Source organism: Paramormyrops kingsleyae, chromosome 8, assembly GCF_048594095.1.
Source record: "Paramormyrops kingsleyae isolate MSU_618 chromosome 8, PKINGS_0.4, whole genome shotgun sequence".
In the NCBI taxonomy this organism is placed as follows: domain Eukaryota; kingdom Metazoa; phylum Chordata; class Actinopteri; order Osteoglossiformes; family Mormyridae; genus Paramormyrops; species Paramormyrops kingsleyae.
This window is the reverse complement of record NC_132804.1, coordinates 1,165,070-1,408,862: the sequence shown is the minus strand read 5'-3', so window position 1 is coordinate 1,408,862 and position 243,793 is coordinate 1,165,070. Positions and strand designations below refer to the sequence as shown.

Below are 243,793 nucleotides of genomic sequence, written 5' to 3'. Positions count from 1 at the left end.
GTTTAATCCTACCAGTTAAAAACAAAGATTCTGTTCCGCCAAACGAAACTCCATTGTTTATGATAGTCCCAGTATCCAGGGACAACCAGAGGTTTAATTTAAGTATGGTACCCCCATTAAAAAGTCATGGATATCTTTAAAACCTAAGTTGATATGTTAAGCGCTACCGAAATGGTTCAGTTTGGTCCCTTAAAGGCTGATCATCTTCTTGCATCACCACTAACGGTTAATTTTGTAAGACTGCAGGTTATATTATTACATTGAACCAAATTAAAATTTGAACTAATCGGCAGGATTTAAAAACTAATATGAGGTTTCTCAAAACTAACCAGATTATTTAATTGTTATTGCTTACAACTAACTGTTACATGCTGACAAACAAAAGCTACAGACTATAACACTGTAGCTTTCTACGTGCCCCATCGCAGCAGGTCAATTATCTGAGGAAAAAAAATCTGCTTCCGGTAAACGTCGAGACAGGGAAGAAAAAGTGTTTGTATGTACGCATTGTGGTTCATGTAGTTTTTTAAGCATGAAAAGCCCTAGCGTTAGAATTTTTTGGACTTCATGTCCCAGGCGGCAGCGCGGCGCCTCCAGATGTAACTGCGGAAGGTGAGTGTCTGTCATTGTCACACTGGCACGACTAGAATTTTAGCCTTTTGGTCCACGTAGTCAAGCTGGAGGTCCACGCCTCGTATATTGCATGAAACCTAATATTTTACTTTTTTACGATTATAAATGCGGAGGGCAAATATGTGTTATGCTTTTAATATCGTACAATGACGAAACTGAAATTGCTCGATAGTGATCTTAAGATAAATCTCTAGCAGCCTTTCTCATGTCTCACTGGTGATGTAAAACAGACTGTGCTACGAACCATTAGAACTGTTTCGGTCTTCCTTGCAACGTTCAGTGGATTTTGCAAAGAGTTCTATATTCTTTTTCCAGTTGAATCAGTAATCGCTTTATTGATGAAGGACGGTATGCTATGTAAATAACCGGTTGTGTCCATTTGAAAAAAATATAATGTTTATATAGCCATTATTTATTATTTCGTAGTTGCCGTTTAAAGCTAGGCTTACGTATACTGTACGTATTAGGTAATAAAATGAGGTATTCCGGGCAGTTAGCTCGCTATTTAGTTAACTGGATATGAGAGTAACTTCGGAAATGTGGGGGCCCTTCGCGCCTTCTGTTACGTGTCATCATGAAGCTGGGTGCTCTGTTTCAGTCTGTAGCAGATTAACCCGCACAACGCGGCATTTTTTTATGTGCATTTGGAAGAAATGCGTAAAGTATCGGCAGACTGCGCACTTGTATTCTTTTGCATAGGCATATGTTGTGTGATAGTAGTGGTTAAAATATGTTTTACATTTTATATATACACTAGATTGCTAATTTGGTCTCAAACGATACCGAATGATATGCGTTGCACACCATCCGCTTTCTGTATCACCTTATCCAGTACAGCCTACAGCTTCTCCCAGGAAATGGGACACATACTGTGGGTAATTTGGAGACTCCAGTTCACTTTACTGCATGTGTTTTAGACGGCAGAAAACGTGTGAACAAACGGGTTGGTTGTGGGAATTCAACATCCAACTTTGTAAAACCACTGTGTTGCCTGCCTCTGTTCTGTGATGGAGCAAAATAAAATCAACCTGTTGTGAACATCTGTGATTAGCACCCCATATATATATATATATATATATATATATATATATACACACACACACACACACACACACACACACGCACTACTCAACATACCTGTTATAATACATATACATACATACACATATTTTTTTTCTTCATGCTGTTAAAAGCATCTCTTCTTTCCTTAACATAGCAATAGTTGTTCGTTTTTAATAGTAAAATGCAGGTTTGTGGTTGCTTATGCTCTGGATTTATTTCTCATTATTGAAACCTGCTGGATTCATGTGCAATTATTTTATTCCTTAGATACCAAAAAGATGAAAAACTGCTTTTATTCAGATGTCAAAAAAAGAACAAAACATCTGACAACTGTGAATGATCTGGGGATCTTTGACCGCATTAAAAATGGATTCATGGTGTCATTTGCAAAATATACCATTATGGATGCAGTTTGTACTGTGTACTGTTTGGGCTTTGGAAAGCTGACTGTCAGAAAGAAATGATAAAAATCCTTCATAATTTAGGGAACCACTAAGATATCTGTGTGTGTATGTAAGGCATTCTCTCATTAAATAATCCCATTTAGCATTTATTAAGTCACACTGCCGCTGTGTTTTCCCTTGTGATTTTCTTTCTTTTTATAAATTGTGCCATTTGTATGTATTTATAGGTGCAGTAGTTAATATAGAAAATGCTGTTAATGGTGTTTAGGCAGTCAGCTTATGTGACCAGGATGCATAAACGTAAGGAAGCTACGTTGATTTATATAGTATATAATGTAAATTTGTTAGCAAGGTAAACCAATCTTTTTTTTTCTTAATTTTATAGTTGTTAATATTGGCTTAGATAAAAATGACCTTGGAAATTAAAAATTGCTCAGCTGCTAAGCACTGGACTGTTAAGACATTTTTTTTTAACTTATCTGAGTAAATTCTTTCTATAGGGTGATAAAAAATGCAAAGAAAATTTTAAGTTAACCAAATTCAGAGATATGTGTAATGCCGCTGTAGACTGGGGCTTTCTGCTGATCTCCCACGCTGCCTGTTCCTTAGATGACACTCCGTAGAGTGGCAGTGTCGGAAAAATAAGCAGATGGGCAGATTTGCAGATAGAAGCTTCCGTGGGTTTCCTGTCAAGTCTATTACAAAACATTCAGTTTTTTGTTCCAAAAATTTCAGCACAGAATACATTTGCAGGCCATATGAGGGTGTCCCCTGGGTCAGGTCTGTCCTGCATTGGAACCTCTCAGCATAGACTGTCTAATTAATTTTTGGGACACTATGAAGAAAAAAAAATACAAAATTCTTCTCAGCAAAGGCTTGGAATCACAGTTTTACTGAGATATCCACACTTCCCCTTGAATTATGTGCTGAAATACGTCCAGCGATTTCATTTGTTTTCCTCATTGCTTCGTGGCCACGTGGATGGCGAGATGTACGCCCCCTGGGGGTCACTCTGATTGGGACGTTCGCGCTTCCTGTCAGGCATGAGAGGGGAGCCTGCAGCCTGTGATTTGCTGGCGTAGCAGAGCAGCCTGAACAGTGAAGGATACAGTCTCCAGCCAGGAAGTGGATTGAAGTGACATCGGCCCTCAGAGAGCTTTGTCACTGCTGGACTCTCCCCTTGTTTTTATTTCCGAGAATTAAGTGTCTAAAAAATAGGTCGCTGGCTCAGCTGGTGTCAGACATTTAGCACAAAGTCCTGGTGATGTGATTAACGCGAGATGCAGGCGCCTGCCTTTCTACGGTATGTTAGCTGCGTTTCGGGAATTAGGCCTAACGAGTGGAAAGTTATTGATTTTTTTCCCCCATGAATCACAATTGGTGAAACAACAGCGTGTTTTGTGCTGGGTGACCCGCCGGGCTTAGATGGGTGTTTCTCTTCCTCGTTCGAAATCTGAATGTGTGTGTAACTTTGACCTGTTGCCCTTGGAAGTAGGACGGACATGAAAAGCAACCAGACATGGAAGTTTGGGGGAAGGTGGGGGGGCTGGGAGTGTCCAGCTGGATTTTTTAATTTAAGGAATTTGATTAAATACCTTTTAATTATCCTGCTCTCAGTACTGCTGCTGGGGGATGTCACATGACTCCCTGTTTTAATGTGGGCCATCTGTCTTCTCTGTATAGAAGCCCTTGCCTGCCACCATTGCCTCCCTCCTACACTGACCTCCCCAGCGCTGTCCTGCCCTGACCTGAGCTTGGTCTGGGTATCCATTCCTCTGCCGGCCTGTGGATCATCGAAACTGAGCTCCCCTGTCTGCTCACCTCAGCGTGGGGGCCTGCGCAGACCCCAGCATTGTTAGCTCACCTCAGCGTGGGGGCCTGCGCAGACCCCAGCATTGTTAGCTCACCTCAGCGTGGGGGCCTGCGCAGACCCCAGCATTGTTAGCTCACCTCAGCGTGGGGGCCTGCGCAGACCCCTGCATTGTTAGCTCACCTCAGCGTGGGGGCCTGCGCAGACCCCAGCATTGTTAGCTCACCTCAGCGTGGGGGCCTGCGCAGACCCCAACATTTTTTGTGTATATTTTCTGAAGATTCTGTAAGAAGGATGTCAGCCATTCTGCCGGTTGTTTATTCTGCTAAATCTTCACTCTTTATCTTCTGTGCCGAGTCTGAGTTGGTATACAATACAATTTAATGCCATACAATTGGAAGCAGGGTCAGCCAATCCCAGGAGCAGATGGGGGATAAGGGCCTTGCTCAAGGGCCCCATAGCCAATCATAATTAAAGGAGCAGGTGGGGGATAAGGGCCCCATGGCCAATCAGAATCAAAGTGAGAGTCAGACTTTATTTGCCAGGGACTCTGTGTGTCTGAGGAATTGTGGTGAATTGGTGAGGATGAGAACTTGTAATAAACACCACACAGCACTTATCTTAAAAACATTATACAAGATATATTGGATTCCACCTGTATAATATACCCATTGTGCGCAATACACAGTGTACAGCATGAAATTAGTCTTCCTACTCTGGGATTTGATCAGGCAACCTGTGGACAACCACAGCAATTCACCCTGCTGAGTCACACACTGCCCCTGTAAATGCCATAGTCAGAACAGCGATTGGGCCTGCACTATAACCCCCCCCCCACGCACACACCCCACACACACTCCCTCACAAGTTATGTCACATGGAGATATGCTGACAAGCATGCATTATGCACAAGAACCTGCATCAATTATGAACATTTTATTCATGCCAAAATGATATCTAATTGATTCCCATCTCTTCTGCTGGTGTATTATTAATGGCATGTAGCTCTGTTTTACTGCTGTCTTCTCCAGGCTGCTTGCTGAACCTCGTGTGTACAAGTGTAACAGCCTGTGGTGAAGGATTTGCTTGTGAGGCTGTTCAAAGTGAAGTAGTTAATTGTAAAAATAGCTCCTTTATTTTTGTTTTCCAAAGAAACGGGCTGCTGGGCTGGATTAGCGCGTGCTAAAGGTCTCTCTGGCGCTCTGGCTTTAAAAGCGGCGTGACCCCGCTCGAGCCGTCTTGCCCTGAGCTCTAGCCTCTTTGGAAGGCATGAGGAAAAAGTCCAGAATTTCTGCTGGCGTAGTGCTGAGTAGGCAAAGTGGAAGAAAAAAGTCCTAATTCCGTCATTGTATCTCCACGTTCTGAGGTCAAGCTCAGTTTTATCGGGTGAAGTGTGCTCCTCGAAATTCACTCACTGTTCTTTGTGGGGGTGGCTGAGTGTGGTTCAGGTGCTGGGAACAGCCTCATCACACAGTGGATGGCAAGATGTACACCCCCCCCCCCCTGGAGGTCACTGGGGTCGCTGGGCGTGGTTCAGCTGCTGGGAGCAGCCTGGTCAAACGGTGGAGTCTTCTTCAGTTTTCTTGTGGACGTTGTTGTTCTCGTTCCTGACTGTGCTCTGGATCTCCTTCCTGTAGGTGAGCAAACTGAGGAGGACCGAGAAGGCAGGATTCAAAGTGACCAAGAGAAAGAGCCGTGCTTAGGACGTCTGCTGATGATCTGACTTTGCTCTATAGGAACAGGTAATGATATCATTTTAAGAAGGTGTATGACTTATTATGTTTACTTCAAACAATATACATTCAAACAATCGTACCTTCAAAGGAATCCTCCAATAGGAGCACATCATGCTGCTGCTAGGTTAGTTTAAAGCCCAGTTTAGGTTTTTCTGTGTCTTGGTAGTAATGCCAAAGTCCACAAAACAAGCAAGACCTAAAGACCTAAAGCAGAATCTGCTGTCACTGTCATTTTCTCTACCTTCGTTCTGCGATAGGTACTGTAGCTTGGTGGTTCAGTGGCTCGCATTGTTGCCTTGCATCTCTATGGCTGGTGGTTCGAATCCCAGCTCTCCATCTCTGCAGTTCCTTTCCCTAGCTGGCTAGAGTTCTGCAGATGTCTTCCAGCAGCCCAGTAATAGTTGGGCTGACTGGCATATCTAAATTGCACACTGTGTCTGTCACCTGTGATGGACTGGCATCCCGTCCGGAACACTTACCTGTGGATCACATTAACCAGTTGGTATCTCTAGCTCATGATTAATCCTGGAAATAATTCTATTTATTTGATTGGTTGCAAAGGCAGTCTGCAATGAGACTAAGGGGACTGCTGTAAAAGCACATGCGCAGAAATGTCTGTCTTGGTCTGTTGTTCCTCTTGCCAATCGGGGGATGAAGCAGAACCTCGTTCGGTGCTTTCCTGTTTGCTGACTCACCACTGTGTATTACCATCTGAGAGACCTCTATGTGTGCTCACCAGTGTCTCACCACTGTGTATTACCATCTGAGAGACCTCTATGTGTGCTCACCAGTGTCTCACCACTGTGTATTACCATCTGAGAGACCTCTATGTGTGCTCACCAGTGTCTCACCACTGTGTATTACCATCTGAGAGACCTCTATATGTGCTCACCAGTGTCTCACCACTGTGTATTACCATCTGAGAGACCTCTATGTGTGCTCACCAGTGTCTCACCACTGTGTATTACCATCTGAGAGACCTCTATGTGTGCTCACCAGTGACTCACCACTGTGTATTACCATCTGAGAGACCTCTATGTATGCTCACCAGTGTCTCACCACTGTGTATTACCATCTGAGAGACCTCTATGTGTGCTCACCAGTGTCTCACCACTGTGTATTACCATCTGAGAGACCTCTATGTGTGCTCACCAGTGTCTCACCACTGTGTATTACCATCTGAGAGAGCTCTATGTGTGCTCACCAGTGACTCACCACTGTGTAGTACCATCTGAGAGACCTCTATGTGTGCTCACCAGTGTCTCACCACTGTGTATTACCATCTGAGAGACCTCTATGTGTGCTCACCAGTGACTCACCACTGTGTAGTACCATCTGAGAGAGCTCTATGTGTGCTCACCAGTGTCTCACCACTGTGTATTACCATCTGAGAGACCTCTATGTGTGCTCACCAGTGTCTCACCACTGTGTATTACCATCTGAGAGACCTCTATGTGTGCTCACCAGTGTCTCACCGCTGTGTATTACCATCTGAGAGACCTCTATGTGTGCTCACCAGTGTCTCACCACTGTGTATTACCATCTGAGAGACCTCTATGTGTGCTCACCAGTGTCACAGGATGGCACTTTGAGAACTGAAGTGTCTTCAGTCACACCGTATTTTTTTTTCCAGTGGTACCTTTTTCTCTCCTGCCTCTGAATTGCCTCTGGATATTTGTTGTTCCTAATCCTGCGCTGTGTGACTGTTCTTCTGCAATCTTTGATAGATGCATCCGCTATCTATCTAGGCCTCTCCTTTTCTCCTCTGGATCAGGGCCGCAGTAACACGCACACGCCACTAGGCTTCCCAATCTGTATCAGTGGTATTTGAAGCAGCATCCTGACAAACCTACAGTATGAAAGTTGCCAGGCTTGAGTAAAAATTGTCAGAAATTTGAATGTATTTCTTTATCGTACTGCTGATTGTTTTGCCCACAGCCTCCTAAAACCTTTAAACCAGCCAGTGATCAAATTATTACTGTACATTGGTTCAAATAGAGAAAGACCTGGACTTCATTTAAACCGTTAATATAGATAAAAAATTATGGGGCTGGCTCCTGTTGAGTATATTTCAGGGCTTTGTCATGTTTTGAGTAAATGGAAGCAGTGAAAAAGTTACAAAAGTGATAAATGGATACAACCTGCAACAATACAACTGTTAGTTTGCTAGTGTGTTTGCTGAGACTGTGTGGCTTTGTAAATAAATCGTAGATGTGCCTGAATAAGAGTCGCACAGCTGAAAGCTATGTTAGCAGCCTGTGTCTTCCTGACGTTCATGTCTGCATGCAAATATGTCTGAGGGGAAAAAAATAATTCGACAGCCAGTCATGGTCGATTTCTTTGCATGAAACTTCAGTGATAATTCTTGCTTCATTTAATTTGTGTTGTATCTCAGTTTCCATCGCATCTAACGCTCCTGCTCAACCTTTTCATTAAGGATTTACGTCAAAGAATTGATACGTTATCGCAAGTTAGCATTATCTTAAGCAGTTGGTGGATATGCACAGTAGCGTGAACAGCGATATACCCCAAAATAAATGCCACCTTTCTTTGTATCACATCAACAGTGTGTAACCACAGGCAATAAAACCAATGAAGCTTGTCTAATTGCATTTCTTAACATGTTACCCTTACTTATATTTGGTTTTATAAAAAAATACAAAAAAAAACGGGGAAAAATACTTGTTATGTAATACAAGAGTGGAGTGACACAGATTAGCTTTAGGTGGTTCATTGAACTCAGAAGTTTTTCATTTCTGCACTCAGCAGAGCAGAGTCAGAGTGTGGAAAGGGAAGGGTAGGGAGAAGTGGCCTTTACTCTCAGCGACTGGCTCAGCCATGGAGCACGTCTTCTAAGGCTTCCGGCCAATAGTCAGGCCCAACCCGTTCATTCCATGGCCATTAAAGAGCTAGGGAAGTCCAAGTCTCGTGCTCACAGAGAGAAAACAAATATTGTATGTTTGCCATTTACTTGGTCTTTGGGGATTATGATGACTAATCAGTTTGTCTGGGGGCCTACGAGCCTGCTTATAGAATTAAATGTTCTATTCATGTTTGAAATTATCTCGGTGCACAAATACCTGTCTTGCGCTCTTGAATTTCAATCATTTACCTAACGGTCCCCAGCTGAATCGTACAAGAGTAATTGTTACTAACATCCATTATCCATTTTATAATTTAGACTGGGAACATCGCAACACCTTTGAAATGTTCTTCTTTATTAGCTAAAGTCATACACTACATCTACTGCCTACTTTTTTTTTATCAACTTTGTTCTTGCTTTTAATTTTTAAAGTAAAATCTCAAAGCAAGCCTTCAGCAAAAGTGGACATTATCTTTTCGCTGTCCTCCAAATGTTTGATCTTGTATTTCCAAACATTCTGAAGTTTATATCTTATTTATGGGATTTTAAAAACCAAGCAGTGCCATGTCTGTAGGAGTCATGCTCGTAAAAAATTGCACTCTGATTAACTTTCTGCAGAACATTTGATAGATATGCAGACACACCTGACCAAGAAGGCAGAGTTTCAATAGTTTATTGAAATCTATTGTATCCTTGATTGCTTTGGGATTTTAACTGCAGTGATGAAATTACTGTTAACAAATACATAGCAAGGATCTCTTGAAATCAGACGCTCAGAAAAGCCTGGTTTTGACTGCACTGTTGCCTAGGTAACCCTGGTACTGTTATTAGTTTTCAGTTAAACAAGGTTCTTTTAGAGCAGAGCTCTGTTTGCTAAGCATTTTAGAAATTACATTTATACTTTTCCTAGGTAATTTTTGGAAATATTTTGAATATTTTCAAACTGAATAGAAAAAGCAGAAACCATAATGGCTTCTATGCTGCAACTGCACATTCGTTTTATGAAAAAAACTGCCTTTGCTTGCTCTGAACTTATTTAAGCAATTCACAGCTAATTCAGAAAATATCCTCAGTTATGTTTAGTTGTTTATTCAGTCCTAATTACTACTATTCAATAAATATCCACTATTTATTGAAAATTTTTGCTCAATATTGGATATGCTGGTAACTAATTTAGGTATCAAATGAAAGCCATATTGAACTCCTTAACCCCAGCACCAATAAAAAAGAACTAACAAGATATTATGTATGACGGGCATAACTGCAACAAAAGACAAAACACTGTCTCAAGGGTTCAATGCAGGGATGTCTTTGATTTTCACTCTTCTTGAAACAGCAGGAACTGTGTAGCTGAAATTCATCATCAGATATAACATTAATAGACTATTTAAGAGAGAAATAGATTTTCTCTGGTCATCTCAGACTAGAGTAAGCCACTAGATTAAGTACAGGGTGGTATGGCCGTAAGCTATGAAACCTTTAGGGTTTGGGTCTCCATTAGTGATGTTGTCTTGAGGAGAATCAACCATCCCTGCATGTAGTACCTCCATGTGGCAAGATAAATGACTTGGTCTGCAGCCACCGGGAAATCAACTCTTACCAGGGGTGTATGTGTGTATATATGTACATATACATGTATGTATGTTTATATGTACATATACATGTATGTGTGTATATATGTACATAAACAAGTATGTGTGTTTATATGTACAAATACAAGTATGTGTGTTTATATGTATATATACATGTATGCGGATATATATATGCGTATATATAATGTAAAATGGTTTGATGTGTTGAGGGACAGCCTTGAAACCTATAAATAGGTTCGAGGTAAGTAACAGGGCGTTTCCCCTGATTTGCTCCGCCCCCCAGAAGGCCACACCCACTTCTCTTCGCTCCAGGGTTCTGGAGTGTGAGCTTACTCTGGTTCTCCCCCGAGTTGATGCAATATCATGCACATTTTTCAAACTCAGGTTTTGTCCTGAATATCTGTCCTCTTTCTGTCACTTTAATCAGAACTATTAATTACGCCGAGTTTCAGTCACCCTCTTTTCTGGCGCCCCCCCAGCGCCTGCCTTTCTTGGTTCTTGACTTGTGCGTGGGGGTGGCAGCGCGCCTCGCAATCTGGAGCCTTTGCCAGTTTATCTGCTACCATGTGAAGCCAGTCATGTGTTTTGCAGGTATTGTCCTGAAACATTCTTCATAGTAATATTTACTGTATCATCTTCGGACTGGATGGGATGTCAGTTGTGTTCATTCAGGAGAGATTTTGTTCTGTCCTTTTCTGTTTTTTGCTTTGTTATCTTTCTTTTATTGAAGGAATTTGCATTTTTTGTCATGGTTCATGTTTCATATGCTTACCTTGTTTAAAAGACTGCGTGTCATTTTGACTACGGGAAGAGGATTGTGAATATTATACTTTTTAATTTGGTGTTTTTACAGCTGCCATTTTCCTAAGGGCTAACAGAATCACAAAGTCAGTATGAGGACAATGTCAAGGCTGTAGCCGCTTCCACACTTGTTTTTTTGTTTTTTAAACCTAGATATGCCAACCTGTGGGAGATGGCATTGGGATATGGCATTGGGAGATGGCATTGGCATGATGAATGACAGTCGGGAGCTGAGCTTTCAGCAACAAAGTCACATGTCCTGCAGTTCAACTAAATCAATTTTTAAATGTTAATGAAATGGCATTGTTGTAGAAAAAAGTACTGGGCACACACGTTTCATACCTGTGGTCTAGCAACATTGTATTTTAACTTACAAGGTTTTTTTAGTGTAGACAATCTTATTGAATATCTGTAGATGATATCATATCCTCAAACGCTGTGGAAGCCACATTAAAATGTGGTTTCTTTACTAGGTGTGCATTGCCTTTGATTTAGCCTGTATTTGATTTGCTGTAGGTGGCAGTGACAGTTACAGCGTTACAGGATATCTGCCCCTGGCGCCAACATTTTCAGCATGTATGGGGTCCCCCGGTCCCCCTCCTGTAATTACCTCTGTGTTCTCAAGGTTAAGGGTCACAGTATTTATCACATCACTTTGACGGTATGATTGTACCGGTTCATCGGCTTCTTGTGGACTACAGATGGGATAGACATGGCACTCTGTGTTACTGCTTATTTGTTGAATCAAACTGGACCCTCTGCAGCAGCCGCAAGCAAATGTCTCTGGCCAGGGCACATGAAGCTCCATGCCAACACTGACCCTGGGTTAACACACCTTCTGTAGTTGCACACCACAGATACCATGTCTGTGAGCCAAGGATATTTTTTTAGGCCCTGCCGATTCCCAGCAGACAACAAAACAGGGAATCAGGTGTGAAAATCTGTTCTAATACCTCTTGGAATGAACCTGGAGTTATGTGTCTGGCTGGTGGTTCTGGTCTTGTCTCCAGTTCTCTGACCTCTCTCCATGGCCGATGCCTTCAGTAAAGCTGCAGAACATCAGCATGGATGTCCCTTATCTGCAGAACATCAGCGTGGATAGCCCTCAGCTGCAGAACATCAGCATGGATAGCCCTCATCTGCAGAACATCAGCGTGGATAGCCCTCAGCTGCAAAACATCAGCATGGATGTCCCTTATCTGCATAACATCAGCGTGGATAGCACTCATCTGCAGAACATCAGCGTGGATAGCCCTCAGCTGCAGAACATCAGCGTGGATAGCCCTCATCTGCAGAACATCAGCGTGGATAGCCCTCAGCTGCAGAACATCAGCGTGGATAGCCCTCAGCTGCAGAACATCAGCGTGAATAGCTCTCCATTTGGTATCATGTACAAAGGCTCCCTCAGTGAACCCGCAAGACCCTGTACTGTCTGTATATGAGCATGCCTTCAGAATCCTCTGTCAATAATACCTGTCAGGAGGCCCGTCTTTTTTATGGGGGGGGGAGTAACCCCAACTGGATATTTCAAACAGACTTTTCCAGTATTAAAGGCGATCCTCCCCTTTAAGGTTATGGTTAGCCTTTCTCGCGGGTATGATGATAGGATAACAGCACAGAGAGGTATCCCTGGCAACTGCAGATGTGTATAGCTTTCATTAGCTCTTTTACAATGAAGGAGCTCTTCCGCGAAGCTCTCCACATGCATCTCGGCAAGTAATATTTATGGAAAACCAAGTGCCCCAAAGAGAAAATGAAGGAATAATGTATACCTGATCTCCAACAGTAATGAAGAGCCCGGTGTATGAGTCGCAGTTAATCACAGATGCACACCAGCATGTTTTTAATCTTTAAAAGTGTTGGCCTCAATGGGCTCTTCGCTTAACACGATAGGTCTTTGGGGTGAATGCAATGTATCTGTGTCTATGAGAATAATGCAGACAGTTAAAGCTATAATCTGATGCATGTTTCCTTTGGATGCAACAGACCACTCAATATACGAAGAGAAAAAGAGTCTCTGTCTGTTAGCCGTGGATGATACCTTTAGGCTTTATAACCTTTTGTCTTTCTACAAAAAACCTTTATCGTAAAATCTTCAGATCAGGCTATTAAAGGCACAGTCACTGTTAAAACCACCGATTGCTGCCGAATTTCTTTAAAAAATAAGCAGCGTATCAAACCATTCACTCTGTTCGGCACATTGGTTGTTGCTGTTTATAACTTACAGCTGTAATTGCTAAAAGTATAAGCTATTAAACTCCCGCTTTTAAATATAGCTTTATCAACACAGATGTCTCATAACTTTTTTTAACGGCACTCCTCCCTTTAGCTAATGATCTTAACCCCGGTGACACCCGCTCGCAGGTACTTATTTCATTTTGGCAGTACAGTTAAGGTCACCTGCATCAGGCTCACCGGTTTGCACCCTAGCCAATCTGTCTGCCCCAGACAGTAGTGACCTTACTGCTGCTCTACATAGCTGCGTGGGTGCTGCATGGGTGCTGCTGGACGGGTGCTGAGTGGGTGCTGCTGGATGGGTGCTGAGTGAGTGCTGCTGGGTTCCGTGGCATGCAAGCTGCGTGGGTGCTGATGGACGGGTGCTGAGTGGGTGCTGCGTGGGTGCTGCTGGACGGGTCCTGAGTGGGTGCTGCTGGACGGGTGCTGCGTGGGTTCCGTGGCATGTAAGCTGTGTGGGTGCTGATGAACGGGTGCTGCTGGACGGGTGCTGCGTGGGTGCTGCTGGACGGGTGCTGTGTGGGTTCCGTGGCATGCAAGCTGTGTGGGTGCTGATGGACGGGTGCTGCTGGACGGGTTCTGCGTGGGTGCTGCTGGACAGGTGCTGTGTGGGTTCCGTGGCATGTAAGCTGCGTGGGTGCTGCTGGATGGGTGCTGCGTGGGTTCTGTGGCATGCAAGCTGTGTGGGTGCTGATGGACGGGTGCTGCTGGACGGGTGCTGAGTGGGTGCTGCTGGACGGGTGCTGTGTGGGTTCCGTGGCATGCAAGCTGTGTGGGTGCTGATGGACGGGTGCTGCTGGACGGGTTCTGCGTGGGTGCTGCTGGACAGGTGCTGTGTGGGTTCCGTGGCATGTAAGCTGCGTGGGTGCTGCTGGATGGGTGCTGCGTGGGTTCTGTGGCATGCAAGCTGTGTGGGTGCTGATGGACGGGTGCTGCTGGACGGGTGCTGAGTGGGTGCTGCTGGACGGGTGCTGTGTGGGTTCCGTGGCATGCAAGCTGTGTGGGTGCTGATGGACGGGTGCTGCTGCACAGGTGCTGAGTGGGTGCTGCTGGACGGGTGCTGCGTGGGTGCTGCTGGACGGGTGCTGTGTGGGTTCCGTGGCATGCGAGCTGTGTGGGTGCTGCTGCACGGGTGCCGTGAGGATGCTGCGAGGGTGCTGCATTTGCCTTTGGGCTGCATCATCCTTGCAGTAGAAATAAGCATCGTGAAGCTGTTTAATGCCATGGGTTAGCATTCAGGAATGCACGTTCACTTCAGCATGTGAGAGTCCACGTGCTGCACAAAACCAGCAGACCTGTACAGTGATCATTTGCTAGCAGATTGTTGTTGTTTGGGCAGACCGTGAGGGTTGGTGGGGGGGGTGAACGCTATTAATGGAACTGTTGCACCACTGGTTGTCAGTTAGGGGATAAATGGGAAGAATAAGGCCTGTTACACTGGGGAGGGCGCCGTACGCTCTGAGCTGTGTGGTAAAGGCGTGTGGAGGGGGGCCGCTAAGTGCTTCTGACATGATTAATACAAGAGTGCGCAAAAACCATTACAAGGTGTCTCCCCAGACAAGGATCAGACGGATAGCTTGTTTAAATGGTCTTTGTGGTCTTCCCTGTTCACGCACCGATACCCAGTGCCGCAGCGATACTCGCCACACTGTGTCCTATTTAATAGTCAGAATGTAATGGGCTGAAGAGGGGTTTTCTATTTCTCAGAATTTCTGGAATATTTCCAAAGCCTTATGTTTTGACCGCCAATGGATTTGCACATTTCCCACATTATAATCTCTGAAGTCTTCTGTGGATGCTGCGAATGAGGCAGTCAGGTTTAGTTACATAATGACTTTTAAAACCTGTACCTTGGCATTAACTCCATATGCACACTATTAAAGAATGCAGGATAATTGGTATCGCATATTTCAAGGCGTATTCCAGAGAAACATTCCTGAGAAACTAGTCCACATAAAAACACACGCAAAATAATAACAAATAAACTAAATTATCTATTATAAGAGCAATTATTTGATAAAGTTCTTAGGAAAAAATAAAGTGACTAAATAACGCACATTTTCAAGTTCAATACATCTTATAGAACATTTTTATAAACTAATTTATAAATTCCCATAGTGAGTTAAGAGGCATGGAATTCTAATTCACTTTTTCCAATAATATATATTTTTTATTTGTCTACGTGGATTTCAATGGACTCTTTCCAAGAAAGTAAAATCATCATTTCAACCAACTGAGATATATTTTAAAAAGTATCACCACAAGGCAAGTGATTCAGTTCTTAATTGTATCATGAAATTTTTGGTTTTAGACAAGAACAGCTGCATTCCTTAAGAACCAGGGGTGCATCATTAAATTACATTTCTTATAATCCTGCGCCAGAAATGTTAGTTATTTTTGGAATATATAAAAATAATACAGACACATTTTGGTTAAAAATATTAAATAGGAATGTGCGGCCTTCGGCAGAGGTACTGCTTGCCGTTTTCCTGCTCTCTCTGCACCGGGCACCTTGTGAGCCCTGCAGTCTACATTCATACTTATTCACACACCAATAATACGTTTGTTTAGGATTCACCCCCTGGCCTCCCCCCTTACGAAATTGTGACCCTTTTCTTCTTTCTGAGCTGTTTCTCTTGGCAGAAATAATCTGGCTCTCCCCCTAGATCTCCTCCCGAAACCAGTTGCTCCATGTCTCCAGTCCAATTGCCCAGGGGAACATTAATCATTACCCATTGTCTGGACCCGTGTGATTACTCATCCCCGACGGACAGGCCTGATGCAATGTGTCCCCCGCATCCGGAAAATGGGATTCAAGTCAACGTCTCCCTCCAGAGAATCTACAGGAGTGGCTTCATTTAGGCCGTCTCCTGATGTCACAGGAACCTCGTCTGTCCATGGGGTTTCTCCTCGGAGGGCGATTTGCCAGCACCCTTCCATGGCTGTCCATGTCCTCCTCTTAAGACGAGCTGCTGTGCTGATGCTTGTTGATGTAAAATGTGCAGGTAAAACAGTACTGATCCAGACACACATCATCTTCTTGCTGTGTCGTGCCCAGCGAAGCCTGGTGAGGCTCCTGTGCCTTTTATCGTCACTTCATCATATCTTATGTCTGCCTGTGTCGAGATGCAACAATAGACGTTTCCCATTATGGTGACGACTGGGGGCCAAAGCACTTGGGCTGCTTAAGCAGGTCATGAACACCCACTCAGGGATAGGGATGAAATTGTTCAACTTTGGTTTGAAGGACCAAGTTTGAAGATGATTTCTAGGGTAATAACTCCATGGACTAGGGAAATCCATAGTGTACGACCTTCAGAGCAGCTGTACCTCATGGATGATGAGCTGGAGATCATGCTGTTTATACAGCAGCAAGCTGGACTCTCAATGTCAGCGGTTCTTTATTTCTATAAAAGAACCGGCGTGTTTTTTTCCCCTTCCTTTGGTGGTGTGGGCTTTACAGACACTTTTGTGTTTAACATTTCTAGTAGCTGATTAGGACCTGATTCCAGAATCTGCATTTGACACATTCAGATGTGCTAAAAGTCTCTTCCAGGTTCTGCCTTTTAATGCTGAGTACTGGCCGAGCTCCGCTCTCCGCCGCCCATTAGCAGTGCTTATTTTTTATGTATTGTTTTCCAGCCAGTGACATGGGACAGCGTGTTGGCACAGTGGGTAGAGCTCATGCCTCTAGGACCTGGGTTCGAGTCCCACCCCCAGCTCTGTATGTGTTCACCCAGCCTTTATGTCCTCTGGTTTCTCTCTCCAGTCCAAAATGTCGGCAATTGGGTTAATCACGGTTTCTGATTCTCCCTGCGTGTGTATGATGTGCACCCTCGATGTCCGCTCCTTTTGTTGAGTGTCGGCTAAATAAGTAGAATCTCTTCTACTATGGTCTCCAGGCTTGCTGTGACCTGTGCCTGATAAGCAGCTATGGAAGATGGATTGATGGATGTTTTCCCCAATATTAAATGTTGTCCTTCTTCAAAAGAATATTGCTTGTTTCCTATCTCTGACGCATGAGATCTGTTTTTCTGTGGCCAGACCACATCTTGATTAACACATCTGTGAATAGTGTTGGCAGACTATCACAGTTACTTCCCACATGGTGCTTTGATAGTGGTTATAGGTATATTATATTGACTCTGAAAGAAAAGTAGGATTTTTGAAATGAAAATTTATCGTGCAGTAAAAGGGCCTATCGCCCATTGCTTTGTGTTGAACTAAGCAAATGTTGAAATGGAGCTGCATTTTCTGTTAAATAAAAGCAACAACAGCTTTGTAACGAAGATCATCAAAGGAAGCGAGTTGCAGGAAAGTGAGGAACGCTCCCTGCAGCCTCCAGTGGCCCATTTTACACAGAACTCTTAAACTCACCCTTGCGATTCCCATTTGGTACCATCCTCACTCCTCTGTTTTCCTACTAATGGAAAAGTTTGAGCCATAATATATGGATGTTTCTGTCTTACACTCCAGATACAAGGTTTTCGAAACCATCCTGAAACTTTTACGGCGGGTAATTTCTATACTTACCGTGTCATTATTTCAAATGGATTTGAAAAGATATGCCTTTTATCTGTTGGTTCTCATTATAAATACATAAATTTCTTTAGACTGCGGGTAAAATCCAAAGAAGCTGAAGTAATTATGTAAAATAGGTATACGTCTTAGGTGCCAAAGAAGAGGTATTAAAATAGTCATATAAAAAGGATTCATTTACACAAGTACTCCAGTGGGGTTTGACTGGCTGCTTTATGAGATGCTGATTCAGTGCTAAGATCTTGAATTAAAGTTGCGGCTCCTGGGCACTCAGAGCACGGTCTGAAGGAGGAGCATGGCTTATGTCCAGAGAGCGTCCACGGCAGGACGACCAGGGAGCGCCCACGGCAGGACGTCCAGGGAGCGCCCACGGCAGGACGTCCAGGGAGCGCCCACGGCAGGACGACCAGGGAGCGCCCACGGCAGGACGTCCAGGGAGCGCCCACGGCAGGACGTCCAGGGAGCGCCCACGGCAGGACGGCCAGGGAGCGCCCACGGCAGGACGGCCAGGGAGCGTCCACGGCAGGACGTCCAGGGAGCGCCCACGGCAGGACGGCCAGGGAGCGCCCACGGCAGGACGACCAGAGAGCGTCCACGGCAGGACGACCAGAGAGCGTCCACGGCAGGACGACTAGAGAGAGTCCACGGCAGGATGTCCGAGTGCCACGTTCTCTCGCCTCCTCTGCATGACCGTATGGCAGCTTGTGCTGTCGAACATTGCACATGGTTTAGAGGTTCAGCTCCACACTCTAGCTGTGATCAACAGGCTGCTGCCTTTCAGTCACCTTCTGTTATGAGACTAATTAAATCGTACAAGCCTTGGCTGTGGGTTCTTTTTGAACAAAGATGGTCAATCCATGCATACTTCCAGCTAATCGCTACCGTGCTATTCAGCCAAGATGGCGCATTCAAAATCAGAATCATAGTAATTGTGCTTCAGGTGAAATATGTGGGATTCCCTCTGTCAATAGTCCAGCGGTGGTGGTGTTGACTCCCGTCCTGAAGGCAAATAGGAACCTGGCCAAAGAGGTGATCATGTGACATGAGATTTCAGTGGGGCCTCTTAAATATGTCTGCACTCTGCTGTGCGGAGCTCTAGCGGCGTGCGCATGCTCCCTTAGATACACCATTTACTTTTCATTCCTCAACAAAAAAAACCAATCTACATTTTTCACTTGTCCTTTGCATCTCTTGAGTGTTTCAAAATGTATATGTATAATATATATTATAGGGGGATAAGGGAAATGTGCAGTTCTTGCAAAATGCAAAGCACTTCACGAATAATCTATCAAATAAAATGCAAAGTAACTATAAAAAGGAAATTTAAATGTATCTTTTAATCTTAAAAAAATGGAAAGTCATTCAGTAAAAATCTGGGATTTTAGGATTTACATAAGAATGTGATCATAAGGGTAATGCTGCTTTTCTGATTCATAGCAAGTCAATAGGAGGCTTTTTTAAATTGGGATGAACATTTAGGCTTTGTAATAATATGACCTGGCACCTTCTAAAACAAAATATACAACAAAAATTTTATGTTAGAAATTTTATTGGCATTTTACCTGAATATTTTGTTAATAAAAACTTTGTGCCAAAAGTTATGTAGCAACCCTTTCATCAGACAGTTCTTTTGAAATGTACATTTTTCATCTGCGCATAAAAAGAATAACTCTCAAGGGAGTCCAGTGCAGCACCACTTTGACTCATTTCCACGGTTCTGTTACCAAAAACGTATGTGTACCAAATAGATATTAAAAATTACAACAGAACCAGCAAATCCTCTATTCATATTCTCAGTTTCTCTGGTAGGAGATATGTCTTTCACGGTCATTGGTCCTGATCTTACAGCAAAGTGACTCATCCGATAGAGTCACAGTCGATGATCCTCGTCTTCCAGGAAAGTGACTCCTCTGATGGAGTTGCAATCGATGATTCTTGTCTTCCAGGAAAGTGACTCCTCTGATGGAGTCACAGTTGATGGCCCTTATCTTACAGGAAAGTGACTCCTGTAGAGTTACAGTCGATGGTCCTTGTCTTCCAGGAAAGTGAATCTTCCGATGGAGTCAGTCATTGGTCTTAATCTTACAGGAAAGTGACTCTTCCAAAGGAGTCACAGTTGATGGCCCTCATCTTACAGGAAAGTGACTCCTCCTATGGAGTCAGAATTGATGGTCCTCATCTTCCAGGATAGTTACTTGTTTGAAAGAGTTATAGTCGTTGGTCCTCGTCTTCCAGGAAGTTGACTCTTCTGATGGAGTCCCAGTCAATGGCCCTTTTCTTACAGGAAAGTGACTCCTCCATTAGAGCAGGTCGTCTGCAGTCACCACATGGTCCTTAACTGATTAAATGGCCACCATGTTCAGATGCACGCCTCGGTCCATGGCGGAAACCACGCTTGGCAGATAAGACTATGGACTATGGAACTTTAATATTTCCTGCTATTATTATTATGTATTATTATACTATTACTATTATTACTATTATTTTGATGACAAATGGAAATCAGCTTCGTGGAGTGTATGTTCCTAAGAAATGTAAAGGATAATGTAAAATAACAGTCTTCAATCACAAACTCACAATTTTATCATAAAACAACTAATGCACAGGAAGAGCACAGATTCTGCTGCTTCCCCCCCCCCCCCCCATGTCCTACTGCGGCAGCCTTAACACTGGCTGGTTGTTTATCTATGCTCCCCTCCAGCCAATCAGGAAATGAGAGGAGAGCGGCCTGGTTTTGTTCATGCCGCTATCTGTAAGTGCTTGCTCAGGATCTGATGCCAGGTGCACAGAGTCTGCCTCTGCGGTCTCTGGGTGCCTCTCGCTTTCCCTTACTCTTCCAGTCTGTGGCTCTCTCGCTCTCTCTCGCCTTCTGGTGCCGAGAATCGCAGACCGTCACTTTGGCTTCTAAACAGAGAGAAGTATCCTCTCTTGACCGCAGTTTAAGGAAAATCGCCGCCTCCCTTTCAAGAGCGGCCATATTGCGTTGCTTTGAAGTCAGCCGGTGCGTCCTGGCCTCCGCGGCCGAGCGTCGCTCCTACCTGCAGCACTGTCCAGATGGCTGGCGCCGGCACGCGTGGCCACCAGCCCGCCATCTGCCGCTTATTGTGTGGGGCATCCGGCTAGACTGAGCGCTGAGCGCTGAGCGCTACCTGCCTGCTGTAGGCCTTTCAGCTACATTACCCACTAGGTGTGCCTGCGTTTGACCCTCCACCCCCATATAATGGTAAAAAATGGAGGTCCTCGGGTTGCGTTCCTGTGCTTCCCAGATATTAGCCTTTTTTGGCACCGTTATCAGTGCTAATAATATATGCAGGATGCTCCTCAAGCCATTTTTATTAGATGCCAACAACACATACCAGGGTTTCTAGTGTCAAATTCAATAGCCGAATGAAGCTTGATGTACAGAAATAAATGACTCTCGTGACAAGAGGAAGTGCTCGCTGTGCAGGCAGCCCAGTGCACGGCTGTTCAGCAGCAATACACTCAGGCTGTTTAGCATGCATTTCTAAAACTGGTTGCTACTAATTTTGGAGCGAAAGCTTTTTCCTAACTATGCAGTCTGCAGACTGGGTTGGGGGATCTGTCCTCAAGTCTACATTTGATCTCGTTGGTAAAATGTCCATATAGGTTAATGGGGTTTAGTATATTTTGCCAATTAAGCTGCCACCCCAGCTTAGACCATGCTATGTCCGACTGAATGATCCACCTTGCGAAGCTCAAGTCTTCTTAATGCATGTTTTTCTCCAAACATCCTATACTAGAGCATTCAAAGGCACAGTACTGGCCCTGATCTTGAACCGATATTTTCCCTTAAATAGGTGCTTGACACCAGGACGCCCTTTGAAATTTCAGAGTTCACTAAGATCTTCATGTGTTTGTGTACCGCCCTTTGTTTGAGGCCAGCGCAGAGCATTTGGGAAAACAGATGCTTGACATTTTCTGTTAGGGTGTATAAAGCCTTCAACGGAAAATGATCAGAAGCATGATTCCAAGCTCTCAGTTTTCTACTGTGACCCCCACGGAGAAAGAAAAATCACAGCTGCCATTTGATTATGAGGCATAGTGCTGATTTGGGAGGTGCCTCTGTTTTTGCAAGCCTGATATGACAAATTTCTAAATGATGATCAAAGACTTTTGTCAGAACTGGAATGTGTGGCTGTGGGCATCGGAGCTGCGTTGGCAGGAGCTGCTGTTTGAGGGTGCTATTGTTTGATAGCTAAGCTGAAAATGCTTTTAAAGAGGCGTAATAATTATACAAAACAGCTTCTCACTAGAGCCATGCTTTTCTGGTTTCCTTAAGGCCTCTTCTTATCTGGTGCGAGAGCTTAACCCCAAAATGTGTCCAATAATCAGGAAGATGTTAAACTTATAATCCAAGCACGTGTTTTATTCAGAATTTATCTACAGCCAAGCCCACAATGATTTAGTTTGATTTAGTTTGAATGAGTCTTTCTGACTTTTGAGGATGACGTCTCTGTTATCTGCGTTAGGGCTCTTCTCTTCTCGGCTTCAGTACGGAGTCTGTTCTCAGTCGACTCGCATAAGTCCTGAAATGGCACTTGTGACCCTCATTCACATTCACTCCTTTACTTTTGCTCACTTGGCCAACATTTCTGCTCGATCTTGCATCTTGTGATAATACCACCTCACTGAAATGCATTTTAGATCTCACAATCTAAAGTCCAGAGCCGGAGCCGGAGCCGGAACTGGTTTGACGTCTGAAGCGAGCGTGATGAAATCACTGAATGATGGGGGCCCTCTACTGAGAGCGTCAGAATCACACTACAGAATCACACTACAGAATCACACTACAGAATCACACTACAGAATACTGTAGCTAAGGAAATTCCATGGATACTTTGATGTTAACTGTAGTTTGATGTTAAAAGTGTAGTAATAATAAACAATTTTTTGTTAATTTTACGGCAAAAAGGTGAATACATCTATTATTTAGGTCTTATTGTTTCTGTTCCCACGCTGCCATTTGATTTAAGGTAAAACAGAACATTGAGAGATCGATTCAGATAGATGATACACAATCGACTGCTGGAATTTGCTTTTCAAAAATCCCAAGAACAATTAGCATTATTACAGTATATTAGAGAACATTTATATACATCCTGTTTCTTTAAACACATTTCCAGTTTATTAAAAAACTATAAAATCCAGTTTATTAAAGCAGCTCTTTAATGTCAATGGGCCACAAAAAATGTCTAGAGACAGAATTCATTTTTATCGGTCCTAAGTTACTTTTTACTGAAACAGAATCAGAAATTGTCAAAGAAACCAGGTTACACCAGGGAGAAGTTTAGTGTTATCCTTCTGGCAATTTTTGATTTTATAAAGTACATCTTTTATTACAGTTACCAACCCAGTAGCTATAATTACATAAAAAATGTGCAAGTGTGCATTAATTAAAGTATGTATGATGCTTTAGGTAAGCAACTCAAAGAAATGTCTTTTGGAACATTTAAATGTGAAACATGGTCTTATTATAGAAACAATTCATCAGAAAACTCCCGCTTTGGATCAACGGCTGAGTGTGAGATAACAGCCATTAATAATATATTTGTCATTATTGTTATGAGTAAAGTCATTTGTGATAAATAGATAGATAGATAGATACATACATACATACATAGATATGCAGGGGTGTCTTATTCTTAATTTTGTTAGTTTTGGTACCGCAGGGTAGACTTAATCTTGCAAAAATTGTGTTAATATTGGAGTCATAGCAAAGTCAACAGGAGGATGCGGGGAAGATGCAGGGAGGAACATTTTTAGGGAACTTTGCACATGATGCCACTTGAAATGTAGAGCAACCAACCCTGGGCATGAGTCACCTGCTTAGGCAGTGTATTTCACTGGGGCAGTGTATTTCACTGGGGCAGTGTATTTCACTGGGCTGTCTGCGGTGCACTGCACACTGGCAGGCTAAAATTAAACCTCTGAGCGAAATTACTCCATTGGTGGTAATACTTACATTGCCGACCCTAAAAGCCCTCCCCACACCTTGCACAGGGGGGTTTATGTCCGCCAGAGAGAAAGCAAAGGGAAAGAGCCAACCAGACTGCAGCTGTGGTCTGTATAGACACTGGCACTGCACTGACACGAGTGCATGAGAGACCTGCAGAATCACAGAGCACCTTCGTGAGGAGAGTGCTGTCGTTCAGCTGCTTCTCAACCAGGGGAACAGGGGCCTGCTGTGAAATGCCAGGGCCCGTGGGAAATGGGATGTTTACTGGGTGCTGGTTTCCCGCAGCCCTTTGAAGTGTGAGAGCCAGTGCCGTACTAAAGAGAAGGACGTGAAAATACGGCTCACGTTTCAGTGAGTGATGGGCGTGAAGCCAAGGTAAACGCCGGCCACTCCGGCACAAAATCACGACAGTTGGGGCTTTCTGTAAAAAACAGTGACATTATTTCTAAGGTGACACACTGCATTTTGAAGTGCAGTGCTTGATTAACCTATATTTCCTTGCTGTTCTGCTGTGATTTGTAGAAAGAGCCTTGTATATGTATAGCTTGTATATGTATAACCTGTGAGTGACGTCATGGTTATAAGTAGAAGGTAGAAGGTGTATTACAGCTACAGGTAAGGACAGGATGGAGGATATAGGAAAAAAGGTCAGAGTCACTGGTTAGAAGTAGAATTACACATATTATAGCTGACCAGCTCTGTGTCTTTGTTTTCTCAGAAATTGTCTTGGCTTTAGCATAAGAGTGATTTATTATTTTTTATGTCAGTGTAAAGCTGGTTCTTATCCACCCTATGAAATGCGGTAAATTCTTTAATCACCGTCAATAAAAATAAAAAAAGAAATAGCCTTATTATGTATGATAATGTTTGCAGCGATTGCAGTGAATGGTACAGTAGCAGATGCAGACATAAGAGCAGGTATGTAGTTTTAGGTGCTGCCACTTAGAAGAATATTGTGTGATGACCTTCTTATTCCATACCATAGTGCTAATGGTAATTAACATGTGTTCCTTTTGGCCAATTAGGAGAGTTCTTGTGATAACATGCGGCCTAGTTCTGTCGATGAGTTCAGCACGCATCTTGTACAGCAGAATGGCTGATCACCAACTCTGACATGAGCCCAGACATTGTCTCATTTAAAACCCGAATCCTGGCAGGGAGCTTTTATTGGCCACGACATGCAGAAGCTAACTTTTAATTATTCCCAAAGGAACAATGCGGAATCATGTGCTGGTCCTGTGGCAAGAAATTCCTTTGTGTTATGCATAAAAATGTTCTTTGAAGGGACGGTGCAGTGGCGCAGTGGTCAGCACTCTCGCCTTGCAGCTCTGGGACCAGGGTTTGAGTCTCCATCATGGCTCCATCTGTGCAGAGTTTGCATGTTCTCCCTGTGTTGTCCTCAGGGTATCCCCCCCCCACAGTCCAAAAACATGGTGAGGCTAATTGGAGTTACCATATTCCCTGTAGGTGTGTGTGTGTGTGTCCTGTGATGTGTTGGTGCCCCATCCTGGGTTGTTCCCTGCCTTGTGCCCTGTGATGTGTTGGTGCCTCATCCTGGGTTGTTCCCTGCCTTGTGCCCGATGCACCTGGGATAGGCTCCAGACCCCCCATGATGCTGAATAGGGTAAAGATGGATGGATAGATGGATGTTTTTTGAATATTCTTGCAAGTAAAATACACAACAACATAATATCGCGAGCAGTGGTTTTGGCACATTCTCCCTACATGTGTGAGGGTCTCTTTTAGCTGCCCCCTTCCATCCAATGTCATGCAGTTTGGTGAACTGGCTTCCTAAATTCCCTGTAGTATGTAACTGCACGAGAGTGTTTTCCATGAAAGGGGTCTTCAGTGAGCTTGCTGCCCCTTTATCCTGACTGGATAAATAACAAAGGTAGCAGTGCTGTACTGGTTTAGCAGGTGTCAGCTTCCAGTGCTCTTACATATGTATGACGTTGCAAAATAATTCTAATTCAAAAAACTATAATATACACACAGATTTTTACCTTTTTTGTTTTTCACGTGGCAGATACAGCGTCAAATAAAACCAGGGAGCGGTACCTTGCTCAGGGTACCTCAGTGGTCTCTTGCTGGTCAGGGATTTGAACCAGCAATCTTTCAATTACGAGTGCACTTCCCTAACCATTGAGCCTCCACTGCCCACTATAATGTGTTATGCCTTTTTACAAATATTTATAGCCATATTTATAATGCATTATGAATGCATTATAATGTATTATGAATGTGTTTATAAATGACTAAAAACATGGCCTTAAGTACAGTATTACCAAACACTCATCTGGTCATGTGTCCTAGCTAGCGTGATGTTTGGAGAGTGACCTCCCGTCTCACAACAACAGCCCAGACAGCCCTCAAGCGAAAAGAAAAAAATCTAAATGTTATATGTCCTGTGTTTGTAAAAGTCAATTTGTAATTACATTCCTGTTTAAATGTGAAATATCGATCTTGTTTTTTTTACTAATATTTAAATTACTCCTTTGAAGAAAGAATACTTAATCACATGAAGTGTAGTTCAATAAATACAGCTTTGGCCAAATCGACAGTCTTTGACTATTCATAATGTATCTTGGTGTGTAACTCAGAAAATGGCTTTACATCTTTAAAGTTAATACACCAGTTTCCATAGGCAACTAGTGGCACATCGTATGAACACTGCTAACAAACAGTGGATGTCAGAGTCTGGGCTTGGAGGGTAGCAATCAGCGTCCGTAGGCAAGGCTCCCGACCCCCGAAAGTGCCGGGGGGGGGGGGCGGATAAGCGGCCGACCTTGAGCTCGGACCCAAGGTTTGGCTCTCTGCTCTGCGTGTGTGTGTTAGAGGACTGTATGCAGCAATATGTGACAGCCAAAGAATTCCTATGTACAAATGCAATATAATGGTGTCTTATCTTATAGTAACTAGTAGCTGAATAGTGGTGCCATAAAATGTGGGCAGATTTTGATAAAATGTATATAACGGTTCACTTGAATTAGCTTTTTGTTTAATGTGGCATGTATATAACGCTGGTTCACACTTGTTTTATTGAAATGTTGCCACTATTTACACTCACACAAAACCTGAATCCATCCTTTGAAACAGAAAGCAAGTTTGCATCTTGGGGGAATTTTAGAGTTAGGGGAATTGTTATCCGTTTAAAATTTCTTTTATCAACAGCAATGAACGATTTTTTTTTCCAAATATTAGGTTGCAAAAATGGTGTGGTATTTATTAAATTGAATATGATATATTTTTCATTTTTCTTCATCTCATATTGTGCTTTGAGGATGAATGAATCTAAACTAATTTCCCAAGCATCGCCTTCAGTGCACATTTATTAAAACTGGTATGGTAACACCCCCCCCCCCCCCTTTGTGTATGAAGCTGGCCTGTGATACATATAAATATATATATATATATATACTATAAGTGAAAGTGACTAGTCGTCATTGTTAGCGCACAACAAATGCACAACAATGAAATGTGTCCTCCGCATTTAACCCATACTGTATGTGGCAATATTCCATAGCAGGGGGCAGCTAATTCAGCGCCCGGAGAGCAGTGCTTGGGGGTGCTACCCTGCTCAGGGTGCCTCAGGGGTACTCTGCTAATCGGGGGTTTGAACCAGCAATTTTTCGATTACAAGTGACCTTCCCTTACTGTTAGGCCACCAATGTATAATGTATTATGTGATGTACTATACTGTGACATCATAACATATGTGTGTGTCACAGGACTGTGTATATATATATATATTATTGTATCATATGTTAACAAATATTAAAACAAGATATTCCACAGCATATATAGTATTTCAGGCTCTATATCAATACTTAGACCTCAGAAATGGAGTGACACTGTTGTGTAAAAGTTGTTGAGTCAACAAGGGTGTGTAATTGGTGTTTCTCCCAGGAGGAATTACCTACTGCTGCTTTGAGGGCCGGCTTTCTGCTCTCCCTTAGACTAACAGCTTCAAATTCCCACGCATTGAACCTGGCATCACTGAAGTGACTGGAAATACAACCTAGCAGTTACGACGCATCAAGTTGCATTTGCAGCCATGTAGCCTTTTATTGTCAAACTGAGGACACAGTCTTCATCCCACAGGAAGTGTGATAACGTATTTGCTCTCCTCCTGACATTCTGCAATTTGCACGTTTTATTCAAGTTTAATTTGATTGGATAAATTTGTTGAATCCTGCATTAGGAACTATGTATATTCATTGTAATCAAATTTCAAAATTCAGGTATTAAATAACTGTATAGCATATTCAGGGTCACTCCTTAAACAAACAGCAAAAATATTAATTGTCTCAATATGTACTCTACGGGGAAAAAAAATATTTTTTGATGTTTTTTTAATTAAGAAATTAAGGCTCCAACCAACCAAAGCCATGCTGTTGAAAAAAAAGTTTGGGAGATTATGTACTTACTGCATCGTCCTGTGGGGGTATTCGCACCTTGAAACAGGTCAGCAGTGATGACCAGTAGTCACTCGAAAGACACAACTCATTAAGGAGAACATAAATTTCCATGACAAGCTAACAGAAATCACCATTGTAGCCCCTATGGGTTGACATGGGCCTCGTTATATGAGGTGAACAGAATCCTGCATTTTATGGTAAGGATCTGATGGCGACAGTCAAGCGAGATGGGGTGTCATCGTTTGGGGATGTTTTACAGCATCAGGATCTGGGCATCTTGCCATCAGAGAAGGACCCATGAATTCTGCTCTACAGTGGAGGATTATCAAGGTGAATGTTGGAACATCTGTCCTCACGTCAGAGCTGAGACACAGTGGGTCATTCTGCAAGACAGCCGCCTTAAATATACAGGTGGTGCCACCATCAGAATGGTTGAAGAACAACATAATGAAATGAAGTCAAAACCTAAAGCCCACTGAGATTATGTGGGAATGCATTAAATGAGCAGCTAATGCTTGCAGATGCATAAATGTTACCGGAAGAAAGGGGCCAAAATGCTTCCATGGCGCTGCGACTGATAACTGGACGAAACATTTAGTTGCACTCGTTGCTGCTGAAATTGGTTTAGCCAGCTATGAAGTGTGAAGGGGCAATTCAGTTTGCCCAGGGGGCATCGTGTGTTAAACTTCAACTTTATCACCAACATAAATAAGGTTTTTTCTGTAACACATTCAATGTCAAACATATGAAAACACACGGAACAGCACATATACTCTTCTCCACAGTATCATGTGTAGAGCAGGAAGGCAGCTTCATTATGGCAGCTGGAAGGTGTTGACGCTGCTTCTTGTATGCTTAACGTACAGCCCCTGCTCTCTGCTATTTCCTTTTTTGGATCATTGCCTTTAGAGTGCAGTGATCTTCCCATTCTTGTAGGAGACCTTGGCTTGTTGCTGATGCAGTTAACATTGCTTGCTTCGGCATGGGAGATCAAGGTTACGTTCTCACCTCGGCTGTCACCGCGGAACTTCCTCAGGTGTCAGGGTGTAGGAAGACCAGTAATGCTTTAAAGCTCTACGAAGTATGAAATCCCATTCTGAGCGAAGGCGTGCAGCCTTAACAACCTCAAAAACTGCAGTTTTATTCCTGTCATATTCGCCTGCTTTAAATTTGATCATCGTCATATACAAGAACTGAATGATTTTCATGTATATAGTGATAATTTAGTGCTATACCAGGTAAATTGTTGCGTAAACCTTTTTTTAAAAATTGGCTGCGTTTGGCCGTGCACCGCTGGTATGAGGTTATGCTTTTACAGGATAGATAATGGCTCATTTCATGCATGTGTGTCCACAAAGGACACTGTCAGTTTCAAAAAGTGGATTTTACCGTTTTCCCAAAATTCTCCCCTGCAAATTTGTTCTTTGTGAAAGCCAGTCGCATGACATTTCAGTGAACCGTTTGATTTCCGGCATTTCCGTCGTTCCCCGGGCCAGTCCTGTGTCTGTTCAGTGCTTCCATGCCATTTATTACTGTCTTGATTTTGGCTAATGCCTGCAGTAGAGTGTGTCTTAAAAAAAATAAGCTCTCTTGAGCTTCAGATTTGTTCTTTTTTTGAGTCTGGACAGTGGTTGGTAGCTCTGTCAGTCATGTGATTTTCCTGAATATCCTTCTGGTGTTTGGTGATATTTAGGGGTGTTGCCTGAGCAGGGAAGGCCACCAAGAGGCACCGTGTGAGTGCGGAGCGGCTCCGTGCCGCGTGCGTGTCTTTGTGAGGCCTGCCGTGGCCGGGATGGGCTGCTGCGGTGACAGTGCACGGCTTCACTTGTCTCCACGGTTACGGCGTCTGACGGGCCTGACAGCTCGCTGTTGGACAGGACGCAGACGTGCAGTCCCAGCGGATATAAACTGGTTTATGATGGATGCTGCGGTGCCAAAGGATCTCACGGAGGGAAGGGGGTGACGTAAAATCCTTCAAAGCCCCGGCGGTGGTGCCGTCGCTCTCACGGCTCCGGCTTTGCGGCCCGATGCCAGGCTTCGCTCGCCGCCCTGCCATTTACTCCGCTTTCGTTTGACCCCATGGCTTGCTCCTCCTGTGATGTCACTCAGCCATCACAGCTGTCCCATTTACGTCACCGGATTAGCTTGATTGAGTTTGTTGCTGGGGACCCTGCGCTTCCCATCCCATGCTGCTGTGTCGTGTTTGAAAGAGCGCTGTGACATTTTTCACTGGAGGAGCTGTTGATCTGAAGGGGAATGATGACATCAATGGCAAGGTGGCGGGTATCAAAAAATAAAATAAATTTAAATGCTATAAATTACATCTGCAAGGCACACACAGATTCTGACTGTTCAGTGACCTGTTTAATGGTGAATGACCAGGCTTCATAAAACTTGTTCGTAAACCCTTAGCCTTCGTTTACTTTATCGTAATGTCAATGAAATTTAATTGGGTTTACTGGCTCACACTCGATACTCCCGACCAGCACCGATTCTACTCTGCCCTCATCGTCACTGACTGGCTCCTGCGGACACGGCATGCTGCTTTCTACCATGTCGGACATAAAAAAGTCGTTTTCACGGCCTGGTGCGTGCGGGATGGAGGTGGCTCACTCTTCCATGTTAATTTGGTGCCGCCAAACTGTACTTTTGTGAAGTGTTGTCAGGGAAAAGCCCAGTAAGGTCATCCTCACACGGTCATCTCATTAGCAGCGTTTGCATTTCATCATCCGCCTCTATTTTGCGCTTTTGAGTCGTAATCATTTTAATTTGGACCTGGAGTATGGCTCTGACCGCCTAGATAATGATCGCTAATGTACATCCCTCTTCTCTCTCTCTCCCTCCGCTGTGTCTCTCAGCAAAACAGAATCCTTTAAATAGCGCTAAACTAAGAGGATCGTTGGAATGAGTCTATTAGGGAACTGATTTGCACCTGTTAACGAAAATAATGCATTTAAATAAATAAGCAAATTGAATTATAAACAATTATCGTGGTGTTCGTGTGTTGTGGCATCTTGGTGGGGCCTCTGTAGGGTTTTATGGTTCCTTTTACCTTTGCTTCCGTGCTTTTATGTGTGGAACAGGCCACTCCATCCCTTCCTGGGTGTTGTGGAAGCAACCTGGAAGCAACCTGTGCGCCCCATGCACTGTGCTCTGACGCACGGCCGCACTGCCCCATGCGCTGTGCTGTGACTCCCGGCTGCGCTGCCCCATGCACTGTGCTCTGACGCACGGCCGCACTGCCCCATGCGCTGTGCTGTGACTCCCGGCAGCACTGCTCCATGCGCTGTGCTCTGACGCACGACCGCACTGCCCCATGTGCTGTGCTGTGACGCACGGCAGCGCTGCCCCATGCGCTGTGCTGTGACTCCCGGCAGCACTGCTCCATGCGCTGTGCTCTGCCGCACGGCCGCACTGCCCCATGTGCTGTGCTGTGACGCATGCCAGCGCTGCCCCATGCACTGTGCTGTGAATCCCGGCAGCGCTGCTCCATGCGCTGTGCTCTGACTCCCGGCAGCGCTGCCCCATGCGCTGTGCTGTGACTCCCGGCAGCGCTGCTCCATGCGCTGTGCTCTGACTCCCGGCAGCGCTGCCCCATGCGCTGTGCTGTGACTCCCGGCAGCACTGCTCCATGCGCTGTGCTCTGACGCACACCAGCGCTGCCCCATGCGCTGTGCTGTGACTCCCGGCAGCGCTGCTCCATGCGCTGTGCTCTGACTCCCGGCAGCGCTGCTCCATGCGCTGTGCTGTGACACTCGGCCCTCATTGCTCATGCTGTTACATCATGCTGCAGTGTGGCTTCTCTTTAAAGAGATGCCTGCTGCCACTGACCCTGGCTTTTGTGCTGGATGCCGTTCTTTCCTTCAGCTTCCTGAAGAGACCCTGGGTGTCTCTGCCGTGCCGCTCTTTCCACGTCGATTGGCGGACAGCGTCCATGGAGCACTCATCCCGCGATCGCTTTACTCTTCCTGTTGTTTGTCTGTAATGCCCGTGCAGGTGTGAGTGTCTGCAGCTCTGGCAGACACGTGCTTTATACTGCCAGCATTTCACCCGGTTTGTGCCCACATGTAAGCCTTTATTGGCATATTTATTTTTTATTACCAATTTAATGCTGCTCAGTATGCAGACTAGTCCGTCTTGTGATGTTACAGACTAAAACCACAAGTAAAATTTGACCAGATATTTTCCGAAGCAGTGCTGATGTGCTTTGAAAAATATAATATAACTGTATTATAACTGGATCAATCCAAGTAATGTACTATTTTCTCCCAATAAGAAAAAAAGCAAATGTGAGGTAATGGTTGTGTTCTGAGAGTGTGTCTTTTAGCAGGGAGGCTGGTTCTGCTGGTGTTGTTGAGGATCTGTGTCTGTTTGCCTCAGTGTCTCTCTCGTCTCTTTCATCTGATCCCTCTTGGAAGCCGGTCCCGCCCATTTCATTATGGCCTCTGCGTATAAATAATATTTCTGTGCCTTTTAAGCTGAATGAATAATCTCCCTCCGGTCCAGTCTGTTTTGAAGTGGCAGGTGCTTTAATTAGTAGCATGCAGCTTTTGTCTTTGGTGTTCTTACCTGTGAACATTCCAGAAACAAGGGGACTTGTTTCAGAAATTATATCAGTTTTCCTATACTATGTAATAAGCACAGTATATGTACAGAAGTAAAAACGGGGTATTTTCAGGTGAAGTATGATAGATTTAACTATACTTCCTGTACTAACCTCAGCTTTTCACTTTATGCATAATCTTAGTTGCCCATTTTTTAGTTAGAAATGAAGGCCGACAACGTGGCATTATGATTTCATGAACTGTCGGAAAAGATCCAATAAAGGTTCAGGCAGCTTTCAGTGGCTAACGGCAGAGCAACATTGTTGAGTGTCAAGGCCGTTAGTCAGAACCCAATCAAACAAAAAATTCTGTTTATTGCTATATAACTTTATGAAGATATAATTGCTTCCTCCATTTCAGTTGAAGCTATGTGCGCTTTAGTGACAGAGAGGCAAATATTTCCCTCTGTACTTTGCTGTATTTGGTGCCGTTTAATGCACAATGGGGAACCTCATGAGAGAGAGGAGGTGTCACACTGGAAGCAATTAGGGATAACAGGAGTAACTGGACAAAAAAACGTTGCATCAATAGGACTGTCCAGTCTCACCTTGCTCCCTCAATGAAGACCACAAAGGCGCTTTTTCTCATTAGAGCCGTCAGCCTTGGGGAGTGATGAAGAGGTGCTGTCGTTCTTCCTTTGTTGATCTGAGATGCATTGATGGCGTGGGCTCTGCGACGTAGACCACTTCTCTGGCGAGCGGTCTGAAGCATGCTGCTGTCAGCACGTTTGACAAGGACGTTCCTTTCAGAAAGTCAGCTTTTGCTCCCTTCCCCGCAGATGTACCGATCTATCACATGTGGTAGGAGCATCGACGTTCCATCCTTCTCTGTTCCGTACTCCCAGGGATGGCATTAATGGACTACATATGCCTCGTCTTGGAATGGCCCGGTCCGCACAGCCATTTCAGTTTGCCATTGCCCATTAACGGGCCGCCGTTTTTGTGGTGTGGATGGTGTCGAAGTGACCTTGAAGGTGCGTTTCACATGCTAATCAGCGAACATGCTAATCGTGGACGGAAGGTGGGTAAGGATAACAAGATTACGCAACAGGATTTTATAAAAATGAACAATACAATAAAATGAAAAATACAAAAAAATACCAAAAGCAACCCACAATATAAACATATTAGCTCCTTAACATTATTTCCATGTAGGACCACGGTTATTGACTGCTAACAGTTTCATGGGGGGTGACCTTTGCTGATCGCATTTAAAAAACAAAAACAATTTAAATGGTCATTAATTTCAAAGTAATTAAACAGTACTCAAAATCCAGTGAGTGGGCCTCCATTATTTTTGCAACGTTGCCATGGAAATGCTACCCATTCGCGTTCAGAACACGCAGTGCGTTAAATAGCCCCGCAGTGGGCCAGTGGGATTTCGTGTGGAGGCCAATGCCTCATATGGCTTTCTGCCCTAGCATCACGAAGTGCCGCACCATGTCGAAGTGGAGTTCTCCAGTCCAAGTCAGGATGGCTGTGGATTTAATATTTTGTCATATGAAAGTTTTTTTTTTCTTTTCTATTTAAATGTAACCTTTAGCACAGGGAATCCATCAATATCTCAGCTGCCTCCCCAAGCTCCCAGAGAGGGTCAATATCCAAACCTGCAGACTGTAGTTATTTCCATCCTCTCCCTGTCCTTCAGCGTTGTTCAGGCTTCTCTCCAACCTCTGTTTACCTTATTTACTTTGTATTAATGTGAGCTCCACTCTGACATTTAATTTACTTGGCCTTGCTTCTCTTTTCCGACATATTTAACAGGCATTCTCGGCAAACCTTTCAGTGGTTCTGATTCTGCGATCTGGTGTCTTCGATGTTTTCAGTGTCACCTTGTGCTTGAAATAAAAGGGAATGGATTAAAGAAAAACAAAAAAAGAAGAAAGATAACCAGTTTCGAAGCTATGGGCAGATTTTTTTATTCTTAGGCTGTATTCTGTATGCTTAAATGAGAATGACTATTTTTGGAGTGAATCTATGATATGTGGTTCTTTCTGGAATAACTCATGCTCTGCAAATTAAGAGAGAAGACTGTCTAAGTTTTAAGTTTAAATAAAATACTAGGCTTGTTAATATTGCATCATTGAATTTTCAAAGTTTGACCATTTTTTTTAAAACTATACATACATGCAACATATACTATCACTTTTAATTACTGGTACATGCAGACTAGGGTACAATTTGAAAATACTAATCTGTAATTGTAGATTATACTGAAACTGTATGTAATTAAGATGACTGCTAAAATTGCAGGCTTTACACTACCAGCTAATTGCCAGTTGTCAGTCTTACAAATGGTGCAAAGTCAGAATAATTCTTGTAAGTTGTACTGTGATATGTGCATACAAGGCCTGCGTTTATGATTAACTCACGTGTTGTAAATATGTAGTATGTCGTCACAAATCCAAGGCACTGATAGTAGCTGGGATAGTCAAGTCCACCACATTAACATGCAAGAACACTAGTGTTTCTTCCATGATGAAACCCATCCGTATTTTAGGACTGGACTGTGGCGGTTTAGGGTCTCTGCAGGGTGTGGAAGCCATCAGACAATTAAGGAAGGGACTCAGGAACATGCTCATACTGATTGCCAACTTGCTGATACATTAAATATATCATAACTTGGATTTGATGAAATCCAGTTTCTTACACACATTGATCTGAAATGAAAACCTGCTACTTAAAATGCTGATTTCTTGCTGTCTTAGATGAGGTACTGTGGAATTGTTCACTGAGAATTTATTGGAGTTTGCTAAGCATACTATCTCCTAGTATGTCTACAATATGCATTAATTGATGTTTTATGATTGTAAACAGACAATAGATAATTTGTGACATCCGTTTCATTATTAAAACATAAAGAATCAGAAGATTGAACAGGTGATGCCACTTTGTTCATTCTTTGCTTGTAGTCCATTTGGTCTACAGCTAATAATATTTTTCTGTTCAGTTGCAAAAGTTTAATCATTTAAACATCATTTTAGTGGAGATAATTCAGAACATCGATTTCACCCAAATTACTATTTTAACAACAGGGCCAATTGTAATTCAGAAATGTTGTATAGAAAACAACTGTAATATAGTGCAGAACAAAATAAACAAGTATGCAAGGTTGAACAGATTAAACAAAATACAGAATTGCTAGCACAATTAAAAGAAAGCTGAACTGAAGTGCAAACAGGCACAAACACAAGGTCGCGGAACACGTTCCAGCAGGATCCGGCACAAATTAAGCACGGGTTTGATCTTACATTGCAGAGCTAATGATAGCTAAGCCAAAAGAGCCCCAAATAAGTACTGGTGGTGTTACGTTCGGTTTGCAGCGAAGCAGGCGAAGAGAGCCGTGAATACAAGATAAAGGTTTATTCAGGGGAAACATATAACGTTAATGACAGACCTTTGGAAACTAACTCAGACGTGGACTAAATACACAAGACAAGCAGGAAAGAACTGGTAACAGGTGATAACAATCGGGAATTAACATGAGGTAACGAGGTGGGCGTGGCACACAGGAGGAGCGAACGAGCAGGTCATGACAGGTGGCACCATCTGATCCTATGGTTTATGAAAACCAATAATAACAAAAATTCAGGGGGTGCATTATTTGGCAAGTGTGATTTTTCAGTTGCTGAGATTTGCATCCCCCTTTTTTTCAGCAAGGATGACTGTATCATATCTGAAATTTCCACCATTAAGTCAAAACTGCCTAAGACATATGCTGGTAATACCATTTGATTCTATAGTGTGTAAAAAGACAGTTAAAGAGGGGATGCATTTTTTAACAAGCACGATTTTATAGCTGCCAGGATTTGCACCCCCCCCTTTTCTTGGTGAGGAGCATGTCTTGTGGCCGGCATGCAAAACTTGGCATAACATGTCCAGCACAATTTAAGCACTGGTTAGTAATATAATGCAACAGACACATTGTAAACATTATTGACCATAAGATGTAGTTTTGGTTACTCTGCAGCGTGGTATTTAAATACAAGTGCGGTATTCATATGAGATTGCATTGCTTGTTCATATCATGATTGTTAAGTTTCCATCAAATGTTTCATTGCTTATTCACACTGTTAGACAGCATATTGGATTCTCAAAGCTTCGACTTTATTAAGTTTTGGTTCGCTTCGTATTTATGAATTCAAGTTTAATTAAAAAGCAAAAGAGGACCTTCAGCTGTGAAGTGTAAATTGAATGACTATTTGCTCCATTCTATATGCCTGTGAGGTGTTTTGTATTCACTTAGGCACAGAACAAGCAAGGTGGCAACATTGACATACCATTTATTCAGTGAATATATGTAAAATCTATATATATGTGTGTGTGTACACAATTATACATAATTATGTTATTTAACTTATAAGTTCCTGTGAATGTTTAGCAGTGAAGATTTCCAATTTAATCCACCTTAACTACTAATAGGTATAATTTCACAGTTGTGATGAACTGAACGATATTAAAAAAGAAACTACGATACGTAGTAGACTGCCACAGTTCTCTGTGTGAGAAGTATCCTTGGATCACTCTGCAGTATCTGAGTCATCGAGACAAAAACATCCTTGTAATTGAAAAATTGCAAAAGAAGTTTACATTACTTATGCTTTACTCTTTTCTTGGTTGAATGTGTTCACACGGTTGCTGGAAGGTTGGGCTGTGTGGAGGGTTGTGTGTGTGTGGAGGGTTCTGATGTTTTAGTGAAGGTATCTCCAACAGCCCTTACACTCTTATAGAGCACTCAGGAGTTCTGCATAATTATTTCTGTTCTGATCCATGTTAGACTTGCATGCCAGTTCCCAAAATGTAACAGGCCACTGTCTAAATTGGGCATTTTAGAAATTGCACTGTATTTCCACTGTTTGGTTTCTCATATTGTTTTGTGTCTGTCAGGAGGCTTTCTGGGATTTTGCCTTCCCTTCTGTTATGAGTCCGCTTGGAAGAGGGGCACCCGGAGCAAACTCCTCTCGTTTATATTGCTTCTGGTTGCCCTTTCCTTGTTGTTGCCCATGTTGATAATAGGGTTATGTGTTGAAATGGCCTTTATAATGTTATTTCACCTGCATGCTGATGTATGACGGGCAGTTTGCTAGAAAAAAAGGGAATAAAAATCAGCGCTTCACAGCCCCCACAAACCAGGCACACATTCTTATATCTGTTAAAATGTCATTTTAAAGGCTTTTATTTCAACAGATAAAATCTGTAATGCAAACTATTTTGTATAACAGAGTAATAAATAATAATCAGCTAGTCATGTATAGAATCTAGTTTTTATTTAAATGTGAATTACGATGTGGCCGGGCACTGATCCTTGTTCTTGTTAGACGTGCCGATGTTCTTTGAGCATTTCCGTGGATTGCTACTGATATTTGGTAACTAAAATGGCTGCCAGAGGGTATGACTCCAAATTCCTCATGAGGGGGAGGCTTGCTATCATCAAAAATGCATCAAGAATGCCGTTGCCGGCACTTTCCGCACAATGACCCGAAATAAGAATATTTGCCCAGGGGGCTGCACAGAATGGCTCACAAAACAAAACATAAAGTCTAGTAATAAAGATGAAAAAGACGACTTTGACTTATCGTCGAACTGCCGCTTTAATGTTGTGCCACTGCACGGGGTCATCATGTACATCGAGCGTTAACACTGAGCGTAGGTTTGGGGGGGTCGAACAGAATGAGGGGACCACCTCTGGAGACCCCGTGTGGGGGGGCTGTCCCCAAGGGGGATGAATGAGATGCTGTTACAGGGAGTGACTGGCTTCCCATGTCGGCTCAGTGTGGGATGTGACTGGCTTCCCATGTCGGCTCAGTGTGGGATGTGACTGGCTTCCCATGTTGGCTCAGTGTGGGATGTGACTGGCTTCCCATGTCGGCTCAGTGTGGGATGTGACTGGCTTCCCATGTCGGCTCAGTGTGGGATGTGACTGGAGACTTACTGCAGGCTTTTAGGATACTGGCTAACTAAGCTGGTAGCCAGCCAGTGGCCATCTGACCACTGGCAGCAATGATAATTGTCTTGCAGCGGGTCAGTATACTTCAAGGTCATTATTTTCAAATAAAGAAGAAATCTGTATGTCAACAAACTTTACAAGGAACTTCCAGAGGAGCCGGAAAGCTGAAGTCAATTTTGTCTGTTTTAAACTTTCTAACAAAGCCAGAAGTCTGATGCACGACACACACATGGTGGACAGTATTGACTATATTGCTGCAGTTTTTAAAACTGACTGACTTCTTAAAGCCTTTCTATCTTTTTCCTCCCTTTGGCCAACAAAGTGGCATCGCAGAGTATCATTTTGAAACACGACATGCATTGGTGGCTGGCTTTTTATCATTCTGAAACCGTCAGCGGACATGAATATATGATCACGAAAGGACACATGATCTGAGTGATTTCCTTTCATATCGCGCTCAGTATTAAGATGACTTGCCTTATGGTTGTCATGCTCCAGTTATCAGAAGACACCATGTTTGTAATGTGAGGGAATAAGATCAAGGTTGTACTGGGAGGAGCACAGATGATCTCTTTTCCCTGCCTAGATCTACATCAATAAAGTATTGAATGCACATTCAGATTGACAGTTAGTGTAAGGCGTGACAGCTGAGGGCTCAGTGGCACTCAGCTCAGTTTAATCGAGATTAATCTGCAAGGACCTTCGTGAGTAATGAGTTTCAGAAGAAACGTATGCATCACATTGGTGGAATATTGGATTTACTAGGAAATCCCTGCCTCTCTAAATCTCCACAACTGAGACTCTTTGCTTTCAAGAACCAAAAATTAACCTCCTGACATCTGCTTTGTCTGTGGAATATTTCCGAAGGAAATTCCAATAATGCAAAACCACGATACTGTGAGCAGTGGTACGGATGTACAAGCAGACAATGAAGGACAAAGGCAAATGTCTGGAGCACATACTGTATAGGCAGCTGTGTTCTGTCTGGGACCTCATGTCAAAAGATGGTTAGCAGAACCTACTGCTTCAGCATCTTCGAAATAAGAGGCGGATTTATGTAGTTAATATTTAGGGTAGTGTCTGTTTGACCTTGGGTGATGAACCTGACACTGAGTGCAGACACTTGTGTGATGAACCTTTGAGCGCCGGAGGTTATGAAAAGCTCCCTCACCTCTCAGCCACCTGCTGCTTTTTGTTGAGCTCAACTCTGGAGCCCGGACTTGCCTGTCGTTACATGGGAGTCCCCGAAGCAGACAAAGATGTATGACTTTACTGTTTCATTAATTGAAACGTAACTATGATTTACGGATGCATCATAAGAACAATTGTGTTGTTTTATTGTAACTATATTTATTGAAATGGTAGGAATAAGGTCACATGTGAGTCTTCCAGTTGTATCTTAAACTGGCTGTTGAGCATAGCACCATGAAAGGATCTGCATGGAATAACGGCGCAGGTCTCTGCTGCATTCTGCTGCACACGCTCCTGTAGGCCACCCTATACTCATGGCGATATTGCCATGCATTTGTGTTTATTACCAGCATCCTGCTCCCAGTTTACTGCCTACTAGTTTTATATTGCGCTACCTCAACTTTGTGTTACGGCACCGTGACCCATGACCGTGGCTGTAACATATTTTTATTGAGCCAATTTAAAAAAACGTGTTTATCTAAAGTCAGCCATCACTACTGGTTACACATGAATATTCTTAACTATTTACAACTCAATCCATGTTCTTTAGGGAAATGCCGTACATGCTTCTTAGAAAGCAATAGCTTTGTTTTTGTGTGAGCAGATATACTGTCAGCATTTTCACCCTCGAAGCCCTTCGGATCAGTAATCACAGTGGCATGTCATTCAGCTCAGTCTCTATCAACTTTGTGCCCCTTCTCAGCTTTGGCAGGTCTTCCAGGAAGCCTTGCTCAGGTTATTTCAGAATCGCTTATGCAGGCCAGTCTTTCCACAGACTCCCAGTGAGATTTCAGCTCAGGCCAGCTTCTTAAGCCTTTTGCTGTATAGATTTATCCTTATTGCTTATGCTTTTGCTTTGCTGGAAAAATCCTTATTAGCTTACAGACATTTATGTTGCTCAGGCCTTCTGTGCTGATCTTTTTAAATAGAGAGGTGTAGCTCCCTTTTAACTGGCAGAGTATGGTATAAGCACTTTGCCGGTTTGTTACCGTGTACCTTAATGTGATAGCTGTACCTGCCACATGTAGCCCGAGGTTCTCTGAAGTTTGCCCGATTAGTAAGAGGGAAGATTATGATGTGTTGCTTGTTTTTACAGCATGCAGTAGCAGCAGTCCATGACAAAGCTTGTGGGTGATTCTGTAAGGAGCACGTTGTGTTTCATATAGGGTGGGTGGGTGGTTAGTACTGAGGGACCCCATCACCAAGACTGTACCCGGGTGGTTCTCTAATGAAGCATAAAGGCTGCAATCTGTGATACCGACGTGACATACCATATCCATCCTTAACTTTGGCTTCGAGTCTAACAGGTTTATAAAAAGGCTTTTCTTTTTGTTATAATAGCATTTTCTGACAGTTTTCCCCAGTAACATAGAGTGCTGAGTTATACTGCCTTAAGATATGAATGTATGTCCTTCACTTTGGTCCAAATTTTAAAAAGTGAACCGCACCATCTCCAGCAGATACTGACTGTAATCCAAGGGCAGGTATGCATATCATTATTAGAGCTAATGTGGGGCTGCTACTAACATCCTGCAGATTGTTTATAATCCTGTAGCCATCAGCATAATGAGGTGGACATGTTTGGCCCTGAGTTTACATGCCCTTGAAAGCCTAGATGTGTGTTGATATTGACCTTGGGTAATGTCAGCATTCACATCTGCAAACAAATTTTTAAAAGTGAGTTCCACTTTCATACCAAACGCTCAGACTTTTATTTGCAGCATAAATCCTCACGGCAAATTTGCTGGATTATTAAAATCCATAAGTCGCGTCAGATCTGGCAAGCTGTAAATATTAAAAACGAAATATGATATACCGTAATGGCGTGTAGTTTATGCTGATGTTCTGCTATAAAATGTGTATGGAGACCCTTAGTGACTCTTGTGTTTATGTAATGAATACCGCTTAGATAAATATGAGAAGCAGTCATTGTCATATAGTAAAAAGCTCAGGATTAATTCACTTGCGTGCTATAGTATGGAGGTATTTCTAAATCGCACGTATTTCTGTTTCTATGCATGCTTCCTTTGTTACAGTACCTGAATATCCAATGGTTACATTATAAGAGTTTTCTTATTTGGCTTAATAGGAATATTTTGTACTCTTCCCACCTCTTACTTCGGTACCTGACTGTGTGCCTAAAAAGAATCACTTTGAAGTTTTATCTTACAGAAGACCAACCAACCCACCCCACATGCTCATCTTCCAAAAATCATGATGCCCCCCCCCTTCACATGGACTCAGCCTGCTAATTACAGTGTTGGACTTTGGGACAGTGATAGTATTTTGACCTTGTGCGGTAACACCACATACTTCAGGTCAGTCTGTGAAGCTTTATGTCGTTCCGGGTTAATTGGACTTTCTCTGTACTCTGTACTCACTCTGTACTCTCTCTGTACTCTCTCTGTAGTCTGTACTCTCTCTGTACTCTCTCTGTAGTCTGTACTCTCTCTGTACTCTGTACTCTCGCTGTACTCTGTACTCTCTCTGTACTCTCTCTTGAGCTGCTCTTTGAATAAATCATCCTAGCATCCACTCGTGTGGCTTCTTTGGGCCCCTGGTCATGGTAATGCGCTACATAGGTAGCTCTTTGTTCCTGGTCTTTGGGGGGGGGGGGGGGGTAATGTATACGCAGCGCCACCAATCATAGTATTTTAAGTGTGCCGTGGAATATGTTAGTTAAGCATCGCAAATATCTGATTGCAGGATCACTGGTCCCCAGAGATCTGGAATTGAATTTCACAGTAAATCATGCTGAAAACATCTCATGATGAAATGAAAGTAGGGGTGTATCTGAGAAGACGACTCCACTCTCGTGCCCTAGTTATCTGACAAGCTACCCAAGCTAAACTATTCTGGCCAGCTAGCTAGGTGGAGAGATGATTTTCCCTTTACCGTGCAATCAAAACAACATTTTTCAGTCAATCTAGGAATAACTGCATGTGACGCTTCTCTGGAAGGGAGCAGGGGCACACCTAGCTCATTCGTGATGCTCATTCGTGATGCTCATTTGTGATGCTCATACGTTATCCTCATATGTGATGCTCATTCGTGATGCTCATTCGTGATACTCATACGTGATGCTCATTCGTGATACTCATACGTGATGCTCATTCATGATGCTCATACGTGATGCTCATTCGTGATGCTCATACGTGTTCCAAGCCTGTTCCAAATCAAAGCTCTTATTATGAAATTGTGGTGACGTATGGTGTCTACTGCCCCCTTTGGACAGATCTGGTGTGGCAGTTTGCAGCTGACCTGTGATGTGCAGTGAAAAGCCCACTGCCTTGTATTTGATGACAAAGGCTATGAGAAAACAAGCTTCAGTATCCCTGAGGGCCATTCCTCCATGAAACTGCCTATTGCATTTCCATAGAGAAATAGTGGGCGCTATAAGATGTGTGTTACTTCTACTTTTACAAAGCTGGAAACAGATTACACTAACAACCACACCTACCATGGCCTGGCTACAATACCATAAAAACAAATTGAAAACATCTTCCCAAAAATTGACTCTGAGTTTTTGTGACCTGGGTCGCTCTTACGCTGATGCGGAGAAGCTTAAAGATATGATGAGATCTCCATATATGAAGAATGGATCCCCTTAAGCCCAAAGCGCTATGAGACTGCGGCACATGCTGGCAGATGCATAAATAAATGGTTTGATGAAAACTCTGAAGAGATGCACTTTTGGAAAAAAAAATGCATTGTGCTCAGTGCTGCATTCGGTAACCCCTCATGCAAAGCCCTCATAAATCGGAGCTAGGCGCTGTGAAGAGAGGCACAGTCCATCTCGAGAGTCGCTGAAATGAATGATGCACTCAAGAAGCAAAAAAAAAAAGAGATAGATATTCTGACAGTAATAAGATGCACAGCTCCTGTAATGCCATAAAGACCATGTATGGGCCCAAAGCTGCACTCTAACTTAGTGATGGAGCTGACAGAGGTACCGTCTTGACGGGTCAAAAAACACATTGTGCAGAGATGTGTGGGAATACTAATCTGATGACACCTGACTGACCTCAGAGCTCTAGAGTTATTGCATAATCAGTTTACCGCACAGGATTTTTAGCTCTGGCTGAGGTCGTTTTTAACATTTGCTGAGATCATTCTGATGCTTGACATAGTCACTATTTATAAGAGAAGTGTGGCATCTCTATTTGCGGAAATACCATGGACATACCAGCTCTTGGATATTGCTGGTAAGGTTATCTAATATCATACTCATCAGAATGCAGAATACCTGCTTCCAGAATTTCAGTGTGTACAAAAAATAGAGGCACTATGGGCGTGGTTTTCACAGCTTTATGGCTGCACAAAATGTTCAGCACCTGGTCTGTTCTCAGCTTTAATGGACCCTCCTTGAATATTTCATACAGGCAGATCTCACGAGGAATTCTGAATCCAGCCAGAGTTGCTGCACATCCTCAAGTACTTCCATGAAGGAGTGATGTCTTGTGTAACTGTGAGACAAGGATTAAGGGGAGCACAGCTGTAAGCTTGCACTCATTCTCTAACATCTACATTTTGTACGTTACATGTATACTACAAAGTGAAATATAGCAATGGGCTAACTGTTCATTTAGGGCTAGGCAGAAGCCGTCTTAAAATCAGTAGGATTCAGGCTGCTAGTAAGATTATACCAAAACACGTCCTGGAGCTCCAGAATGCTGATGATGGCACGTACATCACAGGCCCTGCAGCGTCTCCTGTAGCAACTGCTAATGTAAAAAGGAGTGTGGAACTGTGTCAACATCCAAAGAGGCTCCACCCCTCTGGCTGAAATTCTCTTTTTTACCAACGAATGTAATGTAACTGCAAACATCAGGCAGCCGTCTGTCCCAAAGCGGCAGCGGCACCCGGACGACAAAAAGGACGCATTTTGCCAATGGATTCTGTGAGTGTCTGACAAAGTGCTCGTAACGGAGGGAAGGAAGACATGCCTGCCTCCTGCCTCATGGCTCCTGTCTCCTGCCTCCCATGAGCTGCTGCTGCTGCTTAACGTTGAGCATGTGCATATGTGGAAAAAACACATTCAGTTCGTTATAGATTCGTTAAATCTATACCATAGAAATTCAGCTTGATTTTTATGGAAAAATCGGAGCTACAATGAACTTAATTCCATTTCTTTAATATAATTTGTCCTGTAGCTAATGTTCAATGCCTCAATTGCAGTTGACTAGATATTCTCATCTCACTACAGAATTGATGTTAGCACTGGTTTAGTTGCCCCTGATTTCACTTTGGAGAAGGGAATGTGCCAAAATATCTGCTTTTCAGAAAAGTGCAGAGCACTTATGTTTTACATTTTATTGATTCACTGCCAAAAAAAGTGTCATATTCCTTTTAGCTGACTGACACTGCTCTATGGCTATCATGTGCATGTCAGTGATTAATAGGCTTGTGGAGTATAAAGTGAATGTAAGATGTTTATTCATTAATGCTGGAGACATCCATGCTTTTAAGTATTCTCCTAGAGCCAAAAACACTGCCATTCTTGGTAGTACAGCTGTTATACTTTTGTGTCTAGTAACTGTATTACTTTACACTGGCTAGGAGGAGTCCGGATTATTTTTTCCATCTTGTTGCTTAGGTGAGAGCAGGGGGGGATTGTACAAACCAAATTTGTGGGTAGGTGCCATTTCAAAACCACGCGCAAGACATAAAAAATACACATATGCAGATGCTAATGTACAGGCAAAACTACAGACTGAGCTGGTCTACGTCTACCTTGCTGGCTAACGTTAGCTAACTAGCATTAACTTACATTCATAACACAGCTTCACACTGATTACATGGCTGCCCAAGCAGACATGTCTGTGATATATTTTGACAGTTTTAGGTGAATGCAAAATACTTCTGTGGGACGACAACACAGAAACAATTCAGTTGCCTTCCTATACTTGCAGTAGCACTTTTACTTGGCTAGCAATTGTAAACAGCTAAACACCGCTAACCTTGTGTACCGCCGCTGAGATGCGAGCCATGAATGTCATGACATGACGACTCATTGATGGTGTGTAGAGTTAGAATGGGGGAGGGGATTAAGAGATGTAATCTGACAGGAGTTTGCTCATTGGCCAGATTATCCTGACTGAAAGTTTAATGATGTGGTATTCACAGTCCGTGTGTTACAGAATGTTACATTTTTACAGAATATTGAGTAGCCTCCTGTCTACCTAAATTGATGGGTCCAACTCCACTGGGGTGAGAGAAGTTGGGTATTATTTATTTAGCATTATCCTTAAACGGTTATTCAGTGCAGGTTTGCTGTATGTCCGGAGCTAAACCCAATGCAAGGAAACACGGGGTGCACTGGACAGGATGCCGATAGGTCACAGGGCACGCACACGCACACGCACACGCACACGCTACCAACAACGTAGAGTGAGCAGTGCCTCTCGGACTAGACAGCCTAGACAGCCTAGGTCAGTACCCGAGGAAAACGGGGGATCAGACCCGCAAAGATTAAGGTGTGAGGCTAAGGCAGGAATGGCTGAGTCACTGTGGCACGCTATAGCAACTCAAACATCAAAGTCATATGACATGGTGTTCATAGCTGCTTATGATCTCTGGTGATGCTATGCCTATCAAAGAATCATCATAAGAAGCATAAAGAAAATCAAAACATAACTCAAAATATATCTGGTGAGAGACAAAGGACATCTTTCTTACTAAAGCATTTGTGTTTTTTTTAACACTGCTAGAGGTTTGTGAGGGTTTGAAATTATTGCCTGATTAATTTCTATTGGTCAGAAAATGCAGAATTATCATGTTTTCTTAGTCTTAATTGCAAAGGCCAGTTTTAATTTTCCCGTCCTTTCTCTCTCAGTTGTTTTATTAACGAGACTGGATTCATTAAGCCCTCGGCCTACAGTGATCCTGTAGAAGATTTCCCTCAGATGAAAGCTTCCTCTTATTTTCTCATCATAACAGATTGGGTTTGTGTGAATATAAATGCTAATACTTGATTTAATACTGCCTAAGGTCTCAATTATTGAAATCAGAGTGTCTCCTGTCTTTAATTCTATAAAGGTTTGTCAAGTGCAGTGAATGTAAGCATCTCTAAGCAAACAAATGGATTTTATCATTTCATATAACTCATAATTCTAGAGAGAAGTACACATGACTGTATTGTAATATCACACGACTGTATTATAAAATGATCACTTCAGCATCATTGCTGAATCACACCTCCAGAGTTCGGGGTTCGAATGCCATCTCTGGTCTGTGTGTATGTTTTGTAATGAATACATTGTGGGGACTATTCTATTTCAATGATGCATTTGTCTATTTTCTCCCTTGATCCTTGTCTTTTTTTAGTTGTTCAGTGGTGTTCTGGGTACCAAAATAGTGGAACTCATTTACATTGAAAGTCAAAGTTTAGGAGAATGCAGGGCTGCTTTGAATTAGATGCTGTGTTATAACATAATCACTGCAGTTTGTCTATGTTTCCTCTCTGTATTGAGAATATTTGCTTTATGAATGAAGCATTGAGTGTATAATGCTTTTTGGTTTTAATCATTCTTTCTGACTTTATCGAATCCCGTCTTTTTTGAACACAAAGGCATTATATGTGACATTATATATTTTATTCATATAATTATTTGTGTGCTGAATGTGGGCACTTTGTACCAAGTTCAAAGGATGGTACAGATGAACTGAATTGGAAATACATTTTATATTGACTATATAGATAAATGAAACATTGCTTTAATTCTTTACAAAAATATGCCAGCAACAGACAATCAACAGATGTAGTAAAAATCACGTCAAGTGAAGTGAGTATGTTGGAGAATAGAGTGCAATCATTTTCCATACAGTACAATGCGTAATGTCCCCCTTTAAGGTCTGAATGAAGTTATAATGCAGATTGTTACATGTTCTGAGATGAGTGTCCTGCAGTATACAACACAGAGTTCTCCCACACTTTATGTTCCATTACATTATGTAATGATATGCTTTCCCATGTTTGCCATGGCAACAAACATCTTTGATATACAGTTCGAAGTCGACAGAACCAGGTCTGCTGCGGTTTTAAATCAAATTTCTGAAGCTTAAAATGTTCATAATAAAGAGTTCACTAATTGTCAAAGAATTTATTCATCTCCAGCATATCAATCATTTACAGATGTTTGCTTGGATTTATAAGCCATTCAGCATCATCTTTCATGAGGTATTATACATATTTTATGTTCATTTGGCATTTCTCATAATGTAAGATACCAAGATGTATTCATTGTGTCTATGTTATCAGTGTAATTATGTTGTGTGAAATGGTAAATGTGTACAATGCTATTGTTTTTTCCCCACATTTTGAGAAAATTAGTCAGTTTAATCCCCCTTTATCTGCCTTTGTCCTTCTGTTGTGGAGGAACAAAGGAGGGAAATGAGTGATAAACGGCCTCTTATATCTGCGAGCATGAAGTTGTCACGAGAGATGGAGTGTCCTGTCATCAGTTATGCATTTCTCTGTTTCTCCAGTCAAATTAAGGTATAGCAATCGAGAGTGTCAGCGCTGTACCTCTGTGTTAATGACTGGTAGCTGGGCCCATCTGGAGATACTTACAAACTGTCAGTAGAATCACTTTGATAATGACTTGTGCCACTGTTGTGTGCTTTTTCATTTTAATCCTAATTGTGACAGTTACTGCGAGAGAGCTTCCCGGCAATGGAGATATTTTACTGATCCAGCTGCTCGGCATCGGGTTAGATGTCCACGTATCGTCCCGCCGGCCGGTGCCGTGCTGTAGGTGAGGCGTCTGGCAGCGGTTCTGTTTAATGAGCCACTTATTTTGAGGGGTTTTGATTAGTGAGATTGGAAACAATTAATGAATTAGCTGGAGGGACGCAGTGCATGATTTGCCGGTGTAATCTTCCTGCGGAGCGGCTCTCTTCTGGCCTGACTTATTGTCTAATTCCCACATTAGGAAGAACCTCTCCTGAGCGATTATGGTTTCTGTCTAGCAGCCGATGATTAAAACACACTTCAGAGTCAATGAACAAAGACTTGCAGTTCTCAATTAGTTGATGTAATCATTAAGAGAAGAGAGCTGTCAATTTCAATTATTTTTTATCGGACGAGTCTCCATGAATGCGTTCCCATTGCCCGTATCAGCTACGTGCTTTGACAGCCTCTTTAATCTGTCAACAGCTGACAGGTAAACTGGTGTGTTCCTGCAGCGTGGCGGCTTCTCTGCAAGGGGTTAAAATTGGGTTTGGACACTGATTAGGGGTCGTTTAGCAGAGTGGGGTGCGCTGGCTGGCCTGTCGGCTGCTCGGCGCTCTGAGGCAGCTGGAGCCGCTGGGGTCACCCTCGACTCCCTCCCCATGCGGCGGACCCTCCCCAGACGGGCAGCGCAGACACTCATTACTGTGCCGGCTTCAGACCTAAGTCTCTGTTAGCTGTCCCTGTAGCTTTACTCAACTCCTCTTTCCATCATAATTGGTTAGTCGATTTCACCTTTACTCCTTTGTTTACACGTCTGCTGCAGTGTATTTTTGTGTCTCTCTTTTTGTTGTTTGCTTTGTAATTGGTTGTGTCTTTCTCTGGAACTCCTTTGTCTAACCTGGGCTGCCACACTGTCTTTAAGCATGTTTTCTGACACATGCCTACTCATTAACTCCATCTCATCTGTGTCCTTTGCAAATAAGCCCTTTATTACAGACAATTTACTGAAGTCTCTCCAGGTACCTGTATGATTTTGTAGAATACACCATCCTAATTAATATGACCTGGAATTAGGCATAACACTCATTATGGTGTTAAACATTGCTCTCATGATGTTACAGTCCAAAGTAACATCTTCTATATTTTGTTCTACAATGCATTTGATTTGTGCTAATCTCGTTATAAATATTTATTGATAAATATTAAAATAAACTTAATTTTATTTTTAAATTATAAGTATTGAGAAGATATATCAACTAAATAAAGTTTAAATACTGTAATTACCAAGCCTTTGTGGCAGTTTCATTTTTTAAAATGTGGATGTTTTAACACATAGTTAATTTACTTAATGTTAAGTTTTCAAAGTACCTAAAACATGTAGTTTTGTCATATAATTTAATTTCTTTTGGTCAGCGATTTTTTTTTCCTGCTTTAGCCGTGAATGATTTTGCGGTCTTGATCGGCAGTTGAGAATGCGAGAGAATTCCATATTGGCTTTGCTGCCTACCTGTGAGAGAGCAGCTAAATGAGCATTTCCCTCCTGAAGCTGTGAGCGGTGATGCATCCTCAGGAGACAGTTAAACACACCCCCTAGCATTCTACACTGTTGCCATGGCTACAGTTCAGCTGCCCTCACTCATGCCCAAAGACACATGAACCTTGACAGATTGACACATTCTATATGCATTCACAAAAACATATGTATTGTTGTTTTTGATACGTGGAATTTTACCTGTAAAAGTTTCAGTTCCTCTTCAGGAAAACTTTCCAGAAGTAAATACGATAAAGGATAATACTTTATTGATCCCTGGGGAAAATTATCCAGTAAATATCCTATGAAGTTTAGCATTAGAATGATTCATATATGTGAAATATATTGATATATTTTTTTTGCATCTGCTTTTTGATTTGCTATGTATACCGTATAATGCTTGTATACCGTATAATGCTTGTATACCGTATAATGCTTGTATACCGTATTACCGTCACTGTGAGTCCATTTTCTCAGTTACAAGTTCATTTTCACAGATTTTCATTTATGTTTTTAATTAGTGTTGGCAATCTTGTGTATCAGAGAATTAAAGTTTTCAATGTGTCAGTGATATTTAATCTGAATTTTAAAATGTCATTCAACTGTCACTGTTATTATGAGTGAAAACCAAGGAAAGATAATGTCCTGTTCATATTTGTGTAAAGTGTGTAAATCTAAAGTTACTGGTGTCACAAATGCTGTACCATGTCAATCGATAATGTATATAGTAGTTGGAGCTTTTTATAATGAACATGGTTGCTTTGTAATTACACATGCAGCATCATACTGGGCATGACATCACAGGTAATGGATTTCTATATTATTACATAATAATTTTCTAATGAGTTTATGACTATATTAGGAAGGCATTACTACAACAGCTCTCCAGCAAAGTGCTATCCGACATGTCCGCTGATCATTTCCAGACTGATTAATATTGCGAGGCACTAGCTGCTGATGTCTTGCGTGACCTTTCCTGCATGTGAATGTTTTCATCTCTGATTCGCTCCTCCGGTGCTCGAAGAAGTCATAAACTGGCAAAGCGATCGGCCTGTTTTCAGGATCTGATCAATGATTCACCATGCTGATATAGTTTGGGCATTAATTATAATGGCTGTGGCATTCAATCTGACTGATCACGGGCCTGCAAGAGCATGCAGACAGTCCAGGGATTTCTGTTACTGGAGTATTAGAGGAATATACAGTAGCTCTTCCCAAGTGGGTCCATCTGACACGTGCTGTGAGGTCAGCATCTTCCCATTTCCATCAGAAACTATTAGGCTGGAGCTTTAATAACACGCAGAATTTGACCTCCACACAGGTCTGCAGGAAGCTTAATGATATTAACCATACCAATGCAAGACACACTGCGTTTCATACATCAGCTTTCATCCTATTCATGTTTTTAAAAGCATTTACGACTGGAAGGTCATTGTGTAATAAAGTCCATACAGACTGCTTTCTGAGTATAATGAATGTGGCGTTTTCAAAATCATATCATTAAAGCTTCGCTTGACATTTTAAAGGAATATGAGTTTTGTTGCGTGCTCACTGATTAGCGTGGGGGCTTATAGCCTAGTGCAGCGGTTATGAGGATAGAAGCTCCGGTGTGAACCTCTGTATGCTCGACCCTGACTTTCACATTTACATCCAATTTTCAATATATATAGGAGCAAATTCTATTTAGCAGGTGAGTGATAGCCACTTGTTTTCTAATTACCCAGTCTTATTTGTGGGAACCTTTTACTATTTTGCCTTGATGAGGGTACATTGACTTATACATCAAGGTTATTGAAGGTTTTCATAAAGAAAACTAAAGTTCTGCTCTTTAGTCTATTAATGCCACAACTTCGGAGTCAGTGGCCCATGGTTTCACAGAATTATTGTTTCTTCATTATATTTTTGGATTTTTTGTTTGATTTTTTAGAAGGAATTGTAGTGGTGATGCTATGAAAATGTTATGTGAAGTCTTGAAAGTTGACCCAAGACTGCTGACTGCAGCCAGACGCAGCAGAGATCCAGGTCATACTTGCAGAATTATGCTTTATTTTGTCTGATATTTCCGGCAAAGAAACAGCTTCCTCCCAGTAAGCTTCACTGATGGTGCAGCAATAGCAGTGGTGCTGCAACAAAGAAGATCAAATAAACTTCTCAGGAAAGGAGCCTTTTTTGGGGAAACAGCACACACTTCACAAACAGGGCAAATAAATTGTCCTTTGAATAGGGCAAACCTGGCCCTACAGGCCTCAGTCCGCAGGGAAACCAATTAAAACAAAGACAGCGATGTGGAAAGCTCATTACTGTCACCATGGGGGACACAAGATTAACCCCTTGGTTGCACAGCGCCGCCTGTTTCTCGCATGGGTTCTCCTGGACGCCGTTCGCAGAGATCAGACAGCAGCTCCGCTTCTGCTTGCTTCTACTCCCCAACCTGACTGACTCCTGGTTCTGTTGTCCCCCTTGATTGACTGTTGGATTGGTTCCTTACCTTGGCAGGACTTTTGCTTCTGTGTCTCACCTTGCCTGTCTCCATTTGTCACCTTGACTGGCTCTCCTTTCAGACCTTCACTGAATCTTGTTTCAGCTGCGGGCATTTTCTCTTTTTCTTTCCAGCTCCCCCTCAGTGTCGTACGGCCCTGCAGCTACATCCCTTTAGGACATCTCCAGGTGCTGCGGAGACCAAGTCTTTGTTCCCCCGAAGCAGGTGGTCCTTAAGCCCATCAGAACAGGCCAAGCTCTCCCCGACATGTAGGACACTTATGAATTTAAGTGCTGTGCCTGTAACTGAAGAATAGCTCACTTAAACCTAATTTAATCGCTTCGTGTGAGGTGAGGTGAGGTGAGGGGAGGGGAGGGGAGGGGAGATGAGATCAGATGAGATAAGATAAGATAGAAATTTATGGATCTTTGTGAGGGGAAATGTCTTTCACAGTAGCAATAAATACAACAAAAGATAATGTAAGTAGAAAAAAGTACAACAAAGGATGATGCATAAAGCATGCATCGTACATTTAAATAAGAAATTTAAATAAGCAAGAATTAAGCAAACAATGTCCCACTATAGCGGGCTGGGCCACCCTATAGGCAAAACAGGCGATTGTCTGGGGTGTCCTTTAATTAGCTACTGTGTGTGTGTGTGTGTGTGGGGGGGGGGGGCAGGGTCTCGCTTGGGGTACGGGATAATGTGTAAAATGGCAGCTGTGAAAATGGCATTTATACACTCAGAGTCTGTTCTCAGTACAGATCAGCATTTTATGGTGATGGCTGAAAATGAGCATCTCTAGTGTCCTGTGTTGCATTTGGGAGAGATGGGATGACAGAAGGACATTCAGAGATCAGTTTAAAACTAAATCACAACATTGGAGATGCTGCCGCTCCATTCTGATATCGACTTGCCTCTCCACCAGCGATACTTTGTTATTGACATGAGCACTGGAGAAAAACCTTGCGGTCTTCATGATTTTAAGCAGAATTTTTATCACCAAGTATCATCAAGGAGAAGGAAGAATCACTAAACTGAATTTGTCAGCTACATTTCTGAGATTTCCTGCTACGGTGCCAATTGCCATCATGCAGGTATTAACATGGTTTCATATTAATTCAATTCAAATGTTTCAGTCATAATAGATAATCTTTGACACATATCAGTTATCTAATATTATTGCACCTTTTGTGCATCATTTAATTCCTGTTTAGTATGCTTACTTAATTCCCATTTAGTATGCTTATTTAGTTTGTTGTGGTACTATTAGTGCTGTGCGTTTTCTAATAACAGTTTTTCTTTACACACACTTCAGGAATATTTTTTAGTGAAATTAAAAAAACAGCTGAATTTATTTTGTCAGGTATAGTCCACTGGATCTGGAGCAGGTGCTAATGTCACTGCTAAAGAAAAGGCTTCCTTGGGGCGGCTTTCCTAATGAATCGCAGTTCGGAGAGGCACAGTAGCTCCTTACCTATTACAGCAGCTCTCCATTGCTGGTGTTGCATCCCCTCCTGCCCACTCGAGTCCCTGCTCTGTGTAATTTTCTTGTATTCCATTATGATGTTTTGCAAGTCTGATTCCCACTTTGGCACTGAAACAGAAGCGATGGCTATAGCAGCCGATTTGCATGAGGGTGTTTTTAATTCCAGTGTCAGGGATCGTTAATCATTTTGCTTCTGAGACGTCTGAGAATGTAATGAATACCACTAGGGCAGAATACGTCTTTAATTAAGAAAAAAAAAATATATATTTCTTAGACCTTCAATAACTGGCACCGACTTTAAAGAAAACAAGAAGAATAGCGAAGCTGTTTCTGTGCCTCTCAGTGTCTCCCACCTGGGAGATGTACAGTGAAGCCTCTCCGCTCTAGATACAATGAAGGACGTTAAAATGTCTTTTTTTCCGTAACTCGAGCCAGTTTAATTTAACGCTGCAGTTTTAATGATAATGGTGAAAGCTGGCAGAAATTCCACACAGCTGTTTCTGACAGGTGAGACACCATCCCACATGGACACCTTTATTATTTTGATGGATGTGGACGATAGATGCAAAGCCCATACACATCACTCAAAAGAAAAACACTCCATTGTCAAATTGTTCATATTTTAATCATTCCATCCTTTAACTCAACAACTTTTTTCTATAGTTGTAATTTTTTTTATACTTACGGCTATTGAAATAATGTCTCTTCCTCTTTTGCCGGTTCTGTGGTTCCCTTACTGTGCCCCACTAAACACTACTAAAGTTGGTCATACTAGTGTACAGAATATGTTTTGGTTGGGAGAATCAATTTGTTCTCCAAGGGGGGAAAAATCATTATATTAAATAATATGTGGAGTGATGTTTTTGAACATATGCTAAACCTCACTAATAAACTTTATGAAATAATTTAATTTAAATTAATGAACTGCATCTGGTAAATGAGTGAAAACATCGCAATTGTTTTGGATGCGAATCCCGTGATTGGCGAATGTAAGCAATGCATATTTCAAGAAATATGACTGCGGGCTTGTGGGTTTTCTTGATTCTCTGTGTAAATATAAATGCATATAATATCCCAGAGCCCTCAATCATAGCAAAGGTTACAGTGACAAAATAATCAATGCAGTGCTGGAGACACCTAGCAGGTCTGGCTTGTGGGCATGGAGGGGCGGCCAGAGGCTTCGTCTTCTCTGAATATATTCAGTTGCACTTCTTCCTCAAATCGTTGTCTGCTGATCCCGTCATACTCTGCGATGGAACACCCACGCCGCACGTTTATGTTAATTATTTATCGATGTGCTCAAACTGACTGTTTCCTGCTCCTTGTTTTCAAAGCACTGTTGTATTTACCAACAAGTCCCAGCCTGGTGTGTTAAATTTGCTTTCGTTGCAATGCTATACTAATTAAACTGCATGTAATCCTTTTGAAAGGCAGAAATGAAGTTGTGTCATGGGTTTTGAAAGACTTTTCTTGAGGCAGATTTATAAATAAGTCCAAAACGGTATGATGCATTATTTTTTGACATAATAACCTTTTCCAGTTTGACAAGAAGGGCATGTAATATCTGTCAGTCTGCCAAGCCAGCAGCATATGCACGTTACACATAACTTACAGAGGAAAACATTATGAAACTGAGGGCTGTCACATTCAAAACATCACCATTGGTGTTTTCAGAGGCAACCACACGCATCTAATTACATGAATTGTGATCAACGTCAGGAAGGTACTGGGGAACTTTCTAATCCACCTTAAGATACACATAGGAAGGTACTGGGGAACTTTTTAATCCACCTTAAGATACACGTAGGAAGGTACTGGGGAGCTTTCTAATCCACCTTAAGATACACGTAGGAAGGTACTGGGGAGCTTTCTAATCCACCTTAAGATACACATAGGAAGGTACTGGGGAGCTTTCTAATCCACCTTAAGATACACATAGGAAGGTACTGGGGAGCTTTCTAATCCACTTTAAGATACACATAGGAAGGTACTGGGGAACTTTTTAATCCACCTTAAGATACACGTAGGAAGGTACTGGGGAGCTTTCTAATCCACCTTAAGATACACATAGGAAGGTACTGGGGAACTTTTTAATCCACCTTAAGATACACGTAGGAAGGTACTGGGGAGCTTTCTAATCCACCTTAAGATACACGTAGGAAGGTACTGGGGAGCTTTCTAATCCACCTTAAGATATACAAAATACACTTAACTTTGAACTGTATGAGAATTTCACCTCCTTGATAAGCTGCTAGACCTTTCATCTTTCAGAATATCGTTGAATATACTTTTTTTGGTGAAATATATTTGTCTCCATTTGTATTTAGCGTGTATGTGCTATTATCCATCCATCCATCCATCCATCCATCTTACACTCACCTAAAGGATTATTAGGAACACCATACTAATACGGTGTTTGACCCCCTTTCGCCTTCAGAACTGCCTTAATTCTACGTGGCATTGATTCAACAAGGTGCTGAAAGCATTCTTTAGAAATGTTGGCCCATATTGATAGGATAGCATCTTGCATTTGATGGAGATTTGTGGGATGCACATCCAGGGCACGAAGCTCCCGTTCCACCACATCCCGAAGATGCTCTATTGGGTTGAGATCTGGTGACTGTGGGAGCCATTGTAGTACAGTGAACTCATTGTCATGTTCAAGAAACCAATTTGAAATGATTCGAGCTTTGTGACATGGTGCATTATCCTGCTGGAAGTAGCCATCAGAGGATGGGTACATGGTGGTCATAAAGGGATGGACATGGTCAGAAACAATGCTCAGGTAGGCCGTGGCATTTAAACGATGCCCAATTGGCACTAAGGGGCCTAAAGTGTGCCAAGAAAACATCCACCACACCATTACACCACCACCACCAGCCTGCACAGTGGTAACAAGGCATGATGGATCCATGTTCTCATTCTGTTTACGCCAAATTCTGACTCTACCATTTGAATGTCTCAACAGAAATCGAGACTCATCAGACCAGGCAACATTTTTCCAGTCTTCAACTGTCCAATTTTGGTGAGCTCGTGCAAATTGTAGCCTCTTTTTCCTATTTGTAGTGGAGATGAGTGGTACCCGGTGGCGTCTTCTGCTGTTGTAGCCCATCCGCCTCAAGGTTGTGCGTGTTGTGGCTTCACAAATGCTTTGCTGCATACCTCGGTTGTAACGAGTGGTTATTTCAGTCAAAGTTGCTCTTCTATCAGCTTGAATCAGTCGGCCCATTCTCCTCTGACCTCTAGCATCAACAAGGCATTTTCGCCCACAGGGCTGCCGCATACTGGATGTTTTTCCCTTTGCACACCATTCTTTGTAAACCCTAGAAATGGTTGTGCGTGAAAATCCCAGTAACTGAGCAGATTGTGAAATACTCAGACCGGCCCGTCTGGCACCAACAACCATGCCACGCTCAAAATTGCTTAAATCACCTTTCTTTCCCATTCTGACATTCAGTTTGGAGTTCAGGAGATTGTCTTGACCAGGACCACACCCCTAAATGCATTGAAGCAACTGCCATGTGATTGGTTGATTAGATAATTGCATTAATGAGAAATTGAACAGGTGTTCCTAATAATCCTTTAGGTGAGTGTATATTGTTTTATCTGTATTTGTTTTTTTTCCTAATTTTACATTTAAGCCGACATTTATCTGGCTGCTTTAATATGGACCGTGCTGGCTTTGATTGGGCCTATGCTTTCTGATATGACAGCCTTTAGACCTGGGGAGTACAAGGGCGATGGGCCTGACAGATTTACTGTTTAGTAACTGTTGATCAGAAAATTGAATCTAAATAAGATTTTTTTTTCTGTACGGTGTTATAGATAATCTACCTGAACCTTGTGATTGTAAGTGTATTTAATTAAGTCTGTGTTATTTCAATGCTGGTTCATGAAACTTGCTGTGGTTGATCCTCGTTTGTTTTCTTTTCTTCTTATTTCTGTTAGAATGGAGATTTAATGGTGATTGTTTTCACAAATACAACAGTGAGCATTTTTTGGAAAATGTGTTGTTTACAGATGCATGAGTTAATCTGTAATTGATATTCATTGATTTACACTTTGATTAAATCTACACTTTGATTAAATTTATGCTTTGAATGTGTAATACCTGTAATTTGCTAAAGAACACCAATTTTGTGCTTCATGTTAACATGAAACCAGCATGTGCTAGTTTAATGAATGGAGTTGAATAGTACAGTATTGAACCAGTAGTGAGAACATGCAATATGAAATAAAGTATGTAAATTTCTAGCTGAATATCTTGCTAATATGATGTAATTAGTTGTTCTGTCTTGTCTGCAGTGACTCTTCAGTTCTGTGGATGTTACTCTTTGTTTGGACTTGTTACTTTGAAAAGCTTGGACAGTTTTCTCCAGAAACCGATTATATTGTCAAACAGTGGCAAAAGGGGACACAAATTGCTCTCTGCCCCCAAAGAAACATTATTCATGACTCTTTGTGGTTGTGTCCTCACCAGGTAACATGCCTGATATTTAGCTAAATTAATTTGACAGTGAAGAGAATGATATTGGTGCAGGGTTACAAAATGTCATTGCAAACCCTGGTGTGATTTAACAGACGTGGGCAGACATCTCTGAAAGTGAGTAGGACAAGCAAGCACAGATTTATAAACATTCTTTTGATATTAAAGAAAAAACTTAGAATGATTGACAGGATTGTCAGATTGTCATTAATAATAAACTGATTTGTGTCTGTGTGTGTAAAAATAATTACCCAGATCATAGTTAACATGCCAGAAGTATATACAGTATATCCAATTCATAATTTTTTTATTAAATCATTGTTTTATGCTTTTCATATTGTCCTTTTCTGCAGTAATAATACATTCCTTTTTTACTCTTAAAAACAAAGCAAATGAATTGAATAAAATATTAAATGGTGCCAGCTTGTTACTTTTATACTGGATGCCATGAATGAGCAACCTGACTAATATGTTTGATGGGTGATTTAGTTAATTCTTGTTCATTTTTATGTCATTCAGTATACCGAGTTCTTTAAAAGCCTCTGATGTCATCTAATGCTGATAGCATTTCAAAGATCAGCAATGCAGCAGTTCAGTAACGTAAGATAAAGAAAGCCGATTTGATATTGCTGACGCACAGACATGCTGAGGAGTAAAAGGCTGAAGGTTTTCGTGTTAAAATAGCTGGGCCTATCACTTCCTGTAAATCAAAACGCCACATGTTGTCCTGCAGAGAGGAGATACGGCAGAAGCTTCCCGCTTCCAGCTCCCCTACATGTGGTGCACGTTGTGTGGTGAAAAGCAATTTAGATGCAGCACTACAGCTATCATTTAAAGGGCTGCGGTTTATTAGCCAGGCAGTCTAAGCGCCCCCCCCACCCCCACCCCCAGCGGCTGCGCGCCTTCATTTAAAAATGACTCTGATTTAGAGATGGGCCCAGAACCTCCCACCGCTGACGTCCTTAATGTACTTCTGATGTGATTCCTCCACGAGGAGCAGGAATCCGTTATGATGCTGCCCATTTTAACAGATGTCTGATTCTGGAGGAAACGGCTCATTTATGCATTTGTAAAGTTCGTATCGGCATATTAACATTTGATCAGATAGAGGAGCCAGGGAAACTGATTCAGGGTCAGCTTTGGCACTGGAGGCCATGAACTCTGTGTTTGTTTAGGGGAATGTGAGGGAGAAAGTGCATGAATCAAGCTGACGATCAGCAAAGATACTGTCTCAGTGTGTTCAATCTGGGGGATGCGAAAAAGGTAAAATTACAATGTAAATGATATGAATAAGTCGTCTTACATTGAGCATCTCTCTGTGCAGAGCCGGCGCGTGATTCTTATGCGCTGGTCAGAGAAAGTGACAGGTAGCAGATGGCGCCAATTACCAATAGCCTGAGGCGTCTGAATACGGACAGAAGTGAACAGCATTTGGAGTTTCCATGGTGGAACTTTTTTTAAAATAGGGTATCTACAGTCTTAAAAGCTATTGTGGCACTGCGGCGCTGAAGGTGTCCAAGGAAATAAACGACACGACCGTAATGCACAATGGAAGGAACCTTGTTTTTTTGTGAAAATATTATGTATTTTGTTCTCATTTTGCAGACACACATTGTAGTGCTTTATCAGAACATGAATAGAGCCCTGTACACCCTGGACGGGATGCCAGTCCATCACAGGGCACAGGGCTGGGGTACACCCTGGACGGGATGCCAGTCCCTCACAGGGCACAGGGCTGGGGTACACCCTGGACGGGATGCCAGTCCCTCACAGGGCACAGGGCTGGGGTTCACCCTGGACGGGATGCCAGTCCATCACAGGGCACAGGGCTGGGGTACACCCTGAACGTGATGCCAGTCCATCACCGGGCACAGGGCTGGGGTACACCCTGGACGGGATGCCAGTCCATCACCGGGCACAGGGCTGGGGTACACCCTGGACGGGATGCCAGTCCATCACAGGGCACAGGGCTGGGGTACACCCTGGACGTGATGCCAGTCCATCACCGGGCACAGGGCTGGGGTACACCCTGGACGGGATGCCAGTCCATCACCGGGCACAGGGCTGGGGTACACCCTGGACGGGATGCCAGTCCATCACAGGGCACAGGGCTGGGGTACACCCTGGACGGGATGCCAGTCCATCACAGGGCACAGGGCTGGGGTACACCCTGGACGGGATGCCAGTCCATCACAGGGCATTATGCGCAATTGCGACATCAGTTTAATGGCATGTCTTTGGACGTTTCAATTAGATATCATGTAATCTTGCTATATAAATATCACAATTCAGCAAAGACTAAATGAGTATGTTCTGCAGATGTTCTCAGAATGCTGTTGAAATACAGAATCATAGTATAACAGGGACAAAAGCAGCGTACTAAAAATATTGATGTTAAATGGTTGTCAAAAACTGGTCAATTCCTAATGAAATGGCATATTGTGGAATTTGCTGAAGACATATGTACAGTTTAAGTTGGAATTTCAGTATCCCTACTGGCATGTTAAAGTAGTGACAACATTTTTACATAACTATTAGCACCCTAGATTTTACATACTTTGAAGCATTTTTCATAAAATATAATTAAATGTGATTTTTCTGAGATTCTTCAAAATATCTACTTTCCAAAGTTTTCTAATGTATTATGATTATATACACAGAAGCATCTATTTCTAATGTGAGGAGGTAAACAGAAAAATGGCCACCTCTTCGCAAGGCCACAGATAGCTAATTACCCTGTGATCAGTTAAATAATAAGATAAAACCAGGAATCATAATTGAATTTCATCGTTGGAACTGATGGCTAAGGGTCTATCTGCGAGCACAAGAACGAGAGAGATACAGTGCAGCAAATGATGACACAAACTCCAATCACACGTTCTCATTACATCAACGAAACAATTTCATCGCAATCAAATTAGCACTTTTCTGACACGCTCACACCTTGTCCGCCCATCAGTGTTGCTGTGAAATGCTAATCCTTATCCTTTCAGCGTGCAGCCTAAATCACGAGGCCCAGTGCCATTTGGGGCTATTCATATGAGCACCTGAAAGCAATTTGGCCAATACGCCCATTTTAATCAATACCTATTTAGAAACCCAATGTGTACAGGAATAGCTTACAGTGATTGAGTTTGCAGCCCCCTCCACTGGGCTAACCTGGATGGATTAAACAATAGCCAAGTGGGAATGTTAGAGATGTGTGTGTGTGTGTTTGCATTAAGTGATTACAAGCAAAAGTGTCCGACTTTTCCTTGCAGGATGTATGTAACATGTCATCAGTGAATTAAATGACCCATATCGTGGGTCAGGCCTATTAGATTTGGGAGGATTGTTACTAGCCAGGATGACCGTAGTGTATGAGCAATATGTGCCTAATGAATTGGGGTCACAGCCATGAGAGAGGAACAGCAAATGGAATTTAGTCGAATGCAACATAAACATCAGTGTGAAATATAGGATCATCTCCTGCCTTCTTTTATTGTGTTTTTTTCTTCTCTTAATGAAAATCTGCTTTTATCATTTCTCTAAATAAGTGATTTTCACTAGCACTGGAGGAAGGGGTGGAAATATTGCTCTGGTTGCTATTTTATATGCAAGCCATTTCTCTGGCTTTATATCTGCATTGCCGTGTGAAGTGATTGAATTTTCTTTGCATCAGATTTCAAAGTTTTGAATGTATGAGTTTCATATTATAATATAAATGTCAATCAGTGTAGAATGCGAATGCAGGTTCTTTATGTCATTGAATAGTCAGCTCTGCCTTGCCCGGTTTTGTTGCCCCTCGCGACTGCGTCTCCAGCTGCCTGAGACGCCCCTCCCCTTCCCGGCGTTCAGGTGTACGTGTCGACCCTATCCTGTGAAGGGAGAGGCCTCATCAGGCCCAGACAGCACACTGTCGCATCTCAACAGCTACATATTCACGCTTCAGTCAGTGAACCCAAGGTTAAAGATAAGGATTCAACATGCGACCTCCGTGAAAATAGCACGTAGAGTGTGGAAAGCAGAACAGACCTTAGCTGCAGTAAACAGGCATCAAAAACTGTTTTCCAGTACTTGGGGAATGACTGATTCACTGCATACATGCGTGTACATACATCCGTGTTAATGGAGATGGCGTTTTGGTTGAAGGAGTGGTTACTTCAGTTTGAGGGGCTTAAATTACTAACATTTATTAAATTTGATCTGATAACAAGGGCACAGTGAACATTTATTGGGTCATCACAATGCACAGTAAACTAATTGCAGTATTCTAATTGTTAATTGTAGAATTGCTGGATTCCGATTGGAATGTTAATGCCGGTGACAGCTGGCTCTGGCGCGTTCGATTTTATTTATTTATTTTAAAGGGCTCTCCCGGGACTGCATCCAAATCCAGTCAGGTTTCCACACTGCATGCGCACCAAAGTAACCGTGTCGGCACATTGTTAGGGTGGAGGCGCTTTGAATGTGGCGGAGGAACGAAGAGGAAATGTAACCTCATTATCGGCAGGCTTCAGCTCGACTCCGCTTTCACCTGGGCTGACGAGCCGCAGGAACAGGGCCCATGTAATCGTTTAGGCCTGATTTAACTCCATTATGATAATTCATTCACAAAACCTTCTCAGAGTCATTATGTGCAATTAAATCAACGGGAATTGGTCATGATAATATGCCAATTTACAGTTTTAAGAGGATATGCCTTTTTTCCCTGCGAGTTCTGGCAATTACTTTGTTTGTTCCATGTCCTTTATTTGTGGTTGTAAGAAAGATGAATTTACTTCTACTGTTATGTCACCTTTAAAAGTATATTTGCTAATATAAAAGCTTATAATTGTTATAAATGATGACAAAACTTTTTAGCTGCCTCTTCGAAGTTAAACTGCCAATGTAATGTAAACACTGCTCTTATTTATTTATTTTTTGCGTCTTTTTTTCGTCTATGTAACATTCATTTGTATGAGGGTCATGCTGACTTTTGGAGAGTAGAGCCTGATGTCCATCTCTGTGGATGAGAAATGGGATGGCTCCGTGGAGATCGTACATGAGATCTTATTGATTCGATGTATCTGAAATGTGTATGTGAAAGACTGTCTTTGTGAAGAACCTGTTGATGTGGTAAACACTGCACTAAGCCTCATATATTCCTCATCTTAGGCTGAAAAGGAAATGCATTACAGAAAAATTCAGTAGAAAGACAGAACAAATTTAATCTTTATTACAGAAAAAGAGCACCATTAGGTCTAGGTTATTTTATGATTTTAAATCAGTCAAAGTTAATTTAATTCAAATTTACACACTGGTGTTCACAAACCATGTTTTTTTCCAACGGAGTGAAAAACCAGGGTGAGAAAAATATGAGGACCTGAAACACAGCATTAGTTAAGGCTCCTAAGAGGCTTGGTGAAGCCGTGTAAACATGTTTGCATGTGTGTGTAAAATGGGTATTCATATGGAGGACAGATGGAGGCGACTGAAGGTGACCCAGTCCTGCTTGCAGGGACGGCTTACGAGCACGCGATACACGTCCTGCAGTGCGGGTGAAGCTCTTGGCACAGAAGGGAGGATGGCAAACCAAGAAGCCAAACCTTTTCTGCTAAACGCTGTGAAAAAGACACATATGCACAGTAGAGGGAAAGAGCGAAGCGAATGTAAAATTCGGCAGACGGTACAGCATGTTGATGAATGCTGTGATGTACACACATGCAAAGGCATGGCATGACAGAACAGGGTGGCCTCGTGGAATGTGAGGTGATTGCTGATTACAGAGGCTGCTGTATTAAAAACTGAACAAATGGAACAATGGCAGGTATTGGAAAAGCTTACTGGTACGGCTCACTGAATGGTATTTCTGAGTTTCTGGATAGAGCACATTTTAAACGTAAAAAGATGTTTTTTGTTTCCCACATAGAATACATTTAGCATTGTACAGTATGTCCTGAGAGTTGATTATTATATTAAAATGATTTTAAAATATCGTAAATCAATTGTTCATCACCATGACTACCCAACAACAGCGACAACAACAACAACAACAATAATAATAATAATAATAATAATAATAATAATAATAATACATCACTCCATGGTTCAAAGTAATTGTTTATGCGCTCCTCACAGCTGGAACTGGGAAATAATATTATCATATACAACATGGGGTACAAAAATGCCATTTATATTTCTCATTGTTTTTAGTCTGTCAAGAAAATAAACATGGATTTTTTTAATTTTATAACAGCAAGTTAAAAGTGCCCATTACTTATTATTATTACTCATTATTCATTTTATAAAGAATCATGAAATTGTGTTGAAATTCCCATATAACTTCTACAACACTCCTCTGAGCAAAGCCCATCCTGATAATATGACCTACAGTATTAAAACATATTAAAACACCAACTTTCATTTTATCCTCAAAAAGGGTCAATAAAACCTTCTCCCAGAAAACACTATTAAAACGGCCGATGGCAGCAGGAGCTAATCAGCTCTGCTTTGATGGAGCCCCTCAGTGTAACAGCGCATGCAATGTGATCTGATCTTGGATATTTCTTAGCTATCTGTTACATGGTCCAATGAAAGAGCGTGTTCTCTCCAAACGAATGAGGTCAGTCTGGCCTTAGTGTGAATGTATGAGAGACACTGGTTTGATTCATTATGTATGGATTTGCTTGAAATGCATCAATGATGGCAGCATGTTGTAATATCTTGCAAGAAGACTGGGGATAGTCTTGCAGACTTGCGGCCGCGTTATATTAGGGCTCAGATTGCAGGTGACCTTATCATAGCTGTTGTATCCTATGTACTTACTTGTACATGTAATAGACATTTAGATGAGAGTCTGGTAAATAACAATGAGATAAAGCATTGCGCTACTTTTGGTTTAATGAGCAAGGTTTTGCAGTGTCATGTCTTTAAATGAGAATGAATAATGTTTACAATGATCTTCTCATCTGTTTCAGGTCTGCTGCTACAGACATGTCTGCATTACGTTTCGGCCAACACCTTATCAAGGCATCGGCAGTGTTTCTAAGGACGGAATTATCTTTTGCGCTGGTAAACCGAAAACCAGTGCTTCCAGGTCGTATCCTTCCATTCTGTCTTTTTTTTTGTTTTGCCCTAACTGGAGAGAGCCGCGGCCTACGTGCCAGTCATGCGGAGCTGGCAAACTCTCCTCCACAAAGCAGGACCAGGTGAGAGGCCGCTTTCTCGTTCCTTTCCGTCAGCAGAATATTGTGTGCTCACTGGTGCCGTGCAGCTGCTTCTCGTTGCTCGGCAACAGTTTGCTCGGAGATAAGTTCGTTGTGGCCTCGCTAAAAGGCCGCATAAACAGATGTTTACAAGTTGGGGAAGTTCGTACTGGAAGTCTTTAAAATCCCGAGTATGAAACACAGCTTGTCTTCTCAGTCTGATCTCCTGATTTACAGTTTGAATAATGCACGCATTCTTATGCTGTGTTGTCGCAAATAATAAGTAATACTGTAATAATAAAACGTTCTTTGCCTTGCGTTTATATTGTGCTCAAATCCCTTTTCAAATGAAGCAAAACAATGATGTGTTTTGTTTGTTCAGTGTTGCTGCAAGTGGATGTGAAATACTGTTTACGCCGCTACTTTGTTTTGCTTTAAAGAAGAGAAAAAACAGGCACTTTAAGGGCACTCTTTCTATTTTTTTGTACAGTAGGTAGAATGCTATTAAAATGTTATATTATTAAATAATATATTATTAAAATGTAGACAGATGGTTGAAATATAAATACTTGCTCAGTAATGCATATTGTCTTTATTTATGTTATATTGACTACTGCAACTAATAATAATAATAATAATTAATAATAATAATGCTTAGCTTTAAGGACATGAGAATAATCTGTTCAGGTTTTAGTGTGTTTTGGGTGCGTGTTCGAAAACCAACGCCGTGAAGTTTCTGTGTTTTGGGTGTGTGTTCGAAAACCAACGCCGTGAAGTTTCTGTGTTTTGGGTGCGTGTTCGAAACTGAAAACCAACGCCGTGTAGTTCCTGTGTTTTGGGTGCGTGTTCGAAACTGATGCCATGTAGTTCCTGTGTTTTGGGTGCGTGTTTGAAACCGACGCCGTGTAGTTCCTGTGTTTTGGGTGCGTGCTCGGAACCGACGCCATATAGTTTTTTGTGTTTTGGGTGCGTGTTCGAAACTGAAAACCAACGCCGTGTAGTTCCTGTGTTTTGGGTGCGTGTTCGAAACTGATGCCGTGTAGTTTCTGTGTTTTGGGTGCGTGTTTGAAACCGACGCCGTGTAGTTCCTGTGTTTTGGGTGTGTGCTCGAAACCGACGCCATATAGTTTTTTGTGTTTTGGGTGCGTGTTCGAAACTGAAAACCAACGCCGTGTAGTTCCTGTGTTTTGGGTGTGTGTTCGAAACTGATGCCGTGTAGTTTCTGTGTTTTGGGTGCGTGTTTGAAACCGACGGCGTGTAGTTCCTGTGTTTTGGGTGCGTGCTCGAAACCGACGCCATATAGTTTTTTGTGTTTTGGGTGCGTGCTTGAAACCGACGGCGTGTAGTTTCTGTTCCCAGTAGTGTGTAGCGTGTCTGATGCAGCTTGCTGGGTCAAGCTGGATGAATATGTATGTGATACGCTCGGACATATTACCTGCAGTGGGCTTTGCTGGTAACACCTACTCAGATCAAAGCTGCCATTTTTGCTCATTTAGCTGTGCTCGGTGGGGTCCAAAGAGCCAGAAACTCATCTGAGAAATTTTAAAGCCTCTGGGCTGGACTCTGATGTCTTTCCAGGAATATTTAGATATACATAATTTTTGGGGCAATGGAACAGCCAGTTCTAACCAACTTGGCTGTACGTTCCTCCCGTTTCCGCTTAGGTGTCTCCTGCAAGGCCTGCTGGGTGCCACCATGATCACAGTAGGCAAAAATAAAATAGTGCATCACTTTTGCAGCTGACAGGTTTCTTCTGTAGAAAATTGTGTGTAAGAAGAGCAGCCTGACTGCAGCAGAATCGATCGGAGGAGACGTTCCAATGGGTTTTCTATCAGACGATAAACAAAGTAAAATTAGCAGTAATTATGACACATTGCTGTAGATGCTTGCATTTATAGCAACTGCCCAACAAAGGATCTGTAAATATAAATGAATTTAAAGACAGATTTAACATGTAGGATGCCTGGCGGTGTCCACCAATGTCGGAATGCAGCCAAACAAATGTATTATGGAACTTAATCCGAGAAATGATATTATATAGGTGTTTTATCAGGAAAACAATACACTGTTATTACACCTGATAATATCTCACTTCATAATAGCTGACTCCAGAGATATACTGAGATGTGCAAATGAATAAATTGTAAGTGTCTTAAATCTTTGCGTAGGACAAAATAATGTTATCACAACCTTACTGTGCCTTCAGTCTTATAGATGTTCACCTTGCTGCTGTCAGGTAATCACTCAATAGTTGTTGTAGTCTATCAATATGGTAACAGAAAGGTGTCTGATGTGGGTTAGAAGGTACAAAGCTGGAGGTAAAAGCCCACTGCTGTGGCTGCATTCGCTCATTGTCATAGGCCACAGTGAATTTGATGTAGCCTTGTCCAGTGGTATAGCAGATGTTGTCAAAGATGTAAGCGCAATCTCATAATATGCTTTCATACTAGTGTTATAAGAATAAGAATTACAGTTGTGAGCTGCATTTACACTTACTATTAAATAGTAATAGTGCTTGACATCAATATGATTGGTTACAGAAAGCCAATGAAAGCGCAAACAGGGAGTCCTGGAATGGGCCCTTATATACGCAACGTGTAAGATGCACACTCAGTGGTTCTGTGAGGCCTAGTCCTTATGTAACCTCAGCGTGTTGGCAGCCTTTGCGTCATATACAGTGCAGATCACAGCAGGCTCATATAGACAGGCTCACAGACTGTGGCTACACATGACCAGTCTAATAGTGTCACTATGGTGACAAGCGGGTGATGACCGTGGTAGGGACACCTCATGACCTGAACCTCATTTCATTGCCAGGGACTGATTCTCTTCTGCAGTATTTAACCATGTCTGCCCTCAGAATAGTCCACAAGCACACACTCAGAAGCAAAAAAACGTTGAATGTGATACTATATCTCCATTTTGTTTTACCTACTGCATGTCTGAATGAACTGAGTGGCCACTAATCCAGCCGGATCACCTGACACCTCCTTCCTGCACACATTCTGTCCCTCTGCATTCAATACAGCACTTTGTTGATGATTTATTTTTTCCTTTGCATCCCTTTCCAGCTTCTGCTGAATATTAAATCCATGGATCAAGGGCCCCTTGGCCTCTTTGCACTCAGGCTATGCTTTTATATGCCTTTTTAGTGCCTGGGAAATGACATTGAATCCTTGTGGGCAGTCGCTGCACATGCTTAATGTTACAGCTAGCTTGGAACTGATACCATAACTGGACCAGAAAGGTTATTATATTGGATTGCTTTAAAACATATCGGGGATGAACTGTGGAAAGATATGAGTCCCCTGAGATGACATAGTCACGGAATTCAGTACATTATAAATAATCATAGTCATAATACAATTCTTCATGGTTCAGAACTCTTAGAAGTGAGGCTAACGGTCCAGCAGAGTAATTGCTTTGCCTCTCAGACCTGTGAGATGGGTGAGCGACGCCCAGGTGGATACCAGCTGCTAATCTGTCACTGGTCCGCACTGGGAGGAAGGCCAGTAGGAGGTCTCAGTAAAGGGAGGTGCCGCCAGCATGGGCTGGACACAGTGCCGTGTCTCTGCTGCCGTCCTCCTCTCACTTCCTTCTTCATCAGGCCACTGATCTGTGGTATTTCACCCCCAACCAGGGAAATCAGGGTAAAATTACCTGCTTGTCCTTGCATGTCCAATTTCATTAGCAGATGCTCTTAGGTGGTCTATGATTCATTAGACTAAAAGCTAATTTTTATAAACAATAATGATTGTTCAAATCAAATACTTTCAAATACTTTCAAATAAGTTATGTGTTTAAAGTAAATGAATGCATACATTTTATTTTTAAGTTGAGCTTAACCTGACTAATTAGAGGGTGAATCTGCTGGGGATTGTCCAGGGCAGAATTTACTTTTGATATCTGGACTAACTTCAGTTTCAGAACAGCCTGCTCTCTATGCTTCCTGAGGGAAGGACTGTGTCAGACAGTAGCACAAAACAAACACAATGTTTGTGAAGGATTTCACCATATACACATTAATTTAACATTTTAACATAAAGTTAAAAAGTAAAGCAGCTCCTATGCATTAAGCCTCATGAAGCACTGAAGATCTCCCTCGATTGTCACCTTCTTCCCTGTCACCTCTCCAGCTGACATCAGAACTGCTATAAATGGGAGAATTTCCACTGGCAGCAGTTCATTCTCGCCCTCGGAGGAGCCAGTGCCCCTGACTTGTTGGGCCTCTGCTCCCAGGGGCCTTTCAAACGGCTAGTCTGCTATCAAGAAGGATGACTCTATATCTGCATGTGCAGCAGTTCATGGCTTGCAGTAGCCCGCTCTCACAGAAAACCCGATAATCCAGATGACTCTGCTAACACCCTGTCTTTTACATTCCCTCTGCCCTGCTCTTTGCAGCCATTTGAGCATGATGGTGAGATGGTGCCTCTCACTCCACTGTTATTCCTGCCCTCCATATTCCCCCGAATGTCCTTCTGGTGCTTATTGTCCCAAATCTCCCCAACCATTTCTGTTTTGCCCATGCTAGCTACAGTAGGTAAGATAACCACTCTTTGTTGACGTTGGTTCAATATTAAAGGTTCCTTAATGATTTGCCATCTTCCCGTGATTCTTTTCATCATACGTTCAGCCTTCAGTGAGGTAGCTTTATCTTGCTTCTTACCTCGTTGGCCTGTCCTTGGTTCATTCACAACCAGTACACACAAGCCAGGAAAACAATCAGATATCTTGTCTTCCCAAGCAATTGTGTCACGTCAGAGCCGGTGGCCACCCCATGGAGTTCAACCGGTTTCCTCCAAAAGGCCGTGTTCTCCTGTGCACCCACTGTACCTCACACAACTTTGTCCGAACTCCTTGCTTAATCCTGCTGTTTCTCACTGTCTGACTCATCTTCCTTTTGCCTCTTGGCACCGCTGTCACCCCAGTCCTGTGCAAATGTGCCAGTTTACCTTTGACTTCTGTCCACCTGGGTAAATGAATGATCTCCTGAGTAAACATAGCAGGATGCTCTTCTCAAACTGAAGCCTACCTGTGCCTCTTCAGCCATTTCTTAAGCGAAACAATGTTATTGTTATTAGACAAAAAATGCTTTAACAATAATTTTCACATTCACATCTCACTTTGTTCTGTCTCCCCTAACTTTGCTAATTACTTTAATAAGAACTTCAGAGGATGCCAGTGCTTTCTTCAGACCTGGAGCTCCTGTAACAGCTGATGACCTTTCCCCTACGTTGATTGTGCTAAGCTTTTCTTCTGCATTTGATATAATCAGACTTGAAAATCTTCTGTACACCTTGGAAGGTGTTGGCATAAGAACATAAGAAATTCACAAACGAGAGGGGGCCATTCGGCCCATCAAGCCCATTGATGACATATCCTATTATGGATTAAATCATAGAATCATAGAGAATCCCTGTTAAGTGGTATATAGAGACCTCATTAAAAGGCGTTTCCAGGGAATACTGTTTGGTTCTCTCTCTTTTTGCCTGTCTGTCAGATTCTTCCATCACTGTCCATATACTTTCCTGCTACTGCTCTATTGATGATAGTCAGCCTTTCCTTAATTTTGTCCCTTGGGGATGTCTATGCAGTGCCATCTCTTATATTCCAGAGTCTCCAAGATGAAAGCTTATGTACATTCTGGCCAGAGGCCACCATAACCTTAAAATCGACACCATATGTCCATGTCATGAATAAGGACCAGGTCACCCTTACTCTCAGTAACCCCTTACCTACTAGAACCTTTTCCCTGATTTGGATGATTCTACTATCTTTTGTGACTTACTCATAGGAGCGTCTGCTCTAGGTTCTTGTCTTCTTTACTCTTTTTTTGTCCTGCTGTGTATGTTATGCCACTTATTTAGCTTATTTGAAATGCGGCTGTCGTCCCTATAAACCTTTGTAAAAACAGTCGTAGTGGCAGCCAGAGTCGAGCACAGAACTCTGATTACTCTTTTGAGGATATTATATGCTGCGAGGCCTCTGAGTTAGACGTGTAACTGTCCCTGCTGCATGGAGCTAATGTATCATCTACAATTTTCTTTTACAATAATCCTCAGTGATGTCACAGCTAAAGCATTTGTTTATTCTGACTCAAACAAGACCAAACTTTTGAGACTTTACCTCAACACCCCTTGCTGAGATACGTCACTATGAAGCCATTGTAAAAACGTAACACATAGTACTGCTATAATCTGTTGTGAAATTGCTACCTCTCAGTGAATTTTGTCAAGTGAATGTGATAAAGTGAAAAAGACCCTGATCCATGTTATTTTGATCATTTCTTCATAAATGTTTATCACTTTTTAACATCAGTCTTTTAGGTACCTTTCTACTTTTTATTAGGCTGTGTTTACAACTCGCTATAGGCCATGATTTATACTCTAGCAGTTACTCTTTTTGTTGTTTTTCTCTAGTTACACAGTTGAAATTTTGCTAGTTGTACTTATATGCAACGTTGCCTTGAAGGTAGATAAATCATAACCTCTTGACTTGAGGGACTGACTGCTGGAAACAATGATTCAGTTCTAAGGCTGTGGAACTATTTATGGAGGTCCATTTATCTTTGTGTAGGAACCAGTGCGGAAAGTTCAGTGCTGGCCGTCGTTGCTTCTCGGAAATATGGCTGAGTCAAATGTGATTGATTCCATCTTCCACGCAGCCTGATAAAACAATCCTGCACTCAGGCAAACGCGATGTTTTCAGCTGGTTTATATTACGGGGTTTTGCGTCATAGGAATCTCTATATCCAATTTTCAGGATAGAGATGCAGGAAGGCAACTGGGAGAAAATCTGTGCAACAATATTTGTTTTCTGTACTGTGTCATTGTGGAAACCAGAATCGCTTACTGGTCAAGGCAAAAACTTCCCTTTGTTATTACATTTAGAATCTCGAAAAATTTATTCAAGAAATGAAGAAAATAAAACCTAATTACCATGCCACTCACAATCTAAGCTGAGCCAAATTGATATTCTGCTCATAATGACCCAGTTTAAACTGTAAGAATTGGCTGAATTTGCGATGCACTAATAGGGATTCTGATTGAGGATGACACCAAGTTGTTTTGCTTATAAGAATCTTCATCAAATTATTTTCACACTATAAACTGCATTTTAGGATGTTCAGCTGATTTTTTTAATTGGAGGACAAGATGATGAAGGTTACAAAGGCATTGAACAGATTACAGTGTACGGATGTTTTTTTACTCTCAATCCCGGCAGTAAAATTGTTTCTAAAGTATTCCAGCCGTGATTATTTGGCCCATTAATTTTCAAACTATGAACCTGTAAACAGGTTTGGTGAAAGTTGCCATGGGAGTGTGTGTGAGCTACTCAGACAGAAGAGTATTTATGGAGCGGGCTTTATGGACAAACACACACACACACAGATACACACACCATCACACACACAGACAGACAGACAGACACACACAGACAGATACACACACCATCACACACACAGACAGACAGACACACACACAGACAGATACACACACCATCACACACACAGACAAACACACACACACACACACACCTACAGATACAGTACACACACCATCACACACACAGACAAACAGACACACACACACACCTACAGATACACACACCATCACACACACAGACAAACAGACACACACAGACAGATACACACACCATCACACAAACAGACAGACACATACACACACAGAGACACACAGACAGACAGAGACACACACAGACACACACAAACACAAACAGACACACGCTCACACACCATCACACACACAGACAAACAGACAGACAGACACACACAGAGACAGAGACACATACACACACACACCATCACACACAGACATAGACACACACACACACACACCGACAGAGACACACACACAAACATGCACACACTTTTTAACCCATATTTTATAAACAGTGGCAAAGGCAGAAAAATACACAAGGTGTTTATTTGTCAGCCTAAAACTCGAAAAGAGTGTAGCGATTGGTAAGAGTGAGAGAGAGCATGTGAAATGTTTCTGTGGAATTTATTTGGAACTTTGAATATATTTATTTACTTGCCTTGCAGTTTGAGGGAGTTGGTGTAGACCCAGTAATAGCATTTTAGTCAGATAATTCCTTAAATCATTAAAATTCTGCACCACATTTGTACCTGAAAAGCCCTCTGTTGTTTGTTTGTTAGTTTGTTTATTTTATGCAAATATCATCCTGCATTGTATCTGTAGCTGATTATGCAGCTGAAAAAACAATACTTTGCCAGTTATTGGCAGACTTGAATCTTACTGTATGATAAATATTGCTTTATGTAAATATTTATGTTTGTGTGTGTATACCAGATCGCAAGGTGTCACGTTTGTTAGAGTGATTTTATTTTTATTACATCATTTAAGTTATACAGTTTAACCCTTTTTTCCTACTGCACATCTTTACCCTGTTTATCATGAGTGAGTTATGTTTTTCAGTCATTCTTTTAACATAAAAAATATTTTATACTCAACATAAAATAGCCTGTACTACACCTCAGTAAAGCCATGTGAAATAGAGTAAAAACGGGTGGCTGCCCTTCGCGGAAAACTTGCTCTACAAAGAGCAAGTTGAGGGAGGCGTAAAAAGAATTTCCCCACGGGGATTAATAAAGTGTACATTATTATCATTATTAATGTTTTATCTATACAACATTCCGCCTATGATATGTGGATGACGTGAGGTTCCGTTCTCCGGATTTGCTGATCCTTCTTTCTGCTGTAACACGCAGTGCCAGTTCAGGTCTCTGCATCCCCGAGACTGTAACACGCAGTGCCAGTTCAGGTCTCTGCATCCCCGAGACTGTAACACGCAGTGCCAGTTCAGGTCTCTGCATCCCGAGACTGTAACACGCAGTGCCAGTTCAGGTCTCTGCAGCCCCGAGACTGTAACACGCAGTACCAGTTCAGGTCTCTGCATCCCGAGACTGTAACACGCAGTGCCAGTTCAGGTCTCTGCATCCCGAGACTGTAACACGCAGTGCCAGTTCAGGTCTCTGCATCCCGAGACTGTAACACGCAGTGCCAGTTCAGGTCTCTGCATCCCCGAGACTGTAACATGCAGTGCCAGTTCAGGTCTCTGCATCCCCGAGACCGCAGCAGCTTTTGGAAACAGGTGGCTCTGTGCTGCTGCTTCCCCAGAAGCACATTCTTCAGCCCCGGTTTTGTGCTAGAAAATGGTGCCCAGGATGTGTGTAAAAATGCCGACCCCTTCGGCGTCTGAGCCGGGCCTGCAGGCTGAAGGGGCTCGTCTGACGAAACAGTCCGGAGAACCCGCTGCTCCGCACTGCGCGGATCTCGTAGCTGTGGTGTCACACCGAGTCGTCGTGAGACCAAACGCATTCGATATGTGTTTGATTTCCTTTTTGGAAAAGTCTTTCTGTGAATGTGTAAGTCTTTTAAAAAACATGAGTAGCACATTTTGATTAACATTTCCCTTCAGGATTAATTAATTACAACAAAGCTGTGAATAGTTGATTACAAGATCTGGTAATCCTATTAAAATTCATAATTAGCTGCTTTTTTCCAGTCACGACAAGGTAATGAATGAATTACTTGAAAATGACCTGAAATAAATACTGGGAAATGGCCCTGCTGCCAAACACTCGTTCTGTGTAAGGAAGTCAATTTTGCAGATATAGCTTTATTTAAAATAGCAGTTAATTCCAATATACATATCCAGTAGATACCTACAAGTCCAAAGTATTTAGTATTTTAGTATTTAGTATTTTTTGTGAGTAGTTGGGTTAAAAAACACACATTACAATTGACAAACCAAATCTAGCCCTAAAGCAGTGTTCAAAAAAATTGAAAGTTGTGTATATGCCTTGGATTTCTCAAAATAGCCACATTTTCCTCAATAACAGGCAGACAAAGCGTTTGGTGCAGAAGCCTGAGCAGGAAAAGAGGGGCCTGTCTTTGCAGCAGCCCCCTGGGGTGTCTGACCCTAGCAACATCAGATGCAGAACTCGTGCGCTCATCTTCTCTGCATCCTGCACATACGCAGTGTTTGGACCCAAATGTTTGAAATCCTGACTCACAAATCCAACACTCTATTCAATAGACACGTATTTACAGGGTAAGACTCAGGTTAAGACAGTGTAAGAGCTGGGGACCTGCAGTATTGCAGGATCTGGGTTCAAGTCTGGGGCTGACCGAGGCGGGTCCTTAAGGGGGATGTAGCTCAGTCGGTTACCTGGGGCTGTGACCCCCCCAGCTTCAGGGGTGCTGCACGCTGGCTGACCCTGTGCTCTGACCCCCCCAGCTTCAGGGGTGCTGCATGCTGGCTGACCCTGTGCTGTGACCCCCCCAGCTTCAGGGGTGCTGCACGCTGGCTGACCCTGTGCTGTGACCCCCCCAGCTTCAGGGGTGCTGCACGCTGGCTGACCCTGTGCTGTGACCCCCCCAGGTCTTATAGAAAGCCTAATTCAGCATTGAGTTGTTTTGGACAACCATCCCGGCTTGAGTGCTAATTGTTTGCGCATAATATGAAAACTACAATTTGGAATGAATATCAATTTTGACTCAACAGCTGCTATGTAAAGAGGGCATCTTTAAATTCCAAAAGCTCATCATGTCTAGCTGAATGAGAGTGGCGGAATGCTGCTTTTCAGAGTGAGCTGCCTTTAGTGTGCTTTTCTGTGACTTCCGGACACCCAGCACTTTCCCCCAATGTTTGTCAATATAACAAATAATGTGTGATGTGTGATGCGTGATGCGTGATGCCTTGTTGTGGACAGCTGTGGATTTACTATGGCTGTCATAAGCAGGGGATGAAATGTTGGCAGGTTAGCCGCTACTCTTTCTCTGTATGTGCTGAGAGATTTTCGGGCTGTACTTTACTCTTTTGTTACTTTTGCTTGGTGTTTGTGTTCTTCTGCAGAGTTTAACTGAACAAATTCAGCATCATAAGTCAGATACCATAGATAGATCGGTAGCACCAAGTGGTATAGACATGCGAGGCTTGAAGGATGTTGACCGACGTCTTTGACATCGAACTTTTTCAAGTTGTGTTCTACAAAGGTCATATGACTAAATGTTCACATGAAAATTCTTAGGAAGACTGCTTGTTTGGAATAAATAATTTGCTGCCAGCATTTTTTTATGCCTGTTAGTTGCGTCTAGCAGAAGGCTTGTATAGCTTCCTCAAGCTGATGAATTTTGACAGGTTTTTCTCCCTAATCCTTGACAGATTGTCAGAATCTCCTTCTGAGGATCTCTCTGTCTTGGCTCCTTTCTGATGTTGGATGTGGTGATTCTCCCACTCCCCCAGGCCGCCCAGGCGAGACGCAGCGCTCCCGGGGCGCGCTATGGCTGCATGGATCACTGTGTTTTTGAGCGGGGATTCGTGCGAGAAACCAGGGCGTTGGGTATTCCGAGCTGCGGGACACACAAAGCGCTGACCTTTTATTTCCCCCGTTTATTTGTGAGATGCTGCACTAGGAATGCCATCCCCGGGATCTGCACTTGCGGGCACGTTCAGCCGTATTGCAATTATCAAGGGGTGACTGTTCCAGGCGTGGCTCCTGGTCTGTTTACGATGTAGAGCCTACATCTTGCACGCTTCTCTTAGCCCCTGATGCCATTTCTCAGACAGCGTCAAGCGGACTTTGAATGTCCTGAAGATTTAATGCAACAGTAACAAAAAAGCAAGTAGTTTCTCTACATAAAGTCCCTATCAATTAAAAAATATAAAGTATTGCATTTTCTGCATGCGGTGGCATTTGGGATGTTTGAATCGGTTATGGTTCATCTCCAATTAAAAGTTCTTATGCATAGCTTTTATGTCTTTGAAGATTTTTTTTCATGCCTTGCTAAATAATTCCTTGTACTTTTCTCATGCACTTTTGCTTTTATGTTTTTTTTCTCTACACGGTTTACTTTATTTATTTATTTATTGTCCCTCCATTCCTCTTGATGTATAGATGGCCTGATTGTTTTACGTCAGTCAAAAGAAGATAATGCTTTTGCCTCAAGGTGCCAGACTGTAGAATCAACACCATTTGGTGTGCTTGGACTAACTGGTCGTTCAGAGCCCTTCGAGAACATGCCTGGCCTCACAACACTTTAATATTCTATTATCAGAACATTATCTGTGCTAATTAGATCTTACCCAAGTGCATGGAAATATCTTCCATGCATTCATGGATGTGTCGGCCAGAAATGTTGTGTTAATTAGTCACGCTGAAATGGATCCAGTTACAGTATCTTCTGTAATACTTACTAACCACCCAGTTTCATTATATTGGCAGACAATGGCAGGAATTCAGTCATGTAAATGAAAATGCACAAGTTTTGGTATATTGTGAATAATAAACCGTATTAAAACAGGGGAATTATCTTCAGCATCCATCAGTCTATCCTTTCATCTTCCAGCTACTTTTCATAGATTGCATCCTAGGCATTAACACACAATCCCAGTAATTTCAGGCTTTTTCCCCCACTGTAGCTATAATTATTATTTTTTCCTACTGTTAAAATTTAGTGGTGAGTATTTTATAAAGCTGCAAAGATGTGCTTCTTGTTTGTATTACAGTTTGCACAAGGAACAAGTTATTTGGATGTGTATTGAAAAAAGTAACCAATAATTGCTCTGCTCTTTGCTTGAAAATTACATTGTTATTTGAGATGGCTCATTGTTTGTATTTGTATTGTAATATTAATTGTTGAATGTCAGTTAGTTAAGATAAATAATGTCTGCCCTTAAGCGTTCTGATTATTTCTGACGTCATTGACAGTTATCAGGCGATTAACGGCTCTCGTGTTTGCATAGGCCATGTGCCTGTAATTAGATTACAAGGGAAAATATCATGCACTGGTTCTACTTGGATATTCAAATATTTGAATATTCAGATTATGCAGGTGTCACAATGAAGCCACCTCTTTAGCAGCACTGGATTCGACGCTGGCGAAAGGGGAAACTTTCTTGCTTGTCTGCCACCTATTTCTCAAGGTTGCATTGAGAGTGACCCGATGTAGCAGTTGATGGAGTTGCAGTTGGGCCGGTGCAGTAAATTACAGCTCAGCCTTCCGTTTAACTGTTTAATGAACTCCGCACTGCGCTGCCTAATACAAATATTTGACCTCTCTGACAGTGACGGATGAATCTTAGAATTGTGCAAGCTTACCATTAGCATGTCAAATAACATCATTATTCATAATTACTTGAATTATTGGACCGAAATGAGAAAACTTAATGGAAAACAAATCCCGATTTGTCCGTATTGCTTTTTGTAAGGGAGTGAATACTGACTTTTACAGTAGTTTCAGTTCTACACAAAACCTTTGGATAAATGCTGAGTGTAAAGGACATTGTGAACATGTACCGTTTTTACGTATTAAACATGCACCTGATGCTTGCAGATTTTAAGCACCTTGATAATGATTGACACAATTCAAGTGATTACAGATTGTTCAAGAAAGATTGTGCCTCTGTGAATGGGCAGTTAACAGAACATGCAGCAAGGCACAGCAAAAGAGTAATTAAAACATCCATCATAACTAAACAAACCAATGAATAAACGAACAAAGAATATTCTGTGTATTCTCATATGTAATATACTTTATTAGGGACACTAACGCAGAAGCAGGTATCACAGCATGTGTGTCTCCAGAAGCACTTTAAGCGTCTTTGGACGTCGCTGTTGTACTGAGCTGCTATTTCTGCCCTTGTGGCCGTCCTGATAGCTTTAATGAATCTGGCTGTTCTCCTCTGACCTCTCGCATGAACAGGGTGTTTTGGCCACTGAACTGCCCTTGACTGGATGTTTTTTGTTTATCACAATCTCTGTGAAGTCTAGACAGTAGAATGTGTGAGAAACGCAGGAGGGTGGGCTGTTTTCAGGATGTTCCTCCCCATTTAAAAACGCGGTTATCGTGGCTCTTGTCCTTCCTAATGCTTGGCAGAGCAGTAGTGACCTCTGGCCCCGTCTGCATGCTCTATGTGTTTATTTGCAGCAACACGATTCTCTGTTTGTTCTGAAAAGTATGTCAGCATTAACGATCAGATTTACCTAATAAAGTAGCTACTTTCTGTTTGTGTGTGTTTATACATACAGTATATGTTTGTGTAAAAATGTATGTATAAATTGTTGATTTCCCTACAATGCAGCGTAACCAGGATCATGTTTGTCCATCCTTTTCTCATTTTTCTAATTTTTCTCTGCCCCATCCCGTCTCTGCCCCTTCCCGTCTCTGCCCCATCCCGTCTCTGCCCCATCCCGTCTCTGCCCCTTCCCATCTCTGCCCCATCCCGTCTCTGTCCCATCCCATCTCTGCCCCATCCCGTCTCTGTCCCATCCCATCTCTGTCCCATCCCATCTCTGCCCCTTCCCGTCTCTGTCCCATCCCATCTCTGCCCCATCCCGTCTCTGCCCCTTCCCGTCTCTGTCCCATCCCGTCTCTGCCCCATCCCGTCTCTGCCCCTTCCCGTCTCTATCCCATCCTGTCTCTGTCCCTTCCCTTCTTTGCCCCATCCTGTCTCTGCCCCATCCCATCTCTGCCCCGTCCCGTCTCTGTCTCTTCCCTTCTTTGCCCCATCCTGTCTCTGTCCCTTCCTGTCTCTGTCCCTTCCGGTTTCTGTCCCTTTCCGTCTCTGTCCCTTCCCGTCTCTGTCCCTTTCCGTCTCTGTCCCTTCCCGTCTCTGCCCTATCCCATCTCTGTCCCTTCCCGTCTCTATCCCATCCCGTCTCTGTCCCATCCCATCTCTGCCCCGTCCCGTCTCTATCCCATCCCATCTCTGTCCCTTCCCGTCTCTATCCCATTCCATCTCTGTCCCTTCCCATCTCTATCCCATCCCATCTCTATCCCATCCCGTCTCTGTCCCATCCCATCTCTGCCCCGTCCCGTCTCTGTCCCTTCCCGTCTCTGCCCTATCCCGTCTCTATCCCATCCCGTCTCTATCCCATCCCATCTCTGTCCCTTCCTGTCTCTGTCCCTTCCCGTCTCTGTCCCTTTCCGTCTCTGTCCCTTCCTGTCTCTGTCCCATCCCGTCTCTGCCCCGTCCCGTCTCTGTCCCTTCCCATCTCTGTCCCATCCCGTCTCTGTCCCTTCCCGTCTCTATCCCATCCCGTCTCTGTCCCTTCCTGTCTCTGCCCCTTCCCGTCTCTGTCCCATCCCGCCTCTGCCCCATCCCGTCTCTGTCCCTTCCCATCTCTGTCCCATCCCGTCTCTGTCCCTTCCCGTCTCTATCCCATCCCGTCTCTGTCCCTTCCCGTCTCTGCCCCTTCCCGTCTCTGCCCTATCCCATCTCTGCCCCGTCCCGTCTCTGCCCCGTCCCGTCTCTATCCCGTCCTGTCTCTGTCCCTTTCCATCTCTGTCCCTTTCCGTCTCTGTCCCTTCCTGTATCTGTCCCATCCCGTCTCTGTCCCTTCCCATCTCTGTCCCGTCCCGTCTCTGTCCCTTCCCGCCTCTGTCCCTTCTCTCTGTCCCTTCCCGTCTCTGCCCTATCCCATCTCTGCCCCGTCCCGTCTCTGTCCCTTCCCGTCTCTGTCCCTTCCCGTCTCTGCCCTATCCCGTCTCTGTCCCGTCCCGTCTCTGTCCCTTCCCGTCTCTGTCCCTTCCTGTCTCTGTCCCTTTCCGTCTCTGTCCCTTCCCGTCTCTGTCCCTTCCCATCTCTGCCCCGTCCCGTCTCTGTCCCTTCCCGTCTCTGTCCCTTCCCTTCTTTGCCCCATCCTGTCTCTGTCCCTTTCCGTCTCTATCCCATCCCGTCTCTGTCCCTTCCCGTCTCTATCCCATCCCGTCTCTGTCCCTTTCCGTCTCTGTCCCATCCTGTCTCTGTCCCTTCCCGTCTCTGCCCTATCCCGTCTCTGTCCCTTCCCGTCTCTGCCCCGTCCCGTCTCTGCCCCTTCCTGTCTCTGTCCCTTCCCGTCTCTGTCCCTTCCCTTCTTTGCCCCTTCCCGTCTCTGTCCCTTCCCATCTCTGCCCCGTCCCGTCTCTGTCCCTTCCCGTCTCTGTCCCTTCCCTTCTTTGCCCCATCCTGTCTCTGTCCCTTTCCATCTCTATCCCATCCCGTCTCTGTCCCTTCCCATCTCTGTCCCTTTCCATCTCTATCCCGTCCCGTCTCTGTCCCTTCCCATCTCTGTCCCTTTCCGTCTCTGTCCCTTTCCGTCTCTGTCCCATCCCGTCTCTGTCCCTTCCCATCTCTGTCCCATCCCGTCTCTGTCCCTTCCCGCCTCTGTCCCTTCCTGTCTCTGTCCCTTCCCGTCTCTGCCCTGACTCATCTCTGCCCCTTCCTGTCTCTGTCCCTTCCCGTCTCTGTCCCTTCCCTTCTTTGCCCCATCCTGTCTCTGTCCCTTCCCGTCTCTGTCCCTTCCCTTCTTTGCCCCTTCCTGTCTCTGCCCTGACTCATCTCTGCCCCCTGCCTGTCTATGCCCTGTCTTTTCTTCCTGCTGCTTTCCTGCTTTCTTGCAAATGGGCACCTTTTTATTTTACTTGGTGCCAGACAGAGGATAATAACCACAGGGTTACTAGTGATTTGGTAATAGGATAATTAGGGATTACCGCATAAGCCTAAATTGACAAGTTAGACCCTTTAAGTAATTGAACTCCTTTCAATGTGAATTTTTCATAAAAAAAATGTAAAAGTGTATATGTGTTTGTTCTCACTGTATTATGATTCCTGTTTCCAGTGCCTTAGTGTAAAATGTCTTGGGTATATGTTTACACTGACCTACTTTTTAACGTCAATGGCTATAAGTTTTTTTGGATGCCTGCCATCTGTCCTAATGAGCAGACTGCTGTTTGCTGCTAATGCTGCCCCACATCCTATTAATGAGTGTTGTTTTTTGGCTCACACAAAGGAAACATCTTCTGTTTAGTTACATTACCCATTTGTAAAATTTTTATGTTGTCAGTTAATTTGCTAATTATTTCATGACTGTGGTGCTTGTAAAAAAAAAAAAAAAAAAAAACTAAACTAAAAACTAAATATTTATGGAGAATAGCCATGATTAAAATACATAGAGGCCGCAGCAGAAAATGAAAGACTGCTTTGAGCCAATAAAAGAATACTTTTTTAAAAAATAGAAATATGTTGTGCATTGAAGGTAAAAGTGGGCAATTACAATCTTGTAATGATAACATTTATTGAAAACATAAGTGAACTGAAGATAAAGGAAAATGTCAGTAAAACATGGACATTGATTGATAGGACATTCGATTTATTTAAGGTCATTCTCTGTAGGCCAGTTAGAGCAAAAATGAACGTTTTGATTTTCAACTTATATTTAAAACATATATAAACATATATTAAACATTCTATATCTGTTACCCAGTTGTAGTTATTTATTTATTTACTTTTTTTTTAATTTTTAATAATTGATTTTTAAGCACTCTGTATGACAGCAGTAGGTGTCATTCTGTCTAATGGGAAGCTGTCATCTTCGTCACAAACTTTCATTTACTACGATATACCTGGAAATTTTCAAATAAATCATTTTTGAAAAGCAGAACCAAAAGCATTGTGGGTATGGATATTCATTAAATTGACAATTATTAAAATACGATAAAAAAAGAGAATTACTGAATTCATAAGTTTCATAATGCATATTGCATTAAGTTGGCACATTAAATGGCCGCATTTCCCTCTCTGCACTGCCTGATAATGGGTTGCCAAATTATGTGTTTTATTCTTGCTATCCAAATTAACTGATTGACTTGTATTCACACTGTTGTGTTCCTGGGCAGATCTACGTCAATGAATACAATCTTGAAATACAATACTGGGCTGTAATTAGGATTTTTAATGAGTGGAAGAAAACTAAGCAGGTCTGATAAAGCCATTGGTGAAGTCTATTAAAGGCTGGAATCAGCTCATGTGCAGCTTTTTTACTAACTTCAGTTTCTGTAAACTTCTAATGCTCCAAGAGAGAGGAGAAAAATCTGTTTTGTTTCTTATGCTGATTGGTTTCATGTACTGTTAGATTTTGTATCTGCCGAAAAATTTAAATTGTCTCTAAAAGAATGACTCATCAAATGGTTTGTTCTCTGTCCCAAAAAATATTCAGGATTGAATATTAGCTAAGGAATCACTCAGAGCCAATGGAGTCAAATTTTGTTGTTCCCATGAAACAGAATAGGTTGATTAAAATGTCTGTGAGTGTGACTTAGGTATGTGGTTTTGTATTAAGGAGGAGTTTGATTGGCCAAAGTATTCAGTCATTAAGTGTTTCCAGTATTTCTGGATTGGCTCATTATGGCATTAATAGGCTCATTAGAGCACTTCCCAAATGAGAGATTCCTCTTCATGGGCTTAGGGCCCCAGGTTCAGTAGCATTCTGCATGATATGGAGGAGAGTGCCTTTATGGAGGTGTTCTAAAGAAGGTGGGTGCAGTTTAAGGTATCCATTTGCAAGCTTGGATTTGACAGAGACTTACTGTAAACTTCAATCCTGGATTGAGTTTATTATTGGGACTCAGTGAGCAGCTGAAAGGTAAATGATCACTGATTCAAGGGCTTATCCTTTACATTTTGAGCTTTTGATTTTTGAAAATATTTTTTTAATCAACAATGGCATAGTATCATAGCATATAGCTACGGGTGTTTGCCGTAGATGGCAGAGCATGGAGGCCAGTGCAGACGGGTCCCCCAGCAGATGTGACAGGCACGGCAGACGCGGGCAGACTGACTCAGAGCCCTGTGGTGGCCTTGTGCTCTGCCCCTGGTGGAGCTGTCAGGGGCGATGCCAGGCAAGCCGGGCCACTCTGTCCTCTGTGCCCCTCTTAAACACAGGTTATTACCGCAGTTAATCAGCAGCTGGCGGACCGGCAACGCATCCTGCTGTGCGCGGAGTCTGTGGGGGAGCGCAGGCGATTGCTCCTCTTCCATCAGATTGGCAGGACCCAGAAGGACCACAAATGCCCTGCTGACCTCCACCTCTTCAGCCCCCCCCCCCCAATGAAAAGTTAACAATATGAATTGGAAAGATTGCCACAAATAGTAGATGCTTGTTGCATCGTAGTAAAGCGTGTCCCTTGGGGTGCTGTTTACTTTTACAGGCCGCTGCTGTGTGAGTTTTATTTGGAGGATTAGGAATGGGGTTAGCAGGAAAGCTTTAAAGGGTATTTTCCAAGTAGAGAGAAATAGAAGAGCACAGAAGGGTGCGTATGCGCAGACACAGAAGGGTGCGTATGCGCAGCAACGGACATCTAGACAGGCATTCGAAAACATATTACCAATGAAATGTTGCTTTAATATGTAGGTATATTGATTAAAAAACTGTTGTAATAGGGAAAAGTACAGTATTGTTAATGTGTATTTATAAATATACGCATTCTTGTTGGGTGTTAAAAATAGGGTTTTACCGATGTCATTGTCAAGGCAGGCAAAACACTGGGCTCATTGGTGAATTATTGATGCATCTGAGTCCTTGCTAAGCAGGAATGCCTGAAGTCATTGACGCTGCGCTTGTGTCAGGCCTTGGAGAGTCTGTCATCTGTCTTTTTAAATTTTCAGTCTAATGTGCTTTTCATTGCCGCCTGTGATAATGTTGCATTAGCTGGGGCTGTCCTGCAGGGGGTGCTGCGCTGCCTGCGTGGCTCGCTTTGTTCTTTTCATAGAGAAGAAAGTGACTTGTGCCAAAATAAGACGATCGATCCCACTGCTGCCCATGGCACCACGTCTCACTGCGAAAACACTCTTCCTTCAACATGTTAAGCAGTGTCCGTTAGCTGCTTGACGTTAACCAGATGCCTACTATTTTGAATAAGTCATCCAGGGGACTAACCAGCAGAAAGTTATGGGTTGTTCGAGAAAAGACAACTAGGCTGAGCCTCTGTTTCATGTTTCAGCACAATAATTAAACATTACAAGTACTGTGTCTTGTTAAAATATTTAGATCCTCCTGATCATGTTACATTTTGAGAAACGGCATAATGATGTACAGACATTATCTTTTATTCAATATGTGAATGTTCTGTCTGAAGATTTTTAAGGATAGGAGTAATTTCATTAAGACAATGAAAATGCCTGCAAGATAATAAAATACTTAAATGCATAGGTGTTTGCATGTCTGAATGGTTGGCCGAAGCATTTTGCCAGAAATTACTTTTTGAGTAAGTCTCTGTTAAGCTTGCACACTGTCATGATTACTGTTTATTTCTCGTGACAGATTTGCTCAGGTTGCCTCTGGTTGCTTAGTGATCCTTTCTTGACAGCATTTTCAAGTGTTTTCAAAGATTCTCGATAAGTTTAGGTCAAGACTGATGCCCACACATCACTCAGAAGTGTCCGGAACACTAAAGAAAAGTAGCCGCGATGGCTGGCAAGAGGAAAGCTATCAGCAAAATGAATCATATAGTACAGAAGTTTGCAAAGCACTTGAATAATCCTGGGAAAGTGCGGTGGAAGGTTATCTTCTTTGTAACACAGCGCAGCTCGCAGATAACACAATTCTTCAAGTGTTGCAGCATTGTGGCAGCCTTATGCTATAAGCTAAACCCCCTCTCAGTAGGGACACGAAAACTTGTTGTGACAGAATAAAAATGGATGTAACAAAGTACAGGTTACCAAAGCAAAACAGCTTTTATTCAACTGAAGACTTAAGACCAGGGTGAAAATGTACCTTTTAGCGACACGATGATCTAAAGCACAGGGCTCTGAGTACCGCAGATCTGAAGCACAGGGTTTGAAGTACTGCGGATGTAAAAGGCGGGGCTCTAAGTATGGCAGACTTGAAGTGTGGGGCTCTAAGTACTGCGGATGTAAAGCGCGGGGCTATGTGTACTGCCCAACTGAAGCGCATGGCTCTAAGTACTGCAGATCAAAAGCACGGGGCTCTAAGTACTGTGGATCTGAAGCACGGGGCTCTAAGTGCTGCAGATCAAAAGCACAGGGCTCTAAGTATGGCGGATCTAAAGCGTGGGGCTCCAAGTACCGTGGATCTGAAGCGCGGGGCTCTAAGTACTGTGGATCTAAAGCGCAAGGCTCCAAGTATGGCAGATCTGGAGTGCGGGGATCTAAGTACTGTGGATCTAAAGCGCAAGGCTCCAAGTATGGCAGATCTGGAGTGCGGGGATCTAAGTACTGCGGATCTAAAGCGCAAGGCTCTAAGTATGGCAGATCTGAAGCACGGGGCTCTAAGTACTGAGGATCTAAAATGTGGGGTTCTAAGTACTGCAGATCTGAAGCGCGGGGCTCTAAGTACTGCGGATCTGAGGCACGGGGCTCTAAGTGCTGCAGATCAAAAGCACGGGGCTCTAAGTACTGTGGATCTGAAGCACGGGGCTCTAAGTGCTGCAGATCAAAAGCACACGGCTCTAAGTATGGTGGATCTAAAGCGCGGGGCTCTAAGTACTGTGGATCTAAAGCGCAAGGCTCTAAGTATGGAAGATCTGAAGCGCAAGGCTCTAAGTATGGCAGATCTGAAGCACGGGGCTCTAAGTACTGCGGATCTAAAATGCAGGGTTCTAAGTACTGCAGATCTGAAGCGCAGGGCTCTAAGTACTGCGTATCTAAAGTGCGGGGTTCTAAGTACTGCAGATCTGAAGTGCAAGGCTCTAAGTATGGCAGATCTGAAGCGCGGGGCTCTAAGTACTGCGGATCTAAAATGCGGGGTTCTAAGTACTGCAGATCTGAAGCGCAAGGCTCTAAGTATGGCAGATCTGAAGCGCGGGGCTCTAAGTACTGCGGATATAAAATGCGGGGTTCTAAGTACTGCAGATCTAAAGCGCAAGGCTCTAAGTATCGTGGATCTGAAGCGCGGGGCTCTAAGTACTGTGGATCTAAAGTGCAATGCTCTAAGTATGGCAGATCTGAAGCGCGGGGCTCTAAATACTGCGGATCTAAAATGCAGGGTTCTAAGTACTGCAGATCTGAAGCGCAGGGCTCTAAGTACTGCGGATCTAAAGTGCAGGGTTCTAAGTACTGCAGATCTGAAGCGCAAGGCTCTAAGTATGGCAGATCTGAAGCGCGGGGCTCTAAGTACTGTGGATCTAAAATGTGGGGTTCTAAGTACTGCAGATCTGAAGCGCAAGGCTCTAAGTATGGCAGATCTGAAGCGCGGGGCTCTAAGTACTGCGGATATAAAATGCGGGGTTCTAAGTACTGCAGATCTAAAGCGCAAGGCTCTAAGTATCGTGGATCTGAAGCGCGGGGCTCTAAGTACTGTGGATCTAAAGTGCAACGCTCTAAGTATGGCAGATCTGAAGCGCGGGGCTCTAAATACTGCGGATCTAAAATGCAGGGTTCTAAGTACTGCAGATCTGAAGCGCAGGGCTCTAAGTACTGCGGATCTAAAGTGCGGGGTTCTAAGTACTGCAGATCTGAAGCGCAAGGCTCTAAGTATGGCAGATCTGAAGTGCGGGGCTCTAAGTACTGTGGATCTAAAATGTGGGGTTCTAAGTACTGAAGATCTGAAGCGCAAGGCTCTAAGTACCGTGGATCTGAAGCGCGGGCCTCTAAGTACTGTGGATCTAAAGCGCAAGGCTCTAAGTATGGCAGATCTGAAGCGCGGGGCTCTAAGTACTGCGGATCTAAAATGCGGGGTTCTAAGTACTGCAGATCTAAAGCGCAAGGCTCTAAGTACCGTGGATCTGAAGCACAAGGCTCTAAGTACGGTGGATCTGAGGCGCGGGGCTCTAAGTACTGCAGACCTAAAGCACAGGGTTCTAAGTACCTTACTTAATAAAAAGCCGAATGTCTGCATATGGCTCAAAGCACATGCTTGAATCCTATTGACAGTCTGTGCAGAAACTGTTATCCATTAGTAGCCCCTAAGCAACTTGAGTGCTCAAACAATTATGTCAAGAAGGATGGACAAAACATGTATCAACAAAAACTAATGGCACTTCCAACAAAAACTTTGAATCAATCGTATTTTTATGATAAATATAATTAGTTTGGACATGGCAGTTTTGTATAAATTATTAAGCTTTCAAAATATGCATATTTCTAGTACTAGTTTTAGAATATTTTGAATTGTGTTTGGATGTTTTGGTTTTGGTGATATTCTAAGAATTGTTATGTGTGGCTGAAAACCATTAAAGAATTAACGCATGTTAATGGATGCAATGTGGAGGTCGCAGATTCTGTGCTCATTGGTATTCATTCAAGAGATTGGGTCTTAATACCAGCTGTGGTTTTCCAATCAGTCACAAATGCGTTTTCGCAGATAGCTTACTGAATAATTACTGCCCTGATTGTCATTATTCTTCTCTTAGCGCTGTATGCTTTACAGTTAATGTGACCTCCACTCGTTTGTCCGCAATAAATAACTCTTGCGTACCAGTCCAGGGCTGACTGAAGAAGGTTCTGGAAGAGGTGTAGCGTGGCTCCTCTGCAGCATTTTGATGGATGATTGTTGATAGCGACTGTACTGCGGAAAACAGGGTCATGATTGTAATTTATTTTAATGTAATCATTATATATTTTTCACTATTCCTTTTTAGCGTTAATATTTGAGCATAGCAAAGACAAAATGTTTTGCGCTTGAAGCTGATTCCTGCTGGTTTATTAGTTACCATGTGAACAATTTGACTGCAGCAACCTTAAGATAAAGGCAGCAAAGATTTATTTAACCTCAATATGATCAAACTGAACGTCACAGATTTTTTATATTATGATATATACTTAATGTAATTATTAAAGCATTAAAGTCACAAAATTTAATGAAGCATTTAACCAGAAGTATGTATGGGGAGAGTCTTCGATGGTATTTCATATATATATATTATTTGTTCAAATTTATTCCAATTTATTTAAGAGCCCACTCTCTAACACGCTGTGTGTCCTTTGTGTCGTGGGCCTCTGCTCCCACATCACTGACCTGGAGACATTCCTGTTATCTTCTCTGTATGCAGGCTAGATATCATTTAGCTTTACATTTAGCTGTTATGATCTGCTAATGATTTTGACCTAAAGCAACAGTGGAAATTAGTTTATAATAATCAGGGTCTTTTTATGAGATGAACCTCGGTTCCATGGAGTGGTTTGGGGTTCTAATACACACATACCATTTATGGTCATAGTAGTATGAGCTTAACTGGGATTTGTGGCAGCATCACAGCCCTGGAGCTGGAGATTCGAACCCTGATCCCAAACCAGGTGCCTGGAGTTCCCATCATTCCCCTTGTAGTGGACATGCCTCCTCCCAGCCCTATGTCGCCCCCCCCCACCCCCCCCCAAGCTAGATAGATAAGTATGAGTGAAATAAGATTCACTAGAGCATTCAGGTAGTTTAGTAGTTTGTTCTTAAAAGGTTTTTTGGAAAACATGTTATGATGTAAGTGTTAGAAACATCAGCCTGATTGATTGTGCGTCAAAAAGTACAGAATAGCCTTTTTTTAAAATGGCCCTTATTATATGTAGTGTTTGGATTGGACTGGGGTATTGGAGTACAGTGATACTTCAGTTCTCAAACTCACTAGAACTCGAATTTCCTGAAAGTCGAACAAATCAGTTTTACCTAGAACTCGATCTGAATATCAGAAGTCGAACCGTGAACGCTGATCCAATATAAATCGTTACTTGAATGCCTTCTTCACGAACTGAATGATTAACCAAATAAAGCAGCGCAACATTACAGTAACAATAAATAAACCACTAACGTACGTGTACTATTAGAGCATTTATGTCATTTATTAAAACTTTATTTTACCACGTAAATTAACTGAAAACCAGTTCTCACTGCTTTACGTGATATTCTGGAGAAATAGCAGATTATGCATTGGAACTGCCTGGAATACAAACGTCATGCGTGTAACTAAACTCTTCAGCAAAGGCGTGTCGTCACGGAGGCGGTTCCAGTTTGTGCAGCCGAGTAAGAGGTCGCAATACATCTAACCGTAATGCATTGCGTCAGGATCAGAATGCGTTGCTTTAAGCCAGCGCTGTAAGCAAGTCGAACACACCAAATGACCGGACTGGGGAAACAAACTGAAACTTGGACTTAATACAGAGGATTAATGACAACAACCAGAAACAGCTGATCACATGGGGATCCCACACGAGGTTAACGAGGGGGCGTGGCACACGGAAGGAGCGGACGATCGGGGCCGGACAGGGGTAATGTTGGGATAAGATCTGTATCGTTTTGGAAGCCATTAAGAAAAAAATGCTCTTCTTGTTTTATCCTGTTCATTTTGTGTTTAAATGCTAAAAAAAAAAAAAAAAAAAAAAAAAAAAAACCTATTTCGGTGTAATTTTGGGGGGCCGGGACCCAATTAATTGGTTTTCCATTATTTCTTATGGGGAAAATTCGATCAGAACTCGAACTTTTTAGGATTCGATCCGGAACGGATTAAGTTCGAGAACCGAGGTACCACTGTATATGTACTAGAGTACTGGAGTATATGTACTGGGGTATTGGAGTATATGTACTGGAGTATTGGAGTATATGTACTGGGGTATTGGAGTATATGTACTGGAGTATTGGAGTATATGTACTGGGGTATTGGAGTATATGTACTGGGGTATTGGATTATATGTACTGCAGTATTGGAGTATATGTACTGGAGTATTGCATACCTGTCAAGTTAAGGATTTGAAAATAAGGGAAATTTTCCGGCACCCACCGCGAGCCATCCCACCACCCCAACCAAGCTCCAGTATCCCTTACATTTTAAGACAGGTGTACAAGAAATCTAAAATAACCACTTGTCATTTACATTTTTTTTTCATTACACATTTTCTTTTAATTTCTCATGTTCACTCATGTGGCTCTCTGGCATTCACTAATGACTTATTATACAGATTTGTTGCAGACTTTGTATCCTTGTTGAAGTCGTCACAGAAGGTGAAAGTGACGTTGTTTTTCTGCACACAGCATTGCCATTTTAACCTCCGCATTTATGACCTGGTTAATGTTGTAAATGACCTGCAGATTATTGCAGGTGGCAGTTCTCGCGAGGCTACTGGCAGTTCAGTTTGGAGAGGCAGAGGAATTTTTTTTTTAAATGATATAATATGGGAGATTTACGGGAAAATACTAATACGGGAGGACGGCGGGAAAGAGGGGTAAAATACTGTAGTTTCCCGGCCAAAACGGGAGACTTGACAGCTATTGTATTGTAGTATATGTACTGGGGTATTGGAGTATATGTACAGTACTGGGGTATTGGAGTATATTTACTAGAGTATTGGAGTATATGTACTGGGGTATTGGAGTATATGTACTGGAATATTGGAATGTGTTCAAGATCAAGCCACTATGACTCCTAATCTTGCAAATTATGATCAGATTTCTGTCAGCCAAAAATACGAATTAATATAAACACTGAAGTTGGTTTGGTATTAAAGTAGCCATAGAATATTTATATGAATCAGTGAGCTTTAAACTTTCCTGCATGCTGGTTGCAAACATTTATTTTCTGCGATTAAGGTTAGGTTTGAAAGGTATGATGACACTTTTGCATGTGGATTTTTTATGTTCTAATTTGGGCTTAATTGGCATCTCTATCTGTCACTGTGTTTCTGAGTGTGTTATGTGGCATCTCTATCTGTCACTGTGTTTCTGAGTGTGTTATGTGGCTTCTGCTGCCTGGGTTAGGCTCAAGATCCCCGTGATCCTGTTCAGGATAAGCAGATGGAAGATGGAATGAGAAGATGGATGGTTACCCTCTTAAGATGATAACCTGAACCTTGAAAGAATTGTCCAATCCTAGCCTTCATTGCGTGTGCTTGTACAAGATGGATGAGCGCTTGCATTTAAATGATCAGAGCCAAGCTGGTTTGCTCTGTTTCAGTAAAGGTTATGGCTACATCAGCAGCTTAAGAGTCACCTCAGTGACTCAGGCCAATGACACCTTCTCCCCACTGACCTAAGATTCATCTCATCCTTGACTCTGCTGGCTGGGAGTATGAGATTGATCAGGGTGTCTCAGCCGCTCACTTCAGTGGCTTGTAGAGACCCACCAGCTAGCCTCAGGTGAGGGCTCTGTTGCTCTTACTATCCGTGCACCCCCCCCCCCCCCCCCTGTGTCATGTGCATTGCTATATGTAAAATCATTGGTAGTGTGCCTCTGGACAGCATTGGACAGTAATGGATGGGAGAAACACCACAAGAGTTTGAGAAACACGGTACTGCTCACTGATTGGGTGATGGACGAAGCTGGACACCAGATATTTGGTGTGATTATTTTACACGTTGGGGGGGGGGGGGGAGAGGCAGATCGATGTGGATGTTTTCGAGGAGAAGTGATGTCAAGCTGAAGGTGAGGTCCCCCCTCCCTGTCCCACAATCAGATGATAATTATTAGAGCAGTTTGTGTGCGAGCCGGAGTGAGGTTATATGCACTCCCAGCACCTTCTGCTTCGGCTCTCATATCTGCTGAAATGACGATGTTGCTGTTTTCCCTATCATGCAGTAAAATTCAAAGAGCTTTAATAACGTCTCCTATTCCAGCTTCCAAACACCCAAGTCCCAGAGGAAGTGAATTTTCTCCACCGTCCTTAAAAGAAATGCAGAATAGTTTATGCAGAGTAATTTGTGTTTTTATTTGATACGTAGTACTTATGTTGTTCTATTGTACCATGCTGTCGTTCTCCAAACTGTAACAGTCCTGTCTGAATTGAATCTGTCATAAATTTTTAATGCATCACTAGCTCCATTTTCTGATATTTGCATCAATTATTTTCATACACATCGACTGATTCCAGTTAAGCAGTGTGCTTTTGAAATCATACGGTGCAGTTCACCAGAATGAAAGTTCCTAATCAAGCAGTTTATTATTGATTTTTAAAAAAAAAATCTCTCTCCCTTTTTTCTCTGTCTTCTCAGTAACATGGCAAAGAGAAAATAAGGTCTTTTGATATTGATCCAAAAAAAAATAATGATTAAAATAAAAGTGAGCATCTGGGAGATGTGTGGAAGAAAACACAGAATGAATTCCTTGCCTTGGATGTTAGTCACTTTGTACACTGGTAAACAAAATAAGTGCCTGAGTGAGAATGAGGTTTTACGTGCTGAGTGACCGACTGCGGTTTGAAACACGTCAGTGCTGAGCAGGCAGGGGGCCGGCCGGTTCGGAGGTGGACGTTATCTTGTGGTTTGGATGCCTAACATGAAGGGTCCAGGCAGCTACAGCCAGGGTAGATGGCTTTGGCAATGTCTGGCTGTAATGCCTACATTGGGCAGAATCATTTCCACGATGCTAAGCCGTTGCAGCATGTAGTCTTGCGATAAGCTGATCATAAATGGTGGGGATTTATGATACGTATTAAGGAGATGCATTTACAGTCATCTATTATTCCCAAAAAAAACGTCATTCTAAAAGTCTAGCAGCAGGAGGGTAAGTTTGACATGATGCTGAGGGGAGAATGACGATCAGACGGTGTGTTCAATCTAACCCACCCCCCCCCCCCATTATGTGTGTGACATCGCATTTCATTTCCACCCCAGTAGCCCCCACCAAAAGGCTGAATCCTGCCCTTTGTTTTCGTACTAAGTTTTTCCTATCTTTTTTCCCTTTTTTCATGCCAAATTTGCATAAACATGATAATACTACGGTGGCCCCTAGAGACAAAACACACACAAAAGAAAAAGCAGAAACAAAATGAAAATGCGCAGCAAATTAAAAAAACACACAAAAGAAAAAGCAGAAACAAAATGAAAATGCGCAGCAAGTTAAAAAAACACACGCAAAAGAAAAAGCAGAAACAAAATGAAAATGCGCTGCAAATTAAAAAACACACACAAAAGAAAAAGCAGAAACAAAATGAAAATGCGCAGCAAATTAAAAAAACACACGCAAAAGAAAAAGCAGAAACAAAATGAAAATGCGCAGCAAGTTAAAAAAACACACGCAAAAGAAAAAGCAGAAACAAAATGAAAATGCGCAGCAAGTTAAAAAAACACACGCAAAAGAAAAAGCAGAAACAAAATGAAAATGCGCAGCAAGTTAAAAAAACACACGCAAAAGAAAAAGCAGAAACAAAATGAAAATGCGCAGCAAGTAGACAATCCCAAACCGGAAGTGCTCCACCACGCTAGGGGGCGCGGTGAGCTCATGTGGCACAGTCGCTACACAGTAGTGATGGGAAGTTCGACTGAATTAACTGATTTGATTCTTTCGAGCTGTCCGTTGTAATGAATCGATTCTAAAATCAATTCTGTGATTCACTTTTTTTCCGTCTTTTTTGCGCCTGACCGTATGAGTCAACGAATCATGGGATCGGATAATAAATCAAACGGTGTCTCAAGGTTACGTTATTTGACTGAAAGATGGGGCTGGTGTTCAACAAAAATGTTTAGCTTGACTATTCACAATAAAAAAAACAATATATAAAAAGCAGAAAGGGTGTCGATGCTGAATAAACACGCGTGTATATATAGTTCTTATTTTCTTGACTATAGCCAAATTCATGTGCATGAGTATCAAGGACTACATCACAGTTAACAACTGCAATATTACCAATACAATCACACACACATACAATGAGCATGAGTAAACTTGCATACGTTGTTGTGTAAACGTCAAAGTTAATAAATATCTTTGGTTTTTGATGAAAGACATATGGTTTTATTATGCAGAAATGCAATAATTTACTGTTGTGATAAATGAACACAGGGCTGCCAACTCTCACGCATCTGGCGTGACACTCACGCTTTCGGATTCTCACGCTCGTGCAAGAAATCTTACTGCAAATTTATATTATTACATTATAAACCTAAAATTAGCTGCAGCAAAAGCGTTGGGGTAGTTTGCAAACCCTACAGACCATTTACAAGGGAATAAAACTGTCACAAAGGTGTAAATGCGTGTGCGGACTTGTCTGAAATGGAAAATCTCTGGCCAACCGGCTGACCAAAGTTGACAGCCCTGTGAACAGCTGCGTTAATTTTATTCCTTTCAACAGCGTAACTGCATTTCCGCAGCAAATGCCGCGAGGCGGCGAGGGCTCTTGGGATCGGTTCGCAAACCATTCGTTTTAGTCACCGACCGAGTGTCCGAAAACCGTAAGTTCGATTTGTTCATCGAACGGACTCTCGGACACTCCGTCGGCGACTCAAACGGATGGTTTGCGAACCGATCCCAAGAGCCATTGCGGCGTTCACAACAGTAAATTATTGCATCACTACTGTGTAGCGACTGTGCCACATGAGCTCACCGCGCCCCCTAGCGTGGTGGAGCACTTCCGGTTTGGGATTGTCTACTTGCTGCGCATTTTCATTTTGTTTCTGCTTTTTCTTTTGCGTGTGTTTTTTTAACTTGCTGCGCATTTTCATTTTGTTTCTGCTTTTTCTTTTGCGTGTGTTTTTTTAACTTGCTGCGCATTTTCATTTTGTTTCTGCTTTTTCTTTTGCGTGTGTTTTTTTAATTTGCTGCGCATTTTCATTTTGTTTCTGCTTTTTCTTTTGCGTGTGTTTTTTAATTTGCAGCGCATTTTCATTTTGTTTCTGCTTTTTCTTTTGCGTGTGTTTTTTTAACTTGCTGCGCATTTTCATTTTGTTTCTGCTTTTTCTTTTGCGTGTGTTTTTTTAATTTGCTGCGCATTTTCATTTTGTTTCTGCTTTTTCTTTTGCGTGTGTTTTTTTAATTTGCTGCGCATTTTCATTTTGTTTCTGCTTTTTCTTTTGCGTGTGTTTTTTTAATTTGCTGCGCATTTTCATTTTGTTTCTGCTTTTTCTTTTGTGTGTGTTTTTTTAATTTGCTGCGCATTTTCATTTTGTTTCTGCTTTTTCTTTTGCGTGTGTTTTTTTAATTTGCTGCGCATTTTCATTTTGTTTCTGCTTTTTCTTTTGTGTGTTTTTTTAATTTGCTGCGCATTTTCATTTTGTTTCTGCTTTTTCTTTTGTGTGTGTTTTGTCTCTAGGGGCCACCGTATAATACTCTTTATCTCAGCATAAAATCAAAATGCTTGAAATTGTGCCTTTTTCTCTTTAGTATTTGAATACTTCTTAACATTGTGCTTTTGTGAAGTGTAGAAGTATGATGTTAAATGGAACATGATGATCAATAATTGGAATTTTGTTCTGTCAATTTTGTTTAATCTTGGACTGAGCTTTTATCTCTTTCGAAGAAATTGAATTGGAATGTATATAGTTTGGTTGATCATTTTAAAGGTCCTACAGAAAGCAGTAACTGTTTTGGTTAAAAGGCTGCCCTGCTTCAGAGAGCCTTCCCTATCTCAGTCAGTGGACACGTGCGTCTGAAAGCCCTCACAGGGCCCATACCGCTCGTTAGTAAAGCTGATCATCATTTGCTTTGTCGACTGAACGCTGAAGTGCGGTGAGTTATGGTTCGGCCTCAGAGTTTGTCCCCAGCGGCGGGATTAAGAGGAGCTGTTGGTGAGGTACAATGTGGATTCGGATGGATGCTGCGTGGTATGACGTAATGCGGTATGACGTAATGCGGTGTGACGTAATGCGGTGTGACGTAATGCGGTGTGACGTAATGCGGTGTGACGTAATGCAGTGTAACGTAATGGGGTTTGACGGCATTTAGGGGAATGACTTGGAGCACCTGCGGCTCCGTGTGCATGCCCTTTTCCTTGTCATGTTCTCCCGGCCCCACATACCCACCCCCCCCCGGCTACTCCGCTTTCCTCCTGAAGTCCACAGGCATGCATTTCGGTGGATTAGCGTGTATGAATGCTCTGTGGTGAGTGAGCGAGTGTTTGTTGAGCCCTGGTATCCAGCTGAGGTTATATCCTTGCTTGTGGCCCGTTTAGCTGGGGTGGGATCCAGCTCTCCCACAGCAATGTCCTGGATAAGTGAAAGATGGACGGATGAATGATTTCTTTCTCCTGATCCTTCTTTGTTTTTTCTTTCAGAACCCTGAGCAATCTGTCCTTCAGTTCCGCAAGCGACTGAAGCTCACATTGTCACCCTTGTGATACAGGTTCGAGTTGAATTCGAGTTATCTGGCAATTTAGATGTTTATCGGGATGTCACCAAAGCGTTAATAATTAAAAATGATTCCCCCATTTAACGTCTTTTGACGTAAATCTCTATCAATATAAAACCATCGCAAATACGACTACTATATTTATAGTTTGCTTTCTAGATAAGAATCGCAGTTGCATATTAAAAGCAAATTGATTCCTTTTAAAAGTCTTAAGAGCAACCGGAATGGTGTTCCGGCTCCTTCGAGGCACAGTAATTATGTGCAGACCATGGAATCATAGCACATTTTATGAGAAAAATTTATTTCACCTAATGTGATGGTCCATTAAGTAATTAGCCCTGCACTGTATGCAAGTTCCATCTTCTCTAGTCAGCATTTGATTAGTTAATAATGGGGCTGGCCAGTCGGTTTTGATGAAAAGAGGTCAGAGAGTTCTTAGCATTTTCTCGTTACCCTGGAAAATGCATCATCCAGGAAATAAAAATGGCTAAATTATAGAACAATAATTATGGGATGTTAGGAGGCATGGGAACTCTAAGCATTTTTCAATTTGTCTTTTGTGACATTTGAACCGGACAGACGCTGTGACTAATTGCTGCCTTTCCTGCGGCAGACGCCTATCAGCGTGGCTTCCTGTGTTGCTGAGGCGTCTTTAACCTCTGACGGTCTTTTTGGGCCATGTTTGGTGCCGGGTCCTCAGTCTGGCTCCAGCCGATTTCCCTGAGAGTCCAGACCCATGCCGCAGCTTTAAGTCCCGCCGTGGTCCCACCCGTGTCAAAGACGGGTCGCCTCTGGCTGCATTTGCCGTATCGCTATGGAGGATCCCTCCAGCGCTTGATGGGCGTGCGTGTTCCGTCGACATTTAACAGGTTGTGCCTAATGGCTCGAGACGGGGCATCTGCCTCTCCTAGCTGAGACGACCCCGCCCTGGAAGGCCACCCCCCCCCGGCGGATGGCACTGCCTCGGGGGCCGCTCGGCCCGTTACCAGGCTAATGAGTGCATTCGTCTCTCCACTGTTAACCCAGAGCCCAGAGCGGGCAGCCCCCACTACGCTGGCTGCCGTACTCGCTTCGCCGCTGTAATTAAATTGCTCCCTTCAACGTTTCTCTATATTGTATGTTGCATTTAATTCTGTACGGAAAATATTACTGCATTTCAGCAAATTAATTAGTTTTCCATCATCCCGTACATTTTGTAGCTAGCCTGCTCTCCTACAATTGGGCTTTAGGTTAGATTAGTAGGTCAAATTTGTATATAGTAAGACAATATTTAAATTTAATCAGTGCAGTGAGAATAATTGCATCAGAACTGTCATTCATGCACGTGTTGAATAAAGTGGGAATTAAATTATGCCTCGCCGTCGCAGAATGTGGACCATGGGATGCCTCAGCAATATTGAATTTTTAATGAGATATCCGATATTAAATCCAACCGATTATGCACAGCACTTTATGATGCGTCTTGCTGGTTCTTGTACTGAAATCGTATGATCAGGAGTCAGTCAATCACGTCTGTGTGTGTGTGTGTGTGTGTGTGTGTGTGTGTGTGTGTGTGTTGCCAGGCACTCCATTCTCAAAACGTGTGTCAAAACAGGCTGCAGCTACATTTCTGTACAGCCATGTTATATATTCATATATATCACATAGAATATATTACTATTATTCGCACATTAATTACAAAGATGGGCGATTTATACCAGGAAGGGTGATTTGGCTGTTTTCTGTCACTGCATGTTTGGAAAACGCAGGAGTGTAAATTCCTGAAAGGCTGAGATCATGGTAACGTGGATGACGTCATCATGCAGACGTATCCAGGCAACTATTCTAGGGAAGAAAGATTTCAGGGAAGAAAGAGAGGTTCTCATTTCGTAGGGCAGCCAGCGGCAGGTTTGGGAGGTTGGGGCGGATCCAGAGCAGAACAGGGCAGGGGTGGGACAGGGACGGGAATGTTCCTCTGAGAGACGCCCTGGCAAGCAGGTCCCTTGTGGGCCCCCAGTGGGCCGAAGGGTCTGCCCGTGGCCTGTCCCATGCCGTCAGGGGGACAGGGGCGTGGTCATTAGTGGGCAGGCAGTCGCCCTTTAATTGCTCACATCTTAAAATGGCTGCTTCCCTCAGCCTCCAGCCTTTTGTCTGCATGCCATGAAAGATGGTAATTAGCGTGTGGCTAACCCATTCCCGCGCAGCGTAACCAACACGCGCGCAAATGCGCAGACATAGGTGCCGCGTACACAAATGCCATGCACACCTGTGAGAGAGTGCGCATCGCTGCCTGGCCAGCACTGCCTGCGAGGATGGAAAATGCGTTTTTAAATTCATGCTGTTGGCGTGGGCCGCCAGAGTAGTTTATTTACATCTGTTAATTAGTCTTGCTCTCTGCTTCGTCCCGATTTGGGTTGGCAGGGTTACATATAAAGTTCTAAAAGGCCATTGCAGCATCATTAAATCCTGGAAGGTTCATTGTGAAAAGCATTGACGCATTTGTGTGGTCATGTACCTGCGTGTGTGTGTTTGTGTGTGTGTGCGTATGTCTGTGTGTGTCTGGGTGGGTGGGTGAGTGTGTGTCTGTGAATGTGTGTGGATGAGTGTGAGTGTGTGTGTGTGTGTGGATGTGTGTGTGTGGGTGTGTGTGTGTGTGTGTGGGTGTGTGCGTTATGTATATATTTACATTGTGGGAACCAAGTCAGTTTTATAAGAGCCTTTTGTTTGTTTGGTTTCTTATGGTTATGCTTTGGGTCGGTGTTAAGGTTGTCATTGCTGGGATTAGGGTTTTCCCCATAGAAGTGAATGGAGAGCGTATACACGTACGCAGATGTAACTGCTAATTCGAAACCCTGTCCCCCCCCCTCCCACCCCCGGCATAGTAAATGTGCCCCTCGCACCACCTGCCCGATAATGAGAGCGATTTGAAAGCAGATTTTTTTTCTCAGCCCACCGAGGTGAGAGGGTCCTGGTACCATGTGGTGGGACAGCTCACCCCCTTGAGATGCCCGTTTATTATCCGTGACCCATTCCTGTCTGGGGGGTTTGGGGGGGGGGGGGGGGGGGGGGCGCTGTTCTGCATTCCGCATCACAGAAGGAGCACCGTCTTGCCCGCATCTTGCCAGGACCCAGGGCGCAGACGCCAGGCAGCGGGGCAGTACCACCCCAGAAACGAGGCCCTACTTTGTGGGAGACGACAGACGGCAGGAGACGACAGGAGACGACAGACGGCAGGAGACAACAGGAGATGACAGGAGACGACAGACGGCAGGAGACGGCAGGACACAACAGGAGATGGCAGGAGACGACAGACGGCAGGAGATGACAGACGGCAGGAGATGACAGGAGACGGCAGGAGACGACAGACGGCAAGAGATGACAGACGGCAGGAGACGACAGGAGACGACAGGAGACAGCAGGAGACGACAGAGGGCTGGAGACGACAGACGGCAGGAGACGACAGGAGACAGCAGGAGACGACAGACGGCAGGAGACGACAGACGGCAGGAGGTGACAGGAGACGACAGATGGCAGGAGACGACAGATGGCAGGAGACGACAGACGGCAGGAGACGACAGACGGTAGGAGACGACAGGAGACAGCGGGAGACGACAGACGGCAGGAGATGACAGGAGACGGCAGGAGATGACAGGAGACGGCAGGAGACGACAGACGGTAGGAGACGGCAGGAGACGACAGGAGACAGCAGGAGACGACAGACGGTAGGAGACGACAGGAGACAGCAGCCCAAGCTGCCCTGTCACACGATTCCAAATGAGCCCAGTCCATTATCTGTGCCTCCCCCTTAAACATTGACAGGACAAATAACATCGCCGTTCCCTTTTGTCCTTCCTTTCCCATTTCGCTGGCCCTAGCGCGCCCGGTTCTCCACCATGACCAGAGCCTCCTCATCGCCTCCTTGTCAGCCACGCCTTTTGGGAGCTGTTTGTCGATAGCGGCCTTAAGGATGGAGCAAATCTAATTACTGATTTACACGCTAGCGTTAAAAAAGCAGGCGATGTGAGAAATGCAGCAGGTGTGAGAAATAAACAGGTGACTCATACATCCACAGGTCAGGGATTGCTGAGCAGACGGCACAGAGATGCCTTAAGCCGTGCGTGAGGGCTTCCTGCCCGGCATGGACGTTCATCCACAGGTCATTGCTGAGCAGACAGCACAGAGATGCCTTAAGCCGTGCGTGAGGGCTTCCTGCCCGGCATGGACGTTCATCCACAGGTCATTGCTGAGCAGACAGCACAGAGATGCCTTAAGCCGTGCGTGAGGGCTTCCTGCCCGGCATGGACGTTCATCCACAGGTCATTGCTGAGCAGACGGCACAGAGATGCCTTAAGCCGTGCGTGAGGGCTTCCTGCCAGCATGGACGTTCATCCACAGGTCATTGCTGAGCAGACGGCACAGAGATGCCTTAAGCGGTGCGTGAGGGCTTCCTGCCAGCATGGACGTTCATCCACAGGTCATTGCTGAGCAGACGGCACAGAGATGCCTTAAGCGGTGCGTGAGGGCTTCCTGCCAGCATGGACGTTCATCCACAGGTCATTGCTGAGCAGACGGCACAGAGATGCCTTAAGCGGTGCGTGAGGGCTTCCTGCCAGCATGGACGTTCATCCACAGGTCATTGCTGAGCAGACGGCACAGAGATGCCTTAAGCCGTGCGTGAGGGCTTCCTGCCAGCATGGACGTTCATCCACAGGTCATTGCTGAGCAGACGGCACAGAGATGCCTTAAGCCGTGCGTGAGGGCTTCCTGCCGGCATGGACGTACCTCCACAGGTCAGGGATTGCTGAGCAGACGGCACAGAGATGCCTTATGCCGTGCGTGAGGGCTTCCTGCCGGCATGGACGTACATCCACAGGTCATTGCTGAGCAGACGGCACAGAGATGCCTTAAGCCGTGCGTGAGGGCTTCCTGCCGGCATGGACAAGGGTGGCTCTGCGGGCACACTCTTTTTTTTTTTTGGGGGGGGGGGGGGGGGGGTGTCTCTCTGTCATCAGACCACATGCAAGCTAGCCAGGGGGGCAGTAATCTAAAGAGGGCTGTCTGTGTGGTAAAAATAATATTTCAGCAGCCATCCAGGGTTTCATCGTCTGCTCCACAGGTGCACAGTGCCCCCACTATTTGTGTGGAGTTTGTCACTGATGGGGGGGGGGGCTGTATATCATTCCTGCTGTCCAGATAATTATGCGGCTGCTTGTCCTGCCTGTAGATGAGCCGATAAATAGGGAGGGGCGGCGTCTGTGGCCGCATCTCATTCCAGGCTTATTCCAAAAGCCTTATCATGCCAATCGTGTGCCAGTGATGGGGGTGACGACTGATGAGGCTGTCTGCTGGGTGCCTCTTGGGCGGTGGGGGGGTGGCTCGGGGCATCCTGGCCTGCATCTGTGTCTGTGTGTACCTCATTGGGGGGGGTGCACGTTTGTGTGTATTCCTATCTGGGGTCACCACAGCGGCTGCAGCTCAGGCTCCAGATCTGCAGACCTCCAGCAGACCTCCAGCAGACCTCCAGCAGACCAGCAGCATGGAGGCATTACCTGTGACGAGTGACCAGGGATAAGTGGGGAATACGGGCACGGGTCTGCATCTGCGTGTCTGTGTGGACCTATTCGTTAAGGCCCGCAGCGGGTTAGGGACTTCTGCAAAAAGGGTATCACCTGTCATCCCTAAAAAGTTTGCCCACGTCAACAAGGATCTTGACTAGGTGGTGGACGGGTGAAGCGTGCGGAGGGGCAGGGTGGCGGGGTTGGGCAGGGCGGGGAGGGGATCTGGAAATGAGGACTCACTCCCTGCACTAATGCCCCCGTGGGAGGAGTGACACGTAGTGTGGATGACGATGTCACCCCGCAGCACAAAGGCCGTCCCTCCACACAGATCAGCCGGCACCCGCTGTCTCTCTTGATTTTCCTCCCTCCCTCTCTCTGTCTAAATGTGGAAAACAAGATTTTGACACAGACTGTTTGGATACTAGACAACGGCTTGCCAATAACCTGCAAAAAAAGCAATAATACGATGCCTCAGAATACAGCTCTGTCTTTAGCTGTTCTCGCGGTCACCTCAGGGTCTGGCCTTCACCATCTAAATCATTTCCTCGGTGCCGCTTGAGTCCGGCAGCTTTTTCTGAGGTGCAATAAATCGGAATGTGGCCTTGCTTGTGTAGTGGTACTTAGTTTGCCCTCAAAATCTGAAATGGATCCTGAAGATGCCCTTACAAGGTCTTAAAGGGTGGTGTCACCTTCGCATTTGGAGCTCCCTGGACACTGCACCTATCAAAGCTCTTTATTCTATTGCAGGACGTTTCAGACAATCTACTGGAAGACAGGAAATCTTGTTACTGTGACATTATTTCTTTACTTCTCTTTGAACTTCACAGACAAGGCAATTACTGCAACATTTATACAGTGAGCATCCCTACTGCAGAGCATCTTCTATATGGCACACCTCACTGGATTAGAAATGGGAATCACGCTTTGCGTCTTGCCCTGCCCACCTTTGCATGTCCCTGTATGTTTTCTTCTTTCATGCCCGCCTTTGCGTGTCCCTGTATGTTTTCTTGTTTCATGCCCGCCTTTGCGTGTCCCTGTATGTTTTCTTGTTTCATGCCCGCCTTTGCGTGTCCCCGTATGTTTTCTTGTTTCATGCCCGCCTTTGCGTGCCTCTGTATGTTTTCTTGTTTCATGCCCGCCTTTGCGTGTCCCTGTATGTTTTCTTGTTTCATGCCCGCCTTTGCGTGCCTCTGTATGTTTTCTTGTTTCATGCCCGCCTTTGCGTGTCTCTGTATGTTTTCTTATTTCATGCTCGCCTTTGCGTGTCCCTGTATGTTTCCTTATTTCATGCCCGCCTTTGCGTGTCCCTGTATGTTTCCTTGTTTCGTGCCCGCCTTTGCATGTCCCTGTATGTTTCCTTGTTTCGTGCCCGCCTTTGCGTGTCCCTGTATGTTTTCTTATTTCGTGCCCGCCTTTGCGTGTCCCTGTATGTTTCCTTCTTTCGTGCCCACCTTTGCGTGTCCCTGTATGTTTCCTTGTTTCGTGCCCGCCTTTGCATGTCCCTGTATGTTTCCTTGTTTCGTGCCCGCCTTTGCATGTCCCTGTATGTTTCCTTGTTTCGTGCCCGCTTTTCTGTGTGTGTCCCTGTATGTTTTCTTTTTTCATGCCCGCCTTTGCATGTCCCTGTATGTTTTCTTTCATGCAGACATGCCTTTCTGTGCCACTGAGTGTGGCCCTGGTTGTGGCCGGGCATTTTGGCCTGGCCCTTCGAGGCTGCGAGCATGAGAGCAGCTCCTCATCTCATACGCCAGCCGTCCCTTTGCAGTGGTTTTAACGAGATCAGTGTGATCTTTTTGCTTCTCCGCGACCCTCGTGGGGAGCACTCCTACCAGTCCTGCGACTTTCCTGTGGTCTCCCATACATCGTGTCGTCTAAATGCGCTTTTAGCAGGGTGCTGTAATGTTTCCCTTGCATGTTTGTAATGTTTTTGAACTTTTTTCGCAGGATGTCTGCCGTGTTGTGAGTTGAACTGCCTTTTGTTTTTCTTCTCTGATGCATCGTAAATCCACCAAGCATGTCTGAAAGAGTGCAGTGGCGTTACGCGCTGCAGCATGCATGGCTGCCTTACTCCGCCTATCGATTAGGGGTAATGGGGACAGGCAGGGGGACCGTCACATGCGCGGTGACGGCATTCGGAGACAAATGGGTGAGCAATTGACTGAAACAATGCAAATAATTTGTGGCTATTTGACAACGGCAAGATGGATGGCAGCCCCGGCCTGCTCCTGAAACCTGCGCTTGTGCGTGAGACTGGAGCGCCAGCTCTGGGATCTGCAGGCGCTCTGGGGGGAGCTGGTCTGGAGCCATTGTCGTGGAGAGCAGGAGAGAACCACGTGGATACCAGTCACCCATAGAGGGTGTGCTGCTCTCCATTCATGCTGTGTTACTTTTCTCCGGACAGCTAAGCTCAAACATGTGCACGTCGTACGTGTGGGATGCCGTAAGAGCGAGGGCTCTCAGACGTTTGTCCTATACTGTACATTTTACATTGATTTGCCTTGAGATTAAGAAATATCTATCATGTAGGAAAGGATAGTGATGACGGACTTGAAGGAATGTATGCTATCATACTTCTGAGCAGGTAGCTAGCTGTATTGCCTCAGTGTGTATGTGTGTGTGTGTGTGTGTGTGTATATATATATATATGGTGAAGTCGTAGACCTGTATTGCTGCATATTGGTTTGGCAGTTTTTAGCTGTGGTGAGTACCATTTTAAACTAAATGCAAATTCAAATGAGATTATCGGCTGGATAAAATCTTAAATGCAAGATACTGTATCCCTGTACTCATCTGACATTTTCCTCATGGACCCTGTGAAGTATAAATAATTGTCTGCCAATAATCTGATCATTTCGTGATTAATGTTGAAACAGATTTAGGTCTTATCTGGAACATGGTGATTAATGTGCAGAATGAGTGTGGTGTGGGATTGCAGGTGGGGGTGGGATTGGAGGTGGGGGTGGGATTGCAGGTGGGGGTGGGATTGGAGGTGAGGGTGGGATTGCAGGTGGGGGTGGGATTGGAGGTGGGGGTGGGATTGGAGGTGGGGGTGCCCATGTCACCTGTCAATGCATGTTCTTCCTGTGTACCACACCCCGCAAAAGTGTGATGTGGGTTATTATGAAATAATTTTGATTATTTTAGTTTTAAATAAAATGCTGGGATTATTCGTATTTAAAAATTCCAGTCTATGGTATTGGAACATAACATAATTGTTATGTTGACCATTCATCCATTGTTGATAATGTCTTGCTTTGAAACAGGAATAAGAAGCACTGAACAATACAGCTGATTCACTGCTGAAAGACTCATTTTGCAGTAAAATCCTTAGCTTATATACAGATTAGGTAGTTTTTCTTAGTCTTTAAATAGATAGTTATCTTTCAGTTAATCTATCTATCAAACAATCAATCTATCTATCTATCTATGTATCTGTTTGTCTGTTTTTGTCTATCTCTGTCTGTCTGTCATATATAAAAATGTTTTATTATTAAAATGTAGAATATTACGCACATGCAGTATATTAGCCAGTGGGATTTTGGTAACTAAAATAGCACATTTCCCCCTGTTATCTTAGTTTAATGCTGTATAGCAGCTCTGTCACGGTTAGCCAAGCTACCAGTCCAATAATGAGATCCGTCAGAGATTACTAAGTGGGGGTGTGTTTACATTGTGCAGATGTGACACAATGGGGATAAAGAAATAAAGTTGCTACGAGGAAGGAGTTATATTTAATGAATTTACTGGAACAGCCACATTTGGAACGAAGACAAACTGAAACCAAATTTATACGTATTATAATAAATAAAACAGAAATCTCAATAATATATAGATGAAAGTGAAAATATCTCTGACTCCTGTTGGTTATTTTGTGTGATATTTTGGGTTACATGTGTTACATATGGTCAGTAATAGGTGCGTAAAAATGAATCATAAAGTGGCGGCATTAAATAATCCCAAAATAATAAATGTGTTTATTTGTTTCTTTGAAGCACTGTTACATAGATCATCTGGTTATCCGCGCTCTCTGTGAATATTTAGATTTTCTTTAAATGATTATTCATGTGGTTCCTTTTTACATTGCAGCTCAGTTGCAGTGGCCCCTACCTCAGACTCAGTAATAAGCCATAGGTTTGTTACAAAGAACATGATGAAAACAGAGCTCCTGGCTCATTAATGCGCTATGAATTATGGATACGGGTGCAGCGAATACCGTGGGCACACGCCGCCGATGCCGCCTCACGCCGCCGATGCCGCCACACGTCCAGCTGCTCTCACCTCTTTCTGTCTGTATCTCCTAAAATCATCTAATGCTGCTTGGATTTAGGGAAACTAACTATCATTTTAAAAGTGTGGAAGGACAGGAACAAAGATCTTTATAAAGTCATTGTAATTCTTCAGCAAAAAACAAATATTCAAATTTGAGGCAAATTTGTAATTTGAGACTTAATATTTTGTCCACGTGGTCAGCTGTTAGAATTTTTACTTACATTTTTCTAAGCCAGGATGGACAACAAAAAAAATGGCATTCATTTTGAAGAATGTGCAGTTTTATTATTCTGACACTGGAGAGACGCATACTGTCTGAGAACTAAGCCGTACTGAGGTCCATCTCCAGCTGTGGAAATGCATCTTTGCCTTTTCTGTGTCTCTGTAATAATCGATGGTAATATTACTGTGGAAGAGCCTCCAGCACATGATATTTCCTCTGTGTTTTATGACTCGCCTATGTAGCGTTTCAGATGAGGGTAGTAGCGTTTCAGATGAGGGTAGGCTCAATGTTAAAATCATGTGCTTCTGTGGTTAATAAAAGGCTTATTGATCCTCAAATTAAGATGGGCACGACTATAAATGCCTCCTGGACTGTAACATTTGACAATTCATTAAACATGGTTAATGCACAGTGTTTTTCTCCACCTAGAAATGCATGGCATAGAGTGACAGAAGGAGCATGAGGTGGTGCCGTGTGTGTTGTATAAGCCTGGCGTATCTATCTTGCTATTGTTATGTCAGCTGCAGGAATCCCACTGGCTTTATCAATATTTGCTCTCATCAGCTCCTGGGTTGCCAATCGAGCAGAGTAGCACCTGCAAACTGATATAATTGTCTCGTTAAAAAAGTTTTTAGGTGCTTGTAGAGTCAGTCTTGCCTTGCAGGTCATGCCCAGAGTGAAATTAAAGATCACCTCACACATGTCACCTTGACCTTGGCAATGACCTTATTTGTTTAGAGTTTGCAAAGACAGTCGATTGTGTCCCATCTCCCAATCGTTTGTCGCTGAAGTACTGTGTGATGAATGATTTTTGTTTCTCTTCACTTTGATACCAGCAGATCTGATGATTGGCTGCGAAGCAGGTGAGTGATGATGAAGCGCAATACGACAACGGCTGATAATGTAAAGCAACTTTGGTGTCTTTGATGTGTCTGTGTGGATAGGATAGGGCGGGAACATCGTCTGTTAGCAGTTTATCATTAGCATGTGTGGGATCATTGTTTTATATGAATTGGTTAAGCTGCATTACAGTAAGCAGGGCAGTCAGTGTGTGAGAGCAGGCTGCTGTGTTTGGTGTTATCTCCAGAGCGAAGCTCAGGGTAGGACAGGAAAGCACTGCAGACGGGATTCTGGGCCGAGGGACATGGTGGACAGCTTGCGACCCTCACTTCCTGAAGTGCTGCATTAATAGCTGACAGATGGGGCTGACTGGGGATGTTTAATGACGGCTTAGTGGCGTGGATGTTAACCTCCGCTTGCAGAAGAAGTAACACATAGGTATTTATTCATTTATTCAGAACTCTGTTGTGCAGAAACCTGAATTAATGAATTACATTGCATTTTTTTGTTTTTTAAATGAGGATTAAGGGAGTAATAATATTTAGCAGGCAAAGTGAGGTAGGAAGATGCAAACGCTGAATAATAATGAATACAGTTCAGGTTTTGGGGGTGGGGGGGGGGACTGGGAAGTATGTACTTTTGACTTCTGCTCCTAGTTTTCATTTGCTTTTTGTGTTTGGAAAACTGCCAAAAGCGATCTCTACCAAACAGTTGTCAGAGAGCGGACTTGCGTTTGGTGATGCCTTTGCCCATTTAGTCAAAACTCCACTTGATGAGTCACATGACTGACAGAAAAAAACTCTTCACCTGGGGTGTCGGCTCTGTTAGCCTCTCTGATGCAGTGCAGCTATTGACTCTGCTTAGCATATTGCTTTGTCTGGGTTGTTTTGTGGTCGTCGCTGGCACCTTCATTCCGCTGCAGTGCCAATACAGCAGCAGACATTGATAATTAACTCCTTGAAATGAAGATGAAGTTTCCTGTAGTGTGACAGAGGTGTCAGTTCCTGAGTGACACTGTGGATTCCATTGTGCGGCTGTCTTGTTATATTATGCAGGATGAATGTGTGTATGAGTCGATGGCATTGTAACATCTGCTTCTTTTGAAGTTCCATGTAAGTAATAATAATCATAAACAGATATTCAGCTTGTGAAGTGACAGCCCAAAGCTTCCTATTGGACTGTCTTTGAGTGATACTTTCGATATATTGCATCATGTTTGATGTCTTGAATGATGTATTTTGATGGCGCTTAGTTGCTTTATTATGTTTTGTGTTCTGGAGGTCAGGTGTACTGAGTAGATATGAATAGATTCTGCTGGGGTGTGGATTAATGATAAGCACTGATTGGGTGCTACCTTAACAAGCTCATCAGCTAGTGTTACCTCATTAGATGAATTATGTCGGCAGTCTGAATAAAGAGTGGTTTGCACTGTTGAAGAAGAAGCACACGGTGATGAAGGCCTATTGCCGAAATGCCTGTGCCAGACTCACAGTAGGTTATTAATGAAATAATGCAAAAACCTTCTGGATCTGGACCTGTGTATTGACAACCAGGACCCTTCCAGGCTACCTGTCCTTTAATACTGAAATAGCCACTCCCTCTAACACGAAGGGGAAGACATGCGATAATCTTAGTAACTCATTAAATTCCAAATTAATTGATAAGCGGAAAAGCTGTTAGGCATGTAGGTGTCTTATTAAATGTCTTCAAAGCTCAGAGCAAAATAATTCTGCATCACCACCAACTTTGATCCCCAATTGCAAAGTACTTTCCAACAATTAATTGAAGACTCTTGGGAGATGTTTTTTTTCTCCTTCGCTTTATAGACTTATTAAGAAACCCTCCCAAAGGTAAAACAATAGAATGAGGTAGCAGTGCTTCACTTTGTGACTTAATGTTTATGTGGAATTAGGATTCTTTTATTCGCAATTATTGCCCTGCTCCATTACAATTACTCTAGCAAGACCAGTTAAAAAAGAAGCATTATATAATATAAACACTGTTTATTTAACATGTTTTAACTGTCATTAAATTATTAGTACTTTCTAAAGAATTGTCTATAATTAATTTGGCTAATGTGATTTGGGCCTTAAGTTAAGTGGTAGGGATTAATGTCAAGTAAATTAACATTGAATGTTTCCTGAAAAATATGGTATCATTGGGTGTGTCTTCCAACACTGCATCTTACTCCTTATGTGTCACATTACTGAGCAGGTATTTACTCTACACAAGTAATAAAGTAGCTTTCTGTGTAAGTAGGAAAGTAAATTCCAATTTTAGTGAGCCTTTCATGATCATCTTGGAAATTGTTTCCTTTTCAAAATATCATGGGAAACTCATGGTTAGAATTGTGGACACACACCTCCAGTTTCTTGGGTTTGTGTCAGCTTCCTCTAGGTACTCTTGTTCTACTGGCAGTCCTGAAAGTCCTGAAACCACAATGGACTCGTGTGCTTAACATAAGCTTACCTGTGAGTTGCCTGCAGTGAACTGGTATACTTAGTGTGTACTTACCTGTGAGTGCCCTGGGATGGACTAATGTGCTTAGCGTGTACTTGCCTGTGAGTGCCCTGCATTGGACTAGTGTGCTTAGCGTGTACTTGCCTGTGAGTGCCCTGCATTGGACTAGTATGCTTAGCGTGTACTTGCCTGTGAGTGCCCTGCATTGGACTAGTATGCTTAGCGTGTACTTGCCTGTGAGTGCCCTGCATTGGACTAGTGTGCTTAGCGTGTCCTTGCCTGTGAGTGCCCTGCATTGGAATGGCATGCTTAGTGTGTGCTTGCCTGTGAGTGCCCTGCATTGGACTAGTATGCTTAGCGTGTACTTGCCTGTGAGTGCCCTGCATTGGACTAGTGTGCTTAGTGTGTCCTTGCCTGTGAGTGCCCTGCATTGGACTAGTGTGCTTAGCGTGTGCTTACTTGTGAGCGCCATGCATTGGAATGGCATGCTTAGTGTGTGCTTGCCTGTGAGTGATCTGCATTAGACTAGTATGCTTAGCGTGTGCTTGCTTGTGAGAGCCCCGTGATGGACTGGCGCCATGTCCGGGTCGTTCCCCCTGCTTTCTGGGATCGGCTCCAAGCTGTCCATGACCCTGCATTGGATAAACAGCTCAGGAAAATGGATGTATGTATGTTACATAAACATAACGTTATCAGCTACAAGCGAAAGAAAAACCAACTTATTTGCAAGCGTATTGTTTTTGTGTGTAAAATGTGCACATGAAGAATATATTGTATCTTATACATTTTGGTGAATTATATAGACCATTTTATCCTCTGATTTAAACAAATGAAGATAACATTTTAAGCTGATGCATTATGTGCTCATAGACAGTTTGCTACTTTGCACTGAAGGCTTTTAGACACACTGGAAGTCCTGTATAATGTAATAAGCCATGCATTAACTTGGACCTATGTTCATGTCGACGGCATTCATTTGTTGCTAATGTAACTCTTGCATTTTGATTATGACCCTCTACAGTATCACTCTTTAATGTGGGGATATTATATGAAGAGCTGAAACCCGCTGCAAAAGTGTAATATCAATCATGCATCAGTCTGCTGGCATTTGCTCCCTGTGAAGCTCTGGGACTGGGAATCTCTGCTTTGCATCGCTGTGAAGCCTCATTTATTCAACGCCAAGTTGCTGTCTTTCGGATCTTTAACTTCTCATCCCAAATGATTCCTCTAAAATATTATTTTAATGAACCCACAGCCCACATCGTTTCGCTCTTTATTTTACGGTCGGGAAACTAATGATACTCATCCATTAAGTAAATGGTTTTTGTAAGTAACAAATGCAATGAATAAAGTTTTGCGAGTAGGACTTGAATATGATCTTGTTTTGAAGGTTGTGCCACACACAGTGAAAGTGATGTTTCATGGGCCAGTAACTTCAGTAACAATAAACTTTATGATATGATCAGTGTACCGTCTGGGCCCAGAAGCCTTCATCAGCAGTGAGTGACTGTGTGCTGTACATTTTAGCTATAACAAGCGTGTTTGTCAGGACTGGGAGACTTCAGACTTGTGAAAGACTTGACGTCCTCCGCAATTTTTTTCCTCCGCCCCTTTTCTGTGTTTTATTAGGAGAGTGTAAGGAGAGAAGTAATGACTATAACTGTATGAACTGAAATTAAAATAGACCTGTTAAGAATAAAAATGTGGTGATATTGTACTTTATCTGTGAACGTTAATTAAATTTTTGGTATAGGACTTTCAAAGGACCTTGTGCATGCGGGTATGAATTATTACATACAGCATATCCACCCACAGCCCTGTGCTGGAACAGGATGTTGTAGATGGATGGATGGGTGGATGTGTGTGAGTGTGTGTGTGTGCATTAGCTTTATATTACATTGTGGGGACCAAATGTCCCCCTCAATGTGATAAAAACCTATTTTGACATTGTGCAGAACATTTTTCAGGACCCCACAAAGATCTGTGAATGCAGTCAAAAACCAAAAAGTCTTGTATTTTGTTCGGTTACTTATGGTTAAGTTTAGGGCTGGGTAGGGGTTAAGGTCGCCATGTTGGGATTAGAGTTTTCTCCATAGAAATGAAAGGAGAGTCCCCACAAAGATATAGTTAGAAACTTGTGTGTGTCTGTGTGTTCATAGATAGATAGATGTCTTATTGCTACATCATTTCAAAAGGTGTTTTTTTGAGCAGATCCACATAAAAACAGCGGTAAAGGCCGGATGGGCGGGACACTCGGCTCCTGTGCTTGAGAGCAGCTCTGCTTTTCCTCCTTGTTTCTCTCCATCTCCCATGTCTGCTCCTGGATTGTGGCCCAGAGCCCAGATAACCTGGATGAGATGCCCTATTGATTTTTATCTTCTTTATTTTTAATTAAATAAATCAGTTTGTGTGACTATTAATTAGTTTATCACAAATATCTGGCTTGACAGCTAATAGGGCCTTGACTTTTGCGTTATGATTGTGATTTTTTTATGCTTACGATTTTTATGTAATCTAATACGCTCCAGGGGCAGAATATTATAGGTTAAAGTGTTTCGTCTCGTGCTTAACAAACTTCAGCCCCCGTGTCCTTTCGGCACGATGTTGTCATCCCCAGCTACAGCCATAGCAAAATGGCCAATTAAAATGAATCAATTAGTATAATTACTGAATGGCCATAAGAGATACTTGATACTTGGTGGAAGAGTGTCCTCTATACAGCATCCTTACAGGCAGTAGGATGGGAACGTGGGGGGGGGGAGGGGTGACTGCCTGTGACCCGGCAGTAAGATGGGAACGGGTGGGGGGGGGGGGGGGGTGACTGCCTGTGACCCGGCAGCTTTCTCTGGGCCCCCACCTGCTCCTCACAGTGCGCCTCATTATGTTCACTGGATTAATGCACCATCAGCTAGTAGGAGATGTTAACCAGCTTCCAGGCATCTGTTCAGTCCAGCTGTATTTTTACACATTCTCTACATTTTGAAAGGATTTTATGGGGAACATAATGATAAATATGACCTATATTGTGTGGCTGACAGGGTAGTTAGACAAAAACTCAGCTTGTGTGACTGGGCAGTGGTTGTGGCCGCAGTGCAGGCAGTAGGCACAGCATTTCAAGCTCGTAACAGTGTTAAAGTGTTAAAAGATTTGGTGCAAAACTAGTGCATTAAACCTAAGGAAGCTTTAGGCTGTGAATGATCTCCTTTGGGGTGCCGTGGAAGGCCTGAGTTCCTGGATAAACTGAGCAATACAGATTATCCATCCATCCGTCTTCCATAAGCTCTTATCCAGCAGCGAGTCACTGTGAGCCTGGAATCTATCCCAGGAAGCACAGGGCACAAGGAAGGTGAAGCTTTGGATGGGATGCCAGTCCATTGCAGGGTAGACAATCACTCACCCATTAAGGACAATTTAGAGACACCAGTTGACCTAAATGGCAGGTTTTTGGCTTGCAGGAGGATACCTATAGAAACGTAGGGTAAGACATTCAAGCTACAATATAGGCGATATAGTTTTGCATTTTAAGCATATTGCTTCAAATAAGATTATTTATTATGTATTATATACAGCATAATGTTATTACTGCTGAAACATTGTTGCTGGGAAACATTTTTTCGTAGTGATTAGACAAGCTGTAGGAAAATGAATTCATTTATGTATTATTATGAAGAATGTTATGATTAATTATGTATGAAAATATTCCAAATCTCATTAATATTTTATAATAATGAAATGTCATTTATGTTGTGATCAGCAAAATTATGTAAATATTTGTTGCAATGTTTTCTAATCATGGAAATGTCTAGAAATATTATCGCACAAATTGTGATTTGAATATGTGCAAAAAGGCAATCCTGTTGTCAGTGCAAAGAGAACCGATTTAGCGACACAAAGTTTTTGAAGTGTCGTAACATCTTATAGCTAAATCAAATCAACGCAATATCTGTTAAACATCTGGAAATGGAGACATTATTTACATTACTGGGGAACGCAGGTCATGGGAGACACTCTTGTGAACTACGTATAAACTCAAAGAATGCCTGTGCGCACAGGCTTCTTTAGATAATATACATTTCTATGGGAAAACACTGGTGATTAGGTGATTGTGTGGAATCTGGAGCAATGCAAAGTTTGTGTTGTATGAATCAGGTGCTATTTTATTCATCAAGGATGTTCTAAGCCTTCTGTTGAATTAAGGAACAATCTATTGAATTTCACATAAGGCAGCCTGATTGTTATTCATTTTATGCACTATATTTTAAAGCAATCTGTTTTATACATGGGATCATTGTGGAGAAATTCAGTTTATATCTCTGTAGAGTTTATGCTAATTTGGAAATTATACTTGAGTTGTGACTGCACTATTTTTATGTTCATTCCGAGTGTGCTGAGTCTCTGTGCTGATTTAATTTAAAATGTTCTGTATTGTTTGCTTACCTCACTGAGGGAGACTTTTGTCATCTGTTTTGTACTTTTCCCTGATTTTATCTACATTTTACCTGTTCTCCATTCTGTAAACTTGTGATTTCTTGTGATGGCTGTTGTTGAATTGACTGATGCTCTCATCAGCTGCAGTAACAGCTGAAACTATCGATGATGAAATGGATGGTACATTGCATTGTCATGTCATGTCAATGATGAAATGGATGGTACATTGCATTGTCATGTCATGTCAATGATGAAATGGATGGTACATTGCATTGTCATGTCATGTCAATGATGAAATGGATGTTACATTGTATTGTCATGTTTTATCGATGATGAAATGGATGTTACATTGCACTTTTAGCACCGTCCTGTTAACCTATATTAACAGAACACAAGTTCAAAGTTTTTTTTATCATGTTTTTTGTCTGTTCTGCTGTGACTGGCTCCTGCTTTTTCCTGAAGCCATGGCTGACTTATGAAGGAGAGTGATGTGATTCGGGTTGTTTGTATTGATTATACACATTCCCATCCTGACACCCATGATTTGACTAAGAAAAATCACCAAGACGAGCAAAAATATATAAAAAGTAGCTCCTCACTTTGTTTCTATAATTAACCCAGCAAGACCACATTTAAATCAAAACTTTAACAGCAGATATATATGGGTGATAAAATGACCTGCTGTATATCGCTATATCGGAACTGCGTATTGCTATTGCATTTTTGTGTTTTGCAGTGCCTTCTGGAATTGCTGTCATTGGTTAAAAAAAATAACAACTAGTGGCCTCAGATGAAACTTAAAAATGAAGTTGTTTTCACCCTAACGGTGTGGCAAGACACCCAAGCACCCAAAGCTAAACTTTCAAAAATGAGAACTGCTTGGAAACTTCACAGAGAAGGAGGCTGAAACAGATTCAGACCTGCAAGCGAGGTGTTCTCAGGTGACAGCGCTACCAGCTGAACCACTGTATTTCATCCAGATGCTGTACTCTGACATTCATGCGAATGTATCCAATTCTGGAAGGTGCAAATTTCGCAGCATTTTTGATAGATGCCTCAGGAGCAGAATAAAAGAATGTTACATTAATAGCCAAATGCATTTTGACACTGACACAGGAAGTATCATTAATACTAGCTACTTTATATTCCAATAATAAAACATACCGTGTTTGACCCATGAATAGAGTAAACATGCAACATATGCCAGGATCCCAACATCTGTTTCCTTAAATGCTATCCAGCAGCCAACAGAATGTGGAATGCCAAATGATACCCCCCCCCCCCCTCCCAGGAAATCACCATTTAAAATGCTTGTTTGACAGCTTGTATTTTAGGGCTGGTGGTCAAGATTTTTTCCTTCTTCTTCTTCTTTAATCCCTCAAATCTGCATTTGATTCTGTAAATGAAATTCAGCTGCTGAAAAACCTTCTAAGACGTATAATACAGGCCCTTGTCATATATTAATAGCAAAGTATAAGGATGTTAATTTGAACATTTATCTAATTGTTATTTTTTTGTTTTATCTTTTGTTTTACATATTTTATTTTGATGTCCTAAATGGTTATCTCTATATATCAGTTTAGACATTCTCACCATTTATCGTGGGTTTATACACTGCCCGGCCAAAAAAAAAGTCACCATTTGAATTTAAATCAGCAAGTACTTAAAAGCCAATGATTGGATCAGTATTACAGCTCAGCAACGTTATGCAGCAATAAAGTGAAGTCAGCTGAGTACCTGAATCTACTGAATGGCCAGGTTATCCCATCAATGGATTTTTCTTTCCTAATGGCATGAACATACACCAGGATGATTATGCCAAGATTTATCAAGCTAGAATTGTCAAAGAATGGTTCAGGAACATGAGAAAAGATTTTCACTCATGATTTGGCTGCCAGGGAGTCTTGACCTTAACCCCACTGATAGTCTTTGGGATGTGCTGGAGAAGACTTTACAGAGTGGTTCAACTTGCTTGTCCATACAAGATCTAGGTGAGAAATGAATGCAAATCTGGATGAAAATAAATGTTGAGATGTTGCATAAGCTTGTGGAAACAATGCCATGACAATTGTGTGCCATAATCAAAGCTAAAGGCTAAATTCAAATGGTGACTTTTTTTTTGGCCGGGCAGAGTATATGGATGCATAAGTATCTGTTCAGGTGTCCCAGGTCCCCACGCTGAAGGAGGCACCTTGCTGGGAGTCGCCAAACATGCCATTTACACTGAGCTGAGAGACTGTTGAGTCACCATGTCTGAATGGGAACTGAATTAGTGAGGAACGAGCACAAAGCTGAACACTTCATAAAACAAGCTGAACACTTCATAAAACAGCTTGTATTCCTCCAGGTTCCATGTGAGCCTGTGTGCCTGTAATCAGAAGGTCGCTGGTTCAAACCCAGCCTCAGCACATCTGCGGGTCCTAGAGCAAGGCCCTTAACCCCCAGCTCCCTGGGCGCCGCTATGGGTGGCTGCCCTTCGCGGACAGCTTACTCTACAAAGAGCAAGTTGAGGGAGGCGTTTCCCCACGGGGATCAATAAAGTATCAATTATCATTATTATTATTATGTCATTCTAAGCAAAGACGGCTCAGACTTGTGATACACAGCACTGCGGCGTATGAAATGCCTTGTAATGAAATGATCGGACTGCGTTACTGCAGGGAAATTAACCATCTGCTCTTATGGTGATCCCTGAACCTTTAACATTTGGAATCAAGTGCTCAGGTGGGATTGGATTGGGTGGGGCTTGTTGATCATTTTAACAGCCCCCACACCCTGCACCCCTCACGGACATCTCTTTTAAGTGAGAAACTAATTGAGAAGTGCTTATTACGTCGCTTGGCTACAAACTGGGAGCTAAATACTAGTAGCTTCTATACAGCATCTTGGCTATGAAGTTGTTCTGCTTCTCTCTTCATGACTGTCTGCTGATTGGCCCAGTGTCACGCTAGTTATCAGTGCCGCCCCGCACCTCCAGCCCTGGGCTTGTGATTCCCACCCCCGGCTTTGTGTGTGTGAAGTTTGCCCTCTTTCCCTGTCATCCCTAATAATGTTGCCCCTAATATGTGAAACTCTGTCCTGTGATTACTGGGATTCCAGGTATAGACTTCAGACTCACCACATCAGATTAGTGCAGTGGATGGATGGATGGATGGATGGATGGATGCCTGCCTGCCAAAGACTCAGGCTTTTTACATTTGCACTTTTTCTTTGTCTGACCAAAATGGTGACAGCGCAGCACAGATTTGGAGCATAGGCTGCCAGACACTGTTTTTGTTCCTAATTTAGTTCCTAATCTTTTCCTCTTCTTCAAAGACTCACTTCACTTTTGAGACAGTTACTTGTAACACATTAAGATTTTCTGCTGGCTCTGCGACTGAAATGCCAAGGGTCTGCTGGCAATTACACCTTATTTAAAGTCTCTAAGGTCTCCTTAATGCTGCCCCATAAAACTGTGCTCACTTTATAGATACAGCTATATAGTCTGCTACTGATGTGTGCCCTAATGTGCTGTGTGAAAGTCCTTATTGCTGAATGTTTACCCAGTGCTTTCCTTTCTGAAAAAAATAAGAGTGCTGACTGGTCCCTCTAGGTACTTGCTGAGTGATACCTGCTATGCGATTACTAGTTGTGTGATAATAGCTATGTCATTACTAGCTGTGCGATACTAGCTGTGTGATTACTAGCTGTGCGATATTAGCTGTGTGACTACTAGCTGTGCGATACTAGCTGTGTATTTACTAGCTGTGTGATACTAGCTGTGTGATTACTAGCTGTGCGATATTAGCTGTGTGACTACTAGCTGTATATTTACTAGCTGTGCGATACTAGCTGTGTGATTACTAACGGTGTGATTGCTAGCTGTGTGATGACTAGCTGTGTGATTACTAGCTGTGTGATTACTAGCTGTGTGATACTAGCTATGTGATTACTAGCTGTGTGATTACTAGATGTGTGATACTAGATGTGTGATTACTAGTTGTGCGATACTAGCTATGTGATTACTAGCTGTGCGATACTAGCTGTGTGATTACTAGCTGTGTGATACTAGCTGCGTGATTACTAGCTGTGTGATTACTAGCTGCGTGATTACTAGCTGTGTGATACTAGCTGCGTGATTACTAGCTATGTGATACTAGCTATGTGATTACTAGCTATGTGATACTAGCTATGTGATTACTAGCTGTGCGATACTACTGTAGATGTGTGATTACTAGCTGTGCGATACTAGCTATGTGATTACTAGCTGTGCGATACTAGCTGTGTGATTACTAGCTGTGTGATTACTAGCTGCGTGATTACTAGCTGTGTGATACTGTGTGATAATAACTGTGTGATTACTAGCTATGTGATTACTAGCTATGTGATACTAGCTATGTGATTACTAGCTGTGTGATTACTAGCTGTGTGAAACCTGTTGTGTGGTACTCGCTGTGTGACTGGCAGTGTATGAGTATCTGTTGACTGCTGGGGGCGAGCGTGTGCAGAAGCTCTCTTGGAGCTTTGAGTGCCAGCGGTGCTCAGGTACATTACTGTGACCTTCGACGAGAACAGAAGGAGGCCGTGCATGCTGGCTGGCGTTCAACTGCATGCGTATTATTGCATTATTAAGTATGAAATGATCTGAGGTATGTAGTGCTCTTTATGGACTGCATGTCGGCAAATTAAATGGACATATTTTAATATGATATGGCTCCATGAGCTTACTGCCGTCATCACCTGATTAATGGTGTACCGTTCTCACTTTAATAATACATGAAGGCCTCTTGTTCTACCGTAATGCACAAAAAACTGAAATATACATGAAACATTCTTTTAGTGGGAATAACGATAACGATGCTGCTGCTACTACCACTAACAGCCATAATAATAACAAACAACCATAACAGTAAAGTGGTAATTATTATTATTATTCTTTGAAGAGTATTGCCATTAATAGTACTGTCATAATTAAAATACACATTTCTTAAATACAGCAATGGACACAGCTGTGCACTTCACATTGTCTTTGATAAATGCTGTGTAGCTAAATACAAATGTGAAGACAATTGTCGATTGGACATTTATTGTGTTTGATCTTTTAACTACAAATATTAGTGCAGTTTGATTCCTGGGTCCAGCTCTACCTGTGTGGAGTTTACATGTTTTCTCCGTGTTCCTTGTGGGTTTCCTCCTGTAGGTCGCGTGACCTGGTGTCTGTAATTGCCCTTTGTGTGTGTCTGTGTGTGTGTGTGTGTCTCTCTCTCTCTGAAATCGGCTGGCTTCCCCACTGTATCTTCCTGGTGTTTCCTGGAATAGGCTCCCAGTTTCTGGACACTATACTACCAGTGAGTCGTTATGGAAATGATTGGTGGGATATTAATTACATAAGACAAAATATTCCCTAAAACATGCTGTTAGAGATGGAATGGTGCTTTCGTCTTTAGATTTCTTTTTCATGCACCAACATCTGGGATAGTTTTTAAAATAATTGTAACTTTTTTAAGCAAAATAAATAGGTATATACTTAAAAATACAAAACCCGTGTCCTTCCTTGTAGGAACCCTGAACCTTGGCATATTTTTTTAAACAGATCAGCTCTTTTAAGGGTAAATAAATCATGCAAGTAAAAGTGTTCCAGTGGCCTTTGGCTGCTTTTAGACCCTAAATCGCCTTGATGCCCTTGGAATATCCTGCACTGCACTGTTTTAAAGACTCTGTCAGACAGTTTACATGTGATATTTTTCAGAAAACATGCCATGGGGTGAGCTGTAGTGCCAGTGAGCAGAGCACAGAGCGTAATATATGTGCATGTGTCTTCCCCTCTCAGTCCGGTATCCTTGACAGGCCTTTGATTGGCATTCTGTTTATTTCAGGGGAGCGGATTCTGGGTGCTGACGTAGAGCTCCTCTCTCATGATAACTGTTTAAGTTGAGCTGGCCGTAGCTGGAAAGACGTACTTAAATCGGGTCTTCTGGAACTTTCTGAGCTGCTGGGATCTGGATCAGAACCATTAGGTACAATCATCCATCATCCATGTTAAAGTCATGTCTGGTATTGTTTATGTTTGCTAAAGAACGGGGTTGGCATAGTCATTTTGGGGGTTCGCATGATCCTACATTGGATTGTTGACTACTGCTCAAGACTTCAGATTGAATTCAAGTGAATTACGGATGAATGGGCCCATTGTAGCTACCTTTATGTTATGGCGATTTAGAGAAAATGACAAGAATTTGCTTAAATAGCATTTGAGTAACTTAGTACTTTGCATTTCATTTCATTTCACTTTACAAGACAAAAGGTGCTGTGATCTTGTCAAGACTGTTGGGTGATCATTTGTGTGCAGAGTGTCTTACAAAATTTTCACTAACCCATGACACAGAAGCATATTTACGTCATTAAAGGCTGCTGAAGAGGCCCATAAACTGCACAATGGACCATTTCCCTGTGTTTTTATGGCGGATTGGCATCAACCATCTTTAAAATTTGACATTTATTAGAGGATGTATATGTGCTACTTTGCTCCAAACTACCAGATAAAGCTCAATCAGTTTTAACGCGCCTTTTTATTTATATTACCCTGCAAAAGTGTTACTGTGACATCAGGATAAAGAGGCATCGTTTAGACAAACCCCAAAGTGTCTGCAATTCATCTTACACTGTATCTGCATTTCTCTGTGCTGTCCTGTAATTACGACTGTAAAGATGAATATAACTGCTGCGTGTTTATTGTAGTGGTGGGCCCTATTCCCTTTTGGTGAGGTTGTTCATTTGTTTTGACAGAAATTTACAAAATCCTCTTTACAACCTTTCCCCTAGACGTGAGAGCTTGACAATTTTCTTTTGTGTTTACTGTTCAGCAGCTTTGGCAGCATCAAATCAAGTTTGGTGATAAAACATGTCTTGCTATTTAAATGCTAATATGACTTCCCCAGCATAAGAAACCTTTACAGAGCAATAATAATAAAAAAAGGATACAGTTCCATTGTCTTCGGTTTTATGTATACTTACCAGTTCATTTGGTATGTAGGTGATGTAGTTAGGGCTAGCACAGTAGAACAGTTTTGAAGATATGGTGTCTATTAACATTTCATGAAATTTATTTAAACATATTAGTACATACTGTATTAAAGCACATTTAAATCCTTTACGTTCTATTATTATTTACATTTATGCATATTATCTTTATGTTATACTCTGTTTTTCCCCAAAAAGGCATCACAAATTCTGTTTTCCCTAAGATATATTACAAACTGCTGTTTTTACCTGTTGCATTATTTTGTATAGTATCTGACCTGAGTGATTGCAGTTCTTGTTTCTTGTCTGTTTCAAAGCACAATTTTGCACTCTGTTTCAATGTGAAAAACTGAGGGTCATTTCATTAGCCATCAGTATATGAAAGTGGGTTAGGGTTCAGGGATTAGGATTAGGGTTAGGGTTAGGGTTCACGGCAGTGGGAGAGTGTGGGGAGTGTGATTTGTTGAGGGATTCTTTGGAAAATATGCATTTTATGCGTCAGAAACCTGGTTTTACGTAATAAAACACCCATCCCTGTCTTGAAAAACAGTCCGTTAGTGTCATATATGTGTGAAGTTGTACACCTGACATGCTCTCCCTAGTAAAATGTCTATCCAGGAGAATAAATATTGATTGTATCCTAGACAGGCTGAATATATTACGATGGTCCACCAGGAAATTGCATTTCTTGGTTAGTAGATGCATGCCGTCTGCTAATTGAAAGTGATGTACTTGGATCTGTCGTTCTCATATAGCACATTCAGTCTGTTTTTTTCCAGACACACTGGAAGTCATCTTCAAATATATATATATATATATATATATATATATATATATACAGACGCTCCTCTACTTACGAACGAGATATGTGCTGAACGGCCGTTCGTAATTTGAAATGTTCATAAGTGATTATTCAACATCATTTTAAGGATATACGCAAGTACAAAGAACTAGGATGCTGGGAGTTCGCACGCTACGCTGCTGCGCGCCGGGAGTAGCGGCCAGAAGTCATACTAGGCGGAATTGGCGAACAGAAAAAAAAATTGATGTTGCGGACAGGAAACGGGAGCCCAAGGAACACAATTTGGACTTACTGTCCTCTTCGTTCATATGTCTGAAAGTTCGTAAGTTGAAAGTTCGTAAGTAGAGGAGCGTCTGTATGTGTACACACACACACACACTCACACACACATATATATATATATATATATTTATATATATATATATTTATATATATATATTTATATATTTATATATTTATATATATATATATATATATATATTTATATATATATATATATTATATATATATATATATATATATATATATATATATATATATATGTAAGCCACACAGAGTGATGTGTTTTGTGGGTCTTCGTATTTTTCAGTTAGAAACAAATAATTTAGGCCAAAGAGTTTAATATTTGTTGTGATACAGCAGGTCTTTTCCAGGCTGAGCTTTTTATTCCCCTCATCATACACCCACAGCCTTCACATTAGAAATTAACCATGCAGAAGTTGTACACCGCACTGTTTAGTTTGTGTGATACTTCTAAGAGCAGCCAATAGACTTCACTAACTCCTAGTGTAGGCTCAGTTTAAAGATGCATTCCCCCTTGGTTTTAAACTGGATAAACAAGCGACATCTTGAGAATCATCATGAAGTTTGAACATTTTTCATGGCAGTCCATTACTGCTGCTTGTTTTGCTGTGGAAGGCTCCCTGAGGAGTTTGGGCGAGGCATTTCAAAACACAGCCAATCAGTTCTGGGTCTACACGTGAGTCTATTAGCATCGCTGCCTGTCTTTGAAATTCCATTGGTTTTGTTCACTGTTTCATTTACTCCAGATATAAAGGACTTCCTGAAAGACAACTGCTGCCTTTTATATGGATGCATTGGTAACCAGAACAGAAACAACACAGTCACAGAGGGTTTGCCTGGAGTGTTTCTGAGCTATGCAAATACGGATGTACAAATGAGGTCTTCCTCAGCTCGCTGAGATACATTCACGGTGTGCTAAGGAATGAAAGAGGCGTCTCTGACCATGTCCTCACCGAGTTTACATTGCTTAGCGTGGTAGTTGCACAGATCTAAACAGTGTCCAAATAAGAATGTGTGTTCTGTTGTTTTCTGTGTAGCCTAAAGCTTAGAAGGCTCGCCAAGACACATGGCTTTCTGGGAGACTAAAACTTATAATGGTCCTATGTTCTCCTGGGCAGCCTAGTCTTAGTTTATAGCATACAGTGCCGTTTCCAGCACAAGAAGACAGTGTGGTGCCATTTGATTCAGTTTTGACATTTAGATTTTTCAGTTTCTCATTGGCAGCAGAATGAAGCCTGCTGTTGAAAGCTGGTCAGTTTGCATGCAGGAGTAACACTCGGGGTCGCTGCCGTCATCCTGGTGCAAGAATCATGCCCCCTGAAGCAGAGGCGGGGGCCATTTTCTCTGTTACCTTTACTCAACTGAAAAAAGGACATACCTACGATATGAGATAAATTTCAAGGGAAAATAACGTAACAGCCGATGGATTGTCATCTTATTTCTGCTGCCCTCTTTAATTAAAATGATTAAATAATTATTGATAGATGATCTTATAAGAAAGATTCGTGAATGACATTCGTCTTTTACATCAAGATAGTTTGATTTGAAGCTTAGTGTGTTTCAGTGACAAGATACCAAAGATATTTCTTCATGAATTTGTATAGAGTAAATTAATTTTGTTTCATATTGAAAATGTAATTTTATTAGTGATAATAGATAAATTAATTGCATTGTTGTTTCAAATGTTATATTACCTTATCAGTTAATGGAAAAAATAAGGCTAATGATGCAGTACAGAGTGTAGGAATAGAGGCAGCCTAGCTACTATTTGGTATGATTAAGAAGCTTTTTTTAACTGATACTGAGAGAATACTTATATAAATATGATCTAAGACAAGATGTAAAATGCTATTTTAAAACCATTTCCCCTGCAATGTTTTGCTATTAAGAGAAAAAATGTCATGTGGATTTAATTTTCATGTTCGTGCTGGTGGTATGCTAAACAGTCAGGTAAAACATAAAATGCAGAATGTAATCTTTTCACTGCCTGATTGCTGAGCTTTGAAATGATGAAAATGGAAATCTTTGGTAAAATGAGAAGACAAGACGTTTACTGTCAGCTCAGCTCTGGCTAGATGTTCACATTTTGAACAAAGATGTGTTTTGGAGAGTGAGGACTGTTTTGCAAGTATGTGGCTGATGGGAACCTATTGCTGCTTGATGGTACGCAAGGTAAGCAGAGTATTACCAGAGTATCTATAGCAGAATAAGCCGTACCCATGTTAGCTGGTGAGTAATGAGATTCACATAGTATGTAAAGTAAGCATATTTTCATAAAACATACCTTCTTTTGTATGTTTTTAAATGAATTTTCTTTAGCCTTGATACTAATCATATATTCAAGAAAAAAAAATCATAGAATGGGAGTAACATTAAGAACAAGGTTTGAATAAACCCAAATGTAAACATGTGAACATCATTTTCTTTCATGGTAACTTTAAGGGAGACATAAAAAAGCCTTTCCTGAACTGAAGTTCTTGGCTGTATAACTTTACCTCAGTCAGCTGTCAGCTTTTGTAAGCGTTCGTCAGTTTGCAGCCACCGAGGACAGCCGGAGAGGGACTGGTCTTAGTCTGGATATTAGTTAGTTTGTCACCATCTTCCTCTTCTTACACTGGGTGAGTGAGACTGCAGATATGCAGCCTGTGTTGCTAGACATCATTTCTCAGTGGTAGGTCATCGATTTGCATTTTAATCAGCCTCTGTTAAACGGTATGCATGTGGCAGTGTGAAGACGTGATAGCATGCCTGGGAAATAAGACGGGTAAATGAATACATATGAGTGAAAACTGATATCAGCAAATTTTCACATTAACCTTTAACACCAAGTGGCAATGCTAATTATGGGGCTGATGTTATATTTGAGAGAAGGTAAAGCCTTTCGAGCAAAACTCTCCTTTTAGTAAATTATGGAGTAGTGCAATTATGGATATTTAGATAATGAACATGTACCACGTCTTGTGTTTTTAGAAAAGAAAAATGTACTGGTCTTCAGTACGTTTTAAAGAATATTGAGAAGAATCAAATAAAGGAGTTTGATTTGTTATGGAAATGTGTGTATTGTGGCCACAGGGCTTGTCTCCAGTAGCTTTGGAGTTTGGAAAATCCCTGTGCAGTGCAACACTATTCTGGAGGTGTTTAGGGAAAGTCTGTCTAGCTAGGAGCAGCCATGATGGGAAGGGATGCTTACTTATGCTGAACGGGCTCTGTATTACAGTCAGTGAGGTAAAAAACAATGTCTTGAAAAACCACACCTCTAAAATCAATTTAATGAAATGGTGTTTGCTGCATTTCCTCTGAAGATGTCCTTGGGGGATGACTTTTATCTCAGGCCAAGATGAAAGCCTGGTAACATGAAAAGATGGAAAATATTACTTGACAAACCCATGTCATATCATGGAGTTACTTGTATTTCTACAAAACATGATCAGGAGGTCGAAACTTCTGAAGTACAGGAAGACCACAGGCCAATGCAGGTCATTTTTGTAATAAAACAATGATTCTAATTTATAACTAAGTATGGTAACTGTTGAATTCAGTACAATTATTTATTTTTATGAATGGCTGTGTTAAGTGTTGGTAAGGCTATCGTCCTGGCGTCGCAAGCAATCGTTGCTTCCATTTGGGAGACAAGCATCATTCTAGCTGACTGGAAAAAGGGGCTTATTGTCCCTATCTGGAAAAGGAAGGGTGATTGCCTGGACTGTGGCAAGTACAGCGGGATAACCCTGCTCTCCGGGCCGGGTAAGGTCCATGCCAGGGTCATCCTTAGCAGGATCCGTGATCACTTGCTTGACTGTCAGCGACTGGTTTTACTCCTAAGGAGTCTACAGTATCATCGACCGCATCCTGTCGTTGAGGGTTCTCATTGAGTGAAAATGCAAATATCGGCAGGGTTTCTTTGTAGCCTTTGTTAATCTTTATAAAGCATTTCACTGAGTTGATTGTGGGGGATCCTGAGACTTTGCGGGATGTCATGACTAACCTGTACACCAGGACTGTGAGTGCTGTGCAAAGTGAAGACAAAAAACTCTGTCTTCTTCCCAGTGGATTCTGGGGTTCATGAGGGGTCTGTTCTTGCTTCTGCTCTGTTCAGTGTTTGCATGAACTGGGTGTTGGGCAGGGTCATGAGGTCCAGTGGCTTTGGGGCATCTGTTGGTGAGGAAAGATTTACCAATGTTGAGTGATCAGGGCTCTTGAGAGACTGAGCGAGGAGTGTGAGTGTTTGTGTTTGAAAGTTCCCTGGATCAAAACTAAGATCCAGGCATTTAATGACCTTTTGGGCACAGCCATCAGCAGTGTGTCTGTCTGTGGAGAGAGTGTCGACCTCGTTGAGAGGTTTGCTTACCTTGGCAGAGACATTCATGTCTCTGGTGACTCTTCCTATGAAGTCAGTAGATGGATTGAGAGAGCACAGGGGTCATGATGTCACTGGAAAGGGGTGTGTGGTGTTCCTAACATCTTTGTAAAAGCACGAAGGACCAAGTCTTTAGAGTTCTGGTGCTCTCTGTCTTGCTGTAGGACCACAAGACATGGACACTATCCAGTGAGCTGAGACGAAGACTGGACTTCTTCGGTACTGTGTCTCTTTGGAGAATCATTGGGTACCGCTGGTTTGACTTTGTGCCGAATGAGAGGTTGCTAGAGGAGCCCCGAATGAGGCACATTACCTGCACTGTGAGGGAGCGTCAGTTATGACACTACGGCCATGTGGCGCATTTCCCTGAGGGTCATCCGGCTCACAGGATCCTCATTGCTGAGGACCCAAGCGACTGGACCAGGCTAAGGGGACACCCACGTAACACCTGGCTGCAGCAGATAGATGGCTAATTCCGGAGCGTTGGACTGGACCGCATGTCAGCATGGGGGTCACCAACTGGGATCCCAGTGGGTTTCACGTTTCACTGTGTGGTGGGTACGGCAATGCGTTGTACCAGTGCATGATCCCCAACCTGAGCTGTCATGATAGCTACAATAACAAAGAGAACTACTGTCATGTGGCTTTTCCTCATTGTCAGCTGTAAATCGCATTGATCGTCATCCATCAGATGCCTTTTTCTTTCAGCCGTCATCATGTGGCAATGCAAGGCCTACATTGGAAAGGGCCTCCATTGTCAACAGCGCCAATGCAAGGCCTACATTGGAAAGGCCCTCCAATGTCAACAGAGCCAATGCAAGGCCTACATTGGAAAGGCCCTCCAATGTCAACAGAGCCACCAAGGAGCATCACGAGTTCACTCACTTTCAGTCGCACGCCATTTTTTTTCTCTTTGTCTTTTATTTACATCTTATATGTTATCATCATTCTGGGGAAGATGATGGTTATTGGTTTAATATAACCAGGTCGAGATTTATGCCGATTTATCACTTCTCTTATAACTTAACTCACCATATCTGGTGCATCACATGACATACATGTGCTTCAATTAATGTAAAAAACAAACAGTGTACATGTCACAAGTGTCTGTATGATGACCGCCATTTTGATGATATTTTTTACTGCATTACTTAGAGAGGAGTTATAAGGGATAAGGAGTCATTATGGTTGTTATCCATGTTCCTTGTCCATGTTCCATCATCTGCTTGTCATTAATTGTAGAGGGGACCTGGTCATTGTTTAGAGTCAAAGCAAGGTTTAGTGCAGAATGAGTCAGAATGTGACAGATAATTGGTTAACTTCCAGCAGACAGGATTGAGGTTTTTAATGTTTTTGGCTGTTGTGTTTAACCCGTTTGAGTAAGTTTTTTATGCATAAGTATATTTATATTTGACAAATCTTATCTGTAATTTTTAATGTTTGATGGCCTGATCGGCATTACAGAGCTAATTCAGCATAAATCATGGCTGTAAGTTGGTATGCTGGTTATTGGGAGGGGCGGTGGGGGGGGGGGTCGTAAACGGAGATAAATGGATGACAGGTATCGTAGCCTTGTTAGAGTACCAGCTGTGAGCTGTAACTGAATGCTTCACAACAACGAATCGTTCCATATGCTGCAGAATCACAAAGTTCGATTTTGTCATTTACCTGTAGCCCCCGCCCTGATTTATGTCTTAGAAGGTAACAGCAAAACTCCCATTTCATGCACTGCTGCTGTTACTGGCACTCAGACTTAGACTACCCTTTAAGAATACTTTTCTTCAACTTAAATACTTAGGCCGGATCGGTGCCAATCAACAATGTAACATTCAAAAGGCAAAAGTTACTCTCTATTAATGCTGTTTTCAGCTTTTTCTTTAAACGGCAAGCTGCTTGGTAATGGTTTTTGGGAAAGTATGCTTCAAAGGGAATGGCAGTGTAGCTTTGCTAAAGGTCACTTTGATAATCTGTGGAATCGCTTGACTTGAAAAACAATGAGGGCAATGGCTAATTTTGTGCATGCTAATTTGAGGGAATGGAGCAGCGCTCGGGTCGGCTGCAGGCGCTCCCAGGCGCGATCGATTACGTGTTGCATCTCGCCTGAGCGTGCTCTGCAGGCATCACCGTATTGATTTCCAAACACTGAAACGGCTAAGAATCTACATGTCAGGAGTGAGATCCGCTAATCCCAGCCCTCTCCTCACAAGCTGGCGTGCAGAATGAAAGCCTATGACTCACGAGCTCCTGTTTCTCTCAGCAATGCGATGCTATCAGAGCCTTTCTGCAGGCCGCTCTCCTGGCACATAGTGCAGGAAAATCAAATATGTAACTTCTGGGTGCACAGGCAGCAGCAGGGGACAGAGACCGGCAGCAGCCTGCTCTCTCTGGAGTACCGTCTGGGTTCGTGCTGCGCTGTCCTGTTATTATAAACTTAGCGACACTTGAAATGTTCATACTTCATGGAATTAAGAGGGACACTTTTTATGATTGCATAGTGCTAGTCGGCATGTTCCCTAAAATATCAAACCTCTCCAATCAGTAAGTGGCTGTACATGCATTGTTTTGTGGATGTTTGGAGCTCTTTGAGTGTCACTCAGGTGACGGAACACATTTGCATCAATTTCTGCATTTCTTGATTTCCTTTTCCATGTGGCTGTTTTCTCGTACTTGAGAGACATTTCTTCAGAATCACTTCTTGCTGTCTTGAATAGTCACCTTGTTTACCTTAGTATTCCATTTTGTAGGTACAGATTGTGGCTTTATAATTTGAATGTGTACTCAGCGACAAAATGCAAAAAGTATCTTTATTTAGAAGTTGGAATTTACATCACAGCTAATTGTGGTATTTAGTTTCTCAGTCCCCAAACAGCAGATGCATTACTGAGTACTTAATTGAATTAATGAAGTGCAAATGTCAATCATTACGTTTGTTTTTTGCTAAAGGAAAGCAAAAATGGCTATAGACCTTTGACAATAAATGATGATTACAAATGAAGTTGATATATTTTGATGGATGATGAGATTAATGGGACTGTGGCTGTTTTTGCTGAGGTTGTACAGGGTGAGATTGTGCACTTAACTCTTACACGCTCCTACAATAATTATGTTACTATGAGAGTCACCTGACATGTGTCTTTGGGGTCAGTTTGACCCTAGGGTCGGCGTGAGAGTCAGTGAATGCTTCCTTATGCATTTATTGCATAACAAACAGTTTAAATTCTTTGAGTAATATAGCTGCATTTTTTGCCCCACGTTGGCAGAATCACTGTGTTGTATTTTAAGTCTTGTTTGAGCCATGTGGAGATTTTTGAGTCTTCACATTCATTCTGATAGAGAAAGAAAGCAGTTTTATGTGTTTTTTTTTTGTTAAACAAGGGGCCAGTTATCCATTTAAGGGTCCAAGTAACAACTTCCTAAAGATACATTGAAAATTATCAGATGATGGGAAAATTACCAATCTGCCTTTCACTTGAGGGCATGGTGTCAAGTACTTGTTACATAAAACTAAGGAAAGACTTTTAAGTGACATTTTAACATATGTTTGGTTTAGTCGGGTTGTCTGTTTGCTGTACAAATCACTTTTGGTATGTGCTGAAATGGCAGATTGAGTCGGTGTTGTTTGGCTACAGTGAACATGCTCTCTCGCAGTGGGGACTCCGATAACGTGTTATCCAAGTGACACGCCTGATTTGTCAACAACTTCATATTTGTGTTTATTGTTTTTCTGTGTGATCAGGCAGACTCATTAAAATAACTCATAATGATATGATAACGCCTCAAGGATACAGAATGTTTTCTCCTAATGGTAATCAATTAATTACTTTTACATTTACATAATATATACATTTGAATAGATATGGGAAATAAATCTAAAAAACTTACTTTCTTATTCAGCAACTAGAAAGGAGATTTGCTTAAAGACTAATTATAAATCATATGCTTCTACAATGTTAATGTATTAATATTAATGTGAAAAATTAAATTATAAAAATTCTAAACATCCATTTTCCAACTGCCAATCCAGTATATGGTCTCAGGGTGTATTCATGGTGTGTTCTTGCCAGTTACATAAATATTTCTTTGATTCAAATAGTGCAGTGTTTTCCTACCCAGTCCTCATGGCCCCAGAGATGATCCATGTTTTTGCTCCCTCCCATCTCCCTGCCAGACAGTCCACATTTTTGCATGGTCTGTCTGCGGGTCCCCGAGGACCAGATTGGGGAACAGTAAATAGTGCAATCTTGCAGGATACTGAGTATTCCTTTAGTCTCTACATATGCTACAAGCTACAGATTGGAGGATTCTGTAATTGGTACTTCCAATTGGTGTACCTACAGGACACGAATGTTATCATACCTAAAATGCATACCCTAAAAGCTTAATGGTGCCCATATGCTCAGATCTCAGGGCTTATTTAGGCTTTATGTGTGTCCATTTAGCAAACCTCTTACTCTTCTATAAATATACAAATAAGGTATTCTGGTACTTAACTTTGATGGAATACATTTCATTGTTACTTTTAAATAATACATGATTATTGCTTTGATCCTCAGATTTATTTTGGTATACATACATACAGTATACATGCATACATTATACATACATACAGTTTACACTATGCATACATACAGAATACAGTATACATACATACAGTATACATACATGGAGTATACAGTATACATACATGCAGTTTACACTATGCATACATACAGAATACAGTATACATACATGGAGTATTCAGTATACATATCTACACTTTACAGTATGCATACATGCAGTGTACAGTATACATATATGCAGTATACATGCATACAGTTTACAGTATGCATACATGCAGAATACAGTATGCATACATGCATACTTATTTTGAGACAGAAAAGTCCTACAGAAAATGTTATTTTATTGTTTATACTGGTCTAGAAATTATAAATATAATGACAGTCATTGTGTTGTACTTTTTAAATTAAATAATGCTAATATTTGTAGTTGTACATTGCAACAAAATAGCAGCCCTCTCTAAACCTTAACTTATTCAAGCAAAACAAGAAAGGTTTTTCATGCTTTGTTCTGTGGTTACTTTGTTCCTCGTTGACTAACCTGCCAATACTGGCATTCAGGCGTGTGGTAAGACGTGTCAGAATGGAGCGTGGCATTACCGCAGCACTGCACAGACCTTACCGACGGCTCGCCTTTTTTCATCACTCCTCACTCTCCTATGAATGTAAAGTATCTGTGTGGCCTAAGATCCTGCAGGTGGATGTTTTTGTTGTATCAGTGCTTTAATTTTCCCTGTTTTAGCCTCATTCTTCTTTTTTGAGGTGTCCTGCACCTTTTTGCATTGTAATGCAAGATTGCTTTAATTATTTTAACTATTATTCAGTCATAAAATGCTAAAAGTGTTTGTTTATAATATTAATGCATTTTGCATTGGGTAAACACTACTTAATGAATTTGATTTTTTCCCTTGCTTCTGATTTCTCCTGCACTTTTGTTTAGATACAGTATTAATGAAATTTGGTGTTTGCCTAAGGTCCTTTGTGCCATTTTGCTAAATATTCCTTTTAAGAGATTAATTATCGCGGAATAGATGTTTTCTTAAAATAACTCATGCATACTTTAACCCTATAGGATAGCTGTCCATTTCGTGGTGCATTTATGGTGTTAGGTGCTTTGCTCGCACACCCAGCCCTTACAGTTTTCCAATGCAGTAGCGCCTGGTCGTGGTGCTTTGATACAGCAGAATTCTATATTTACTGCATTACTCCACAGGCTGCAGTACTGGATGTGTAGCTATGAGCTGCGCTGTTTCTACTTTTGTACTAAGGACATAATCCAGAATTTGTTGCTAACTTGGAATTAATTCTATATAATGTAAGAAATCTAAATAAAATTAGAAGGTGATGATTTACATTAAGTGCACCTTCATAATGTGTTTATAATGCATCCATACAACAACAATAAGTGGCATACATACCTTAATGTCTTAAAGCATTGCATTCATAATCTTTTAATTGAGACATGGCAGCTTTAATATACAGGTATCCCCCACTTTACCAGCCTTTGCTTTATGCTGCTTCTTTTTCACAAAAGACCTACATTAATACCTGTTTTCACTAACCAAAAGAAATTCAGACAATTTCTCATTTAGGAAAAAAGGAGAAAAAAAGGAAACCATGAGAAAAGCAAAAATAGCGTTTAGCATTTGTTCATCGGGAAGCCAATTATTGATATAAAGTCGTGCACTCTTAGTGCAGTGCATTACATGTTTGTGGTGATGCTGGAGTAAACAAACTGCGCTGCCAATCGTGTAAAAAAACTATAGCTGTATAGCACGTGCAAAACCTGAGAGGCCTGGCTCCATTACCCTGCCCCTCAATGAAGATTATGGCCTAATTTATATTTTTGATTTTTTTCATTTTAAAATACTAATACATAATTCAGCCCAACATAAAACCAAAGTCCACCTTCTAGTCTGCATTTTTTAAATCCTCAGAAATCCACTTGATTGGCTGTCTCGGTGAGCGTGAGCCAACTGCCGTAAGATTGTTGGCTTGCGTTGTGTGTGGCGGACTCCGCGTTGGCAACTTTGCCGTGGTATTTCAAGAAGGTACTTTAGCTAGCTGCTTTATGTTGATAGACATTGTTGGCTCTGTTGTCACTGAAATCAAGGTCAGAGAGTGACTCTCCTGCGATGGTGTGTGGAGGGCATGTGTCTCCTGGGGTCTGTTAGTCTGTCAGCGTATGTAATCATGCACTTCTTGCGTAATCCTTAATCAGCGCAGCATGTTTAATATTTTTGGATTAAATCTCTGCACTTCAGTTGTTGCTCCTCATTCATTTTGCACTGGCGCTAGCTTTGATATTTATTAATGACAATGAATATCTTTGTTACCATTACCATTATTTAGGCTGCACCATCTAGCCAAGATTTGTAGTAGGTTATACCATCTAGGTTTGTGTAATTACACTCTGTGATCTTACAGCGGCGAAATCGATTCACTTCACAGAATGTGCCGTCAAAGCAATGCATGACTATACTGATTCTGCAGAGCAAAACTAAGCAGTACATACATTATTCCTACTTTAGGCTGTGCATTTATCATATCACTCCTGAGTTTTCTATATGTTACTTTTATTTGGTATGATTTATTACATTTTTTTGTTCTGGGAGTGCTCAAAAACTTTCCCATATTAATTAATTATAATTTCTTCTTCGCTTTACATTATTACAGCTTATAATGGTTTCACAGGAACACTCTACTTTGCATACTAACTTAGTAAAGATTTACATTGAGTTCACCTTCATAACGCATTTATAATGCATTCACAGAACAGTAAGTGCATCATCATATTAGGGTATACTTTCATGCTGTTTATTAATGTTCTATGAATGTATTACAAATACATTATCAAGGTACACTTAATGTGTTACCAAACAGATGTCACAGTTGCCACTTTGGTCAGCTGGTTGGCAGATTTTCAATTCGAGACAAGTCTGCACACACATGTACAGGCATTTATAAGTATATAACAGTTTTATTACCTTATTGAATAGTCTGTATGGTTTGCAAACTACCTCAACGATTTTGATGTAGCTAACTTATGGAATAATATAGATTTGTCTTGTCTTGCGTGAGCATGAGTTTGAAAGTGTGAGCGTCACGCCAGGTGCATGAGAGCTGGCAACCCTGAGATATAAACAGTTCTGGTAAAACTTTGTCTGTATCGGCTCCAGGTCCAAGTATGTAAATGAAATGTACCTGTAGTGTGACTTAGCTACAACTCCACTAGCTTTTAGGTGTTTTTTGGTATATTTTCTGTGATTTTAATCAGCCTTGCCTGTAGATGTAGTATCACATTGGGTAGCAGCTCCTTAAAGCTAGGGTTGCAAAGGGGCGGAAAATTTCCGGTAAATTTCCGGAAAGTTTCCGGTAAATTTCCATGGTAAGTTAAGCTTGGGAATTTTGGAAATATTCCATATTGGAAACTTTCCATGGAAATAATGGGAATTATGGAAATTAATGGGAATTTAGGAGAACTAACTGGGAATATATTATTTCCAAGCATAAATATAAACAGAAATCATAAGAAAACCTCCATGCAAAATGTTTTCAACAGATTTATTTGTAAGTACAGTAGAATAGAACACGTTTCAATAACTTGTTTCATGGATGAATAAAAACAGAAATGTTGAGTTCAATATTACCATCCCCTAACCCCGCTCATTCAAAAATGCCCCCTGTCCAAAAATCTCCACAAAGTCCCATTCAAAAGGTTAACTGAGTTAGCGACGTACGAAGAACGAGCCCCTGGAATGATCTTCAAAACAAAACAGCCAAATGAGGAAGCTAGCATCTTCTTTATGTTATACTAGCTATGGCTTATTTAGCATCTAACAGATGCTAGCATTTTATTTAGCATCTTATCAGATTGCTATCTACCAGATTAATACATTTTATGTGATATTCACAATTTAAACATTTAATGAATATATTTTCCCATAATATCATCAAAACTTACCTCACTTGTTAAGTCCACAGGCTCAAATGTGTGCCTTCAATACTCTTTGTCCTTCAGGCTCAAAAGTGTGGTCCAAGTGTACATGTGATGGAGGCATGCACAGTGCCAGTAGGTGGTCTCAATAGCCATGCAGCAAGCATGTGCTCTGTACATGTGATTAAGGAATGGCATGTATATTCAAGTGTATTTGAATTGCATTTGTTTGTTTTTGTCAATATTATGCTAAAATATACTTTGCTCAACTATATTTAAGTTCCCTAAGAAGAGCCAACCTTCAATTTTGAAAATTCCCAGTTTATTCCCATAAATTCCCGTTAATTCCCGTTTATTCCCATTAATTCCCGTTAATTCCCATGGAAAGTTTCCATCTTTGAAAATTCCGGGAATTTTGCAACCCTACTTAAAGCACATATTTGCCGCATGTCTGTAGTCCTCCAGGGGCCCACAGGCATGCGCAGGATGGCAGCATGCGCAGGACGGCAGCATGCTCACGTCCGCAGCTGCATCGCAGGCCGGGCTGTGCAGACGCTCACTCTTTGTGCGCCATGCGTTTGCACTCGGGGTCTGCTAAGCACCTGGACGTCGTCTTCCATGCACCTCTGAAGTGTGAGATAGACCTTCCTTTTCATTTACTTTAATATGCCTTTTTCATTAGTGAAGTAAATGTTTTCCTGCACCGGACTCTCACTTCTCTTCATTCTTCTCTACTCTTCAGGAAGCAGCATGCAGGTTCCTTGCCTCTTTGTGGTTAGTTGTTTCATTTATCTCCACATAAACCTTCATGCCATGTTAGGACCCTGATGTATGTCTTCATTTTTACCTGAACTAAATGATAAATCCTTTATTTGCCAATTGCACAAGTAGAAGTACATTGGAATTCTTCTCTTTGCTTACTCCATCTCATTCTCCATAGCTTGGGGGTCACAGAAGAGGGTCAGTCATTGTGTGGTGACCCTGGAGCTGGGGGTTAGGGGCCTGGCTGACATGTGACTGTTTGGCTGAGGCCGGGGGTTGTATTTATCCACTTTTCCAATAGCTACTCATCCAGTTAGGATTATAAGAAGAGGGCACATCCTGAAAGGGGAGCCCAGTGACAAAAAAAAAGTTAAGCACCCAGAAATAATGGTCCGATTTGGATGTAATTTGGTATATGTGCAGACCAGCCATGGTTATGTAAATGATTCGATTTGCAAGGAGCTTCCACGTCACCAGACACAGAGGATGCCTCTTGGATGCATTAGACAGCATTACCAGTACGTGACGGAGTTTGATAGGGGTCACATTGTGGGTTTGCATGAGGCCGGGTGGTCGTATCGTGCAATTGCTCAGCATGTGGGGTATGCAGATGTCATGGTTGGCTAATGTCAGAACCAATGGGCACATGAGGGTACCCACACATGTGGTGAAGGTTCTGGTCGCCCAAGACAAACCACACCAAGGGAGGATCGTCATATTGTGCGCCAAGCACTACAGAACCCCATGACAACTGTGCCTGCCATCCGGATACAGGTATTGGACACTCTACATCACCCCATGTCATCCCGCACCGTGTCTCGATGACTGGCATCAGCCGGACTACGGGTTCACCGTACCATGTGTAGGCTGCCGTTAACACCAGCGCAGAGACGGCTGCGTTTGGAGTGGTGCCGTAACCAGGAGGCATGGACTGATGACAAGTGGCGACTTGTTGTGGCGACCATGTTCAGCGATTAAACTTGGTTCTGCATTACCACGGATGACCTTTGTGTGTGCATATGGTGGCGCCAAGGGGGGGGGACCAATCCTGCCAAAGCTTTGGAGAGACACACCGGCGTTACTCCTGGTCACGGTGTGGTGAGCCATTGGGTATGATTTCAGGTCATTAATTTCAGTAATTCAGAGGACCTTGACGCCACAGCGCTACGTCAGTGACAGCCAGCATCCACGTGTCTTACCCCTCTAAGACAGCAGCTTGGACAAGACAATGCCCGTCCACACACGGCATGTGAATCTATGGACTGCCTGCGTCATGTTGAGGTCCTCCCGTGTCCAGCCAGGTCCCCCGATTTTTCCCCAGTCGAACATGTGTGGGATCAGCTTGGATGTCAACTCAGACCCAGTGTCAATGTGGAGGATCTTGAGGGCCAGTTACAACAGCTGTGGGCCGACTTACCGCAGGAGAGGATACAATGGCTGTACGGCTCCCTTCCCCATCATATCACCGCATGTATGCAGGCCCGCGGGGGGGAGGGGGTTGCCACACCCTACTGACAGGGGACCAGCAGTGTGCCCATACTGCCAAATCTGTTGTCCGTTTGATCTGATGATATAATCATTGAAATACAGTCATATGACCTTTCACCACGCGCAGATTGGTTTCCTTTCCACCAATCATCTGGGTGCTTTCTTTTTCATTGAGTGTAATTAATTTAGTATACAAATAATTAGAAATTGTGTTAGGTAGTTTGACTTTAAATCTTCATTAGTTGAAGTATTCTTGTTGGAAGAGCAATGTGTGCTAGCTCAGTCTTGGGGAAGAGCAGTGTGTGCTAGCTCAGTCTTGGGGAAGAGCAATGTGTGCTAGCTCAGTCTTGGGGAAGAGCAGTGTGTGCTAGCTCAGTCTTGGGGAAGAGCAATGTGTGCTAGCTCAGTCTTGGGGAAGAGCAGTGTGTGCTAGCTCAGTCTTGGGGAAGAGCAATGTGTGCTAGCTCAGTCTTGGGGAAGAGCAGTGTGTGCTAGCTCAGTCTTGGGGAAGAGCAGTGTGTGCTAGCTCAGTCTTGGGGAAGAGCAATGTGTGCTAGCTCAGTCTTGGGGAAGAGCAGTGTGTGCTAGCTCAGTCTTGGGGAAGAGCAATGTGTGCTAGCTCAGTCTTGGGGAAGAGCAGTGTGTGCTAGCTCAGTCTTGGGGAAGAGCAGTGTGTGCTAGCTCAGTCTTGGGGAAGAGCAATGTGTGCTAGCTCAGTCTTGGGGAAGAGAAATGTGTGCTAGCTCAGTCTTGGGGAAGAGCAGTGTGTGCTAGCTCAGTCTTGGAGAAGAGCAGTGTGTGCTAGCTCAGTCTTGGGGAAGAGCAATGTGTGCTAGCTCAGTCTTGGGGAAGAGCAGTGTGTGCTAGCTCAGTCTTGGGGAAGAGCAATGTGTGCTAGCTCAGTCTTGGGGAAGAGCAGTGTGTGCTAGCTCAGTCTTGGGGAAGAGCAATGTGTGCTAGCTCAGTCTTGGGGAAGAGCAGTGTGTGCTAGCTCAGTCTTGGGGAAGAGCAATGTGTGCTAGCTCAGTCTTGGGGAAGAGCAGTGTGTGCTAGCTCAGTCTTGGGGAAGAGCAGTGTGTGCTAGCTCAGTCTTGGGGAAGAGCAATGTGTGCTAGCTCAGTCTTGGGGAAGAGTAGTGTGTGCTAGCTCAGTCTTGGGGAAGAGCAATGTGTGCTAGCTCAGTCTTGGGGAAGAGCAGTGTGTGCTAGCTCAGTCTTGGGGAAGAGCAGTGTGTGCTAGCTCAGTCTTGGGGAAGAGCAATGTGTGCTAGCTCAGTCTTGGGGAAGAGAAATGTGTGCTAGCTCAGTCTTGGGGAAGAGCAGTGTGTGCTAGCTCAGTCTTGGAGAAGAGCAGTGTGTGCTAGCTCAGTCTTGGGGAAGAGCAATGTGTGCTAGCTCAGTCTTGGGGAAGAGCAGTGTGTGCTAGCTCAGTCTTGGGGAAGAGCAATGTGTGCTAGCTCAGTCTTGGGGAAGAGCAGTGTGTGCTAGCTCAGTCTTGGGGAAGAGCAGTGTGTGCTAGCTCAGTCTTGGGGAAGAGCAGTGTGTGCTAGCTCAGTCTTGGAGAAGAGCAGTGTGTGCTAGCTCAGTCTTGGGGAAGAGCAGTGTGTGCTAGCTCAGTCTTGAGGAAGAGCAGTGTGTGCTAGCTCAGTCTTGGGGAAGAGCAATGTGTGCTAGCTCAGTCTTGGGGAAGAGCAGTGTGTGCTAGCTCAGTCTTGGGGAAGTGCAGTGTGTGCTAGCTCAGTCTTGGGGAAGAGCAGTGTGTGCTAGCTCAGTCTTGGGGAAGAGCAGTGTGTGCTAGCTCAGTCTTGGGGCCCCCCAGCTTTCTTACATCCTCAGTGTGGACGCTGTCGCCCCTCACCTGTGCCTGCCTCGCTGTGCCATGTAAAACTCTTTACTGTTTAATTATCTGTAACTGAACTCACACCAAAAACTGGGAAGATTGACTCCCAGTCTCACAACTGGTGGTTGCTGATCACACATAACATTGCCCCTTTATGATAACCTTTCCTTGGTAGGTTTTGGATTCATTGGTGGGCTGTGCTATAAGCACTGAAATGGGGGTAATCAAGCAGGGAATTGGACGTTATTACGTCCACTGCAAATGAAAGCTGCTGCAGATGGTCAGTGACCGGTTGATTTGGATGGTGTTTGTGCGCAGTGATCCATTTAGACTCTATCCCCCTGCTGCCTGACTTTCCAGAGATGGATGGATGGATGGATGGATGGATATTTTCATATGACACATAATCAGCGCTGACTTTAGTTCTTGCTGGAGGTGTGGGAAGCCATCATTGATATTTCTAAATAATTTACATTCCGTGTACCAGCTGACTCCTTCATCTGAAGAAACGTTTAACATATTTAGCAGCATTTGTAATTCTTTACATTGCTCTTGGGGCTTGAACTGGTAAACATTCTGGTTAGAACTTCATGTCCTTAACCGCTATCCTGAACCTAATTTACTTGTATTGGGCCTATGACTTTCTTTCACGGTTCCACAGAACCATGTCAGGTTTAATGCACTGAGAAATGTTTCCTTAGAAATTACATTTTTACTTGTTTTCCTGGCAGCACTTTATTTATTGTCCATAAAAATGTATAGTTGTATTCCACTGCTTATAATTGATCGAGCTGTTACTGTTACTGTTACTGTCTTTCATGAGCTGATCGCCCAGATCAAGGCTGAGCTTCTTGGAAATGGGCTGAACTTGGACTTACTTGAACTTGGTGTTATTCAGCCTCACACCGTTACTTTGTAATTTACTGCTCATTCGCATTCTTCCGTCTTATAATGGTACCCAAAATAATGAAAATAAAGCATCGTACCCTAGAAATATCTTTTCTGCTCTTTGCCAAATGGCCAGTCTTCCAAACCCAATTAATACTGTCTAGCCATAATCAAATTATTTCAATTTCAAAATTTCAAATTGTAAAAATAGCGATATTCCCTTTCTGGGTTTTTCTTCAATTAAACTGGAAAAATAGGAGACATATACATAGGAATTGCTATAATTATAAGGCCCACCTGATTCTTATTGGGAGAATTTGGATAGAAAATACTTTTCAATACTCTCCTATAGGGCTGCACGATTTGGGGAAAATATCTAATCGCGATTTTTATGACAAACATTGTGATTACGATTTGATTTGTGATTTTTTTTTTTAATGTCAAGCTTCAGTTCAATATTCAGTGTTTAGCATGAGATACCATCAATATTAACTGGTCTATATTTTAATGCAAGGATGAGAATTTAAAGATGTGATATGTCAAGTTAAATAAAGTAATAATGAAAACAATTGCAGCAAAAAGAAAAATAGCGATCTTGCAGGTAACGCTGATTATCCCCCTAATAACACTAGAACCGCCTTTCCCACGCCAGTGAACAAGCAAGAACTACTTCGGTGTATGCAGCCCTTTTGTTTGCGCTAATGTGTTATTGTTATCTTGATGCGTTAGCCGCACTGTTTCCCAAACTGGGGGGCGCAGGGGTATTGCGGAGGGGCGCACCAATGTTATAGCCTCAGGGGCATGTGCCACCCTAAAATAATCTCTTCACAGACTGGACGATTAAACAAATAAAGCAGCGCAACATTACAGTAACTAACAATAAATAAACCACTAACTTACGTGTACTATTACAGCATTTATGTAATTTAGTTAAACTTTATTTTACCAGGTAAATTAACTGAAAACCAGTTCTCACTGCGTTATGTGATATTCGGGAGAAATAGCAGATAACACATCGGAACTTCCTGGGATACAAACGTCATACAAACGACATGTTCTTCAGCCCATAAGGGCAAAGTTGTGTCGTCACGGAGGCTGTTCCAGTTTGTGCAGCCAGCTGAGAGGTGCTGTTCGATCCGTCTTAAGTCGTCTTGCTCTTGCAAGGTTTTTGTACCATGTGACATGGTGACGCGTGACGACGTTTTGCAGCGCCGGACAAAAAAATCTAACCATATCATGAAAAACGAGGTTTAAAATTTTCTACATGAAGTGCAGGGAGACTATCAATTAATGGGTATGATTTAGTGTTGTCTTGTCCTGTAGTATAGGCTGAAACCTGGGGTTATCATTCGAAATCGCAATTTCGATTTGAAATTGATAAATCGTCCAGCCCTACTCTCCTGCATACTGGGTCATGCTCTGAAGGTTCTTCCAAGGCGTGCCCAGTCTCTGCAGATGGTGGGCAGCTTGGTGTCACGTAGGCTGGCTGTGGATGGCAGGCTGCTCGGGGTCATGCAGGCCGGCTGCAGACGATGGGGCACTCGGACCATGCAGGCCGGCTGCAGACGATGGGCCGTTCAGGGTCATGCAAGCCGGCTGCAAATGATGGGCTGCTTGGTGTCACACAGGCCGGCTGGGGATAACAGGGCACTCAGTGTCACACAGGCCGGATATGGATGGCAGGCCACTTGGTGTCATGCAGGCTGGCTGCAGACAGTGGGATGCTCTGTGTCACGCAGGCCAGCTGTGGATGGCAGGCCGCTTGGGGTCATGCAGGCCGGCTGCAGACGATGGGGCGCTCGGGGTCATGCAGGCCGGCTGCAGATGATGGCCCGCTCGGGGTCATGCAGGCCGGCTGCAAATGATGGGCTGCTTGTTGTCACACAGGCCGACTGGGGATAGCGGGGCACTCAGTGTCACACAGGCCGGATGTGGATGGCAGGCCGCTCAGTGTCACGCAGGCCAATATGGATGGCAGGCCGCTCAGTGTCATGCAGGCCGGCTGTGGATGGCAGGCCGCTCAATGTCATGCAGGCCGGCTGTGGATGGCAGGCTGCTCAGCATCACGTAGGCCAGCTGCTCGCACCCATTCCTCCACATAATCTAATGATTATTGACTCAGCATGACTTACAAGCTGGGCCTCACCTGATCAGCCCTCTACATTTGCATGATGAAGGTCCCTATGTCATGTCCTTATTATAAACTCTTAATACACTACCTAAAACAGACTTATTACAAGGAAGTTATTTAATCCCTTTTGTAGCAGGCTGTATTTGTTGCTTCCACTATTGTGAATTACACTAAATTCCCTGACATTATTATCTGATCCCAGTCCTTAATATTTTCAGTATTTCCTTCAGTAATGCAAACTGCTTGCTATTTTGGAGTCTTAATCTTTTCACTGAGAGTCAGCTATTTGCTGTAGATGTCTCAAAGACGTGTCTTTTCTGCCCCAGTCATACAAATTAACAATAAGATGGACAGTTGTATTTAAATGTAAATTAATTTAAATGTATTAAAATGAGCAGAGTTGTGAGTCAAATCAGCCTGATTGCAGTGCATTCATAAGAGATGCATTGTATGTTAGAGAAGTTTCATTAAGAATATTTCAAGTGAAACACCTTCACCAACTTATTCTACTTGACCATCATCATTCTAGTTTGCAATATGAACACTGTCTCTCTTTATGTAGTGAAAGCTCTGTCATTCAAGTATTAATTTAGTCTTCTTTGTCTGATATATGAATCACATGACAAATGACTACTCATAACATTTTTAAATACGTTTTCTGCATGAAGACTCAGTGGAAATGTTTGATTTAATGTGGAACTTTAAAAACTGAAAGTGCTACCTCTGTTTCAATAGCAATTATAAAACAATTTATGCAGTTCTTTTTTCTGTCTTTTTGCAAGCGTTACTCAGAGACTCTTCGCGTGATAAAGGCTTGTTTTGGAGGATTTCGCCTCCGTTAATCATTTTACCAGAAATAGGCCGGAAATAAAAGACTTTAATTCAAAAGGTTCTTTGAAGTCAAGTTTTAATGGTTATTTCTCTTTAAAATGTGAATCTGCGAAGTGACTTTTATTGAATATATATGCTGTGAATGAGTATATAGCCAAAGGTTGAATATCTCCCCCCAATTTAAATATAAGAAAAGGTTCATTTACATGTCAATTTATTTTACATATTAGAGTTTTGATGGGTCGTGATACACACCTCAAAGTTCATTTGAATACAATATGTATTTTGACCCATGGATGACAACTTATCATCTGTAGATTGGTGGAAGGATTGTGCAGTTTAAGTTGAAAAATGGGGTTGTGCTCTATTGACCTTAGGAAATGGCGACCCCCCTGCCCCCCCTTGGAAGTGAAATCTCAATTACAGTCGTTTTCAACATGGAGGTGCTGATCCAGGTCATTGAGGCTTGCAGCCATGGCCAGAGGTTAATACCTTGTCTGGAACAGATGGACATGCAATTTCAACCATGTAATCCCACAGCACTAAAGTTTTAGCCCTGAGGTTACAAAAGCCATGTTGTTTTCCAGTGATGGTGGACACTGGGGGAGGCATTTTTAAAACTTTGCTGTAACAGCTCAGTTTAGGAACTAAGCCAATGTAAATGAGTGTGTGTTTTACTTTGTTATTGGGGTTTATAACTTTTGTTGTTATCTCATAGGCTGAGTATGATTTCATGGAATTTCTTTTTGTATGTATTTGATAGAATCTGGAATAATTTCATAAAGCTCAGAAAATCATTACCTCTTAAATGAAAGCTGGACTGTTGGATCAGATGGGCTAATGTTAGGAACTTCATGGCTTGTTAAAATGAACAGCATGCATCAAAAAGAAGGAATCAGCTCTGAACATCCCTGGTGCTGCAATTGCACACTGTTCGAGAAAAGAATTTAGCCCAAATGTCTTGCTGACATCTGTCTCAGAATCAGAAACTTTATGGCTTATTTGAATGTATATTTGGCTGCTTTCTTTGCAACATATATAATAATAATCCTGTCCGAGTCTGTGGTCTCTATTCAATGGACACTACATGTAGCTGCTAATGACGGCAGCAAACCTCTAGCAGGTGCCGCGTGGAAAGAGCAGAGGCAGCCCGGGAACATGGTGGCCAGCCTTTGTCTCACCCGGCCCTTGGAGGGACAGGCAGCGTTCGAGAATGAAATCACTTCCCAGTATTAATCTTCCTCACACCTCACCTGGGAACGTCCGCCTCACTGAGGACGGGCTGCTGATAACCATTAATCAGTTTTCCCGGGATGTATTTATTTATGAGGAACAATCCACACGTGAATACATTTTTTAATTTACCAAACAATTGCTTTTGCGGTGAAACAGGGCACATCCTAAATTAAATTTAAAAGTCAAATGAATTATGGATATGAAAGTTGTGTGTACAATTTGCAGGTTAAGGCTTCAAGGCAAATTCCCGTGTTGTGGAGTTCTTGAACTTTTGAAAATGAAAAGGGAGTTTCTTCTTTTGCACCTTCATGCGTTTGTTTAATATGAGATAGCTAGAAGGCACTTTTAGAGGAAAGGTAATGAAGAAGTAAAAACATGCATGTATTCCACACAAATATTCAAACATTACAATGTTATTGAAAGATCTACTCTAACATAAGTACAGGATTTTTGCAAGGAAACTAAATCCAAGGAAGCTGTATTTATATTTGTATTGTGCTTGTCAGCATGATTACATTTTTAGAAAGACACGGGACAAAGTGAGTTTAACCTGAAAACTGAAAAACTACAGTAAATTAAAGAACGTGCTAAACTCAAAGCAATATGCAGATAATGTGCCACTATTCTAGTAAATGAGGAAGGAAATAAGCAGTGATCTTCCCATCATTCCCCCGCCGTCCTCCGCTAGCCCGTCACTCCCCTGTCGTCCTCCGCTAGCCTGTCACTCCCCTGTCGTCCTCCGCTAGCCCGTCACTCCCCTGTCGTCCTCCGCTAGCCCGTCACTCCCCTGTCGTCCTCCGCTAGCCCGTCATTCCCCCACCGTCCTCCGCTAGCCCGCTGTTCCCCCGCTGTCCTCCGCTAGCCCGTCATTCCCCCGCCATCCTCAACTAGCCCGTCATTCCCCCGCCGTCCTCAACTAGCCCGTCATTCCCCCGCCGTCCTCAACTAGCCCGTCATTCCCCCGCCGTCCTCAACTAACCCGTCATTCCCCCGCCGTCCTCAACTAGCCCGTCATTCCCCCGCCGTCCTCAACTAGCCCATCATTCCCCCGCCGTCCTCAACTAACCCGTCATTCCCCCGCCGTCCTCCGCTAGCCCGTCATTCCCCTGTCGTCCTCCGCTAGCCCGTCACTCCCCTGTCGTCCTCCGCTAGCCCGTCATTCCCACCCCGTCCACTGCTAGCCTGTCACTCCCCTGTCGTCCTCCGCTAGCCCGCTGTTCCCCCGCCGTCCTCCGCTAGCCCGTCATTCCCCCGCCGTCCTCCGCTAGCCCGCTGTTCCCCCGCCGTCCTCCGCTAGCCCGTCATTCCCCCGCCGTCCTCAACTAGCCCGTCGTTCCCCCGCCGTCCTCCGCCAGCCCGTCATTCCCCCGCCGTCCTCAACTAGCCCGTCATTCCCCCGCCGTCCTCAACTAGCCCGTCATTCCCCCGCCGTCCTCCGCCAGCCCGTCATTCCCCCGCCGTCCTCCGCCATCCCGTCATTCCCCCGCCGTCCTCCGCCAGCCCGTCATTCCCCCGCCGTCCTCCGCCAGCCCGTCATTCCCCCGCCGTCCTCCGCTAGCCCGTCATTCCCCCGCCGTCCTCAACTAGCCCGTCATTCCCCCACCGTCCTCCGCTAGCCCGCTGTTCCCCCGCTGTCCTCCGCTAGCCCGTCATTCCCCCGCCGTCCTCCGCCAGCCCGTCATTCCCCCGCCGTCCTCAGATACCCTGCTTGCTGAAGCAAACAGCCATATCTGGTAAATGGTAAATCAGGTGGCTGCAACTCGGTCGATACTCAATTGAGTGGCAAGATATTAAAAAGTAGGTACTACTCAGTATTACCTCAATGTACTTAATAAAGCGCATCCCACCTAGTGCCAGTTAGGTATGCCTAATAAAATGGCTGTTGAGTATGCAACCTAGCTTATTTGTTAGCATTCATGTCTAATACACCTGTCATTGTATGAATGTAGGTTATTTAGTGGTCGTAATTCTGCTCCTCAAAAGTGCCTCAAAATTTCACATAGCTGTAGTAATGTCAGTTTCAGGCTTTTTAGCCTTATAGTAGTGATTAATGTGTCCTTAAGTATCCTTTGGCAAGTTCTTAATTTGCAGGAATTTCAGATGTAACACAATGGGTATTATCTTAATGAAAAATAACCAGATTATATGGATCTTAATTTCAATTAGCTAGTTGATTAACTGTCATTATTTAAGCTTGTTTTGATAACAGGGAAATCGGTTCTACTTAACAGTCCCATATGTGTATTATTGTTTTATTTCTGATTTTGAGTTTTGTCTTTGCAGTGGAAGTCATAAGTGAGCATTCATTGCAGGCCATGAGTCTTATATTGCTGTTGGCATGCCGAAGGTATTAAGACTTCTTTGTACTTTGCCGCTTGATGCTATTTAAGTAGCATAATTGTTTCAGGCTAACAGTATTGTAGCCTTGAGATGCTCTCCAGCCAGCATGGAAGTCTCCCTCTGTTGTGTCTGAAAATTAGGTTGAATCAGTGCATTCACCCATCACCCTTATACCTCACAGGCACCGGATGCACCACACCGGCGCGTTTTGACAATGAGCTCAACCTACATTGTTGGCCATGAGGCCGGTGGGGCTTCCCACCAGCATATGGGCCTGCTTGGGAAGGCAGGCCGGCTGAGGGCCGGCAGAATCGGGGGTCTGCTTTGCTTCCCCCGGTTTGGGCTTGTTGAAGTGTTTCCTGGCACTACCTGAGGTCCAGGATCTCCCCATGAGGCTGGAGGACCAGCGAACCCCAGCCACTGGAGGGAGAGAAGCACTGGCTCACAAACGGACGCACAGGCCTGGAGCTACAGTGGTCATAAAGCTGCAGTGGGAGCCGCCATTGTCTGCCTGTTGGTGGCGCACTCTCACCAGTGCATGTTAGTCTGCCAGCATCATAGGTGTTTTTGTTTGGGATCAAGCTCTGACTACTAGCTCACACACCTATGCTAACTCAGTGTATACAGCTGCCTTATTAGCAGGAGACATTGTACACACTGTTTAAAATTCATGCATAATTGGCATCTTTTATTTACAGGGTCTCGAAAAAGAAATTGGACAGAAGGTAATGTTAACACAAGCTCAACCACTTTAGGCTGTTAGACACAGATATTTAAAATCTGTCTCCACTACCTCTATGTTTACTTTCATGAGCAATATGGGCTATCGCAATTTTGCACAAAACTGCACACAACAGAGAGGGAGAAGATGCAAACTGCACACAAAACAGGAGAAGAACCTGCAATCCTGGCAATCCTTCACTGCTCTGAGATTTCTACAGCTATATTCTATACACTACTTATTAGCCTGCTATTCAAACTTGAATATTATATTCTTTTAAAAAAAGCTGTGTTGCTGTCAATGAAATACCTATATATAGCAATTTAATGTATTTTTGCATCATGGATAAAACAACTGTAACTGTAACAGTCAGGACAACAAGGAACACTGTGACTAAGCTATGCTTTCAACATGTTCATTAATCAGAAATAACGGGATTTGGTATTAGACAATGCAAGCAGAAAGATTTATTCTGTAAAAAAATCATCCCATTTCTTTGTTTTATTCAGGAATTGCTTTTTCTTCCTGATCCGTAATTTGCTTACAATGCATTGTTCTCTGGGCAACGCTGTCCATAGTCTAGCCTTGAGGTAATCTTAATATTTAAAGGAAAACATAGATGTCGAAGGTATATGAAATCTGTTAAGACATGAAATAAATTAAATTCACACCATATAAATCGATGGCAGAACTGTTTTGTAGGTGTCGTTGTGGCACTGATTTCCGGTTTTTTATATTCTCCGGCTGATAATATCTTGCCTGTTGTTTTGCTGCACGTGATGAACCACGTTGCTTCCCAGTCTCCCCCCTCGGAAACCTTCAAATCTGACTGGCATATACCAGCTATTTCTCTCTCTTAGATTCTCATGACTGAAAGGAAGGTTTTTGTAAAATGTAATCTCCAACGAGACATTTCTCTTCCTGTACCAGCTTTGCTAGACATTATACCGGCTTATAGTCACTTATGAATTTGGAGTCGTACTTCCGACTTTTAGCTTTTAATATCAAGATGCAAGTTTGACACAGTTATTTTGTGAACACAACCAACATATGGTCATAGTTATAATGTATTAGTAGTATTTGTAGCAAATAGTAAAAAAAATGATGGAAGTTATCTGCCTTGCATCCATAGCCATGCAATACGCCCTGGACCTCCGTCACCCTGAAAAGGACTAGTGGTTACAGTAAATGGATGGATGGAATATAACAGTTATTTGGTGCATGCTGGGTCAATCCCTGCCTTGTGCCCGTTGTTTCTGGGCTCCGGACATGAAAATGGAAAAGGAAAAATGCGTTATAAATTGTGCAGTTCCTGAAATTAGGTCCTTTGTTGCACCTTTTGGCGTAACTTATTATTTATATTTATAATGGAAACGTTTAGGTACCAGTTAGGTAAAATCCATCTTCATGACGAATCTTGGTTTATAGTTTTGTCTGTATTGATTCTTCGTTAACAAAGAACAGACACATAGATATTTAAATGGCTGCAGCGCATTAAAAGGGCTATTTCTTACTGCACTGCAGAGCAGGATATACTTTTTAAATTGTGATAATTACACAGTGCTGGTAAATACTGAGGGTGAGAGCATGCATGTCCACAGCAGTTACTCTAACACGCTCACACCCACATCTGATTATCAAACACGTATGTGAGGGACATGACACCATCCACAGCGGGCAGCACGCGCTGCCTCCCGTGAGCCGAGATGACAGAGTTGACCCAGTTCTCACGCGGGCGTCTTAGTCCATTAGCGAGTTCACACAGGCCTCACTTTGATAGAACATCGATAACCTTTCAGAGGTAGCTGCTGTTTCAGGAATTAGAAATGAAGAAGAGGAGGGAGACGCTCCATAGAGCTGCGTTCCTATAGGTACGGGGTCACGGCTGCCGAGCTCTTTCATCAACTGCATATGCACCAATCAATGAGCACCGCCCCTGCAAACTCACTCCTCCCACAAAACAGCAGTTCCTTTTTAACCCCCTCCCCCGCTCCGGTGCCCTGTTGCAGAACCAGGGAAGCCAGCTGGGCCCCACCCTATCCTGCTGAATTAGCTAGAGCCAGGAGGCGTAACTTCCGGCCCGTTTGGGTGAGAGTGGGTCAGAGTAGGAGCAGCTGGAGGGATCAGTGTTCTGGACAAACTTCTCATTGGCTGGGTGCTTCTGGGAAACTCCCCGCTGGTGGCTGCTGCCAGTGTGTTTGAAAGAATCCCATTAAGCTCTGGAGGTGGGGTGCAGCTTGGCCTGCCGCAGATGTTCCTGGTTCCCTGATTGGTTATCTGGCTGCAGCATCTGGGTATATTTCCCGGGCTGTGTGAGGCCCGTTAGGAACGGGGCTCCCCCTGCCATGTGGAAGTGGGAGGTGGCCCCCCCCCCAGGGGCGTCCCTCCTCAGGGATTTCCGGCTTTGATCGGCTCGCTGCTCCCCATCCACCTCTCTCTGTACCCCATGGCAACAACATCTTTTCTTTTTCTCTCTCTCTTTTTTTTTTTTTGCAAAGCGCTTCCTGAAAGTCCCGCTGACTCTTTTAAAAGACAAGCCACCCCATCCGTTTTTGGGATGTGATATAGTGTTAACTAATGGAGGCAGTAGTTCTGCAAGGGCTTCCACTCTCCTGTGTGTCTGATATCGCCTTGCTGTGAGCCAACAGTGTGAAGGGCCTCCACTGCGTTTCTTACAGCAATCCACGTTTGTCCTTCTTCAGCTTCTCTAATTTCATGGTAATTAATGGAAAAAAGATTCCAGGAGTGATGAAAAGTGTTATCGTGCAAAGTGTTGATTTCTCTTATTGTGCCCCCACATTGTGTAATAATCGGCTTTGACCGTATGCTGGTGTGTGACTCTGCTCTTTAGGGTGCTGTACCCCTGACTGGGGGCCGTAACCCCAAAACCTGCTCTGGGATGCTGGATAAATAGTCGTCCCTGCACTCCGACCCCCCTGCTTTCACCTCTGTGACATGGGAAAAGTGAAAACCTAAGAAGTCCGATCTACCTGTAATTAAAACTATCATTATACATTGGTTAAATAATAATATCCAAAATTTTTACCTGTTCTTTTGAAGTCACCATCATCTCAAGTATTGTGTTGTTTTCCTGTGGCCACTTGAATCATGGGTCACCTGCATTTTCTTGATGGGTTCAGTAGTCTGTGTTTTTTACAGTATTAACTTAACCTCTTTACATAAGTGCATTTCTTACTTGCACTACTACTGATTATATTGTTGTTGTTACTCATTTATTCATTTTCATAACCGTAGAAAAGTAATTTTTCAGGAGGGGCCGAGACAAAAGTTGGTGGCTGAGGCCCCCACTAAATATGGTCTAGAATCTATGATTATAAGACAACTTCTCTCTAGTGAAATAGGAAGTCAACAAGGCCAAAAAAGAGTTCCACTTTCCCTTGTCTTCAGAAGATGCACATCTGCTTCTGTAAAACTTCTCTCCAGATCTCCTCATTAGAGAGCCCCTTTTCACTGAAGGGGACTTGTGCAGAGCTGGGAATAGAACTTAATGCACAGTGCTGAGAGGGACAGTTTGCTGGCACCTGTGGGACTGTGGAAGCCTGTGCTTCTCATAAACAGGAGTGAGCGATTTGGGGAGCTTCTTGTGCAAAGCTTTGGTTCTCTGAAAGGGAGCTGTTATATAAGACTGAACGTCGCTGGCCAGGCATGAGCTCCACATATACAGTACTCCGAGTGGGAATGCTTTAATAGCAGTTAATCATTTTGTGGGTGCAGTGATTGGCACAAACTTTATATCCAGAAGTCAGAGAAATGCTTTTGGGTCCATTAGTAGGGTTGGTGACTGTAGTCCTGTAGTCCAGTCTGACTACAATAAATTGAGTGTGCATGACATACTGTAAGTAACAATGTTACACTGTTGAGTGTGTACTCCATAAGCAGTAGTTAATTACACTGTTGAGTGTGTACTCCATAAGCAGTAGTTAATTACACTGTTGAGTGTGTACTCCATAAGCAACAGTTAATTACACTGTTGAGTGTGTACTCCATAAGCAGCAGTTAATTACACTGTTGAGTGTGTACTCCATAAGCAGCAATAATGTACTACATAAGCAGCAGTTAATTACACTGTTGAGTGTGTACTACATAAGCAGCAGTTAATTACACTGTTGAGTGTGTACTACATAAGCAGCAATAAGTTACACTGTTGTGTGTACAACATAATCATCAGTAAGTTACCCTGTTGAGTGTGTATGACATTAGAAGTCTTGCCTTGCAAACTATTCACACAAAACAATTTGATTGTTATATTTTAAAACCAAAAACCAAATGAAATATATTTATATCAACGTCCTCTCCACATTATTAGCATAAAGGCTCCCCAAGGCCCTGACAAGGATAAGAGGGTGGAAAGTGGCTGGCTGGATGGACGGACTGATGGATATATACATGTGTGGAGAAAAACAGACTCATTTGTCATTATGAAAAATATTTATTCTGTGTTGCTTTGGGAAAACTGTTTTATTGAAAAGAAGCTCTGTCGAACAGCTGACGTTCCTTAATACCCCAACCTCCAGCACCAAATGGGCAAAAACACAGACACAAGGATTTTGTCTTCTGTCAAAATTGGAAATGCAGCATAAAACCCAAATCTTGTCCCAGTAGTCCTTAATCCTCACGCATAAACTCCTAAAACTCGCTACTGCTGCCCAGTAATACTGAAAAAAATGTCCCTGAGAAGCGAAGCTCCAGCTGACAACATCTCTGAAAGGACAACAATTGACTTCCTCAGGCATAAGGAGTTCTGAGAAAAGGGCTCTGAGTGTGTCTGCTTGAGTGAAAAATCCTTCAATGATCTAATCGTAGCCCTCTGCAATTTTCCCTTTCAATGTAAGCAATGTCATGTTCATGTCTGTGATAACTCGAACTTGCATATGTAGACCTTGGCTGCAAAGTGATTACTGCAGTTTTGTCTAGCTACAATTTTCTTCACTCGGACTTTGCGTTTGGCCGATTTGACGAGGTGTATTGGCTTGACCAAGCATATATAGTGTGGAATAGTAGCTACCAGAGAATGCCTTGACTCAGTGAAAAGTGTCTCCCCTGATAGCTCCCCTACAGGTTTAATCACCTTATTTGTAACATAATCCTACAACCTTGAACAGTCTACATAGCTTAAGCAGCAACAGGAGTTTGATGTCATCGTATTACTGCAACAAAACTGATCAAATGTAATAAATTATACTTGGCTGATTTTTTTTCTTGAAAGTAGCGCAGCTACTGTGATACATTTGTTCATTCAGCCATAACATATTTTTTATATTCCAGAAGTGATTTGATTTATTTGAAAAGACTTAAATCTCAGATCCTTTTTAAGAATAGGAATGCTTGTTTGCCAGTAATCGGCCATATTGTATTTTTGGCGTATGCTCTTGAATATGTTTAGCGTGAATAAAAATGTGTAAACAAACCCTCAATGAAACGTAATTATACATCCCATGGCGATGGGTGGATGGATGGATAATTAGAGATATTATATCTGCCTGTATTCTTAGCCATTGTTTGTCATTATAATTCCTTCTGGTCATGAAATTTACACACAAGTTTTATCTAGCATGCAGATTGATTGTGAATCGCTTTCACAAACACCCCCAGTATATATTCACATTTTTTAACTGGTGACAGGCATGATGTACAGATGTCTGCAGCTCATTCCTGCCAGCTGCTGACCGCTAGGAAGTCCTCTGGCCCTGGTGGCCAGAATAAAAACTGCTTTTTTTCTGTGGCACCCTAAAATCAGTTCGGTACCAGCAGCACTTATCAAATGGGGGGGGGGGGGGGTTGGGTCCAAAACCATTATTTTCCTGCCTGGCTATGTGTCTGACCCAGACCTGTTACACATTAAGTGATTTTCTGCCCAGGGGACCAGTGAACTATGTCTGCCTACTTACCTATATAGGTATGTAAATTGGATGTAAATTTTGTTTGTGAATGTAACTTGCAGAATGGCGGATGACTTTGTGCACCCCCACATGTGGTTCATGGTCTGTGTGTCTGTGCTGTTTTCCTCTGGAGACTCAGTACCGTTGGATTGGGTTGGGGAGTTTTGTTGTGGGGGGCTGGGGTCGGTTTGGGGGCATGGGGGTTGGGGAGTTTGGGTATGGGGGGTTGGGGAGTTTGGGGACATGGGGGTTGGGGAGTTTGGGTATGGGGGGCTGGGTGGTTTGGGGGCAGGGGGGTTGGGGAGTTTGGGTATGGGGGGCTGGGTGGTTTGGGGGCAGGGGGGTTGGGGAGTTTGGGGGCATGGGGGTTGGGCAGTTTGGGTATGGGGGGCTGGGCGGTTTGGGGGCATGGGGGTTGAGGAGTTTGGGTATGGGGGGCTGGGCGGTTTGGGGGCATGGGGGTTGGGGAGTTTGGGTATGGGGGGCCGGGGACGGTTTGGGGGCAGGGGGGTTGGGGAGTTTGGGGGCAGGGGGGTTGGGGAGTTTGGGTGCCGGAGGATCGTGGGGTGTGGATGTGGGGGTTAGGGGGTTTGAATGCTGGGGGGGGGGGGTCAGAGAATCTGGGTGTGGGGAAATTGGGGGGGTTGGGCATGGGGGGGCTGGGGGCTCGTAGTAAAAGAAAGCTGCTTGAAAACATTGACAAGACAAGAAAACATGGTGTATAATGTCTTTTACTGCGTTTCGTCTAGACAAGGGGAGAAGTACTGTGTGTAAATATTCTGGGATTTCCCAGAAATCCTTGACATCTATGTACAGAGTACACAGATCTTACCATGATCCTGGGATCATATATATCAACGGTGTATGTGATACGGTGTATGAGATTTCCCAAATGCTGGCAGGCTTTGTCTCCCTTGTACTTGCTTTAAATGTAAGGGTTGCAGAATAAGACCTTGGATGTCACTGAATATCTTTTGTGCTTTTTCTTTGCAGAAAATTGTTCAGGATGGCTTAAGATCTTCTGATCTGCCTTGGCAGTTTAATGTTAATTGCAAAAGCCGCACTCGGCCAAGACACTGTGTATTGAATGACAATCACGTTGGTTATTGATGGATGGCGGAAATCCTATGTTTTAATGACGGAAGCTTGAAGTGGTAGCGTGAGAAATCTTAACCCTGGATTTTTTCTTCCATCCTTCCGTGCATTGCTGTGGGATTTTCACTACACACTGGGGGAGAATTCAATTACCAAGCATAAACCTTCGGAATTTAATTAACTGTTTCGGAGGTTCTCACTGTGGAGTAGGTACTGGAGAAGTGAGACCTTTATTGTCACCCTTTTTTGTCATGGGAATTGTACTACAGAGTTAGGAACCATGACCATTTCTATGGCGATTTCCCAGAAATCCATGCAGGCATTTGATTGGCCTGGATGACTGGATCAGAAAAAAATCCCCTCTAGAGGCTCAGATTTGGCACATACAGTAAATCTGTCATGACTTAAGGGTGCTTATGTCAGTTTTATGAACCGAATATTCTTGAACAACATTTCAGGACTTGGTGTCGCTTAATATGATTATTTATTTTTGAGTTGAAATATGTCCCAGACTTCCTTGGACTAGTAATATATATTACAAATGTGGTGTGGCTTTAAATCATTTTTATCCATAGCAAAAACAGGACTTTTTTTCTAGTCTAGATGTAACACAAAAAAGAAAGTATTAACCAAAGCTGGCAAATCAAAAAAAAAAAAATGTAAACCTGTCAAACAAAGACATAATACCCTAACATAAAATGATCAAAATTAGTTATTACATGAAATATACACATGAACTGTACAAGGAAAGCTGAAAAATTAAATGCGGAGAGAATCTCAAGCCACCATATGATAAACTGCATGATTACAGAGATTAGTACCTTCAATCTCCGCGTTGCCAGTTCTGCCTTTCTTGACTGAAATGTCTGCTGTCTTCCTTAATGCCACTGAATCGTGGCTGCTGGGTCAAGTCCTGTAATTAAACTAATTTCATCATTCAATTAATCATATTTTCTAGGAAAGCAGTAAGTGGAATAAATTAATAAGTGATTTTTAAAACCCCTTTTTACAAATCTAAAAAACATACATACATACATGAGGAACATGAACCAGGAGCCACGAAGAAGGGTGCATGCAATGGGGAACATGAAAGGGGACACCAGCAGGGGATACAAAATGGGAGGCGTGACGCAGGAGACATGAAACAAGGGACACAAATCATTGGATCAGCACACACACCACCATGCCCAGGAAATGTATTTTCCACTTCAAAATGCATGTTATTCAATATTGTGGGATACCGGTAGGCTTCCGGTTGCGGGACGTCGGTTGGCTTCCGGCTGCGGGATGCCGATAGGTTTCCGGTTGTGGGATATCTGTAGGCGTCTGCTTGTGGGGTGTCGGTAGGTTTCTGGTTATAGGATATTGGTAGGCTTCCAGTTGTGGGTTGTCGGTAGGTTTCCGGTTATAGGATATTGGTAGACTTCCGGTTGTGGGTTGCCAGTAGGTTTCCGGTTATAGGATATTGGTAGGCTTCCGGTTGTGGGTTGCCAGTAGGTTTCGGTTATAGGATATTGGTAGGCTTCCGGTTGTGGGTTGCCAGTAGGTTTCCGGTTATAGGATATTGGTAGGCTTCCGGTTGTGGGTTGACAGTAGGTTTTCGGTTATAGGATATTGGTAGGCTTCCGGTTGTGGGTTGCCGGTAGGTTTTCGGTTATAGGATATTGGTAGGCTTCCGGTTGTGGGTTGCCGGTAGGTTTTCGGTTATAAGATATTGGTAGGCTTCCGGTTGTGAGATGCCAATTGGCTTCCGGTTGTGGGATATTGGTAGGCTTCCGGTTGTGGGTTGCCGGTAGGTTTTCGGTTATAGGATATTGGTTGGCTTCCGGTTGTGGGTTGACAGTAGGTTTCCGGTTATAGGATATTGGTAGGCTTCCGGTTGTGGGTTGCCGGTAGGTTTTCGGTTATAGGACATTGGTAGGCTTCCGGTTGTGGGTTGCCAGTAGGTTTCCGGTTATAGGACATTAGTAGGCTTCCGGTTGTGGGTTGCCAGTAGGTTTCCGGTTATAGGATATTGGTAGGCTTCCGGATGTGAGATGCCAATTGGCTTCCGGTTGTGGGATATTGGTAGGCTTCCGGTTGTGGGTTGACAGTAGGTTTCCGGTTATAGGATATTGGTAGGCTTCCGGTTGTGGGTTGCCAGTAGGTTTCCGGTTATAGGATATTGGTAGGCTTCCGGTTGTGGGTTGCCAGTAGGTTTCCAGTTATGGGATATTGGTAGGCTTCCGGTTGTGGGTTGCCAGTAGGTTTCCGGTTATAGGATATTGGTAGGCTTCCGGTTGTGGGTTGACAGTAGGTTTCCGGTTATAGGATATTGGTAGGCTTCTGGTTGTGGGTTGACAGTAGGATTCCGGTTATAGGATATTGGTATTCTTCCGGTTGTGGGTTGCCAGTAGGTTTCCGGTTATAGGATATTGGTAGGCTTCCGGTTGTGGGTTGCCAGTAGGTTTCCGGTTATAGGATATTGGTAGGCTTCCGGTTGTGGGTTGACAGTAGGTTTCCGGTTATAGGATATCGGTAGGCTTCCGGTTGTGGGTTGACAGTAGGTTTCCGGTTATAGGATATCGGTAGGCTTCCGGTTGTGGGTTGCCAGTAGGTTTCCGGTTATAGGATATCGGTAGGCTTCCGGTTGTGGGTTGACAGTAGGTTTCCGGTTATAGGATATTGGTAGGCTTCCGGTTCTGGGTTGCCAGTAGGTTTCAGGTTATAGGATATTGGTAGGCTTCCGGTTGTGGGTTGACAGTAGGTTTCCGGTTATAGGATATTGGTAGGCTTCCGGTTGTGGGTTGCCAGTAGGTTTCCGGTTATAAGATATTGGTAGGCTTCCGGTTGTGGGTTGACAGTAGGTTTCCGGTTATAGGATATTGTTAGGCTTCCGGTTGTGGGTTACCAGTAGGTTTCTGGTTATAGGATATTGGTAGGCTTCCGGTTGTGGGTTGCCAGTAGGTTTCGGTTATAGGATATTGGTAGGCTTCCGGTTGTGAGATGCCAATTGGCTTCCGGTTGTGGGTTGCCAGTAGGTTTCTGGTTGTGGGATATCGATAGGCTTCCATTATGAGAGGAGCTGCTTCAGCTTTAATGTAGGAACTGCCTGCAAGAGACAGACACTCAACCTGATGGACATCACTTGAATTTTCTCTGCTTGTAGCTAACAAAATTTTATAAGTGGTGCAGATATCGCTCTTAATCAGATGTTATGGTGAGTATGATCCCTAACTGAATCTCCTAACCCTCCCCCCCCCCCCATGTTCTTTCCTGCCTATGGTGTTAACATGCTCTGTGCTTCCTGGAGTTGGCTGGATAAGAAGTTATGGAAAATGGTGGGATTTTAATCAGTTGGCTAATATTATGTGGCAGGTGAAGTATATTTTCGCTGTTGCCTTTCATTATCAGATTAATTTGTTTGCTTGGTTCTGCTGTTCGATTATGTATGCTTGGTATTATGTAAATTTAATTAAAAGAGTCTTTCTCAAGTATGTTCTGCCCTTAAATGGCAGAACTGTTTGATTTAAAGCAGAAAAAACTGAAACTAGTCATTAGCTCAGGTCTTTTATTGTTTCCCGAGGCGCTGGATTTCTGGAATTCTCCATTTTAAAAAAAAAAATACTCGTCCTTTCAGAATGGCGCACATTAGGCATGTTACATGGGATTACCCCCCACAATCCTGCCGAGTGAGCTCCGCTTTGCTGACTGACTGAAATGCCCACTCCTTTACTGTACCTGCTGTGCCTGTGTCATAGCTGTTGAGGTTACCACATTTCTGTCTCTCTCTTTGTGTGTACAAGTCGTTTTACCTCTTTTTACTCAGTATGCAGTTTTATTATTAGGTTGTGTGCTTGTGTAATTTGACTGTGTGCTTTGTTGTGCTTATCTCTAAGTGTGTGTTAGCATCTGTATTTAAGTAGAGTATGAATGTAAACACAATGCACACTCCAGAGGGGGCTTTTTGAGTGAAGCCTTCAAGCCCCTTACTTCCAGAAGTTTCCAGGGTCGTGTTCACAGAGTGTCTGAATAAAGACGACACACTGAAGGCAAGTCCGGTCCAGTGTGACGGGATTGCAGGAAATCGTTTCTTTAAAATCCAGTGCTCCACATCTAAAGAAACAGCCATTGCTTTCTCTTGACACATTTTCCTTTCAGGGGATCCGTCAGCTGGGAAACAGGCTTATATACAATGATACCTGTCAAGCTCCTGCTCAGTCTATTGAAATGAGGTTCAATGAATTGAAATGGTTCCCGTTTTCCTGTTGCCTTTCTTCAAATAATCCAGATGCAATGTTAAAATGCAGATACTTTACAGCATTAGAAGACTTAGACCTTGAGTAGTGGTCCAGACAGCAAGATTTACTTCTTTGGAAGTGTAAATGAGAAGTATGTAGGATCCAGCTGAACTGTCACTGTTGACCCATTAGTCTTCTGTGTCCCCTGACACAATAACCTACATGTTGTTTATGCACTGTGCAGTTGACTAAGACGAGCTACTTGTTCTGAATCTATTTTCTATTACACTCCCATGTTCTGTCTGCAACTTTTCCTATATATTGTAAAGTAACCACTTTGAAGCCCTTTAGAATAGCAAAGAGAAAAAACAGTGTTTAAAGAAACAAGTTGATTTGGAAAGCAGACAAGTAGAAGAAGATATTACCCTGTTGAACTAGATTTCCATTTCTTGATATTATTTAATTTCTGCAGCATTTTTGGTGAACTATCAGCAAAATCTGAATTCTGTTTGGTAGGTTATAAAAAAAAACATTCAAAATCATTATAATATACATTTTAATGACCAATGATTTAATGTCGACACTTGCCTTTTTCCAGTAGGAATCAGATGTGTTTTTATCTGACTTGATTGTCCCTGTTGCTCACCTAAGTGGCCTATTCTGCCTGAAGGAGCTAAGTGCTCATTCTCATTGCTGATTGGATACCAGGGGCTGGCAGGTTAGATCGGGCATTCTCATTGGCCTGAGAGTGAGCATAAGCGGGTGCTCTGTTTGTCAGCCACTGACGCGTCGTGTGCATATAGACAAATAAACATGCTGAATGTGTTCCTGTACGGCACTTTTAAAAAAATAGTTTAGCCGAAGCAGCAAAGGGAGGGGCACGTCTGCACGGGTGTTCTGTCGAGTGGCTGCCGGATCCTTTTCCTTATCAGGCAATCACATGAAGAGGGTGATTCCGCAGACCGGGACTCTTCTATCTGCTAGTTTAAGGAGGTGGCAGAAAGTGCCGTCTGTGCCCATTGAATGAGCTGTGCCATTAACCTGGCGGAGAGCAGGAGGCTGAAGAGCCCATGAATGGGCGCCGGCGAGCGGCTGAGATTTTTCTTGGGTTTCAAGGAAATCTTCCTTGATTTTTATTATCGATTCTCCGACTGTGTTGGAGAGCACAAGGTGGAATAAAGGAGGGTATTTGTTTGAAGGCATCAGACATATGCTGGGAAACTTGTGATTCTTTGGAGCATTGTGCTTTGCAGGAACGTCATTATTATCCTGGGCTGTGCATCACCAGGCCACGGGCAACTGCACCATAACACCATACGATACGCCATACGATACGGCAAAACATAAAAAGTGTGTGATAATTAATCGCTTTATTATCTGAAAATTTTCAGAATTACCAACTGTTAATAAATACTGTCTTTTTTTCTTCAGTGTTTTAATTTCAAAATGTCATTTTAATTATCTGCAGTTTATAATTGCTTTAACACACTGCTGGGGCCCTTATCGTTATTAAACTTCTTTAGTTTTAGTCTAAAGTTAGTGGTTCCTCCACTTTATTTAAGTTCTGTAAGGTAAGTTTTACAAACATGGGACTCACCTTTTGTGGAAACCCCGAAATGTTTCCCTATGTTGAACGTGTACTTAACAGGGGCACTTAGGAAAGGTTTGTCCTGCACTCTGCGTTTGTGCATCACAAGTGTATTAGCTATATACCGTATATGAAGTTGGTCTAGTCCCTAAATACAAGAAGCTGCAAATAATGTTATTAGTCTTCATTTTTTAATTAATTAAGATTTGACGATTAAAGTTCAAATAATGATGTATTTCATATCATTACATTTGTTTGAGAGTAGAAATGCCTTTCGAAGAGTTACTGTGTTTGAACAATTGATGGTGATATTTGGAATACAAGAAACTAGTTAACTGTGCAACAAATTAGCTCTGCAACAAGAGAGCTTTGCTATAACAATAGCTGCTGAAAAATAAAACACGGTTGGAAAAATTGTATCTGTGGTAGAAATGTATAAATAAACTTCATCCATGTTATAAGTGCAGAAGTCTTAGTAATGTACTAAACACAGTAATAGAATTCACAGAGATTTCTGGTATAGCAATCCAGACCAAACTACTTAATAGTATTCAGATTCTATTTAAATAGAAATATGATTAACCTGTTTAAATAATGATAAATTGTCAGATTTAATGATTTAATTCTCCTGTAGTAATATCTTTAAATATATTTAAATATTTATATATATATATATATATATATATATAAAATGCAAACTTGCAGACACATTTTTTCTTTTCAATTTCATACATTATATATTTCTAAGAACACAGATAATTTTTTTTTAAAACAAATGTTTTCTGAAAATCCAGAGTAATGAATAGATGAATATGTAAATAATAAATAAATGAGCATTGCATTAAGTTCGCAAACCCTGCAAAGTTTTTTTTTGAGGGGGGCGGGGGTGAATATTTGTGCTCGGATTTTAAGCATGGTTCGCAAACTCCCAACAGTTCAGATGTTTGTTACAGCTCTATTGTTATCAGTCACAAGAAAGGATGTAAATTCCTGCAAAGAGTTACATGTTGAGTGATTATTTTTTGACAGGTGAAACCTTCTGTATTTAATGCCTTTTGCTGTTGGGTGATTGTCTGGATGTGAGCGGTGGCATTTGCCAAACTCCTGCTTGCTTGTGATGTTACAGGCCATGGAGTCTCTGAGGCCTTCAGATAACACACCACCGGTTTCATTAAATCAAACAGCGGCTTCTTGCCACGGGGCCACGCTTGCAAGAATGTTTCCTTAGAAGGCCGGACTGCGTTGCCGGATGTGCTGATGGCTTTTCTTGGACCAGCCAAGTTTGGTGTCCTGGGGATGGGAACAGAGGGTGGGGTGAGGGGGTGTCCTGGAGGTACTAATGACCTCCTTTTGTCTGTTTTTTTTTTTCTTTTCAAACAGCAGAAGGAATCATTCCCCCCAGCATAAATACCATGTACATCTCCTGGCACCACTTCCCAGTTTGAAGGACTTGTCGTAACTAAACTTCAAATTAGTTATGCTGCTATTAAAAATTATTTATGAAAAATCTCATGTTTTCTCCGAGGGTGTGGTGGATGTGTTTCAGCAGGGTATAAAGTCATGGGATTTTCCCATTGATGACTACATAGCTTGTTGAATTACAACTTGGGAATAATTTGTAAGACTGTTTATTTTACACAGGCAGATAAAGTGAGATTTAGTAATATTATTTTGGCTTGCAGATCAGCAAATCACAGCTCACAGGGCACTAAATATTTAAAGGAATGTTATTCATGAGGTGCAATTACAGTAATTTTTGACTTCAGTAAAATCCTATTGTCAGTGTATGTACTCAGTAATGACAACTGTAGTAAATTAAACTCAGTGAGTGTCATTTATATATTCATTTACCATCCCCCACATCGTACAGAGGCATTAGGGAAAACAGAATGATTCTCTACTTTAGATTAATACTCTTTTTAAGGTTTTTAAAAAGGTCAGATAATAAAATGGCAGGATAAGCAGTGCACCTTCGCTGTCTATATTCTCATTATGATCTTGGGGCTTCTTCCAGCTATTTTAACAGAACAGTGATTTCTGAGGCTCACAAAGCTGTTTCCTGCTCTATTTACTTTTTTCTGTGTTGGCAGCTCCGCATTTGGCATGTAGGTCCCGGCCAACTGGATTCATTCTCAGCCTGCAAAGTTCATTAGCAGACAGCCAGAGTGATGCTGTGTGTGTCAACATGTCAAGTGTGTCAGCTGATGTTGCTGTAGAGCGAGCCGGACCCCACTGAACGGACACATTACTGCTCCCACTGACCTCTCGCCCAGGCCTTGCCGTTTATGCTCTGAAGCTGTCATTTTCTGGTTGTTCTTTGCCACTAGTCTTACTGATATTCATCAAGCCCTTCATATGTTCATGAATGGCATCACAAACACAGAGATTTATAACCCCTGTATGCCATGTATTCTTTGGAATGTCCTGTGAAATTAAAGCCCAGGGCCAAAAAAAACGAGGTTGACATCATATTGGTTAGTTAGTCGTCATTTGGAGCATTATTTCAATCAGCTGGTGCAATTTCAACTTTCCGCCTGGAACTCGTAGTTGGAGCCCTTCTGCTTAAATGAAATCCAAGCCCAATTCCTTTGACTGTCTTTGTGTTTTTTATGTACTCCTTTTCCACCACCTTAATTTTAATACTCGATTTTCCATGTAGCATGTATGGAGATGGGGACTTTGGCTCCAGTGCTAGAGGAGGGATATAATTCCGGGCAGATGTTTTCCCTCAAAGACATGATTGCATTTGCAATGTAAAAGCAATCTGCATGCCTTGTTCTTATTACAAGCTCGGCAACCTTGCAGTGTATTAGATGAAAGCGGTCAAATAACTGTTATGGCAGATAATGCTGGGCTCAGAATGAGTTTATCACCTCCAGTTCCCATCTGCAGGCTGGCAAAAATGAATTTAGCCGGCATTCCTCTGAGACATGGGGATTGGATTGGCTCATGCGAGACCAGACTGAGCCTCCTAACATGCACCAGTATTTACGGCTTTCAAACTAGAAACATTATATTTCTGGCAGGCGGTGAAAAGCTGTTACTATGCATTTTGCGTCCAACCATTATGTCCAAATATGGGAGTGGAAGGTGAAAAATGAATTTCCCTTCATTTAAACAATCTGTTCCTTTTTGTTTCCTGTAATTTATGTGTTCTGTTGTTATTCATGGCTCGTAATATGTTCTGTTTATGCACATACTGGAAGTAAAATGGTGAAAAGTGAGATTGATGCCACACAAGGTGAAGGCTCATTTCTCTCCCAAGATCTTTTTCAGCAGTTAGCTAGCTGGGCATCATCACCTTTGTGGCTTCCACATGATCCCGCCTTGGAGACAGCATGCCGTCACTATGATCTTAACCTGAACCTTCAATCTCTGCAGACGGGGAGCTAGCAGATGGATGTCAGCAGTAAATACTGGACTCTCTTTCTTAAAAGGAAATAACCATTGAACACGTCTCTACGCTTCTGCCGTGTTTTCCCTCAAAATGTAATTTTTGCTTTCTGTTAGCACTTCCTTTTGTTTAATTTAATTTCTATGTTGTATTTAATATTGTGCAACCAACTGCTCAACCATAAAAATGATACATTTTTCGCATGTATAGTGAACTATAGTCTTTGTTTGACTTATAATAACTATTTAGCTTATATTTAAAATTACAGCATTTTCCAGGGTAAACAAACAACATGTAAAAAAATTTACATTTACAAGCCGTTGCCAGATTATTGTGATTTTTTAGGCAGATGACACTTGGCTGCTGTTAATGTGTCAATGTACCTCAGTGTACTCCAGCTTTTGTCTGACCTTCTTTTCCTATGAAGAGGAGCAAAATTATAACATGTGACGACTGAGATAGAAGCTGGAATCTGCAGACTATACAACTTCCAAACAGAAAGAGATAACAGATACATCTGCAGTAATACATGCTGAATACAGAAATTCATTTCATTGTTGATTACTGAAGCCATGCTGTATGTGTAAGCTTCAGTTGCCCTATTGAATGCGGCAAAATTTTTTTACCTGAAATTATTTGCATGTAAATTCTAAACAGCTTTAGAGAATGTATGAAAATATGGCAAAAGTATTTGAGCTTAGCTATCGCAATAAGTCATCAATTTGTATTCCATTTAGAAGTGAACAAGTGATATTATTATTATTATTATTATATTATTATTTCATGTCACAATATTATATTGTGAGCCAAAAATGCAAAGAGTTCACCTTATTTGAATTTATACATTGAGAACCATATACATGACTACTTTGCTAAGGTCATTTAAATAAGATCAATATTCCCCAGGTTAATGCAAACAGTATTTATTGTTGATTTGACTCTGAGTTTGGCCTCTACTGCTAATGTCTTTTCTAAGGTTCTACCCACTAACCTTGACCTTGATTTGATTACAGTATTGATTGGAAATGCTGCTACAGTCCTCACTGCAGCCATTGTAAGCAGCTTCTTACTTTCTCTTTTATTCTAAGATTTACGGTTGCCACACACATACACACACACACACAAATGCTCACAGAAAGACAGTACAAATCAGTACAAATATTACAAATTTATTGGTTTTATACCAAAATTGTTACTTTATTCGTTTACAAAAAGTATATATCACATTAGAAACAGTCAGTGCTTGTAAGTAAAACATTCATTTCAAGTATAGTAATGAACTGAAATCTAAAATAAAGTTATAAAAGGAAAACTTAATTGATAAGCAGTCACATTGGGTGCTTTTTAATTAGTTACACCTTTGCAATAACATCAAACACCAAACATTTGTGTTTAGTATCCCTTTGGGAGCCAGTGACCACAATTGCAATTAATAGCAAAATGGTAAAAAAATGAACTGAATGAGTGAAAAAAATATGACACCTAATTAAAAAATAAACTTATATAGATTTTTAGATAAATAATTAAATAATGGATGCATTTTTTCTGCTCTAAATGATAAAAAAAACGTATTAGTGTCCAGCGTGTCTGTGTTCTCACTATGAGACATTTACTGCTATTTCTATTGGGAACCACATTTGATCAGTCTAGCTGTGAGCAGTATTGATCAGCAGCATTTAATTAATTTGCCACTGCTAATATTTGCATGCTGTGGAAAAGTAAAGTTTAGATAATGCTTGTTATCTTATGGGATGTTGAAATTCTGGACTTTTATTGACTCCTCCTGACTGAAATGTAGATTCCTATCTGGACTGAATTGCCCATTTTCAATTCAAATGGCCTTATCTGTCGTCAATCAGGACCATTGATATTCTGTTGATTTTGCCTTGTCTGTGAAAATTTTTAGTTTGTATTCCAGGAGGAGGAAACAAACATGCAAGCTAGCCACTATGACTGACTTTTTTCTTTCATTGTTTATATTCTTTGCATTTTTGTCAAGATGTCTCTTGTGTGATGACAAGTTGGTCAGTGAATAGAAAGATGGCATCACATCTCTGCTGCTGTAGATTCAGTCTCGCCCTTGGCTTGGTGCATATGAAACTTGCACGTCTCCCTTTGTCTCCCTGAATTTCCCTGGTTTACTCTTCTTTCCTCCCTCAGTCAGCATGCATGAAATTAGGTGAAATGCCACATACAAAACGGCTGTAGTATTTGTGTGCTGAATAATGGCGTCCGGTCCTGGGTGTCTCGCGCGTTGTGTCTCCAGGACTGGATCAGTGGTTATGGAGGGGTAGATGGATGGACAATCACCATTGCAGAAAAGAGGGCACACTTATGCCGTATAATTGCACACTGTCTATATGAGATGTTTTACCTTGATCTTCTCAGTATTTTGTTTTGTTTACATATAAGGCTTAAAATATTTAATATTGGAGTTTGGCTTAAGTGACATCAGTGCTTCATATATGAAAAACAAACTTGGGTGCAATTTTGAAAATGAATCCAGTGATCTTTTTAAATGTAAACTCACATCTGGACAAAGCTGGAGCAGTTAATCTCACTGGCTTTTGAGTTCTACTGCTCAGTTTTTAGCATGAATCCGGTTTTAAAACCCTTTTCAAACTGCTGAATGCTTTCCTTCTTTCTGTGAGTCTGATGTGTGTTATTCCTGCAGATTGCATCAAAGGGGCATTAATTCCCTCCATGAATGCTAGCTTCTGTACATGTGTGATATGTTACCCAGGATTACTTTGCAGCCTGTCATTGTTCAACGTGGGGGTTGGGGGGGTGATCTCCAGCAATTGTCTTTTCATGCTGTCAGCCAGTTACACCATGACTGAGGTTTAGCAGTCATAAGGCAGCTGAACGAATGAACGCATGCCCATGGTTTAAAAAAAGCTTTTGCTGAAACGTGCCGAACATCACAGGAAGCGAATTTCAGGGCCGAAGCTTCTGAATGACCTGTGTTTCAGCACTGCGAGTTAAATCTTAAATCATGTGATATGAAGCCCATACATGTCTGTCCAGTTTGAGCCTTTCTCACTTTGCTCTGAGAGCGAGTCACTGCGGCCCGTCAGTGCTGAGGCTTTCTGCAGTATGCCGGAGGGACTGATGCCTGTCCAGTTTGAGGCTTTGTCACTTTAACTTTCTGAAAGCGAGTCACTGCGGGCCGTCAGTGCTGAGGCTTTCTGCAGTATGGTGGAGGGACTGATGCCTGTCCAATTTGAGGCTTTGTCACTTTAACTTTCTGAAAGCGAGTCACTGCGGGCCGTCAGTGCTGAGGCTTTCTGCAGTATGGCGGAGGGACTGATGCCTGTCCAATTTGAGGCTTTGTCACTTTAACTTTCTGAAAGCGAGTCACTGCGGGCCGTCAGTGCTGAGGCTTTCTGCAGTATGGCGGAGGGACTGATGCCTGTCCAATTTGAGGCTTTGTCACTTTAACTTTCTGAAAGCGAGTCACTGCGGGCCGTCAGTGCTGAGGCTTTCTGCAGTATGGAGGAGGGATTGATGCCTGTCCAGTTTGAGCTTTTCTCACTTTGCTCTGAGAGCGAGTCACTGCGGCCCGTCAGTGCTGAGGCTTTCTGCAGTATGCCGGAGGGACTGATGCCTGTCCAGTTTGAACTTTTCTCACTTTGCTCTGAGAACGAGTCACTGCGGCCCGTCAGTGCTGAGGCTTTCTGCAGTATGGAGGAGGGACTGATGCCTGTCCAGTTTGAGCTTTTCTCACTTTGCTCTGAGAGCGAGTCATTGCGGCCCGTCACTGCTGAGGCTTTCTGCAGTATGGCGGAGGGACTGATGCCTGTCCAGTTTGAGCTTTTCTCACTTTGCTCTGAGAGCGAGTCACTGCGGCCCGTCAGTGCTGAGGCTTTCTGCAGTATGGAGGAGGGATTGGCCCTGGGTGTCTCGTGTTAGTGCTGCATTTCACACCTTGACCTGGTCAGCAGTGGGCTGAGGTGTGACCTCAAGCTGAGATGTGGCTGGCAACTGATCCCCTGTCACTAAGCGGAGCACAGATAGTTGGAGACAGATAGTCTCCATGGCAACGATGGACAACACCCAGTGATACAATGAGGACATGTGGGAGCAGACGGACTGTTATTTATTAAACCTGCCACTGAGGGCTGTGTAGGGATGAGTGACTGCAGTGATTGCAGTGACACTGAGCTGTCTCCTTGTTTTGGTGAACTATTTAATGTTATTTACAAAACACTTTAAAGCTTTTTTTTTATTATTTTATTAGTTTAAAATTTAGTAGCAGTATTAGGAAAATACTGTGTGCAGGAGAAATACACTCCCTTGAATCTGAAATGGAGAAAAGAAAAAAGGCCTTACGTATTCGGTGTTATTTAAAATGGTTCCGCCAGGCGAAATATACATTATTCAGAAGCAGTACCAGTGTAGCACTTGGTCGTAGCAGAATGAGATAAGTGTATATGCAAGGAAAAAAACTGAATGCTGTCCATCTCAGAATTTCATTTTATTTTTGGCCCCAAGGTACTTGAGAACACTTGGGTTAATTAAAGCTGTTACTTTAGCAAATGCAGATTCTAGGATGGATGACATTTAATAGTAGTAATAGTAGATCTGAAGTGATACAAAAGTAAATTAGCTGGTCTTTGGTCACAGGAAAAGGAATTTACTGTCAAAAATACTTTAATATGGAATGAATCTTCTTCAAAAGTGGAATAAAACATGGTTGTTTTCCAAATATCATCAGGTACACCTGACATTTTTACCAAGACATTTATGGGAAAAACCAAAACCTGACAAATAAAGTAATGCAGTAAATATTTTACAGAGCATTTATAATGTTAGAACATGTTATATGCAAGAAAAAGGTTGACAGACTTCTTTAAATTTTGTTTATTTTAAGGTAAAATACTGTATATATCGATTTATGTAGATACAGTATATGTGCTATATACAGTACAAATGACTTTCTATTAAATTTCTGCATGTCTCCATAAATTTTTAACAAAAATGTTGGGAAGTGATAAGAATATTTAGTTGCAACTAGTTGTGACAGATGAACTGCATGTTTATTGTTATCATGAAAACCACATTAAACCAGATAAATCATTTCATTTACACGCGACATGCATTCATATGAGTGGCCCTGTGAGTGATAATTGATACTTAATAATTAATAAAGTCTCAAACACATCACCACTGTCCTCTTACACTAACACTACTAACCCTATCATACTCTCGTCATTTACGGTCACACTTCTCATGGTCAGAGCACTGCTCTCCTTGCACAGAGAACTATAGCTACTTATATGCACATTATATGCTTGCATGATAGTCTGAATAACAAAGAACAACAGTAGAAGTATGTGAGTATGATGGTATATATAAATGAAGCAAATTGTATATGTGAACCAAAAGTCTAATGCATGTATGAGAGAATAATATTATATTTGAAATCAGATAATAGCATATGTAAGACAAAAAAGTAGTACATGTAAATGCAGAAAGTCATACAGTATACAAGGAACAAAATGAAGAGAATGGTAGGATATGTGAATGAGAATAGTTGTTTGTGTGAGAGAGTTTGAAAATGGAAGGGAGTTTCATTGAGATGGTACTAAATTCTCAGTTCCTCATCAGTTATCTTTGATGAAGTCTGCCTTCCGAGTCATGATTGACCGGGAGTGAATATCTGGAGCCATTTGCCAATAGGTGGCAACACGCTACAAATTCAGAAAACACAAATTCTGAAAACACATGTAAAACAAAAAACGCTTCAAGTCCACTAAAAACACAACAGACATTTCTGTGGGGACAATGAAACAAGACAGACCATTGGGGCTGGATGGCATATCAAATGTTTATTGGTAACACTGTATTGGTATATTTTCAGAATGAGCTATAGGATGACACGATACGATTACTATCAATATACTTTTAAAGTGGGTTAAAATTAAGGCTCTATTAAAGATTTTGAATAAAGACCAATAGCATTCCTTCCTGGTTGAAAGCTATACATGATGATGCAATCATAGGTTTCAAATTACTCTAACTTTTAAGCTCACTCTTACCGCATCATAAGTGTTTCGTTTGCATCGATAAAATGCCTTTTTCCTTTTATTAACAAATGGTGTGCTTTTATTAATTACTATATAGAGAGACTTTCCATTTAGCTTGATAGTATTACAGACATGTTTTATTTGATCATTAATGTATACATATTAAGCCCGATACTTGAGGACCAGTGTAATGGAATATTTTGAATTGCTACGTTTTCATTTATATCTATTTAATTGTTTTCTCCATTTTTTTTTTCAAGATGTGTTTTTGTTGTGTTGAGGAGAAAATATTTTAAAAAGAGCAGCGATAATTCACCTTCAATTTCTTATACTATATAAATCAATCTTCTGTTTAATTGGTTGGGTTTTCATGTGCAATTTGTTCAATAGAAGCACGATTGAAATTTATTTAATTTCTTTAGTGGGTGTAGGCTGTTCACTGTCAGGGGTTATGTACCAATTAAAGGAGAAAGACATAGGAACTGTATAGCTGTTTATTTGTTTATTATTAAAGTCATTTTGTCATTGCAATATTGAACAATGTTATCACACATCGCAGATGCTCTTCATATTGTGCAGACATACATTTTTAAAAATAACAAAGAAAAAAATCTTGTTTTGCCGCAAGTAACATTCAAACAAGAGATAAAAGATCAATAGTTATCAATGAACTTTTACAGTATGTACCAAAGTTGTCATGCATCTTCATACAGTATTCAATGAACCCTTATGTTCATAGATTTGAACTTGTCCAATGTATTTGACATTGCCACTCATCCTATTAGCAAAACTGTAACTGTTGCAGATATTTTTCTTAGGGCAAATACATTGTAATTGTAGCAATTATCAAAATGTGAACCTTATACTGGACATGGCAGATGGCATTTTGTGTGACACTTTGACAGGTTTGGGGGTGTATATGTCATTTGTGCATTGTATGTATGTGTGTGTCTCTGTGTGTGTGTGTGTGTGTGTGTGTGTGTGTCCCCACAATATTATCCTCAATTTTATAAAAATCTGTGACTAAAAACCTAAAAATGCCCAAGTCTTGTATTTCTTTGGTTACTTATAGTTAAGGTTAGGGCTGAGTAGGGGTTAAGGTTAAAATAGTTGGGATTAGGGTTTTTCCCATAGAAATAAATAAGGATTTGATTGATTGATTGACTGACTGACTAACTCACTGACTGATTAATTGATTAACCAACCACACAAGGTAATACCGTATATTACACTTTGCAGTATAATATATAGACCACAGCAAAGTGTCCACATATTATCAGCAATATACAATGATACAGTACAATACAAAACAATATTACACACAATAACATGCATCATACATGTTAGTTTACATGTCAGTAGCGTGTGACGAGGAGACTAAAGGAAGAAGTTTAGAGACCTGATACAGTAGCTGCAGGGAACAGCTATTGGTGGATCTTTAGTCTGAGTGGGCCGTGATCTGTAGCGCCTCCCTGAGGGAGGGGGCTGCAAGAGATGCTGAGCCAGATGTGTGCTTTGCTTGCTTAATGTCCAGTGCATATGTAGAGATTCAGTGTAGAGGAGTGGGTCACAGGTCGCCTATGATTTTGGATGCCTTATTCACAATTCCTGTGGAATTTTGTAACATATTACTTTATAAACCACAAATAAGTCAATGGGGACTTAAAGTCACATGGTGTGACCTCTGTGTCATCATATAAGTAACTTGTTTTCCTTCACAAGCCACTGTCAGATGTCTTGGTATGCCCAGTGCGTGTTGTCGAGCGGTTCCGTGACCTACGTCCAGAAGAGGTTGCTGACCTGTTCAAGACCGTTCAGAGAGTGGCAGACGTTGTAGAGCAGCACTTCCAGGCCACGTCCCTGACAATCGCCATACAGGTACGTGTCACAACCTAAGGCCTCAATGCTCAGTGAAGGGCAAGGGATTGTTGCAAATGAATGCACGTGTGTTTTGCTTGACTGCAGTAGTTTTCTTCTTAATCATTCTGAACATCCTATACTGTGTTTTCTCTGCTAAAAAATACTTAAATATCACCTCAGTACTTGGCCTATCAAACAGCACACTTGTAGTTCATTTCATTTCAAGCACTTCTACTGTACAGAATCCGTGGTCTTATGTGACTCCACAAAATATGAAGTCATTCGACTATCAGAATGTTGCCATGGACACAATTTAGCCCTGACACTGATGTGGAGATTGTTCAGTAATAACTGTGATCATGTAAAATGTAATGAGATAAGGCATCGCATCAGCCTTAAGAACCATTACAGTATGTAATTTTCATTGATCTTTTTAGGCATTTCTAGGATATCTTTCGATTTATAGGTTTTTTTTTTTAATTGTGTATAAAAAGTTGAAGCAGGTGGGGTTAAAATTATTATTGTCCATTTTTTAAATTAACTTTATGCTCTGAATATTATATGATTTTTTTCCTGATGAGCTTTACATGTTGCCACACAAAGCTAATACTACCTGTCCTCCCTGAATGCGATCATACAGTAGGTAGGTTTTGTAATGAGAATTAACAGAAGCACACCCCCTGCTGGAGTAATATGGAAGCATTGATGCAGACACAATGTAACCCACCCATATACTGTACAGTACTGCCACTCTTTCAGATGTGTATTCTGCTGCTTTTTGTTTTAAATGGATTCAATACTAAGTAACTGTCCTCAAAATGGTATGATGTGCATTCCTGCATGCGCTCAGTGTACTAAGAATAATGAACAAAATTTGATATTTATGTTAATCTAAGGGAAATATTTCCCTGAGATATACATTTTTAATACATTCTTTTTTTTCCCAGTCTCATTGTTAAATTTGTTGTTGTTTTTTTGATGCTATTAGAGTATAAATGGTTTGTGGATGGATACTTGTTCTGATGTTTTAAGTTTGTATAGTAAGCGATTTAAGTCTAGAGGTTTTCAGCTCGGGGCCGTGGCCTGTGGAAGGGGCGTGGCCTATGGAAGGGGCGTGACACATGGAGCGTGGTCTGTGGAAAGGGGCGTGGCCTGTGGGGGTGTGACCTGTGGGGGTGTGACCTGTGGGGAACCCACAGAGCAGCTGCAGGGGGGGTCACACAGACGCTTATGAAACTGACAGAATGCTGGTATATTTATAAAGCATTATTATTAAAACTACCCCTGCCAGAAAAATAAGGGCTATTATAGCCATTAATGACTTATTTGGTCATGCATTAGTGCGTTTCATTTAGGGGCCCCGTTTTTAAGAAAAGCTATAAACTGCTGCATTTTTTTTCCGGTTTTGTTGTTTCTTGATCTATCAAGGTAATCATGCATGTCAATAATGAAGAATCTGTTTGCCTAATCCTCTGTTGTCATTTAAATGCGATATGAAGTAAGGATGGTAATCAGTTCCAGCGTTTTCCATCTGTCAATTCTTATTAACTTTAAGCGAGTTGAGAATTCAGCTGCGGCACACAGATTTAGACCAGAATCACCCAACTTCAAAATTGAGATTCACTTCAAGAAGTGCTGCGATCCATCTAAAATTGAAATTCTCTTTCAATGTTAAACAATATATTCCTAAATTCCCAGCAGTGGCTAATTATCTCTTTTTGTTTCCCGTCAGGATGGTCCTGAAGCCGGACAAACAGTAAAGGTGAGAACTTAAAAATTCTCTTCTTTTAAATATATTATGAAGTCTTTGTGACAGTCATATCATATTAAATAATAATCACATTTCATTCGTGGCTCCTAAACTCTCAGGACGTGTAAATTATTAACATACTGGTTTCAGATGGCTTGGTCTACGCTTGTGGGAAATGCCAGGGCAGTAGACTTTCAGGCGATACAGTGAATGTAATGAGGGTTATGTCAAGGGATCTTGCCCTTAGCTCTCTCTGAATCACATTTTTTCAAGTGATTGACTTGTAATGTAAGACACTGACTTTTTTGTGAGATGACTCAGTCCAGGAGCTGTTAAAAAAGAACTGTGTAGCAAAGTCATAATTCGAGTAACTGTTGTTCCCACCAAAAAGCTATTGTCAGCCAATGACTGTTGCTTGAATTTTTGCTTGAATTTAAAATGCAAATGGATGCTTTACAGTCTTCATAATATGCATTTTCTTATTGACCATGTGTTATAACCACTGTGGATGGGCTCTACCATGAGTCTTTCATTGATGTGATGTAGGAAAAGGTGTACTGGGGACAGAAATAAAAGCATCTTTAAACCACTTTATAAAGTATTAACAGATAACGACAGGTAAATGCTGATATATATGTAAACTGTGCTGGAACATATTGCAAAGAAGCATAGATTTACAGTAGGCCCATTATTTTTTGCAGGTAGCTAAAATAATCTGAATGATACATTTCTTGCAGGATTTTAAGATTTCCTCTGTGGGGTGGAGATATAAAGGCAGCCAACAGGCAGCACTTATTGTAATTTTAATTATAATTTGCTTCCCAAAAAGGACTTTGAAAGTCCAGTAAAGTATTTGTAATGGCCTTTCAACTTATTATACCTTTTATGCTAATTGCCTGATTGCAAACCTTAATGACTGAATATTGGTTTTGATTTGTTAATGCATTGCAGTATTAAATGCACCTTTCTACCAAGGTAGAACAGGCTCTCTGAAACTGACAGGCTGCAAACCATCTTGCTTTTTCTCCATTTGAAATAGAGACTGAAATCTTCCTCAAAAAGATGCATGATACTAAAAGTACAAGTAAAAATACATAACTGACCTTTAAAAGAGGGACTAAGAACCATCATTTAAAATACAGACAATGGAGTCCAAAGGAGCTCAGCTCTGCCTCCTTATGTCTAAATTGCACTTTGGTGGAGCTCAGCTCTGCCTCCTTATGTCTAAATTGCACTTTGGTGGAGCTCAGCTCTGCCTCCTTATGTCCAAATTGCACCTTATCGGAGCTCAGCTCTGCCTCCTTATGTCTAAATTACACCTTATCGGAGCTCAGCTCTGCCTCCTAATGTCCAAATTGCACTTTGGTGGAGCTCAACTCTGCCTCCTTATGTCCAAATTGCACCTTATCGGAGCTCAGCTCTGCCTCCTAATGTCCAAATTGCACTTTGGTGGAGCTCAACTCTGCCTCCTTATGTCCAAATTGCACCTTATCAGAGTTCAGCTCTGCCTCCTTATGTCCAAATTGCACCTTATCGGAGCTCAGCTCTGCCTCCTTATGTCCAAATTGCACCTTATCGGAGCTCAGCTCTGCCTCCTTATGTCCAAATTACACCTTATCGGAGCTCAGCTCTGCCTCCTAATGTCCAAATTGCACTTTGGTGGAGCTCAACTCTGCCTCCTTATGTCCAAATTGCACTTTGGTGGAGCTCAACTCTGCCTCCTTATGTCCAAATTGCACCTTATCAGAGTTCAGCTCTGCCTCCTTATGTCCAAATTGCACCTTATCGGAGCTCAGCTCTGCCTCCTTATGTCCAAATTGCACCTTATCGGAGCTCAGCTCTGCCTCCTTATGTCCAAATTACACCTTATCGGAGCTCAGCTCTGCCTCCTAATGTCCAAATTGCACTTTGGTGGAGCTCAACTCTGCCTCCTTATGTCCAAATTGCACTTTGGTGGAGCTCAACTCTGCCTCCTTATGTCCAAATTGCACCTTATCAGAGTTCAGCTCTGCCTCCTTATGTCCAAATTGCACCTTATCGGAGCTCAGCTCTGCCTCCTTATGTCCAAATTGCACCTTATCGGAGCTCAGCTCTGCCTCCTTATGTCCAAATTGCACCTTATCAGAGCTCAGCTCTGCCTCCTTATGTCCAAATTGCACCTTATCGGAGCTCAGCTCTGCCTCCTTATGTCCAAATTACACCTTATCGGAGCTCAGCTCTGCCTCCTTATGTCCAAATTGCAGCTTATCGGAGCTCAGCTCTGCCTCCTTATGTCCAAAGTGCATATTGCTAGAGCGCAACTTTACCTCTTTATGCCACATCACACCTCGCTGCCTCCTTATGTCCAATTCGCACTTTGCCGAAATGCAGCTCCACCTCTTTATGTACAAATTACTCCTTGCTAGAGCACAGTTTTTCCTCCTTGAACATTAACCTTATTTTCTTACTGTCCCAAAATTGAATAAATTTTAATAATAAAAATGAACTGTGTAATAAAAGGTCAGTTATGCACTTAAAGTCATGTTTTCACCTTTAATGCCTACTCTGTACCTCTCTGATTCTGATTTAACCCCGTAACCAGGGATTTTCAATCTACGCTATTGTTAAAGGATCTAAGTTGCCGATTAACAGTTAAAAGTGCGCCACATGGAATCAGATTCAGAAAGCGCTCTCTCACCAAGCAACTGAAACAAATGTATGGCTAATGTTTAATTAATGCTCAGCACCCCTGCTTTTGACGACAAACGATACTGTGATCATGCGATTTTAACCAGAGCTTATTATTTTGCATCCTAAGCCTTGGGGTAACACTCACCACATTTCCACGGGAATATTGTGCCCCGTTATTGTTGTATGTTCCCGGCTAATGACTGCCAGGTTCCAGTGGCGGCGTGCTTTACACCCCTCTAGCCAACGTTTGGCATTGCACTTGGTGATGTGAGGTTTACATGCAGCTGCTCGGCCATGGAAACTCATTCCATGATGCTCCCTGCGTACAGTTTTTGTGCTGGGATTAATGCCAGAGGAAGTTTGGAACTCTGCAGTTATTGAGTCAACAGAACTTTGGTGACTTTTATGCACTCTGCCACCCCGCTCTGTTACTTTACGTGGCATATCACTTCGTGGCTGAGTCTCTTTTGTTCTTAAACACTTCCACTTTACAATAATACCACTTATAGTTGACTGTGGGATACCTAGCAGGGAAGAAATTTCATGAATTGACTTGCAAAGGTGGTATCCTATGATAGTACCATGCAAGAATTCACTGATCTCCTCAGAATGACCAATTTTTTCACCCATTTTTTGACTGCATGGCTAGGTGCTAGATTTTATACACCTGTGGCAATGAGTCTGAATGAAAGACCTGAATTCAGTAATTAAGAGGTGTGCCAATACCTTTGTCCATATAGTGTATATGTAGAATACTGAAAGCTTATTGATATTTCCTACTTAGTTTTTCTTGCAGATCAGCAGCTCAGCCCGTATATCGCAGGTTATTTTTTGTATGTTGAATATTTTCAAATGTATATTAAAGGGGCCTTTGACCATCAACTGCAACAGACCAACAGCCTGACAATTCAAACACGCAAAGAGGTTTGTTAATATAACTGAATATTTATCTACAAAACAGTCCCTGTGTATTTCTTTAATATTTATTTAATATGATCTATTTAATAAACCCAGGATATATACATGCCTCAGCCACCTCTAAGGAATTTGAAAAGCTTCAAAGATTTTAACATATTACACTAGCCTCGCTGAATTTTAATTCATGATACCTTAGATCGTCTTCATGCAAGGGCAAATGGCCTCTTCCGAATCGTAACATGATTCCCATGTGATGAACCCACTGCCAAAAACATCTAATCACTGAAAATCCACCATTAAAGTGAAAAGCCAGTAGATTATTATTACATTAGGAGTCAATTATACCAGGCAGTGCGTAAGGGCGCTTTTCCACCAAGTACTGTAGGTTTGGTTACGGTACTTTTGGTACTTTCCCTTTTCCATTGACTTTTGGTTGAGTACCAGTACCAAAAGATCCAGAACCAAAAGGTCCAGAACCAAAAGGTCCAGTACCAAAAGTGCCAAATCAGCTGGGCTACTTCTTTGGTACTTTGAGACTTTGGGATGGGACTCGAAATGCTTCCTTTGTTAATTAGTTATGCAAATAGCTTGCCACTGAAATGCAATACCAGTGTCTTCTTGAAAACAGTTGCAAACTAAGAAAACAACGATAAACAAAGTAAGAGAATAAAATAAAAATAATAATTGTGATCCGGTCGGAAGAACAGATACAACGAAAAGATCAGGATGGCATGACAAGAATTTTGTAAGAAAAAGTGTTTTGCTTAATGTACTAGGACAGCATGCATATAGCTTTATTTTGTTGTAAAAATAGCGATGTGATTTTGTTGTAAAAAAAATATTGGGTTATTTATAAAGCAAAAGGGAGTTCATAAATTTCTCTCAAATCTGTCTAGGAGTGATTTAAACAGTGAGGATGAATGATTATGATTGTCTCTGAGAACGCATGCAACACTCATGCAAAAGCAATGGATGTAAACTTTAAACTGATTGCTAAACATATATAAGATAATCTATAAAAGCAATAATAATTAAAGTGACAAAGCTAGCTAAGGCTTCCTTTTCTATTAGTTTAAAATGTTTCAGTGAGACTTAAACTCCCCGCACTGTAATGTCCGTACAGAATGGAAAGTATGAAAAACCCTGATCATATCTAGCTGACTGGATGTAAGAACTTCATGTGCATAACATGCGATGTTGGTATTAATATCGCATGTTGTCCGGCCCTATAATATACTACAGCCATTTTTCAAATTCAGTACAAAATACTCTGCCTCATGTTGTGATGTCATTCGGCTCCAGTACCAGTTTTTACGGCAGTGGAAAACTAACACCTTGAGTAACGTACTTTTGGTACTTTCTCCTCCCAAGCCTCCCATGGCCTTTACGGTAATAGCGTGGGGCACGTTACATGCAGCGTCTCCTTCTCCATAAAGCCTCCCGTGGCCTTTACGGGAAGACAGCGGGGCACGTTACATGCAGCGTCTCCTTCTCCATAAAGCCTCCCGTGGCCTTTACGGGAAGACAGCGGGGCACGTTACATGCAGCGTCTCCTTCTCCATAAAGCCTCCCGTGGCCTTTACGGGAAGACAGCGGGGCACGTTACATGCAGCGTCTCCTTCTCCATAAAGCCTCCCGTGGCCTTTACGGGAAGACAGCGGGGCACGTTACATGCAGCGTCTCCTTCTCCATAAAGCCTCCCGTGGCCTTTACGGGAAGACAGCGGGGCACGTTACATGCTGCGTCTCCTCCATAAAGCCTCCCGTGGCCTTTACGGGAAGACAGCGGGGCACGTTACATGCAGCGTCTCCTTCTCCATAAAGCCTCCCGTGGCCTTTACGGGAAGACAGCGGGGCACGTTACATGCAGCGTCTCCTTCTCCATAAAGCCTCCCGTGGCCTTTACGGGAAGACAGCGGGGCACGTTACATGCAGCGTCTCCTCCATAAAGCCTCCCGTGGCCTTTACGGGAAGACAGCGGGGCACGTTACATGCTGCGTCTCCTCCATAAAGCCTCCCGTGGCCTTTACGGGAAGACAGCGGGGCACGTTACATGCAGCGTCTCCTCCATAAAGCCTCCCGTGGCCTTTACGGGAAGACAGCGGGGCACGTTACATGCAGCGTCTCCTCCATAAAGCCTCCCGTGGCCTTTACGGGAAGACAGCGGGGCACGTTACATGCTGCGTCTCCTCCATAAAGCCTCCCGTGGCCTTTACGGGAAGACAGCGGGGCACGTTACATGCAGCGTCTCCTCCATAAAGCCTCCCGTGGCCTTTACGGGAAGACAGCGGGGCACGTTACATGCTGCGTCTCCTCCATAAAGCCTCCCGTGGCCTTTACGGGAAGACAGCGGGGCACGTTACATGCAGCGTCTCCTCCATAAAGCCTCCCGTGGCCTTTACGGGAAGACAGCGGGGCACGTTACATGCTGCGTCTCCTCCATAAAGCCTCCCGTGGCCTTTACGGGAAGACAGCGGGGCACGTTACATGCAGCGTCTCCTCCATAAAGCCTCCCGTGGCCTTTACGGGAAGACAGCGGGGCACGTTACATGCAGCGTCTCCTCCATAAAGCCTCCCGTGGCCTTTACGGGAAGACAGCGGGGCACGTTACATGCTGCGTCTCCTCCATAAAGCCTCCCGTGGCCTTTACGGGAAGACAGCGGGGCACGTTACATGCTGCGTCTCCTCCATAAAGCCTCCCGTGGCCTTTACGGGAAGACAGCGGGGCACGTTACATGCAGCGTCTCCTTCTCTTGGTGCAACGAATTCTTAATGATGACGGCGTGAGTGAAACCCGTAATCTGTGCCACTTTTGCTTTCCCCTTTACCCTTGATGGAGCTCTTGCCACTTTTGATTTATTATTGAGATGGAAGTTTGCGATAGATGCTAATTACATTCTCCCTGACAAATGCCAAATCCTTGGCGGTTCCCAAACGGGCTCCAAGTGGCAGGGGCCCGAGAGCAGAGGCGAATCAAAGCCTTCTGTCACCGCATATTTTGAATGCACTTTAAATGTAAAGGTTATCTTTCAAAACCGTTTCAAACTCTTTTCAATAACAGCTGAATCTATGCCAACTTCACCTTATTATGTGCAAGCCTACAATAGAATCTGTTTTAAATGCGTCCATTCATTGCTGAAATATTTGCTAACTGCGTTTTGTATGTGCCTCCCCAGATCAGTTGTATTAACCTTGAAATGAATATGAATCTGATTTCTTTGACTACACCCACCTCTTTGATGGCACACAGTCTGCTGGGGAGAAAATGATGGAAATGTGTCATTCGATGAAATGGAGCGCATTTCCCCACAGTCAGATCGGACCGCGCTTCATGGCCCGTGGCTCCGCCCACGGCCGCTGTGTTTCTTAATATCACTTCATATCGATTGTTGGTTCTGCAAATACCATTCCCCTCCGAAACAAACAAAATGCCATTAAAACTCACCATCACGTAACAGGGGGTTTGGGAAGATGTTGATTTCAGTTGTTTTTGTTTCGTCTTTTTTCATGTTCATTAGCCTCTCACAGCATGCAGAGAACATTAAATCGCTCTAACCGAGAAAAGCAGCCTTGTAGAGATTTGGCTAATGGCAATTCCAGAATTACATCTTAGCACAAGACAATGTATTAAATGTTTTTCTTTTTTTTTTTACTTCTGTGAAACAGGGGGTTTCATTCTTCTTGCCTGACTTTGTTTCCATCGTTTGTATTAATTATGGTTTAGTCGACGGCGCTCTGAGAGGTTTGCCGCCACTCGGCTCCCTGTCTGCTTCTGACGCATCAACATTTCAATCCGCCTTTGGCCTGCTTGCCATCTTGCCTGACCAGTTTTTAAATCAACTATAAAATAACCAACATGAATAATAAATGGCTGCAAAATCCTGCAGTTATGATGCTCTAGTGCCAGATTTGATGTGCTCTCGAGTGTGCCCCACAACAGCCTCAGCTAAGGAAATTAATTACACTCTTATTTCTTATAATCCATTGCATCTTTTTTGAAAAATGCATGAATATGTTTTATATGTTTACAGCTTGCATCCCATGCAGGGTGCCCCCCCAGGCCTGAGTCCTCTGCTGAACTGGGACAGGCACCAGGCCCCCATGATCCTGACCAGGATTAGCACTTGGAAGTTTGAATGTTTATATTTTTATTCTTAAAGGGGAGAGGTAACACCACTGTGAGCAACATATCTGAATCCTGCACATTTTCTGCTAAACGGAGGAGTTGTTTCTTAACTGCGCTGCGGAATCTCCACACTAATTTCCAACATGGAGTTACTCCAAACAAGAATTCTACTCAGAACTTTATGAAAACAGATTATCTGCTGCATATAGTGCACCTGCTACAGGCTTCCAGCACCACCATTTGTCAAGTAGCTTATTGCAATCAAGTGGCGTGTGCACAGGAAGGAAATGGCTCTGTGATTGAATAAGTGCTGAACAGTCTATAAAGGCCGCTTTGCCAGTTCTTAGCCCGAGGGCCTTACAACGCAGAAGGAGAATCACAGGTAGCGCTTGTGGCGGTATTAAGTTTCGGTTTTTAAAATATCAAGGGGGGAAAACAAGAGAGATTATTATTTCTGTTATTATCATTTGTCATTTCTGTGGCAGAATCCTCATCCTGCATGATGCACAATGCAAACAGGGAGTTGAGGTTTGGAGTTCTATGTATAAAAATATTAAGACACTATACTACATAGATGCACAGAAGCTTGAAACATTATAGAGATGCTTTTACAGTATATCTGTGGTTAAATTATTACAACTCACTTAATCATACTTAAGTATGAAAAGGGTAAATGAAAAACGGGAAAAAATTGTTTTGGAAAACACTGTTTTATAGGCTATTTCAGCGAAAAGCCTTGGGATGAGAAAAGATTTTCATTTTCACTGGAAGATGAGATGCTATTTAAAATATTCCTGTATCATTACCCTTCTCTAGCCTAAGTGTGTAACATTGAGATCTCTATGATACACACAGACACTGGGCGCTGACAGAGAGATGCTCGAATACTCAAGAACCCAGCACTGCTCTGCCACTCAGTGCTGCCTTTCAAGGATTTATGTAGCTGTGATGCCAACCAGGCTCAAAGAACTGTAAACCCCTGTCAGGAAATAGGTCAAGTAAAGGGGTTGTTGTCTTTGTTGTTTAACTTTGCTGTGGTACAGGACTGACAGGAATAGATCCTGATCCCAGAGCTATGAAGGATTTATAGTAGGTGCCTCTGAAGCAATTCTAAGAGAAGCAGGACAAGGACGGTCTGAAAAGATGATTTAGAAGGGCTGGGCTGATCTGATAACAATAAGGGGGGCTTCTTTTCTAAGGTGGCCAGAGATTAAAAATGGCCGGCTATTTGCCGTGGGGTGACTGCAGAGGGTGGGGAGAGAGGCACAGTCTGAGTATCAATTTGATCAGAGCTTGTGAGGCTTGAGTCTCTGCGATTGCCCTGACGGCTCACCCCAGCGCCGGCACCGCATTACCATTCACCGTCAGCAGCCGGATCCTGTGGGCCTCTGCTCACTCATTAGTGCGGCATTAAGATGACGCTCAGTAACCTTCGGTTCACCGATACGCAACCCTGTCCACTCGCGGCAGACTTAAGCTGCATGCCTCGCATGATATCGGGCTACCATAATGGGGCAAGAAACCAGTTTTACTAATGATGACACATTGAAACTGCAAAACAAGACCAAAGCCCACGGGACAATGAGTATAGTATCGGCTCCCACCCAATTAAAGTGGTGCGGAAAAAAGCTCTTTGCAGGATTGTTTAGTTTCCACTAATGGTTGGAAAGAGGTACGATTTCTAGGGTGAACGTAGTGAAGAGTCCGATCTGGAAACGATCCTGTAACAAATGAGAAGTGCTGGCAAATGCATAGTTCATACAATGTAAAGCCATTATAATTTTAGCTTCTATATATGGACTGTGTGAGCTTGCTTGTTTGGATATTAGCACTTAGTTTAGTGCTGCCTTGAGACATTGTAATGACGGGGTATTCACCAAATACTAAGACTTCTTCCTTACTCGTTTAGTAAAGGCATTTTTTATTTTCACTTACCTGAACTGGTTCCCAACTAGTGTACACTGTGACTTTATCTTCTTGAATAGGCATTAACATATAGTACGAACTTTTGACAGGTGAAGTTAGGCTGTATTAGTAATGTAATAGCATTGTTTCAAAATAGCCTAAACATAACATAAATATGCTTGGATAACTCCCGGTGTTCTTTTCTCTTCGCATGATACATCAGTCAGTGCACCACACTGAAGATTTTGTTATGATGATTTTATTTTCTTCTTTTGTTATACATGAAATATATTGTTCTTCGTGTGCAACACAGGAAATTCCCATTCAGTACCAAAAAAGTAAGCAATACCAAATGAACAATGTCCAGCACAAACTGAAACAGCCAGCTAGGCTAATGTTTGACAAAACTATATTATAAAATGTGGCAGTGGCTTATTGTCCTTTTGCCTTGTGAAATACGTCACCTATTATATGTAGCTAGACACAGTCACAGATTGCACAGATTACAAAAACGGTTTAGAAAAGTATTATAAATGACATTGTTATATTAAAAAAAGCACATTTTGAAGCCTGTCACTTTTCAGTGGCTCCTTCCATAGCTGCCTGCAGATGGCTAACGAGGTTATTGTTGATCTAATCCATACTGTAAACTGCCGTGACAGCAGTTATTTCTGACACTTTTCTGTAAATGCCCCTTTAAAGGTGAGACTCGGGTCTTAAAATTTATTGCAAAAAAAAAAAAAACCAGATGTGTTTGTTTTTCTTTACCCCTCTCTTTGGGCAGCCTAAGGCCGCAGTGCTGTTGGTCTGTGCCTGACCCCCGTGTTCCTCTGACAAAATAAAATAAGCCCCCACTGCCTCCTCCCACACACCTGCAAAACTGATACTAATATTAAAAGTAGGCATAACCTTGCACTGGTACTGCTGTCCTCATTTTTATTGTCTTATTTTCAAGAATGCAGCCATCCCACGCAGATGGCAGCGGTGCCCTGAGCGCTACCCTTCATGTCTGCCCCGTATAACCATGTCATTCAGTGTTGGAGTGACTTATTCTGACTAGTTAGTATTAGCCCTAACCCATCTCAACCTACCAGGCCTAGCAATCATCCTCATCCTTCCTGCAGCAACACCGGGCACACATGAGTTATATGTAATTAAATATTACTAGTAGGGTTGCACGGTAACCCAGTAGTGAAAAAATCCAGCAGCAGCAGCAGCAATTTTCGTTTTCATACATAGTCTACAGCAGTGGTCACCAACTGGCTCCAGTCCATGTTCAAAGCGAAACAGTTGGATTCTTACCCACAGTCAATTACCCTTGATTGGTTAAGTTTGTGTCAGGACTACTGGAGTGCATAGCATGGGGGCTGGGGGGCAGCAGCCCCCGTCCTTCTTGTGAAATGTAAACACATGCCCTTCTCAGAAAACGTAATTTTTCGCAAAATATTCATATTCATATTGTACTTTTTAAATTTTGCATCACAACTTTGCTCCTCCTGTCATCTTCGTAAAAGAAAGGACAGGGCAACTCGCACAGCTAAATCAATGATGCGGTCAGTGGGTTCAGTGTTGCTACATTGGGATGTACTCCGCCCAGTCTGACTGAATTTGATTAGATTGTGCAGGTAATATGCGCAACTGAATTTACCCAGTTGAAGGGGTACTCACTGAAAAATAAACAGACGTCGATTTTGAGGTCAAGTTGCATCATTTATGTGAATTATACAATATAATTATATTATATCTAGTGCAAAGGTTAGCGCTTTACATCAAATATCTAATTTTCAGCAAATGCATTCCATACTATTATCAACTATTTTGCAACATATATTTGGAGGAACGTAGTAAGTTAAATAATTCCAAAATGATTGCTTTAAGAAGGTCATTTGCTTGCAAAAAAAATCTCAGTAGTCAGAAACACTAAAAGTAGATTAAGCGCTGATTTCATTAAGTGTATCTAACAACAAGGAAGCATTATATACGAATGTTTATTTCTGTTTCATATTTACAGCGTAAAAATCTACTAACCTTATGTAGGTAAGTTATCGATAGCTTCAAACAGATGTTTAGGAGGAGAAATTTATTGTATATCCAGAAATCACTTAGAAATTAGCAGAAAAATAAAGCAATGGTATTTCCTTTGGATACTGTTATGTAGGTATGAAACAATTTGGTTTATATTTTATAAGCTTTCATTTTTTTTCTTCTGTTTAGTCAAAGAGAAGATTTTAAGTGTAATCCTTTATTGACCATTGCACAAGTATTTGAGACAAGAATTTGTCTCTTTTTGATTCCTTAAAAAATGTAATATCAAGATTTTTGCATTAGCTTGTTATTTTAATATTCATTCCGAGGAATGGCTACTACAATGACCAGGATGACCAAATATGGATATAATTATGTAGTTCAAAATATTTTTAGTGTAGACTTTAGTTAATTTTCTGGAATGCTGCCAAGAGTTTCGCCCCCGCACCGCTATAAGTCTTTGAGCACCAGTGACTGGGACACACTGCCCCCTCCTTTTGGATGCAGTGGACTTTGGCTTGGTTTCACCGTTAAGCAAAAATAGCTGGGGACACCTGCTCTATCATGACGCACGGGTCCATTTCACAAGCGACCCAAGCTTGCCAATTTATTCATCCCGACTCTGACTCAAACAACTGACATTATTAAAGAAAAAAATTATGATCGACCTGCTTTTTTGACTAACATGCTTATATATTACATTTGAGAGTGTCTTTTTAAAGAGAAATATAGAAAATGATCAAAATTGAAAATCATGACTTAGTATCAATATCTAAACAGAAATGTTGGTATGGTGATAACACCTAATTATTAGGGCTGCTGTTTCAGAACCAGACTCTTGAGTGCCACCATTTCGCATTGATGCAGGGGGTGCCTTGGATTCCGCTATACCTGTGAGAATGGCCATTTGATTCCTCCTGACGGAATCCATTTGATTCCTCCTGATGGGCTAACCCTCCTTGACCCGAATGATTGTCTCTTCGCTGTTATCCAGTAAGGATGGCTCTCCATTCTGCTGCCCTGATCTTTTTAACTCCTGGCGCGTTTTTACATTTTCTCTGAGCTGAGGATCTGAAATGGCATTATTGAGTTATATAGCTGGATGTTTTCCATCAAGTCCATCAATGTGTGTGAAAACTGCTTTGCATGACGACCTCTACTTCCAGACAGAGAACTTTGTCTGTAGAGACAAGCATGATGTTGGAAGAGCTCTATAATCCCAGAGAAACATGCAGACTCTACTCAGCGTCCTCTCTCATCTGCTGTAGTCTAATCTCACTTATTTTCCTGCAGGTGGCCAAAAACATTGCTTTATCCTTGTCAGATTCAGACCTTCCCAGCATGCAGTGTGTGGCGCCCTATAGAAATGGGCGCTAATGTTACTGGGAAAAGTGGGGAATTAATGGTGTTAATATTGTGGGGTAACGTTCGTATTATGAGAGATGCACCCATGTGTGTTTTTTAAATGTTTTCCTTTCTATGAGTGAGATGTTGATGAACCAGATTGTTTGAGATGTTTGATTTTTTTTGCCCAATAAGAGCTCCAGCATGCACTGACTAACCGGCATAAAGGGTGTGATTCTCTCAGCACAAAACCCAGGTGTTTCATTTCTTTTAATTTGGTAATCAGTTTCCTGTGTTTTTTTTCTGGGGTTTCTCCATGAGGGAGAAAATTGTGGATAAATGTACATATTGTTTAAATGTGCCTTGTTTTTTTTTAGATTGCTTAGAAGTGGATGTGAAGGGCCATGGAATCGGGGATGGGAATTTTGTCATGTGATGAATCTTAGGATGGTCAAGCAGAATCTCACTAAGAGGCAGAAGCTGGCAGGAAACTGGCCAGGGGCTCAGTGAGGGAAATGCCTGTAGGAATTATTAGCTCAAATAAATTTTTATATTCTCCACCAATATGTTTGAATTAATTAAAGTTTAATTAATTATTATTTAATGCTGATTATTAATCAATTGTTATGCCGAATGGTCGGCTCCTCCAAACTCAATTGCGGTATCCCTGTGAGTCTGTTAATGTGAGACTTAAATGGGATTCACTAATTACCAGTATCGCTTAGTAACCTGGGTTAGAAGGCTCGTCCAGCGAGCTGCATCACCAGGTAATGTACACGATTGGTAGCGAAGCTCCCCTCACGGCCAATGAGAGAGAGTCTCGCGATGTTTCAGGCGAGTTTGAGGTTCAGAGCGTGTAGCAAGATCGCACAATGGCAGGAACTTATTATGAGACACACAATGACGGAGGCTAAAGTTGTGTAAAAGACATGCATTTATTCCTAGCTAACACTACAACTGACATAAGACAGACATTACACCTAACACAAACAACAAACACGAAATAACGGAATAAAACAAACAATGTAATTATGAAAATGCAATGACCGGATTTAAATGAGTAACCTGAAATGGGAAATACTGTTCTGCAAAGCAAGCACAGTTTGTGGAAACACGACCCTAAAGTCTTATAGCAGGTTAACAGAACAGCTAAAGTTGTTAGAATGAAAGGAAGTTGGTTTACTTGGTTGAAGAGTGAGGGGGGGGGGGGGGTCTTGGCAGTTGATGGCAGAGCTGCTGAGCTGATGGCACTCAGGAAGGCGCGGCGTTTGGAGCAGTGGAGTGGAGTCCCTTTAGATTCTCTCTCCTGGTGAAGCTTTGTCTTGGGTGCTGTTCTCTGTTCAGCTGGGCCTTCACCGGAGGGCTTCTTGTGGGTTTCTCTTCTCCCGGGCTGATGTTCTCCTTCGGGCGGATGGTTTTCTCTGCGCCGGCTGGCGGTTGTTCTGCTCTGGTTGGCGGTTGTTCTGCTCGCCTTTGTTCTGAGGTGCCAGGATTTTTATGCTGTAAAGTCCATGAATAGGGATGACCAGGAATTCGACTCCTGGCCCAATGGCTGGCCATCCATTTGGCGGGCTTTCGGAAGGGGGTCTGTATCAGTCCTTTTGGGATTTATGGCCCGCCAGATTCTACCTTTACTGATGATTTTCATTAAGCTGTTATAACTTTTGATACATCCACTTTTATGGTAATCACTGACCAGATTTGGAATCAGGGGTGATTAACAATCAGTTTGATACCAAACATGCCATACCAGCTTCACAGGTACATACCTCATACCATCTGCATTAATTGATTAAACAATTAATTATTGTATCTATGTGACTGATTCATATCAGTATAGGATACAGGGGTTTTGGGTTGCACCTCAACAGATGTTACACTTTGTGCGGATATTACATCGAATATTCCTATTACAAACAGCACATCTTATCCATAGATAGGCGTGGCCGTTAGTTTGTGGTAATATCAATATAAGTTGCACATCTGGAAACAACATATTTTGTTTGGTGTGGCTTGTGCCAATTCATCTTCTCCAGAATGGATAAGATACACCTTAATTCAGTTCTTTTAACATAGCATGGTAGAAACAAAGAAACTTGGTGACTGTCCACCAAGATCAGATAAGGACCACAAAGGAATGTTGGAAGAGAAGGGGGGGTTTCTAACACAGAAGACTCTCTAAAAGTTAGCACACATACAAACATAACGTATCTGTATATTGAGACTAGTAGTCGTGAGTAAATCAATATACAGGGTATACAAAAGCCAAACTTAAATGAAATTTCCTTTAGGGTGTTCGTCTGTTGGGTGAGTGAAATGTAAGGCAGAATGTATGGGGAGGGGGTTGTGTGCCAAGTCGAGGGACCCCTGTCCGTGAAGTCCACTCTGCTTGTCTGTAGGTCCCTAAATCTTTGGGCAATAAAAGTTGGAGTGCTAGCCTCCCTGGTTATCTGTGTGTGTGTGTTTGTGTGTGTAACCCCCCTTTGGTGCCTCTCGTACCAGGCTCGGCCTTGTCTCAGGCCACCTGGAATTTAGGCCCTGTGATATGTGCATGTGTGATCCTACAGGCCTGATGTCCCGGTGACTGGACTCTACAAGGAATGATCAAATCAAGCTGAGATTGGCTGATATACCTGAAGTTCGTATAGGACCTAGCACTGTTGTGGGTGTACAGATTGAAGATATATATGGAAAGGCTTTATTAGACAGCAGATCTCAGATTACCTTGCTGTACAGATCTTTTTACAAGAGGTACTTAAAGCATTTGCCGCTGACTCCTCTAGAGAATTTGCAGATATGGGGGCTGGGCACTACACAATATCCTTATGATGGTTACTTGACTTTAAGGCTTGAGTTTCCTGGATCAGTGGCAGGGGTGGCTGAGATGGTTAAAGCTCTTGTGTTAGTGTGTCCAGACCCTGACCAGCATGGGGATGTTTCACTCATGGTAGGGACAAACACTTCCATAGTGAGAAGACTGATGGAGATTTGTAGGGAAAACGTAGGTGAGGACTTCTCACAGTGCTTGAATGTTTAACATTTCATGAAAGGGGCTTATGAGATGATGCAACAGGAGGGTCTGTATCCCCGCGTGATATTTCACCATCATCATTTAATTTTGGTGATTCACCAGTATCTGAAGAGTGGAAGCAGAGGTTAATTGTCAGAATTATGGAAAGGAAAGAGGTATTTTCCATCAGCAAGTTTGATGTTAGATGTTCAAAGAATACACAACACTCTATATGGATCACTTGAACACACCTTTCCATGAATAATCCTGTAGGCTTGCACCTGCAGATCTTGAGGATTTAAGGCAACATTTGGATAAACTTAAAGGTGCTGCGCATGATAGTCAGAGGCACTACACACCCACAGAGCCATTTGGATCCTGCTGGAATGACAGTTGTCAGCAGGCCTTCAAAGCTTTAAAGGCAAGCCTTACTGCAGCGCCCATGTTAACTTTTGCTGATCCATGGCTCCCCTACGTATTGCATGTGGATGTAAGCAGAGAGGAACTTGGGGGAGTCCTCTACCAAGAACAAAGAATTGGCTTGAGACCCGTGGCTTTTGTGAGCAGAAGTTTGTCCCCTTCTGAGAGAAATTACCCAACACATAAGTTGGAATTACTTGTGTTAAAATGGGTTGTAGACAACCTACATGATTACTTGTATGTAATTCGACGTTCACACTGACAATCCGCTTAAATATCTTTTGACTAAGATTACGCTGGACGTGGAAGGGCACAGATGGTTGGTAGCACTATCAACATATGACTTCAGTTTGGTTTCAGGCAGGTTGAATGTAGATGCCGATGCCTTGTCCCTCATCAAGCAACCAGAATCCGAAGTTCCTGCGATGTGGAAAAATGCATCTTCGGGTGTCCCATATCAGATGTCCCATGTTGGCCCATCAGTGGATCCAGATTGCCTGTTTTTTTGTGGGGTTTTTGAGGGAGAACATGCGGGTAAATGTACATATTGTTTAAATGTGCCTTGGTTTTTTTTGATTGCTTAGAGGTGGATGTGAAGAGCCAGGGAAATGGGGATGGGAATTGAAAGTAAAACATTTTCATGTTCTCTACCTGAGATGGTGTTTTTGGGAAGGGGGAGTTTGCACTAGTTATTCTTGGTAACAGGTGTGTGTGGAAAGGGAGATATTCATGATTGCGCAGTGGTATGTGCTAGTGGTGATATAAATTTATAGGTCCCCGCCGTTTTGGTCGAGCGGAACTGAAGCTATTCAACAGTGAATACCCGTATGGTGGGCAACCCACTAATGGCCGATACTATTCTCCCTGTATTCTTGTGCCACGGGGGGTGTCATTAACTTTGCCAAGTGGGGGTGGCTCAAATGCATGGCTTATTGCTGAATGAAAACTGAATGCAGAGACATGACCAGAAAATACAGCAAACTTCTGCACCTTTGGGGGGGTAAAAGGACCATTCCTCTCTCATTCCATGCTCTCACCCCCACATTTTCTTGAGTGGCTCAAAGTGGAACTTTGATTTTGCATAAATAATAATGTGAAAACAATCGTAATTATATAGCAATGGCCAAAAGTTTTGAGTCACACAAATATTAATTTTCACAAAGTCTGCTGCCTCAGTTTTTGATGCCAATTTGCATATACTCCAGAATGTTATGAAGAGTGATCAGATGAATTGCAATTAATTGCAAAGTCCCTCTTTGCCATGAAAATGAACTTAATACCAAAAAACCCGTTTCCACTGCATTTTAGCCCGGCCACAAAGGGACCTGCTGACATCATTTCAGTGGTTCTCATGTTAACACAGGTGTGAGTGTTGATGAGGACAAGGCTGGAGGTCACTCTGTCATGCTGATTGAGTTAGAATAGTAGACTGGATGCTTTAAAAGAGGGTGGTGCTTGAAATCATTGTTCTTCCTCTGTTAACCATGGTTACCTGCAATGAAACACGTGCAGTCTTCACTGCTTTGCACAAAAAGAGCTTCACAGGCAAGGTTATTGCTGCTAGTAAGATTGCACCTAAATCAACCATTTATCAGATCATCAAGAACTTCAAAGAGAGAGGTTCAGTTGCTGTGAAGGAGGCTTCAGGGCGGCCAAGAAAGTCCAGCAAGCACCAGGACCGTCTCCTAAAGTTGATTCAGCTGCAAGATTGGGGCACCATCAGTGCAGAGCTCCCTCAGGATTGGCGGCAGGCAGGTGTGAGTGCATCTGCACGCACAGTGAGGCAAAGACTTTTGGATGATGGCCTGGTGTCAAGAAGGGCAGCAAAGAAGCCACTTCTCTCTCCAAGAAAGACATCAGGGACAGACCGATATTCTGAAAAAGGTACAGGGATTGGACTGGTGAGGTCTGGGTTTCATTTTCTCTTATGAATCCCCTTTTCCATTGTTTGGGGCATCTGGAAAATAAATTGTCAGGAGAAGAAAAGGTGAGCACTACCATGAGTCCTGTGTCATGCCAACAGTAAAGCATCCTGAGACCATTCATGTGTGGGGTTGCTTCTCAACCAAGGGAGTGGGCTCACTCACAATTTTGCCTAAGAACACAGAATAAAGAAATAAAATAAAGAATGGTACCAAAACATCCTCCAAGAGCGACTTCTCCCAACCATCCAAGAACAGGTTGGTGATGAACAATGATTTTCCAGCATGATGGAGAACCATGTCATAAGGCAAAAGTGATAACTAAGTGGCTCGAGGAACAAAACATCGACATTTTGGGTCCATGGCCGGGAAATTCCCCAGACCTTAATCCCATTCAGAACTTGTGGACCAGGCAGACAAGGTGGACAAACAAAACCCCACAAATTCAGACAAACTGTAAACATTGATTATGCAAGAATGGGCTGCAATCAGTCAGGATTTGGCCCAGAAGTTGATTGACAGCATGCCAGGGCGAATTGCAGAGGTCTTGAAAAGAAGGGCCAATACTGCAAATATTGACTCTCTGCATAAATTTTATGTAATTGTCAATAAAAGCCTTTGACACTTATGAAATGCTTGCAATTATACTTCAGTATACCACATAAACATCTGACAAAATGATCTACAAACACATAAGAAGCAAACTTTGTGAAAAACAATCTTCTATCATTCTTTTTTGGCCACTTCTGTAATAATAATAACAATAAAAACCTTCACTTTGCTGCACCTTGTAATGCCACTGCTCTTACACAGCAAAGTCTCAGGGCCTAAATACTAATCTTTGCATATGCTGGCCAAATTAATTTGTTTTGTTTAAATGGATGAAATGGCAGGCATGTGTGACTAGCATTTTGTAAGCTTGGTAAGTTTTTGAACCACACAGAAGACAAAAATTATCATAAAAACATATGTCATAATTTCTCAGATTTGAAGCTTATTGTTTGACTTTAAAACAGTTGCTTCTAAAATAACCATCCATTCGTCCAACAGCCACTTCTACTGGATAATGTCATGGGGATGTTGTTGGAGCTCATCCCAGGAAGTTTAGGGTCGGAGGCAGGCTTGCCTCCTGGCTGGCATGCTCTTCACGGGGCACGCACACTCACACCGACAGTCAGAGCGCATGTCTTTACATTATGGAAAGAAAGCGGAGTTCCTGAAGCAAAAACCCTCGACAAGAACCTCAAAAAACTCTATGCTCAAGCATTGTGAGGGTGATAGTGCAAGTTTTCATATTTTCCTGAACAACAGCTTTTATACCAAAAACACTAGCAATAAGGACATCCCAGCTTGGCTGGGAAAGCCTCAGCGCTCTCCTGTTTTACTAAACAGCCACTTGCGTTGCCACAGACTTCCGGAGATTCACTGTAAACATGCAGATTCTGGGCTATTCTCTTCCTTTTCAGCGAGAAAAAAGACCATATGTTAAGCAACAAGATATAAATGGCCCTATCAAAATATAAAGCAAGACAAATCTCTCAATGAATCTCACTTTCCCGTTTAAGAGACTGCTTTGCTGAAGACGCAAAGGACCCTGGGAATGATTGGTGCTGCGTTAATTAGTAGCTGCAGTGCGCAGTTCCGGGTGTTTTTACTCTTGTCTTAATAGGAACACAGCTGTTCATGACAAAATACATTTGTCTACCTGTCTTACTAGATTTACCCTAAACAATATAAATAGCAGTGTAACCATTTTTCTCATTTGTCTAGTCAGGAACTAATTAATAGGCATCTGTTTTAATTAAGTCTGAAAAAACTGCACGTATATCTTATTTTTTTTTATAGGCGCCCCATTTTCAGTTGAACAAATATTCTTCTCACGGAAAGCTAAAAATTGCATTTTTTTGAGTAAAATAATATAATGACCCTTGGCTTACCTAAATGCATATTGTGGGACTTCACTCATGACCTGTTCTTACCCCTGCAGGGAGTTAATTAATATTAAATACAGATGGTTTAATATACTTGAAACAGTTTATTTTCTTAAACACAATGTTTTGTGGCTAAATGATTGTTAATGTCAATCTAACCCTTATTATGTGGAACCTGCACAGAGGGAGATACATTAAAGTCTGGACCATTAAGTCGTCTAGAACAGATCTTTGTTGTCAAATCTGAATCCGATTACTCAAAGTGGCTCAAAGTGGTTCAGCTACAATATCCTTGTTTCCTGCAAGATATTTTATACATCTGCACATATCCAGTGTACACTGATATTTGGTTTATATGGTCCAATGAGAATATATTTTTAATTCATTTTGAAAGGCGATACATAACCTGGGGTAACTGCGTCATCTTACTGCGTCATTCACGGAATATGTTTTTATCTGATAATGGAATATTACGTTTTCATCATCTGATTGTCAAGATGCATTCAGCAGTTGTCCTCAAGGTGCCCCTATTGGTCGTCCCCATTTGGCAATCATTTGATAATCGGGATGAGCACGTGCCTAATTATACAATTAGTATCAATTAAAAGGTCTCTTTGCAAATCAGTTTGTTGCTGATCTTTGTAAACAATTGAGAGAGAGACAAACAAAACCTGCATGTCTGATTCTCTCAGCCTCCTATTGCTGCCTTGTGCGCTTAGTGATCACATTTATTTTGCATGAAATGCAATTTCTCTAAATCAAAAACGGATAACTCTTGAAAGATAGGTATGTCTGCGAAACGGAAAAAGCAGTGATCGCCTATGCATTTGAAGAAGGGAGCCTAAGTCGAGCTCTGAAGAGCAGCAGCCATTAGCATGTGATAATTGTGAAACTCATATAGCGTCTGGTCAGCTATTCCCAAGACTGCTGACATGCATGAAAGCCAGCAGCTTTTCTGTTCTGATACAGAGGATACTTATATTTGCACTTTTGATTTGTTTTTCACAGACAATAAATTACATGATATTGGAAGGTAATTGCAGCTGCATCTACATGCTCTGAAATAACCCTCCCTCCTCCTCTTGTCTCAGTTTTATTTGTGTGCATATGCTAATATTGATTCACCAATAAAATATTTTACAGTGCACAACACTTTTTTTAAATCGCATACTCAGTTTTTTGCATTTTTTGTAGATGGTGTTATTTCACTGTCTAAGGGATCTCCATCCAATCACTGAAAACACCTGTGAACATTGTCTGTCTTCTGATGTGTCTAACTGGCCTGCAGTGTTTGTGACTAGCTGAGTAACTGAAATGATTGTATTGTGATGCCTGAGTGACAGGTCCAGCATCCGCATGTTGACATCACAGTGGCTCAGCTTCTCTGTATTGCGGCTCTCCCCTGAGAGCTTAGCTGTGCCCTGATGCGGACATTCATTCTGCCGTCACCCCTATTATGTTGTTCTGTTCCTCTAGGTCAGAAGTGCCTTTGAGACAAAGGATGGCAGCCCAGCACAGGAGCGCCTCTGTCTAGTTCGCTCTATATCTGGTGCAACCTCTATTATACCATTTGTAGCCCTTACAGTTCTTCCCCAAACACATCTACAAATCTTCATGATAACCTCAAAGAGCAGAGCCAGAAGCCAAAAGGACCAGAATCAACATTCCAAATGCACCCTGCAAGCCGGTCTGGTGTCCCGCATAAAGAAAAATGACCTTTACATAAAGACTGATTGTCTCTAAGCTTACTTTTAAAGTTCCTTGGAATTAACTCTGTCACCTTCATGTGTGCAGCTGCTATTTTCGCCTTGATGAACGAGCTGTGTGTTTCTCGTATGTGTTCTAGTGGTGGGCAAATTTAATAATGCATGTATTATGCGAAACACTTCATTATACTGACTCAACTCTAATGAAGAAGATCTTATTTGAAACAATTTAAAAATTGTTTTATATTATTACATAGATCCATAGTGCTAACAAGCCATAAGCATTTAATCTGTATATATTTATACATATATTTTTGAATTTCTTATGTCGATTTAAGATCTGGTTTTAATGATGATATAGTTTGGAAGAGACTAGAACATTTCTTACCTAACTTAATACAGGCAATTATACATTTTCTTTAATGCTTTCAGATTCATTCTGTCATTCTAAAAGATGCTATTTCAGTTTTCTTTGCCGGTTATCCGAAATTCCATTTCTGATCAGGTACTCCCATTTATTTTATTAAATTAAAAAAAAAGTTCTTTTGTCTGCATATATTGTCCCATATCAGATATACTGTATATATTTCACACTTTTTCATGCAAATGTGATAAAGTAAAAGAAAAAACAGTTTGATAGTAACCATATATGCAACCCAGTTGTTTATCATAATGCACAGGCGTGCTGAAATATTTGGTGCATATAATTATTATGTTGGTTCAATATTAGTAACCAGAAGGTGTTTTCTGTATGTCGTACATTAACTGCATGCATTAGAGTCTGACAGCTGGCAGATGTGAGCTGCCATATTGTTATCAAGTTACTAAGACAGAGATAAAATAAATCTGCAGATCCAAAGAATTTGCTTGCCTAAATTATATGACTGGATGCTTAGCAAATTATAATTATCTAATTTAATACAAAAAAATGATTACTTGTAGGCAAATTGTTTCAAACCAATATAGTTTATGTATGGTACAAATTATTTTTAAATATATGATATATATTTTGTTTTTCATATACAAGTAATTATATTTGTAAAAATGTTTGAATAAAAACTCATACTTTCAAGTAAACATTTTAAAGAAGGATAAGAAATAAAAAAAAAAACAAGGAAAGATATTGAATTATGACATTTTAAATAGAATAAGTACTCAGAAAGAATATAGTGTGTGCTGTGTGGTTGCATTTTGAAATATGAATCGCTGTTGCAATGCGGCCTTTCTCTCCGCGGCCTGTTGTTTCTGCATACAGAAGATACCCGACCTTCTGTGGCCTCATTCAGCATCGACGTCAGTTACAATAGCTGACTGCAATGTTATGAAATGTTTTTGAGGGTAACAATGTTAGAGCTAGAAGGAGTTTACAAATAATTAAGCCATAAGTCATAAGCCATAAGTCATATTTAATGACACTTTTGTTTCCATGCATTGATCACAAACTTTTCCTTCCATTTCATGATGCTAATGAAGCTGTCGGTGATTCATGCGTGAAACTGTAACTATAGGGGTTTATGTATAGCTTTAATTGAAAGAAAATAATAATAATAATAACAGTATATGTATTTCAGAGGTGCATTTTGTGACGCACTGAATTATGTCCTAATCTTGTTTGTTTTTTCACTCTTGACATACATAATAAACACAGAAGTAACAGAACTCTCAGGATCAGCACACAGTTCCTACATTTTCATGTTTCCAAAACCTTTAGCATGGAGAATGGTGTGATAGTTTTAGGACGCTATTACTACAGGAATATGTACATAATTTTTTCCACGTGTGAATAGCACTCATTGTGCCCTGTTCTCTGCTGCTCTTCTTTTAATGATTGCGCCCTTTTCTTCCAGCACGTCCATGTGCATGTGCTGCCAAGACGGACCGGGGATTTCCAAAGAAACGACAGCATCTACGATGAGGTAGTGTGCATCTTTTTTTAATGTCTGTATACATATTTCAACATCATCTTGAAACATAAGTGTGTGACAATTACAAAAGGAGAGGAATAGAAGGGTATTTTCTCTTGTGTATTACAGCCTTTTCTACTTTTATATAAGGTTATTATAAATCATATCAAAAGCACACATCTTGTATTTTTAGTGTTTTCGTAGGTTTATTGCAGTAATTTGAATCAATAGGTGGACAGGTGTGACAGTACAGAACAGCTAACATGTTATACTCATAAGGCAATACAAGGTTTCTTATGAGTCTCTGAGGAGAACAGAACATACAGTCTATGTGCAAGTCCCAGCAGTAAAATATATTTTAAATTTGCTTGTGATAATATGTTATTGTGCAGGCAGCTCCGCCATTTATAGTTTTATATGTCATAACATTTGCAGTAATAGGATTTGTCTTGGAGATATTTTTCTAGAATGTAAATAATGATTGATTGTTCTCTGCAGGTCCAGGCCTTACATACGTTTTATAACCTTAACCAGTCACATTCATTTTTCTCAACTAAGACAATTGCATTGTAGGTTCTGTTTAACATCAATGTGAAATGCAATATGTGGGTTCTCATAACTGGGGTTTTTGTGACTGGACTGTGAAAAGACACAAAGGTCTCAGCGCCTAAGCTTACTAAGCCTTTTGTCTTAAAGGCAGCCTGAGTTAAAGAGAATGAACTGGCGCTTAAACACATTGATTTTCAGCAAGCATAATGAATTAGTTTAGCTAATTACCTGGATGTATTGCTAATGGTTCTCGGTCATTAAGCTGTCTTCTCCGGCAAGCAGCGGGATGTCACCGTAAGTTGTTTGTTTTATTCTAACGACGTGGACTCTGGAACGCAGTGTGGTTTGTTTGAGGCTCAGGTTCAATGTATCGAGATATGCAGGAGTACCATACTGTATGACTGTACCCTCACAACGGACTATGCTTTTTATGCAAGAGACACAGACTGCCGTGTGCTTCATTTCTTCCTGGTGTGTGAGACATCAGCTCCAATTATTTTGCAGTGTTACCTTGCAAAAACAAATGTGGTTTATCATACTTGTTGTTGTTTTCCATATATGTTTTTACTGGAACGTGACTCACGTTGTCAAGATGTTCTTGTATGAAGCTGTAATGGATATCTCAGGAAAAACTCTTTTGTTGTCGAGGTGAAAATTTTAAGAAAGCTTCAAAATTTTAAGAAAGATTCAAAAATTAAAGAACGCTTCAAAAGTGTTCTACACTTATCAGTCTGGAGTGTATTATTCTGAAGGGACAACCTGCTAATTATCATAAACTACAGTTTCCAGTGAAACTGCAAATAATGAACTTTAAGTTATCAACCTGAGAATGTGGTGTTTGTGTCAGAAGTTAAAGGAATATTATCTCTTCATGTCCGGATGCATATGGTACTTCCACAAGATTTGTACTCTGTCTTATTGTTTTTCATTGTGTTCACTGGATTTTGGTCTAAGGAATAATCTAATAAGATTAAGATTAACTTTATTGATCACAGGGGCAAATTCAGGTGCATACTGCAGCAAGAACATAGTGCACAGACAAACATACATATAGTACCAAACAGACAAGGTGCAATGACTGTACACACAGTGCAAAACACAGTAAATGTAGTGCAAACCGGTTTATAAAGAACACAGTAAATGTAGTGCAAACCGGTTTATAAAGAACACAGTAAATGTAGTGCAAACTGGTTAATAAAGAACACAGTAAATGTAGTGTAAACCGGTATATAAAGAACACAGTAAATGTAGTTCAAACCGGTTTATAAAGAACACAGTAAATGTAGTGCAAACCGGTTTATAAAGAACACAGTAAATGTAGTGTAAACCGGTTTATAAAGAACACAGTACACAAACAAATGAAATACTCTGAAAAACAGAATGTGATACCAAAAAAAATTATACTTAGAGATGAGAATAATTGTCTGCAAATGGAAGGAATGTGAGTCTGACTAAAGCACATCGCTACAGTTACCCACATGAGACATTTATATTAAACATTCAATTTCAATATACAGTTTGCAGCATTCAGTTTTGTGATGCTTAAAAAATTGTTTTCTTGATTCGATCTTGCATGAAAGGCACAAATAAATAAGGAGACTGACGTTTACTTGAAGGTTTCAATGAAAGTAGGATGTCCTTTGTGCAGAATATGGTTTAAAAAATGTGTTTATGATGGGTCAAGTCCAGACACACTGCTGACTGGACTCGAAGGCGCTTCTTGAACTCGTATGAGCGCTGATTGCTCAGTTTATATTGAGCTTGAGGTGGAAGTGATTAATTGTCATTGTTGACACAGCACAGCACAGCACACAACATAATGTGTCCTCTGCCTTTAACCAATATGTGACATAGCAGTTGGCAGCTAATTCCACGCCGGGGGGGGGGGGGGGGGGGGGTGTACTGCTTGTGGGTGTTTCCTTGTTGGTCAGGGATTGGAACCAGCAACCTTTCAATCACAAATGTGTTTCCCTAACCATTAGGCCACCACTACCCCAAGCAACTTTAGATTTAGTGGGGAGCTCGTGCCCAGGGTGTCCTCTGCCTGTACCCTGCAGTGGACTGAAATCCCATCCAGTGTGTACACCAGCCCTGTACCCTGTGATGGACTGGAATCCCATCCAGGGTGTACCCCAGCCCTGTACCCTGTGATGGACTGGCATCCCGTCCAGGGTGTACCCCAGCCCTGTACCCTGTGATGGACTGGCACCCCGTCCAGGGTGTACCCCAGCCCCGTGTCCTGTGATGGACTGGCATCCCGTCCAGGGTGTGCCCCATGTCTGAGAAAAGTATTTGGCCGATAATAATGCAACTTAATGTATGTCTGCTGTTTTCTTGCAATATCAGTTTCTCAATTGAATATCTGTTAAAAATCCATTTCTGTGTTCCCTTTCTTGCCTACTCTCATTTACGAGATTGTCATGAATGTGTTGCATTGCCCTCATTTAAATATTTCCATAACAACCATGAAATAAGCATGAATAAGGCCAATGTATGACAGTGGAATATGGGATCAAGAAGTTACTATTGATGAATTAGTGTGTTATTGGCATGCATGTTCACAATAACATATAATGGAGAATATGTTACTAATGTGGACTACAGCACACCAATAGCAAAATAGCAGCAGAAATGCATAAGTACAGTGCATCTCTCTTCCTGAGTAAGTCTGGCATTTAGTGATTTCCTTTCTCTCTTAATTAGCACAGTTGCAGTTGTAGTGTGTGTTTGATTGAAGCGAGAAAGGTTGAATTTCAGTAAATTTTTACTCTGCAAGATGTGACAATGAGATGTGATTTACAGTATAAATTTACGGTAGATTGTGAAGACACGGTTTCAATCAGAGGTATTTTATTTAAGCTCACGAAGGCAAAAAAACTTGCAAAGATATTCACTGAAACCTTGCTAAAAAGAAATTGAGAAACACTCTATGATAGCTGCAGGAACTTTCTGACTTTAATGTTCCCTTTACGCCTGAGTGTGCAGTAGCAACAGGACGCCACATTCATGCTCTGTAAAGGAAAAAAAACAGCTAATGTGCAACCAGGCCACAAATCATTTCTATAAACTGCTCCCTGACCAAATAGATTTTGTGTTCATGCAATGGACAGGTTGCTTTATGGTAACAAAAATTCAGGTGCCGCTGTTTATGAGGAAGACTTTAAGCAGGGACAGGCTTGGTTGTGCCTGGAGCACAGTGCGTGAATGCTAACGAGGTTAGCGCTCCTCTGTCTCCGCTATCCTGCCTGTGACATTCAACATACTTTACAGTTTGTGATTTATGAGGTCGTTTCTGCTTTGCCTTCATGGCTTTCGTTTGTGCAGATTTATATTTTCTGCCGTAAGGCAGAAACTCCTGAGGAATATGTACACACGATTTGAGAGGCGGTGGGCCAGGCGTGTCACACATAAGCTTGTTGAGTTTCTTCATATGTGTGTGCAGCATACATGATAAAAAATCTCTGTGTCAGAATGGCTGACTGCATGGCAGCACAAACCTCAACAGAATACTAAAGTAAAAAACCTAGTAATGATGCTCTCATGTTGTTCTCATCATAACTGGCAAGTAAAATCACCTATTCTAATTGCATAATAAAAAGGAAATTGTGCAATCACATTATGCTATGATGTTATTACATTCTGCTGGTGATGGGACTCTAAAGCCAGAGGATATTTGGGTAGAGTCCTTAATATCGGTGAACAAAAAGATGGCGCAGAGGTTCAAAGCATTTAGGACTGAAAACGCCTAGTTAAACCGAATGAGATTAATGAAGCAATAAGATTGATAGGAGATTCAGGGCAAGGTCCTGAAAGTGCAGAGCGGTCAGTTCTCGGGAGTGTGGGCAGGAATGACAAACAGAGCGAGTCCGTCCTTCCACACGCAAGTATCGTCTTTGCTCACCTCGTTTGGCATCTTGAAAGGTTCCATTCATTATAGCCTGTAAAGTTCAGGGGTTTTCAAACTTAAGTGTTCTGACCTTTTAATACGCTGGGAAAAAAATGTACAGAATCACGGCTGGCTTTCATCCAGTACAGTTTTATCACTGTCGCAGCTGCTCTTTGGCGTAATTAGCCTAACGAAAAAGGAATTATAATAACGAAAAAACGTACATTTCTAGCATCCTTTTAGCTACATAATTAAATGACACATTTTGGTCTTGACACTATTGAGCTATTACTGGTGGTCGTGAAATACCATGTGCAGTGAAAAAGACACACCACGTTACATTACTCAACTGATCTGAATTTGTTCACAAACTAATGTCCGACACCATTTAATTTAGGAGCAATCAAGCATTTTGCATGTGCTGCGGAACAGTAATAAGAGGAATTAAAACAACATTTAATCTCTGTCTAGGAAATTTCAAAGCCATTGCAAATTGTTTGTTTTATCCTGAGGGAGAGACATGCTGTCTCGCTGAACTGAATGATGGGAACAGTTGATTTTAGTTTTCCAAAAAGCCTCTTCATTCCATTTTAAGTGTGCCTGGATGCAGGACTGAAGATGACTTTCTTGGAATGAGAGGTTTCATGTCACAGTGCTTTAATTAGGGAAAAGCTGTGAGACATTGCTAAAGCTGATTTTTGGTTATTCTCAGCTGTCTTGAGATCAGTGGGAAACTCAATTATGGGTCACCACACTTGTTAGCAAGAACAATGTCAGCACACAATTATGAGTCCTAATAATGTTTTTCCTACAATTGGGTCTTGTTATTTTATCTTTCACCTCATGTCTCCAAGCAAATTTGGCCCTGTTTTTAAAGGGCACCAGTAGTGTGGCCAATTAGACATTTTGTGCTTAAAAGTAGGTATTTGGAAGAGAACAATGTTTACCAAAAATAATGTCAAAGCCTGTAAATATGGTGAATTTGAATGGTTGTTCAAGAAACATTTTAGACAAGAATTAAATGTAAATACCACAGTTGTGTGTGTGTGTATATATATATATATATATATATATATGTGTGTGTGTGTGTGTGTGTGTGTGAATGAATATTTTATCTTCTTGTAGCTTAACGTAAAAATGGATTTATCTAGCAGTGAAATAAAACTCTAATGGTTTAGTTAATTCAGTCAATTCTAATTTTAATAAGTTGCCCAGTTGAGTAACTCCACTGATAAAGAGCAACAAGATTTATAACAAAATGAATTTGTAAACTAATAAAACTTTAACCAGTGGAAACGGAACAAAGCAGTCAGTGAATAACATTTTTTATTTTAGTTTGCTCATTTTTACAAGCAAGTAAAAATTTGGTTAAAAATTACAAAGTCTTAAAGAAAATTAATGTTGCCTTTAATGTCACCCAAAACAGTGTTAAGGACATGGTATTCATAACCAATGAAATACAGTAATCCCCTCACCATCCATTCTTAAGTGCAGTGTGCCACAGCATGTTGAAAATCAACATAATTTTATTCATATTATAATTATGGAACCAGCCTGGGACATTAAATTCCAAGATAGCATTCCATTGACCTTCAGCCAGCTAACAAAGAAATGCAAGTTTCCTCACCATTGTCCCTCCAACCCCAACCCCGCCCCCCAATATATTCAATCAAAAAAATTGAACATTTAATGCTAATAATTTTGACCACCAACTTCCAGCTATTTATGTAAACTCTATGTAAAACCTAAACACAAAAAACTATGAAGGTGACACTACATCGAATCTGATAAAAACCTGAATTTACAGTTCAGCAAATCATATGCAAAAAAACATATTGAGTGACCTGCAACACTAAAATTCAGTTAATGCAGTACAGGATTCTACAGTATATGGGTCTCAAATTTCCTCACATAAACTTTAATTTGTGGACAATACTGATACATGAATAGGCTTCTCATATGCAGTTTGCAGCTGTATTCATCTGTTTGGTCATGCCCACATTTTCAATCGCTCTGGTCAGGAGTGCTGAGTTGACTATCTGAGATCTACATCCACAGCATCCCACATGCCCCTCATATTTCATTATTAGGACATCTGGAAGGAGATCACATATCCCAGCAGATTAAACCGTTTATAGTAATAGCATATTAGCCAATAGTTAACAATGATATAATTAGAGAGAACAAAAATCTCCTTAACTCATTGGCTCAATCTAGTCACAGAACACTCATTATTTGGACAACTCACCAGTACCCTGAAAGATACAGTAGGCTCAGGTCCTATTGGGATATACAGTATGTCTCATTTTCTATATACTTCAGCTGCTAATTCTTTTTAAGGCAAGACTTCAGAGCCACAAGCTGAAGAAGGAAAGTAACAGTAGGCATTAGTATGCAACACCATACTGCCCGCTGTCACGCTGTCCTGCGATGTCCTGTCCTCACTGTCTCACCATGTTCCCTCTTATCTTAGGCCTGTTTGGTGCCCCCCTGTCATCCATCACTTACACTAACAACTAATATTGTGCTCCTGCTTGTATCTCTGGCTATTAATATTAGTTGTTGCTGCTGTTATTGTTATAGATGTACTAATCAGTAGTTCATTTAAGAGCCACTATGGCTGTAGCTGACGACGGCTAATCGTGTGTGGATTGGTGCAGATCAGCAAACCACATCAGGTTGTTTGCACATGGGGTATCTGCGCATCATCCGCTGTGTTTGGGTCTGGAGCCAGACACCCCCCAGGGGGTGATAAAGAGAGAACAGACTGGAAGGACAGATATTCTATTGATTGATAGTTTGATTAGGATGTTTAGATGAGCATATGAGCTGTACCACCAGTGAGTCGTACCTGCTAGATGGTCACAATCCAGCTTAGAGATAGTCATGCATTGCATTTTGAAAATATATTTTATGCATCTATTAATATGGTAAAATATATTATCCATTCACACAATTAAATGAGTTAAATGATTTAGTATCATATTTATAAATATTTAAAATTAGACAATAATAATAATAATAATAATAATAATAATTGATACTTTATTATCCTCGTGGGGAAATTGTTTTTCTCAGCTTGCAGCTTGTAGAGTAAGTTGTCTGCGAGGTATATGCAATTTATGGCTGTATATGCAATTTATGGCTGTATATGCAATTTATGGCGATATATGCAATTTAAGTCAACAATGTCACATAACTACATACATTATTACTGTTTACTGTACTTTTATCATATTTTGAATACTTAGAGAATTTTTCATTATTATAAATTATTAAAAATTGTTACAAATAGAGGTAAAAAATAAAATGAAATTTCCCAGAGCCATTTTTCCTGCATTTGTCATTCTGATTGCGTCATTAGCTGTTAGCATTCCTGCTGTACCCACATTAGTTGGCTTCATGTTTGAACCTTGTGGTCATGACAGAGTACAGTATTATGTGGATGGATTTCCTTTAACTATGTTAAGCATCAAGTACAAGCTTAAGGGCTACATATATTAAAAATGAAACTATTCCATTTTGCCTTAGTCAAAGTTTTTACAGGAAATGTAAACATAACCCAAATCGATGATTGGTTCCTAAAAGATGCATAAAAGCCTAAACACGAGTCTAAACATGATTTTCTGTAGTTTTTAAAGTTCTGTAATGCCATGGAAAACATTTAGTTTTAACGTAAATTACCTATCTCAGTTTTACTCTTTTAAAAGTTTAATACTACTTCCTCCATTTTTTAATTCCAAGCTGGTGCAACACAGATTTCTGTGGCTCTCCAGGTATAGTGGATACCTGCCTATTGATTTTAGTTACTTATTTATTCCCACCCTACTTGTAAAAGGAGAAGCAGCTACATTCCTGCAAAATGGAAATACTATTTCACCATTTTAGGGGCTGTCGTCAAGCAGAAAATGTGTAATATCCATAGATACAGTATCCAGGCAAGGTGATTACGCTGCTTTTTCCTTTAATGACTAGCTGAGGTAATGTTGCTCTGTTTACCACAGTGCTACATCTTTATTCAATAAAACATTTAAAGAAATTGTGGTGAAAACTGCAAATTGTTGAAAACTACATTCACTTTTTTAGTTCAGAAAATTCCCAAATAATTTATTCCTCCGTGCTTAAAACGTAATACCTTATAACTGCCTGGTTGCAGAACTCTCTTGCATTTGGCAATAGATTAAATTTTCTACCTTCTGGTTTCTGATTATTATCTCTTATTTCAATATCTACCTGCTCAGTCAATAGTCTGCCCTCGGTTGCAGTTCTGCTTTGCAGAGGTCCTGCTGCCGACATTCTCTTCTGCGAAATTTAGGGCTTCTCCTGAGTCCCTAGCAACCTGATGCCATTTTGATATCATTGTTCATTAGATCTTTATCAATTGTTCTCCACCTTTAGGCTGTAGATACTGGGACAGACCTATCATATTCCGACATTTGCTTGGTTGTTTGTGCGTGATTGATTATCCCCTCTGTGGCAGTGTTATTAGTGAACATAGCAGCAGCAGGCAATGTAATGAGAAATATCAATGTATCCTCATGTTCCTGCCCGCCGTGACAGTCTGTGATCCATCTCTCCGACACTCACCTAGTTAACGTTTTTTTATCAGGGAGGCAAAATTTTTCATTTCTCATGAAGCAAGTATGAATTCCCACCCAAAGTGCAGATAAATTAGGGAGATAAAGAACCCATCTCACAGTTCCTTTGTGCAAAAAATAACAGTAGTTTTGGAATGTAACCAATTCTGCACATCTGGGACTTCCTGCAGGAAGTGATGTCACTTGAAGACCAATCACCTTCCTTTCTCATAGTGTGGTTGATGAATCACTGCTGTGAAAAGGAATTTGTTTACAGTATGTCACCATGCTTTGAAATCACTCCTTCTTTTGTTGCCTGCAGTTCAGGCTTCTTAGTGGTGGATTTGCGGTGGTATGCATGCGAGAGGATTTGTCATCATACAGTATGAATGCATAGCCTGGTGACCCCATCTAGGATAAGCAGCTGGAAGATGGATGGATGGATGGATGAGTGTAAAGGATGGAGTCATTCCTCTAATGTCTCATTAGCGAAGTGCAGCATTTCCACCAGAAAGGTGTTACGCATTTGAGAAAAATCACTCTTCATAAACATATGTCTGTGTGGGCTGACTAATGGTTTGAATATCCACCTGATATAACTATTTTGGTTGCATATACTGTATCTTTTGGACTTTCTCAACAGCGCTCACTGTGCTAGTCACCTTGTGCTCTTCCCTGCTTCTGGTTTTGTAGTTTTAAAATAAAGATTCTTAAAAGATTTTTTTTTTCTTAGGAAGTAGGGGCCTGCTCTGTTCACAAGCTTCGAGCATTAATGGCAGATACAGATATGTAGTGTGACTGAAGATAAGGTAACATTGACAGAAACACATGACACCATGTTTGCTTGTTGAATAGTGGGCACTCAATAGATTGAGACATATAGTAATTGTGTGTCAAACAGCTAGTAAAAGCAGGCAGAAACAGTCAGGACTAGTGAGGCCTTGTTTATAAGATTGTGTGTGTGTGTTTATGTGTGTGTGTGTGTTTTTTTTTTTTTCTTGTAACTTTTCTCCCCAAATTGAAAAATCTAGTGTAAAAATCAATGGGTCCTTTAGCACTTTTTTAAGGAATACTTTGTCTTAAATTTAATCTGGACACTTCGCACCAGAACCAGGAGTTAAGTATTGATTTCTTAATACCGATCCTCAATATACACATCACTCTTCTCCAGGACTTGTGTGCTTTTTTTTCTCCTTCCGCTGCATTTAAAGCTTCTTGGTGCTGCACAGCTCTCACACATTCCCATCTGCCCTACTCCTTAGGTACTGCAGAGTTCTCACACAATCCCATCTGCCCTACTCCTTAGGTACTGCACAGCTCTCACATATTCCCATCTGCCCTACTCCTTAGGTACTGCACAGCTCTCACGCATTCCCATCTGCCCTACTCCTTAGGTACTGCACAGCTCTCACGCATTCCCATCTGCCCTACTCCTTAGGTACTGCACAGCTCTCACGCATTCCCATCTGCCCTACTCCTTAGGTACTGCACAGCTCTCGCGCATTCCCATCTGCCCTACTCCTTAGGTACTGCACAGCTCTCGCGCATTCCCATCTGCCCTACTCCTTAGGTACTGCACAGCTCTCGCGCATTCCCATCTGCCCTACTCCTTAGGTACTGCACAACTCTCGCGCATTCCCATCTGCCCTACTCCTTAGGTACTGCACACCTCTCGTGTATTCCCATCTGCCCTACTCCTTATGTACTGCACAGCTCTCACGCATTCCCATCTGCCCTACTCCTTAGATGCTGCACAGCTCTCATGCATTCCCATCTGCCCTAGTCTTTTGGTGCTGCACAGCTCTCACACATTCCCATCTGCCCTACTCCTTAGGTACTGCACAGCTCTCACGCATTCCCATGTGCCCTGGTCTTTTGGTGCTGCACAGCTCTCACACATTCCCATCTGCCCTACTCCTTAGGTACTGCACAGCTCTCACGCATTCCCATCTGCCCTACTCCTTAGGTACTGCACAGCTCTCACGTATTCCCATCTGCCCTACTCCTTAGATGCTGCACAGCTCTCATGCATTCCCATGTGCCCTACTCTTTCGGTGCTGCACAGCTCTCACACAATCCCATGTGCCCTATTCTTTCGGTGCTGCACAGCTCTCACACAATCCCATCTGCCCTACTCTTTCGGTGCTGCACAGCTCTCACACATTCCCATCTGCCCTACTTTTTCGGTGCTGCACAGCTCTCACACAATCCCATGTGCCCTACTCCTTAGGTACTGCACAGCTCTCACACAATCCCATGTGCCCTACTCTTTCGGTGCTGCACAGCTCTCACACAATCCCATCTGCCCTACTCTTTCGGTGCTGTACAGCTCTCACACATTCCCATCTGCCCTACTCTTTCGGTGCTGCACAGCTCTCACACATTCCCATCTGCCCTACTCTTTCGGTGCTGCACAGCTCTCACACATTCCCATCTGCCCTACTCTTTCGGTGCTGCACAGCTCTCACACAATCCCATGTGCCCTACTCCTTAGGTACTGCACAGCTCTCACACAATCCCATCTGCCCTACTCTTTCGGTGCTGCACAGCTCTCACACAATCCCATCTGCCCTACTCCTTAGGTACTGGACAGCTCTCACACATTCCCATCTGCCCTACTCTTTCGGTGCTGCACAGCTCTCACACAATCCCATGTGCCCTACTCCTTAGGTACTGCACAGCTCTCACACAATCCCATGTGCCCTACTCTTAAAGACAAGGCAGGCAATTTAGAGGCACCACTCGTCTCCTGCGGGGTCTGGCTCTCTCAGCTTTATAAATGTGTTTGCCATGATCCAGTATTGACAACATTTGCTGATGATGAAGCTGTTAATTATTCAAATGACTACATAACACATTGAAGTAATTTAACTGAGCATATGGAAAGACCATCAAGTTGCTTTTGCCGAAACTCTAACACGGATGCACTCGTCTTTGAATGCAGGTTGTGCACAAAGAGGACCTTGCTGCAGTATTACGCACCTCCTGATGTACATCTTTAGCAGACACAGTTTCCTTGAGAAAGATCATCGATCCTAGATGGCTGGCCGATTGCAGCATGTTGGAGGGAGCCAGGCAGGATTCCATTAGCAATGCAAATGAGCAGGAGAGGCGCACATTTGGAGGGACAGTCCTCTTTTCCTGGCATCTGGAGAAACCTCCTGTTTATCTCTGATCTCATCCTCCTTGGGGAATCCTCTCCTTAAGGCAGAACACTTCAATTTCACTCGCTCTCATTTTTCAGACTTGTTGACTTCAATGTGCAAAGACGCCTGTGGCTTCTTTCAAGCCCCTTTTTCTTTTGGTATCACTTGCACTAACCGGTGTGATTTTGGTCAGGATTTCTCAGAGCTACGCAGTGGGAGAGCTTTCAGACTGAATTCACCAGCCGAGTTTTCGGAATTATTCTATTGTGTTGCAAGTATAAATAACTTGGTGTCTTGGTATTACTTGGCATGAAGCACCAAACATTTTTAACCCATCTATTATAAGCCAAATGCAGTGATGTGCACTCCAAGTGCTTTTCTACTTTTATGCCTCAACTTTTCAGACTTTCCTATTCAGTCTCTCATTAAGAAATAGTGCAAATTGCAATTCCTCTACTCTTAGGTACATGAGTGGCTCTATAATTATTTTTTCTCTGGTTGCTGTGCTACCTAATGGCTGAAGGAAAAAACACCCCGCTGTCCAGGAGATTCTGAAGTGTGTGTGTGACTCACCCTGCTACCACTCACCTCAGTGGTTTTTCCGCTGGAGTTTTCCCTGCAGCCGTAACCCTCAAATACCCGTCCGGATCCAGTCAGGTTGGGGCACTTGGTGACGTCCTGGGGTGCGTGGGGAGCGCGTTAAACATACCACCGGGAGGGGCTAATGCTGACCGTCTGCCACGATTATACATACTAAAATACCGCCTAGCTTTGCACCCCATCTTTGCAGTCATCAGTACTGTGTAGAAGCCACTGAGGGCCCAGAGAATGCAGCCTGAGTAATTAATGAATATTACAGAAATGATCAAGCGCCTGTCAGTTCATGGTATTGTGTGTTTTTGTGGATCTAAAGAGCTTTGCCAACCAGGTGCATGTAATATCCAAGTTATTGAACATAATAACATGTCATTTATTAATGGGACATGGTCTGATTGAGCTAAACAGAAATTAACTGACAGGGAAAGTATTTAAAACTATCACAATGGCTATTGGCTGGTTTTACAAACTGGAGTGCTACTTTGCCGGCTATTAATTATGGAGCTAAGAAAGCAACAGACTAAAATATATGAAATCTGACAGTAAATGCAAGACATGCCTACACGCTCAGCGATGCAGTGTATTAAGCGTCCAAAGGATCTTGCTTTTTGAGGAAAGCAATATTGGAAAAACTTTATTAGGCGCGAGTCAGTCTTACGGGAAGCATGTTTTGCTTGGGAATGTGTGCTTATCAGACCTAGCAGACCGCTAAAAGCTAGCCAGAGCAGACGATGCTAGCTAACCTTCACAGGAATCGCTTTTGATTTACTTCAGCATTGTCCTCAATGAGCCGTCTGCCTGAGGAGAGGATAATGACACTTCCGTGAAACTGCAGCCTGCAGAAAAACCTGCTGCGATATTGTAATGTTATTCTGGAAATCCTTAGTCCAAAACGGAAAAGCACTTGCAATTTTTATTGTCCTGTTTTTTAGTAGGTTATGCTACTTTTTTTACTGGTGAATTTTAAATATGACTATATACATTATATCCAATGGGGACCTGCCACATCTGACTAGTTTGCATAGCTGTAGAGCATGATAACATCCCAGTTTAGCTTTTAATTTCTACTGGGAATCTTGGCTCTCGTTTTCATGCAGGGGCACCTTAAATATGTCCTTTCGGGTGTTCTGTGCAGAAAATGTATTTGGGAGGATGGTGAAAGTATATTTTTATAGAGCTTTGTCCCAGTTGGAATTACAACATGGGCTGAAACTGCATTGTCAAAGGATATCAGATCCTTTCTGTCTTAGGTGTGTGTTAACTCCCTGGGGCTTGGTTACTCTTTAAGGATGGTAGGAAAATGTGATATTACCTCTCAGAAACAAATACATTCAGCTGCAAAAATTAAGACTTAATCTTCTACAATGGAAAATACATAAGGGTGGATAAAAATGTGTTAAATGTGTGCTTCTCAGACAACAGATTCATGATGATAGTACTAATAATGATAATTATTTTGGAATTTGTACAGGTACGTGGGCGCATGAATCCTACCTAGTATCACAGCCCGTCTCTGTCTGTTGTGGCAGATGCAGAGAGGTGAGAGTGAAGCTGGGGGGCAGAGCGCTGGGTCGGCCGTTTATCCGGTGCCCTTGGAGTGCTTTTCAGGGTTAAGGCCCTGTGACATGATTGCTCTGCCGGCCACAGAATCAGTGTGAGAGACAGTGTGCAAGTTCAAATTTGACACAAGCACCATGATGAAGCAGCATATTTGTTTTGTCATTGAAAATGTTTTATAAGGATTCAAACCCACAACCTTCACGGTCATGTTTCAGTGTGGTGAACTGCGTATATAACAAAAACCAGAATAGATAAAATTCCCTAACTGGACTACCTGTGACTATGAAGAAGAGTGTGAGAGACCGTTCAGTAACGCAACTTCTGACATCCATTCTTCAGGGCGCTGAGCCTCAGTCCCCTAATTCTGAGATTCAGAGGATTAGTGAAGTGTGCATTTACCCCACTATAAGTGCGTTTTTAGTCATTTACCATGTCATCAAAATTAGACCAAATAATTGCTTAGTTACTTATTCTGTTAAATGGCATAATTAAAGGCGATTAAGAATTTAAATTGTGGTGGAGAGAGTGCAAGAGATTTTCTCTTTAGGTGACTTTTAATAAAACCTCATGAGGCAGGGCAAGGTGTTAAAACCCTTTCATCAGCACCTCATAATAATTTTACCGAGATACAATTCTAAAGCAGAGAGCCATAATCAGTATCTCCCATTAATAGTCTGAGACCTGTTATCTTTCTAAATGTGGATTTCTTCTATTTACTTTTTTTTTTGCACGACTCTGTCGTAGTCGACTGTTAAATCTTGTAAATTGACAGTCCAAAGTGCAGAGCTGAGAAGGTTTTAACCGCCGGAAATTAGAATGATTATCAAAGGGTCGCTTCCAGCCACATGAATAAAAAGCCCTATTGTGCCCCCTCTCTTAGTCACAATATCCAGCATGTGCCTGATCCTAAATGCCATAAGAGCGGAGGAGCTGTCATCATCAGGCACCCTGCCTCCCATTTGTCTCTGAATCTTCATCTCTGTTTATTCAAATGAGTGTGTCCGGTACCTCATTGTTATTATAACAGTTATTAATCAGAACCCGTGGCGTCATGACAGGGCACTAATGAATGTAGCCGGACGGGGGCAGGCCAGTAAGCATGCGGGCTTATGACTTCTTTTCCATTTATCCAGTTTGTGAAATAAAGGATAAAATATTCTGTGACCACCGTGAAAAGTCTGGGCTCAGGGCTGGGGGGCATCGTCCAGTGTTCACTCTGACACAACACAAGTGGACATTTTAAATAATAATAATAATAATAATAAGTGAAATAGTAGGAGCGCTTGGGAAGGAGGGGCACTTCTAACAAAGCTAGTCCTCCTTTGACAAACCCCCCCCCAGAAGTGGACCTATAGTTGTGACCGGAGCGCTAGTCTTTCTTTTTCCATTATCTGAACTGACTTGCTCTTCCAGTCCTTGGTGCTGCCTTTAACCTCCCAGTTAATGGCATGTAAGAGTGTCTATATAGGACAGTCCCCGTGCTGAGTCGCTCCCCCAGGCTGCCTTTGTCCTTCAGGCCTGTCCTGTCCACTTGGTTGTCTTGGTTTCGCCTGTCCTGCCCCTCACTAGTCCACTGAATATACGGAGCATGTTAAAATACTCTGCTCTTATATTTGGCTAAATATATGACGAAAAATGACCAGGATTCTATGGGTGTGGTAGTGATGTTTAATTCAGCAGTATTCAGTGTATTAATCATGACTGGCTGACATTATTCCCACCCCAAACCCGAAGATACCTACAGCCAATTATTCATATTAGCAGCAAATAATGCCTCAAACTAGGCCACACTGGCGTGAGGTAGAATCTGATCTGGACTTAAAAGAGTAACGTGCAGTTTAACCTGTTCAGTCATGTGGCCTGTTTTTGTGTTGGGTTATTCAGGATGGAAATATTTTATATTGTTATTCAAAGAATCGTATTTTTGAATTACATGTATAATCTGTTGACTATGAGTAGGCTAATAGCCTGATGTGTTTTTTTTATCGATATAAAAGACATAGACTAATTTCTGCCTTTTTACTAGTTAGCATGTCTAGCAGGGGTTAAGTAGCCAGTTGTTCTCCTATAAAATTCTGTGGTGTTACTTAATGTTATTATTATTTTTTAAATCATATTAAGCACTTCATTCCAGCCACACTGGGAATACACTATATAAGTTGAATTTAATTACTTTAACTTATTGCCATGAATATGACAGTATATTTGTAGTCATTTCTGGATTGCAAATATTGCAAAGAGGTAATTTTTACTTCTAAAGTGAATTGATGAGTAAGAAAATGATGCCTAAGTCGAAGGTCATTATATGCATTTGTCACATCTAGACACTGATTACTGTAATGTAGCCGGCATTTTGATCTATTGTGAACAAAATGTGGCCAAAACCAATTACATCATCTTGGATTCTGACTGCTGTTAAGAAAATAACTAATTTTTCATGACAGCTTTATAACATTTTTATTCATTTTTAGACATTTTTGCTGGTTGCTCAACACCTGGTGTTACATATTGAGTCATGAGGGGTAAGTGCTGGTTTTGGGCTATTCAGACTTAAAGCAGATTAGTAAGGTTAATGAACCTTATGTTTCATAAAAGCAATAGCAAAGCAGATGCATTGGTCAAAAGTTTGAGGAATATTCACTAAATCTAGGATGGTGGCCACATGACTATTAGCCTCTATTGTGTTCTTTTGTTCAGCTGTAACAGACACTTGCAAAACAGTATCAATGATGCTTGCAAATGAAGGATCATGATCATCACTCAGCGTCTAAACTGGGATTAGTACAGTACTGTGACTGGCAAGAGGCTCTCCAATCACAGGGCAGGCCTGTGTTAGTACGGGCAGGCTAGGTGACAGGGACTTAAACCGCTTTTTAATTTATACTGCGGCAATATCTCCCAGGTGTTTTAAATAACAGGCCGTCTTCACTTTCATTGTGTCCATTTTGTTTATCGCCTTAAATATACGGAAGGCTTGGTTTAATGGGGAGCATTTGATGGAACAATTATGGTTAGCTTAGAATTTTTCTATTTTTGAAAAACAAGAGGATAGATGTAGCAGGACACAAGGCATTGGGCGTTGATTATGACCAGTTTCTTACTGTGGCTGTCTTCATTACTGCATGTTTCATTACAGAATTTTATGTGAGCAGCCCCCAAATTAGTATTATGGTCTGGAATTATGCTTGTGGTGTTTTTTATTTATTTATAATATCGGAAAGGATTTAAAAAGGCAAAAAGATGTTTCTTTCATTTTGATTTATTTAGAGAAGTATATACACATTAATAAATACAATTTACTTACATGAATACAGTATATATACTTAAATGTCATATGTATATATGAATCAATGCAGTATGCATATATGCATTTGTCATGCTACTTACCCAAACTGGAATTGTATGTTTCCAGTTAGTACTGATCGTGTTTTATTTAACAGTTTTGGTGATGTCATTGCTTGTTTATGTAATATTACAATATATTCTTCCATGTTCTACTCAATACTCAGTCTTGCTTGCTTGTAAAGCAGAAGTTTTCCTCCATTTAAGACCTGTGCTGCTTATGTATTTCATCAATAACAATTAACATTACTAATATGCAAGATTTTGGGAATAATATAAATAATAAACATAGTAGTGTAAATTGATTCTATAAGACTTGAATTACCCCATATTTGGGTGGTTTCACTACACTTGCATTGCTGTAGATTTTGAGCAGAATACTCTGCAGACATGTGGGTTTGTCCTGGTAACGTCCACGCCAACACGCCAAGCATGTGCCCAAATCAGGCAAACTGGGCCAGACCCCCGCAGCGATATGTCTTTAGTGCCAGCGTGGCATCCAATGGCATCTGCCAGCCGGCTCTGGGCCCAGCCCCAGCGTCAAGGATGTTCATCTGGTTAGCAGCCAGTGCCAATTAACTTCTACCGACACCAAGCTGATGTCCAGCTATACTTTGCTTTCGCTTCCTGTTCAAAGGCAGGTTGCTGTATCCCAGCTGCTGCCCTCGCAGCTTGATCCAGACATCAGTCTTATTAATAAACAAAGGCTGCAGGTAACTGTGGTTTCCATTACATTTAATCTGCTGCATTGCTATGCATCATATCAGATACTCCCTAAGTCATTCTTGTTTGTTTGTGTATTTATCTGATTAGCTTCTTATCTGTCACTTACAAAGAGAGCACAGGAAAACAATGAATGCATTCATTGAAAAGGAATATTCGATAAGCAGACACAATAAACTGATTTTCTTACAAATGGGATTTATGTTCTAAATAAGCATCACGGGCAAGTTTAATCCCACTATCCCAGTAGACACATATATTGAAATGGTGACAGCTTCAGAGATGACAAGACCTTATTACCAAAAAAGTCACTGAATTTGCATACTAATTAGTCACTATCAGATCTTATGTTGTTATCTCAAGATGACAGAATTAATCATCCATTAAAAAGTGTAATTAAAAACAAAAAAGTGGAGGGACATGCAGTGTCCTGTGCATTGTTAATGAAGCCGACTATTCATTTGTTTAGGATTCTTCAAAAAATAAAAGGGAATTATGGGTAAATTAAACACAGTGTTACCTATGTTTTAAACAACTTGTTTCACAAGTGCGTGTCTACATAATTATTTGAAGTTATTGGAAATTGGCATTTTTGGAGTTTTTGATACATGTCCTGTTATCTGTCCTTATTTGAAGAACACAGCATCTTTATATCGGAGTACTTACTATTTGAGCTATATTCTGACGATGTATAAGAATGTGATCAGGAAGTGGTCCAACATGTTTGCTGAGGGCCTAGCAAATCAAATTCTACACATTTGAATTTAGTGTTCATATCTTACATTTTAAGGTTCATAATAGAACCGACATTTAATTTTGGGTCTGTGACATCAATAGCAGCAGTAGATATATGTATCAGTGGAGGTTCACTGTATCCCAGCAATGCACAATGTCTCCTGCATGTATTATGCTTAATTATTTTAGAATGGCTTCTTTCCTGCTGGTTTGGTGACGCTTTACAGAAAGTAGGTAAAATCCACAAAGGCTAAAACAACAGCGGACTACACAATGCAGAACAACATAAAGAGCCCCTATACTGACAGACAAACACCCACACAAAGGGGTTACTGAACACCCCCACTGCTTGTAAGGCTGAAATGGCTTAATGATTCCCTCTCGTGGGTGGGGGTGTGTGTGTCATGTTTCATTTTTACCCACATTAAGATTAAAACTAAGCAGCAGGGAGAAATGGCTCAGTGCAGAAATAGTCCAGGGCCAGTGATTGTTTTAAGAGCATTACCACTGAAGTGTCCCATTAATGAAATGATGATTAATTCTAGTCACTAATCGAATGTCGGGATTATGATGTTGGTTTAAGAATGTAATGTAAGTAACATCATTAGCATTTCTAATAAGACAGCCTTACAGAACACGATATGACTGCACATTTGAACATGCGAGCGTTAACCTGATTTGAAGTGAGACCTGAGATTCCCTCTTTTGGCTGCTTTCAGCCATCGTTCTGTGTAATTTAATCACCACTGGAGTCCTTTATGCCTTTTTTTCTGGAATTCCCTTAAAGGATTTGGAATTAGGTGCAAAATTCCAAAAGGCCTGTTCAGCACAAGCCAAAGGAAGCCGGTGCAGAATGCCTTCATAATGCCTTCATAATGCTGTAACTAACTACCATTAAAGCCAAAAAAATGTAAATGTTACAGCTGCCATCAAGTCACCTTTGTGATAATAGCTTTCTCAGATTTGTTTCCCATTACTTGATTTCTCCAGTGTTACAATGAATATATCATGCATTGAGTGAAATACCACAGAATCATACCATAGTTGCTAATTTGTTGGTTGGTGGACAGCTGTTAATTTTGAGGCCTTCGTTTGTTGCTTTGTTTGTCTGTTACACTGCATTTATATTGTTCTCCAAAGCACTGATGCCTCTCTGATTGGCTGCTACTTTTTGTTGTCGTTTGTGCATCTGGTGAGAGAGCACGAAGTTTCTGTTTATGAGCTTTCCTTGCTCTCCACTCTTAATTACTTAAAATGCTGAGGCTGTTTTGTGTATATTAATATTTAATACATTCGGCACACTCTGGTGAATTGAAAATGACCCTGTACCACCCATCTGATATGTGCTGCTGTGTGACTTGTTTAGACGTTGGGGGGAGGGGGGTTCTACCCTGGAGAAGAACAACTTTATTGCCTGAAAAATGACACTGTACACTTCAGGAACTGCCCAATAAGTTTTGCTTTCCTATTAGCCGTAGTCTAGCCTCTGCTATTGCATGATGTAACTGCATTTTAGTTGTGGATGCATGAGCACTGTCACACATTCTAGTTATTCTAGGGTGATACCTTTTCAGTTTTGCTATAGTACTTTCAGGGAACAGATTGTTAGCTATACTTGCTTGTTTACCAAACACTCTGCTCCTCCAAATGATAAATCATTTGTCTGCAATCTAATGCATAGATGACACGGCCAGTGTCAAGTTTTTCAGGTACTGTTTGGCTATGCATTAGAACAGCAAGGTTGTCCCATCTAAGCGATGCTGAATATGGTGAGATTGTAGGAGCCATACCTGTTGTTTTTAGCATCTCAGAGACAGCCGCCCTCCTGGGATTTTCACACACAACAGTGACTAGACTTAACAGAGGATGATACAAAGAAAAAAAAGCATCCAGAAAAGGCATTTCAGTGGTAGAAAAAAACCTTGTTCACCAGATAGGTGAAATGAGAATGATCAGACTCATTAAAGCAATCAGGCAGCACAAAAATGACAGCTACGTGTAACAGTGGAGTACAGCTGGTGTCATCTCTCGAAGCAGTTCTGAGAGCAAAAGTGGATCCTCCCTGGTGTTGTCTCAGTGTACCTAATAAAATGGGCCCTACCTGGTACTACGTAGGTATCCTAAGTAACTAAATACTAGCTAGGTGTTCCTAATAAAGTGGGTCCTACCCGGTACTAGCTAGGTGTACCTAATAAAGTGGGTCCTACCCGGTACTAGCTAGGTGTACCTAATAAAGTGGGTCCTACCCGGCACTAGCTAGGTGTTCCTAATAAAGTGGGTCCTACCCGGTACTAGCTAGGTGTACCTAATAAAGTGGGTCCTACCCAGTACTAACTACGTGTACCTAATAAAGTGGGTCTCACCCAGTTCTACCTAGGTTTAACTAATAAAGTGGGTCCTACCCAGTACTATAGGTACATGAACCTAATAAAGTGGGTCCTATCTGGTACTAGATAGGTGTACCTAATAAAGTGGGTCCTACCCGGTACTAGCTAGGTGTACCTAATAAAGTGGGTCCTACCCGGTACTAGTTAGGTGTACCTAATAAAGTGTGTCCTACGCAGTACTAGCTAGGTGTACCTAATAAAATGGGTCCTACTTGGTACTAGCATGGTGTACCTAATAAAATTGGTCCTACTCGGTACTAGCTTGGCGTACCTAATAAAGTCGGTCCTACCCGGTACGAGCTAGGTGTACCTAATAAAGTTGGTCCTACCCGGTACTAGCTAGGTGTACCTAATAAAGTGGGTCCTGCCCAGTTCTAGCTAGGTGTAACTAAGAAAGTGGGTCCCACCCAGTGCTAGGTACTTGTACTTAATAAAGTGAGTCCTATCTGGTACTGGCTAGGTGTACCTAATATAGTGGGTCCTACCCGGTACTAGCTAGGTGTACCTAATATAGTGGGTCCTACCCGGTACTAGCTAGGTGTACCTAATAAAGTGGGTCCTACTCGGTACTAGATTGGTGTACCTAATAAAGTGGGTCCTACATGGTGTTAACTAGGTCTATTGGTATTTCCCCTGCTCACATTATTGCTACACTAACTTATTTGATAGTGATGTTTAATTTAGAAATGTCAGCTTCATACATATGCATGTAGAAGGTTCTCTATTAACAGGATAAGAGATGTACAGGGGTGTGTTTTTGCATTTCAAAATAACCTTTTAGTACAGCTCATAGAACAACTTGGAGTGGAAATCCTGATTGGAACCGCTGAAATTGCAGGCCCAGTTCTCTAAAAGTGAAACTCGAGTGGAAAAAATGCAGGTCACAATCTGCAAAATAACTCTTATTTCCTGGTTCTGAAAAATAATTCTAGAGGAAACTGTTGTGGTAGACTATACCATTTAGTAATTATTATTTCAGTGTGCATCAACAGTTTATTTCAGATGGCATCACAGTGTGACAAAAACATGTTACTTATTTGTGTATAATTTAGCTTCCCAGTTACACAGCATGAAAATGTTTTGTGACCATACTATGCAGACACACAATACAGTCATTGTTAACTGAATTGTCCATGTCTCTTCTGTGAAACTGCAAACTACTAGAAGGAAGACAAATTTGTCAAGTTGAGAAGGGAGCAAGTGTGCTTGTGAACAGTTGATTATATTAAACACAGGACTTCCACTGTGCTGCTCCTGCCTCAGTAGTTGTCATCTATTTGGACAGCTGGTGTTTTCTTCTCTTTCTGTCATGTCAACTACTCAAGCATGTCATTGCAAAATTTACGTCAAACTGAACTGTCAATCTTCATAGGTTTCAGTTAAGATTGACTGAATATCTCGTAAATGCAGTCCGAATGAAGGAGTCTATTGACTGACAAGGGCAAAAGGTACTCAAGACCAAATATAATGTGCATAGTACTTATAAAGTTCATTTTCAAGTGCATTTTAGTTCAGATGCCTGTAAGCATTCTCTAAAATTGCGAACTTGTATAGATATAACGTGATTTTTATAATCAGTTAGCATAATATATTGTAATATAGATTATGGTGTTTTGGGGGTGGCACAGTGGTGCCGTGTTTCACACGGGTCCCTCACACCACTGGAGACCAGGGTTGAAGTTGCTGCCTTGGCTCAATTTCTCTGGTTTACGCGCCACTAGCCCCCCCAACAGGTGTCAAATTGTCTGTAGGTACGAATGATGTGTGACTTTTTGGTGTCCCTGTAAAGGACCCGCAATTTCCCACAAGTATACAGTATAAAATGAATATTGTGAAAAACAATTGTTGTCAATGCAATATATAAATACATCGGTGAGCCAAAACATTATGACCTCCCCCATGTGAATAATGTAACTCATAAAAATGGTCCATGTTAAGGTCTGGGATATGGTAACATGTTGAATGCAGAAGAAATGGGCAGGGATAAAGATCTGAGTGATTTTGACAAGGGCTAAATCATTAGGTTCAGACGACTGGGTCAGAGCATCTCCGATCAGCCATGGTGAGTACCTACTGAGGACGGTCTGAGGAGGGATAAACATGACCCTCATTGATGCAAGATGTGAATGAAGGCTATCCTGTGTGGTACAAACAAACAGAAGGGCTACTGCAGCACACATGGCAGGTGATTTTGATGATGATCGTGGGAGTAATCTGTCACTACTCAGTGCATGGAGCCCTGCTGTGGGTGGGGCTATGTGACTGTGGACTGGTCCAACGCATCCCATAAATGCTTGTCATGTACCTCACTGTCCACTTGATGCAACAAAAAATAGGATTCATAGGACCTGGTGACCTTTTTCCATTGATTCAAGGTCCAGTTCTAGAGCTTGTATGTATAGATGCTTTTGACAGTGGACATGGGTCACCATGGGCACTCCGACTGACCCATGGCTACATAATCCCATATACAACAGGGTTCAATGCTCAGTGTGTTATGTCATATTAATCCTGTGAATATCATCAAAATAATCTGCCTTTTTTGGTGCATACCAGACGCAATAGCCTACCTTCACATGCCACATCGATGAGTCCTAGACGCGATAGCCTACTTTCACATGCCACATCGATGAGTCCTAGACGCGATAGCCTACCTTCACATGCCACATCGATGAGTCCTAGACGCGATAGCCTACTTTCACATACCACATCGATGAGTCCTAGACGCGATAGCCTACCTTCACATGCCACATCGATGAGTCCTAGACGCGATAGCCTACCTTCACATGCCACATCGATGAGTCCTAGCCACGATAGCCTACCTTCACATGCCACATCGATGAGTCCTAGACGCGATAGCCTACCTTCACATGCCACATCGATGAGTCCTAGCCGCGATAGTCTACCTTCACATGCCACATCGATGAGTCCTAGCCACCCAATATCCTGTCAGCAGTTCATGATTTTTCCATCCTTGGATCCCTCTGAATAGGTACTTGCCATGGCTGAACATGAGCACCGCACAAGCCTTGCTGTCAGTACCAGTCCTGGCTAATGTGGCACCCATGGGCAGCTTCACCGCCGGTGCCCTCTGTCCGAGACAAAGTGAAATTGACTGTCGCCTATAGGATTTCCTAGACCTGCATCTCATCTCGAAGATACTCTGACCCATTGTCTGGCCGTAATTATTTAGCCCTTGTCCTAGTCACTCAGATCTTTGTCACTGCCCATTCCTTCTGTATTTAACATGTCGACTACAAATAAAGAATATTAGCTTGATGTTTAACATACCCCATACCTTGACCTGCACAGTTTTTACTAGGTAGTCATTGATCATTATTCACTTCATATTCTGGCTCATCGTTGTGCATACCTTCAAGTTGGTCAATTTCAGAATAGTAGTGATTTATACCTTTGTATAATCTCTGTGGCTTTATCTTTTTACTTCTTTTCATGAGGTAGTTGTTTGATATAAGCTGAATTGTTTACTGTAAATCCTCCCAGCTTTATCTGAATACATATGTATGTATGCATACAATGGGCTGAGCCTGAAATCCTGATGACAATCAATGTATTGAGTTAGTCCATTTCCTTGGCGACGCCTTTGCTCAGTACTTCTTTCTGTTTCAATATTTTGCCAAGTAACCTCAGGTTAAGTGCTTTTTTAAGGATAAAAGCACAGTGTGTCTCTCTCCAGTTGGGAGTGCCTTAGCAGCTACTTGGTGCAGTCTGCCACCAAAGGGAGACCCAAGCCTTCCCAAGCCCCCCTTTTTCTCTGCATAGTGGCATTCTGGAGACTACTGTGATTTGCTCATGCTAGGAAGAGTGTTCCGGGAGCCAAGCACAGCTCACTTAGGACCCTGGTGTCCAGCCCTGTTAGAGGCCCAGCTCCCTGACTCGTTCCACACCCCTGACGCCAACTCGCCGCTGCATTCCCAGAGATGAACCGTTAGGTTGTGTAATTAGCCAGACATTGTGACGATGGCCGGCTTGTCCCCGAGCCCAGAGAGATGTCCTGTCACTCTCCAGTAGACCAGCCGGCAGTAGCAGAGACAAATTGACCAAACATGCAGTGCAATGAAAAGACATAATTACTGATAATCTGATAATGAAAAACTGAGAGGTTTGTGCTTTGGATGTTTTATATTGGTACTTGCCACTTTGTTTTTTATTTTTATTTTTTTGTGAATTGGGTCGGGAAAAAAGCGGGATGTCAAGAACAGGAAATGTATAGTTTTGCTCAAATAACACTTTGATGTTTCATACATGTATTTTTCAGATGGTTTCTGTGCGTCACTGACCGCTTATGGAGGCCCAAGTCATCTATATAAGGGCAGAAGATCATACAGCTATGCTTCCAATCTGTCTTTGTGGAGGATCACTTGTAAACTGCTTGTGAATAATGAGGGAACTTAAGTAAATATATAAATAATGCAAATAATAAAATTACGTATAGTAGTGCTTAAAAATAGCTGCGTGCAGGAATATGATTATTAAAAAATTAAATCACCACGGTTTTTATTTTAATCTGTAGTCTGTTTATCCTCAGAATTGTGACGTGACAGGCAGGCTTCTAGCAGTGCTTTTAAAGCTGTCCTTCAGCTTATTGCTCGAAAAGTGAAAGACAGACATATGATATTTTTAACTGATTTATGCTCCATATCATACATCTTAGCTCTTGCGCTAATTGTATCTTAACCTTGATTAATCAATGTCACAGTCACGTGGGACAGTGTGTGCGTTTTTAAACCAACTTCATTTCCTGAAAGACTATGGCACATAGGAGAGCACTGACTGCTGACATGGTGGCTTTGTTCTCCAGCTAGGTGTATTATCGCTGGCGTAAACGACAGTTTGTGTGACAGAGTACGGAGGAGGAAGGCCATTAGTCTGGCTCAAGGAAACTCTGCATGCAGTTAAGCAGGCTGCCAAAAGAACAGAATAATGTACAACACTGATTATTTGGATAAACGCGCAAGGGCAAAGTTTGCAGATGTAAACATCCTCTGTCTGATAAATACTAAGCATCTTTTTTTCAGAGCATTTGTTCCGCTGTCCCTGCTTAAGGCAGCACAGATTCATGGAGCCCCTCCCAGGAGGCACCAAGGCCAGGAAACCCTGGACAGGATTCTTCTCCTCATCAGGCCTTCAGTGGTCCTGCCAATTTAAAGACACCGATTCACATAGATTGAGTGCTTTTGCACTGTGGCAGCCATGTGAAGCCCACGTGAGCGGGAGGAGAAAGAGGCCACACTGTATACACAGAGGGACGCCAGGGGGGCACTCAGCACGCATTACTGGCGCCTTACTGTTTCAGGCGCCGCCCGTATGTACGCCGCGTTACTGTTTCAGGCGCCGCCCGTATGTACGCCGCGTTACTGTTTCAGGCGCCGCCCGTATGTACGCCGCGTTACTGTTTCAGGCGCCTCCCGTATGTACGTCGCGTTACTGTTTCAGGCGACGCCCGTATGTACGGCGCGTTACTGTTTCAGGCGCCGCCCGTATGTACGTCGCGTTACTGTTTCAGGCGACGCCCGTATGTACGCCGAGTTACTGTTTCAGGCGCCTCCCGTATGTACGCCGTGTTACTGTTTCAGGCGCCGCCCGTATGTACGTCGCGTTACTGTTTCAGGCGCCGCCCGTATGTACGTCGCGTTACTGTTTCAGGCGACGCCCGTATGTACGTCGCGTTACTGTTTCAGGCGCCGCCCGTATGTACGTCGCGTTACTGTTTCAGGCGACGCCCGTATGTACGTCGCGTTACTGTTTCAGGCGACGCCCGTATGTACGTCGCGTTACTGTTTCAGGCGACGCCCGTATGTACGTCGCGTTACTGTTTCAGGCGCCGCCCGTATGTACGCCGTGTTACTGTTTCAGGCGCCTCCCGTATGTACGTCGCGTTACTGTTTCAGGCACCGCCCGTATGTACGCCGCGTTACTGTTTCAGGCGCCGCCCGTATGTACGCCGTGTTACTGTTTCAGGCGCCGCCCGTATGTACGTCGCGTTACTGTTTCAGGCGCCGCCCGTATGTACGCCGTGTTACTGTTTCAGGCGCCGCCCGTATGTACGTCGCGTTACTGTTTCAGGCGCCGCCCGTATGTACGTCGCGTTACTGTTTCAGGCGACGCCCGTATGTACGCCGAGTTACTGTTTCAGGCGCCTCCCGTATGTACGTCGCGTTACTGTTTCAGGCGACGCCCGTATGTACGCCGCGTTACTGTTTCAGGCGCCGCCCGTATGTACGTCGCGTTACTGTTTCAGGCGCCGCCCGTATGTACGTCGCGTTACTGTTTCAGGCGCCGCCCGTATGTACGCCGCGTTACTGTTTCAGGCGCCGCCCGTATGTACGCCGCGTTACTGTTTCAGGCGACGCCCGTATGTACGCCGCGTTACTGTTTCAGGCGCCGCCCGTATGTACGCCGCGTTACTGTTTCAGGCGCCGCCCGTATGTACGCCGCGTTACTGTTTCAGGCGCCGCCCGTATGTACGCCGTGTTACTGTTTCAGGCGCCGCCCGTATGTACGCCGCGTTACTGTTTCTGGCGCCGCCCCGTGCGTACGCCGCGTTACTGTTTCTGGTGCTGCCCCTGTGTACATCGAGTTACATTTTCTGGCACTGCCTATGTATACAGGGCTATACATTTTCTGGTGCTGCCCAGTTTGTTCGTCCTGCCATTTTATGGCAAACTACATGAATGAAATTAATATAGCAATACATTACCAGGCCATTTCATATGTAAAAATGTACCAAATATAAGATAGAACTTTGGTATACCATCAAACTCTACTCATCTTTCCATTCATGCCTACCCACTCAGCTAACAGCTTGTTGCTGTGTTTAAATTAGTAATTTAACTATAAGTATGTCATGGCTTTTTAAGCAAGACGCGTCGCTTAAAGAATATGCTACATCAGCACACCGTATGACCTAACTGCAGACAGACTTTAACAGTCCCTGAACTAAATGGAAATTTGGCTTGATTTTTAGACATAACCTCTTTCCCCTGGTAATACTTTCATTAAATACTTTTCAAATCTGACACTGAAGCTCATGTTAACTGACTACAAATGTCTGACTGTAGATCATTAGTAAGTGAGTCTTCCAGGCTCATGTCTGGTGGTGTTTAGCTACCTTCACCATCAAAAGAGTTTATCCACACACCTCAGGAGTGCTGCTTGTCATCTGTAATGTTTGCCAAATTGCTGACAGAGTTTAAATGCTGGTAAACAGTCATTTTTTTTGAGTAGCAAAGGGGTGTGATTCCTAAATCAGATCATAGAATTTTAATCAAGTGGATTTTTCTATTTGATGAGAAAGGGAATCAATAAATAGATATGAATTATTAAAATGGCTGCGGGTTGAGAGATTGCATTTTATGACCTTTCATTTTGCCTGTTCTGGGCTGCATTCTTGCATTTGGGGCAGAGCACACCTGAATATGATGCATTTTGGGAGCAGCAATCAATTGAGGAAATTTTAATAAAACAGAATTAAACATCTTCCACAAACAGAACCATTAAAGTTCCAAATGACCCTGGATGGACTTTATAGCCACATAAAATATGAGTAGGAACTGAAGAAATTATACCCTGATTTTTGTCTCAGCTGCCTTCTTTCTGGTTATGAAATATAATTCCTAAAATTGAGCTGCTCAATAATAACAATAATATTACCATCTATATTTATTATAAAAACTATTTATCAAAATTTCTATTGGGAAAACTCTAATCACAACATGACGACCTTAACCCCAAACCAGTCCTAACCATAACCATACTGTAAGTAACAAAACAAAGTACAAGACTTTTGGCATTTTTAGGGGACCTGAAAAATGGTCCCCACAATGTCAAAATAACACATTTTCGGTCCCGACGTTTGGTCCCCACAATGTAACATAACCCTAATCCACAAACACACACAGAGAGCCAGGGCAGGTGCTGAACCCATATTGCTGGAGCTGTTAGGCTGATGTACTGCCCACAAGCCTGTGTAGCTGTATTCGAAAGGCAATTAAAATGTCATTGCCTCCAGCAAGACTTATATGAAATCTCATGTAACTTTGAGCTTTTGTTTAGATCAAATTTGGTTTTTTGTTTTTTTTTTCCCATCTTCTACCCATGGTCATAAATTATAGGGGGAATGGGGATTGTAACCCTCCCCAGTAATCAAAACCAGCCAATAAGACCCCCTTAAGTTCGTGGAGACCTCAACCTCCTCAGTGCTCAATCCAAAGTTATGTCTGTGCTTGAAAAAATGATACCACTTTGTAATCACTAAATGATGAAGGACGACGTAACTTCTACTGCACGGGGTGGTAAACATGGTTTTCTTTAAGACAGTGTTTCTTGAACCAGTCCTTGGAGACCCCCAAAGGGTCCCTGTTTTTGCTCTGTCCCAGTTCCCTGAGGACTGGTTTGAGAAACACTGCTTTAAGAGAAGACTAGCTGCAGTAGTTGCCTTTGTGAAGATAGGGATGCCTGCCAAACATACTGAAACTCATTTCTTTATAAGAAAGCTGCTGCGAGTATCACCTCCTAAAATATTTAATCAGTTACCAGACAAACAGCACCGGTGTGCCGTACTGCAGTGTACAGTAAGTGCACCAAAAAAATCACAGTCTAGGGCCTTCATCTGCTAGTTAAGATTAATGGGGACAAAGTCAAAATTTGATGAGAAAATGTCATCCTTGTCATCATGCTGAGACTGACTCACTGCTGACGAGTGTGTTACGGCGTGTGTAGCACGGAGCGGGGAAGCAGGCGAACGGAAGCCAGGGATCGGGGAATACGGAGTTTAATCCCAAAACACAGAGCACGCAAAACAACACAACATCACAACGTCAATGAATCATGGGGCAATGCGGACTAAATACACTAAACTAATGACAACAATCCGAAACAGCTGTAAGACACTGGGATTCCACATGAGGTTAACGAGGGGGCGTGGCACATGAGAGGAGCGGACGATCGGGGCATGACAGAGTGATTATGTTCGAGTCCCTGCCATGGTTCCATGTGTGTGCCGTTTGCATGTTCTCCCCGTGTTGTCGTGAGGTTTCCTCCGGGTACTCCGCCCCCCCCCCCCCACTCCCAAAACATGCTGAGGTTAATTGGAGTTACCAAACTGCCCATAGGTGTGTGTGTGAGTGACTGGTGTGAAAGGTCTGTGAGTGTGGTTTGCATTGAGTTGGTGCCCCATCCTGGGTTCGCTGCCTTGCGCCCATAGCCTCTGTGATCCAGACCCTGAATAGGATAAGCGGTTACAGGAAATGGATTGATGGATGCTCACTTTTTACCAGAAGCAGAGCATAGAGTCACCACAGCTCACCAAAGTCCGGTTATCTTCCCTCTGGCTTAGTTTCACAGATTGTTTTGTCCAAATGGATGTTCGCCATGTTCATAAGTGAATGGTCATGTCGTTACATTATTTGAATGCAGTGCATCTGGACCGTGCTGGTTGAAGCCCATGTGAGCCCTGGGCAGGCTTCACGCAGGTGCCCCCCAGTCGCAGGCAAAGTGAAATAGGCTTGCTGTGTCGACACCCCCTCAGAACATGGCGCCATAGGTGGCTGCTGATAGGATGTATCTGGAGATCCAGGATTCTCGGGGCAGTCTAAGAGTGGCCAGCTAATATGCCCAAATATACTGGGATGCAAAGTAAGGAAGTGAGACTTTTGGAGAGCTTCGTGGTGCACTGTACTTATCGTACTTTCTGTGCTAGCTAATGAGAGGAAATTTCAGGAGCCCTTCAGCTCAGTCTGCATTCTGCCGGTGGCAGGCCGCTTTCATGCATTTGACAAGCTGTTACGAAGTGGCTCTGGGAACCTCGGATTGTTATTTATTATTTTTTATGCATAATTACAAGCTTCTAAAATGTATTTACATGCCATCCTTCAACCACAGCAAAAAGTCTCCAAAAAAATGTAAAAAAGAAACTGAAGGCAATCTGTTCAGTTGCAGTTGCAGGAATTTTCTCCCGTCCTATGGGGGTTCTAGGTCAGAGAACCAGCAGGCATGTGCTGGCAGACAGAAGGACCAACTGCACAAGCTGAGCCAGAATCCAAAGGCTTCTAGCTGTAAACCGAACTAACCTTCTATATTAGAAACCCCTGCAATCTCTCTATCAATTCATTGTGCTTAATACTTTAATTTTTTCATCTAAAAATCTAAGCTTTCACATGGCTTAATCTGTGGTAAGTGCTGTGTTTTCCTGGTGCAGCCTTAAAGCCCAGGTGTTACACTGTATAAACATTGCACAGGTCAAACAGTCTGGAAATGTGTGCAGTATATGACTCAGGAATGGAATTACACAACTTTTTAATGATTTGTCATGTGAGATTATATTCAGAATGTCTGAGGTGCCACATTAAATATCACAAATAACTTTATGCCTCTGAGACCAGTTCTGACAGCTTATTTACCTGAATTGGTATTTAAAGTTTTATTATAAATTGATTAAAGCTTGAATTCTGTCTGTATATTCTGTGTATATTTCTAGTTTAGCAGGGCACATTTGTCTTTTTAAAAAGCTGTAATTATACGCCACACTGTGACCTTAATTGGAGGAAGGGGGCTGTAGGGCTGTCTGGCAATTTAGGTAATTTCTCACGTTCAGTTGTGGAATTTTCCAGGAGATTATATAACAAGCCCTGAATTGATCTGTGGATATTTGAAAAGCAGACTGACAAGGGGATGATTAGCAAGCTTAAGCACAAACAACTGCCCATCTGCAAAGGTACAGATTGACGTGATAGTGTGAAGTCCTGCTTATTTTGAAGTTGGTCACCGGCTTAATATAATATTTACTTACCTCCTATAGCATCTCCTTGTTTTTGCAGCCTGTCAGTCTGTCTATCAGTCTGCCTACCTGCCTGTTTGTCTGTCTGTCAGTCTGTTTGTCTGCCTGTCTGTCAGTCTGTCTGCCTGCCTGCCTTTCTATCTGTCTGTCAGTCTGTCTATCAATCTGCCTGCCTGTTTGTCTGTTTGTCTGCCTGTCAGTCAGTCTGTCTGCCTGCCTTTCTATCTATCTGTCTGTCAGTCTGTCTATCAATCTGCCTGTCTATCAGTTTGTCTGTCTATCAGTCTGTCTGCCTGCCTGCCTTTCTATCTGTCTATCAGTTTGTCTGCCTGCCTGCCTTTCTATCTGTCTATCAGTCTGCCTGCCTGCCTGCCTTTCTATCTGTCTGTCTGATTGTTCATCTAATGAATGTTACAGCAAGGTGTGGCCATTTAAAAAAGTCATTTCTGAAATTTGTGATGACTCCTCTTTCATACATTTCTGTCAACAAAGGACTGCCTACTGAAGTTATTTTTCTATCAGAGTTATGTGAGGATGTCAAATGTCACATTTTAACATTGCTGTAATAAGCCAGAATCATGGGGCAAAGAGTGAGATAACAGAGTCCTTCTTTGTTCATTGGAGCCCCATGTTATTGGAACTTCCTGCTATTACTGCTTTATTCACTAGGACCTAAACTTATAGTGACCAAGGCTACTCTTGTCTATGCTTGTCATTAATGACAACTATTATTGAGATAATCACTTTCACGTTGAGCTGTTTGTAATTATATTCTAGTGTATGCTTTTATCATTCGAGAAGAAGAGACCTAATATGATTTTACAGCTACTGGAGGCAGCAGAACCCCGGTCGTCTCAGATACCTTCTTGATCATCACCTCAGAACGGAAAGATGAGTCATGAACTGGTGCAGGTTGTGTATGTGGTGCTGCTAGGTGTCCATCCAGGTGCATGCTGGGAGGCCTGTGCTGAGGTGGGCCCTCAGAACATGCTGGGAGGCCTGTGCTGAGGTGGGCCCTCAGAGCGTGCTGGAAGGCCTGTGTCAAAGTGGGTCCTCAGGGCATGCTGGGAGGCCTGCCCCGTGGTGGGCCCTCAGAGCGTGCTGGAAGGCCTGTGTCAAGGTGGGCCATCAGAACATGCTGGGAGCCCGATCTTCCAGACAGTGCTCCTTCAGGGTGCTGCTTATTGCTTTTGTGGGCTTTTCGCAACGTTCTTACCTTGGGCTAAGGGGGATATTCCACTGCTCCTCACTGCATGTCCAGCCACTTATCCAGTACAGCTTTGAGCCAGGAAACTGAATCATTACCATTTATTCTATTGTGGGATAATCAGGACAGAAGGTCTTGGAAAAAAAAAATATTTGTGAGCTACCTGAATAGAACCAGAGAAGGGGCATGTCATGTGTGTGGCTTCAGTAATATTCATTTCATTGCTGTACATGCCAAGGATGCATGCTTTAGTTTTTAGGACATGTTTTTAAATATTATGCAGGTTATGATCATAAATGCAATAGGGAGGAATGTGTACTGACCCTAGACACACACATGAAAAACAGCAAAATAATAGCTTCATAAATGTCCCATTGTGATAAAATAAGAGGTGCTGATCAGTGTGCCGTCTTTAGAGCAGACACCTGACAGTGTGCTTCTGTAAACCCATCCGGCGTATTCCAGTCTGTGATCCAGTTTTTGTTTGCACTGGTGATACTGAGCCCCCCACTCCTGGCTTCCTCAGACCACGGTGCCTAAATCAGTGCTAGCATGTTGGAACGTCTCTGCAGATTGAGTGGGGGCCCTGTGGAGGAACGCTTACTCCCCCCACACACACTTATGAGTCTCTACATTCATTCCACATCTGACTGCCAGTGCAGAGGTTCCAGGAGCACGCTGGTGAGATCTTAGCCAGCCCACCTTGCTTGTTGACCTGGAGAGCTAATATAAAGCTGTCAAATGCGAGGGAGTCAGCTGATGGGAAGCAAATGTGGCCTGTGTTACTCACGATCCCGAATTTGAATGTGGCCTGTGTTTCTCACGATCCTGAATTTGAATGTGGCCTGTGTTTCTCACGATCCTGAATGTGAATGTGGCCTGTGTTTCTCACTATCCTGAATTTGAATGTGGCCTGTGTTTCTCACGATCCTGAATTTGAATGTGGCCTGTGTTTCTCACGATCCTGAATCTGAATGTGGCCTGTGTTTCTCACGATCCTGAATGTGAATGTGGCCTGTGTTTCTCACAATCCTGAATTTGAATGCGGCCTGTGTTTCTCACTATCCTGAATTTGAATGTGGCCTGTGTTTCTCACGATCCTGAATTTGAACGTGGCCTGTGTTTCTCACGATCCTGAATTTGAATGTGGCCTGTGTTTCTCACGATCCTGAATTTGAACGTGGCCTGTGTTTCTCACGATCCTGAATGTGAATGTGGCCTGTGTTTCTCACGATCCTGAATTTGAACGTGGCCTGTGTTTCTCACGATCCTGAATTTGAACGTGGCCTGTGTTTCTCACGATCCTGAATTTGAATGTGAATTCACTGTGTTTTATGCATAATATGTATTACAGTTTTTCTCCATTGGTTTGGCTCATTTCTTGAAACAGAAATTACATTCTTAAAACTATAAGATCATTTGGCCAAACAGTCTTACAGTTCTGCGCAACATTATAGCTCACTAGCAAAAGTTCATATCTTTCCCAAAACTGCTCACACATGCTTCAAAATAGATTCCTTTCCCATATAAAGAGTCATTACCATCAAAATGTCAAAGATCTTTCTCAATTGCTTTGGCTCATTTGCATTCACTTAGTGCTTTTTGCCAAAATAACCTGGATGGTTCAGCACAACACCATGGATCACCTGCAAAAGCTCATATCTCTCCCAAAATAGTTTACCCATGTGTCAAAACTAAATTCCTTTCCCATATAAATAGTCAGTGCCCCCAAAATGCATCGTCCCTTTGGCATTGTGCAAACACTGCAAGTCAAAATGCCTAGATGTTTTGTCACCATGGCAGAGGTCTAGCTAACAGAATACAATTATGTATAAAACTGGAAAAAAAAGGATTTTACAGTAAGAGCAGCCTCCAACGTTTGACATCACACACACTGCACTCCTACTGCCAAGGAAATTGTAACCATTTTTATTGACACACATAAAGTAACTTCCATACATTAGAGTACATAAAAATGTATACAGTATTCTGTACATGTATGAAATATAAACACAAACAAAAAACAAGAAAAATTATATCTGCCCTACAGTAGGGCTTACAGTAAATAAAGTTTCACAACCACAGTAACACTTTCACTGGTTGTTGTCATCACCCTTCCTCTCCTGGCCACCATCCTCATCCTCCTGGCCACCATCCTCATCCTCCTGGCCACCATCCTCATCCTCCTGGCCATCCATGCGCTGCTCTCTGTTTGGCCATAGATTTTCATCCACATCGCAGCGGATATTTTCCCTTGCGATGCAGCGAGGGAAGAAACGGCGCGAATGTCTCAACCATCCCCTACACTGATCCCCTGTGATGTCCTCGCACGCAGCATCCATTGCATGGAGCAGGGATCTCTGGTCTTGAGCCTGATGTTCATACACTTTCCACCTCCAAGCGGAAAAAAATTCCTCAATGGGATTGAGGAAAGGAGAGTATGGTGGTAGTAGCTCCATGAGCATCCTTGGATGGGTGGTGAACCAGGCCCTGATGAGCGGCCCACGGTGGAAATTTACATTGTCCCACACGATCACATAGTGTGGTAGGTGAGGCCCTTCGAGACCTCTCTCATTTTCTGGGACCAGATGTGTATAAAGACGGTCCAAGAAAATGAGGAGCTTTTGAGTGTTATATGGGGATGTGTGTGGCCACACCATTCTCAGATATGGCAGCACACATTGTTAAATTGCCCCCTCGCTGGCCTGGGACATCCACCGTGGCCCGCTGACCAATGATGTTACGGCCACGTCTGCGGCCCTTGGCCAGGCTCTATATATACACGTTTGGCAGCATTCACAACAATAGACAGCACCTGTCAGGTAACTAAACAAACTGTTTGGTTGGTCATCTGAGATGTGGGAAACTCCTCCTTCGTTAGTCAAGTTCTAATTTCACCTGACTGTCAATTACTGTCATGAATTTATCAAATTTTCCAAGAAATTCATATATGATGTTCATGGTATTATGTTCTTGACTAATTTTGACATTTGAACAGACTATTGTGCATATGATGACTTACACGATGAAATCATGCTGACATGTTTTGCAGAGAACAACCATTAGACTGAAAATCAGCTAATCAGTTTAGATCAGCAAGATCTATTTATTTGGAAAATGTGCCAAATGTGGGCTCATTGTGCTAACTGCAGGCTACTTGTACTTAACCATTTGCAAAGATGCACTGAGATACTTGAGACTAAGGCATTTGCAATTTGATGAAATCAATGAGAAATGCGATTCTGTTGTGAACAATTGCAAGGTGGTTTGGAGATTTGTCCATGTTATTTTGAGAATGTCATTTCTGTTTCAAGAAATGAGCCAAACCAATGGAGAAAAACTGTAAGCAAATTGTTTTAAAGCCATTTTTGTAAGAATATCATGGGTGTTGCCCCCTCTCCTGCAGGGTGTGGGTTTGAAGCCCATCTCCACTGTGTTTGCGAAATTCACATGTAAAGATAAACTTAGTTGATTCCTAGAGGAAACTTTTGTATTTACAGCTGTGAGGTACGTAAGGTGCAGGCAAACATATGGCGTGATGCAAAGACAGCACAGACAAGTAAACAAAGTGAAAACAAATTTTAAAAGTATATAATACACAAACAGAATACCCTGGAAAACATTATGAAGGATAAACAGATTTTTACTACATCGAAAATGCAAGGCGTTCCTGATGTGTCGTGGGTGGGGGTTGGGGGGGGGGGGGTGCTGAAGTAGACAGGAAGGATTCTCGTTAGCGCAACGTGGCCGGGGCTCCTGGATAACAGCCCACAGTGCCTGCCTCCTGGGGGCTCTGCCGACCTTCCTGATGGTTGGACTGATGCTGCTTCCTCTGAGCAGACCACAGTGTAGAACAGCCGGCTGACCTCATACTACCTACACATCCTCCGCAGCCTGCTACAGGCATCCACAGGCCTGAGCTCCTTCAGAAAGTAGAGTCTGCTCTGGCCTTTCCTCTCAGTCCAGCTTGCTGTTCAGCTGGATCCTCCGGTTCCTCCATTTTCTCCCCAGATGGTGACAGGTCTCCACCAGTCCACCACCAGCTCCTTCGTCTTGCTGATGTTAAGCTTAGGTTAGCTTCCCTCCATAATCCAAAGACTTGCAGTGATATGAGCTGGAAGCTTTACATTTTATATAACCCACTGTGTGATTGAGGGTGTGTTAGTGCCCCATAATGGGCTGGCATCTGATTCATGGTGTAGCCCTGCCTCACACCCAATGCTGCCTGGCACAGGCTACTCCCTAACCCTCAAGCCCCCTCCACCACCCCCCACCCCCCACCCCCCACCATATACTGGATATATTTTTGGAGGATCCATCGATTGATGGATGGATGAAAAAATGTGGTCAAATGACAGGATGTTTTCTCACAAACAGAAAATTGGTCATTAATAGAACAGTTCAGAGATACATTTCATTACCTAGTAGGGAATATAACAAATTATACAAAATGACAAATGTGGCAGTAATAGAATTAGTATCAAACCCTGTTATCGTCACAGTGTGGTGCAAAGTGATATGTGTCTGATTTTCACTGCATTTTCCCGACAGAAACCCCTGATGGCTGGACTGCTGTGATAGTTTTAAAGCCACAGTGCCTGTCTAAACCTTTTTTGTTCAGTAGGATACATTATCCTGATAAAATAGCCAATTTCATACTAAATTTAGGGTATGAAAATGGATGTCTTGAATATCGCAGAGTAGATGTTGTTACAGTTCTTCCCACAATGCATTCTAATAGCTCCCTCCAGCATACATAAAAGAAATTTGATGTTTCTCTTTAATATGTCAACTTCACTTGTATGTCGCTAACCAAACGAGAAAGGACATTCTCTGTTTTTCCGTTGTCCGGAGGGGGTTGTAGGCCTTCTGACTTTATTCAGTGATGTCTGCCTGTCTGTTCTGCTATCCCAAGTCTTCGCCTCTCCCTCTTCAACCTTTACAGTTCAAACCTGGTATTTTGTCTAAAATAAAGCACATTTTCATCCAGCTGTTTAGCTGTATATTTCACTGGAACACTTCCAGGTAAGTAGCCTGGGAACCATACTGGAGAGCCATCCATCCTACCGAATTATGAATGACCACATTAGCTGCTGCCCTCTCATGTATCAGGCGTGAACATTATGTACTGGGGAGTGTTTTTAGGAGTATTTTTAGGATTTATGGACTTCAAAATGTGACTGTTAAAGGGTACTGTGGCTGTCAGTTTTCTGCAATGGGAGCTTATACTGTAGCTTTAACCTGGTCCCAAGCAGCAAATTCAAGCCTGTTAAATGGCCAGGTGGTATATGGAATCAAGGAATCATCACTTCACCATACCCCACTTTGATGAAGCAAGTGACTTTAGAAAAAATGCCTTCTTCCGTCATATAAATGATATAAAATAAAGCTGGAAGTACACCTTTCTTTGTTCTCGATAGTATTGAGTGAATATTATAGGGGGCTATTTTGAAACTGCAGTCTAATCTACTGCTCTAATCCTGTGGCATCACTGAATCATGGAGCAGTATCGGATGGTGTGAGACCCTCTGAGAAACGACTTGGAACGTTGTCAGTTCAAATCCCACGACTGGCAGTGTGACATCACCACTGGGCCCTTGAGCAAGGCCCTTAAGCCCAGTTGCTCCCGGCACTAGCTGACCCACCCTCTCGCTTGTTTGTCACTTTGAACAAAAGCTTCTCTTAAATAGATGAATGTGCATGACGCGTCCTCTTCAAAGGCATGTTTTTTTCCCATTCATAGCTCCAGAAGCATGACCGTGAAGACCAAGAGACTCCTGACAAGTGGAGAACAGAGGAGGAGATGGAGACAGAGGCCTCCTATCTAAGAAAACATCTTGACTGGGCCCAACCCTGACAGGTATCCGACCAGAATGGGCTCAGCCACATGACAAATATAGCTTCAACTTTAAACTTACTCTTATTTTTTCCCCATCTACAGCATCCTTGGATTCTTCTTCAGGCCTAAACTTTGCAGCTATTGGCTGCAATGACATCCAACTGGAATAATAATAAATACGTATTAAAGTTCTGCTGTTTAAATATGGCGTGTGCTGATTTGTATCTTTACCTTCCTAACTTCAGATTGTGGTCTTTCGTGGGTCTCCTGTTAACCTGGCCAAGCACTGTGTGTGATATAACCTCATACAAACTGACCTTCTGGCACAGTGCCTGCAGGTCCCGCCCAGGCAGCAGCTCTGTCTTGCTTCTGAACAAGGTATTCTACCTGAGCTGCTACGTAAATATAAATACAGAAGCATCCAGTTATAAACGGCTGACTGTTTATGTTAGATTGCCATGTATAATACTGTTAAACTAAAGATCAGCAGGATGACGCATCCAGGGCCTTCGGTGATAAAACAGAATAGGAGGATAAACAAAATTCCTTAAAAGTCATCTGAAGAAAACAGGAGAGCTCTGAGTGGTGACTGCCCTGTGCTTTCTACTGCACATACCAATTTGTTTGCAGTGCACCCAGTTCAAACAATTAAAAAGAACCATAACAACGGTTCCAGGAGGCTAATAATGACCAACATCTGTTCAATGACGCTGTTAAGACTGTTAAGTCACATTCGTCGTGCCAGAGGAGACGACTTAAGGTGCTGATGATTAGCAGAATGTAGCTGATGAGCCTTCAGACTCACATGCATTTATTTCCCTCATGAAAAGATTAATTCATAAACGAGTGCCTCTTGTGCAAAACTGTTCAAAGAGGGTCGAAGGGGCGTGGTGCACCGTCCAGTGATACGTGATGACCGTCATCGGCAAAGTTACCACGGGGGGGCTCAGAATGGAACTCACCGCTGGACTGGGTGACTAATAAATACTGAACAGAAACACTCACATACACACAAACAGAGGTTTGAAATTACATCTTTGTGGGGACTCTCCATTCATTTTTATGGGCATAACCCTAATCCCAGCATTTTTAGTTTTTTGATTGCAGTCACAGATCTTTGTGGGGACCTGAAAAATGCAGGTTTTTATTAAATTGTGAGGAACATTTGACCCCCACAATGTAATATAAACATAATCCACACACACACACACAAACACACACACACACACACATTTGTATTCATATCCTTGTGGGGACTGTCCATTCCTTTCTATGGGCATAACCCTAATACCAAAATTGAAACCTTAACCAAGCCCGAAAATTAGCCATAAGTAAGCAAAGAAAATGCAGGAGTTTTTGCATTTTTAGTTTTTTGTTTGCAGTTACGGATTTTTAGAAAATTGCATTTTTCCTTGTGTACATTTCGTCGCCAAGAGGTAGACCACACACACGTTTGCATCCATATCTTTGTGGGGACCATCCATTAATTTCTATGGGAAAAACCCAACAATGACAAGCTTAAGCTCTAACAGCCCTAGCCTTAACCATAAGTAACCAAACAAAATACAAGACCTTTGGCATTTTTAATGTTTTTAATCATGCTTCACATTTTAATCTAAGCGAGAAAATTAACACACAAAAGGGATTTATTTTGTCTCACTTGCACTATATAATTGTATAGGCTGTAATGTTATTTTTTTTAGTCATAAGCACGCTGTGTCGCCTAGTCCGCGGTGAACGATGACTGTCAGTCCTAAGCAGCAATGGGAGAGAATGGGGCCACGTACCAAAGACAGCGAGATCTCGGCAAACGCGCGGCGTACGGGCGCCGCAGAAACGGGACCGAAGCCGAGAAGCGGAGACATGCAGCCGTGACCATGCAGGCGAGTTTGCTGCGGCGGGGTGTCTCATTCCATCATTATTACCGACTCATCTCGGGCCGATGGTTTTGTTCACTTACAAATCAATGCAGCAGTTTTACGAGCACAGCGTGTAACGAACAGCTCACCGTCAATATGTCGCGGGATTTTTTTTTAATTAAAATTTTAAAAATAAAATTTAGGCGTATTTGCCTACTTATAAAACCGATACCAAAATGAAACGCTCCGCTGTAATATTTATGGTGATATTTTGCTGTCTGTTGACAAAAACACGTAAACAATATGCACGTTTGCAAACGAACAGAGAAACGGGATGCAGGCATACAAAATCATCGCTCTGGGATCCGGTTACTTTTTAAAGCTATTTAATTATTAACATACCAACACGTAATATTTTATGCTGATAATGCTTACCATCTAGCGATTGTGAAAAGTTCTATACGCGACTTTGAAAGTGTGATGGTAGGCTAATTTATGAATTAGATAACAGAAAACATTATATATGCATGTGTGTGTGAATATATATATATATATATATATATATATATATATATATATATATATATATATATATATGTGTGTGTGTGTGTGTGTGTGTGTGTGGTGTATAATGTGCGTATATATATATTTTATATTATTTATATTATTTATTATATATATATATATATATATATATAATATATTGTATATATTATATTTTGTGTATTATAAGAGTCTGTGTGAACTCGTATAATTTACCTAACCATGAACGTTCTCTGTAAATGTATAAGCATTTCATATATGAAACCTAATGTAGCGCGAGCGAGCTCCAAACGAGTTGGACATACCTATAATATTTGATTGTATTGCTATCGTTTTCACTTCATGGGGCAGACGGACCTGGGTGCGTAGAAAGCGCTAAAACGGCATAAAAACGTGTAAGGACGTTAGTGCATAACAAACCAGCTGTTTGACAGGGATCACATACCTGTACGGCCTCATCCTTATTAACACCCCCCCCCCCCCAAAAAAAAAAGAAAAAAGGAGAAAAGAAAAAGAAAGCCATACAAATCACATTGAAGCGCGCAGCGGGGAAAATCGGGCACCGTTTGTGTGTCGGAATCTGTGCATGCTACATATCACTACACAATATGAGACCTTATGAGGAAAAAACCTTCACTACTTTACTGCAAGTGTAAGTGTTGTGTCAGGGGAGTATTTGTGGTGTAAACTTAAGGTCTCATATAATCTGAATTTGCAACATCTTTGCACGGGAATAAATAAATGCATCACCCGTATATATTTTTTAAATATATAATATAATATATAATATAAATATAAATTATGGATTACTGCATTTTAGCAATGGCTTGACATAAAATTTAGTTTGCCACCTAAATAACAGGTATAGTATCAGATCGCAGCACTGACCGAAACATGGACAGTGAAAGCGAACCTTAGCTAGCTGTCTCATCTTCTCAGAATCAGCTGACGGTTTTTGCTTTTAACTACATTAAACTTAAATAATCGAGCCATATAACCACTAAAACAAGAACTGCAGTAGAGAAACTACTTTTTAGTAAAAAAAATCCTTTAAGTTGTGTTTGTGTTTAACAAATTGTAGAAAATTCATGAATTTTAAACAATGACATTAAGTGTGAAAGATTCCTTGAAACTGGAAACTCACAAAGTAAAGGGAAGAAATAAATCAAAATCAGTTCCATTTCATTTAGATTTGCTCACATTACAGAAAACAATTGAGCACAATATGTAGATTCCTATGCAAACCATCCACAAGCCGCACTGACAATACTAAATAATGCTAAATAATCCTTCCTGTATTTCACAGGAGCACTGATGTCTTTTCAGTATGATTTTTTCCATTATTGCAATATGAAATCATTAGAAGATATTAAACACGGGTATCTTAAAAGCATTCTGAATATAATTAAGCATTTACAATGTATTTTAAATGTATTAGATATGCTGTGGAATTTCAATTAAAAACCCACATCCGGATTTCATTATACAGATTTCACAAGGGCCATTATTTACTAATGTATGGTTTAATTACTTTTCTGGCATGGTTATAGCTCTTAATGACTAATATATATTACAGAGGGTTAAATGGTCATTGCTATAACAGCATAATGAATCTGTTTATTTACTGGTAGCTAGAGAATATTCTTTAAAAGTGCTATTACAGAGTAGCTTAATAAAAACAAAGTTTTTCATGAACACAGAAAGCATTCATTCAGCTGTCAGGTGATCTTATTTAATTACTTTTTTTGTTTTCTTGCTTTTCGCAGAGTTGTACACTAATGTAATACTTTTGATTGGGTGCAGTTCAAATCTAGCGCTACTCTGGAGAGTGAAAAATGTGGCACATCCTGATGAAAATATGAGAAAAATTGACAAGCTGCATATTTTTTTATCTACCCATCAATTTTCAAAAAATAGTTATGCAGGTGAGAGATGTTTTAGTTTCTTGTTCTATGAAAAACATCGTGAAAAACCCAATAATGCATTTACAACACAATGTCTGTGCACTCCCTTCGGAGTGTCGTACTCACACACCGACATAACACATACCGAATTTGCGCGTGGTAAGCACGTCACAGATTGCAGAGCCGCGCTCAGTCTGAAGACGAGACAGATTTTAAACGTTTTGCAGTACATGCATTTGTATGCTTTGTCCATGGGCGTCGCTTCCATTACATCTTAGGGGGACGTGTCCCCCTCACATTTCATAATTATTTGTTTGGACCCCCCCCACATTTAAAATAAAATATTAGTTTTATGCCAGTGTGTCCCCCCACATTCAAAATGCTTCTGGATATGTTGGTGCGGCTCAGAATAAGTCTTTTTAAAACACTGCGCCCTACCTTAGATGATCTGGGATCGTCGACCATACAACACCATCGTTTAAAGAATAATTGCGTCCGCACTGCTTTATGTTCTATATTATTGGTGACCTGCCATGGGTGTAACACAGACATTTGCCGCTAGAGCGCTGATGAAGGACGGCTCACTAATAATAAAGGACATAAGCCACCTGTGTTTGGACACGATTATTAAATATTTCACCTCACCTGAATGTAACCCTGATATGATTTTGTCCTTACATGTAGTGCTGAAATGATAAAAACTTGATTTAAAATTTCTTTTCACAAACAGCAGATGCTGCTACTTGCATTAACTAAGCAGTATGCAAAACAATTACACTCAGGGTATTTTTTTTTTCAATGAGCACAGACCCACACTGTTTTTCTTCATCATCATAGGATGAGTGCCGAGTTTTCCTAAAGGGTCAGCAGTTGCACTTTGGCAGATACTGCACATGGTTACAAGCTGAGAAATGCTGTATTTTGTGTATGAAAAGGAAGGACATTACACAGAATACTCCAGAATGTTACATGTTTGGAATATCACGCTAGTGAATTTATGGAATAACGGTGGTAATCTCTGTCCCGTGAAACACATTGCAGCAAATCATCTAAGTAAAATAAATATCCAAGTTTAGATGTATTATTATTATTATTATTATTATTATTATTATTGTTATTATTATCATTATATTCATATATGTTTATAGAAACAGGGGTGGAGCGGTGGCCCCCTGTCTGTAGAATTTGCATGTTCTCCGCCAGTTGTGTGGAGCTTGTATGTTCTCCGTGTGTTCTGTTGAACTTGTATGTTCTCCATGTGTTCTGTGGAGCTTGTATGTTGTCCGCCAGTTGTGTGGAGCTTGTATGTTCTCCGTGTGTTCTGTGCAGTTTACAAGTTCTCTGTGTGTTCTGTGGAGTTTGCATGTTCTTCCTCTGTGTTGTGTACAGTTTGCATGTTCTCCCTCTGTGCTGTGTGCAGTTGGAATGTTCTCCCTCTGTGCTGTGTGCAGTTGGAATGTTCTTCCTCTGTGCTGTGTGGAGCTTGCATGTTCTCCCTCTTTGTTGTGTGAAGTTTGCATGTTCTTCCTCTGTGTTGTGTGAAGTTTGCATGTTCTCCCTCTATGCTATGTGGAGCTTGCATGTTCTCCGTCTGTGTTGTGTGCAGTTTGCATGTTCTCCCTCTGTGCTGTGTGGAGCTTGCATGTTCTCAATCTGTGTTGTGTGCAGTTTGCATGTTCCACCTGTGTCATGCAGGTTTCCTCTTGCAGTGTAAAGACATGCTCTTAGACTTATTGCTATTACTCAATTTCCCATAGCGTTTGTCTACAATATTTGCAGTGTGATGCACCGTCCCACATCCAGGGTGAACCCCAGCCCTGTGCTGCCTTGGGTCAGCTCAAGGTGACACTGACCAGGCGAAGTGATTGGATGGATCAATGGATATTATGTAAATCAGTTATTCAAAAACGCAAGCTAAGGGCAATTTAGCATCACAAATTCACCTGAACTGCTTGTTTTTGTACAGTGGGAGGACAAGCGAGGGTGCAGCCATGCGAGCTGCACACAAACACAGCTGGATTCAAAGGCGCCAGCGTGGGGGTG

At 42.2% G+C, this 243,793-nt stretch overlaps 1 protein-coding gene across 3 annotated transcripts; it reads left to right on the top strand.

Annotated features, from left to right (window-relative positions):
• The first annotated feature begins 574 nt into the window (after positions 1–574).
• LOC111834568 (fragile histidine triad diadenosine triphosphatase) lies at positions 575–237,647 on the top strand. Of its 3 annotated transcripts, none has more exons than XM_023794007.2 (9): positions 575–612; positions 5,547–5,651; positions 52,630–52,720; positions 65,409–65,530; positions 172,341–172,486; positions 174,201–174,230; positions 198,042–198,110; positions 237,349–237,465; positions 237,547–237,647. In XM_023794007.2, the coding sequence occupies exons 4-8, from the start codon at positions 65,425–65,427 to the stop codon at positions 237,460–237,462; spliced, it is 465 nt and encodes a 154-aa protein (XP_023649775.2). In that variant the 5' UTR covers positions 575–612; positions 5,547–5,651; positions 52,630–52,720; positions 65,409–65,424; the 3' UTR covers positions 237,463–237,465; positions 237,547–237,647. The 3 variants fall into 3 exon arrangements, with proteins under 3 accessions (XP_023649775.2, XP_023649772.2, XP_023649774.2); XM_023794004.2 differs by having other exon boundaries at positions 52,630–52,764; XM_023794006.2 differs by lacking the exon at positions 52,630–52,720.
• Positions 237,648–243,793: the final 6,146 nt, after the last annotated feature.

Coding starts and splice junctions, on each gene's coding strand:
- LOC111834568 (XM_023794004.2), top strand. Junction 172,487..174,200: donor CCCTGACAATCGCCATACAG/GTACGTGTCACA, acceptor GTTTCCCGTCAG/GATGGTCCTGAAGCCGGACA. Junction 198,111..237,348: donor ACGACAGCATCTACGATGAG/GTAGTGTGCATC, acceptor TCCCATTCATAG/CTCCAGAAGCATGACCGTGA.